Source organism: Xenopus laevis, chromosome 5L (genome assembly GCF_017654675.1).
Source record: "Xenopus laevis strain J_2021 chromosome 5L, Xenopus_laevis_v10.1, whole genome shotgun sequence".
Taxonomy (NCBI): Eukaryota; Metazoa; Chordata; class Amphibia; order Anura; family Pipidae; genus Xenopus; species Xenopus laevis.
Window position 1 is genome coordinate 28,505,657 of NC_054379.1, and position 288,358 is coordinate 28,794,014.

The following is a 288,358-nucleotide window of genomic DNA, read 5'->3' on the forward strand; positions in this document are numbered from 1 at the left end:
AGGTATGGGATCCGTTATCCAGAAACTCGTTATCCAGAAATATAGTACAAAGCAAAAGGAAAGATCAGCACTTGCAGGTCTTAAAAGTGTCAAATAATAATTTATTATAGAGCTATGAACTCAATATATATACATACAAAACAAAAGTCAAGAGCACTCCTTCATCTCCAGCATCGCTCCACTATTAGGAATGAGTAGTTAAATTGCTAGTCCCACATCATTTTAAACAATCAGGACACAGTGGGGCAAATTCACTAACCTCCGAAAATTCGCCAGAGACAGCTTCGCTCACATCGCAACACTTCGCCAGGCGTAAATTCATCAGGACATCGCTAATTCACTAAAATCTGAAGTTGTGTCCAGGGCGCCGAACGCTTGCAAAGTTGCATTAGCGTTACTGCGCCAAGCAAAGCAAAGTTGCGCTAGTGTTGCCTAATTTGCATACGGCGGGAAGTTAAAGTTGAATGAATATGTTGCAGCAAATACATTACACTACACAAGCCTGAGAAACCTTAATAAAATAAAATAAAGTTGTTATATTGCCCTACACATGAGCCCAGTGTATAGTTTATGTGCCATATGTAAAGAAATGTAGGGGGGAAGCGGTTACCCCCAAGGAAATGTTACACTCTTTTGCAGCCTATCACCCTGAAAAAAGGAAAAGATGCCAGCGTTTTTTGGGACTTAGAAAAATTTTCAACTATTTTTTGAGGAAGTCTTATCTACTCTATTGCACTTCGACTGGTCTGAGGTGGTGAAGGCAAGTCTGGTGGTAAAGGTAACGTTCAGTAAAATCTGCATCTTAGTGAATTTGGACAGTTATGTCCATTCGCCAGAGCGCAAATTTGCCTAACGTTACGGAGCGAACTACCGCTAGAGTCTATCTCCTTTGCTAGCGAAGTAAATCGGCGAAGTTCAGAAACGATGTCACGCTGGTGAATTTTTGCCAGTGTTAGTCATTTCTCCCTTTAGTAAATTTGCCCCAATGTCTCTCAATTGCGATATGCTGTCATAGAATCAATTCCTGTACTTAGACGTGGAGGTAATAGAGAGTTATATTTGAAAAAACATGTAGCATTTTGGATTGACACTCTGGGGAGATTAGAGCCCCGAGGGATGAATCGTGATTATGACTGATATGGTCTTGTGTAATTTCTGTAAATTATATTGGCGTTATTTTGTTTCATTCTGAGTTGTAGTACAACATTAATACATTATATTGCCATGTACCTTTAAAACAAAGCTAGTGGGTGGTGCTGTAAGCAGGAACAAAGGGACTTATGGGTATGAAGTGCATGATTCAATTTGTATGTAGATTTGACAAAGGGATGTTTTGTTTCCCAAACGTCAAATGTATTTTTGTATGCGGCTTTTAATGTTTTCAATACAAATTGACTTTTGCATATTTAAAAAAAAAGGGAGTGTTGGTGACTTTTGTTTTGTATGTGGTTCACTCTTGGTTTGCCTCCGTGAACCCAGAGAAAAGAAAAGGTGAAGTGCGTCAGACACATTGGGGTTTTGTATATATATTTACTGTATATATTGTAATAGAACTTCTTGACTACTAATATACAGTGCAACCATTAGAGGGTGGTATTGTATTACACATTTGGCATTCTCTGCAAAGAGCATACAACAACATCTGCTCATATTTCTATTCTTGAAATTTACTATTTCATGAATCTTTGATGATTGGCAAAAGCCCCACACATTACCCATTCTGCCTTTATTACTTTGATTATTAACATTTTCCATTTAAAATGTTTTTATCTGTTGCATCTGTTGCTAGAATATAAAGGAACGTTGATGTCCCTGTGCCAAAGATTAATGAAGGACGTTGAGAATATTTGTCCAATAATCCAAACAAAAGTGCAAGCCTCTGTTCTGTTGCGTTGTTTGGAGTAGAATGGGCATAATAAATAAAAAAGCACAGGGGTTGTTATAGGTTTCTATTACCTATAGTTAACTATTAGGTTAGGAAGCATTTAGTCATAGATGGTGGAAAATGCATGTTACCTCTGGCCACACACAAAAGTGATGTATTTAGAGACCCTCTCCTATGGCGTTTGTATTTAATTTTCTATCTCTGTTTCACTAGCTTGGTATGGGGGACATGGAAAATTTAAGGGAAAATAGTTGGAGAGAAAATAGTCTAGAAAACAGATGTAAAAACAAGCAAGCAGTAACCAATCAGTGACTTGAGGAGGGGCCACATGGGTCATAACTGTTGCTTTTGAATCTGAGCTGAATGCTGAGGATCAATTACAAACTCACTGAACAGTTTTGTCCCCTGCTGGCCCCCTTCAAGTGGCTGACTAACTCAGAGTTATAGAGCTGAAAAGCAGGAAGTAGTGTTCTGTTATGTTAGACATCCAGTCACTCCAGCCTTTATACAGCGCATATTTGCCTAACTAACTATATTAGAATTTTTTTTTATTCTACACAGCCTATCTATTTATGCAGTTTTTATAGGGGGGGGGGTAGGTATTGTCCCTGCAATATCAAGCAAAGACCATGACATTAGATTTATATGAGATAATGAGAACCTTTATATATAATTATTTCCCCCATTATTTGTTTATGAAACCTTAACATTAATATTTATGCTTGGATAAAGCTCAATATGTAAACTTGCTCATGAGCGCATCAAGGATATGTATTTATGATGAATCTTTCATGAACTCATTGCCATGATCTGAAATAGGCAATTTTTAATAATTCCTGCATAATACTTTGTGAGCCTAAAGTAAATGATCAAAACTATATGAAATACTAATATATAAACATATAAATATGTTTCTGCCCAAGGAAAAACTGAATTCAATCTGGGAAATGCTATGCTACCTACAGTATTCATTAAGTTAGGCAATAACTGAAGCGGCACTGTTATTACTTTCCCTTAATATAATATTATGACTGTTATAAAGGCTTTGTTGAAGATGAATGAACCATAGAGACACATGTACAGATACACTGAGGTTTGCTGTTGTACAACAACTTCAGGCATGCGCCTTTGGAATCACCAAATAATGTTCATGTAGTTGACGGAAACATATTCACCAATGTTGTATTACACTGATTCGTAATTATAGTCAGTACGTTGACAATGTTAACATTCTTCTCATTTTATATAACTGTTCTTGTTCTTCACCTTTATATTCATCACAGAATCCTCCATTGGCAGCAATTCCAGTTGTGCAGACCTGTAGCATTTTGTGAGTTTTTGAAGATACCAACGCCTCATGTTGCTTCCCAGATGTGTTACTTGTAGAGCATTTTTCTGACCTTAAAGTCCATGAAAGACTATTCTGGTTTCTGATCTCCGCCGGTAAAAAAGGTCGGCACACTCCACACACGATCTGAAAATCGTACGAATCCTAGATTCGTACGATAGGACCTTTGCGTCTATGGCCACCTTTAGTGACACACTATAAAACAAGTGTCTATCCTTGGATGCTATAGGATACCTATTAAATGAATACAATTAATTCAAGTTTTTGAATCTGTTGCCAAGGCATCTGGAATATCCATCACATGGGCAACACAGCAACATTCACTGTGGGTATGTTGTTATTTCTCCACTGTGCCAAAACAGAGAAGCTCCAGGGCCCTAGTGTGGTGGAGCTACTGCAATAAACTGTGTTCCAGGTTTCCCTGTCTTTTCCACCTACACTGTTTGAAGGCACCTAAGTGTGTTTCACAAAGTTTTGAAGAGCCTGGATGGAATTCTTATATTATAGAGACCAGTCCCAGATTTACAATACCTACTGCCCTAGGCCAGCCTTCGTTAACTGGTCACCACCTCCATACATGTGTGGTGTCTCCTTTGTCCCAACACACTGGGGAATTGGCAAGCGGGAAATTTCAAGAACTGTCAAGTATCCTGCTCATCCATTTTCCATTGCTCCGGAAAAAAGCCCAAATGCGGCTGGGTGACATGCTGCCCCTAAAACTGCACCGCCATAGGCTCAGGCCTTTGTGGCCTTCCTGAAGAGAGCACCAAGGCCATACACATAGGGAAGAAAATGAAGAATGGGTTGATATACTGTACCTGCATGTATGTAGTACAGACAAGACACAAATCAGTATACAAATATCTGGGTACCTACAACCAAAAACATAGTAAAGCCTATATAATTAGATCTCATTATATGGGAGAGTAAGAAACAAGCAGCATTTTGTTGACTGGGGCAAAGCTGTCCCATGTTACTACAACACTCACTGCTTGTCCGGCTATAATATTGTTGCTACTTTTGAGCAGAGTATATTAATAATATATAATACTAATAATAATAATAATAATAATAATAATAATAATAATATAGAGATCATAACATAATGATAGCTTTAGGGAAATCCAGTAGTAACATCCACAGTGAAGAGGAATTTGACCACACGCATATACTGTAAATAGTGTAGGCAGTTTGCACTGATCCAAACCAGAACACAAGAGAAGTATGGCCTTTCATCTTCCAGGTTGGATTGTGAAGTTCTTAACTCATTAATGGGGTTACTGGCTAAATATATTTTTGGTTTTGTGACATGCATTTTGATAATTAGAAACGATGGGGGTGGGAGTAGCAGGAAGAAATAGATATGCTTAAGACTAGGACATAATAGGTCAGATTGTATGACGTTAGGTCCCAGAACCCAGAACTAACCCCAAGGTCCCGGTCACGGCTCACTGTTCTGCCTATAACAACTGCTTTTCGCTTCGGGAGAAGCACTCCGCTACTCGGATCCTGCCAGGTCTTAATGTGAAAAGACCAAGGAGAGAGTTCTGAGTGAGCAAGGGAACCATATGTTTAACAGGAACGGAGAATAGGAGCATGGTCAAAGGACAGGTCAGGCAGGGCTGGAACTAGGGGTAGGCAGAAGAGGCACTGGGCGCGAGGCATGTACTTCTTTTGTCTCTGTCTCCTAGTTTTGGCCCCAGTGTTTCCCACCTCCACCAGCACTTTCTATTACTTCCTGCTGATTGGCGTGTGAATGCACTTTTCTGCGCGTGCGCACACGACCGTGCACTCGTCCTCGAACTGTGCATGCGAACGTTGCGCTCATTCACATGTGTGCCCAACAGGAGAGACGAGATAGCCGTCATGGCTGCCCAGGATGCCCAGCCCGTTTGGCCTGCCACTGAGGCCAGGTCAATACTAAATCGTGCAGCGCAGTACAAAATCAAGAGACAGAAGTGTAGTCGAGGTCAGAGGCCAGGTCAGTACACCAAAATAGCAGATACTTGACAGGATCCGAGAGAATGGTCAAACAACCGACAAGGGTCAGGATGGGCAGCAGACAAGGTTTGGTCAGGGACAGGCAGGGTCAAGAACTGGTCAGAACCAGGAACTATGTGAATAGAACTACTTTGGGCAATGAATATTTGCATGTAAGCCCTTTAAATATTTGAATATAGGATGTCATGCGTGGCGATGTGTCAAAAACCAGAATCGGTGCTCGTTCCATTACAGAACAGACGCGCACACCCACATCCCCGTTGCACCCCCACTAGACCACTAGGTACTTTCTTTGCAGATTCCAGGATGAGGGATTGGGGCAATGTGAGATTATTAGTCCTGTCCTTACTCGACCCTAGTCGCTTTTCTTGACATATAGTTGTACTATCTATCCTTCCATCTGTTTCTCCCCTTTGTTCCCATACACTAATAGGTAATGACCATAAAATAGGCCAAATGGTTAAGAATAGGAAGGTCCACTTACACCTTGTCCCAACAGAAGCTTTCCTTGTATTCTGGTGGGCCACACTGGAGAGAGAGAGAGAGGACACAATCCAGCAGGCTGGGTCACCAAAGAACGTCTAGTATAGATTCCTGTTGGATATAGTAAGGGCTTGGACACCAAAGACTCCAGGCTGGAAAGGATAAATGAGATGGAAATGTGAGAAACATGAAGTTTAGAAGAAGGGACAACGGGAAGAATGAAAACAAATCTGATAAAAGAAACAAAACACGGCACGGCTATGTTTTCTTATTTATCTTCATGTTGTGGGACAAGGCTTTGGATCCAGCCAGGGGCATAACTACAGAGGAAGCAGACCCTATGGCTGCAGGGGGGCCCAGGAGGTATAGGGGCCCCATACGGCCCTTATTCATTTACAGTTTCAATAAATATTGGTACAACAGGTCAACCTCTAGACATTTCGGTGGACTGAAGAATAATCTGCTGTGGGGCCCAGTAATATCTAGTTATACCACTGGATCCAGCAGTATAATGTGTTCTTAGGACTTTGGTTCCAGCCGTTCAATGCATTTTTAATTGGGAGTGTCAGATTTGGGACTTCAATCCATGGACCATTATCATTTTTACAGTTTATTTAAAAAGCAACATTTTCTACAGCGCTAAGCAGAAAAGTGAACAAAAGAAACAGACAATGCAGCGAACAAATGGAGCGAAACAAATGACCAGAGAGCTGTAACAGCTTCCATTATAATAGACATAAACACTATAATTCTGCACGAACATTGTACTGTTCTCCACTCTCAAAGAGTGGCATTCTCTTGCCAGAGATCATCAACGACTCCTACAGCTTGGCATCTGTTTTCCAACTGCACCTCCTTTATAATGGCTCAGCCAGCAACACCGAAAAACATGTTTTTGGATTTCAAATGCATTAGGGCTTACCTTGTTATGTGTGTATATAGCATTTTCCATTCTGCTTAAAGACACGGCAGTGCTTTCTCTAAGATATCGCAGAACAAACCGCAGCTGTGTGTGCTCAAGGCACTAGGTGAGTCATCTAAAATTAGATAGTTGCTGCATACTTCCAAATGTGTTGTTGTGAGTGTGCTAATCTAGTTAGTGGAATGAGGGATGTAGTGGAGAAAATTGTACAGTAATGAGCCTCCACAAAGCCTGCCTGGGAAGAAAGTTGTTAGCTAGCTCATTGGGGATTTTCCTGCAAGACATATATATTTACATCCTCATAAATAAGCTTTTTAAGAGCATTTTCTGTGCCGCTGATTTAGAAGGGGGCTGGTGCTGCATCTCCCCGTAGGAAAGCCGTTTAGAAATGTCCTTTTTGCATCAATGCTTACTGATGTATGAGAGAATACTACTGTAAATGGTTCATGATGAAGATAAATATATTCATCTGTGAACTTCATCTACAAAAATACAGGTATGGGATCCATCATCCAGAAACCTCCAAAATTTACCGCAAGGCCATCTCCCATAGACTCCATTTTATCCAAATTATTCAACATTTTTTAAATGATTTCCTTTTTTATTTGTGATTATAAAACAGTGCCTTGTACTTGATCCCAACTTAGACATAATTTAATGTTTACATGATTTTCTAGTAGACTTAAGGCGCCCATACACAGGCAGATTTAAGCTTCCGACAGATTAAGTTGGCAGCTGATTGCCCAGTGTATGGGGCCCTCCGATGGGCTTCCCCAATAGATATCTGTCTGAAAGTCGGCCAGATGTCTATCATCCAGGCTTAAAACTCCCATTGGATCCAAGACCACATCGGTTAGTTGATGCTAACCGATGTTTTCCGATCCGATCATTGGGCTCTAGGGCCCACAATCCAATCAGCTCAATATCGCCCACCTCAAGGTGGTGACCTTGCAAACGAGCGGATCTCCATATGTATAGCCAGCTTTAAGGTATGAAGCAGTTTCGCCCTAGCCCGGCGGGCCCCGGTTCTCATGGGCCCCCGCTGGGCCAGACCCCCTCTCCGGATCTCAAGGACCTAAACAGCAAAATGGTCACGAATGGGCGCCGTGTGGCTCCATGCGCACATGCGCACTCCGTGCGGCTCTGTGTGCTCATGCGTGCCCTGTGGCTCAGTGCGCACATGCTTGCGCGTCGCAGATGGGGGACAGGGGGTCCGGAGGGGGGCCCTGGACAGCAGTCCCGGTGGGCCCCGCCCCCCCAGTCAGACCCTGGTACGAAGGACCAAATTACGGAAATATCCATTATCTGGAAAACTCTAGGTCCCAAGTACTCTGGATAACAGGTTCCATACTTGTACAGAATATGTGAGTATAACATTGCGTGCTTTTCAAGCTTACACCAAGCCAGAGCAGTCACCCACAAAACAGTATATGCCATGAAGTCAGGAATAGTTTCTCCAATTAGTTATTCTTAATGAAAACTGGAAATGTTCTTCTCTATACTATAACTGTCTTTACACAAAACAATACTGCTCTGCCTCAGATAGAAGAAGATTATTAGCTTGGGCTCTATAGCGTGCTCCTGTGGTGCCACCAAACAACCACACTGACCATACAGAGAGATATACTAAGAAGCCTTAAAAAGGGCTCAGCAGAAGCTAAAAAAGATAGTTATCATCCTCGACATTGTTCAGCCATCTCTATCTTGTGGGTCCTGTGAATTGTTGTCCCACAGTCCTTTGACCTTCATCAGGGCTTGGTCCTCTCTCGCATGTTCCAGATGGCCAGCCCAGCATAACCTTCTGCTTTTGATGATGGAGGTTATGTAGAAGTCCCTGTATAATAATTTTTTGATAACCACTGTCCCGAAGCCTGCAATTTATTTGGTGCTAGATAGTGTAATAAAATCTTACCCTGGTGGTCTAGTGGGGGGAAGGCAAGGATGCCTGCTGCCCCCTCGGCAGGGACGCCCCCCACGCCGAACTGCTTCCTTGCAGGCACCGGTCTGTTAGGGCGCGCGCACCTCTTCCTGGTTTTCTGCGCATGCGCGCTGACGTGATGACGTCAGCACGCAGTGGCGCGAAATTCAAACTGTAATTAAAGGGATTTCAGTTTGTATTCAGTGCCCGTGATAGGTTTTGTTCCTGGTGCCTTGTACTTTGTGCTGAAAAGCTTCTAGTCTGTTTGATTCCTGTGTTTGCCCTGCCTGGCTGTTTAACTACTCTCATCTCTGGAACCTGACCCTTGCCTGTTATTTGACTCCGATTCTGCCTCATCCCATCTGATTGATTACCCGGTTTGACCCTTGCCTGCCTGACGATTCTAGCTATCTGCCTGCCTCGACCCAGCCAGTCTGACCACGAATCTGTCTTTCCTGTTGTACCGCGAACTTCGGCCTTACTGACTTCAACAACTGTCATGCCCCTTTGCTTGCCAGAACTCGTCGCCTTGCTCCTCTCGAAAAGTCCAGGTGGCATCCGAGTACGCTCAGGGCTCCTCCCGAAGCCAAAGGCGGTCACACTACTGGTGAAGCCGAGCCGAGACCAGGGAGCTTGGCACTAGTTCTGGTTTAGGGTGCCGACCGTGACAGATAGCTACAAATGTAGGTGCTACACACAGGTGCTACTCTTGTTCATACTCTAGTTCTATTCCTGTTTTGTTCCTGGTACTTGCACCTAGTTGTGTTCTTAGCTGTGCCCTTGTTCTCACTCCTGCTCCAGTCTTGCTTCTGTTCCTTGCTCCAGTCCTGTTCCAGATTCTGTCTCTTCGACTGCACCATTCCGTTCCTGCCAGTCACTGCCTCTTCACCCTCACGTCCCAGTCCTGACTCCCTCATCACCCTGATCCTTTTTCTACATCACCCTTTCTTGTCCCTTGTGAAGGACTCCTCCTCCATAATGATCCCTTAAAGCTCCTTACACCCCCACTGTCATGAGATGACATCTAAGATGTCTTAATTTGTGATTTGCGCCATTTTAAGAAAAGCTATGCAAGGGCATGCATTGACACAATGTGAAATTCTGCCTTGTTTCAGTAGTTGTTTAATGGGATGCAATATTTATGCATGACAGGTTGGATTCAACCTGTTTATAGAGTTCTTGAGAGCCACCTCTCAGTTTCTCAATACAACTGTGAGTGGTGGGCTATTTAAAGAATCAGTGTAGTCTTGTACATCATCTCTCCGACCCTTCTAGCATTTCCCTAACAGGAGCTGACAGACTGTGCTTACAAAGGGAGCCTGGAAAGTAAATCTGACAGGTGCCGTGCTTGAAGATACACTGATCTTGATCATTGATGATAAAAATCAGAGCATGTCAGTGTCAAATACTAATGATTCAAGCTATAGCCAGAAACCATAGTCACACTGATGCTGAAAGAATTCAGGAGCTTAAACTAACAAACACCTCTTTTCTGTGTCAAGGGTAGTGTTCTGAGTACTTGGTGTCCAGGGTAGTTGATTACTATATAACTTAATTAATGGACTAGATTCCAGTTATTACAATTTCTGGTACGAAATATTTAGCTTCTCCACAAATTCCACGCATTTCAAATTCTATTGAACATTAAGGAATGTGGAAATTCTCTAAAAACTTCAGATGTTTATACGTATATTTATTCACAATAATATTATTGCAATATAATCATTAATCATAACACAATTTCTAAATATCATGCCATAGCTGTAAACAAACCTTATACAGTGTGTGATTGAAGAGCATGGACATGACTGTAATTGATCGGCAGAACTCAAGACTCTATGTACCTGCCCAGTACCAATCACACACACTATAAAAATAAAGTGTATACTTTCCACCTTCTGCCAAATAAAAGTCATCACAAGGGTGTCAGGAGTTGTGCTTCCAACGCTACCTTGTATTTCTACCAAAGCCAGTGATCATACAGATGCCAAGCAATTATTTCAGGACCTCTCCATTCTCTTACATAAATCTTTATCCATTCCAGGCACAATCAGAACTGTTTAATACAGGTGTCGGTGTCAGTAGTTTCACACATTTTTCTCTCAGTTACTTCAAACCTTTCTGGTTTTCCTCCTTCATATCCTTGTCTTCAGTCTACAGTGCTGATCCCAGGGGACCTGTCTCTATTTTTGGTAGTAACAATAATAATAATAATACATTCCCATCAACAGCACTGAGCACAAAAGACCAGCTTTTGTCTTTTCATTCCAATTAAATTTATTGGCATTTGCGAATATACAGTGACAAATAACAACAATGCAATATAATAGCACAACAAAAGTAAGTCAGCATACTTAAAGGGATGCTGTAATGGGAAAACATATTTTTCTCAAAATGCATCAGTTAATAGTGTTACTCCAGCAGACTTCTGCACTGAAATCCAATTCTCAAAAAAAACAAACAGATTTTTTTATATTTAATTTTGAACTCTGACATGGGTCTAGACATATTGTCAGTTTCCCAGCTGCCCCCAGTCATGTGACTTGTGCCTGCATTTTAGGATGGAACTAGTTTCTGGCAGGCTGTTATTTCTCCTACTTAATGTAACTGAATCAGTCTCAGTGGGACTTAGCTTTTTACTACTTTTACTATTGAGTGTTGTTCTTAGATCTACCAGGGAGCTGTTAACTTATGTTAGGGAGCTGCTATCTGGTTACCTTCCCATTGTTCAGTTGTTAGGCTGCTGGGGGGGGTGATATCACTCCAACTTGCAGTACAGCAGTAAAGAGTGACGGAAGTTTATCAGAGCACAAGTCACATGACTGGGGGCAGCTGGGAAACAATATGTCAGATTTCAAAATTGAATATAAAAAAATCTGTTTGCTCTTTTGAAAAATGGATCCAGTGCTGGAGCAGCACTATTAACTGATGCATTTTGAAAAAAACACATTTTCCCATGACAGTATCCCTTTAAGGTGGATAAAAAAAAAGGAAATTACAATGCAATGTAAAAAAGGAATATAGACACAGAGTAAATTTCAGAATTGGACCAGCTTTTGTGATGGGTGTCCCTCGCTAATCTAGGTTCTTGTGCAGGACCTACTACTATCCTATCCTGCTTATTCCATCCCTAACTGGTGAGGTACATGCTACTACCTGATAACCACATAGATAGTGGTGTATAGCTCCGTTCTTGGCAAAATTCTAAAATTTAAAGATTAAAAAATAAACAATACAGGAAGAAAAATTAAAAAGAAAAGAAAAGGAACCTATAGAATTGTCTCTTACCAAGGTAACCCTCAGTCCAAGGGTTTGCCTAACTTTTTTGCAATATGTAGAACATTTGGATGTAGGAAGAGACCATCCAGTAGTAAAGCAGTAGCCAAAGGTATTTAGTAAAAAAAAAGTCTTTACTAGGACATATATAACCATTTCATGTCTGAAATGGACACTTACTCACAGCTAACTGTACAACCTATGGGGTCAGTTATATAAGGGTTGCAGACAGTGGTGTAACAACAGTGTGCTGTGTCCCCCCTCCACAAAAAAATCTTTGGTGGGGCCCACCACAGGGTTGCCCACCCAGAACATTCACCTGATGCTTCCTCTATAGTTATATAGTTATAGTTTACGTTCCCACAGTAAAAAAGTACAGCTGGAATAAGAGCCACTTGTGCTTCTTTGTCTGCAACTCCCTCCACAAATGTGCTGGTCATGGAAACGTTTTTAATGTTGACATTTTGGGTTATACTATTCTCCCTGGACTAGACAACTTAAACTGGTCATACACGTACCAAAGATATCACATGAAATGAAGTTGGTATGTGTATGGTGCCCTAGCAGCCCAATCAATATCCATATACAACTGGAACAGTAGGAAAACAGTCATACTATAGATTTCAATATTTTAAGCTGCATAATAGAAAAAAATCAAAAGTTAGATTATCGAAATTTATCATGTACTGTCTCTTTAAAAATTAGACTTCGACCATTTGCCATCTAAAACTTGCCGTATTGCTGTTTTAGCCTATGGGGGACCTCCTAGAACCTATTTGGAGTCAAATGGTGGACTTTTAAAATGTAAGGTTTTTTTGGAAATCAAATGCGCTGTTACTTCGATTTGTACATTTCGAATTCGATCAAAAACTGACCTATTCGATTTTTTAAATAGATTTCGGTTGGTCTTTTTTTATTTGAATTTCGAAGTTTCATCAATTTGAAATTCGACCCTTGATAAATCTGCCCCTATGTGAGGATTTCAGAGAACCCTGTGTTATATCACAGCAAAATACACAGCTTACTAAATATACCATTTATTTGCTACTGCTTTGTACACCATTTTTATGGCTTCCATTGCTTTATAAATATGTCCTGAACTGTTGCACAGGATGAAAATTAAGCATGGAATTAAACACAGTAAAAATCCTCCTCTCCTGAATGCATGACAAAAGATTTAATAAACTATTTTTTATGTATGTTTTCTAATAGCTTATGAATTACCTGCGGAATGGGGATTATTGAGCCGATATTAAATGCTTTGCATAATTTTCACCTAATAGCTTTTTAATCAAGTTTCCTGTTTTTGACGTGCATATTACCAGCAGAGATTCTTTAACCTTCCCGTGGCAATTTATTTTTATAAAGGCAGAGCCAAGAGTTTTCCATACCAGCCAATTATTTTTATTAATAGGCAAATGAGAACGAATTGAATAAAATTAACAGTAGCGTTTGTTAAAGTTTAGTCTTTGATGAAAGATTTCATATATAATATATCTAGATTTTAAAAAAAAAATAGAGAGTATTAGAGAGAAAGCCTAATGTTTTGCATAAAACAAATGAATCTCATATTTGTGAATTGTTCTTTGTTATTACATACTGACATTCGCAAGATTTCTTCATTTGCTGAATCATTTTGCTCTTCTCTTCCCTAGATACAGTAATAATTCTAGGTAAAGTATTATAGCAGGATTAAACAATAAGCAACATTTTCAACTTATATCTAATTCTGACAGTCAGACCAATTTGATATTACCAATTCGATATAGTTGTGTATTAGCTGGCTGTTGCTGTTAGTTTCCAATTTATCTCATGTGCCTATTGAATGAAACTTCTTAGCTCTTAATCATTCCTCTGTATCAGTGGAACCAGAAAATGTTATTCTTCTGGACCCTCAAGCCTCCTGATTGGTTTATACTACATCCTAGCTTGGAGTCCATAACTGCACTGTGCATCTTTGTGTTTGTGAATTCCCCATACAAGAAATAAATAGTAGGTTGCACCCATTTTGAATGCAGATTTGTCAGGCTGGTTTTGAAATTTAGTATATTTTAACCATTTAAGAACCCAAGAATAGATTTCTTTTTCTTTTTCCATGAATCTCTAAAAATTTGGGGTTTTCATAATTTTTTTAAAAGCTCTAAAAATTAGAGATTTATAGTATTAAGTGTAAAATCCACTAAAACCTCTACAAAACTACTTTGCCAGATAAAAGTTGTTGAGGTCCTATATAAGTCAATAGGAGCTGTGCTGATCCTTTTGGACTGTTTTAAATCAGTTCTGACTTTTTGAGATTTTTTCCCTCTAGGAATTATCTGAAAAAAGTTTAAGAATTATTAGGCTAGTTTAATGTTATTTTCCTTTCATATTTTTTTTAATTGGATGTTTTAATAAATGTCATGACATTTGTGGTTTTAGAGAAAGTGAGTTTATGCGTGGTTTCAAAAATCCTTAAACTACTAAAATTCCACCTTTAATAAATAGGCCTCTTAGTTTTGTAGATGGGTCCCTGTATTTTCAGCAAACCTGTTGAATGAGAACTATGCAAAGTTTTACTCCAATACACAGCTGTTCTTGCCAAAAATTAAGCAGTAGGGCTAACGCTAAGGGATGACCACAGATTCACTTGAACGTTAATGTTCTGGCCATGGCTGGATTTGAACCTGCAACCTGCTGATGTTAAAATAAGCAGATGACTATCTGAACTCTATCCAGTCACAGAGAAAAATATCCTCTACTTTGACATTAAAATCCTCCCTTTTATGGATTCTGCAACTGTTTGACTCTTCTTCTGGCCAACAGTCATGATGGTCAAGATGGTCTTATATCAGCATAGACTGTTCCAAGAGACACGCATCTAATGGAGTCAGGTTTGCATTGATGCTTCAAGAATTCCTGTGCATGTTAGGATCCATTCAAACATTTGGAATTAGACCCTGTCTAATTAATGCAATCATCTCTGAGAATTAGAATATTCTAAAGTCCTTCCCAACCTTAGCCCCCATGATCTCTTTACATCATTCCTATATTCAGAAGGATGTCATTTTTTCTTTATAACACGGTCTGATGTCACTCGTTTATCAATTGCAGAGTTCATAAGCACCATTCTTCATAATTCATAACAATTGAAACAGGTCACCACACATATTTATCAATGAGATGAGATGAGAATAGCAATCCCTTATATTCATTTTCATCCTTTATATAAGATCAGTGATGACCACTGGAGGGAATGCTACATGTGTTACAATTTATTGTAAAGATACAAGACAGATCTCAATACCCCAGAGCCTCTGCACTATAATGGGCTTTTCTTGCTTATTTAGCTGTTTCAGAACATTGAATGTAGGACTTGCTGCCATAATAGCACTTGAATGAATATATCCATTCAAGGACATGTTTCAGATTTTCAGTGCAACAGACGTCGATGATGATCCATTTCCTTCCTTTTCAAGGGTATTTTTATATTACTTATTGATTTATCCTCTTTAGGATGCTACAAATATTGCGATATGGATTATCCATGTTTTTCTTGCTATTTTTAAAAGAAACGTGCATTATAAATATTTCTAGTCTTTCACAAAACAAGCAAAGATCATCAAGCACTTCTGGTCATGTTTGGTTATACGAGAAAGCTCCGAATTACTGGATGGCCGCCTCCCATAGACTTCATTTTATCCAAGTAATCCAATTTTTTATAAATTATTTCCTTTTTCTCTGTAATAATAAAACAGTACCTTGTACCTAATCCAAATTAACATATAATTAATCCTTATTGGAAGCAAAACCAGCCTATTGGGTTTATTTAATGTCTATGTGATTTTATAGTAGACTTAATTTTTGAAGATCCAAATTAAAGAAAGATCTGTTGTACAGAAACCCAGGTCCTGAGCATTTGGAAAACAAGTCCCATACCTGTATGTGTCTGTGTTGAGGGAATTCAAACTGAGCTACTGATGTAGGACCTGGGATAGTGAGAACTATAAACATAGCAAGTAAAGCAGATATTTGGTACTTTACAGGTTCAAAAAAAACTTCCAAATATTATTCATGACATAAGGCCCCATTAAAAAACATTGTCCCCATTTAGGGTATGTCACCTGCATATTTTTAAATTCAAAGTGCATAAATTTACTTTTATCAACAGGCCCATGTAACAACAGTTTCATTTTAGTGGATTTCGAGGTTTTTTGAGCCCATGAATAAACTTTTTTCTAAACTCACGAATGCCATGTATTTTTTTTAAAATATTTGAATATAAAAAAGCACGAACGAAAAAAAGTGCCGAACGACCCAAAAATATAAAATGCTGATATGTCAAAAAACCTCTAAAAATGTGAGTTTTTTGGACAGTTACTAGAAAAAAAACAAGAAAGCCTCTAAAGGTCTAAAAAAAAATAGGTCCAGTAGGATCAACGCGGCTCCCATTGACTTCTCTAGAACCTCAACTGCTTTTATTTGCCAAAGTTTGTATTAAAGTGTTTTGTGGTAATTACACTTTATAAATCTCACATTTTAAATGTTTTAGAAAAATCAAAAAAAAATTTTGAGAAAAAAATTGATTTGTGGAAAAAAATAGAAATGGGAATGCTATTAAATAGGCCCGTGAATCTCATATGCCAGTTGGCTTCCCAAATTGCCATTTTGTCCCTCTACAGTTGTCAAACTACTGGTTTGGTTTGTCAAAAAGCCCTAACTGTTTTTTTGGCTTACACAAAAATCCTAAAAACTTTGCACTAACCATATGCAATGTGCTAAATATTGATACAACAGACCATGATTTTCATGCACAAGACTAAGGGGGTTATTTACTAAACTCCAAATGCCAAAAACCCCAAAACATTTGTTTTTTTTTAGTATAGAATCCAAATTTTTAGTGGAAAAATAAACAGACCCGGATTTGTGGAAAGGCCACCTAGGCCCGGGCCTAGGGCGGCAGGATTTTAGGGGGGCGGCATGCTGACCAACCACACCCACATTGGTTCAAGAACACTGGGGATGCGCTGGAGATCCAATAATTTTTAAAATTTTCCATACACCAAACCCCCATTGCTCCTGTCCCACTGGAAGGGGACAGGGGCGACGAACGGTAGAGGGCCTAGTGGCGCCCACTATGTAAATCCGGCACTGAAAATAAATCACATATTTTTCGGAATTTATTATACCCCGTGGATGGAAAAAGTCAGAATCTGAAAATCCGGCATCTCAAACCTGCCAAGGTTGCATATAAGTCAATGGGAGAAGTCCCAAAGATTTTTTGATCTGTGCTGGGTCTCATGCAATAATCCGAAGTTTCTGGGGTCTAAATTCCGGTGGAAATTCTTAAAATTCAGATTTTTCACGATTTTTCCCCCAGATTTTTTCCCACAAAACAAAATTTTTGGGAAAGTGTATTGATAAATAAACCGAAAAAACCCCCCTGCGGATTTGGTTGGAGTTTTTTTTTCAGAAAATATTGAGATGAATTCGAATTTTGATAAATAATCCCCTAAAATTATTACTTATATATTTCTTTATATTATACAGTATGGAAAATAGATATGGGTGATAAATAAAGTTCTATATCAGCAATCTAAAAATCAATCCATCCTGAAAAAATACGTTTTCTAAATATAATCAATTAAATATTCTGTATTGTGTCTGAAATAATCAAGTTTATCTTCACTCAGCCCCCCTCTCAGCATCTGTTTCTCTTCATTCTCTCTTCATTCAGGAGTTGGGTGTCAGATATTCATTGACAGTTAGATCCAATATATCTTATAGGCGGGCTCCTTTTGCCTAGAAGATGTATTAGAGCTCACTCTATTAAAATCACCAGACATCATGTCTCTCTACATGCGGAATTTATGTAAAAGTTATTTTGTTTGTACTGCAGCTCTAACACATGAATATGCAGAATATTTTATTGATTGTATTTAGAAAATTTCTTTTTTCAGTATGATAAAGCTATATATTAAATTTTAATTTTCGGTTTCCGGTTTTTAACATTGTTTCTTTGTACTGGAGTCTTTTTACACTACATGAACTTGTGTCCCTGTTCTATTTCCCTGTCTACTTCGGATCAGCAGACATAAATTAATATGATGGTTAAAAAGCAGGCCAGACAATGGATTCATTCCCACTGATGGATTATAACCTTGGGATGGCAGTACAATCAGTCTGCAGGACGTGCAGCACACAAGGTTTCTCGGGCAACATTAAAGCAGCAAAATCTGGATCACTGGGGATTAAGAAATCTATAGGCCAAATAACCAATAATGCTAATGTTACTGATGGGTATGAAACAAGACTAGTTCAAAGTCAACTGTTCCTTTTGATAGGCCTGTGAAATCAACAAAGTACAGACAAACAACGTTAAGAAGAAAAACTAGAAGATGTTAAAACATGAATGGTATATTCAGAGTTAGAAGTAGTTCCGTTCAGAGTTCTAAGGTTCTATTACAGGATTCTGCAGAACTCTCACGGTACTGCAGATAATTACACAATTGCCTTTGGTTACGTGGAGCAGTTAAGCCTATTACTGGAGTTATCCCACTGCACCAAAAAGAACAATAAAATTGAAACTGTCTGTTAAGAAATTTTCTGTTTTGTGGGGGCTGCTATGCAGGGCCCTATGGCTCTGTTTTTATTGAAAATAATGGATATGCCATTTAAAATCCAGGAGTAAGGGAAAAAAACAGGGAAGAAATAAGAAAAAAAAATAAAAAGCAAGCAAAATGGGTTGTCTATGAAGATTTTCATTCATCCAGGCCATGGTATATCTAGGTAATTCTAAAACAACTGGACTTTCTGAGTAATCATTGAAGAAGTTTCACTACTCATCCGAGCAGCTTCTTCAGTTCAACTGACTGGTGTGGGAAGTTCTCGCATATAGACTCTTCCACTAATCCAATCACAATGGCACATTGTAACTTTTCAGAGAGTTGACATCTGAAAGAGACGGTGTCACGTTCGGCACCCTATATCCAGAACCCAAGCTAAGCTCCCTGGTCTCGGCTCTCACTTCTGCCTTTAACAGCCACCTTTCACTTCAGGAGGAGCCCTCGGCTAATTGAATGCCGCCAGGTCTTAACAGAGAGAGGAGCAAAGCTAACGGTTCTGGACTAGCAAAGGGGCATGATCGTCTCACCAGGATACTGAAGGAAGAACACCACAAGGAACAGGCAGGCCGGGCCAGCACAAGCAGTTAGAATAGTCATACAGGCCAGAATCAGGATTAGAGAGCGTAGAATAGTTGGAGGACAGGCAAAGGTTCAGGATTGGAGAGATCAGCGTAGTCACAGACAGGCAGGTTCAGGATTGGAGAGGTCAGAGTAGTAAGCAAGCAGGCAAGGATCAAACACAGTAGAAACAGTCAGGAATCACTCAGGATAACACCCAGGAACTTGCTAATAGAACCTAACAATGGGCAAAGACCTAAAGCCCTAATAAGCCTTTTATACTATTTGAATATCACGCCAATGCGCGCTGGCGTCATCACGCCATCACGCCTTTAAGAAACGAATGCGCGGCACAACAGTGGGCGTCCACGCCAGGGAGTCGGCGTTGGACCCTGCTGCTGCCCACTAGACCACCAGGTAACTTCATTACAGACGGGTAAGTTAATAATGGAATTTGTAATTTTTGTGCAATTTGAAAAAATCCTGGCAAAAATCACAAATATAAGATTTCCAAACTCAACTTTTTGAGACGTATCAACTGAAAAAAAATCTCCATCCTAAAAATTTGGCCACTAAAACAACTTTCAGTCTACAGTTATTATTAGTGCAGGGTAGAATGGATTTTTTTAATTCAAATTCTTTAGTGTTACAGTTCCTTTAAAATGAACTTAGCGCAGAAAGCAAGAGCAGAGTTTCTATGGAGTCCCGCAATGCCATGTCTTATTGGCTGCTAGAGGGCATGTTTAGTAATCTGAGTTGCGAATAACGGAGCATGCTCCGTAGACAACAGCCAAAGTGAGTGGGTTACAGGAGGTGAAAGAATCATAAGTGATTAAAGGAGAGCTAAAGCTTAACTAATGAAGTAGCTAGAAATGTTGTACATTATGTTTTGGGTTTCTGTACCAGCCCAAGTTAACCACAGCCCTTTAGCAGTAAAGATCTGTGTCTCCAAAGATGCCCCAGTAGCTCCCCATCTTCTTTTCTGCTGATTCACTGCACATGCTCTGTGCTGCTGTCACTTACTGAGCTTAGGGACCCACTCACAATATACAGTACACATAGAACAGAAATGTCACAATATAAGGCTGATTAGTAATTAATACAGATAATTACTACATGGCAGCACAAAAACCAGTGCAATTAGCATCAGAATTTAATAATCAGCCCTGTAGCATCAGCTTATATTACAGACCAACCTCATTTTCAGCTGGATAATTTTGCAACAAGCAAAAAGGAAAGGTTGTGGGAGCACTCCATGGCTTAATAAAAATGTACTTAAATACAATGGAAGTGCTACTGATCTGGCCAAATTAACTACAAACATAGAAAAAAAGAAGAAAAATTGATCAATGTACATTCCCTGGTCCCCTGTCATATCAGTCATCTATGCAGATGCATGTATTTACAAAGACAGGGGGTTTTTTAGTTATGATCATAAGATTGATAAGCCACCATACCACGTCAAGGTAAAACCCATATGGCGGTCCCTAACTATTTACATCTGGTCATAATTTCAAATGCTAAAGCCTCCCGGCATAAGAGCATTACCTGAAATAAAAGGTCTCCTGACCTGGGCATTGGTTTTCATCATAGGGCTTTGTCCTCCCCTGCCATTAGCTTTCAAAGGGGAGAGATAACCTAGACCCTAGCATTGGTTCCATTAGATTAATCTTCCCCCGCTTGCGGCTATTAAGAGAGAGAAACTGCCCAGACCAACACCCATTTCCAAAGGCATTGTTCCACCATTTAAAGAGACAGGTGTGGGGGTGCTACAACCACATGGAAGCCTGGCCTGCAGCATAGCTGCTGAACTTCCGAACAGAATAGATCTGCTACAATACAAAATGCAAAAAGGAAGGACCAGGGAATGTGCATTGATCAATTTTTCTTCTTTTTTTCTAATTTTGCAACAACCCCTAAGCTCAGCTTCTCAACAGCTGCTCAGAGCCCACTGAGCATGTGAGTGTCACAGACACTTTCCAAGATGGTGACCCCCTGTGACAAGTCTGAAGTCCTGGATCATTGCTGCTGTTGACAAGCTGAAACTTTCGGCTGGTGCAATAAGTTCAGAATATAAATATGGCATTTTCAGCCATATTCCTTTTTAGGGTTTAGTTCTCGTTTAAATGGACACTGCAGCCTTACTATAAACCTTTGAACAACTGTGGCAGGTGGGGTTTACATGTCCTTTAAATGCATATACCAGTATAATATATTTTATTTTTAAAAAATATAGTTTTTTTAACAATGTATATAGGACTGTAAGGCTGTAAGTTATGGAGTTCCTCTAATCTCATCCTCAATCGTTCATGTAACCCCCCTCCATTGCTTTATTCCATTGTTAAGTGATGGATTCTTTACTTGAAGTCTCTCTGCTTTCCATAGAGGGTGGTACACAGATTCCCTGGACACAGAGAGACTTCAAGTCCCAGAATTTATTATTTCACATTGAAATAAGATAAAGGAGCGGCTGCATCACAGTAAGATTTTTTTTTGGGGGGGGGGGCTATGGACTCCTATCAATCTGTGAAATCAGGTGATGTCATGTGTATATGTAAAATACATTTGTATTTATTTCTAAAGGTTCAGATAGTGTTTATGCACCTGTTCTACATAAGCCCAACTGAATGAGTTTATGTTAAAAGGAGGGTGTAAATTTTCCCTTCAATTATATCTTCTAATAAATGAAACTTTGTCTACAGCATGATCACATTAAACAAGTGTTACATCTTCTAAATAGAACTACTGTATGTTAGTACAGAAAAAAATGGAATGGTCTCCCAGCATGTTAGCTTTTGTTTGCTCTTTGTTTAATTTTCTGCTTGAAAGGGCCAACACAAAATAGGTGATAAGCTTCTGACTCTAAGTGGAAAGAACTAGGTGTCCAAGATGCTGATGAACAGAAATTGCTCTTTGGAGGTTTGAATGTTGCTATAGGCTTCATAACAAACTCTGATTCACTCGACATTGTCATAGAAAATGTGTAGACTATACAAATGTCCCCAGTCGTTTTTTTAAGTTTGTATGTAGTAAAAATGTTTTTTTTTTTGTAAAATGTACTGTACGTTTTGTAAAACAGTCATTTTAAAAGGAAAGATTTATCTGCTGAAGGAATCGTGTGTAAGACTCATACAATTCATAGTATAATGCACATTTAAAACCCCCAAAGCTCCAAAGCAATAGAACGAATCATATAAATAAAATTATATTGCATCATAACATAGTACATATAAAAACACATACAATCTCTGTAACATAATAGGCATCATAAAAATGTAAAACCCTCTAAACTCTCAAAGAATAGAACTAATCATATTTCTATACTTCAGTAGAAGTTTAATAGATAAGACAAAGCCCTGTGATACAATGAATGCATTCTCATATCAGAAAGGCTGGCACTTAACTACCAACATAAATTTATGTTAAAATGCTAGGTAATACACAGTAAGGATAAGGTCCCTGCCCTGTAGAGCTAACAATCCATTAGGAAGTGGAGACAGATAGAGACAAAAAGGGGTGGGGAAAAAAAACATAGGTCAATGGGTTATTACTGCAGAGGAAGACTATGGAAGTGCTTCTTTGAGAAGGTCAACTGGACTTGCTATGTTTTATGTTTCACCAGTCATCCAACTGACTTTCTCAATTCAGAAATGGCCTTCAAGAAAAAAAAACAAGTCCAGTTGATTTGACTTATTTCTACAGATATACCATGACCTGGTTGAATGAGAATCTTCATAAACCTCTTTAAAAGGTGATTTTTAAGGAGCTTTGAGAAAAGTGTTAAGATGGCCATGGACTCAAAGATTTGATCGTATGAAACTTCGATACGTACGATTTCTGAGCGGTGTGTCGAGTGTCCTGACATTTTTCGTGCCATGGCGATCGGTCATTCAGATGATCATACAGGTTAGAAAATTTCTGTCAGCTGCCGATAATATCTCTGCATGTAATGTCCATCTGATGATATCAGTGGGAGACTGTCACCAGCTTTTGCCAGACCTATCTTTCGTACGATTGCTGTCAGGGGCAGAACATCGTCTGATCTGTTCTTTTACTACTTTATTTAATCTGAATGGATAGTGGCAGTTTGGGAGATGGCACCGAACGATCATTCGTCCAATGTGAAGTTAAATCTGCACATCTATGACAACCAGTGTGGGAGCTTTCCTCATGCAAGGTGTTAGAGCATTCCAGAGGCAGGGTGTTAACAACAAAAAAAGGTTTTATGCATGACTGTATGGTCAGAAGATTTTCCTGAGCTGATTTCAGGGCCCAGAGGGGTGTGTAGGAGGAGATGAGAACAGATATATATAGAAAGGAGCAGAATCATGATGGGCTCTGAAGGCTAGGATAAGAATTTTATATTTAATGTGTGGCTTGACCTGAAGTCCAGGGAGAGACTTTAGCAGTGAGGTGGTAGGGAGAGATTTGTAGATGTGGGTGAGATGCCGCAGACAGAAGCAGTAATGGAATGCAGTGGGCAATTCTGGGAGACCAGATGCAGTCCTGGAGACTATGAGAGCCTGGACCAGTGTTTTAGCAGTAGAAGTATTTTTGTGAAGTTTCTCAGACAGAAGAAGCATTTGGTGGATTTCCTTAATAAAATTATGGCTGCCATTCAGCCATCATAGTATAATGTTCCTGCTGCTCAGTACGGATATAATTATTGTAGGGACCCCACAGGGTTAATTTCCCCTTCGTTAGGAGCCTCATGGCTGAGATACAGGGTTTCCAAAGGGGCAGAGCCCTTGATTGGTGCAGCATGGCTGATCCCAAAGGCAGCCACAAGGTGTCGCTGTGCACCAATATAAAAGGAGAATGCCATGTGCTCACAGCCATTACAGTTTTACAGTTTTGCTGTTGTCTTGCTGCTGAACCTTGTTTCACTGTGAATCCTATCCGGCAAAATGTAGGCTAAAAGGGAGTTTGATAGGCCTGCCAAGGCAGGGCAGGATCCTCCAGTGCCTGAAAGCTCAACCAAGAAGGTTTAGATTGCTGGATTTTCATGTTCACACTATGGAGAGTGTTGAGAGCTGCAGTTCAGCAATGGATGTCGGGGGAGCTGATGCTATAGACAGCGTTGGGAGCAAATACCTGAAGGATTCAAGCCTTGTTATTTGCTCGACTGGGAGAGTCTGGAGCCTATAAAGAATCTTCATCGCTGTGGATGGCTGTCAGGTCTGTGTGAGACTACCCGTCTGTGTGACTCCTTTGGGGTGAGTGTTACCTGAGGGAAGTGGTAGGAAAGGATGAGGATCCAGTGATCTCTTGGTTGCAGAAACAGGCTTTTTGTGTACCTGCCATGTGGGAGCAGCACTTCGTCCAGTTGGGAAAAGTACTGGGGCAGGTAACGCTACCTGGGACATTGTACTATTTGGGGAAAGGGAATTAAGACTCTTGTCTGCTAAAGAAGTTACAGGACTTTGCCTGGCATGGAGGGCCAGGATCTTGGACTGTATATATTTCCCAGGGGATGGGTAATGAGAAATGTAAATGTGTTTTTGAAGAAAACTAGCTCTAGTACTTCTGGCTGGGGGGAACCAGAACCAGAACCAGAATTACAATTATTTCAGGATTTATTTCAAGATTTATTGAGTGACAGACAGCAATGGGTAGCTTGCATTTAGTGCATAAGCACAAGGCACACAGCGTGAAGAACACATAAAGAAACACTTCAATATATTGCATTTGTTAGTAGAATACATTATTTATGTGGACACATCATTAGAATGCTGAGGAAATATTCTTTTCTGACAAGGTAGAATAAATATATTTTAATGACTCTTTCTTTTATTGGCTTTATGTTTTCCCGCTGAGGTTTGTACCAGACTTTGACAGTGTTTCATTTCTTTGCTTCCAAATAACGGCAGACCTCATATAAAAATGGCACATAAAGCTGAAAAATACAGCCAACATTAGCATTTTCAAACCTTAAACCATAGTTTAAGTTATACTTCTGTCATGTTTCATGTCAGCAGCAATGATTTCTTGCCTTGTTGGAGGTATTTTCTCTAGATGCCCATATGTATGGTGGAAAAAACCTTGTCTTGCATGAGCAATCCACATTTTTATTTCTCAGTCGTAGCAACATTTGTACATAGACACTCTCCATTTCTTATTATTCTTTCATCCTCATTTTTCCTCCCATCACTCCACTGTGAGTGGTGTTAGGTGTAAGCTCTACTCTATTCTTTATTTCTCCTCTAAATGTGCTCAGCCTATCTTGCCATATCTTTAACCCCAAGGGGGTTATTTATCAAAGTCCAAATTTATCTCAATATTTTCTGCTACAAACTCCGATCAAATCCGCTCGGGTTTTTTACGTTTATTTATTATTACATTTTCCCAAAAATTTGCTTTGTGGAAAAAAAATCTGATTTTTTCTGATTTTTACTCCGATTTTCAGGTTTTTGTTTTTTTTTAATTTTTCACCCGAAAACTCAGATTTTCAATCGAAAACTCTGAAAATCCAGCGCACATCAAAAAATCATTGGGACTTTTCCCATTGACTTATATGCAACCTCGACAGTCTCAGTTGCCGGATTCTCTGATTTGGACTTTTCCATCCCCGGGGTTTAATAAATTCCGAAACATTCAGGTTTTATAAAAGAAAAAAACACAAATTTTTCGTGATTTTTACATTCTGAGTAAATAAGCCCCTAAGTCTCTTCACTACTGAAAGAAATATTAGGAACTACATTCCTGTGTGGACCTGGTTATCATAAAATCTTTTTTTGTGCCTTCTGTAAAGTAAATGTGTCATCCAATAGACCGTATCAGGCGGCCTACTTAGCCACCAGGAGCAGGCTAGAAAGTGCAATTTCGAACAAGCTTTCAAAGGATGATATTTCTGCCTTTAAGGCTAAGACCTAGATCTCCGTCTTGACAATGAAGTCTGTCCATTCAAAACCACTAAATGCAAATATCAGATGGAGGGTTTTGGGAAAGATGAAAAAGCAGATGCCATATGAACTTTGCTGTTAAAAGCGTCCCCCGGCCTAGATGCCCTAACCTCCGAGATCTACTGCTTCTAAAAAGCCATTAACAAATGGAAAAGGCCTACAAACTGGTATTTAGATGGTATTACACGCCTACAAAGCTAGCTCATATTTCGAGTAATACCCTCTCATTGCAGTGCTTTGCGGGATTTGGAGAGCGGGACACATATTAATAGTGATGAGCAAATTTATTCGACAGGCACAAATTTGCGATGGATTTGGACGTTTCGCCACCGGCGAATAAATTCACAAATTTCCCGTGAAAATTCGCTGGAGAAAAATTCACTGGCGTCGGAAAAAGTATTGCGCCGGTTCAGACGACGGCATCAAAGTTTTTCTGACGCCGGTGACGATTAACTGACGCCCATTAACTTTAATGGGTGCCAGCGTCAACTTTTGGCGAATTTTTGGCCAGTTACGTGAATTTCGTGGGAAATTTGCAATATTCGTGGCAAAGCGACACGGGACAAATTCGCCCATCACTACATTTTGCCATATGTGGTGGACCTGCAAGGTGGTTAAAGAGTTTTGGGACATGGTAGCCCAGCCCCTATCAGTTACCTTTAAACAGGCCATAGAACCTAACCCATTGTCATTTCTCCTAGGGCTACCTGTAAAAACATTCAAAGCCCTGGAGACTAATAAACTGGTGACACACATACTGACGGCAGCAAAAATGTTCCGGGCAGCCAACTGGAAGAGTACTTCCCTCCAAATCAACAAGCCCTCATTACCAAAGTTAAATGGGTCAGAACAATGGAGACTATTAGGGCATATCTGCAAGGCACGGGATATGACAATGAATTGCTGTGGCTCCCCTGAGCGCAATTTGAAAGGGTCCAATCAGAGGCAACTTGACTCACGGGATCGATTCCTCTGTAACTACCCCTCTGACCCCCCAACCCACTTTCCTGGTGTTTCCCCCATAACTCACATAGCATACAGTTAACATAATGAGCAGTTCCTATTTCAGAAAAAAAGATTACACGGTACCTATCAGTAATAAAAACAAGATATTAAAAAGGCGATTATACAGGATGTAAATATGTATATTGACTGAATTAGTATATGGAACTGGACTGCCATTAAGTTACTGCTACATTATTACTTTTATACTGATTATAATGCATTTGATTGTAATCTGCATGTAAAAACCAATCAATATTTAAATATAAAAAAAGCCATTAACACTTCTGCTCACAAATGTATTTGCTAATCTCAGGCTTACTTTTGAAAGGCAAAAACTGATGGCAGATCTTGAACTGGAAGCCTATTGCCCTCTTAAATACTGACAGAAAAATCTTTACCAGGGTTATCGTTTTGCAGTTAGTCTTCGATGTAAAGAAATAAGTCCTTGGGTATCTTTTAAAGACTCATGAGTCTTTTGAAACAAACTGGAAGGAAAAACCGAATGCCTGAAAAGCAAAATTACAGCACTGGTGTAAATGACAGTTGACTTGCAAAGCACAGATTGGCTTGTACAAGACATACTTTGTATTTGTTCTAAGATTCTAGTAGAACTGTACATTGCTGTGCAGTCTGTCTTCATGCTTTGGGGGGAACAAAATCAGTTTGGGTAAAAAGGACAAAGGGGACCTGGACATTTAATTTACAGGGGTGTTTTGTGGGTTCATTTACCCCTAGATATAGCGAGGAGAGAATACAGATGAAGGGCAACTAAGGAGGGAGGATATAAGAGGACTTACAACCTGTAAAATTAATTTAAGTTGCAAAGAAGGGGCATGTAAAAGTGTTGTCATGACTGACAATGCAGTGAAAATATTTGGATTTTGTCTTAAAACTGCTGAAATTAACTATACCCATTATATGCACAAAGATATACATGCAAAGTGCAAAAACGTTGCACAAAAAGTGGACCACAGAACCCTGTTTTTTGCTCTTTGCACCCACCAATTTGCAGAGAGTTACACCTTTTTGCTACAAGAAAGGAGCACAAGCATTGCACTGACCTCTCTTTGCAGCAATACTTGTGTTTTCCAGTGATTTATACAGAGGTATAGTAGGTGGATACTCCAGCACTTGCGCCTGTTACATTTTCAAAATACTAGTCTGCTGTATAAAACATTTTTTTTTGTTGCTATATATTTAATTATCTTTTGGGGTAGTTTTGGAAAAGCCTCCTCTGACCGTGGTTCACATGGAACTGGTGGATATAACTGTCTTCACATAATAATTATTGCTTTAGTGCAATTTTTTGTCTCCAAGAATGTATAGCTTTTAATCAGGGCCAAGATACACAAAACTCATCAGTCATAATATAAAAGATACACAAGAATAGGATTACGCACATTTACCCAAGCCAAAACAAACAAGCACTTTGTCACACTCTGGTAGTCTCCTGGCCGTACAACACTTGATTCCGCTTCACAGACTTCTGAGTTACAGCTGCTGCAGGTACTTAAGGGACCCAAACATTAGAAACAAAAATAAAACAGTGGAAATGATATATACTGTATATATTCACAAATATAAGGGGTCATTTATGTCTGTAAGTGCAGTGTACAACTTACACTTTCCCCCGCAGTCAGATGTGCCCAAAAGGCACTTGCGTCTAATGTGCTTTTCACCCTTCCTTATAATTGCGCTCGTCACCGCTCAGTCATTTCTGCCTTCCATTCTGAATTGGGCGTTGCTGCTTCTATTGAGGAAGGGGATCCCTGGAGCTTTTGGGAGTGATGTGAGCAAACACCAGAACTGACGCCAGACACACTTTGAAAATATTTGGCATAATTGCGACTGATTTGTGACAGCGTGCATGTACAATTGTGTCCATTTTGATGAATTAGATACAATTGCATTGGACACGGACTAATATCCAACAATGTTGCATCCGATGCAATACCCGTATTGCGCCTGAACGCTGTATGCATTGTGGGAAAAAAATAGGGCAACTGCAGTCAAAATTGCACTTTTTTCACTGTCAAGTAAGTGAATGTGCCCTGTGAAGTCTTCTTCTAGTAGTTACAGCAATGAGAACACAGGGAGGCAGATTTATCAAGGGACGAATTGTGAGGTTTTTTTAACTCGCATGAATTAAATTTTACTCTAAATTCGATTGGGGAGTTATTTATTAAAAAAATCGAATGTGTAAAACTTGGACTAATTTTACTAGGGATGCACCGAATCCCCGAATCCTCTGTGAAAGATTCGGCCGAATACCAAAGTGAATAAGAACCCTAGTTTGCATATGCAAATTAGGGGTGGGAAAGGGAAAAAAAATTTACTTCCTTGTTTGGTGATGAAAAGTCAATCGATTTCCCTCCCCCATTTGCAAATTAGGATTCGGATTTGGTTCAGCCGGGCAGAAGTATTCGGCTGAATCCTGCTGAAAAAGGCCGAATCCTGGCCGAATCCCGAACCGAATCCTGGATTCGGTGCATCCTTAAATTTTACCAACCCGAAAACTCGAATCGAATTCAATTCCAATTCGACCAAACTCGAATCGCGTTTTTTCTCTGAAAAAACTTGAATGTCAGGAAGGCTGCACACATCTTCAAATTGATCACTGGACCTCTCCCATTGACTAATACATGAATTCAGATGGTTTTAGATGGCGAATAGTCGAATTCGAATTCTTAAAGGGCCAGGCTTTGATAAATCTCGAAAATCTGATTTGAATCTTTTAAAAAAATTGAATCGTGTTTGGATAATTCCCTAGTCGAATTTGACAGTTTTGACCTTAAAAAGACTTTCCAATTTGACCCTTAATAAATCTGCCCCTTGAAGGTCCATTTGTCAAAATTATGATTTGTGTAGATTAAAAGGTTTTAGAAACCATGATAAAAATCATTTTCACTAAAACCCTAAATTTTATTAAAAGATCCTGATATAAAAAGCATAAAAAAAATCTCAAAAAAAAAATCATTGTTTTTGTAAGAAATATTAAGATTGCAAGAGTCAAAAAACCTCTAGACCACAAAGCAAAGAAAGAAATTATAACTGAAACACAACAGCTCCCATTGACTTCTACATGAGTTAGGCAGCTTTTTGATGGCAAAGTTTTGTTTTAGTGTTTTTTCTAATTCTTACACTGAATAAATGATCTTTTTTGTGTGTAAAGCAAGTAGCACAATCCACGATTTTTAGCAATTTGGGGAAACAAAAAAAAAAAGATGTTTGTAAATTGGCTGCTAACAGTAGCTATATATTCCTGGTGTAAAACTGGTTGGTCACCTTTGAGTTAACTTTGAGCATGATGTAGAAAGTGATACTCTGAGACAATTTGCAATTGGTTTTCGTTTTTTATTATTTTCGTTTTTTTTAGCCAGTTGGCCTTTTATTCAACACCTCTCCAGTTTGCAGTCTAAGCAGTCTGGTTACTAGGGTCTGAATTCCCCTAGCAACCATGCATTGATTTGAATAAGAGACTGGAATATGAAATGGCCTGAATAGGAAGATGAGTAATAAAAAGTAACAATAACAATACATTTGTAGCCTTACAGAGCATTCGTTTTTTTAAGATGGGCTCAGTGACCCCCATTTGAAAACTGGAAACAGTAAGAAGAAAGAGGCAAATAATTTACAAAAACGAAGAAAAAAACTAAGATGAATAATGAAGTAAGTGAAAAGTTGCTTAGAGTTGTCCATTCTAGTGAACTTAAAGGGATACTGTTATGGGAAAAAAATTGAAAAAACATCAGTTAATAGTGCTGCTCCAGCAGAATTCTGAAACCTATTTCTCAAAAGAGCAAACAGATTTTTTTATATTTAATTTTGAAATCTGACATAGGGCTAGACATATTGTCAGTTTCCCAGCTGCCCCTGTCATGTGACTTGTGCTCTGATAAACTTCAGTCTCTCTTTACTTTGGACAGTCACGGCTTGATAAAGGGCCTGGTTGGCTCGAAACGTTGCCTTTGTATGCTGTGGGCTAAATAAATTATGCACTTGAGCACTTTTGCAACTTAACAGTGTGCTGCTATTTTTTGTCTACTCTTTACCTTGGAGTGATATCACCCCTCTCCCCCCCAGCATCTTAACAACAGAACAATGGGAAAGTAACCAGATAGCAGCTCCCTAACACAAGATAACAGCTGCCTGGTAGATCTAAGAACAGTACTCAATAGTAGAATCCAGGTCCCACTGTGACACATTCAGTTACATTGAGAAGGAGAAACAACAGCCTGCCAGAAAGCAGTTCCATCCTAAAGTGCTGGCTCTTTCTGAAAGCACATGACCAGGCACAATGACCTGAGATGCAACTACACACCAATATTACAACTAAAAAAATTACCCTTGTTTGTTCAGGAATGAAATTTTATATTGTAGAGTGAATTATTTGCAGTGTAAACAGTGTAAATTAGAAATAAATAATACATCATAAAAATCATGACAGAATCCCTTTACAGTGAACTTAAAGGTGAACCACCCCTTTAAACTGGAAATAACACAAGGGAGATTAAAGCCCAAGGTCAATAAAAAACATTTTTTTAAAAAAATTTTAAAAAAATACCACCACTAACTATCAGATTTCTACAGTGTCGGACTGGGATAGCAGGGGCCCACCAGAAAATCTTAGACCGTTGGACCAAACTATTATCCCTGCTCTCATCACTCAACCTCTTTATTCTCCTAGTCTTTTATATGTATTTACTATACTCTATTCTTCCAATATTAAGCCCCTTAAAGAAATAGGGAATGACCATGAAATAAGCCTAATGGTTAGAAGCAATAGGCCCCCTGACACCTGGGCCCACCGGGAGTTTTCCTGGTATCCCAGTGGGCCAGTCCGACGCTGGATTTCTACACAATAACAGAAGGGCTTATTTGCCTAAACTGGGCAAATTTGCCCCAGTGCAGTTTCTGTCATATTGTAATTTTATTTTTATTTGCATAAAGTTTCCTTAATTGATTGAAAATGCGTATTCCTACCCACTGTGCCTTTTTTATTTGATAAAGCCACTTATGCATAATTGTAATGATTGCCTAACATTGACTAACAAAGGAATCTCATCTGCTTAGGAGTGAATACCTTTTATCTTTAAAAGTCTGTCTTGTTGCAATGTGCATGCATTAGTGTTTCCTGTGTTATGTACATTGCAAAGAGTTAGTGAAACACAGAGAGGAAAATCAAATTAGCCTTCATCACAAGGACCCAATATAACCTTTGTCTAATTAAAGACAACCTTAGAATTGAACAGAAAGCCCTTTGTTAATGCCTCTTAATGAACTGGGACTAAGGCAGTGATTCAGTGTCCGATTTTTATAGTTGTGCAATTATTATAACACCAACAGAGAAAAAAGATTTGACTGCATTCATCTCCCAATATGCCAAAATGAAATAAAATTGCCCTGTAAACTGGAGAATAGTGATAGGCGAATATATTCGGCAGGCTCAAATTCGCAGCGAATTTGTGCGATTCGCCGCCAGCAAATAAATTCGCAAAACGTCAGCGGAAAAAAATTGTCGCCGGTGTCTAAAAAAACCAGACGCTGGCGTAAAAAACGGACGCAAATTTTTTGCCGTTTTCGCGAATATCGTGGGGAAATTTGCGAATTTTTCGGCGAAGTGAAATGACGCAAATTCGCCCATCACTACTGGAGTAATATTGTAAAAATAAATTCTAGTTGCCTGTGTAGTGCACCCATGCCACCTACTGTATGTCTGCATTCCTTTAACCCTTATGAGTAAGGGAGAGTGTCAGATTGGCCTGCCCGGATTCCAGAGAATTTCCTGGTGGGCCCAGGCAGAAGTGGGTCCTTCTGTAAGAAAAGTCCTTTTTGTTCTCTATTAAAAACACTTAGGGGCAGATTTTTGAATTTAAACATTTGAATTTTCGAGTTTATTTTACTGTAATTCGACTAGGGAATAGTTAAAATTCGATTCACGTTTTTAAAAAAATTAGAATTAGAATTTTGAAATGTATCATGTACTGGCCCTTTAAGAATTCAACTTCGACTATTCACCACTTTAAACCTGCCGTACTGCTGTTTTAGCCTATGGGGGACGTCCTGGAATCAATTTGGAGTTGTTTGGTGGCATCCTGAAAATCGAGTATTTTTTTCTAGAGGAAAAAGCTAAATTCGATTTACTGATTTAGAAACATTTGAATCAAAATTTTCTCTGTGACTCAAGCTGTTCAAGTTTAAAACACTCAAATTGAAAGTTTTCTCAAATTTGAGTTTTCTGATTTTGGGAGTTTTCATATAAGTATATCTGTTAGGGATGCACCAGGGATTCGGCCACAATTCGGCCTTTTTCAGCAGGATTCGGCCGAATCCTTCTGCCCGGCCGAACCGAATCCGAATCCTAATTTGCATATGCAACGGGGAGGGAAATCAGGCGACTTTTTGTCACAAAACAAGGAAGTAAAAAATGTTTTCCCCTTCCCATCCCTAATTTGTGTACGGATTCGGTTCGGTATTCGGCCGAATCCTTCGTGGAGGATTTGGGGGTTCGGCTGAATCCAAAATAGTGGATTCGGTGCATCTCTAATATCCGTACCACAGTGTAGCGTGTTAGATGATACCTCACGAACGAGTCCCAAATTAATTTTACTCTAATTTTCCGTCAGTTGACCTGCCATTTCACTTTCCCAATACTGATCGCTAATATAGACCGGTTTCTGGTCACATGGTCAGAGGCAGGACCCCGGAGCTACAGAAGATGAATAAAAAAGTCGAGTGCAGGTATGGGATCCGTTATCCGGAAACCCGTTATCCAGAAAGCTTGGAATTACTGAAAGGCCATCTCCCATAGTCCCCATTTTATTCAAATAATCTGAATTTTTAAAAATGATTTAATTTTTCTCTGTAATAAAACAGTACCTTGTACTTGATCCAAACAGACTTAGAGGGCAAATTTATCAAGGGTCGAATTTAGAGTTTATGGGAGTTTATCAAAACTACCATAAACACAAAATTCTAAAAAAAAGAGCAATCAAAATTTATTACAAAATTAGAATTTTCCAAATTCGGGTGAATAGGATCAACCTGCAAACTTGAATCAAATTCAAATTGAATTTGATTCTAGTTTTTTCACCAAAAATAATAATTTTTTTTTTTTTTTAAAATTTGATTTTCAAAAGTCCACCAAATGACTCCAAATTGATTGTTGGCGGTCCCCCATAGGCTAAAACTCCAATTTGCAGGTTTTAGATGGTGAATAGTCAAATTAGAATTTTTAAAGGGGACAGTACATGATAAATTTTAAAAAAAATTTTAAACTCAAATCAATTTGGACTATTCCCTAGTCTAATTACAATAAAATAAACTCGAAATTTGAATTTAAAAATTAAAATTTTCAATTCGACCTTTGATAAATCTGCCCCTTAAGGTATGAAGAAATTACGGAAAGATCTGTTATCAGAAAAACCCCAAGCCTCAAGCATTCTGGATAACAGGTCCCATACCTGTAGCAAAACTAAATATCAGTTTTAGTTCTGGAGTTCACAAAATTAACTGTCTGGGTATTTTTGCAGACACAAAGCCATTTCTTTGAATGATTAGAAGGCAACTTGCCTTGAATTGAACGATGCAGCAGCATACTACAGGTAAATGATAAATCAGGTTTTACTATTCCAGGGCAACTGATCTAATCTTGCCCTTTATCTAATGAAATTCATGCACACAAATCCATGTCTTCTTTATCATAAAAAAAAATCCAGTCTGCCTTTCAGCTCCTTTCAGGATCTGTCAAAGTGCTGCCAGAATCTGTCATATTTCTTTGTATTTGTGGAATCTTTACAAAAATCTTCAATTTGTCTTTAAAGCATTAGTTTCCCTGATGACAGATTATCATTTACTGGGGTTCACTGAGCACACAGCATCCTCCCACACATTGCACAAGTGCCAAAATAAACGCTTTGATTAAATTCCACTCTGATTTTCATACACACACATGTAAATGCTGCTGCATGCTGATGTATTTCCTCAGTCTGAATCCGTGCTGATTTATTGAAGTCTCACTAATGATTACAGGGCCAACATTCTAGCAATTGCTCATGTACCTTATCCCATATAGGGCACATCTTTTGCTTTGCCTTCAGCCTTCAGTTATAATAAAGTAGTTTTATGTGATATAAATCTCATATTGAACAACAGCTACTCAGGCACATCTCAGGTAAGGTGATGTACTGAGGCTGAAAAAATTAATAATATTATGGTTTCTGGTATCTTTTTGTCTGCATTATTTAGTATGAAACTACATGACTTGTATTTCTAAACACTGTATAAAAATGAGGTAGACTAACCTCTATTATCCTGAAGAATACAGGACCTCTTCTAGTACAACTCCTGGAAGACTACAAGGGGGTTGTTCATTTTAGCGTCAACTTTTTGTATGATGTAGAGGGTGGTATTCTGAGACAATTTGCAATTTATTTTATTTTATATCTGTGGTCTTTGAGTTTTTTTTAGCTTTTTATTCAGCAGCTATCAACTACTTACACAATTTTATGCATCTCATCTGATGTATATGTAGGGACCCGTAGCGAAAACAATCGGAAGCAAAGTGGACTGGAGTTGGGGTAGTATTTATGTAGCTTGACTCGGACCATATACCACCCTGAAGTTACTTTATATAATGTTTCTTGTGCCAAAATATTAATTGAGCTTTTGGCTGTATTTTCCCAGATTTTTTGGCATGTTGTTTTGTCTATTGTTTCATTCAATTCTCTTTCCCATTGCCTAATACAAGCCGAGAGTGAAGGAGTTGTTGAGTGTAATATTTCCTTATAGAGCAGTACTTTATATTTCCTTATAGACCCATACTTTACTACTTTTAGTGATGTTTTCCCATTATGATCTACATCCATAAAAGCATTGTTAGCATTCTGTTCCATGGAAAATATTACTTAAATATTATATTGATTCATGAGAGACTTTATATTGCTATATTTTAACAAACAACTATTTCTTATGTGACCTTAACATAATTAATATCTGAATGAAAAGCATAAAATAGGAGGGTGGCTTAGACAAGTTGTTTGTTGGCTGCCTTGAGATCTACTGATAACCAGCTAAATGTCTAATGGTAGATCCCGATCTACCTTTTGGACACCCCTGTTATAGAGTATAGATATTAACCCTTTCACCCAAACATTCTTATTGGTCGGGTGGGGTCAGCCAATCATGCCTTATAAAAGCCCAGCCCTCGTTACAGCTGGTGCCTAAGGTTTGGCCTTGGTCAAGCACTGTGATTTGACCCTAGCTCTTCTGCTTTGTCCTGCCCTGGTTCTGATCCTGCTGTTTCACCTGCTCTTGCTCTGATCCTGCACCCTTGTTCTGTTCCTGCTTCTGTCCCTGTTCCTAGTCATGCCCTTGTTCATTCCTGCTCCAGTCTTGCTTCTGTTTCCTGTTTCCTGCATCCTGTTTCAGTCTTTTCCTGCACTGTCCTGCTCCAGTCCTCCACCTGCTCTGTTCCAGTCTTCACCCGCACTGTCCTTCTCCAATCCGCCACCTGCTCTGTTCCAGTCTCACTCCCACTGTTCTGCTCAAGTCCTGCATCTGCTATGTTCCAGTCTTCTCTTGCACTGTCCTGCTACAGTCCTCCACCTGCTCTGTTCCAGTCTTTAGCCACACCTTGCTGCTCCAGTCCTCCACCAGCTCTGCTCCAGATTTGGCCAGAACCGTTCTGCTCCAGTCCTCCACCTACTCTAGTCCTCCACCTGCTCTTCTCCAGTCTTTGCTGCACTGTCCTGCTCCAGTCCTCCATCCCACTCCAGCCTGTTTTTAATTCTTTGGCCCACCCCATCACAATCCTGTTCCTGATCTTCAGCCTCTCCCTTCTCAATTCCCGTGGAATGTTAAAAGCTCCTGCTCTAAGGACTCACTCCTTTCCTTAGTAATCCCTTACAGTAATACAGTTACAAATGTAATGAGTGCCATGCAGATTACTGAACTTGTACTAATGTATTAGGTAGAACGTTGCTTTTTTTTATTTGATTTAGATGTACTTTTATAAATCTTTTATATTTTTTGCTCTGTTTCTGTAAATAACATTTCAAAATAGAAAATGGACACAAGGATGTGGGTACTGGCAATACATTGGATTTTTTTTGATCATGATACTAGTGTTCAAATAGAGGTGTCTGCAAAGAATTCTTCTTGTATAATTAAAGTCAGTCTTTGAAATCCCCAAAGGTTCCCCTAAGAACCTTTCCAAAGAACTAAAATAATAAAGATAAACCCAAGGAAAAAATGATTTGTAAAAGGAACATTGCAGATTGCGGATTTCAGTCTATAAATGTGCAACTCCTGAAAACGGCACTAATGTTTGTATCCTCACAGAAAATAGGCACCATGATCAATAACATGTTCTGCATTAAACTGATACAAAGCCATTTAAATCTTAAGACTCCATCGCTACTTCAGTCCTCAAGGTGAAGTGATTTTCATTGCTATTGATTAATCAACCCTATTCTGAAGAGGTGCTTGAAGCCATTCAGCCATCATGGTGGAGTTAGTGATATGTATCATGTCAAAAGCTTCTAATATTTTACCATTTCCCAATAGATGTTTTTAATTAGCTCTGTGTCATAGATTGGTTATAATATTACATGAGTAGGAAAATATTTCTATTATCTAGACCAATGAGGTCCATAGATTTGTATAGAATACTTACCAAATACAATTGTATAAAGCTCATTTCTGTTGATGAATATAGAATATAAATAGCCTGTTCCTTGTGTTCCAAAACTGTACTCCTATTATCTTGAAAACGTATAGTTTGATTGATATGATAGGATCTTTTATTTGCCGGGTCGTTATAAAGTAATTAAACACAAAGGCTTGTATATTCTAGATGTCTATCTAGTCTAGAAGTCAGATTGCTGTCTACAATTCACTGCTGGACTATTCTCAATAGTCGACACTATGGAACATAGGATTTTGTTACATACGTCTATTAAACACCCACTTGGTGGATTTGGATCAGAAGATCTCTGGTCTACATCACCAGCAGCCAGTAAGTTCAAGTAAATCCTCCAATGAAAGTCCTTTTCAGAAAAATCTGTGCACGGTAAAGTGGTGCCACGACGGTATAACAATAAATCAGGTACATATATTCTTTTAACTTGGACCTCTAGGACAAGTAGTTGATGCTTCTAGAGAAGTAGAAGGAAACATTGCTAAAGATAAGAGAAAGGAAACAGTCATACTTATTTAAAGGATAAAGCCAGCACAGGCAGCAAATAAGCAGGTTTAAAAAAGAGAGAAGGAGACAGGCCAGGACAGGAGTCAGTAAGTCAGAACCAGAATTTGTTTTTGTAGCTTAGTTCATCCATAATATAATATTAAGAATCAACTTTCCACCAGAATTGACAGGAGCTAGAATAAAGGGCAGCATCATAGCTATAAAAAAGCCCCCCAAACTTGCTGCCCTAGGCCTTGCCACAAATCCGAGCCTGCTAACAGAGACTTCTTTAGACTGCCAGTCCACATAGGGGCTATCTAATAGCCAATCACAGACCTTATTTGCCACCCCATCAAATTTTCATGCTTGTGTTGCTCCCCAACTCTTTTTACAATTGAATCTGGCTCACAGATTAAAAAAAAGGTTGGGTACGCCTGCTTTAGTGTGATCCCGGCAGGCTGTGACAGAAGAGAGGAGAGTAAAAAATAAAAAAGACCCAAAGTATATACAGATACAAATTATTTTAAAGGCTTCTGGAAGGTGATTCATGGTAATATGTTAAGATAGTGCTGCCTGCTTCAGGCTTCACTAAAAAATGTATGTTCTTCTGTTAAAGAAAACTACTTGTACTTTCCTTGGAGGGAGTTGAATGAGGTTCAAGGAAGAAGCATATAACTTTAATGCAAGGTGACAGACTTAAACTGCAGTATTACTTGCGGGGTCGGACTGAGCCGACGAGACATTGGGAAAAAACCTGGTGGGCCCCCGCTCTTGTTGGTCTCGCAGGCCCAGATCCGCACCAAGATTTACCAATTTCTCTCTGCCGAGACCTTCCCTTTGCAGGCAGCCGCAGCAAAACATAGTGCATTAGTGCATGCACACACACGCGCTGAGCAGCAGTGCTGCGCCAGTAGTACAGTAGGGGGGGCCAGAGGGGGGCCCCTGGACAGCAGCCCCGGTGGACCCCAGGCCCTCCAGTCTGACCCTGATTACTTGGGAGTGGCCCATGGTATAAATCCTTACACCTTCCTTATGTTAATAATTTAAATGCTATCCTTTCGGTTTCAAACATTATCACTTCTGAAATCCTCATAACATAGTGTTTTGTTGATCTCAAGCACAACACGTGTATATATACTGCAGCGTTTATAAATACATCCATACATAATGCACTTAAATGTGTTTGTATGTCTTCTCTCTTATCTTTTCATATCTATGATAACAGGGCTTTTAAAAAGTCCAAACGCTATTACTATCAGCAACAAAACCCTCAAAGGCAATTTGTAAGGCTTGTAAAAAACCACAATAACCATAAAATAACAGTCTTAAATGGTGTGATGACCTGCAAAATTGGCGATATAAAAATGTGCTACAGCAAATCTTATTCTATTACTTCCACTTCAGAAATTGGCCAACTATACACAATGTTCATGAAATATAAGCAGATGAACCTGTCGATACCACTAATGCCACATTTAGCTGGAAAATGAAATCCAGAACATTAATGTCATAGAAAATAAAATATATCAACTTCCATTATGGATTCTGGGCAGTTGACAAGTAGAGGGCAGGACACAGTAGACAGGAATCTAATAATAAAGGAGTTGTTCACCTTTAAATGAAAAACTTTTTGTATGATGTAGAGAGTTATATTTGGGTTTCACTTTTTATTATTTGTGGTTTATGAATTATTTCGCTTTTTATCCAGCAGCTCTCCAGTTTGCAATTTCAGCATCTGGTTGCTAGGGTTCAAATTACCCTAGCAACCATGCTTTGATCCAAATAAGAAACTGGAATATGAATAGAAGAGGGCCTTAATACAAAGATGAGTAGTAATACAATAACAATACCTTTGTAACCTCACACAGCATTTACTTTTTAGATGGGGTCAGGGAATCCCATTTGAAAGCTGGAAATAGTCAGAAGAAGGCAAGTTATTAAAAAAAACTATAAACAAATGAAGGCCAGTTGAAAAGGGATTCTTCAGTTATTTTGATCACCATACCTTAAAAATCATATAAACCTTAAATAACCCAATAGAATTGTTTTGTCACCAATATGGATTCATGCAGCTCAGTTACCATCAAGTACAAGCCACTGTTTTATTATTCCAGAGAAATCATGTTTTTTAAAAATTAGAATTATTTGCTCAAAAGGGATTCTGAGAGACATGGCTTTCCATAGCTTTGAAGCTTTTTAGATAATGGGTTTCTAGATAAGGGATCCCATACCAGTACAAAAAGCCATCACTGAATACCAGCATAACTACCTAAAGGTTGGACAGAGTTTAGCATCTGAACGAGGGCTGAAATTTTTTTTTTTCATATTTATTGCCAAGTTGTCCCTCAGTATTATTTAAAGGAAAACTATACCCAAAAATGAATACTTAAGCAACAGATGGTTTATATCAAATTGAATGACATATTAAAGAATCTTACCAAACTGGAATATATATTTACATAAATATTGCTCTTTTACATCTCTTGCCTTCAACCACCATTTCGTGACTCTATCTGTGCTGCCTCAGAGATCACCTGACCAGAAATACTACAACACTAACTGTAACAGGAAGAAGTGAGGAAGCAAAAGGCAGAATTCTGTCTGTTAATTGGCTCATGTGACCTTACATGTGGTTTGTATGTGTGCACAGTGAATCTTACGATCTCAGGGGGCGGCCCTTATTTTTTTAAAATGCCAATTTTCTATTTATGATTACCCAATGGCACATACTACTAAAAAAGTATATTATAATGATAATGGTTCATTTACATGAGGCAGGGTTTTACACATGAGCTGTTTTACTCAGTATCTTTTAATAGAGACCTACATTATTTGGGGGTATAGTTTTCCTTTAAGTGCTATGATTATTTCTCAACAGCTGATGTGTGACTTCATGTCTTTGGGAGCGAGATCAAAATTAAAGTAACGGGTAATATCAAAGACCGGACACAAAAGTCTGGGCTTAGGTACAACCCGCAAGTGCAGAATAACCCCTGTGCTTCTATGGGATTATCTGCTAATCACTAGTGACCAAATAAAGCCCCTGACGTGGAGGCCTATTTATTGGAGTTCTAATTTTATTGGTTTTACAGGTTTTTGAAACCACAACTAAACTCACTTTCTCTAAAACCAGGAATGTGCTTGAATTTATTTATTAAAAAATCCAAAGTAAAAAACAGAAAAAGTCTCAGAAAAATCTTGAAAAAAATCGACTTTTTCATATTGTCAAACATACCCCAAACCCCCTTAAACTAAGCAAGATCTGGCATCTGTCATTGTCTTCTTCGTGATTTCGACAGGTTTTAACTGGAGTATTTTTGTATTTGGAATTGTAGCAGTTTGGTCACATAATAAATTTGATGTGATGGGTGAAACAAATTCGCCAGGCACGAATTTCAAGTGTCGAAAAAGTCGCTCTCTTTACAACCATTGCGCGCCAACATTATTCGGACGCCCATTGACTTTAACGTCAGCGTCAAAATTGATGCGAACATCAAAATTCAAGTTTCTAAATTCTTTGCCGTTTCGGGAATTTAGCACGAAATTAATGATTTTATGGCAAAGTGAAAAGGGACAAATTCGCCCATCACTAATAATCCAGTGAAAGTCTTGCTGTTTTTTTCCCGCAACTTTTTCTGATTTTTGGCGTCAAAAAGCCAGACCCAAAAAACCATGGCTTAAAGGAGAAGGGAAGTCATTTTATACTTGGGGGGTGGCAAAAGTTAGGGTATTGTATTTACCTACCTGACTTGTAACAGCAGAAAGTTGCACTGACCCGGGATTCTTCCAAGTAAGCACCATGGAGCAATCTTCTTCCGGCTTCTTCTGTCTTTGCGTGGCTGCGCTTGCGCAGTAGAGTGAACAGTCAAACTATTTCATTCTGCTGCGCATGTGACTGTCCCAGAAATTTGAAGAAAGTAGAAACTGGAAGAGGATCGCTTTTTGGTACATGCTGGAAGAACCCCGGGCTGGTGCAGTTTTCACCGGCCCAGAGTGTCAGGTAAGTAAATACAATAACTTGGGGTTGCTTAGCTTTTGGCACTCCTAAGTATAAAATGACCTTCTCCTTTAATAAATTGTCCCCTAAGTGTCCCTGGGACATGAAATGCGTGGGGCGGATGGAGATGGTGATTTTTTAATGCAACTTTGAATAAAGAATTTTACATTTATATTTCTGTGACCCTTCATGGAATCCTTTAAATCCTATTTGATAACCGACATTCATCTAGTTGCAGGTAAAATGCAATGCGTCTATCATTCAAAGAGCGCGGATCCTGGATGAGGTGCAAATATCCAGACTGGAGACCGCAACGATGTCTCTCAAAGATTAAACCCGGGGGAATATTGTTCAGTGGATTGAAAAAATGCTTAAATCTGTTTGACTTCTTATAAACCTTGTATTTCTGTGTTTGCCTTGTATTCTGTATTTTTATAGCTTTTCTCTTTCTATAAAACAACACATTAAAATACACAGAGGAACGTTTTTCTCTTACGATTGTTGTACAAAACCTTTTCCAATTCCAAAGTGGGCATTTCAAGCAAAAATTGGAATACGGCTCGAAAGAAAGGATGAAAATGCAATAAATAACGTCAAATGTTCAAAAAAAAAAGAAAGAGTCCCATCTGTGCTTACAAATGTAATTGAACTAGTGCAAAGCAGTGTTCCAGCTGATTAAAAATAGCATCATTTCGAGAAGGCTGTACGCTTTCTGAAGCAAAATTTTCTGATTTCAATCCTTTATCCTTAGTTTGACATCACGGAGCATGACATTGCCATATTATCTCCATGGCAACATATTAATCTTTATGGTTACTTAAGTGAGTAGGGAGAATGACACTATACCTGTGCATACCAAGCTTTCATTTAAAAGCCTGTCCATCAGCTCTTAATGTCTCGTCTGCTGAAACACGGCATAACATTAAATTGAAAAATTGCGACCTTCAGACTTATGAGGAGGAAATTTGAAAGCGGTGGCTGTGATTTTTACTTTTTATCTGTTACAGTGCTCATTTGGATGAATCATGGCTTTGTCTGCCAGGCATAATGTACAGATATTAAGATTATATGGGGATATGGTTTATACTTTATGTTAGAGAAATAATAGGATGTTGTTTGCCTCTACAGAATTCATTTTTGATTTATTTTCTTAATACCATATACAATATTCAAAAATGTTAATGCTGTTGTCCTACAATGTAATTATGAGAATATCTGAAGGGCTGGTTCACCTTCAGGTTAACTTTTATAGTATTTTATAGAATGGCTAATTCTAAGCAACTTTTTTTTCATTTTTGATTTTTTATCGTTTTTGAATGATTTGCCTTCTTCTGACTCGTTAGAGCTTTTAAAGGAGAAATCAACCCTAAAGTTAAAAAACCCTACCCCCCTGCCCTACATAGACCCCCCCATTCCTCCCCCCCCAGCCTAAATGATACCCCGGGCAAATGCCCCTAACATTTTAATGACTTACTTACGGTGCAGATTTAGGCATCGGAGTTCATGGGCGCCATCTTCTTTTCTTTGGAAATCTTCGGAATGAGACTGGCGTAGCGGCGCATGCACAGTTGGAGCAATTTTCTGTTTTGCAACAACTGCGCAACTCACAAAAATTGCAGAAGCGCCGGTCTCATTCCAAAGATTACAGAAGCGTCTGAAGATGGCCCCCTTGAACTCCGATGCCTGAATCTGCACCATGGGGTAAGTAAAAAGTTAGGGGCATTTGCCCGGGGTAACACTTAGGCTGGGGGGAGGAGGGTCTATGTAGGGTAGGGGGGAAGGGGTTTTTACTTTAAGGTTGAATTCTCCTTTAAAGGGCAGTCTCTAACCACATCAAATGCTCTGTAAGGCTACACATTTTTTGTTATTGTTACTTTTTATTACTCCTCTTTCTATTCAGGCCTCTCTCTCATATTCCAGTCTATTGCTAGTAGGGATGCACCGAATCCAGGATTCGCTTCAGATTTGGCCAGGATTTGGCCTTTTTCCAGCAGGATTCGGATTAGGGCGAATTGTCGAACCAAATCCGAATCCTAATTTGCATATATAAATTAGCGGCGGGGAGAGAAATTGCGCAACTTTTTGTCACAAATCAAGGAAGTAAAAAATGTTTTCCCCTTCCCACCCCTAATTTGCATATGCAAATTCAGATTTGGCTCAGTATTCGGCCGAATCTTTAGCAAAGGATTCGGGGGTTCGGCCGAATCCAGAATAGTGGATTCGGTGCATCCCTAGTAGCTAGGGCAGGGCCACCATCAGGGGAGGACGGGGGACAAGTGTCCCAGGCGCCGGGCATGAAGGGGGTCCCGGCAGTGCTGCAGTTTAAAAAGAGCCGGGCCCCCCTTGCCAGGGCCGAAGATCTGCGGCCAGCCGAACAACCGAAAATGCGGAAGTGCCGAAAAGCCGAATAGACGAACTCCCGAAATGGCGAAAAGACCCGAAGCCACGAAAATAGCCGATGTCCCAAATCGCAGAAAACACCCGAGGTCACGATAATAGCCGAAGCCGAAGTCCCGAAGCGGCGAAAAGACCCGAAGTCACGAAAACAGCCGAAATTTAAGTCCTGAAGTGGCGAAAAGACCCAAAGTCAGGAAAGGAGGCAAAGTTGAAGTCCTGAAGCCACGAGTTAAATTCTACTGAACACCAATTTGTTTTTTTTTTTAAAGCCCCTGGCCACCAATGTATTATTTTAATATTCTATAGGCCCTTGCCACCAATGTTTTTTTTTTTTTTAATTTTTTTTGGGGACCCCAGAGAGAAAGAAATCTGATTACCATTAAGCCAACATGGCCCAAGCATTATAGAAGCAAATGGAAGGTATATACATTGGGCTGCTAAAGTGAAGACAAGACAGCACAGTTCATCACAACATACTACATGGGTGGAATGCCACTCACCTGAAGATTATGTGAGTATGTATGGCTGCAACTGGCCTATATAAATAGGGGTGGGGGAGTAACTCCATAACCTTCCCATGATAATGACTATGTACTACGGTTTGGGGATTCAAAACAACTAATGCATTCACATTTTTTTTAAATACCTGTATAAACAGGTACCGTATCCGTTATCCGGATGGCCATCTCCCGTAGACTCCATTTTATTCAAGTAGTCCAGATTGTTTTTTAAATGATTTCCCTTTTCTCTGTAATAACAAAACAAAAACTTGTACTTAATCCAACCTAAATTATAATTAATCCATATTGGAAGCACCTATGATTTTTAAATGATTTTCTAGAAGCCTTAAGGTATGAAGATCCAAATTACGGAAAGATCTTTTATCTGGAAAACCCCAGGTCCCAAGCATTCTGGATAACAGGTCCTATGCCTGTGTATATTCCCTCTGGTATTTGGGTGTTTAGTCCACAAATTAAATAAGGGACCTTTTCACCAAAATAAGATATTATATTATACCCGACCTCCTCTGCTTCAAATCTCTGATTTCCTATCATTAACTTCCATCTTCTATATCTTTGTATTTTCTCTTATTTATGTTATAACCCCTTTATTTCTCCCCTTCTCTCGACCACTTTGCAGTGCCCTATCATTCTTACACTCACCCCTTCAATTCTATTCTCTCTCTATATTTTAAAGGGATACTGTCATGGGAAAAAAATTTTTCAAAATGAATCAGTTAATAGTGCTGCTCCAGCAGAATTCTGCACTGAAATCCATTTCTCAAATGAGCAAACAGATTTTTTTATATTCAATTTTAAAATCTGACATGGGGCTAGACATTCTGTCAATTTCCCAGCTGCCCCATGTCATGTGACTTGTGCCTGCACTTTAGGAGAGAAATGCTTTCTGGCAGGCTGCTGTTTTTCCTTCTTAATGTATCTGAATGTGTCTCAGTGGGACATTTGTTTTTACTATTGAGTGTTGTCCTTAGATCTACCAGGCAGCTGTTATCTTGTGTTCGGGAGCTGTTATCTGGTTACCTTCCCATTGTTCTTTTGTTTGGCTGCTGGGGGGGAAAAGGGAGGGGGTGATATCACTCCAACTTGTAGTACAGCAGTAAAGAGTGATTGAAGTTTATCAGAGCACAAGTCACATGACTCGGGGCAGCTGGGAAATTGACAATATGTCAAGCCCCATGTCAGATTTCAAAATTGAATATAAAAAAATCTGTTTGCTCTTTTGAGAAATGGATTTCAGTGCAGAATTCTACTGGAGCAGCACTATTAACTGATTCATTTTGAAAAAAAATTAATTTCCCATGACAGTATCCCTTTAATTACCCACCTTCCTGGATATTTTTTCTTTACAGTACTTTTTTTCAAATCATGAATTTTTCCCTTCATCTGCACTGTGTGTAATCCCAACAAAAAGAGGTGAATGTTGATATTTTCTGCACCTGCCAATTAAATATTTCCTCTTTGTTCCTCTTATTACTCTTTGATCTAATTGCATTGTGTCCGTCCTGCCTCCCGTTGCCAATTATCCCCAACAGTAACAATGTTGGCTTGGACAAGGTTAAAAATTCAAGCTGAGCCTAGGACCCTGTTATGGAAGCCAGAGAGGAAAAACAGAAAGAAAGTAGTAATTATTTTACCTTTAAAATGTCTATAATACACGTGCAAAGGTAGAATAAAAATGACACTATGGATGTCCTTTCACTATGGACGAAAGATTTTTTTGCTGACCACTTACACAGTAGAGCAAACAGGAGGCTCAATGAAAAGAATATGATTTGCTAATTTATCAAGTGAGGATATGAGGAGTTTGAATAACATGTTCTTATCATCTATTTGTTTAAAGCATGTGTTTACTTTACTAATGGATGTGGGTGGCAAAATGAGTTGTAACAAAAAAGGTGCTCTCCATCGTATGACAGGCGTGTGTAGTGTGTACACAACGTGCCACTCATGGCTGAGCTCACAGATAATGAAGTGTACCCTGCACATATTTAAAGAAGAATGATTCAAAAGGCATGCAGTCGTCAGGAAAAGGAACCTTATTTCATTTCTCATGCAAAACTGTAGTAGTGCTGTGCTATTTTGTGTAATATTATCGGTTTATATTTAACATTTTTAAGAAATTCTGCAGTCATCCATTCTTATCTCCCCTACTCTTCCAACTAAAGGTGGCCAAATACAGGCCTGATGCACACAGGTGCCCCAGGCACCAGAGCCCAGCCCACCCTATTAGGCTATGGACACACATGAGGAGAACCACCATGGTTTTGGCGCGTTTTGTTTTTCAAAAAAATACGCTAGCGATTTCCAGTTTAGGCTATGGAGATTTTGCTAGCGTATTTAAGCAGTGGTTGGTTTTTTTAAAAACCACAGAGCGAACCACGGCGGTTCTCCGCATGTGTGTCCATATCATATCCTGCAGGACAGACAGGCCATCTGCACAGAGACTAATGGCTAGGAAAGTAGGTACCCCCCTCTCACCTCAGCTCAAGTATTTTGTGGTAGGCTGGGGGCATTTTTATTGTATGCAATATTTCTATTTACCATAAGGCTAGGGCTAGACGGGGCCTAAATCAGCCTGCAGAAATCCGATTTTCAAAAGAATGATACATCTTGCTGTAGGGGCTGAAATCCGCCTGCAGATTTCAGCCCCATCTAGTCCTAGCCTTAAAAGGGATTCTGTCATGATTTTTATGGTTTAGTTTTTATTTCTAAATGACACTATTTACACTGCAAATAATTCACTCTACCATATAAAATGTAATTCCTGAACCAGCAAGTGTATTTTTTTAGTTGTAATATTGGTGTGTAGGCGCCATCTCAGGTCATTTTGCCTGGTCATGTGCTTTCAAAAAGAGCCAGAACTTTAGGATGGAACTGCTTTCTGTCAGGCTGTTGTTTCTCCTACTCAATGTAACTAAATGTGTCGCAGTGGGACCTGGATTTTACTATTTAGTGTTGTTCTTAGATATACCAGGCAGCTGTTATCTTGTGTTAGGGAGCTGCTATCTGGTTACCTTGCCATTGTTCTGCTGATGGACTGATGGGGGGGGGAGGGAGGGCAGATATCACTTGCAGTAAAGAGTGACTGAAGTTTATCAGAGCAAAAGTCACATGACTCGGGGAACCTGGGAAAGTGACAATATGTCAAGCCCCATGTCAGATTTCAAAATTAAATATAAAAAAATCTGTTTGCTCTTTTGGGAAACAGATTTCAGTGAAGAATTCTGCTGGAGTAGCACTATTAATTAATGCATTTCCAATTTTTTTTCCCATGACATTATCCCTTTAAGCTGCTGTTCTTGGCATGGAAACATGGCAAAGTGGGCATGTGTGTCCAGTTGTTGGGCTCTTCAGACAGATAATCCTATGGATAAAGAGTGTTTGATCTTTGGAGACATTTTCCCTGATCTTCAATGTAAAACCAGGGCTAGAGATATAGAAGAGTTATATATCAGGCATGTGCAATCTGGCCATCAAAATCCTGTTGAATTACAATTCCCAGTACCCTACAGACAACTCTGGTGAACTGTTAGTGATGGAAGTTTTGGGATCTACAACGGACACCCATGATGTATTTCCGGTGCTTGGTGTAAAGATGAACTCTGAGCTGGATTATTTAGGCACGCTGTGTCTACTGATGCTGGGCACTATGGAAAACCTGTAGGGTGGTGGTAGCTCCAGGGTTTCCCTGCATCAGTAGTCACACTTACTTGTGGTTCATAACAGTAAGGGGAAGAAACACACTGGCACCAAAGTACAAAGAGTAGCTTTGGATCTTTAATGAATGCCATCAACTTGTGCAATTATTGCGTGTATATTTTAGTGCAACTGCAAGTGCAGTCATAAATTAGCCCAATCATATAGTGAAAGAAAGCTATATAACTCTCGTGCTGTAAATGTATTCAAACAACAGCTGGGGGGACTACAGGTTGGATATCTTTATATATTTAATCTCTTCCCACCCCCAGCCTTCATGGACCATTGCCAGGCCCTCCTATTCTCCAGTCTAGCAGTCCAGGCCTGCAGGGGTATGTTGCCCTCAAACAGAAGCAATACATTTTAATGTAGATAGCACTTATAGTAACATGGGCAAAGTTTACTAGATTCCAGTAACCATAGCAACAATCAGCAGTTTTTTTTTTCTTCCTGGCCTATTGCCGTTAGAATAATGAAAGCGAACATCTGATGGTCTTACAGCATAATCCTAGGTTTATTATATTAGAGTCTATTTCAGTACAATCCCATATAATGATTCAGTAACCTCATCACTTTAACAAATAGATACGATCATGTTTATTGAGAACAGAATACTATCCGGTGCAAAACAATGAATAACACAGACTTTGTGCCACGGTGCTGGGGGGTCTGTGTTTAAAAGGGAAAAAATAACCAGATTTAAAAAAAAACAGAGACACTTTTTTGTACGGCTGGTATAGAATTGCTCAAATTTATCTCAGAACAGATCCAGCAGGTCTTACAGAAAAGTGACATTGTTGGTGCAACCGTTTCAGTCTCATTTGTTCATTTTAATGGACCTCATTGTGCAGGTACCCTTTGTAGCACTGGATTTTTATCCACCGGGTTATTATTTGTGAGTATTTTCCCTAAAGCACCATGCAACATCAAAAGAGGCTGGACAAGGCCTGGACCCACAAAGTAGTAGAACCGGAGTCAGATTGTAAAAGGTTAAAATGCTTTCATTTTATTCTCCATAATTAAGAACCAAGGCCTGACGCGTTTCATGTTTACCAGGGACACTTAGGGGCACATTCACTAAGCTCGGGTGAATGAATAGAGGAAAAAAAACTCGAATTTCGAGGAGTTTTTTGTGCTCCTCGATTATTGAATTGGCGTAAATTCGCCTGAGTAGAATGGTTCGAATAGATTGAGCGAAAAAACTCTGCGACTATTCGCCCATTCGATAGTCGAAGTACTGTCTCTTTTAAAAATCATTCCACTGCCTACTTCGCCAGATTAAACCTACCGAATTGCTTTAAAAGCCTATGGGAAAGTTCCATAGGCTTTTTTTTCTAAGTTTTTGATCGAATAAAAAGGCATTCGATCGATCATTCTATCAAATGAAAATCCTTCAATCGAATATTCGATCATTCGACAGGCGAATATTCGCCCATTCGACTTTTCGCCAGCGTGTAAATTCGCCCGAATTCCCTATTCGATTCTATTACCCAGTCGAATTTCGTGGGATTTAACCCCTCGAAATTCGACCCTTGATACATTTGCCCCATAGTCATAGGCTAAACATTGAGGGGCTGATTCATTAATGGTCGAATATCGAGGGTTAATTAACCCTCGATATTCGACTAGGAATTGAAATCCTTTGACTTCGAATATCGAAGTCGAAGGATTTAGCGCAAATTCTGCGATCGTACGATCGAAGGATTATTCCTTCGATCGAACGATTCGAAGGATTTAAATCCAACGATCGAAGGAATATCCTTCGATCAAAAAAATTTAGGAAAGCCTATGGGGACCTTCCCCATAGGCTAACATTGACTTCGGTAGCTTTTAGCTTTTTTTCAAAGAGACAGTACTTCGATTATCGAATGGTCGAATAGTCGAACGATTTTTAGTTCGAATCCTTCAATTCGAAGTCGTAGTCGATGGTCGAAGTAGCCCAAAAAATACTTCGAAATTCGAAGTTTTTTTACTTCAAATCCTTCACTCGAATTTAGTGAATCGGCCCCTGAATATTACATACAGGATATTTAAAAGAAAAGAAACCAATAGGAAACAAGTTGTTGACTTCTCTTTTTTGATATATCTCCATTGTATTTTGTACTATGTACTCCCTAATTAAGTCAACCAATTTCTTAGCCTTGGGGTGTGTCTAATGAATCCTAGGATTCGAATGTGTTCCATTGGATTTTGAAGTCTTTTTTCCTGATTGACACACTTGGTAGCACCCCCCTACTTGTTTCCCATTGGCTTCTTCTCTTTTAAATATCCTGTAGATATTATTCAATGTTCAGCCTACCACGAAGTGTCCCTGGTAGATACGAAACGCGTTAGGCCTTGGTTCTTAATTATGGAGAATAAAATGTAAGCATTTTAACCTTTTACAATCTGACTTTGGTTCTACTACTTTGTGGGTCCAGGCCTGCCTGTGCCAGCTTGTTTTGATGTTTCCTGGTGTTTGCTCCCTTTGCTGAAGGTCTGGGGCGTGTGACCCGGGCCCACCGTGCCTAGCGGGAAGCTCATTGAACACACTAAGAACACTGCATATACTGGTCACATATTTGTACAGCCTAAAGCACCATGCTCTGAGCTAAAAAAAGCATGACATTAATTAACATAGTATATAAACACATTCATTGTCTGCAGCAGAGGCTGTTCTAATTTCCAATCCAAATAACAGAATTACATCACTGGTTAATATGATTAAAGTCAGCCAATGCACGTCATTATAGCGATTTGCCGTTTGCTCTGTGAAGCAGTCAAACCTCTAACCGCATCAAATAAAAGAGTTTTTAGGTCTTGGGGGTGGGGGGATATAATGATGAGATATATCTGGGTTTTACTAATAATCTTATTTGCAGTTTGAATAGGACACTGCAAATTGCTTGAAAATCCAACTATGAATGTCAAGAGTATGAGCTATACAGAAAACCGTGGAGCTGTCATCTTTTTTTCTTTCCCTTTTCTGTGTAGGTGTTAAAAAGCAATTGAAAGTGATGTGGGTTGGTTGTTTTGAAACATCTCCCTGTGTTTTTCTACCAAAAGAATGGTGCTGAGCCTCTGCTATCCTTTGTTCCCTTTCGGCCATTAATAGCATATCTGTTTTACAGAGCTCAACGTTATCTGACTTATAGGAAAATATGAAATTCACAGCAGTAAACTCATTAGTCACGTGAATTAGCTGAATTTCTAGTTAATATGCAAATAAGAGTTGAAATGCGATACACCAATTTAGCAGCACTAATATTATGCTGGGAAAACACAGCAGCTATGAAGCTCAATCATATGGTAGAGATCCAGTGCATATTTAGAGAAAAATGACAAATCAATGGTTTAGTTGGGAAGACTGGGAATCCTGGCTTTCTTTGGTTGTGTATTGGTCAGGGTCATAAGTCATGAAAACCAGCAGGGATAATCCAATTGGCAGAAAAGTGTATTATAGTGCTATGTAATTCTTATTACTGAGATGGAATGCATTCTGACTTCAGCACTTTATGGTAGTTAAAGTGAATAGAAGAAAACATTTAGGGGCAGATGTATCAAGGGTCGAATTTCGAGGGGTTAAATCCCTCAAAATTCGACTGGGGAATAGAATCGAATAGGGAATTCGGGCGAATTTACGCGCTGGCGAATAGTCGAATGGGTGAATATTCGCCCGGCCATAGTCAAGCGATCGAGTATTAGATCGAAGGATTTTCATTCGATCGAATGCCTTTTTATTCACTCAAAAACGTAGAAAAAAAGCCTATGGGACTTTCCCATAGGCTTTTAAAGCAATTCAGTAGGTTTAATCTGGCGAAGTAGGCAGTCGAATGATTTTTAAAAGAGACAGTACTTCGACTATCGAATGGGCGAATAGTCACAGCATTTTTTCGCTCGATCTATTCGAATCATTCTACTCAGGCGAATTTACGCCAATTCGATAGTCGAGGAGCACAAAAAACTCCTCGAAATTCGAGTTTTTTTCCCTCTATTCATTCACCCGAGCTTAGTGAATGTGCCCCTTAATGTCATGAAATGAAGACACTTCAAGCATACGTTAAAGGAAAAACACAAGTTGCAGATTTACTAGGGAAAAGTGGCCGTCGCTAGCGAAAATTCACCAGAAATCCAATCTGCAGGGACTAGCAGGTGCAGATGACTTTCGCTAAGCAAAATGAAATACAGCCACAAAGTGGCCACACTCACAAACCTGTGGCCAGTTTGCACTGTTTTTGCACCTAACCCATATATCTAGTGGCAGTCTTTCAGGCTAAATACTGGGGCACCATCAGTCCATCCCCTGCTGAATATGAGGATACTTGTCAACTAAGCCAGACTGCGAGGTCTATTTACTCAGGGACATTTTGCCTACAAAGGAGCCTCCACATTCAGGTTCAAATCAGGTTCCGGTCCACCCCTGCCTCTAAGGATTCAGAATCTATCTATCAGCGCAAATAGGAGCACAAACCAAGCATTTGTCATTGGTGCACAGGAATTCACTGCACTCAGCAGTTGTTTATGTTTTTATTACTGAACTGTTATTCTCATGGCTAATGGGACTGTCCCTCTGACTAGGACTCTGGCACGTACTTATAGAAGCCCTCAAAAACTGTGGATTGTTCGGGGGTGTAAGACCCACCTGTATTTGGTGGGTGGGTAGGGTGGGTACTGTTGGGAAATGTTAATGTTTGTGTTAAATGTTTATTGTTGTTCTTGTATTTGAGTATGCCAAGCACACTACTTGATTATATCATTAGACCCTCTCTTACCAGTCCACTAGATTATTGGCCCCATGGCTAATCCGACCTCCTATTCTGCTTTGACAATCCTCTCCTTGAATATGAGAGGTCTTAATTCCAAATTCAAGTGCAGTCTTCTCTTTAACTACCTGAAACGGAGACCATGTGATTTCCTTATGCTTATTAAGAGACCGACTTTGAAGGGACAACAAGTCTTACCTCTATGGTGACCATGGGTGGGCTGGTCTTACCATTCCACTTATTTCACCTACTCCAGTGGGGTCTCAATATTGGTATGGAAAAACCTTTATTTCAAACACACCTGAGTTGCAACAGACCATTTGGGATGCTACATTTCTCTGAGGGCCAATATAGCAAACAAACCTTTTATGTTGGTTAACCTCTATATGCCTCATCCCTTTTCCCTAGATATACTTAACCAGATTATGGATAAACTTGTTGAATTTCCCCCTGCTCTGCATAAATTATGCATGGATCCTACCATGGATACGCTCAATTCCCCTTCCCAAACTCACACTAAATTAGTACAGGGGTCTACTTCCATGCACCTCACTGAGGAAACACCCAACTCAACAGGCTTTTTCATGTCACTCTCAGCCACACAAATCTCACTTGAGAATTGACAAAGCCTTGGCCACTTTTGATTTACTCCCCCGATAAGCCAATTCACTTACCTCTGCAAGCACTCTCTGGCCATTTCCCCTCCTAATAATGATTCAGTGGCTCCCCCAGGCTCCCCCAGGCTCTTGAGCCCCTTGTGGCTATAGAACCCTGAAGTGGCAAAAAAAATAAAAAAATAGGGAGGCTTATGATGCACAAGATGTATTCCGGGAAACCTTTAAACCCTATATGAGCGATACACTAACCCAACTTATCACTCAGGCCATAATACGACCAAAGCCCAAGTAAGACAGGCAGAAGATAAATTGCTGCAAACAGAAAGTGAACACATTCTGTCCCCTTTGCCTCTTTCCTATACTAAGCTACTTCATACATGCAATATTCTTGAAATAGAGGAAACAACTCTTACCAATAAAGCTATACTCTACCAATCCCAACACTCTTATGAACAAAGGGACAAAAACAGCAAGCTCCTGGCCTATCTGACGATAGCACAAGTCTCCTCCACAGCTGTGGCCAGAATCCAAATCGCTGATAGCAGCTACATTCCAGACCTCCCCCCTAATCACACCATTCTACCGAGAGTTCTACATCTCTACAGTAACATATAGTGCTGGCCAACTTTCACTATACCTCAATGCCGTCCCCATCCCATCACTATCAGAAGGGGCTAAAGCACTACTGGATTACCCAATATCCATAGACGAGAATTAGCTATAGCAATTCTTCCAGCCAACAAAACCCGGAACCGGACTTTCCAGCTTTTGGAAATCTTGCACTATGCATTTGATGCCAATATTGATCAACTTGTACTGTGAGCTATATTACATAACCCTGTATTCCCTCATTTGCTAAAAAGCTATCCAACCCCTTCTTAAAGCTATCTAATGTATCATCCTGTACAACTGATTCAGGGAGAGGATTCCACATCTTCACAGCTCTCACTGTAAAAACCCCTTCCAAATATTTAAGCAAAACCTCCTTTCTTCTAATCTGAATGGGTGACCTTGCGTCAGCTAGAAAGACCTACTGGTAAATAAAGCATTAGAGAGTTTATTATATGATCCCCTTATATATTTTTAAATACTTATCATATCACCCCTGCAAACGCCCTAGGGTTTCATGGGCTACAAAACTTCCCTTATTGACACCCAGATGACCTTCCACAACTACCCTCTACACTTTCAGTTCCACGCAAAATCTGGACAGCCACTCTGAATCTTCACAAAATAACACCCCAACTCCCAGAATCCCCCTATGGGGAAATTGACTCCTTCCACACCTCCGCCATCTTCAAGATTTCATATTTTCATATACCTGGGAGACCTACTTATTGACTATACCTTTCCCTCCTATGAACAACTGTCCATGAAATGTCACCCAGACAAAACACACTTCTACAAATACTTCCAACTCAGGCATACATTTCAAGCCAAATTCTTTACCCTGACACCACGCCTGACCTTTCTCTCCATAGAACACACTTTACACATGCCACAATTGTACCGCATGGTTCTCTCCATGGGCCCTAAACTTTTTGAGATGGCCAAAGCCCGCTAGCTCGCTGACATTCCCCAAATGACTCAACAGGATTGGAAGGAAGTAATTGACAACTGCTATGATTATTTGATCTCTACCAGAGACTTGCCGATTCAGTATAAGATAATGCACCAACTGTACACCACCCCAACAAGGCTTCATGCTATAGGTAGGAGATCAGACCACTACTGTTCCTGATGTAATACACCGTCAGCCACATTCTACCATATGATGTGGTCATTTCCTGTCACAAAACTCTAGTTGACTTCTTAGATTTTCCTCATGTTGTCTCTACTCTCCCCTGTCTTATAGGGGTAGTAGACAACCTCTTAATGCCCAGGTATGCCAGGAAAAGATATAGGTCCATACTATTCTATGTGAGTAAAAACATTGCCATGCACTGGATGGTTCATCTCCCACCAGCAGTAAAAACATGGTTACAACTGGTCAATAAAGCTATACCCCTCATAATACTTACTTCCAAGGCAAGGGGCACCCAGGAGAAATTTTAGAAGATTTGGACCCTGTGGTGTGAAGTGGGACTGGTATAACTCAATATACTATTAAGCTTCTGTAAGTTCTATCACAGAGACCTTTACCAAATGCTTATCTTGCTATTGATTCCTTGTTTAACAATGTAACAAATGTCTTCTTTCTTTGAGATTTATTATTGGCATTATTTTGTCTTTTGTTTGTTTATTAAAACTAATAAAAATGTACCTATAAATAAATAGCTAAACTGCCTATCCCCTTAATGGAACTGAGTTAGGCAAATTCTTGATGGAGAGGTACCGAGGTTAAACTTAGCTCCAGCAAGCAATGCAATTGTCCTGTGTTAAAAGAGGTATACATTCACAGGAGGAGAGGATCATTATTCTCCTTTACAAAGCACTGGTAGGGTCTTATCTAGAACATTCAATAAAGGTTTGGTCTCCAATGCTTACATAGGATATTAATGTAATAGGGAATGTCAAAAGAAGAGCAACTAAGATTAAAGGTCTCAGTTTGGAGAAAAGGCTGGCCTTGTTTACACTAGAAACGAGGGGGGGGGGTATGATAACTGTACAAGGGACCATACAATAAACACTCTGATGGTTTTTTTTCACCTTAGGTCCGTCTAACAGACACAAGGGCATCAATTCCATTGGGAGGAAGGAGGTTCCACCTTAAGATGTGGAAAGGGTTTTCAATAGTCTTCAGTCTCTTCAGTTGTACTGCCAGTTATACTGGCGGATATATGATATAGTTTCAAAAAAGGGTTGAATGCTTTTTTTTTAGCTTTTAGTTTAAAGTTGATCATGGGAATGTTCAGATGGCCCTCTTGGAGTCAAAAAGGAATATTTTCCAAAGTGGAGAAGGTTCAGATAGGGGATTCTTGTCTTCTTCTGGATCTTCTAACAGTTAGGCTTATGAGTCTTCCTTTTAACCTCATGTACTATGTTACTGTGATGGCATGGCCCACCAACTTATTCTTACCCATACACCAAAAGTTTTCAGATTCTTCTGTGTTTTTTTTGTGATTAGTGCATGTGTCAAGTTTATGTGAAATCCCTTTAACTAGCATTTTTTTTACTATATACTGTACTAATCTAATAAAAGACTGATTTTTATGCATTTGAAAAGAATAGTTCTCTGGCAGAAAAATGCATAAAAATCAGTCTCTTCCCCATGGTCTGTTAGCAAATAAATATAATAAATGGGGTACATATTTTGTTAAGTGCATTTTCTTTTCCATTTAATAAGATTTAATTGCTCAATATTAAAACATAAGTTGATTAACTGTAATTTATAAATGAATTAAAGGAAATTAAATGTGTGTCTGCAACGCAGGAACATTCACGCCTTAAAATAACTTTTTAATGATCAGAAAACTGGTTTGTAGCCTTTCATTCTTAAATCAGGCTTTACCCTGGGAGTTCAATGCTTAATGAGTTTATCACTAATCTTCACTTTTTAAACCTAATACCTTTAAAAGACTAATCTCCCAAAATATTCACTTTACGTCACTAAAATGGTATTTTTACCTGGGATAAGAAACATGTTTAGATGCTGAAATTCAGAATATTTTTTTTTCATATCCCAGAATGAAAAAACATGTTTTTTCTTGGGGCTCCAAGAGGGTTATGCTAGGGTAACCCATCATCTTCATGCCCTCAGTATAGCGTATGAGCTGTAAACCACATCTGAGAGTATTTACCCACAAATATGCTTAAGTTTGGCACCAGAAGAACAGGATACAAAAACCTGGCAATTAGGAAAGCTGAATTAGGACTATATACATATATATATATATATATATATATATATATATATATATATATATATATATATATATATATATATATATATATATATATTTTATAGGTGGCATAGGGCTGAGGTGAGTAGCATAACAGCCCTATGCTATAGACAAAATGACCCGAGTTGCTTTTAAATTGTATCTTTGTTTTATTTGTATATATTTTTATGTAGCGTAGACCCATGGCATACATAGTGGTTTCACAGTTTTTCAAAATATTTATTAAAAGATTCTGATACATTTAAAACCAATTAAGAGCCAGTGTTGCCCTAAAACACCTCTGCAATGTTTACATGCAGTAACGTTCACTGATATTGGCAGGGTGGGACTGGGCCACCAAGGAACCTGGAAAAAAACATGGTTGGCCCAGGTCGTTGTGGGCCTCCTCTGCCTTCTTCCCAGATTCTGTGGGCCCCACACCACACTACTGGCCCAGCTGACTGCTTGCTGAGAACAGTGGGACCACTAGGAGGAGAGTGGAGGAGGTGTGTGGAAGGGCAGGAATTTGTGATCCAGAACAGCTGCCTTCCTCTCACCCTGCTTGCCAGAGTCAACGGGCCCCCCCCACACCCTTTCTGGCCAGGATCGGTGGACCCACCACCCCAACCCTACTTCTGTCTGAGATTTGTCCTCCCCTACGCTGGCTAAGATCCCTGCTGGGAAAAGAGAGGAAGATAAAAAATATGCAACTTGTGGTTGTGAGGAAGTTCATGGAGGGGTGAGGTTAGTGGGCCCTTAAGATGTTTTTCCCAGTGGGCCCTGAACACCCAGTTTGACACTGGCCATTGGGCAAGTCGCTGTCAGGTCACAAGTTGAATGAAGATCCAAATTATCTGGAAAACCCCAGGACCCAAGCATTCTGGATAACAGGTCCCATACCTGTATTTATATAATTATTTATATAGTGCTACTTATGTACAATTGCATTAAAGAGCTAAGTATTAAAAATACAAGAACAAGGAGGTCCCTACCCCATAGAGCTTACAATCTAACAAAATCACAATAGTGTGAATCTTAGTCAAAGTGTGCAATTTAAAGTTTATTTTTTGTCATTGAAATAGATAACGTAACACTAACATATTGTCAAGTGAAAAGCCCTCCAATTAACTGCAAGTTATAGACCCCCAGTGTCTTGTGTATCCGACTATAAGGGGGTTATTTATTAAAATCCATATTTTCTCCCAAAATCTCCCATTCCTGATTTTAGCTTATTTATTAAAATAGTTAAAATTAATTAAAATTAATCGGATCGTGAAAAAACCTCATAAAATCAAGTGAAAACTCAAATCATTCTAATTGCATTGCTAATTTTTTTTCAGTTTCTGCCCGAAAACCCGAAATGGTCAGATTTTTGGGCCAAACCCAGCGCAGACCAAAATAACTTCAATTTGGGATAGGTGCCTCTCCCACTGACTTATACAGGACCTCTACAAGTCTGAGATGGCAGATTTTCGATTCGAGCTTTCTAGTGAAAAAAACTCGAACTTTTCCAGATTTCACAATTCGACCTTTAATAAATAACCCCCTAAATGTGTACTTTATAAAACAGTGATAGTAGCAATGAAAAGATTTTCTTTTTTAACTGACTAGACATGTTTGCTGAAACTTATACCGTGTCTGAGTAGAAACCTAGTTCAGCAGTTTAAAATTGTGCACCAGCGCAGTATAATGTAAGTAATCACATTAGCTTGGTACCAGGAAAAATTAATGATGCATCAAATTGCAAAACTTCCATTATTAATCATCATTATTCGCCCTCAAACTAGGAAACATCTGTTACTCAGACAACTTGTTGTATGGGGTGATTTCCATTTCCATTGTTTGGCAAGAATAACAATTTATATCACTTACACTGTGCTTTTCCTTGAAATGGAGTAACAATTCTGAATTAAAAATACACAGAGCTTGACATGCAGGGAAGGTATTCAGTCTAAAAGCTGCCTAAAGTCTAGAGCCTATGATTAAGGGAGTGTGTTCCTGAAACGCGTAAGGCCATGTATTTCTGCAGAACCTTGCAATAAAAACCTGCTTTTACCCAGAGTGCCATCCTCCTGTTCGTTTAGCATATGTTGGCAGTGGGGACGCTGCGGACTGAGCACCCGGGATACCTAGGGGAGCAGCTAAAAGGTGGTGAGTTTGGAGTGGTCCTAATTGGTTTTGGTGATTACTGTAAAGTCTAGAGGACTTTAGGCAAAAGCTGAGGGATCATTTACTGTGACCCCAGCTAGAGCGCAGAGGGGTACAAAAGTGCACCCCTTCAGGCCCGGATTTGTGGGAAGGCCACCTAGGCCCGGGCCTAGGGCGGCAGGATTTTAGGGGGGCGGCATGCTGCCCAGCCACACCCACATTGGTTCAAAAACACTGGGGATGCGCTGGAAATACAATCATTCTTTAAATTTCCCCATTGATGATGAAAATTGGCACGAATAAAGGGGCGGGGACAGGGGCGACAAAGGGCAGTGGGCCTAGGGGCGCCCTCTATGTAAATCCGGCCCTGCACCCCTTAGTGCTCATATTTGGATCTGGCTCTATGATGACCAGTGCTTACCATCACTCCATAACTTACATGTCTGAATAATGTGCAACTTAGGTGCCAGGTAAGAGAGTGAGATGCTATTGTGTCCTTCCACCTGTCCCTCATGAATAAAAAGCTGCTGAAGGCCGATGTTTTAGGAGAAACGAATTTTATAAATGAGTTTGGAATAAATGCTCAGTAGAGCTCTTCAGCCAAAAAATCTCCATAGTGAATGTAGAACTGTACTTATCATATTCAGTGGCGTTAATTGAGTGCTGAGAGATTTTAAGTCTTTGAACTACTATTCAAAGACCTTTCTTTGCATCCTACTGTACTTGTTTTAGGGGTATATTTCTCATGCTGTGTAAAACGAAATTAGCAGAAAAAACGGTGTAAAAAACAGATTTTGTCGCTGTTATACCTTTTTTTACACGGCGAAGCCTGGAGATAGGTGGTTTATTACCCCACAGTTTTTTTACACAGCATAATAAATATGCCCCTAAAAAAAACTGGCTAGAAAAGACCTTCATAGCTTGGAATGAGAGTTGATGGTCAAACCATGCACATGGTTGTAAATGAAAAATATACAATAGAAATGTCTGATGTGACTATTACTTGCACATGTGACGGATGGGACCAGTGTGAGCACCTAATTTTGCAGGATTCACAAAGTCCCCATGTAACCTTGTAAGGAGCCTGTTGAGGATTAAAGGAACAGTAATACCAAAACATTAAAGTGTTTTAAAGTAATAAAATTATAATGTACTGATGCCATGCACTGTTAGGGCTAGTCCACACGGGGAGATAGCCACGCGTTTGCGGTCGCGGCGACAAAGCGCCGCGCCAGTCGCCGCGACCGGCGCAGGCGACAGTTTTGTATGGGCGCCTATGTAAAAACGCCTGTGCTAACCACACGAGGCGATGCGCTTTTCAACAGTCGCCTGAAAATGCCTCGCCAGGCTTTTTCAGGCGACTGTTGAAAAGCGCATCGCCTCGTGTGGTTAGCACAGGCGTTTTTACATAGGCGCCCATACAAAACTGTCGCCTGCGCCGGTCGCGGCGACTGGCGCGGCGCTTTGTCGCCGCGACCGCAAACGCGTGGCTATCTCCCCGTGTGGAATAGCCCTTAGAAGTGGTGTGTTTGCTTTAGAAACACAACTATAGTTTCAGCGCCGTTTCTGTGTACATTGCCGCCTGAGGCGGCTCCAGTAATGCCGCCCCCCCAGCCCGATTCGATTTCCGGGGGGGAGGCAGCAACGCTAGTGCGGCGAGCGCAATTGCGCTCTCTCGCCCTAGTAAAGCCGAATTTCCGGTTCAAAAACCGGAAATTCGGCTCTTAAAGGCACCAGGAGCGGCTTTTTGCCGCCCCTGGAAACCTAGCTGGCGATGCCGCCTGAGGCGAGCGACTCAGCTCGCCTCATTGGCGGATCGCCCCTGTATAGTTTATATAAACAAGCTGCTGTGTAGCCATGGGGGCAGCCATTCAAAGCTGAAAAAGGAGAAAAGGCACAGGTTTGCCTAGTAGATAACAGATAAGCCCTGTAGAACACAATGGGACAAATTGTCTCCTTGGAAAGGCTCCGCCACTCATGCCATTTCTTCAGAAATGCATTTGCAACGCATACACTAATTCATCAAAATGCAAAGTTACTTCTTGGCAGACAAATGCTGGCGAAGTTTCGCTAACGTAAATTTGTCAACGCAAGCATTTCATAGCGAACTTTCGCTATTGTTCATTTCTGCCTAGCGAAACTTTGTTAACACACTTACGCTAAATTTAATTTGAATAGGGCGGGTACATATAGGTCGTATAGAAGTCTTTATTAGAGATGTTGGCTACTTATTGTTAAAAATGTCCAAGAAAGCAAAATAAAGATGTAAGAGATCCTCTATTGTCCTAGACACGAGCCCACCCTAAAACAAATGCGGTATGATCCTGAAATGGTTAAAAAAATTATTAAAAAATATATATTTAACAGTTACAGCTTATAAACACAATCCCACTTTAAAATATGAAAAAACGACAGCGTTTTGTCTTTTTTTGTATGACTTTTTGGCATACAGGATATGATGTCACTTACGTAAGATTGAGGAGGATCTTATCAGTTTGCCAGGTATAACCTGGTGAAGCAGACTCTGGCGAAAGAGTAAACATAAGGGAAAATTCGCACTTTAGTGAATTTGCGGAGTAACGATCGTTTGATGGAGTGAACATTTGCCAGGTTAAAGGGCACGAAACTTCGTTAGCGAAGTGTCCTCTACGCCTGTTAGTGAATTAGTGATGTCCCCGAGGATGGTAGTTATGGCAAATTTTCGGTGCGGATGCAACGAATCCACTATTTTCTCTAAAGATTCAGCTGAATAGCGAACCGAATCTGAAACCTAATTTGCATATGCAAATTAGGGGTGGGAAGGGGAAAACATTTTTATCTCTGACAAAAAGTCACACAATTTCCATCCCCAACCTCTAATTTGAATATGCAAATTTCGATTTGGATTAGTTTCGGCCAGGCCGAATCTGAATCCTGCTGAAAAAGGCAGAATCCTGGCCGAACCCCGAACCGAATCCTGGATTCGGCGCATCCCTAATTTTTGGTAGTGACGGCCACCTTTACCAAACGTTTCTGTTATCTATTATCTACTATGTAACCTGTAGCCTTTCCTCCTTTTTCAGACTTAACAGTTGCTCAGCTTATACAGTATATATAGTGAATAAAGTACCCCCTCTTGTAAAATATAAGGATATTATAAGTTACCGAGGAGTTTCATGACCATATAAAAACACGAGGCCGAAGGCCGAGTGTTTTTATACAGGTCATGGAACTCCGAGGTAACTTCTAATATCCTCATATTTTGCTACTGGGGGTACTTTATTTATTATAATACACAAGTTTCAGTGAGTCATGTGACAGAAATGTCATCAGAACTCACCGTTTATAACTGATGACATCAGAACTCACCGTTTATAAGGATATAATTTACAGGATATTCATGGCTTTTGTGTATTATATATATATAAAACTATAGAAGTCTTTCTGCAGCAGACACACCCGATTTACCAGTACAGGGCAACAGTAAATTATAATCTAATAATTTTAAAACACTTTCATTTTTTGGTTGCCTGGAAGGTTTGTATAGCGGAAAAAGGAAGAGGAAGTTAGGGGGCGGAGTTGAGTAAGGGGCCTTTCTATATTCTGTTTAATTTTACAAGATTCCGTATGGCGTAAAATTCAGACTGGTGGTTTTATTTATGAAGAAAATGCTGGATTTGAAAGCAAATGTATATATCAGAAGTAGCAACAGAATTTTTTTAAAATCCAAAATTGGATGGGCTGCACAACCTGATTTATTTAAAAGTAACATTAAATAGTACATGAAGAAAAAAACTTATTTTTCTGTTCACAGTATATTCATTAATAAGAGAAAATGTTTATCATTTTCCTCTTTTCAGGCTTGATTAAGATACACTATGTAGTCTGGCAGACTGAGCAGCAACATGTATTTGCTCTACAGTCACTTTAACCTTTATTACTTTAAAGCAGTTTTTCCCCTTTGCACTCGGTTCAGCTAAAATCCATTAGGAGGAACAATGATAGGTTGGCTTTTAAAAGCTTCTCAACAAGGGGCAACAATACCTAAATATTTAGCTGTGCAGACTTGATTCATGCTGGAAAGATGTCTTTAATAAACACTTTAATAAATTGCTGTAAAATGCATCAGCAATAATAACAATGAATAAAACATTAGTAACAGAACTCTAGATATCACTCTTTAAAGGAGAGTTTCATTATGAAGTTCAAAAAGACACGTTCGCCCCCCCCACCTATTCTGCGCAGTTGCATCACCGTTATTGTTGGAATAAAGTATTGTTTTCAAATCAACACCACACAGCCCCTGGCAATAAATTCAAGGGCATAACTGTCTGTAAAAAGCCCCAGAGATGCTTTTTCTTTCCGTCTCTTCTTTGCTTCCTACACTCAGTAATTTCAGCATTAAATGGAAAGAAGAAAGGTGAATCGGGTTTCTTTCAAGAATGAGAGCACAGAATAATACAGTATGTGCTTCATAAAACACAGCACTTTTTAACTACGGAGACATAATGCCTCATTTATGAACCCATGCATTGTGAAAAGTGCTGTTTTGGGATGGAAATCTCCATGTTTTTTTCCCTCAATGCAGCATTATCCCTTAAAGCCTTCATGTCTCCCTCTACCTGCCCCTCATAAACACACAATACCAAACACAGGCAGCGCCATTTTTATCAAGGTGGCAGAAAACTAACTGCCAAGACCTGCAGTTTTTTTTAAAGCAGGAAGGCAATATGCAACGTCCGTGTAGGGGTCATCTAATTCCCACCACTAAATTGTGGATTTGAATGAAATTAGGGCGCTGGTAGATAGTACAATAGGAGTGGCTACGGGGCACATTTACTATTGGTCGAATATTGAGGGTTAATTAACCCTCGATATTCGACCGTCCAAATAAAATCCTTAGACTTCGAATATCGAAGTCGAAGGATTTACCGCATTTCCTGCGATCGAACGATCAAAAGAAAGATCGAACGATTCGAAGGATTTTAATTCATCGATCGAACGTTTTCCCTTTGATCCCAAATTGGCTGGAAAGTCTATGGGGACCTTCCCCATAGGCTAACATTGATGCTCGGTAGGTTTTAGTTGGCGAAGTAGGTGGTCAAAGTTTTTTTTAAAGAGACAGTACTTCGACTATCGAATGGTCGAATAGTTGAACGATTTTTAGTTTGAATCGTTCGATTCGAAGTCGAAGTCGTAGTCGAAGTAGCCAAGTCGATGGTTGAAGTAGCCAAAAAAAAAACATTCGAAATTTGAAGTATTTTTTATTCTATTCCTTCACTCGAGCTAAGTAAATGTGCCCCTACGTGTTACCCAGTCTCATGAATACAGGGCTACTGTAAAAGGGTCGTTAATTAAAGGTACAGAATAAGAATGGCTGTGTGCAATTTATGCGTATTTTATATTTTTACCAAATCTCCTTCTGTAACTCCTAGAATGTTAAGGGGCCCCTTTACAGAACACTTGTAGGGAATTTGAGTGCCTCCACTGATCCATTACTAAGTGCCATTTAGGCATGAAACACGTAAGGCTATAGATTGTGGGATTAGCATACTTTAAACTACGTTATAATACAGACTTTTTTGTAGTTTTTTTGAATTTTTGAAAGGATTTCTATATTTGCGTTAGGGATGCACTGAATTTTGGATTCTGGCTGAACCCCCAAATCCTTAATGAAAGATTCGGCCAAATACCAAACCAAATCCAAATGCAAATTAGGGTTGGGAAGGGGAAAACATTTTTTACTTCCTTGTTTTGTGACAAATTAGGATTCGAATTCGGTTCGGCCGGGCAGAAGGATTTGGTCGAATCTGAATCCTGCTGAAAAAGGCCAAATCCTGGCCGAGTCCCGAACCGAATCCTGGATTCGGTGCATCCTTAATTTGCATTGTGGAGCCCTATAAATACCAGGGTTCTTTCTACACTGATGTGCTTATTTACTAATAATATCCCCCAAGTTTCTGTGGCATTTTGTGGGTTCTGCACTAATTCAGGGCAAAGTGCAGAGCACAGGACAGTGCTGTAATTAATACCACTAAACTACACTAAGGGTGGACCCCCCAACTCCAGGCCCAAATTTGTGGAAAGGCCACAATGGCCTAGGGTGGCAGGATTTTAGGGGCAGCCACCACATTGGTTCTGAAGCACTGGGAAATGCAGGAGATTTGATTTCAAATTTCCTAAGCATCAATCATATAGTGCTTCAGACCTGACAAAAGAAATGTGTGCCCTGGGGTGGCGGTGATGAGCGGCAGAGGGCCTAGGGGTGCCTGATAAGTAAATCCGGACCAGCCAATCAATCTTGACTACAGCTCTGCCAAATACAGGCACTTCCTTTAGGTGTTTAGTGCGATACATACTGCAAACTGCAAAAAACATGGTGGTTTGCTCATTTGTTTTGCACTTTGCACCCTGCCCAACACATTGTAAATGACCCTCAGTTGCTCATTAACCAATATTAACATATGCACCATTGGAATAGCACCTTAGACTCAAACCACAATTTGCTTTCAGACAGTCTTTAGCAAGTGAATTAAATAAAGTATTACTCTTCAAATGGTATTGGTTACTGCACTGGTGCCTACCTTTAATAAATAAGCTCCTATGATCACTTTACCATCATACTGCTGATCCTAAGAAAAATGGCAATAAGCTTTTTCCCAAGATAGGCTTCTATAATTACATTACCCAGCCCATTAAAAAGCATGTAAGCTTGTTAGCACATAGGTCCAGATTTGGATGGCGTGGTGTTTTGGTAGATGAGAAGGAGATAGGAGTAGGGATGGGCGAATTTTTTCGCCTTGTTTCGCCGAAAAAATGACGCCCATAGACTTGTATTGCGTTGTGCGTCAAAATAAAAAGACGCGCGTCAAAAAAATTCCGTTGCGTGACAAAAATTTTTTGACGCCCATAGACTTTAATGGCCATCTGCGACATTTCGCCGGTGGCTAATTTTTGCCCAGATCTTATGATTGAGGCCACCAACCCAAACAAACAAGAGAATGTATGGCTGTTTGTAGGGTAACAGCCGTTCAGCTTTGCCAATATGTTGCCCCAATTTTGGGTGATCTCCTTGAGTATATCCAGTATTTGCCACTCTTTTTGGATAAAAGGTTTTCTCATCTTGCTTCTTCTATTATTCAGTACATAGATATAGCCCCTATAGTAGAGATGGCTTTCTTCTGTAGAAACACCACCATTGCAACAATGTGTACCCCAATGTGTACTAGCAATAAATAAAGAAAACCTAGAGGCCAGAGCTTCTGGTGTACAGATACAAGCACATAACAAATCTTTACAGTGGATACATTTGAGTTTTAGATCACTCCCCTAATTGGACCTTGCACATCCTTTAACATCAAATAGCACCAAGGCCCCATTGTTTAAAGGGATGCTGTCATGGGAAAAAATGTTTTTTGAACATTTTGAAATCTGACATGGGGCTAGACATATTGTCAGTTTCCCAGCTGCCCCAGTCATGTAACTTGTGCTCTGAAAACCTACAGTCACTCTTTACTGCTGTACTGCAAGTTGGAGTGAAATCACTAACTCCCTTTCCCCTCAGCAGCCTAACAACAGAACAATGAGAAGGTAACCAGATAACAGCTCCCTAACACAAGATAACAGCATATAAGAACAGTACTCAATAGTAAAATCCAGGTCCCACTGCATCACATTCTGTTACATTGAGTAGGAGAAACAACAGCCTGCCAGAAAGCAGTTCCATCCTAAAGTGCTGGCTCTTTCTGAAAGCACATGACCAGGCAAAATGACCTGAGATGGCGCCTACACACCAATATTACAACTAAAAAAAAATACACTTGCTGGTTCAGGTATGAAATTTTATAGTGAATTATTTGCAGTGTAATTTAGAAATAAAAGTGAAATAAAATCACAACAGAATCCCTTCAATTTAACTCTGAAAAAAAACCCACTGAACCTAGCTTGCTAAGTACTCTATAGCTATTATGTTGAATCACTATATTTGGAAATGATAAATAAACCAAGAAACTATTCACATTTAAAAGAAACCAGAAAGTATGCTCCATCACCCACAGAAGCTTCTTTTAACTTGGCTATATCTAGAGACTTGTTCTCTTACGTGTAGTGAAATTTAGGATGTTCAGCCAAACTGTTCCTTGTAATTAATGGCTGAGTATTTTTATGCAAGAACACATTTATCACCATTAACTAGATATAACTCAGGGATTATATTTTTTTAAAATATTTTTTAAACGCTCACATTTGTATGCAGAAAAAGAGGAAACCTGCCAGTTTTTTTTTTTAAATGCATCTTTAATGATCATTGTTTTTCTTTAGTTTGCAATTCTAAATTTTTATCACCAGCTGGTTTTATTGTTGTTTTGTGTAGCTTGCATTAAAGCGTAACTGCTATAGCTCAGGAAATGAAAACCATCAGACTTTAGAGGATGTTAATTACATCTGTTGCACAAATATTCTTCTTTATCTTTTTGTTTTGACGTTTCAAAGAAACTAAAGCTGAAGTAGAATGAATATTTACCTCTTGTGTCTGGCTCACCAACACCCAACTTTATTTGGCATCTCCTGCCCACTTGCCAGGTTCTTGTGCAACCACAACCAACAGTTGTTGTCATGTTATTGAGTGTGATGAAAATATAAATGTGATTGGAAGATGATTGATTCTGTAATGTAAGATATAAGGGCATAACTCACCTAATATAAGATATCAGAAGCCACCAATGCATTGCACAACCATAGTGCAGTGGTTTTTCAGACTTTTTTAATTCAAACTTCTAAATGTAATAACTGCTCCTTTAACTCTTTCTATGCAATTTCTCACCTCCGCTGAGCCCTACTCTTTGAGTCCTTACAGTGTGAATGGTGGCTTGGGAACTAAGCCACATTGGTGTGTAAAGTTTGAAAATAAAGTATGGAAGAATCAACTCCTTAAACAGAACTTTGTTTTATTGTCTCAATAGCTGATACAACCTCAGAGCTCCACTATGGCTATTGCGCAGGCATTTTATTCGACTTGTTCTGACCCTGCTTCAGAGTACATGTTTCCCTGGTTCTAACACTGCCAGAATGGCCACCTACACATTACTTCCTTTCCAGGTTATCAATTTCTACTGTCACCCAACTATATTAACAAGTCATACAATCAAATTAAAGAAATTGTACTACACTACCTGACAGGTGGATCACAAAGTTCACACACCAAAAGTGTTCTATTACAGATGCTATTGGAAGCCATCATTCATATGTTCCCTTTTGTCATAAGGGATCAGGCCTACCTAAGGGCCCTGGCTCCTCCTTACTGAAGCCTCCTGCCTTAGGTCCTCCAGCACATCCACCGTCAGCACCAGGGGAGACCACCAAAACGACAGAAACATGTGCTCAGTCTCCTTTTATAGACTAGAGAACAGGAACTTCCCATACTACTCCGAGTCCTCCTACTGGACTTAGGTTACACTTTTTCATAGTAGTGATGGTTAACTCTTGAACATCCCCTATATAAATAGACAGATAGATAGATGATAGGGACCTTTGGGTTTTTGGCTCGATGCTTGAACCACTAGGCCAGGAGAGCAGCTTGTAGGGTTGCTCACTATATGTTACCTGGCCTTTGCAGCCCTAGCCCAGCAGCAGCCTGATTGGTTTGCAGTCAGCCAATCAGGGCTGACTCTGCCCTATTTAAGGCCAGCACTCCAAACACTCCTTGCCTGAGCATTGGTTCCTATGCTAGCAGTTTGGCATTGTCGCTAGCTAAAGGTTTCTGCTCTAGCCTTCTTTCCTTGTCTCGCCTTGTCCTTTCCTTTTTTTTTTTCCCATGACAGTATCCCTTTAAGCACTGATCTGGAACCTCTACCCTTGACTTCAGCATATTTCCTTCTCATTCGTTCCTCCATCCCATCTAAACGGTAAAATATTACTAAAACTGCTGAGAATAATAATGGAAATACAAATGATATATTTTAATTAAAGAGTGTTTTGCATGTATAGCTAATTTTATGAAGTTAAGGAAGGTCTAAGGTCCAATTCTTTGTGTCATTTTACTTAAGATCACTTTCATTAATTGTAATATTGTAATTGTAATAATAATGTATATTACATTTATTTTCATTTGCATTCAAAAAGCTTTTGAGTGGGAATATAACAAATTGGCAGTAAAAAAATTTACACAACCTACTTGTGACATGTGAATTGTTAGAGGTAAGGCTAAGCCTCTTTGATAATCCATTCTGGCCTTAAAGTTCAATGTTTTCATTTAGAGTAATATTATTAAACCAAAGAATTAAATTAATTGAACCTGAACTTTTACAAAGAAGACTGTCATATTCACTTGATTTTGAAGTTCAGTATATGAAAGGAGCTGCAATTATTTTCTTACAACACTAATGAATAGAAATATCAATATAGCTGTGGAGAAAGCACATCATGGCACTTTTAGAATAGATTCTTTAGTATGCACCATACTTCATTACCACCAAACTACTTAACATTCTTCTGTATTACCTAGCTTGACCCATTATAAATCTAATCCTTCATTTTTTTCATGCCTTTGATATAATACTGGCATTATGACAAAGTCTCCAGTCGCAAAAAAAATCCTCCAATGAGAATCCCACCTGATCTGTGTAAATTTGGCTCAATGTTCTTTGTTCCTTAAACTGGGGTCAGAATCTTTAGGCACAGTTTCCTTGCACTGAAGCAAGTCTGCCCTTTGTCCCTATGTCTAATACTAGTGTTATATAATGAAGGGAAAAAAACTACATACTTATCTCTATAAGGCAGATTTATTAAGGGTCAAAGTGAAAATTTTAATTTCTTGGTCAAAACTCTTAAATTCGAATTTTGAGTTGTCCAAACTTGATTCGATTTTTAATTCAATTTAGAATTCGAAATTTATCATACTCTGGCCCTTTAAGAACTCAAATTCAACTTTTCGCCACCTTAAACCTGCCGAATTTCTGTATAAGTCAATGGGAGAGGTCCAGGGATCATTTTGGTGATGTTTGCAGCCTTCCTGAATTTTTTTCAGAAAAAGGAACTTGAATCAAGTTTTCTTAATTCGATTCGAGCTTTTTCTAATTCAAATCGAATTTGATTCGAGTTTTCGGGTAAATCAAATTCATCCGAGCTGAGAAAATTTGATTTTATTAATACATTTCGATTGGTCGAATTTCACGTTTTTGGGAGTTTATGGGAGTTTTAAAAAAAACTCACATGAATTCAAAATTCGACTCTTGATAAATGTGCCTCTACAGTATGTGCCTCTATATGTCAGATAACAGCAAGATGCTTGATAGTGCTGAGAATCACTATTCACAATAGTCAGTTATTTTGCATTTATAATGAAATTTTGATGAGAATATTGGCGAGATTTCTTGCATCTATAATTATGTTTTTCAGGCAACTTTTATAGAAAACTGGTGGGGTGCTGTGGGACGATTTTACAGTTGGGATTATAACCCTTTAAAGCCTCTCATTTTTGGGTTTGAGGCAGTGTTATGTGTGCCGTATACATGTGAATATCTGATTGCAAGAAGATTTTTATGTCTCGCAACGTAAAGAGGTCTTTGTCTCCTTTAAGTCCTTCTCACTTTAACCAGAATGGTTTATCTGTTTTTCTGTGTTCCGTGTCCTACCCACTCAGAAGCCATGTTCCAATATCTTGCACAGATGGAATCTAACACGGTTGAAATAGGCAGTGTGGACATTTGGATACAATGATCTGAATTGTAAGTACCTGTGCTAATAAACCACTGGTTATGGTTGCATAGTTGGCCGCAGGGACATTAAAGAGTGATTTGCCTGTTTCCACCCATGATTCCTTGAGTGAGCGTTAACAGGCCCAGACTTGTGGCAAAGCCACCAAGGCCTGGTCCTAGGATGGCACAAATAAAGTGTCAGCATGCTGCCCAGTCACATGTGAGGCACTCTGGAGTCTAGGCATGCAGATCTTTGCACTTCCTAGCTCCTCTTAACTGAAACTTGTGCACAATCCTGAGGAGGGCTTGGACGTGGGGGGTGGTGGTGTATAATGCTGGCCTCTGGGCGCCAACACACAAAATCAGGCCCTGGTAGTTAAAATCTTTCATTTTTTGTTTTGAGAGAGTGCTACGTTCCGCATGCAAATCCCATCAAGAAGGCTTTAGCACGTTTCACCCTAACTGTAAAGGATTATTTGCTTCCCTGGATAAAGGCCTGATGCAAATAGTAAAAAAATCTCAGCAGAATATACCAGTGCTATTCTGTATAGAGCATAATGATATTATTGTGTTATAACATCTAACCTGAAACCCTGTTCATCTGTTTTTCATTGTCATAATAAACCCATACAATACTGCAGCACAGCTATCTAAAAAAAAATGAGGCTGGAATTTACAATTGATTTAAAATTGATTTGGTAACTTGTTCCTGATTTAGAGAACAGCATTACAAAATGTAATTATATCATTTATTTTACTATCTCATTTATCTGCTCGTGAAATTGCTCGACGTTCAACTCTACTTTCCCACTAATAATCTGTGATTGGGCAGATATGACCACTGCAACCCAAAATAACATTCTTTATTGTCAATAAAATGTTCTTTTAAATGTTAATCTTATTGCGATATACTGTATTTAGTTACCAGTTGAAATTCTGCATGCAGGATGACAGAAAAGCAAATGTAGAAGTAAAAAAAAACTTTTCACATATTATACAGGTAAAAAATAAAATAAATATATAATTCTGTATTTTTGCTGGACATAACATAAAATACAAAACTAAAAAGAATGAGGCTGCAATTTACAATTAAATTTTCTTTGTGATTTAAGATTGATTTGGTAACTTGCTCCTGAGTTAGAGAATAGCACTATAAAATTTAGTTATGTCATTTATTTTACTATCTCATTTATCTGCTCGTGAAATTAGGGCTTTCCTTCTCCTTTAAATGCTATTCTTTTTGTGATATAGTTGACATTAGGGATGCACCGAATCCAGGATTCGGTTCGGGATTCGGCCAGGATACGGCCTTTTTCAGCAGGATTCGTATTCGGCCGAATCCATACCTCCCAACGGTCCCTTTTTCGGAGGGACAGTCCCTCATTTGTACTGGAAAGTCCCTCTTTTCTATGCACTGAACAGCCAGAAAAAGAAACAAAGTTTCTCACTTAATTGGCTTTTAGCAGAGAGTCCAGAACAGCTAACAGGTGCAAATAAGATACTTTGTAACAATTTTCAGACACAAAAACACAGTTTAGATAAGGAGAAATATTTTCAAACTTTCATAACTTGACAAATTTTGTAAAACAAACATGGTAATTAGGGGGTGTGGCGACAGAAAGGTGTGTGGTCAAAAAATAGCTTCGGTACGTGCGGGAAAAAATTTTTTGTCCCTCTTTTTACTTCCAAAATGTTGGGAGGTATGCGAATCCTTCAGCCTGGCCGAACCGAATATGCAAATTAGGGGTGGGGAGGGAAATCACGTGACTTTTTGTCACAAAACAAGGAAGTAAAAATGTTTTCCCCTTCCCAATCCTAATTTGCATATGCAAATTAGGTTTCGGATTCGGTTCGGTATTCGCCCGAATCTTTCGCAAAGGGTTCGGGGGTTCGGCCGAATCCAAAAAAGTGGATTCGGTGCATCCCTAGTTGACATACTGCATGCAAGGTGACAAAAAAGCAAATGGAGAGGTAAAAACGTTTAACATATTATAGGGGTAAAAAATAAAAAAATATATACTTCTGTATTTTAACTGAACATAATATTATTCTTGGATATTTATAGATATATTGATATAGTTCAAAGGAGTAACTTGAGTGTCATAATTTAATCAGTCTTAGCTGTCCCTGACATTGTTTCTTAGGATATTGCTTTTTAGGAGAAAGACAGTAAAGCTTCTCCCTGGAGAGAGGAGGGATGAGCAAAATCGTATTTATGCCTGTCTGAAAAGCAAAGAAACAAGCCTTCAGTGCTGACGTTTCTTCTCCAGGGAAAGGTTGGCAGTAGATTGGGATGGTTTATTGGGAACAAGTCTGTTAATGTCTTTGATCATGTTGCATTTGGTGAACTCTCTTCATTCCTTGTTTTCTCGATGTCCCCAAAAGCCTGCAATGTTTCTATTGTTGTCCCATAAGCATTTATACACAATGGGCCAGATTCAATTCAGTGAGAAATAGTTATCTCATGGTTTATCACGTGAAAACTTGTGGACAATTCTAGGAGGAAAAGCTTTTCTCCAAATTCAGTTCCAGTGTTTTCCCATATACTTTAATAGAGTTTTCACATGATAAACAGTGATATGTTTTTCTGAATTGAGTTGCATTTCAAATTGATTTTCGTCCATGACTTTAGATTTGAGTGTTACTGCCCAATCATTGCGCCAGCTTTAGGCAGATAGTTCTGTGTTCACATTGGAACACGGGTGATCCTTCTGGGTAGAAATACAGTCTTTAATTCCTTCTATTTGCACTGCCTTTGGCATGATATGACTCTGTATCAGGGGTCCACAACCTTTTTTAACCTGTGAGCCACTTCCAAATGTAAAAAGAGATGGGGAGCATCACAAGCCATTGGCCATTTGGGACTGGCAGCCTACAGTAGGCTCTATTTGGCAATACATCTGATATTTATGCAACCAAAAGTTGCCTCCAAACCCAGAATTCAAAAATAAGCACCAGCTTTGAGGCCACTGAGAGCAACAGGATTTGTCAAAGAACAAATAGATTTTTTTATATTTAATTTTGAAATCTGACATGGGGCTAGACATGTTGCTAGTTTGAAAGGACGTTGCACCCTATTTATGGAGCATTAAAGTGGTAATGAACATTTCTTGTTTCTGATGAAACAGACATTGTTTCTTGAAGTTGGAGGGTCAGTGGGACAGCTGCCACTGTAACTATGGAAATCTCATCAAAAGTAGTATAATGTTTCCTACGTATCCCACTCTTCAGCAAAAGTGCCAACCAGCTCAAATTCCACTTTTCAGATATCTCCAGCTTAGACATGACTTTTACTTCCAATTGTAGATGCCAAGAACCGGCAGCTAACTTTTCCCACCTGGTGTGGGAATGCCAGCATATACTGAACTTTTGACTCAAGTCATAAACTACCTAGTGGACAATCTGGACTTCCCGAGGGAAATAACACCAACTATCTGCCTTAGAAGAGATAATCCCAGCTAAATACGCCAGACTTTGATACTGCATCCTACTCTTTTATGCAAAAAAAACCCAGTAGCAATGCACTGGATGGGTATCTCCCCACCCTGCATCAGAGCTTGGATACAACTGGTCAACAACGCAGCACTACTCTTTAAACTCACCTATGAAATTAGATGATCACCAACTAAATTTGGCAAGGTCTGGGGCCCATGGTGTGGTATTGACCCAATCTCTACACCCTCTGAGAAAACCCTTGTACATTTTGACAACAGAAAGTCAACCCACCCCTAAATACACCACAGACCACAGTGGGCCTTAAACTTCAACGTACAAAATTACTCTTTGGTGTGTCCAAACAAACCCCCCCCCCATGATTTTTGTTATACTATGCTTTGTGTTGACTTTTGCCTTATACTTGATTACATGAACTTTAACATGTTACAACATTCTGGGATTTGTAGTCCAGCAAAAAAAATTGTAAAGTTTTTTTAGGAAAGGCTTTTTAATTACAGTGAACTCAAACAGTGTGCTCTGCCGTTAAGCTATCAAAAATGGCACTCATTAACCATCCAGGTATGAATAGCTTAGGATATATATAGTCATAATGGAGCTGACAATTGGTCCACAGAGTTCAATAATAATTGTCTCAAAATAACTACTTTCTCCCAATCAATTAATCCCTGTTTCCTAATGATATTCTGTCCCCCTACCTATATATATTTATAGCCTTTACCGAGAATGAATAGTTGGGTATGTTAATGATAAGGAGAGAGAAATACAAACACCAAACAAGAACTAATTGCCTACTCAAGCTATATAGTGTGTTGACTCATGATGAACCCAGATAAAGTCTTAAATGTCAAAGTGAATTTAGATTTCACTGCACTTAGACACACGGTGGTCATGATTAACTCACATGTTATATGCCTGGCAGAGACATACAGGCATCAGTTCATATTATATCTTATCATTTCTATTTCATCATTTGGGGGTAAATTTTTTAGACACTCATGTAAGTGCATACGTATTTAGAAATTCATAAATTGCTGAAAAAGGCATTTTATACTCAAGGAATATGAGTATAGAGGAAGTGTGAGGACATATAATACACTACAAACGGTACATAGGGCTAAAAGCCCACCCTTCCCCACAGACTGTATATTGCCTACCAAATGACATTAGTAGTGGCAGGTTAATAATCCTTTGGCCAAAAGTGGTTTTACTATTTTTAAATTTTCAAATCGAATTTGGACTATTCCCGAGTCAAAGTACACAAAAATTAGCTTCAAATGTAAATTTTTTAAATTCGAATTTTCACTTCGACCTTTGATAAATCTGCCCCATATTGTAATTGCTCATTAGTGATAAGTGTTAGCGTTTAGTATTAGTCAGTAGGCATCAAACTATTTTTTTTCTTACTCCAAATAAATGAAAGTCAATGGCCGTTTTTTTCTTGTTGCGACTTTTTTGTCTCGGCCACTTTTTTTGTCCAAGTGCACTAAAGTCGATGGCCATTTTTTTATATGGCGATCTTTTTGTCTAAGCGATTTTTTTACTGAGCTGATGAAAAAAAAATGGCAAAGTTGTCCCGCAAATCTTACCGGGCCCTTTGCACTCCTGGGCCCCTCTGCAACTGCAGAGTCTACTTCCTCTGTAGTTACATGCCGTGAAAGCCATCTTTAAAATAGGGATGCACCGAATCCACTATTTGTGTACCTGGGCAAACTTAGGTTTTTTTTTATCAAAGTCCGAATTTATCTCAATATTTTCTGAAAAAAAATTTGAGCTTATTTATTAATACACTTTCCCGAAAATTTTGTTTGCAGGAAAAAATCCCAAAAAATCGTCAAAATTCAGTTTTTCAAGATATTTTCGGATTTTTCATTTGATTTTCACGATTTTTACAGATTTTTCACCCGAAAATTCTGAATTTTGCTTGAAAACTCTGAAAACTTCGGGGTATTGCCAAAAACTCAGCTCACATCAAAAAATCATTGGGACTTCTCCCATTGACTTCTATGCAACCTCGACAGGTCTGAGATGCCGGATTTTCAGATTAGGACTTTTCCCATCCTTGGGGTTTAATAAATTCCGAATTTTTTTTTTTAAAAGTCCGATTTTATAAATAAAATCACGAATTTTTAATACATAACCCCCATATAATGCCTCATTTACAACATGCAGGGCAGGGTGCAAAAATGGGTTCAAACCACCATCATGCATGTGTTTACACTCCAGGGAGAACAGGGCTGCCTTGCCCCTGCTAGTTTAGCATTCTGCACCTTGCACCAGCTTTTTAACCAGTATGCTATCTCCACCATATTGTAGGAAATTCAAAAATGTTGCTTTTAGAATTATGGAATTATTACTTGAACCTGAAGTGTAATAAATAGCTTCTAGGGAATTAATAATGCTCTTTGGAGTTCCCCTTGATGCCAGTAATTGGTCTAATCATTTATGGATGCTACTAATTCATATCTTCGAACACAACGGTATCAATAATTCAGTCCGAGTTTAATTCATATTCATGTCTCTGCTGCGGCAAATTAAAGCCTGTATTGGCCTCTCTGTTTTTAAAATATTTGTAAGAGATTGTAAATTCTGAGCAGAAATGAATTAATTGGGTGGGTAAATGGATAACTGGATGCCTACCCATAAAATAATAAACCGATTAGCTGTGGAAAGCATGCATTGAAGAACATTGTTTCTTCCACCCAAGATTCCTATATTTTATTTCACTGCTAAAAGCACACAAAAATATTATATAAATATTGGAGGCACTTACTGCAATTTTTTAATGCAACTGAAATGAACGCATTAGTGATTTTTTCTTTTTACAAAAATGCATAAAATCATGATAGTTTATTCATGCATGCAACTGTGCAATTTTTCATAGAAAAGTCCCTTAGTATGGCAGGCCCTATTCATGAATAAGCGCATACTGTATATGCAAATACCTCATGCCCCTGTAATAAATAATCAATAACCATATGTTTACTGAAAATCTACAGAATTAGACAAGGAATATTACCCCCACCTATACATACAGTATATTTTCCAGTAAAGGCTAGCTTTTTACAATTATTTAATCCTGTAGTCAATGATAAATGACACCTTTGCTGGAGATCCCCATAGATCCTCAGTCTTTGTCCCCGTTACCAGGGGCGTAACTATAAAGGAAGCAGACCCTGTGGCTGCAGGGAGGCCCAGTAAAACAGGTTAACCTATAGACGTTTTGGTGGCCTGAAAAAAATGTTTTCTGTTGGGCCCAGTAAATATCTAGTTACACCACGGCCTGAGTGCCAGTGATTTAATTGTCATCCCCCAGAAGCCAATGGTCTGTACTCACTGGGGCAGCGACAGGTCTTTGAGCTCTGTTACAGAGACCTGCAGCATATTAACTAGCATGGAAGGCAGGGCGCAAAGTGCAGAAAATTGCCTACTGTGTCTATTTTTTCACTTTCAACTCTGCTTTCCACATAGTAAATGGCCTCTTTTGTTCTTTATACTGTACCATATGTCACCTCTACACAGGGTTGGATTGTGCCGGAGGGTCACTGGGAAAACACCAAGTGGGCCCCCGGCTCTTGTGGGTCCCACCAGCCCAGATCCGCTTCTTAATGCCGCAACCTCCCTTTGTCAGGCGTTTGCATTAAAAAACATTGCATGAATACTCGGCAAAGCGTGAATGCCCTTGAATGTGGCGCAACTCTTATGCACACAAGTGCAGCACTGCACGCATGCACAGAGGTGCTGGAGGGGGCCCTGGGGCAGGATATATGATATATATAACTAGGGATGGGTGAATTTTTTCTCCTTGTTTCGCCGCGGAAATGACGCCCATAGACTGTTATGGTAGCGTGCGTCGCCGCGCGACAACATTTTTTTGACGCCCATAGATTTTAATGGGCGTCGGCAACATTTCGCCGGAGGCAAATTTTTGCCGAGATGAATCGGGTCAAATTCGCCCATCCCTATATATAACATCTCATCTGCTATGGATCATTTAATTGCATAAAGACAGAAAACACAGTATAGGGAATGAAGCGGCCTGTAGAGTTTATGACTGCACACCAGCAAGCATCTCTCTGCACCAGATCTATCATTCACTAAACCGAAAAAGTACAGGTACAGGAGCTGTTATCCAGAATGCTCGGGACCCCGGAGTTTTCTGCAGAATGGATTTTTCCATAATTTGGATCTTCATACCGCCTAGAAAATCATGTAGACATTAAACAAACCCAATAGACTGGTTTTGCTTCCAATAAGGATTAATTATATCTTAGTTGGGATCAAGTAAAATGTACTGTTTTATTATTACAGTGAAAAAAAGGAAATAATTTTTAAAAATTTTATTTGTTTGGATAAAATGGAGTCTACGGGAGACAGCCTTTACATAAGTTGGAGCTTTCTCAATAATGGGTTTCCGGATAACAGATCCCACACCTGTACAAGCTACAAAACTTTTCTCTCTCAAGTGCAATAAACAAATCATTATTTTTTGAAGACCTGTAATTAATCGGTCTGTACCTTAGGAAGGAAAGGTGTCTTTAAAGAGTGTTTCCCAAGAACACAAAGGTGATTGCAATGAATAAGGATATATAGGACAAGATTGAATCATGTTGTTGCATAAATGCATGGATTGTGGTTACTGATTTTGCCCACCTTATTAGTTATTACATGTCAAAATGAATACATATGAAGTGGAGACACTACACTTCCTGTTGAAAATGGATGAAATGCATCTTGGTTCAACAAAAAAACTGCACCTTCTTCATCATATTATTGGTAAAACTAAACTCGCTCTGTACAATGACGTGTTAAAAAAACTACTGATAGTTGTAAAAAATTTTCCTGGAAAATGTCCAGATGGCCAACCTACTGTAATACTGTAAACAGAGCTCATTGTGGTATATTTCACTCTCTAGGGAAATGCTGTACATGCACCAGTAGAGATTATTGTGCTAATACTTCTAGTTATACATTCATTTATGCTTATACTGACAAGCTGATAATGGCAAAGCATTTAAATACCAATTTACAAGTATGATTAGAACCCTTAATTACCATTTTTGAGATTCAGAGACAGTTTGTAATAATATAAATCGAAATCTTGTAAAGCAACGTTTACATAAAATCAGCAAAGGGCAAGAGTATCATGTTTTTCAGAGCGGTGTGATTAAAATGGCAGTACGGTCTAATACCAAGGTAATACAATAAAACATTCCTTCAAAAGCTTCAAAGTGTGCACAGGAAGGATTTGGTGCATTTTCGCGCATGAAGTCAGAAAAAAATCACTCAAAAAAAAATCAGTATAAAGGATATTTGTATAATGCGCCTGTATTACAATAGACTGGTAACTAGGGATGCACCGAATCCAGGATTCGGTTCGGGATTCAGCCAGGATTCTGCCTTTTTTTTTTTTTAAATTTCTTTATTTAAGTAGTTTTTCCAGGCAAAAAGACATAATAAATAAAAAATAAAATAATAATAACCAAGAAAAAAGAAAATACAGAAAAAAAACCTGGGGGGTACAGAAAGAAAAAGGGGGTAGGGGAACAGGTCAATATTAGGTACTTTACACCTCCTTATACACTGTTTATTATCACATTACAGGACTTGTCCGATTCTACCATAAATCTATGCCATGGAGACCATGTTTTCCAATAAGTGCCACTATTATTATGATAGATATATGTTAATTCCTCTAACATTCTTATTTCTTCCACAGATTTTAACCAGTTATTATATATAGGGGCATCCTTAGACTTCCAGTTCCTTGGGATCAATGCTTTAGCAATCTAAAGCATTGATCCCAAGGATTCGGCCTTTTTCAGCAGGATTCGGATTTGGCCGAATCCTTCAGCCTGGCCAAACCGAATCCGAATCCTAATTTGCATATGCAAATTAGGGGTGGGGAGGGAAATCACGTGACTTTTTGTCACAAAACAAGGAACTAAAAATGTTTTCCCCTTCCCAATCCTGTTCGGTATTCGGACGAATCTTTCGCAAAGGGTTCAGGGGTTCGGCCGAATCCAAAAAAGTGGATTCGGTGCATCCCTACTGGTAACCTAATCAGATCTTATACAGATAATAACATCTACAAAGGTACATCACACAAAAGGTGAACTGATGGGTATAAAGGAAAAACTGTGAGATCTGTAGATCAACCAGCAACTGGAATATACAAAACAATTCCCTTTATAATCACTATACAGTGTACATTATAGGGATGCACCAAATCCAGGATTCGGTTCGGAATTCGGCCAAATTAGGATTCAGATTCGGTTTGGTATTTGGTGGAACCTTCGTGAAGGATTCGGGGGTTCGGCTGAATCCATATAGTGCCTAGTACATTAATGTCCCGTCAGGAACCTACTACTCCTCATAAGCAAGTGCACACAACTTCATATGACTTCAGTTCAGAAAAAGCTTTATAAACGGAGCTTCAAGAATTAGTTTATGATAGTTTATTAGAAAAGGTGGCCAGATACACTCATTTGGTGGCAATTTGGCCAACAAGGCCAACAAACCGTTCACTAGGGATAGACCTGTTAAAAATGACTGTAACCCCAGGCTTCCCCTGCTTCAACACACATAAATTATACCCCCCTGTTTTCAACATTAGTTGCTTTTTACCAATTATTTTAATTAAGAAATATCCGAGTTTTTTATTTTATTTTGTTTTGTCCTAAACATGACAAAATCTGAAATAAAATCACATTCTCTGAATTGTTCGAGAACAATCAAAAGCCCTTTGTATAAACAAACTCCTTCCTTTACCCCAGCTGCAGCCTGTTAGGCTGTTAGATAAGGAACAGTTCATTATGATACAGGGCTTCTCAGTGGACAGTTGATTTGTTCTGATTGTGCTTGTAAGAGTCAGAAAGTAGCAAGAGACGTAAGTTTCCATTTCAGATTTTGCTCTGTTTTGTGCAAGAAATAACAAAAAACAGGAATGTTTTAGCATTAAAATAATGGGCAAAAAGTATACATTGAATAATAATATTTTCCAAATCCCAGGGAAAATTCAGACATAAATGTCTAATTTCTAAATATAAATTACAGCATCTAAATAAATGATTGCAATACACATAGTAACAAAATAAAGAAAAGTTATGAATAATTCAGGTTTATAGGCAAAGTATATACCGGTAAGCAAGTTCAAAAGAAACATGGCATTTGATACTATTACTGTATATATGTATATTCAGTAAATTACTATAAAATCCTACTGGGATTTTCCGTTTAATGGCAGCTGGAGAACACATCACTATCAGACCCTGGTAACATATGGGACATACCAGTTTAACCATAACCTGCATGTTTTCTGCATCGGAACACATTATACACAGTATTAGCTTATGTTTCCATTCTGTTTCTCTTTTGTGCCGAATGTGGAAATTGATTCTGACCTTGAAATATATATATATTGTAATTATGTTAATAAGCTGTAGTCATTCCCACATGATTAATATCCCAGAGTTATTGATGTGTTGCTTTTGCCGCCATTATAACAAATGGTCTTTAAATAACAACAGTAAGTGACTTTCAACTCCAAAAGCTTTTATTTTAATATGCCCTAATTGTTCTGTCATAGGAATGCCATCCCTTACTAAATTCTGTGTTTTCCCCCATAGTATTTATTTAAAATCTGGATTCCTTGTCAAGTAAAGCATTTGGGCTGTATTTGTTAAGGAGAAAGTTGTAACAGAAACAATAATCTCATACACAGATTTATCAAAGGTTGAGGTGAAGTTTCGAATTGAAAACTTCGAATTTCGAGCTATTTTTTGTGTACTTCGACTAGGGAATAGTCCAACTTTGATTTGAATTTGAAAAAACGTCGAAATTCGAAGGTCGAATTTTTTTCAATTACTGTCTCTTTAAAACTTCGACTTCGACCGTTCGCCACCTAAAAGCTGTCGAAGTGCTGTTTTAGCCTATGGGCGATCTCCTAGAACCTGTATGGAGGCAATTGGGGGAGTTTGGGAGATCGAAGGTCGAAGTTAAAAAAGCTTTGAATCGGAGTACGATCGAAGTACGATCGTATTCCCGCGATTTGCTGGCGGCGAAAATTTGCCGGCGTCAAGAAACAGACGCCAGCATAAATATAACCCGACAATTTGAAAACAACTGAACTGAAAACCTCTTTAAGGGGATTATTTATCAAAATCCGAATTTATCTCAATATTTTCTGCTACAAACTTTGATCAAATCCGCTCGGGTTTTTTTGCACTTATTTATTATTACATTTTCCCAAAAATTTGCTTTGCGGGAAAAAAACGGATTTTCACTTTTTTTTTTTTTTTTTAGAATTTTTCATCCGATTTTCAAGATTTTTTAGATTTTTCACCCTAAAACTCAGATTTTTGCCCGAAAACTCTGCTAACTTTGAGGTATTGCACAAAAACCCAGCGCACATCAAAAAATCATTGGGACTTCTCCCATTGACTTATATGCAACCTCGACAGGTCTGAGAAGCCGATTTTCTGATTCAGACTTTTCCATCCTCGGGGTTTAATAAATTCCAAAGAAATCGTGATTTTTTAAAAGTCCGATTTTATAAAAAAAAAAATCACAATTTTTTTGTGATTTTTGCATTTAGAGTTTAGTAAATAGCCCCCCCCCCAAGAGCTCGGTTACATTGTTGTCTCCTTCAACCGCTTACATTTTTCTGTAATAATTGGGTGAAATTAAACTGGTGCTTCAAGCCACTTTTATAAGTAAAATGTCCTTAAATATTACATTTTCCCCATAGATATGTTGGCACTAATAAGGGATACGTTTGCACTTAGAACAATCCTGAAACCAAAGCTAGAAAGCGCCATGTTAACATGTTCCTCCAGCTGTTCCCTTTTAATTGTATCTTGGATTGCAAGTTCAGGATACGACAATTGAACTAAATTATTCAGCATGTATTTGCCCCTGGCTGTGAAGGAATCATGGCAGTATCGACATTACCATCAGGAATAGTCTTTGGGATGGACAAGGACTATAGTAAACACATATACCTAATATGACTTTACACACACTCTGCATTCACACATGCTCCAAAAAATCTAAAGCCTACTTTTCATTAAGAAATCCCAATGTATCCTTTCCACAAACTTAATTGTAATCAATAACATGTATGTGGCTGTTTTATGTTACAAAACAATCAATTGTGTAATTTTGTTTATGAGCTTCTAAGCCTCAGCCACATCATCTGTTTGTAGGCTTTACTACCAATGTGTTCTGCTGAGCTTTACAGTTTTTTTATAGCACTGTGGTTAAGAATAATAATGACTATATTGAGAGCAAAGCCATTTCTCCACAATTCACTGTTTAATCCAATAAACAGTCCAGTAAATTTATAGTGGAGGTTGTTTGTTCATCTCACCTATGGAGTAATCACTGTGCACCACATTAATTATTTTACCCCTATTTTATACTTAAAGGTATTTTCAAACCTGCACGATAGATTTTCAGCCAGATAATGGTCTGAAATAGTAATGGGCGAATCTATTTGCCAGGTGCGAATTCACTGCGAATTTCCACGTTTTGCTGCCGGAGAATAAATTTGTGAAATTGAAATTTGTGAAGTTTTTTTGATGCTGCCAACAATTCAGACGCTGGAGACGATTGAATGTACGCCCATTAACTTTAATGCAATTGGACAAAATAGGCATCGGAATTGTCGCCAGGCGTTGTTTTTGATGCCCGCGAATTGACGCCAGTGTCCCCCCCCACGTGCACAGGGGGGATAGTGTTCTTTCAAACTCTTACATAACATGATTTCCATATGCAAATTAGGGTTCTGATTTGTTTGTGGATTGGCCTGAATCCTTCATAAAAGATTTGGGATTGGTCCAAATCAAAAATAGTTGATTCGGTGCATTCCTAGTAAATAAACAACCAATCAAATATGTACTTACTTAACCCTTTCCCTGCCAGCCGTTTTGTCCTAGATGCGAACATCTACTGCCAAGCAGGTTTTAGATATTTTGCACTCTTTCACTTTTAGGCCCCTTCCTGGGGCGGTCTTTTAGTTTACCCAGGAAAACAATATATTGTTTTTTTCAGGACAACCTGAACTTTCAAAATATGCAAGAATTTTGGTGTAATTCTACTTCTGTAAAAAAATATAGGCTTCTAAGTGTCCAATAAAATGAAAAAAATCATGTTTCACAAAGAACAATCACATATATCAGAAACATTATTTACTTTATGTATGAGAAAACAGCTGATTTGGAAAGGTCTGTGTCTCCTGAACGCGGCAATACCAAATATATATAGTTTTATGGAGATTTCTCACTTGTATAGATCAAAATCTAAAAGCAGTACACTAGCAAATGTCCAAAGCACCGCTCCCCAAACGGCATACTTCTGATTTCAAGGCCAAACATTCCACTAACAGTAGGTTTACCCTAGAAAACTACCCATTATTAGAAAGAACAGATTCTGGTGAATCAAAAATGGGTAAACATATCGTTGTACTCCAAACTCCCAAGTTGCAATTGTTTCCTAAAGTTATAATGTTTTATAGAAATTGGTGAATTTTTTGAAAAATGACCTCAAAGCTTCCAATCTACAGAATCGTATCTCCCACACATCATTAGGTATCAATGTAAAACACCCCAAATATGAAAGCCTGGGATCCACTGAACAGTTTGATGCCCAATATGTATAGGTGTACCCAAGCACGTGACATATAGGGGCCCTAAACTGTAGACACCTCATTTGAGCTATCAGTTCTGTAATTCCAGATACTGCAAAATCAGCACATTTGCATCGTTTTGGGGTGGGGTAAAAGTAAAAAAAATAAGTTCATCCCAGAAAACCATATATTTTCGGAAAGTACACATTCCCACGAATCTAAATTGGGTATGCATGTCTTTGTACTACAAAGTACCAAGCCGCAAACGATTCCTAAATTTGGTGATTTTGGCGACATTTCCAAAAATCACCTCAAAATTTCTACCCTGCAGCATCGTATTACCCACATACTTTTAGGTATCAAGAGAAATCACCCCAAATATGAAAGCCTAGGGTCCTCTGAACAGTTTGATGCCCAATATGTATAGGTGTACCCAAGCACGTGGCAGACAGGGGCCCCAAAAGGAAGACCCCCATATGGTCTGTCATTTCAGGTACTGCAAAATCAACACATTTACATCGTTTTGGGGGGGTCAAAAGTAGAAAAAAGTGGGTTCACCCCAGAAAACCATATATTTTCGGAAAGTACACATTCCCATGAATCTAAATTGGGTATGCATGTGTTTGTACTCCAAAGTACCAAGCCGCAAATCATTCCTAAATTTGGTGATTTTGGTGATACTTCCAAAAATCACCTCAAAATTTCTACCCTGCAGCATCGTATTACCCACATACTTTTAGGTATCAAGCAAAATCACCCCAAATATGAAAGCCTAGGGTCCTCTGAACAGTTTGATGCCCAATATGTATAGGTGTACCCAAGCATGTGGCATACAGGGGCCCCAAAAGGAAGACCCCCATATGGTCTGTCATTTCAGGTACAGCAAAAGCAACACATTTACATCGTTTTGGGTGGGTCAAAAGTAGAAAAAAGCAAGTTCACCCCAGCAAACCATATATTTTTAGAAAGTACACATTCCCACGAATCTAAATTGGGTATGCATGTCTTTTTACGCCAAAGTACAAAGCTGCAAACCATTCCTAAATTTGGTGATTTTGGTGATATTTCCAAAAATCACCTCAAAATTTCTACCCTGCAGCATCGTATTACCCACATACTTTTAGGTATCAAGAGATATCACCCCAAATATGAAAGCCTAGGGTCCTCTGAACAGTTTGATGCCCAATATGTATAGGTGTACCCAAGCACGTGGCATACAGGGGCCCCAAAAGGAAGGCCCCCATATGGTCTGTCATTTCAGGTACTGCAAAATCAACACATTTTCATCGTTTTGGGGGGGTCAAAAGTAGAAAAAAGCAAGTTCACCCCAGAAAACCATATATTTTTGGAAAGTACACATTCCCACGAATCTAAATTGGGTATGCATGTCTTTCTACGCCAAAGTACAAAGCTGCAAACCATTCCTAAATTTGGTGATTTTGGTGATATTTCCAAAAATCACCTCAAAATTTCTACCCTGCAGCATCGTATTACCCACATACTTTTAGGTATCAAGAGATATCACCCCAAATATGAAAGCCTAGGGTCCTCTGAACAGTTTTATGCCCAATATGTATAGGTGTACCCAAGCACGTGGCATACAGGGGCCCCAAAAGGAAGGCCCCCATATGGTCTGTCATTTCAGGTACTGCAAAATCAACACATTTACATCGTTTTGGGGGGGTCAAAAGTAGGAAAAAGTGGGTTCACCCCAGATAACCATATATTTTCGGAAAGTACACATTCCCATGAATCTAAATTGGGTATGCATGTGTTTGTACTCCAAAGTACCAAGCCACAAATCATTCCTAAATTTGGAGATTTTGGTGATACTTCCAAAAATCACCTCAAAATTTCTACCCTGCAGCATCGTATTACCCACATACTTTTAGGTATCAAGAGATATCACCCCAAATATGAAAGCCTAGGGTCCTCTGAACAGTTTGATGCCCAATATGTATAGGTGTACCCAAGCACGTGGCAGACAGGGGCCCCAAAAGGAAGACCCCCATTTGGTCTGTCATTTCAGATACTGCAAAATCAACACATTTACATTGTTTGGGGGGGGGGACAAAGGTAGAAAAAAGTAAGTTCACCCCAGAAAACCATATATTTTCGTAAAGTACACATTCCCCTGAATCCAATTTGGGTATGCATGTCTTTCTACTCCAAAGTACCAAGCCACAAACCATTCCTAAATGTGGTGATTTTGGTGACATTTCAAAAATCACCTCAAAATTTCCACCCTGCAGCATCGTATTACCCACATACTTTTAGGTATCAAGACAAATCACCCCAAATATGAAAGCCTAGGGTCCTCTGAACAGTTTTATGCCAAACATGTATAGGTGTACCCAAACACGTGACATATAGGGGCCCTAAAATGAAGACCCCCCCCCATATGGTCTGTCATTTCAGGTACTGCAAAATCAACACATTTACCTTGTTTTGGGGGGGGCAAAAGTAGAAAAAAGTAAGTTCACCCAAGAAAACCATATATTTTCGGAAAGTACACATTCCCACGAATCTAAATTGGGTATGCATGTCTTTGTACTCCAAAGTACAATGCCGCAAATCATTCCTAAATTTGGGGATTTTGGTGACATTTCCAAAAATCACCTCAAAATTTCCAACCTGCAGCATCATATTTCCCACATACTTTTAGGTATCAAGATAAATCACCCCAAATATGAAAGCCTAGGGTCCTCTGAACAGTTTGATGCCCAATATGTATAGGTGTACCCAAGCACGTGGCATATAGGGGCCCCAAAAGGAAGACCCCCATATGGTCTGTCAATTCAGATACTGCAAAATCAACACATTTACATCGTTTTGGGGGGGGCAAAGGCAGAAAAAAGTAATTTCAACCCAGAAAACCATATATTTTCGGAAAGTACACATTCCGACGAATCTAAATTGGGTATGGATGTCTTTGTACTCCAAAGTACCAAGCCGCAAACCATTCCTAAATTTGATGATTTTGGCGACATTTCCAAAAATCACCTCAAAATTTCTACCCTGCAGCATCGTATAAGCCACATACTTTTAGGTATCAAGAGATATCACCCCAAATATGAAAGCCTAGGGTCCTCTGAACAGTTTGATGCCCAATATGTATAGGTGTACCCAAGCACGTGGCATATAGGGCCCCAAAAGGAAGACCCCCATATGGTCTGTCATTTCAGGTACTGCAAAATCAACACATTTACATAGTTTTGGGGGGGGGCAAAGGTAGAAAAAAGTATGTTCGCCCCAGAAAACCATATATTTTTGGAAATTACACATTCCCGCGAATCCAAATTGGGTATGCATGTCTTTGTACTCCAAAGTACCAAGTCGCAAGCCTTTCCTAAATTTGGCGATAAAAGCAACGGTTTTTACATTTCTGAAAATCGCCTAAAAATATTGCAATTGGCCGCATTTATCTCACCCAACTTCTTACATACAATTGTAAAACACCATAAATACTGATGCCAAGGGTCTACTGAACAGTTTTATGCCCAATATGCATTGATATACCAAGGCAGCTGGCATGTGCGGACCCCAAATGTAAATAGTGAATATGAGTTTTCTCTGCTGCCGATTCGCCTTCTGTAAACATAGACCATTGACTTCATATTATGTGCCTCAAGACCCTCCTAACAGCAAAGACCCCCCAAAACCATATGTTTTTGGAAAGTACACATTCTGACGAAAACAACCAAGATAAAGACATCTTTCTACAGCAAAGTACCAAACTGCAAAACTTTTATAAACATAGAGATTTTTACATTTCTGAAAATCGCCTAAAAATGTTGAAGTATGCCACATTTATCTCACACAATGTTTTACGTACAAAGAAAAATCACCCCAAATATGGACATCAGAGGTCTACTGAATAGTTTGATGCCCAATATGTATAGATTTACCAAAGTATATGGTGTGTACGGCCGCAAATGAAAAATGTGCATATGAATTTTCACACTGGCCAACTAAGCTGCTGAAAAGAGAACCCCAACTGTGCGTTATGTGCCGTAAGACCCCCAAACTGTAAAAAGACCCCAGAAAACCATATATTTTTGGAAAGCATATATTCTGACGGATCAATCTAAGTAAAATAATATACCAAAGCACCAAACAGCAAAACTATACTAAAGATACATAAGGAACAATAATCCAGGGATAAATTGCAATAAAACCACAAAAATTGTGCAAATCAATGAAATAACAAAATAACTGCACCGACAGCATAATTAGTGGCCGAAATCGATTATCCAATAGTCACGCTGCTGAAATAAACAGTTTTTATGGGTAAAAAAAACACAAATTGGTGAAATGAAAAAGTAAAAAAAATAAAATGTGTATACATGTGTGTACACTTCCAAGAATTGTGTGACAGTGTATAAGTGTGTATAAGTGTGTATATAAGTCCATATAAGTGTATATAAATGCATATAAGTGCATATAAGTGGAAAATGAAAAATTAAAAAAAACGTTTTTTTTTTTTTTTTTTTTACTACTAAAATATGTGTGTATGTGTGTATAAGGTAGGTAGGTGTATGCAAGTGTGTAAAATAAAGGGCACTTACCGTTTTTGGCTGATCTAAGAGCTGGAGAAGAGAGATCTGCAGAGTTACAGCAAGCAGGAAGTGTGTGGGCGTCGCTGGAACACGAGGTGAGCAGGAGGAAGCAGAGCAGCAAGGCAGACACGCGATTTGCTGTGTCTGCCTCTTTTAGGTCGGCCCTGCGACAATCCAGTCGCAGGACCGACATGACAGCCCCCCAGCCTCGTTGCCCAGGGGGCTGTCAATGCTGCTAAACCTCTGCAGAGGCGGCTAAAGCCGCTGATGCAGAGTACAGCATGTAAAACTGCAAGCACGTACAATGTACGTGCTTGGCAGTTAAAGCCCTTGCCTGCCAGAACGTACGGTGTACGTGCTTGGCAGGCAAAGGGTTAAAGGAGAACTAAACCCTAGCCCTCCACCACTGCCCCCTCCAAGCTCCCTCCCACAGGAGAAAATTGCCTTGTTCCTGTGAGAAAAAGTCACTTGATTTTAAAGATTCAGATTATGTTCAGCCAGACACTTGGGAGGTTATTTATTAAACTCCAAATGCAAAAATCACAAATTTTTCAGAATTTATTAAACCCCGAGGATGGAAAAGTCAGAATCTGAAAATCCGGCATCTCAGACCTGTCGAGGTTGCATATAAGTCAATGGGAGAAGTCCCAATGATGTGTGATGGGTTTCGGGCAATACCCCAAAGTTTTCGGGTGAAAATAACGGAAAAATAGTGAAATTCGTGAATATCGGATGAAAACGTCCGAAAAATTCGGGAAAATCAGATTTTTTCCCAGAAAACAAATTTTCGGGAAAATGTAATAATAAATAAGTGTAAGAAAAAGCGTTTGTATCAGAAAATATTGAGATAAATTCAGACTTTGATAAATAACCCCCTACGATTTAGCTGAATTTGAATTCTGCAATGAAAATGGCTGAATCCTGACAAAATCCCAAACAGAATCTGAAATGTTTATTCATAGAAACACTGTAAGCATCCTGTAAGCAAATCTGCCTCAAAAAGCAATGGTTATAGGGCAGGCAGTAGATTTTGACCAATTGGAAGCTGCTGAATAAATTGTATGTCTCTCCTAGTCCAACTTTTTCCAATGTGTTTTTAATAGCGACAGGGGTTGTATCCTGGCATCTAAATATTAATTTGGGAGCTATAATGGTTTCACGGTTCATTGGCCTCCTCTAGGGGAAATTTCTACCCATAAAGATGAAATCTAATTTTCGCTGGAATCAATATAGTTTTCAAGCGACCTTTTCTCAGGCTGGAGAAGAAAAGATTCTGCGTTATATACATTAAGATGACTATGATCAATGTGAAAAAAACTTTGAAAACTACTATATCTCTTTGTTTTTTTGGAATCCAATCCAATCCATTATTTTGGGAAAGCAAATAAACAATCAATTTGTATTCTTTTTAAAAAGCATATCTAAATGACTAGTGATGGGCGAATTTGAGTCGTTTCGCTTCGCCGAAAAATTCGCGAAACGGCGCTGGCATCTCGTTTTTGACGCCGGCGTCCGTTTTTTTTGAAAAAATTTTTTTGTGAAACGGCGCCGGCGTCTCGTTTTTGACGCCGGCGCCCGTTTTTGTCGCCGGATTTTTTTCCGCGAATTTTCACGGACCTTTCGCGAATTTATTCGCTGGCAGCGAATTCACGCCTGGCAAATAAATTCGCCCATCATATAAATGACCATTGTGCACATCTCATGAATAAGGAGGAGCTGTTAGGGCAGAAGAAACAACATTTCCCAGGAGACAAACTGTAGGGCTCTTACAGACGAGCGTTTGAAGCTGCGCTCCCCTGCGTTCCGTTTTTATGCTTTCAGCAGCAGGGGAGCGCAGGAGTAGACAATGGGACTGTACTTACACAGGCGCATGTAGGCGCCAAATGCAGGAAAAATGCAGCATGTTGCGTCTCAATCTGCGTTGGCGCCTACATGCGCCTGTGTGAGTACAGCCCCATTGAAAAAAACTGAATGTGTCTACTCCTTCGCTCCCCTGCGGCTGAACACATAAAAGCGGAACGCAGGGGAGCGCAGCTTCAAAGCTCGTCTGTAAGAGCCCTTAAACCAGTGAACCAGTCCTCTTTGGATACTTTTAATCAATACATATTGGAAGCAAAGTTGCAAAAAGCTTGAGTTCTGCAACCTGCTCTCCTAATGAATGAATCATGTGGGCTTCATTGGGTCATTTTAAGGTTGTATAGCTTTTCTATTTCCCTCTAGTGATTAGGGATGTCGCGGACTGTTCTGCGGCGAACTTGTTCGCGCGAACATCGGCTGTTCGCGTCCGCCGCAAGTTCGCGAACGTCGCGCGACGTTCGCCAATAGGCGTTCGCGTCAAAATCGTTCGACCATTCGACCATTTGGTCGCTAAAATCGAACGATTTTCGTTCGAACGAAAATCGTTCGATCGAACGATTAAAATCCTTCGATCGTTCGAATCGAACGATTTTCGGATGTTCGAAGTTCGCGAACTGTTCGCATTTTTTGCCGGTGTTCGCGAACGGCGTTCGCGAACACATTATCGGCGGTTCGCTACATCCCTACTAGTGATTGCTGTCGCAAAGATTAAAAGAAAAATAACTTCTTGCTCTAATGTTTCAAGTGCCGAGGGTTGTTGAGTTCAATCACGACACAGACTAAAGAGATCCAAGAATTACACAACTTCTAATACTGTTTTTTTCCCCCTGATAAATTGGCACCGCATAGCAACTGGTTAATGCTGCCTGGGAAACTGAAACAGAAAATAAAAATGACGCTCAGAATAAAACCTATTGAAATAAGAACTGAAAAGGGTTGATGTCTGAATAAGGTCTTTCAAATAAATCTGCCTTTGGCTTCTAACAATTTGCTGGGTACAATCTCGCCACATAATCATCATTTTCTAAAAGTAGAGCATAACAACTTCTAACAATCGTTTCTATATTTACTCAAGGGTGCACAATTCCCATTAATTGCTATCTCTAGTTTGGCTACAGATAAATGATTAGTGCCTAAAATAGCTGAGACACTGCACACATTGACACACGAAGCTCCGCCATTAATCATTTTAGCCTCTATGTTTAGTTGAGCATTGTGGAAGTATTAAGTATTTTTGAAAATCTAAAATGTATATTTATTCCCAGGAGGAGAAGAAAAATAGTTTTGCAAAAAAATCTCAAACCAACAGATAGCACAGCAGAATATCACACAAAGAGCCATACATTTGATTATATGCCCCAATAATCTTCAATTGAGTTTTCATTGCATAAATTGCACTTATTCATTTCCAACCCCCCCCCCAAATTACTGGTTTACAGATTTTTCAGTACATACTTACCAACAATATACAGACTGGCAGGACTGCACTGATTACCCCATCTTATATCTCACTCCACATAATTCAACTGATGTAAATAATTGGTTTTTAATAAGTAAATACAGGTATGGGATAAGTTATCTGGAAACTCGTTATCCAGAAAGCTCCGAACTGCAAGTAATGTAAACATTTTTTGTACTAGGTTTAATGGTGTTTAACATGGACTGGCATTCAATACTTGCTTATGTGGCCCTCTTATTCAAGCCAGACACACAATACCGATTTAATGCAGTACTTGCTGGAACAGAAGCTAAATGGGCCGCAATACAAACTGGACATTTGCATCACCATGCAAAACGCCTACAAAACGCCTACCTCCTAACATTTGGGAATTAAAAAAGAGGGTAATTTTTTTACCACACCCATTTTTGTGGCCATACCCCCTAATTACCATGTTCACTTTACAAAATTTCACAGGTTACAAAAGTTTTTTTCCAGTTATTACAGTTTTGCTAATGAAGGTGACTTGCCCTTTAAGCTGAGTCTAACTTTTCCCAAGGGACCTGTTATCTTAAATTGTTTACTTATTTAGAAATTGTTACAAAAAAAAAATCGTGACAATTGGAAGAAAAATCCAAAAAAATTGCGAAAAACTGTTTTTTCACAATTTTTTGGGATTTTTTTCCACAAACAAATTTTTTGGGAAAGTTTATTAATAAATAAGCCCACAAAACCCGTGCGGATTTGGTCGGAGTTTTTTTTCAGAAAATATTAAGCTGAATTCGGCTTTGATAAATAAGCCCCATAGTAATGGGGTATATGGATTTTTGCAGCTGCTACAGGTACAGGATCCATTATCCAGAAACCAGCTATCCAGAAAGTCTCCGAATTACATGATGTCTATCTCCCATAGACCCCATTTTCATCTATTTCTCTGTAATAATAAAACAGTAGCTTGTACTTGATCCCAACTGAGATATAATTAATCCTTATTGGAAGCAAAACCAGCCTATTGGGTTTATTTAATGTTTAATGAGTTTCTAGTAGACTTAAGGTATTAAGAGCCAAATTATGGAAAGATCCATTATCTGGAAAACCCAAGGTTCCAAGAATTCTGGATAACAGGTCCCACACCTGTCCCTTCAGGAGATCAGTTCCTGTTGACGTTATTCAGAAGTGCCATAGGTCACCCTGAACCCTGCCCTACATCACATCAAATATGCACTGCATAGTAAGCAAAGTAAACTGGTCCACTGCATTTCAATTGAATATTTTATATAGTTCATTGTGTGGTACAGGTATAGGATCCGTTATCCAGAAACCCGTTATTCAGAAAGCTCAGAATTATGGGAAATTTGTCTCCCATAGACTTCATATTAATTAAACAATTCAAAATGTTAAAACATATTTCCTCTTTCTCTGCAGTAACGAAGCAGTACCTTGTACTTGAGCCCCACCAAGAAATAATTAATTCTTATTGGTAGGTCCCTTCCCTGTAGCAACACAAATATCAACCCTTTAAAGGAGACATATAGGATACATGAAAAAAACCCTAGTTTTGTAGGCAATTATGAGTAATATGTACAGGGCAGATTTACTAAGCTCGAGTGAAGAATTCGAATGAAAAAAAATTCGAATTTTGAAGTATTTTTTTTGGGGTACTTCGACTATAGAATGGGTCAAATTCGATCTAATCGAATGAAAAAATCGTTCGACTATTCGACCATTCGACCATTCGACCATTCGAAGTACTGTCTCTTTAAAAAATACTTTGATTTCATACTTCGCCACTTTAAACCTACCGAGCTGCAATGTTAGCCTATGGGGACCTTCCCCAGCACTTTTCTAAGTTTTTTGTGGTCGAATAAAAATCCTTTGATCGATCGCTTAAAATCGTTCGAATAGTTCGTTTCGAAGGTTTTTATCGTTTTTTATTCGATCAAAGTATTTGCGGTAAATCCTTCGAATTCAATATTCGAATTAGAAGGATTTTACTTCGAGGGTCGAATTTGAGGGTTTTTTTAACCCTCAAAATTCGACCCTTGATAAATCTGCCCCATAGTGTTGCTTTTACATGGTGCTAAAAATGTATATTATCTTTAAAAAATAGCTCATTTATTGGAGCTCCTTATAGATGTCTGTGTTTCAAATGAAGAGTGGGTGTGTCCTAACGGTCCTGCCAGAATCACATTAGGAGGGGGACAGCCAATCACAGCCAAATCACAGCCCAAGCTTCAGTCCCCTATGAGGTCCTGCTAGCTGCTGATTGGTTCCTGTCCTACAGTGCAGTGAGCTGAGAGCCACCAGCTCCCCTGAACAGCCTGGGAATTCAGGGAGCAGGAAGTGGAGGAGAAGGGAGGGATTATTAGGGTATTTGCAGAAATATTCAATAAATCAGCCAGAAACTACTTTTTTAAGCACAATTCTTCTATATCTAAATGAGTATAATGCACTGGCACGTTCTTGCTTTTTTTTACACATGTCTCCATTAAATCCTAATCATATATTTACCCACAGCTAATATGATATGCTGATAGCAGGTTGTGCAGAATGGAACAGTGCAAGTGCTGTTTTCTAAACCCTATGTTTACTTCATTAGGGGGGAAAAAGAGAAAGGCCTAGCACATAATTAAAGTGCTTTTCTAAAGAGGCAGATTTTAGATTGATATTAAAATGCCACCATCCATCTACGGTTGGCTTATATTGCCTTGTTATTTATATCCTACACAATTATAATTTCCTGTTTTTTTGCCACTATCATTTTTTTTTTCACGGCACAGCTTTGACTAGCAAATGAAAGCAGTTTCTAATTGATTAGAGTTGCTTCACTTTGCAATTTCCTGCTAATCTCTTTCATTGTGCTTTCCATAAAGTAAAAAGGCATGGATAAAGCCCCCATTAAATTCAATCTGTGGAAGTGCTAATCTTTCAGTTATACTGAAATAAAAACACGGCAAGGGTTATGTGATGTCCATAGCCTTCTCTATGCACCACCTTCAACTGGAAAAAGTCATTACGTCCTCTCTCTTTTGTGTGCTGGGATTCATGTGTTTATTTCTTAATCACCATGAATAGACAAACCTGTAATTATAAGTCCTAAATGTCACAGTGCTGCTTTGTCCGGGGAGATTGATGCACAGACATAGTACATAACACAGTCACTAATACTTGTATGCTCTGTACAATAACAAGGACCCCTCCTAGTTTCATTCCCCGTGGAATTGTAGATTATTTTGCATTATCTTATATACCTTTTTTCAGACGTTTCATTTTCAAATTTTTAATTCCAAATTAACACACACTGTTCCTCTTCTTTTAGAAGAAATGGTATAGGATCCATTACCCGGAAACCCATTTTCCAGAAAGCTCTGAATAACGGAAAAGGGCATCTCCCATAAACTCCATTTTATCCAAATAAACCAAATTTTTTACAAATGATTTCCTTTTTCTCTGTAATAATAAAACAGTAGCTTGTACTTGATCCCAACTAAGATATAATTAATCCTTATTGGAAACAAAACCAGCCTATTGGGTTTATTTAATGTTTACATGATTTTCTAGTAGACTATAATGTATGGAGATCTAAATTATGGAAAAGATCACTTATCTAGAAAGAATCAGATCCCGAGTATTCTGGATAACAGGTTCCATACCTGTAATACTGATTCTTTTTTAAATATCCTGTTTATGGGGCAAAATTGGAAATGCATTGTTTTTTGTTGCTTTGGAGCTAAACATTATTAAAGGGGTGGTTCACCTTTAAGTTAACATATTTCACATGTGCGGAGATGTTTTTCGCTTATACTTGGGGGCAGATTTATCAAGGGTCGAAGTGAATTCGAGAGAATTTGCGAAGTAAAAAAATGTGAAATTCGAAGTAATTTTTTGGATACTTCGACCATCGAATAGGATGCTACGACTTCGAATTCGATTCGAAGTAAAAATAGTTGGAATATTCGAATATTCGATAATCAAAGTAATGTCTCTTTAAAAAAACTTCGAATTCAATACTGCGCCAAATGAAACCTGCCGAATTGCTATGTTAGCCTATGGGGACCTTCTACAAACTTTTTCCAAGTCTTTACACATCGAGTAAAAATCTTTAGATCGATCGCTGAAATCCTTCGAAACGAACGATTTTTATTCGATCTAAGGATTGCCAATTGCTGAAAAAACTTCGAATTGGCAATTTGAATTCAAAGTATTTAAATTCGATGGTCGTATTTCGAAGTATTTTTTACTTTCGAAATTCGACCCTTGATAAATCTGCCCCTTGGTCTCATTGCTTGGCTCTATAGTGATGCTCAGTCATGTATAAAATTAGTTTGTTATTAGTGAAAGGTGCGGATTTGTCCTTTCGCTGAAAAAATTCGCAAGTTACCTGCAAATTCTAAAATGGACAAAAAATCTCCGAAGTGAAAATTTTAATAAATCTGCCCCTTGGACTCATTTCTTGGCTCTATAGTGATGCTCAGTCATGTATAAAATTAGTTTGTTATTAGTGAAAGGTGCGAATTTGTCCTTTCGCTGAAAAAATTCGCAAATGACCTGCAAGTTCTAAAAAGGGCAAAAAATCTCCGAAGTGAAAATTTTACTGGTGTTAAAGTCAATGGTTGTCCGAATAATGTTGATGCAGGACAGTTTTGACAATTTTTTGACGCAGGCGAATTTTCACACCATTTTTGTGAATTTCTTCTCCAGCAGCGAAACAAGTTTATTCGCCCATCACTATTAGTTATGCATTAATTCTGCGGAAATCACATTTTAAAAGGTGTTATAGTAAATACTGAAATAGAAATATATAATATATGCATTATAGACTCTATTCTATTACCTAATAGAGATTCCACTAACCCATTCAGTTAATTAGGTCTCATGGGAACAGCAATAGAGGTATATAGCCAATATACAGTATGATTATGAATGCACACAAACAAATACTTATGCCGTCTGCATAGCAACTATAGGCATCATTTGCACCTTTCCCCATTGTTTGTAAATGAGGCCTAATAAGTCCTTGGTAAAGGTATGGGATCTGTTATCAGGAAACCCATTATCCAGAAAAAGCCATTTCCCATAGACTATAATAAAATAATTTACATTTTTAAAAATGATTTCCTCTTAATGATACAACTTGTGCATGATCCCAACTAAGATATAATTAATCAGAGCATTCTGGATAATAGGTCCCATACCTTTACAACTACTCAGTAGCTTTTTCAGGTTTGGTGAATGTGGGAAGACTAGTTTAGTTTAGTTAAAAGCACTTTCTAGATGAATACAGTACTGCTGGTTTTAGGCATTGATATTTTTAAGAGGGATAAGCTGCGGGAGAGGGAGTAGGCCTTCTAATTCTTATAAAGAGGAACAGAAACGCATGTACTGGTCTGGGACCTGTGATCCAGAATGCTCAGACTTGGGGCTTTCTGGATAACGGATCTTTCCTTAAATTGGATCTCCATAGTTTAAGTTGACTAGAAAATCATGTAAACATTAAACAAACCCAATAGGCTGGTTTTGCTTCCAGTAAGGATTAATTACATATTCATTTAGATCAAGTACAATTTACTGTTTTATTATTACAGAGAAAAAGGAAATCATTTTTCAAAATGGAGATTATTTGGATAAAATGGAGTCTATGGGAGTCTTTACGTAATTCAGATATTTCTGGATAAAGAATTCCATACCTGTACTAATACCTGCTTTAAACTTTAAAATACTAGGTGAAACAGAAGCCCTATGATAATACTGTTATACTCTATGCTGCCTTGCTACTGCTGTGTACTAATCTTCCTTCAAACAGCCCCTTTGTAATTACAACTGAGTGCTCTGATTAAAATGAATCCTTACTCACTGGGTGCAAATTGCATGGCTTAGTTCTCCTATAACAACACATTATAAGTGTTAAAAAGCATGAATAATCTATAAGGAAGGATACAAAAAGTAGGTTAATGACAATAAAAGCAGCTGATCATATGGCACCTGACGACATGTTCTGCCCACAAAATGAAGCATTTCGAGACAATAAACTTAAGAGAAGCGCCTTGCATTGAACTGCTCCATTATACTTTGCTTTTATTGAGAGAGGGACTCCCCCCCCAGCTGACCACGGTGTGATGGTTGTAGGAGAACAGGGTGTATATTTAGTATAAATATAAATGGTTTCCTTACCAGTACTAATGACTTCTACGGCAGTCCGTTATTGAGGTCAGCTTTAATACCATCAATAGGGTGTAACAATGTTGCTGGGATCAGGATTATATGCCAATACAAGTAGAGTGAATGACAAGCCTTGGGAGATTCGTTTTATTGCTTCATGTGTCTCCAGTGTGTGTCAATCAGAAGTGTTTTCATATTCACATAAATATAAACTGTAAATAACATGTATTTTCTATTATTAAAGACCGTTGCTAACCCTGGGTCCCTTATGAGGCTGGATATAAGCAGTAGTTTGATACCAGTAGCCTTTTTACTTTGAAAAGAAGTGAATTTACAGCTGAATAAACATGACTCTCTATTGATCCATACTTAGTAGAGGCTTACTAATGAGTGAATAGTTGAAACCAGGATTCCCTGGATAGTGAATTGTCAATATAATATATAACGAAGGTTAGTAGCAGTGCTATCTTAGAAAACGCAGGTTTTATGTTGAATCGTTAGTTATATATCCAGGATAAGTAGTTACCACTAGTTTAAATCAGAAAATAGGAATTGGTAACAGATTACTGCAATAAAATATAGCAGATAGTAATGGATAATTGTATTTGGTAAGGTAAATTTAGCAAATTACAATCCTTTGAAATTACCTGGTAAGAGCTCCAGCTCACTAAGCAGTTTAATTGTCACTGTGCCTTCAGGGAAAAACCATGGCTGTCACCTGTCATTGGAAGAACATCAGAACTGCTGCCGATTCTGCTTAGAAATGTGTAATTGACCTGCAGTGGATACTCAGAGAGACTTGCACTTAAATAGAAGTATCAAATCTTCTAGGTTTTTAGCTACTATTTTTTATGTTGCTTTCCAAAGTCAGATGAGTGAATGCTACCTTATGAGGCTTTGTTAGACCTAGAGCATCAATTTACAGTATTAGCTTAAGGTTTAGCTGGGGCTCGAACCAAGGACCTCTTGGTTGTTGGTTGTTATCCCTAACCACTGGGCCAGGAAAGCAGCTGGCAGGGGTTTATCTCCCACATATTCTCCTGTTTCCCTTACTGTAATACATCACCCCAGCAGCCTTATTAGTTGGGTGGGGTCAGCCAGTCAGGGCTGAGTTTGCCCTATATAAACCCACTCCTCATCACTTCCTGTGCCTGGGTATTAGCCTATGCTTCTGAGCATTGTGACCATCCATTCATGCAACTCTCACAAATAACACCTGTATCTAGGAGTTGCATGACACATTGGATAATCCTATCACAACTACACAGAATCAACACCTCTGTGAGTTTCTTCAGATGTCACCTCTTTGAAGAGTTACAATGTGCCATTGTAAATGGATTAGTGGAAGAGTTTATATGCCGAGAACTTCCCACACCAGTCAGTTAAACTGAAGAAGCTGCACGGATGAGTAGTGAAACGTCTTCATTGATTACTCAGCAAGTCCAGTTGTTTTTAGATTGACCTATACTAGATACAGTATACTATGACCTGGATGAATGAAAATCTTCATAGTCACTAGAACTCAGTTCCATGTTCTTGCTCTTGGTCCTGCTCTGACTCTTGTTCTTACCCTTATCCGGCCCTGGTGCTTAGTCCTGTTCCAGTCCTCTCCTTGCCTCACTACCTCTTCACCTACACAGTCCCATTCCAGTCCTGTTCTCTATGTTCACTTTGTTCTGTCACTGGTTCTCCACCTGCTCTGTCCTGTTCCAATCCTGGTCTTTACGTCCACTCCATCCCTATCCTGACAGACCCTGACTCTTTTACCTTGCAACCCTGATCTTGTTCTTATACCTTCACCACCCCTTTTTGGCTCCTGTCTAAACAATAATTGTTTTACCTGAAGGACTCACACCTTCCCTGCTTTCTCCTCGTTACAGATCCCTTACAAATACTAAGGAAATATATGGCTGTTTTAATGACATGGTCTTGTGACGAAAGGTAAACCAACACTAAAGGAAATGCAATTCTTGGCCTTGGTTCTGTTGTATCCACCTGCACAAGCACTCTTGTTGTGTGTTTACTCATCAATATTGTTTGTGGTGGGGAAAGAGCCTGAGTTTGTTAATTAAGTGAAAAGGCAGTGTTAATATAGTTTTTTTTATTGGCTCTGTTCTGCAGTTGGCCTTGCCTACAAACCTCAAGTGAGCTCTGGAATAGATAGAGGATGTCAACTGTCCTTCTCAGGAGTTTTCCTTGGTGAAAAGCCTTGGTTGGGTGTGATGATACTCATTACTCCTATTAGGAATTTGTACCGGGGAACAATAAAATTGCTTTTATGTGAGTAAATCTCTGAGAACCAAACCACAGTTTAAAGTATTCATTCTTTTTGAGATAGGTGGATGAGGTGTTTGTAAGACCACTACCTACTGACTCTGTAGTTGTACTGTAATATAAAGTCCTCCAGCAGCTCGGGTACCTGCAAGAAAAGCGGGTATCCAGCTGGTTGTGGATAGGACTTTCAGGTGTGGGTGTAGATGCGGGTCACCGGTAAGGTTGCAGGTTTCATCTATATTTATATTATCTACAGTATATTATATATATTTCACTTTTTTAAACATTTTTTCTGCCCCACCCTCTTCTGTTGATTGCACTTCCTGTTTCCAGCAAAATTACTTCCTGTTTGGCGGGTTGCAAATAAGGCAGTTGCAGGTTGGGTCAGTAGCAGGTCCAAGCAGGTAAAAATGTGGTTTGTGGGTACAGGTTCTGGGGGTCAAAAATGTATTCTGCACAGGACTCTACTGTAATACATGACATTCAATATGTTATTGAGCTCCCCTAACTCATCTGGAGCAAAAGCCAGTCTTTGGCACTGTTCTGTTACAGCCCTATAAAAAACAGGACAGTTGCAGAATCTGGTGAAAAAGGGCTACTACCGTTAAAATTCCCACATAATACCTAATTATCCCTAACCTTTGTGTTTTAATGGCCATAAATCACTGACCTTTGACATTAAATGACACCAAGAAATGGCAGGCCTCTTATTCTAAATAAAAGAAGATTTGGAACATGAGTTGTAAGAAATAAATTATATTTTATAACAACCTCTTTTTTCACATTCAGCTTTATGGAATGTGCACGTCCCATTTTAATCAGAAGACCATAGTTATCAAACATTTTCAGAACTACATTTTCTTGTGAGTTCCCGATGACATTAATAGCCCCATTAAACACTTTTCTAATGTTAGACAAGGACAAGTATTTTAATTTTCATTGGTGATTGATGTTTGTAATATGTAGAACACTGTGTAACATTACTTTTGGGCAATTTAGTAGCACTATGATTCTAATTTATTCAAAAGCATCATTTGTTTAAAATATGGTGAATTACGTTTATCATTCAATAGACTTGCTCATGATATAAACCCAAGCCAAGTATATTGAAGGTCATTTGCTCTAATTGGATAATGGTGCAATCTGTATTATGTTATTAAGTGAAGAGGTTAAATGCAATCAGCTCCATGTTTGAGTTATCTATTTGTTTCAAGAGCCGCCATTATAAATATATATAAATATATATTTATTCAGCTGAGAGTTCAACTCAAATGCCCAGTTGGTTAACTTAGGTGTTCAGAGTAAAGAAGGCAATGAGTACAATGTGTGGAGTGATATTCTGAGCCAACAAGTTTTCATTTTTTCATTATTTGTGTTGTTTGAGTTATTTAGATTTTTATTCAGAAGCTCTCCAGTTTGAAATTTCCGCAATATGAATAGGAGAGGGCCTGAACCGACAGATGAGTGATAAAATGTTGCATTTGTTTTTTTAGATGGGGTCAGTGACCCAAGTTGAAAGATGGAAAGAGTCAGAAGGCAAATAATTTAAAAACCATAAAAAATAAAGAATGACAACCAATTGAAAAGTTGCTTAGAACTGGCTACTCTATTACATATTAAAAGTTAACTTAACGGTGAAACCACCCCTTTATAAACATAGCACATAAGACACTCAAAACAACCCTGTATACCAATGCAGTCCAACTTATTACATATAATGGGCAAATTGTATGTCATATAACATGTTGGAGGGCCAGACGGAATTAAAATGATGATGTCATACGGTGAAGTCTATGGAGTCTGTAAACAGATTAGGGGCCATAAAAATCCTTTTGAGGGCCACATCCGGCCCCACTGGGCCTCCAGTTGGCCAGCCCTGCTGTATATTATTGAGCATAGTTTTGCATCAGTTATAGTTACCCAAAGCAATCAGCGGTATCATTAACCAGTAACCCGAGAAGAAAACAAACATAGGCTGACCTAACCTGGTTCAAAGGTAATGACTCATTATATAACTACATACATGTTAAACGGAGGTGTAGGGTTCTTAAGTGAATTGCCCAAAAATTCAAGCAACTAATAGAGACTTCTACCAGAAGTTAGACCCTGGTCACCCTGACCATACTATCCCTTTCCTTCTATTACCTACACGTGTTTCTAGTTCTGCAGAAATGCAACGATTAATGATTCTGCTAAAAAGGACATTTATTGTGAACTTGGAGCATGTTCATCCTCACTAGCTGATGAGATAATACAGATGGTATTCCATCTGTGCACCATAACCATTAGGTTTGTATAGACTGAGAACTGAGCAACAGACAAATGGTAAAACAAGTAATTCCAGCTACAGGCAAGATAGAATGCCTATTAAAAGTTCCCCTGTGACTGTCACCCCACTGCTTTCCCTATAGTTGCCCTTTTTCTGTATTTCACAGAATGTCCTTTTTCAATTTTCCGACAGATATCACTTACCTGGATTCTGCTCTAGAGCAATCAGTAGTCAGATGATCCAGTGTTGGCATAGAATTAGGCATTAAGAATTATGGAAAATAAGGTGGATTGAGAAGCCACTTCTGTCTACTGGAAACGAAAAATGACATATGGAACCTAATTCCAGCTGTAGCTGCTAATGCCCCCCAAATTAAATGGACTTTTGGATTTTTTTGGACTTTTTTGGATTTTTTAAACCATCACCATCAATTGAGCTGGGAACAAGAACTTGGTATCAAGCTATCGGACAATCATTGGTCTTCCATTTATAAATCAATTCATAAATCCCTCAAATCCTCTAAAATGCAAGAATTTGCATATAAATTGGTATCACGTTGGTACTACACACCGGTTAAATTGAAACATTTGTTTCCTGAATCACAGGACAAATGTTGGAGATGTCTCAAAGACACTGGCATCTATACTCATGGTGGTACATCTATGGTACCAGTGTGAAGATTTAAACAGTTATTGGAAAGAAATAACAACAACAATAGAGAAGGTTACGCAGGAAAATATCTCAAATGATTTTCTAGTTAAATTAATACTCCATTAAGATCGCCATACAGATACTACGATAAAAAAATCAATTGATACAAAAAAATGGAAACACAGGAATCCTCCCATAATTCAAGACTGGACTTTCCTTATGGAAGATACTCGGAAAATGGAAGAAATAACTGCAATGATTCATTAAAAAAATTCCAGTACTGGCTTCGTGGATAGAATATCTTAAGTTAAAGAAGTGATAGTTTCCCAATTTTGCTACTTCAAAGAAATATAGATAAGCTGTGGCCAATAAACAAAAATTATTAAATCTACTAAAATTTTGTAGTATTACTGTTTGAAACCATAACAAACTCTCTTTATTTTTCTTTTCTTCTTTGTTTTATTTTTATAAGCTTAAATTTAAAGCTGTGAAATATACATGGAAGAAGAATGACGTGCAGTACACATTTCCCCTTCCTCCCTTATTCCCTTTACCCTGTTTTTTTTTTTTTTTATCTGTATCCCTTTAATAAATGTGTATAAATAAATAATTTATAAAAAAAAAAAAAAAAAGATTTTCTTAAACCGAGAACCGATCCTCTGTTGCATAGATTATAGAAGACTTCACCACATGGCATATGTTTTAATGCTTGTGCCTACACAACCTTTGGCTTTTTTTTCTTTCTTCATTTATGCAGTAGCAGTCCTTTTTCTTCTCATACTTACTTTTCAGATGAATGTTTGAACAGCCATGTTTGTACTCTATATGTAACTGTTTGCTGACTTGTATTTGCGCAAGCCTGCATTAGGACACAAGATAAAAATCGGGAGATTGGAAAAATCGTGCACACATCGGGTAAATGGGTTCAATAAGGCTTTTGTTCATATCCCTGTTTATATTTTGTTTGTATTTTAGGCTTTACTGCACTACTGTATCAGTTTTCTTATATCTTGTATTACAGTGTAACAATAGGGAGAGAAATATGTTATTTTTATTTACTATGATCCCAATACAGAGAGTTATGGATGGAGTTAGAGAAGATGGGTCCCTGGCCAAAAAGGGACAATTGGGGCATCAAATTAGCATGGAGGCTCAGTAATTAGCAAGTGTAAGGGTCCCTGATAGCGACTTGGGAGCTTTCTGCAAGTTAATATATTTCTGTGTTTGTGTTTCCTTTGAGTGCTCTGGCTTCTTCCCACACTACAAAAAACATGCAGACAGCTTTACTGGTACCTAGCAAAAATACATGAGTATTTGGGATGTAAGGGTGTAGACAGAGTTAATAAAAACATTACATGAGCCTGCTTGGACATGTGCTTACCAAATTAAAAAGGGTAGCATTAGCATACATAGCTCTCCCTATTACAAGTTAAGGGGCTAGCTTCCTGCGACTAATTTTCCCCATGTAAAGACAATCACACCTACTTGGACTGCTACTCCCACATGTTCATAGAAGTGGTACACTGACAATGTTTAGATTCACCACAATTACATTTCTCCCTGTCAATGATATTAGGTAGTGCTGAAAGCATTGTGCACTATACACTGGGTTCAAGCGGCTCCCCTGGTGAAAATAAGAACCGCATACCCCTATTTATGCGACAGAGGTACTGTATTCCTAAGGTACAGATGGAAGAGACATTGGTAATGTACCGGAAACACATGGTGCAGATGACAGTGATGTGACAACATTTCAGAGCGAAAATTGATGATGCTGTGTATGTCAGATGGCATGAAAAAGATTGTCACCTTTAAATGGACTGCCTAACCCCTTGTTAAACAAGAGTACAATGATTAGAGCTTATGTTTTACCTAAAAGTTATTTATTGAGATAAAACAGGTAAATCAAGGTTTAACCCAAGATATTTTGGGCTGGGCCTGCTCCGTGTTGAGAGGGGGGAGCTGTTTCCCTTTCCAGGTTTGAGTATTTTCTGGTAGTCAGGGGTGTCAATGTCCCTAGTCTTTAAAAGGGGAGTCACAATGAAGTTCTCTATCAGCAGACCTCAGTTGCTGGAGGGAATAGATGGTGATGGAAAGACTGATATAGGAGGCCTCAGTAGAAGTAGCCAGTGAAATGATAGGTTCTGTTATAGATCACTCTAGGAGAGAGAGAAAAAGGCTGAGACTAGTTAGCAAAGCAGCCAGTGGCTCCAACATAGAGATCAAAATTGTTACACTTGGTGTCACCTGCCATTGTAGGGATTCAAGCAGATAGACACCAGGTTAGAGAAATCACAAAAGAGCACCATGGCAAGGGCCTGGTGACTGGACACTTGCTACTACCACTGGCTGCTACTAATGCTATGCCTGTGTCTACTACTGTCAAGGGAAGTCACTGTTAAAATATCTGTGAAGTAATTGTGTTGTGTCATCTTGAAGTAACATCTAAGAGACCAGCAAATAAGCAGTTCAGTTGTTATTGCCAATATATTTGCCACACTAGTGAAAGCTGTAACACTATATTTTTTCTGCAGAATGCTTTACCATACCTGGGTAAACAGCTCTAGACGCTCTCTGTTTGTTTAGGATAGCAGCTGCCATATTAGCTTGGTGTGACATCACTTCCTGCCTGAATCTGTCCCTGCTCACTCATAGCTCTCGGCTCAAATTACAGCAGGGAGGGGAAGAGGGAGGGAGGGAAAGAGGAGCAAATTGAGCGTGCTCAAGCCCAAGCCCTGGAGGTTTATGCTGACAGCAGGAAGTCTGATACAGAAGCCCATGTGTACACAATAGAAGGAAAGAAATGCAGTGTTTCTTTTGACAGAGGACTCAGAGCAGCATTACTTTGAGGGTTCACTGGTGTATTTATATAGACCTTTCTGATAAAGCTTACTTTGTTTTGGCCAACCCATTTTATTTGATTTCCTTCTGTTTTTTCCCTAATATATATAATTTCATTTTATTGTACATTTATAGGTTAATCAAGAAATATATTATTTATTTGTTATATTATTAGGCTCTATTAGCCTGGATCCTGTGCCATCAGAGAGAATCTCTAGCTATCAAAAATCTAAAAAGTAAACAATTGGCATTATGAAACAATGGGAATGACTTGGATTGAAAGAGGCCAATCTTAAAATCTAATCCAACAGTGAATAAAAAACTGTACTCTAATCTACTGTATTTATAATGAACAAAATCTTTCTTCACAGATCTGTGAATTCCCTGATGATAAATCTGTACTGTCTGGATGCATTATGCCATGTTCTGTTGTATAACTACTGATAAGTGTGTGCATTAAACACTGCGCACCATGCCTGGCAGTCATTTACATATTTCTCATATAAAAATGTGCAGGGAGAATAAGTTAACAGCTGAAAAGTTTGCTCCGGGTGTGGAATCCCGTAGCAACCATTCAGATATTTGATTCTATTATTTAAAACCGGCTAATGTTAAGAAGTGGTAGGTTGCTATGGGTTACTGAGCTGGGAGCAAATATGTCACGCGTTACTACCTTCCCTTTAGCATGCAGCTTAATGATGCAGATGAATATATATATATATATATATATATATATATATATAGATATATATATATATAATGACTGTTATAGTCTATTATGATGTGAGGGGTCTAATAGGTATTATGCTAACAATAAGATCTGCCTTTTTTAATTATAGGATACAATAAAGTTAACCACAATGTTTTAGTTTCTTAATGATGCAGAAATACATACAAACAGTAGAGAGGCAATCACGCTACCATATTCCTATTATGTCACTATGGAATAGAGGGAGGGTTTCCTACACCGATTTCACAAACACTATTGGAGGATTATTCAGGTTTGAATTGGGGTGTGCAAGGCCCACCGGGACTGCTACCCCAGGGGCCCCCACCAACCGCCTGCTTAGGGCAGAGCCCCTCGGTCAGACTCGGGGAGATTATTCGCCCAGGGACAAATCTCCTCTTCTTCGGGGCGACTTTTCTCCCCCAAACTGCCTTCCCACTGGCTAGATGAAAATCGCCGGCGGCACTTTGTTTTCCGAAGTCGCCCGAAGTTGCCTCACAAGGAAATTTTGGGCGACTTTGGATAATGAAGCGAGTGCCATCCCGCCGGTGATTTAGATTCTTGCTGACGGGAAGGCAGGGGAAGGCAGTTCGGGGAGCCCCCAAATAAAAGGAGATTTGTCGCCGGGTGAATAATCTCCCCGAATCTCTGCCCTTACCCACCGCCTACCATCCCATACTCACTGTATACTTACTTTTGCCATGATTGGGGGAGGGAGGGCAGCAGAAGCAACGGCGGAGGGAAAACATTAATCAGGTCTGGGCTGGTAGGACCCATGAAGGCTGGGAAGCACCAATTTTTTCCTGGTGCCCGCCAGCCCAATCTGACCCTTTGATTATTTATCTACGTTTCTAGGGATTCGTATTTTTTTTTCATTAAAAATATGAATTTAAATAATGTTTCATGTTTTTATTCCACAACATTTTTATACTGAGATCTTTAAATGAATAAGCAATCATTCAAGTTTTTCTAAATGTGAGTTTATTCGAAGTTATAAAAAAAAGCTCTAAAATGACACAAAATCAAAAGTAGGACAAAAACCTTCCCTTGCAGGAAGGTACAAGCCTTTGAATACTGTGACCGGAGGTAAATAGTTAGAAACCACTATATGGTGTTTACCTTGACGTGGAATGGTGGCTTACCAGTTCTATGATCATAAATGTGTAACTAAAAAACTCTGTTCTTGTAAATACATTTCTATGCTCTTGCATAGATACTAGATTACTTATGAGACAGGGGATCAGGGAATGTGAATTGATCAATCCACCCCTTTTTTTCTGTACAAAACCCTTTCAGCATCTGTGATGTAGTAGATAAACTTTGCACACATTATGGGGTATATTTCTAAATAATCTCGATTGCATTTTCACCATTCATAAACAAATATAAAAAATAAATATTTTCAATTGTTTTTACACTGGATAAAGGGTCTGTGAAACATGTAGAGCTAAAGCATTAAAGGGTACAAACGTATGGTCCTTACTGCTCATTCAGAAAGCACTTGTGTCCGGGTTTAGCAATGCTCTGCAACTAAGTCTAGATTGCTGGCCATACATTTAAAGATTATTCCATGGTATGCCCTCTTTGAGATTGGTAATATCCATCTGATCTGGTCACAGTGAGGGGAATGCAGGTTGTTGGAGAATGGACCACATCAAAGAGTCAATGCAGTTCTCTCACAATTTTTAAACATGCCTAATAAATATCTGACTGATTTACCGCAATATATCGGTCTGGCAGGCATGTAGGAGGGCCCCATACACTGGACAATAACCTGGCAACTCAGTCTAGAAGGATCGAATCAGACCACCTTTAGGGGATGGGTGAGAGGTAGGGGGAAGCTTCCTTTATGAATAAAGCTCTGCAAACACAGCAGAATTTTGTACTATGCATATTGCATTGCATTAGTAAATGAGTTGTTCTTTCTCTCTATTTTGAACTTGGGGCAGATTTACATATGGTCGAATATCAAGGGTTAATTAACCCTCGATATTATACTGCCGAATGTAAATCCTTCGACTTCGAATATCGAAGTTGAAGGATTTACCGCAAATAGTTCAATCGAACGAAAAATTGTTAGATCGAAAGATTAAATCATTAGAATCGTTTGATTCGAAGGATTTTAATCCATCGATCGAACGATTTTTCTTCGACCAAAAAATAGTTACAAAGCCTATGGGGACCTTCCCCATAGGCTAACATTGCACCTCGGTAGGTTTTAGGTGGCAAAGTAGGGGGTTGAAGTTTTTTTTAAAGAGACAGTACTTTGATTATCGAATGGTCGAATATTCTAATGATTTTTAGTTCGAAACGTTCGATTCGAAGTCGTAGTCGAAGGTCGAAGTAGCCAATTCGATGGTTGAAGTAGCCAAAAAAATCATTCGAATTTCGAAGTTTTTTTAATTCTATTCCTTCACTCGAGCTAAGTAATGGGCCCCTTGGTGTTTAGACTCAGAGACAGGCCAAGACAACTGAGTGCCCTAGGCAACCCAGCCCCCCCCATGAGTGTGCACCGTGGTATTTTGCAAGGGGAGCACACAGTGAAAAGCGCGATGGAGGGAGCCACAGAAGGAGCAAAAAAGCCTGGAATGAAATGGGTTCTTCAAAAGGGCCAGCGCCCCTCCATCATTGAACCCTAGGCAGGTACTCCTTCAGCCTGCCCTTAGTTCTGGCCCTCCCTGGACTTGGACTAATTTTTGTGAATATGTGCTTTGTTCTACAGTTTAGCATATGGTCAACTTGAACTGCCATATTCTCTTCCTTGTTCACAGATGAACTGCTTTGTTTCCTGCCTCATATGAACTGGATTTTTTAAAAAAAGCCTCAAGCTATGGTAATGATTGATTACTGCCTTGTGTGCAAAATGTGTACAACATAGAATAAGTGCAAATTCAGGTGAAAACAAGTTCCAATCTAATAGCATTTACGCACTTCACTATGACTCGCTCGGAGCATGATTGTTTTCAAATACTGGTGTAGTTGTAATAGAGACAAGCTCCCTGATGGTTTTATTGTGCTATAAACTCCATTGTCTACATACCATTAAATATGAGCAAGGCATTTTCCCAAAGCATGTAGCCTTTAATGTTTCACAGACAAGGAGGCATTCCCCCGGGTCAGTATTGAAAATAAAAAGCGGAATAGATAAACCAGTTTCATCTTCATAAAATCCTACCTGCATAGGAGATAGGAAATATACTTTAATACACTACAACGTGTGTCAATGGCACTTTAAACTTCATACACAAAATATGAAGCTGATGAAGGATATTAGAGTATATTGTATTGTCAAGCTTTATCTTGTTCCAGGCTTATTTTTTTCAGATTCAGGACAGATTTACATGTGAAAGAAACAAGCACAGTTTGCTGGAAATACAGGCTCTATTAATATCAAAGTGTTCAATGCCTTTTGGTATGTTAATGAAATTCCTTGATGACTTTAAGATGATGTGAAGCAGAGAAAACAAAGGTTTCCAGGACCATGCTCTTCTAATTGGTGTCATTCTGAAAGATCCCTACTAATGACCAATATTCTTTTGGCTTCCTTCAACAATATTTTTCATTTAGAATTAAAGTTAAACCCAGGGTTGTTGCTGAGATAGATAGCAGCAAATCAAAATATGTTGTTAATTGGGGAAAAAAAGGCAACAGAAACAGCTCTACTAACCCCCACCCCCCTAGGGAGGTTACAAGCAGCCATGGTGATATCTGCCCATCTCAACTAATTGATTCCTTTGACAAATTGATCACTGCTCTATTTCCTTGGAGATGTCTGAGAGATACAGGGCATTGTTTCTCAGCCGCTTCACCATATCCATTTCTCTTCTTGGTAGACTGTTATTGGTCTAAAATTCAAAGGGTTATAGCATGCCTCTAAAAGCTTTTTAGTATTTCGGCACTTGCAATGTTTTACTGAAATCTATTGCAAAGATCAATAGATGAGAATCACCAGCAATGTAGGTTTCTAGAAGTGGATGTGCCTGTAACTTGCTCTTGTTATCAGTAAGGAGCATGGAGTGTATACTCCCCTGCAACTTCATGGGGTGGTGTGAGCGGCAATTAGTGGGATTAAGCGCAGGTAAGGAGGGGTCCATTCCCATTGGCAGGCCGGCACTAATGCGGCAACCGAGGGGTTAAATGCTGTCTTATCCCTTTTTTCCCATTGGTGAGCCCCATTGGGGATCGCTACACACTTGTCCCACCCACCCTTTAGTTAATTAATTAGTTAATTAAATATATTTAAAAATAAAAGTGTTGGTTGCAGCTTCAGAGAGAAAATTCAAGTTAAAATGTATTTTCAGTAATTCTGGCCTGGTACATGGCAGATGTTATTTTGATACATTTGGTAAGGCAGCCCGCTGAGGTTATCAGAGCCTGACCAGGTATTATTATTTGCAGCAATTCAAAATGGTTTGTACCAATGCTCAATTGGGACTTTAATAAATTGATGTAGTGTGTTTCAAATAAAACCAGCTGTGGCCTTTACACCTCCTACCTTATTGTGTCTGTAAGGTTTTACTTACATTGTTTGGGTATCCGTGCGAACTACCAACCCCATGTCTCTGTGCATGTATTTGTCATAGACCTATATATATATATATATATATATATATATATATATATATATATATATATATATATATATATATATATATATATATATATATATATATATATATATATATATATATATATATATATATATATATATATATATATATAGTATAGTAAGTCATACACAAAATGTAATTGTTATATAAATCTAATGAGAGCGTTTTATTCGAACATACAGAGAATGCCAGACAAATGAATGCAGAAGAAATGACTGGCTGAATGGGAAAGCAGCAGCGATTACATTTCAATGTATACTGTAAATACACAGAAACGCATATCCAGGCTTCCAGCTTTTGCCACGTTAGCACAAAGCGAATATATGTAAAGCGATGTGTTCATTTTGCATCTAGGTTATTGCTTGCCCTTAGCTTTGCAGCATTTGTCCCCTATTAAAAGCCCTATATTTGTACTTGTGCAAGGTTTTACCTTACTAGGTGTGTATATAAAAAGACATAGGGGTTTTGTTAACAGTTCTTGTCCCTGGTGGGTTTCCCCCGACTGTACAGCTCAGTTTGACAGTTCTGGAGCGCTGAAGAAATGGAGGAATTCTCCAGGGTGCTGAATCAGAAAGCCAGCAGCGAGGCACTAATGAGCAGCCTGAGAGGGGGGTGTGGAGCACACGGTCAGCCCCCCTCTTATCTTGCAGCAAGACATTGGATGGGAGTCTCTCTACACGTGATCTTGTTTAGTTCTGGCTTTGAGCCTCAAATGAATTATAGATGAGGAGGAGCTGAGTGCAGATTTGGCATCAGAAGTAGGCTCACATACACATACACAGCAGAGCAACCTCAGGAGCAGAGTTGAAACTGCTTGGCAAGCTGAAGGGAGAGATGCAGTAGAATAACCAGCCCATTGGCTTTCCCTTTCTTTTTAAATTTTCATCTCAGCCTTTCCTGCGCCTCTGCGTTTCATTTGTTTGCTTTACACCTTTAGAACAGCTCATATCTACTTTCAGCGTGAATTCCTGAAAAGATGAGGGAAGGTGTTGTGACAGTGTGGATGCTCGCGGCTCTTGTTCTGCATCTTGCCAGTCTTTCCGTCTCCGCTGGAAGACCTGTCCTCACCGATCATTTTTTGGTTGACTTACGTGAAGGAGGAGAAGCCGAAGCCGAGCAACTTGCGGCGGAATATGGCTTCAGTGGGACAAGAAAGGTACGGTTATGTCATGGATTCCATAGATTTGTCTTCCATTCTCTGGAAAAAAAAATTTTTTTTACCATTCTTCTGCTTTAAAGTTAAATCCACTAATTATTATATCTGTAATCCGGAATATGCAATTTTTAGCCGGTTTGCATTTTGGAGCAATGTCCTACTCGTACATATAACTTAATGCATTATAAAAGATTAAATGTGGAATGTATTATGTATAACAGCTGGGACAGGCTATAATGCTGCTCTAAGCAATAAATTCTTTATGGTTTCTGAATCGCATTAGCACGTCAACACAAAACTGTAGGTGTAACAAACACATATATACACTGACATACAATTTAAAATCATCTCCAACCCTTAACTGTTTGCATTCCTGGATTTTTTTATACTTACATAATAACCCACAGGAGGGGGGGGGGGCAGGTCTTGTGGAAGCGGGGAAGCAAAGATACGGCTTTAACTGCTTCATCGCCTGGAAAGAACCAAATAAAGGGACTTTTCCCGAGCATTATAATTGCTGGCTGTTCATTTAGACAGGTGATGTTAGCAGGTCATGCACTTTGCAGTTTCCCATTAATGGAAAGAACTGTTGCAGCAATGTAGAAAAGAGCTTATTGTTATGGGGTTGCATTCACACAATCTAGAAGCAATTTATAAAGCTGCGTGGGAATCTATATTCTGTACAATAAATTCAGTAGACTGCGCTGTAAAATGAAACAGAAACCAGGCCTAATTAAAGGCCTAATTTACTCATTAGAGAGCATTCAAGTGTAAAAAGAAATATCACCTGCAACCAATAAGACTGATGCGCCGCTCGAGTATGGCAAATAATTCACATACGGTGCTGTCAAGCCTGCGAATGGAACTGCTTATAATGCACACTTGGGTGCAATGACCTTTAGATCACACTGATCAGTCCTCCCCTACCAACTTATTATGATCTATACACTACAGTTCCCGAGTGCCTATTGAATCCTCACAGCTATCAATCTCCTTTGCCTAATTATTGACAGTGAAGTCTATTATGGGTTTTAAAATGAGCCTTTTCAATAGGCAGGATTCAATTTAACTCCGGGGCGAGAGAAGGATGTGCGTTTGTGTATGGGTTTGTGTTAAATACATTTCCATTTGGCCAGGGGTAACATAGTCAGGGCTGTTGCAAGTAGTGAGTAATATAAAACTGAGTGTAACAAACAGCTATTGTACTAGACATACACTCTATTCAGGTACACTTTCTTTTAGCATATACAGATATGGGGTCTCTTATCTGGAAACACAATTTCCAGAAAGCTCCATTTCCAACAGGATTCCTTCAGATTTTATAAAAATGATTTCCTTTTTCTCTGTAATAATAAAACAGTACCTTGTATAGGTATGAGATCCGTTATCCAGAAACCTGATATCCAGAAAGCTCAGAATTACGGAAAGCCCATCTCACATAGACTCCATTTTATTCAGATAATTAAATTTTTTTCAAATTATTTCCTTTTTCTCTGTAGTTATAAAACAGTACCTTGTACAGGTATGGGATCCGTTATCCAGAAACCTGATATCCAGAAAGCTCCGAAATTATGGAAAGTCCATCTCCCATAGACTCCATTTTATTCAAGTAATTACATTTTTTAAAAATGATTTGCTTTTTCTCTGTAATAATAAAACAGTACCTTTAACTTGGTCCCAACTCAGATATAATTAATCTTTATTAGGGGCAAAACCAGCTTATTGGGTTTATTTAATGTTTACATAAGGTACGAAGATCCAAATTACGGAAAGATCCATTATCCAGAAAACACTAGCATTCTGGATAACGGGACCCACACCTGTACTTGACGGTAACTAAGCTCCATGAATGCATATTGGTAGGAAAACAATCTTGCTGAGTTTGTTTAATGTTCAAATGTTTTTTCGTAGACTTAAGGTATAGTGAGCCAGACCCCTTATTCAAAAAAACCCAGGTCCCAAGCATTTAAAGATCTTTATTAATATGTATTGTAAATGTAGTAGTAGTATTAACATAACATTGTAACATTGCATTAAAATCCCCCACGTAGAAGAATAATCGTGGAATGCAATGTTTATTCATTTCTTATTAATTTGAATCTAGTCTGACCCTACAGTCATGTAACAAACCACCCAATATAAAAGTAAATATGTAAAAATCATTCAGTACATTTTCAATTACATTATGGTACAGGATCTGTTATCCAGAAACCCGTTATCAAGAATGGTTTAAAAAATTACGGAAAGGCCGTCTCTCATAGACTCCAATTTATCAAAAAAATCCAAATTTTTAAAAATGATTTTCTTTTTCTCTGTAATAATAAAACAGTAACTTGTACTTGATCCCAACTAAGATATAATTAATCCTTATTGGAAGCAAAACCAGCCTATTGGGTTTATTTAATGTTTACATGATTTTCTAGTAGACTTAAGGTATGAAGATCCAAATTACGGAAAGATACATTATCTGGAAAACCCCAGGTCCTAAGCATTCTGGATAACAGGTCCCATACCTGTAGTAAAAATTGATTAAAATCAGGGCCCCTTATTGAGTTGGAAAATGTTAGGAAATGACAAAAAGTATCCCATTTAAAGGCATGTCGGGCATATTCATAACCAGTGCATTTTTATTTATAAACAATGCATTAACAACAAATTTTGGGAAACATGCAATGAAATTTGCAGTCAGACTTTGTTAATGTATTTGTAGCACCGATACCATTGAGCACAAAATTACTATGGACGTCATTCAGAGATCAACCTTAGAGCAACATTTGTACAACAGTTGGAAGGAGTCATGAAAAAATGTATCCCACCCCCAACATTATGTTGTCATAATCAGCGGGATATGAATTTCCATGAAAAACACCGTTGTTTCTTTTCTGTGTTTGAGCTGAAAATAATAGAGCCGTTAAATCACCTACAAACTGGCTATTTATATTTAAATGTGTTACAGAATTCTCAGGGTTCCAAGGGCACCAACACATGTTTTGAAAAATGGACTTGAAGTCTTTATATAATTATGTTTTCACTCTTGGTCTTAGATTAGTTTCCCCTTGTTTTGCCTGGTTATCTGTAAGCTTAACTACTTACAAAAGCACTAAATGTTAACCTTTGTTTGCTTAATTGTGCTAAGTACCGGAGAATACGTATGGTAGACATCGTTTTCTGTTATCTCTACAGGCCATAAAGAAACATATCTGTTTTCCGATTGCTCTTTTTGCCGGGGCTCTGCCGCGCTTGATGAAATGGGAGTGGCTGGGTCTTCATTCTGGTTTCTTTTTAGAAAATGATTACATTTTTTAAATTGGTTTTGGGAGGAGATTATGAAAAATATAACACATGATAATGGTTCTTTTAAGTAGGGTTTCCACTGCAGGCAAAGGCAGTAAAACCATGACAGCGGTTTTAGGTTAAATTAGCTTGTTCCTGTTTGCTCTGAATTCTGATTCCTACTGCTGTTTTGTTTCCAATTCCTGCTCCCCTGGTCCTGTCGTTGTGTTCCTAGTTTTGACCCAGCTGGTGGGTACCAAATAAGGGCTGTGATTGGCTATTTGTTAGCCGCTATGTGGACAGACAGCCTAAAGGAGACTCTGGTTGGCAATACATCTGGTTTTATGCAACTAAAACTTACTCCAAGCCTGGAATTAAAAAAAAAAATCACCTGCTTTGAGGCCACTGGGAGCAACAGCCAAGGGGTTGGTGAGCAACATGTTACTCATGAGCCACTGGTTGGGGATCACTGTTAAAGGAAGAAGAGCAAACCTAGACCAGAATCCAGTAACCCCCCCCCATGGGGTTTAAGTTTGCCATATGCAACACCTTTTCCAACTTGAAGGTTACATTATTATATATATAGACCAATATATAGACCATTTGTTGCAAGGTTCAGGAACTCAACAATAACAGGAAATGTATTTAATAATGACTACCAGTGGCAAATGCCACTCTAAGCACAGTCTTTAGATTAGCTAATTGAACCCGCTGGATTGGTTGGATTGGATGGCTGGGTCAATGCTTCTTTAAGATCAACGCTCCTTTAAGATCAGCTAAGAAGTTTAACCAAAGTGACACCAGTGACACCAGCTTATTGGATAGTGCACACCTGTGTTGGCAGCCATGATAATTGATTTCTGATCTCCCCCCCAGCACATGTTTAAGTACCTAGTGGTTTTAATCAGTTATCAGGTTATCAGTAGCAATTTAGACATTTCTTCACCAGTTGTTTAGAAATTGCCTAGCAACTTTATGGGTTTATGCAGTTTGCTCGTGGATTTACCTAGTGACTTTTATTATCCTTATATTATACACAAAGGGGTACATCGGTGTATATCCAAGGGATGCATTGCTTATTCTTAATATATTAATTTGTTGCATTCCTAAATTTTAAATGACTGCCTTATTGGGCAAACATAATAGTGGTGTAAACTCAATGCAGAATTTACATCAGTTATCCCCAACCAGGGGCTTATGAGCAACATGTTGTTCACCAACCCCATTGTATGTTGCTTCCAGTGGCCTCAATGCAGGAGCTTATTTTTGAATTCTTGGCTTGAAGGCAAGTTTTCGGTTGCATAAAAACTAGGTGTACTGCCAGAGTCTCCTACCAGTTTCCAGTCCACATAGGGGCAACCAAATAGCAAATCACAGCTCAGATTTCATAACCTCTAGGAACTTTTGGCATGTTTATGTTGCTCTACAGTTTCTTTTACATAATTATGGCTCACAGGTAAATAAGGTTTGGGACCCCTGATTTACATTAAGTGAATGACAATGGTTGCAAAGACATTCCCTTTCAGAGCCCAGAAATGAAAACTTTACTGTATTGGACCAAACTCTGAATATCCCCATTGTTTGAATTCATTTGTCTAAGATTCTGCTCTTCATCTATTGAAACCATCTCTTCTCTTTCACTTCAGTCTCTGGTTAACATTGGTGTTAGACCTATAGTTTATAGATTGCCAAATTATGCCCAAATCAGTGAAAAGCACCACACTAATGACCAACCTAAATGTCATTTGTGGTAAATGCTTATTTCTTGTCATGCATCTCCATAATGGCTTTGTGTGACTAGCTGGTATGTACAGTATAGATGAACCTGCATTGTACAGGTATGGGACCTGTTATCCAGAATGCTCGGGACATGGGGTTTTCTGGATAATGGATCTTGTGTAATTTGGATCTTCTTACCTCAAATCTACTAGAAAGTCATGTAAATATTCAATAAACCCAATAGGCTGGTTTTGCTTCCAATAAGGATTAATTATATCTTAGTTTGGCTCAAGTACAAGCCACTGTTATATTGCTACTAGGGATGGGCGAATTTTTTCGCCTTGTTTCGCCGCAGAAATGACGCCCATAGACTTGTATGGCGTCGCCCGTCAACATTTATTTGACTCCCATAGACTTCAATGGGCGTCTGCGACATTTCGCCGGTGGCAAATTTTTGGCGAAACTAAACGGGTCAAATTCAGCCATCCCTAATTGCTACAGAGAAAAAGGGAATCATTTTTAAAAATGTGGATAATTTGGACAAAATGGAGTATTTTTGTAATTTGGAGCTTACTGGATAATGGGTTCCCAGATAACGGATCCCATACCTGTATATTTTTCTTTGTAACTAGATCAGTGGCACAGTTCTGGCTAAAAGTGTACTGTTTTGCAACAAATTTCATTTGGGTAATTGATATGCCATGTCTACTAGGACATAAGAGGTTCGGTTTACGTTTGTGATTCTGAATTTAGATTTTTTCTGCAGCCCCAAGAGGCTCAGGTTTCATTCTTTCAGCTGAATCTAGCCTTTTTTTGTTGTCAGCATTTCCTGTCTTTTCCTTGTCCATGGTTTCACACCTACAGCCCAGATTGGTAAAAAGAAAGGGATGAAATAGCATCCATTTTCTAAGGAGAGAAGGGTGAAGGGAGAGTGGATAAGAAATTATGTTCTAAACCCCCTTAAAGCAATCTTTTACTGATGTGCAGGAGAAACCACATAAACCTATACTTGCACATACTGTAATTTCAGAATGCTCAGGACCTGTAAGTTGAATCTTCATACCTTAAGTCTACTAGAAATTCACATAAACATTAAATCAACCCAATAGGCTGGGTTTGCTTCCAATATGAATTAATTATATCTTAGTTTGGATCAAGTACAAGCTACTGTTTTATTATTACAGAGAAAAAGGAAATCATTTTTAAAGATTTGAATTATTTGGATAAAATGGAGTTTATGGGAGACAGCCATTCCGTAATTCAAAACTTTCAAAACGGGGTTCAGGATAACAGATCCGTTATTTTCACTTACAGATATTAATATAATAGCCAAATCTCCCCTTAAACCAGTTCAATAAAAACACAACTGAATTAAAACAAATTTGATAAAATGTTTATATAAAGAGGCTTTCTAAGAAGCAGGGCTATATACGTCATAGAATGGTGTTTTTTTTAATATAATTCTCTTTATTTGAAAGAAAACTGTTCAATTACATTGTTATGGGAAACATACTTTCTGGGTTTAAATGTTGTTTTATTTACATTTTTCATGAAACTGTCATTTCTCTGTACACAGAAAAGATTCTTTTAAGTATCAGGTACAATAATATTTTATTTTTTCTTCCTTTCTCTAATTGTCACGAACAAACACCCACCTCTCACTGCTTTCCGCACACTTGGCTGCTCTGTTTCATAAGGTGGAAACTCAAGAGAATATGATTTTAATGCATCTTGACATGTTGGTGGATATGCCTGTTTATAAAGCACTGAAATGTGTTTGCTTGATACTGATAAATACTTTCAAATAGCAAAATGGAAAACAAAATACTTTGCCTACATATTTATATATATGCATTTTAATTTTAAAAACAAAAATGAAAAAAGAAAACAGAAAAATTCAGCTAAAAAACATCTGATCTGGTTAGTTTATTTCTTTTAAAACAACTGCTCTTTCTTGCCAGCTTATTCCATTTGGTTTGTTATGTAATATAATAGTGATATATATTATTTTATTAGAAACACTAGTAAAGTAAATTGTATTAAGTATTCCCAATGTCTGCTTTGTAATTACGTTTAGAAGGGAGAAAAACTTAAATCAAATTAATCTGTGCCCAGTGCATGTTTTCTCCATTATTGTTGTAATGTGGCTTGTCCATGTGGCTTGAGAATTTTCAAGCATGCGGAAAATATTTATTTCTGTAAATGGATGTAAGAGCAAGCAACCACTACATTCAACAATACATTATCCAGGAAGCCCTTTAGGTTAGAGCCAGATTGTAAATCCAAGGTCCCAAGCATTACAGATAATAGATCCTATACTTGTACTATAGAACAGTAGGTAGGTACACTTGGTTGGGTTAACTTCTGTTCTGTAGTATAGATATGGAGTCTATTATCTGGAATGCTCAGAACCTGGGGTTATCTGAATAAAATAGAGTCTGCAAAAACATTAAAATGTAAACATCAAAAGGATAGTTTTTCCAACAATATGGACAAATGCAGCTTTTTTTACCATTAAGTACAAGGTACTTTTTTATTATTACAAAGAAAAATTAATTTTAAAAAACTAGAATTATTTGATTAAATTAGAGTCTAGGGGAGATGGCCTTCCTGTAAGAGGAAGTGAAATACACTTCAGTAGGATACATTAAGGGGCAGATGTATTAAGGGTCAAATATCGAGGGTTAATTAACCCTCGATATTCGACTGGCGAATTAAAATCCTTCGACTTCGAATATCGAAGTCAAAGGATTTTGCGCAATTCGTTCGATCGAACGATCGAAGGAATAATCGTTCCATCGATCGAAGGATTATCCTTCGGTCAGAAAAAACTTTTAAAGCCTATGGGGACCTTCCCCATAGGCTAACATTGACTTCGGTAGCTTTTAGGTGGCGAACTAGGGGGTCGAATTTTTTTTTTAAAGAGACAGTACTTCGATTATCGAATGGTCGAATAGTAAAATGATTTTTAGTTTGAATCGTTCGATTCAAAGTCGAAGGTCGTAGTCGAAGGTCGAAGTAGCCAATTCGATGGTCAAAGTAGCCAAAAAAAACATTCGAAAATCGAACTATTTTTCCTCTATTCCTTCACTCGAACTTAGTGAATGGGCCCCTTACTCTATTGTTAAATTTAAATGAGGAATGGACTAGGGCATTACTTGATCTTTTTTGAAAGTATACATTGCTTATGGTAAATTAATCAAGACCTCAGTCTCTTCTGTTTTAATTTACAGTACATTGTTTTTTAAATTAATATTGATCTGTCAAGGTGTTAGAAAATGGAGCAAATCTGATGGATGTACATGTTTTCTATTAGGCTCAACTACAGGTACGGGATCCCTTATCTGGACTCCAGTTACCTAGAAAGCTTCCAATTATGGGAAGGCCTTCTCCTGTAGCCTCCATTTTAATCAAATCATTCAAAATTTTATAAAGTATTTTCTGTAATGATGGTAACTAAGCTGTATGAATGTCAGCAGCGCCCATGACCATTTTGTGACATCACAGCATCATGGCGATGTGTGACATCATGGAGCCACATCTCGTCATGAAAATTCAAAATTAAAGAACACTAGAGCCCTGGGTTCAATGCCCGAATATGAGTTGAGTTTTTTGTGCTTTCAAAGCTTAAACTCGAATTCCAGATTTTGGCCACAACTTGAATTGCTGTAAAAACTTGAATTTGAAAGTTGATAAATGTCCCTTGAGTGTTTTCAACTGTGTTAAAAGCAAATATTCAAGGCATTGGTTAAATTGACTTGCTGCACACTTCGTCTGCTTGACAGCATTCTGAATCTGTTGATGAGAAGTACCATCTTCTCCCATGAAAATTCTTGGGTAGGGACATAATGACTTTCTATATGTAAACTTTATTAGAAATCCAGCAAGCCTTAAATATTGTTTTGTATGATTGTAGTTCTAGAACTGATAACTTGAAAGCAGTATATATATATTTTTCAAAGGAAGCCCCTAGGGTATAATTCCAATACCCAGTGGTGAAGAAGGACATTAATATAGACATTAAGATCATTAAGACATTAAGAAGGACATTAAAATGAACCCTATAACACTCACATTGATTTATCATTATCTATGTGTTAGATTTATCACAATTTATTGAATGAATACATTTCTATTGTTAGTAGGGATGCACCATTTGAGATCTTACAGAGAGGAAACAGGTAGAGGAGGGTGGCAGGGCTACATGGAACAAAATACTAGTCAAATCATGCCAGATTAAGTAAAAACATGTTATGGGGGGCTGGTGTTCCTAGTCTTATGTTGGCTTTCCTTATCGCAATTGATCCTGAAATCTTCCTCTTTCACTTAGAAATGTGATTACTGTGTTGTGTTCATCACTAGGAGGCCCATTTATCAAAGGTCGAATTTCAAATTCATGTGAGTTTTTTTTAACTCCAATAAATTTGATTTTCCTCAAAATTCGATTGGGAGGTTATTTAAGACTTCAATTGAATATCTACAGCTGAAATTAATTTTACCAGCTTGAATTGAATTTGAATAAAAAACAAAAACTTGAATATCAGGAAGGCTAGTAACATCTTCAAATTGGTCAATGGACCTTTCCCATGGACATACATGAACTCTGCAGGTTTTACCTGGCGGTAATAGTTGAATTCGAATTTTTAAAAGGGTCACGGTTTGAAAAATATCGAAATTCGAATTAAAATTCGAATCGAGTTTGGATTATTCATAATTCAAATTTGATAGTTTTAACCATAAAAATAACTAAAAAATTTGAATTCGAATTTTCAATTCGACCCTTAATTAATCTGCAAGAGGCCTCTTTGCATTTCCTTGATTCCAGTAAAAGTGAATTGATTTATGAACCCTTTTCTGAGGTTGTATTTGCAGCTATAGCTCTGTTTGCCAATTTTTCTAACCGATGATACCAACAGGGAAAGGACATGAATGCATCATCCATATTAAAAGGTCACTAAGCCAAGCCACATTGATTGTCACAAACTAATGAAACTCATTAATTAATTTTCTGAGCTTATAGAATATGTTTACTGCATTGCAATAAATTATCATATCATATAGAAATGACAGTGTGGACATTTAGGTTTGACGCAAAACAACAATATATTGCTTCGGATTTTAATATACAGTACAGTGCCATGAATATAGAATATCAGAAAGAAACAATTAATATTGCTTTAATATTCACCTGTTGCCATATTATTCCTCCATCTGTACCGCAGCAAAGTCCACACTTTAATAGGGAAAAGGGTTGTTGCATAGAGAGCAAACCATAACTAGCATTTATCCATTTAAACTCCCAGGGCTTTAACCATGAAAGGAAAAGGTTTACCGTTACCCCCATACCGTATATACTCGAGTATAAGCCGTCCCGAGTATAAGTCGAGGTACCTAATTTTACCTCCAAAAACAGGGAAAGCTTATTGACTCGAGTATAAGCCTAGGGTGAGAAATGCAGAAGCTACTGGTAAGTTTCAATCAAAAAATTGATGGTTTCTGCTCCCATTGGAGGTGCCGGCGTCTTGTTTTTGGATGCCGGCGACTATTCTTAGACGCCGGTGACCGTATTTGCGCTTGACCCAAGTATAAGCCGAGGTAGAGTTTTTCAGCATATTTTGGTGGCTGAAAAACTCGGCTTATACTCCTGTATATACGGTATATCGATTTTTATATATATAGCAAGTATTTTGAGCCCCCTCCACAGGGCAGAACAGAGATGGGTGTAAAATGGCCACAGCATTTATTCACATTTTATCAAATAAATGGGACCTTGCCAGCTTAACCCAAGGCAATATTCTAAAGCCAGAATTTAATTAGAGGTCGCTAATATGCTGTGCCGTCAACATAACAGAAGTTCAGCAGCCCTGCTGCCGGACCTGCATCTGCAGTGTGTCGATGATAGGAAATCCAAGCAGGGTGCCCCCTAGCACAAGCAGTAGTAGCGTCTGTGTCAATCAATCCACTGTGCAGTCACAGGAGAGAACCTCCTTTCTCCCTTTTCTAAACTTACCTGTGCAGTACTCTGGCAAGGTCCTACCGCTGTTGTGACAAATACAACTTAAAATATGATATATGTGCACTGTAGTGATGGGCGAATTTGTCCTGTTTCGAGAAATTCCAGAATTTCCTGTGAAATTTGCAAAACGGCAAAAAATTTGCAAAATGCCACCGGCATCTCATTTTGGATGCCGGCGTCCATTTTTTGGACACCGGCGTCCGTTCTTTGGACACCAGCGAACATTCGCCGGCAGAAATTCGCTGGCGTCCAAAAAACGGATGCCGGCGTCCATTTTTTTTGGACTTGGGCGAATTTTCGCGGCAGTTTCGTGAATTTATTTACCGGCAGTGAAACGCTGGAGTTTGCAGCAAATTTGCGCCTGGCGAATACATTCTCCCATTACTAGTGCACTGTTTTGATCCAGAGGAAGCCAAAAAACCCAGACTGAAGCCAGTGCCAATTATGCTTCAAGAGGGTACAAAATTCCATCCTGACCCCAATGGCGATCAGAAACATTCCCTGGATCAAGCGTTTCACATCAATTTAACATAAGTGAATACAATACAGACTCTCACAATTATAATGTGTAAAGATACAGAAACCACAAAATAACAGCACTTTCAGGCAAACTTTCAGGTGAACCTTAAGCCTTCTCTAATGCCATGAACTAGTTACAGATTATAACAACTGCTTAAATAATCAAGCCATTGTTTTACCTATAACTGATAATCAAATAAAAATGACAAGCCAACAAAAGTATCTGGTATATGCTGTTTATTGTGGGTAACTTGAAATGTTGACTCAGACCAGAAAATATTGGTAAGCTGAAGCAGAAAGAATGCTTAATAAGTACATTGCTTCCAGGTAACAGGTTGATGGGAAGCCAGACCACTCAGTGGGAAGCATATTATAGAAAGGTACAAGGTTCAATAAAAATATGTACAATGCACTCTCTGCCGTTCTATATCAGGTTTGTAATAATCCTACTTAAAGAAAATTACCATAAACTATGTTTGTGCTGGAAAAGAAAATATTTCTATATTTTACAATAATGGGCATGGAATATTTATGTAGCTGTAGGATTAAAAGATAAATAGATAATAAGATTAGGGGGGTTATTTACTAAAACTCAATTTTTTCTCATATTTTTATTAAACCAAGTTCAACCAAACTCCAATCCACGAATTTGTCAATAAAATAACTCGAACATTTTTGTGCGGGATAAGACTCGATAAAATCAAGTGAAAACTCAAATCATATAGATTTTTTGGATTTGACACCCGAATCGCTTTATTTTTTTGGTTATTGCCCAAAAACTCATATTTTTTTGATTATCGGATGAAACCCAGGGCAGATCACTATATCTTATTATTGTAAAAGGGACATCTGCCATTGACTTTTTTACATGACCACAGCAGGTTTGAAATGGCGGAATTTCAGATTCTGGCTTTTAACAACTTCAGGTTATAATAATTCGATTTTTTCCCCATTAATGTTCCATGAGTATTTCCCCCAACAAAACCCAACCACAAAAAAAATCAAGGTTTAGTAAATAACCCCTCTAAAAGTTACACATCTTAAAGCTTAAATAAAGTAATGTTATATGTTATACATTATGTTTTGGGCTTCAGTACCAGTCCAAAGCCACCATAGGGAAGATCTGTGCCTCCAAAGATACCACAGTAGCTCCCCATTTTATTTTTTGCTGATTCCGAGCACATGCTGTGGGCAGCTGTCAGTTACTGAGCTTAGGGACTGATGCACAAGACACTGTAGATATATATACAGTATATGTTACAATATAAGCTGATTAGTAAATAATTATTGATACATGGCAGCTCAGAAACCAGCACAATTAGCGTCAGAATTAAATAAACAGCCCTGCAGCTCCAGCGTTATTACAGGCAAATCTCATTTTCTGCTTGATGATTTGTGACAACCCTTGAGCTTTGCTTCTGATCAGCTGCTCAATGCGCACTAAGTATGTATGTGTCTCAGACCCTCCTAAGAAAATCCAAGATGGGAAACTCCTGTGACAACTTTGAAGACCTGGCTCATTACAACTATAGAGATGCTGAACCTTTAGACTGGTTCAACAAGTTCAATTATAAAATATGGCATTTCTAGCCATGTTCATTTATAGGGTTTAGTTCTCTTTTAATGAATTTATATTTACTATAAAATACTCAGTATATCAGTATAACCTCTGGGCCAATGCCCCCACCAGTGTAAATAGCAGAATGTATTACCCTCCCCACAATGAGATACCCTCCACTTGGATGTCCTATGCTCCTATCACATGCGCTTTGAACTGTGATAATTTAATTATTGCAATCTTTGTCCTTCCAGTTTGTACTATTACTGTATTGTAAAAATGCCCAGCACAGCATATACAGTAGTGCAATATAAATACAATGACCATAAATAGTTTACAGTGCAATAATATATCGGTAGTGATTGGCGAATTTATTTGGCAGATGCAAATTAGTGGTGAATTCCTATGATTCGCCGACGGCTTATAAAAAAATGGACGCCGGTGTCCAAAATAGCGGTTGCCGGCTTCCAAAATAACGGATGCCGGCATCCAGAATAAAAGATGCCGGTGTCAAAAACGAGACGCTGGAGCTGTTTCGTGAATTTTTCGCCATTTTGCGGGAAACGCCCCGAATTCGCCCATCACTATATATAGGTATGAACCATATAGCAGTTATGTATTGCTAGTAGAGCTAAACGGTTTAGCATTTACTGGTAGTTGGCTTAAGAGAGAAAGGACACAATTCATTAGGATAGACATATGGATCATAATAGTTCCTTTGTACAGGTATAGGATCCCTTATACAGAAATCTAAAAATCACACGAAGGCTATCTCCTATAAACCTGATTTTAGTTGAATTCTTATAAAGTATTTCCCTTTTCTCTGTAATAATAAAACAGTAGCTTGTACTTGATGGTAACTAAGCTGCATGAATCCATATTGTGCCAAAACAATTGTATTGTTTCATTTTATGTTTACACGATTGTTAGCAGACTAATGGCTGATAAAATCTGCCAATATATATTTACCATATATTTTTTATATTTTATGAATGAATGCATCATTTGACTCTCTGCATGCCTTCAGCTTGGCCTGCTTACTCTGTTTTCTGCAATAAGGCTGTTGTTAGGCTGACTCTTTGGGACAGATTCATTTAAATTTGATTTTGTCCATGATTCATATTTGAATTTCTCACATTTTGCACATTTACCAATCGAAAAATTCTTAGTAAAAACCAGCAGAATTCAGTATTCGGCAATTTCGTTTTTTAGTATTTTTAAAAGGCAAATTTGTAAAAATGAACAAAACAAAACAATTTTCACCATGAATATGCTGTCATTTGAGAAAATGTGAGTTTTATTGAGATTTTTTTTTCCAGCAATTAAGTTTTGAAAAGACTTGAATATAAAAATGAATTAATATGCCTCTTAATGGATTTTACTGCCATCTCATGTTCATTTCATTCCCTCTTTAAAAAATGTTTAAAACTTTGTTTTACTAGTCGACAGCAATCCTTGCTTTGGTCATGGCACTGTCACAGATAAACTGGCACAGCTATTTTACTTTAAATCTTAGCTACTGGGATATTTTCTCTTGGTTTACTTCAATCAAAAAGAGAAAGACAAACACATCTCAGAGACTACAAGAAAATGCAACATAGATTATGGTCTGCTGGCCAAAGCAGAAATAAGGTCCTATTACATTTTTGCTTTGATGTAGATTAAAGAGGTAAAACCCTGAACACTTATATACTACATTTTCTAGATACATTTAGCAGTAATTTTATATTGAACAGCTTCACAGAAAAAAACCTTAAAGGAGAATTCAACCCTAAACTTAAAAAAACCCTACCCCTCTACCCCACATAGACCCCCTCTCCCTCCTCCCCCCAGCCTAAGTGTTACCCCGGGCAAATGGCCCTAACATTTTACTTACCCCTTGGTGCAGATTCAGGCATCGGAGTTCACAGGCGCCGCTTCAGTAATCTTCGGAATGAGACCGGCGCTTCTGCAATTTTCGGGAGTTCTGGCGCATGCGAAGTTGTTGCGAAACCGAAAATTGCTCCAACTGCGCATGCGCCACAACGCCGGTCTCGTTCTGAAGATTTCCGAAGAGAAGAAGATGGCGCCCTTGAACACCGATGCCTAAATCTGCATCGAGGGGTAAGTAAAACGTTAGGGGCATTTTCCCGGGGTAACACTTAGGATTGGGGAGGAGGGACGGGGGTCTATGTAGGGTAGGGGGGTAGGGTTTTTTTTTAAGTTTACGGTTGGATTCTCCTTTAATTATGGAAGATGAGACACACGCCTAAAGGTCCAGAAGTAAGTGTAAGAAGAGATATTCAAGAGGCTACAGCCAGCCTTGTAGAAGGTGCTAAAAATGCAACATTGTAAATATGCTCTCTGACACATTTAAAATTGTACACCAATTTTTTAGTGCTCAACCCTTACCATGGAACATAACAGGGTCACACTGTAGTGGCACAGGGTGCCTAGTACTCTTTATTGAGTCCTCCTTTCAAGGAATGTCCTTATGTCTATAGGTGACCTCACTAGGAATAAAAATACCATGGCCTCCAATGAGTTATTGTACACCACTTTTTTTTAGTGTAAAACTATTACTAGATCACCACCTGTTCAGCTTTGACCCAAACAGCTTGTTTTTTCTTTGGGCTGTTCAGTTCACAACTGCCGTTACAGCCTTGTGAAACCCAAACAGTAATCTGGCCAATAACCACATCTGATGTCAAAACTCCACCCACATGAGGCACAAACATTCCCCCAAATGTCATAACCCCACCACCATATGTCACTGCTCCTCCCCTGGTGCCATCAACCTGCTCCCTTGTTTGGTTTTTGCAGAAGTCAAAAACTACTTTCTATGGATCACACCTATGTCACACTTTGGTGGTACATGGTCCCTAATAAAAGGGATAACTAATGTCACATATACAGTTATTGAGCAATAAGGGCCTTTATAACTTTTTTGTTGCCCACTTCCAAGACTCCTGTGGTATGCTTTTCAGCTTATGCCTCCTTATGGTGGCCTTGGGGATTCCTGTAGCCCTGGGTTAGGAGGTGCTTAATATTTGCAGGGCAAACTGCCACAATTAATATCCATTGTCCACGAGAATAATGGTCTTAGTGCTTCACATTATGTCTGGCAACCTGATTTGCTGTCCAATGACAGTACGAAGTGTGTGTCATGGAAGAGAGAAAAAAAAAACAGATTAATTAATCTAATTACTCTTCTGTATAGGAGCCACCGGAAGTCTGTAGATCTACAATAAGGATAATTTATTGCTGTGAAGGTGAAAATGTAAATCATTTTTTAAAAAAAATATATTGCACATAATTAAAACGTATTTTGTACATAACTAAAACATATTTTGCCCACACATTATGGAGGAAAAAAGTACCGCCATTATTGTGTGCAGAGAAGTTATGCCATCTTCAAAATTATTAGATTAAAAAATGTAATTTTTAAAAATATTTATTAATGGGATTTCTCATTCCATTAAAGCAGTGTCTTATATATAACCCATGCTCAAATATGTAACAAAAGCCACAATATATAGCCAGGTGCAGTGCCTTATGTTGACCAATATGATGTTTCCTTCCAAACAGGCGACCAGTACACGATACCTTGCTACATAAAACGAACTTTGCACCTTTTATTGTATAACCCTTTTAAAATGGGAATTTCTGTCTTCAAATAATATTGAATTTTTCCTTAGCAGGGAAATTACAATAGCAACTCCCAGTCTTATTAATAAGCTCAAATATATACACAAATAGGTTTAAAAGGAAATAGAGTAACAATTGTGTATTATCTCTTTCGCAGAATTATATTGCAAGAAAGCTTTTTATAGATAAGCACATAACATTTGTTTGTGAGGATTCAAGGTTTATGAGAATAAATAAGAAAAAAACATTAGCTTATTAATGGAAAATATATTCTTTTACTTAAATGACTTGATAAGCTTCAATTTTAGATGAGAATGCCTAATGCTATTCAATTGCAAGCACCTCTTATAATTTCCTCTCATTTGTTTTATTCACCTTCTTCTGTGTTAAGGAGAACACCTCTGCGGAATTAGAGGAGAGGGATCCCATGAATGAATACAGGTATGGGATCCGTCATTTGGAAACCCATTATCCAGAAAACTCTGAATTAAAGGATGGCTGTCTCCCATAGACTCCATTTTATCCAAATAATCCAAATTTTTAAAAATGATTTCCTTTTTTCTCTGTAATAATAAAACAGTAGCTTGTACTTGATTCCAACTAAGATATTCTTAATCCTTATTGGAGGCAAAACCAGCCTGTCGGGTTATTATAGGGGGTTGTTTATCAAAATCCAAATATTTCTGATGTTTTAAATTAAAAAAGTATGACCAAACTAAAATCCACAATTTGCCCTTATTTATAAACAAAAAAAATACTTGAAGAAGATTGGATCGGGAAAAACCAAGATTTTTCCGGATTGTCGCACGAAAACCACAAGATTGTTGTGCGAAAAATCCAAATTTTTCAGATTTGATGCCCATTTGATTTTGAGAAATCATTGGAAAAGCCTGAAATCATTGGCTTATCATACGAAACCCACCGCAGACAATAATATCTTTAAATAGCAAATAGGACTTTTGCCATTGATTTCTAAAGGACCGTGACAGGTTGAAGATGGAGTATTTTTGGATTTGGACTTTTTGCAGCCTTGGGGTATAATAAATCTTGAAAAATTCAAGTTTTATTTTCCACTAAAAATTCAGATTTTCTAGTACAGGTATGGGACGTTTAATCCAGAATGTTCGGGACCTGAGGGTTTCCGGATAATGTATCTTTCCATAATTTGGATCTTAATACCTTAAATCTCCTAGAAAATCATGTAAACGTCAAATAAACCAAATAGGCTGGGGTTTCTTCCAATAAGGATTAATTATATCTTAGTTGGGATCAACTACAAGGTACTGTTTTATTATAACAGAGAAAAAGGAAATCATTTTAATACATTTGAATTATTTGATTATAATGGAATTTATGGGAGATGACCTTTCAGTAATTTGGAGCTTTCTCCATAATGGGTTTCCGGATAATGGATTCCATGCCTGTAGTAGTTTTTAGCATTCGGACTTTAATAAATAACCCCCTTTAATGTTAAAATTATTTTCTAGTAGGCTTAAGGTATGAAGATCCAGATTATAGAAAGATCCATTATTGGAAAACCCCAGGTCCTGAGCATTCTGGATAACAGGTCTCATACTTGTATTAGGGGGTTAAGAAATATGAACTGCATTGCTCTAGTGATAACCTGTTCTTTGTCCTAAATAGTCTTAAAATCACTATTTAAAGGTTAGCGTTGTTCAAACACTCTGCTTGACAGAAGATGATAACAATTTAGAATAGCGAGCCTAGGAAATTTCCTACCAACCATGATACGGGAGACACTGCGTGATATTTGGTTTTAATATTTTCTGAGTTGGGTTATGCAGGCAAGCTTTATCCCTGAGATATCCTTTAAATCCTCTGCTCAGATACTTTCAGTTAAAATGCAAATTTGGACATTTACACTGAGATGTCAACCAATGAATTCAGAATGCGGCTTTTAAAGGGACACAGTACTGTCGATATGTTAACGGTGAAATAAAATGATGCGAGGCTCAACAGTGATGGGCGAATTTCTCCCGTTTCCCGAATTCCCGAAATGGCGCAAAATTTGTGAAACGCGAATTTTGACGCCGACGACAACTTTGATGCCGGCAACATTGGACGGCCATTAAAATAATTTAATGGGCGTCTGTTAATCGTCGCCATCGGCGGAACCGTCGCCAACATTAAAAAACCTTTAACGCGGACGATAATTTGCGCCTTCGCTACTGCTAAATGAAACAGGGGGATTTTCATGTCTGAGAAATGCTTTGTTTTAATGCAGTGACCCCCATAGCACACATTTGCACTTTGCTTCCCCTGTATTTCCCCACTGGGCCGATTTTCAGTCATTGGAATTTCTCCCTCTATAGCTACACTACTGCTTACAACCATTGTGCATGGCAGTTTAGGCATTGGGACACATAAAATATGACCCATATCCTCACTGAAGAACATAGGACATATTTTATTTATCTTACCAACGTTTGTAGGGTAAGTTCAACAACTATTTATAAAATATATAGAATACAACTGTACAGAGAGAAATCACTATGAGAAATAGTCTATGACCCACACCACATTTTCAACAATAAATGAATTTTTACCGAAAACAGAAAATCTATGTTAAAGGAAAACTATACCTAAAACCCTGCTTCATGTAAACAAACCATTTTCATAATAATATACTTTTCTAGTAGTATGTGCCATTGGGTAATCATAAATAGAAAATTGCCATTTTAAAAAATTAAGGGCAGCCCCCTGGGATTGTATGATTCACGGTGCACACAAATAAACCAAACAAACCATACATGTTAGGACACATGAGCCAATTAACAGACAGAGTTCTATATTTTGCTTCCACACTTCTTCCTGTTACAGTTAGAGTTGTAGTATTTCTGGTCAGGTGATCTCTGAGGCAGCACACAGAACATCACAAAATGGTGGTTCAAGGCAAGAGATATAAAAGGACAATATTTACTTAAATATATATTCCAGTTTAGTAAGATTCTTGTAAATGCCACTTAATATGATATAAACTATCTGTTGTTCAAGTATTGCTCGGGACCTGGGGTTTTCCTGATAACAGACCTTGCTGTAATTTGGGTCTACTAGAAAATCATGTAAATATTAAACAAACCCAATAGGCTGGTTTTACCCCAATAAGGATTAATTATATGTGAGTAGGGACCAAGTAAAAGGTACTGTTTTATTATTATAGAGAAAAACGGAAATCATTTTTAAAAATTTTACTTATTTGGATAAAATGGGATACAGCCTTCCCATAATTCAAGGCTTTCTGCATAACAGGTTTCTCTATAATGGATTCCATACCTGTAAGTAATGTTTTGCATTTTTTTGACATTTCATTTCATCTATACTATGTTCGTTATGTATTATTTTCATCATACATACTGTATATGTCGCACCACTTGCTGTCTAAGACAGTTGCTTATTTTTTCTACTTTTCCAGACGAGCTTCAAGCTTCACTTGTTTGTCACCCACTATTTATGGAACATGTTTGTTCCGCAGTTATTGTCTTTTTTATTCTAGAGTCGTGTTCCTTTTGTAATGCATACTCATTCTACTCCCTCATTGTTACCTCTTACCCCATATTAGTTCATTAATATAAAGGTTTAATTACCATGGTCTTTTAGAAGACATGAGCTGGTAGTTAAAACCCCCATGGGGAGAAAGGTGTGGGAAGACACTATACATACAGTAGTACATTAAAGGGGTGGTTCACTTCAAGTCAACTTGCAGTATGTTATAGAAAGGGCAGTTCTAAGTAATTTTTCAATTGGACTTTATGTTTTTTTCTATAGTTTTTGGATTATTTGCCTTTTTTTCTGACTCTTTCCATTTTTAAATGGGGACCACTGACCCCCATCTTAAAACAAATTCTCTGTAAGTCTACACATTTAGGGGCAGATTTATCAAGGGTCAAAGTGAAAATTCTAATCGAGGTAATTTAAGGGGCAGATTTACTAAGGGTCGAATTTCAAGGGTTAAAAACCCCTCGATTCGACCCTCGAAGTAAAATCCTTCGAATTCGAATATCGAATTCGAAGGATTTAGCGCTGAAGCTTCGATCGAACGTTCAAATAAAAACCGTTCGATCAAACAATGAAATCGTTCGAATCGAACGATTCGAACGATTTTAAGCAATCAATTGAAGGATTTTTATTCGAACAAAAAAAACTTAGAAAAGTGCTGGGGAAGGTCTCCATAGGCTAACATTGGACTTCGGTAGCTTTAATCTGGCGAAGTATGAAGTCGAAGTTTTTTTTAAAGAGACAGTACTTCGATTATCGAATGGTAGAATGACTTTTACTTCGATTCGATCGAATTTGGTCGAATTTGACCAATTCGATGGTCAGAGTACCCAAAAAAATACTCCGAAATTCGAATATTTTTTTATTCAAACTATTCACTTGAGCTTAGTAAATCTGCCCCTTAGTGTACTTCGACTAGGGAATAGTCCAAATTCGATGTACTTTCTCTTTAAAAATTCGACTTCAACTATTCGCCATCCAAAACCTGCAGAATTGCTTTTTTTAGCCTATGAGGCACCTCCTAGTACCCATTTGGAGTCATTTGGTGGAATTTGAATAATCTAAAATTTTTTTGAAAAATACTTACTGTAGAGTGAATATGATCGAATATGATGCGAATTCGAATTGAACGATTGAATGCAGCCTATTCCCCCTGAAGTTATTTTTTTTTAATGAATTTTGGTTGGTCTTTTTTTATTCGAATTTCAAGGTGATGGGAGTTAAAAAAAACTCCCATCACCTCAATATTCCACCCTTGAAAAAAATCTGCCCCTTATTGTTTTTGCTACTTTTTATTACTCATCTTTCTATTCAGACCCTCTCCTACTCATATTCCAGTCTTTTATTCAAATAAGTGCATGGTTGCTAGGTAATTAGGGCCCTTGCAATCAGATTGCTAAACTGGAGAGCTGCTGAATAAAAAGCTAAATAACTCAAAAACCTCAAATAATAAAAAATGAAAACCATTTGCAAATTGTCTCAGAATATCACTCTGTACATCAAACTAGAAGTCGATTTAAAGGTGAACAACCCTTTAATGTCATATATATGGGAACCAATATCCCTAGTATATTTCACTGCTGTTACAATAGGCTTCTAACTGACTGACTGAAAGTCCATTTCCGGTGCTTGATGTCACAAAGGCAGGTTGTACTTTTAAAGGAAGGTTGTACTTTTAAATGTCACTAATCCACCTGTGTCCAAGAGCAAATGTCTCAGATGCTGAATTAAATGAATGCTTCTTTTAAAGGTTATAATTGCAATATGGGATAAATAAATAAAGCAAAGAAAGTCACCTGTTTGGCAATAGCCAAATAGCTTTTTTTTGCAGTTTATAAATCATAGACCCACACACAAATTAATATCCTACAAGGATTTTGAATTCACAATTTTTATTCCTGTTAGTCTTAATTTTACTTTAAATAAGCTAGGCAGCATCTATCTTTAGGCAGATGAGTCAGGTTCTATCATGCACATTAGTTCTTGGCACCAAATCTTTCTTCTATAACAATGTTTACCTATTAAATCATAATTAGAAATGATATATTGATTTACTCTGTTGTTTCTGTTCCGACATGTAAGCCTATAAAAATGTTCCTCTGCTAGATTGTTTTGCTTAAAGGAGAAGGAAAGCTATCGAGGCAGTTTATTGCCAATAGATTAGCCACAATAGTGCAAGCTATAACACTATATTTATTCTGCAGAATGCTTTACCATACCTGAGTAAACAACTCTAGAAACTCTATGTTTATTTAGGATAGCAGCTGCCATATTGGCATGGTGTGACATCACTTCCTGCCTCAGTCTCTCCCTGCTCACTCATAGCTATGGGCTCAGATTACAGCAGGGCTGAGAGGAGGGAGGGGGAAAAGGGAGGGGGAGAGGGAAGCAAACTGAGCATGCTCTAGCCCTAGCTCTTGAGGTTTAAGATGAAACAGGAAGTCTGATAAAGAAGTCCATGTATAAACAATAGAAGGAAAGAAATGTGGTGTTTCTTTTGACAGAGGACTCAGAGCAACATTACTTTAAAGGTTTACTGATGTATTTATATAGACCTTTCTGATAAAGCTTACATAATTTTAGCTTTTCCTTCTCCTTTCAACTCTTTTATTTCATTGACAGCAGTAAAATGTATGTTTTTTGTGTTCTTTTTTATCTTATCACCATTCCAGTCCCTTACCCAAGATCTAAAACTTATCTTTTCATTTACAGTTAAATTATAGTTGATAGATCTTGCTCAAAAATCAATGTTTTTTTTGTAAAACACTTCATTTATATTGTTCTTTTGAAATATATGACAACTACTCTTCTTGGCACACAGGTAATGCAAGCAGATTATACCTTGCTAAGTGTTTATTGCAGCATGCAACGTTTCGGGGTTACCCCCTTTATCAAGCATGATAAAGGGGGTAACCCCAAAACGTTGCATGCTGCAATAAACACTTAGCAAGGTATAACCTGCTGGCATTACCTGTGTGCCGGTGAATTCTTGTCGCCATTGGATAGTGAGGTTGCCGTTTCCTCCATTTTGCTGTGCACCAGGGGTCTCTGCCTTTTGGGAAGGCCAGGGTGTGCGAGTACTTCCTGGACTGTTCAACTACTCTCCTTGGGTCAGTTTTCGAAGATAATCTGTTGACATATACCATTAGGTGTGTTCATCCCATTATACTTGTCTTACCAAAAAACAGATGGTTATTGTAGAAGAGGGGTTGTCTGTTATTAGTAGATGTTTCATCAACATATTATTGATTTTAAACCAATAGGGCAAAACACTTTTATGTTGCTGTCAGATTACATCCTATCACTGCTACAACTACATTAATTTTTTTTCTTAAGCCTCTCTCAGAAATATGTAGCAGGGACCATATTTATATTTTCAGTGTTTCTAGTTATGAAAATATATATATTTAGTGCAGGTGACACAAGTGCTTTCAAATGGCTGAGATGACTCAAGTGGGTGACTCAAACAGTAGGTCTGAAATGATTTCAATGCATTAAATTGGCAAATCAAGAAACAGCAAGGAGCAGAATACCTGCTATTTAGTCTTTATTGTGCATTCCACACGACATGTTTCGGGCTTGAAAAAGGGCCCTTGCTGCCCGAAACATGTCGTGTGGAATGCACAATAAAGACTGAATAGCTGTTTCTTGATTTGCCAATTTAATGCATTGAAGTTAATCCTATGGTTGTCGGTGACGGAGCACCAGTGCAAATCAAGAATATCTGACTAATGCTGGGTGAATGTGTGTTACCTCTAAAGGTCTGAAATTATTAATAGAGTAAAAAAAATATCCAATGTCCAAAGTAACCAGAATAATTCACACACTTCTCATGCCTACATCCTGTTTTCTCAAGGGTTACCTGCTATGGCAGGTGTCCCCAAACTTTTTTTTTACCAGTGAGCCACATTCAAATGTAAAATGATTTGGGGAGCAACACAATTGTCAAAAAATACGTAGGGATGCCAAATAAGGGCCTATTTGGTAGCCCCTATATGGACTGGCAGCCTACAGGAGTCTCTGTTTGGCAGTACATCTGGTTTAAAACTACAAAAACTTGCCTCCAAGCCAGAAATTCAAAAATAAGAACATGCTTTGAGGCGTCTGAGAGCAACATCCATGGAGTTGGTGAATGACATGTTGCTCATGAGCAACGGGTTGGGGATCACTGTGCTAAGGTAACCCTTGAGAAAGCAGGCCAGAGAGAACTCTTGAGATATGGAGTTCTGTGAAACTCATCAGGTGAATTGATTGCCCTATTGAGAGATTGTTCATTTTTTATGTATTCATTGTTAGTAGGATGTATTGTTTTTTGTTTATGCATTAAACAATTTTCATTCATCAAGGCCATGATATTCAGTATCTAGTAGAATTAAGTCTAAAAAAGCAAGACTTTCTTCACTTGGACTGAAGAAGCCACTGAGTGGTGAAACATTTTTTAAGAAAGTTCAATTGCTTTACAAATAATTCTACTAGATTATGTAAGTAGGACAACAAAATTGTCTTGCATTTTTGTGGTGGTCATGCTTGCAGTCATTGCTACTTTATAGACTTTTTATTCTGTACTCATGATTTTCACCCTTTGGGAGATGTAGCTGATCTATTGGTTATATGAGGGACACACACCAGTAGTGTGACTTGGGCTGTACCACGTGAAGTGTGTTTGCACTTCCTTTTAGATGTGTCATATGTGTAGCTATTTTTTTTCAGTATTGACTTTATCCAGCAGCTCTCAGGCCAAACATCATTGCATTTAGGACTGTCTGTAGATAAGCACTCGCAGTAGGTGAAAGAAAGGTAACAGGAGACTGAACTGTAATTCTCACACAGTGTTTGGAACATTGAAGGGTGCCAGTGGTTCTTTATCAAATAGACATTCATAAACATAAAAATATCAGTATATTCATTATTTCAGGTACAGTGGAACAACACATGCCAATTTATATTCTGGTTAACTCACACACTGCATGTACTGTCTACCAGTGTCTCAATCTGACTCAAGGAGTCCCTACTCTTGGTGAGTACCACCCGAGCAACACTAGATCTGCTCGGTGGAGAGACAAAACTGCTAAGAGGATGCTATTACATGATCTTGCAATTCCCACTCTATACCTCATTAACAAGGTCCCTTTTCTGACTTCAGCAAGGGTTTCACCTCCCTTAGGACTTTATGCTCCTTACTGGTGCTCCCTAGCACATCCTACCCCAGCATCAGGTTTAGTCCAAAGCGGAAGAGACATATGCTCCAAACTATGAACTATGAGCAGGAACAACTAACTCTACCCCATGATCTATAGGACATGGACTACAACTACCAGGACTTCCAGAGTCAGTAGGGAAGTTAACACCTATGGCACACCAGGGATGTTTTCATCAGGATCTAGTTAATCTACAGATATGCTTTGGGTCTGTGGGAGGAAACCAGAGCACTCAGAGGAAACCCATTTAAGCATAAGGGCAACATGCAGCTCAACACATATAGTTTCCTGGGCAGAAAGGGGATTGGTATCATGATAGGCAAATCTAATCACTTATTAGAATACAACAACTGAACCTATTTGAGACTGTGAAGCAGGAGATTTGGTCTGGGTAAGGCACCATCCACAATCAGTATCTCTTGAGCAGGGGACAAAACACTTGCACTTGTCAGCAGATTGTTGTTCAAAAGCATGGACGTCAGCATTTCAAGGGATAATAATCAACTGACAAGCTAATGCACCAGAGCTTACAGTCTATTGCCAATGGGGACTATTTTGTGAGTTCAGTCCACCACCCAAGGAGCTACTGATCTCTTTGTAGATAAAAGATTCCACAGATGACTAGTGTAACTGGAAGGCCAGGTGGGAAGTGTCTCATTTACTGTACATAAACTCTTAATATTGTTTGTTTCAGGTTCTATGTTTAGTCAATGAGAATTAAGTGAGTAGTGAGAATTGACACAGTATTTAGATGTCGGCATGTTTCAATAGTGCACACTTGATTTGAATGACCGGAATGATTTTTATTGCACTTTTCGCTGCAAAGAAAATATTGGTTTTTAATTTTGTTATTTGTTATTATATTATGTTTTAGATTCTGTATTAACCATGAAACTATGTTAACATTTGTTACCGGTACGGCTTTGCTGATTAAAGAAAAACTTTTGGACGTAGAGAGATGTTTAAATGTACAATTATTCTCACTGTTATTGATACTCTATACAGGCAATAAATAGCAATCAACAGAAAACAAAAAATGGAACTCAAAGCCAATTAAATAGCTGGTAACATCAAGGGTGTATGTTTTTTGCCTTCCTACTCCACCACAGTAGCGTAACGTATCTGTAGGCGGATGGGGGCTGGGAGCCGTGTAACTGACTATAGTAGAGAACATCCTGAACATATTATTTTTATAATATTATATATATATTTTTTTTAATTTTGAAAGTCTCTCTTTGCCTGTAAGTGCTTCTGCAATGCTGATGAACTGAGCTAGAATGAACAAAAGGAAATTTGGCAAAAAAGCACTCGAAGGGGAAGATGAAAGGAGCACACACTATGCGAATTGACAGAAGGACATGCAGGCTGCTCAAGGAAGGATCTACTGTACATTCTGTGTGTGCTTAAAAGTCATTTAATACGTCCACAGAATCATAGCAATCATCTCCACCTAGAAAAGTGTTTGTCAATCGTTTTTAGTTCAAGCACCACTTAAAGGCCCAACCTTTGGGCAGTGCCCCTTTTAGCCCCTTTCAGCTCATGAAATAAGTTCAGGAATTTTTAGATTGCAAGCTTTTGGGTTGGTCCCTCTTCACCTTTTGTTACTGGTCTCAATGTATGTAATTCTGTATGTTCTTTGTATAAACGCATTTATTCTATAGTGCTATGGAATATGTCGGCACTCTAAAAATACGTTATTAATAATAATAATATTAATAATAATAGGAAAATGTTGGTATATCAGTCATAGTTTGAAGAATATGTCAGAAAGCCAATACATATTCACTCCAAGCTGGGCTTTCAATAATATCTAAGAAAGCAAATGACCATTCTCCCCATTTCTCATTGTTACTGGCCTTTGGACTGAGCCCACCTTTCACTGCTTCAAGTACCCACAGTGGGGCAGTCGCACATTTTGGGAACCACTGAATGAGAGGATGCAACTGCAGAAAGCAAGTATAAACAAGTAGAAAGTTTAAATATTAGTATAAAGACTAAAAATAAATAAATACATTTTGAAAACGAAATTTTAAAAATAGGCTAATTGCTATAGTAATAAAAAATCTGAGCATTTGGCAGCCTTACATGCTTTTTTCGAAACATGTTTCCCCCACTGCATTCAAAATTAGCTTTAGAGAACATACAGGTTTACTGAAGTTAGAAAACGAGATGACCTTTTTGATCCTTTCTCTGGTTTAATCATTGGCCTCATCTCATTGTATAGGGGAATGGGTAGCTCATTCTCTCTTTAGCAATCTGAAGGCTACATATCAGGTCTGATCTCTTTCTTGTAAATAATTCTGCTAACGGGCATTTTATTCTCAGGCTGGTACTGTAATAATTAGATGTTGAACATTCCCTGAGAAGCTATCCTTGCAGTTAATAGAGAGAAGGGTTACTTATTCATTTATAAGATAATTTACCAGGCATAGATATATATTGACATATCTTTCATTAACAAGTTTAATTTAGGATATATTATCTTTTTTGTTTTCTAAATTTAATTTTCATGCTTCCTTTAGGTCACATAATTCGGCAGTACATAATTCTTACGCTGCCACCTGTCTGGGTATGGGGAACAAAGATAACAGGCATTAGAAGTGTCTATGTTTGTTATTGCCTTTGTATTTGACATAAATTTTATATGCGCCCCTATTTTGTCCACATGTATTGAAAGTTAATGGGTGTCCGAATAATTTTGATGAGCCGAAATTTTTATGCGCGCGACTATTCTGACATGTGCCCAACATTTTTTGACTTGGCAGGGTTTTCATCGCAGTTTCGTGAATTTATTCGCTGGCTGTGAAACGCGGGCGTTCGACGCGAATTCGCGCCTGGCGAATTTAATTTGCTCATCATGAAAAAGCACCTATGGATAGAAACAGTTGGAGCTCCAAGTATTAATGCTCCATCTGTTTGGAGAAAAGCAATATTCCGAGCACATGATAAGTTTCAGCACAGACGTAACTACATAGGAAACAGACCCTGCGGCTGCAGGGGGACCGAGGAGGTATAAGGTCCCCATGAGGCCCTAATTACTATACAATTTCAATTAAGATTGGCAAAACAGGTCAACCTCTAGACATTTTGGGGGCCTCAAAAAATTTGCTCTACCCTGTCAAAGATAAGTCAAACCCTGATTTTATGTTTTCCAGGGGACTAAAAAGTGAATAAATAGACTTGAAATCCCATTAATAAAGTACTTATTGGGTTACATTAATCCTGTCTCCAAGAATTACTGCAGTTTACATCAACAACAGCAAGAAGAGACATGGACTTCTCCCTGCCTTCAGTCGTTGTGCCTGTGAGCATTTCTGAGTCTGAATCTCACATCAAATGTACATTTTGCATTACACTAACTAGTAAGCAACACACAATGATTCCTAGCATTTTTACTAGTAAAGGCTCAACACCTCAAACTACCTAGCCTTTTTTAAAACAGCATGCAGGATAGACCTTCCAACCCTGATCCTTCCTATAGCAAGATTGGACCTTCTTAAAACACTAGAAGGAAGTGTGGCCTAATGTCAATCATGCCTTGTTCAGAGGAAACCAGATTTTACAGGAAATCAACAGCCAATGCAGAAGTAAATAAGTTTGATTATTGCTTTTACAAACAGATTTAATAAACCCAAGTCAGTGTAGATATTTCCCTGGAGTAGGTAAAATCCAACAGAAAACCCTTGATGGTTAGATAATAGAAAATGAGCCACATTTGAGCTTCTTGAATTTTTTCCTTATTATTTTGCTATAACATCCTTAGGTTTAAAGTTTTACTGGCAAAACCATTGGCAAACGTTACTTTTCCTTATGTCATAATTAAATTACAGCTAGAAAACGAGTGTTGCAAAAAGTTTGGGGTTTCAAAAGTCTAATTTTCAAATACCAAACTGAATGCATTGGCTGAAAGAAATAGAGAGGTTGACTTATATTCGTCTGAGCACTTTCTTCTACTGATACTCTGTATTTCCATTATAATGGCATGGGCTACTTTGTTTTTTCACCCACATTTGCCCGTATTTTCTATTTTAATCTTTCCTCCTCTGTTGGATGTTTGCACTTTAATTTAGATCAACATTTTTACTCAAATAGCTGCAAAAAGTAGCATTTTTCCATTTTTTTTGGATTTCTGAAAGGTTCGGCTGTTGCAAATGGAATCTATATAAACTGAGACATGTTTCTGGATCTCTCAGGCTAAAGGTCTTGTGTACACTGTAATGAGGTTTTGCTTGCAAATGAACTGGCAGTATCCATTACTACAAGGTTAAATGACTGGCACAGTCACGGTGATCTAAGGGCTGTCTGCATTTAGTTAATGACTCACATTGTGTTGCATATTGGCCATTTATAAAAAACAAAGAAAACAGCTGTAACCTGATTCTGTACAAGATAATGCTTGTCTTCCTATACAATACTGTGATATTATGCCTCTCCATATATCTTTTAAAGTGCAATTTGAAATAGAGATGCAATTCGATTTATCTCACTGTTTATCATTTGAAGACTTTATTGAAGTGGAACTGAATTTGGAGAAAAGTTTCCTCGAATTATAATTTTGTCCATGACTTTCCACATGATAAACCACAAGAGATCTTTTTCTCACTGAATTGAATCTAGTCCAATATCTGTTATCTAAAAAGCTCTGAAATATGGAAAGGCCGTCTCCCATAGACTACATTTTAATCAAATAATTAAAATTTTTAATAATTTTTTTTTCTGTAATAATAAAATCTTGTATGTGACCCTCAACTAAGATATAATTCATTCTTATATGAGGCAGGGGCATAACTACAGAGGAAGCAGACCCTGCATCTTCAGGGGGGCCCATGAGGTATGAGCAATTTCAACATATATATTGGTAAAAAAAGGACAATCTCTGGTTTTGTTGGGGAGCCTAAAATTAATTTTCTATGGGGCCCAGAAACCTCTAGTTATGAGAGATTCTTTAGTAGATTTAAGTGAAAATTTATCAAAAAACCTAGACGAGAAAAAAAATTGAGAAAAGAACACCAACTCGATTTTTAATAAATCAGCCCTTAATATGGAGATCAAATTATGGAACAATCCCATATCCAAAAAAACCCCCAGGTCTCATACCTTTATACAGTATGTTAGTGGTGTCCAAATTTTGCCGGCCAATGTATGTTCTCTTCATCTATGCAGAGCTTTTTCAGGGCTTCACTACGAGCAAAAACTTTGCAAACAACAGTTTTTAAACTTTATATAGCTGGTCAAGATTGAAAAAGATAGACAGAGAGAAATGTATGTTGGCAGGAATTATTTGAACAAAGAGAAAGAAATATAAAAACAAGCTAAATGATGACCCCCATCTGAATGTCTATGGGGTAAATTTATCAAAGAGTGAAGTTCCGCCATTAGAGTGGAATTCCGCAGCTCTCAATTCATTTCTATGGGATTTTGAAAGGCGTATTTATCAATGGGTGAAAGTGAAAGTTCACCCTTTGATAAATACGCCTATAAAAATCCCATAGAAATGAATAGAGAGTGGTGGAATTTCACTCTAGTGGCGGAACTTCACTATTAACTTCACTCTTTGATAAATATACCCCATCATAACCCAGGTGCTCACACGTTCATTGGGTTAGATCAGTTACTATACAATTTTGATGATATAGAATGAAAAAGATAAGCATTCATCAAATAGCCAGAATAAAAAAAATGCCACTGCACTAAAAAAGCTTATGATATATTATTAAAAAATGTTTCTAGTTGTAACTGAGTTTAATTGATAGCCTGCCAGTAAAGACAATGTAGGTCTTGCAAAATGTTCTTTTGCAAGATGAAGAAGAGATAGCAACATGAGATGTCTCATTAGTCAGATGGAAAGACGCAGTTTAAACCTTGTCTTTACGAGAAAGTGATAAATAATACAAACTTACCAAAAGCTACCACCAGGAAATTAAAGGGCAGCATCAATGTGTGTTGCTTGGCGACAATTGAGCTAAGCAAAATATAATGAGGACTGGATCTTTTCTGCACAATATAGTATAATTGCCATAATTAAAGCCAGGTAAAGAGAAGAGTCTGTAGTTGGAAAAAAAACTGTCACATTCCCATGTTGTTCTGTATAACCTATTAGCTATAAAATTCAGAAATTGTATCTTAGAAAAATCTACAAATATTAAAATTGATTTAAGAAGCCATATATTATTCTTAATCTCTCACTCATGGTTCTCAGAAGATCAAACTTTTTTTTTCCATTTTATATAGGTACTTTATGCACCCTAGTTTTATAATATTAAGGTAACTTGGCCTTGATAATAGGGGAGTTCTGTGCACACATTGGTACTGTATTAATACTAATAAAAAATATTTCACACAAATTTAACATTAAACCTTTCTTTAAAGATTTATTCCTCCACTGTAAAAAAAATCATTCAGCATTCACTTTGAAGACATTTACTTCAATTTTATCTGATGTTCTACATTTCAATTAAAAAAAGGAGGGAGGTATAAGAAAGTTCAGCGGAAGCAAAGAAAAGAAAAAACTGAATATTTTATAATATTTAATTGTTCATAAATTAATATTTTACATGGCAGCCAATAAATCAAATGTAATACATTACACAATATAAATGTATTCTAAAAAGCAATTCAATGAAAATATTAAAACTAAAAAATGTAGAATAATACTGTGTATATTTTTCCTAAAATGCTCTCAGCATTATGTAAAGTATTAGTCGTGTTGGGGGAAATTATCATATTTTCTTATCATCATTTTTTATGTTATCTGGAGTCCTAGGGACCTGTGGTTTTCCAGATAAGGGTTTTTTTTCTGTTATTTAGATCGCTTTATCTCAATTCTGCTTAACAACATTTAAATATTAGGGGGGTAATTTATTTAAGGCCGAGTTGTGTTTTTCCCAAAAAATAGAATTTTTCTAGTGTAGTTTTAATAAAAAAACAATTTTCTTTCGATACTATTCTGCACCAAAGCTGCAAAAAGCCTGAATCCAAAAATACTTCAGCTAAAACCTGTTGAGGTCATGTAGAATGGCAGAGGTCCCTTGAACCATTTGCAGATTTTTTTTGCCTTCATGTTTTTCTGTTTTTTTTTCTGATGGTTTGCAGTCAAAAACTCGATCAAATCACGGTATTCGAGTTTTTTTCCGCCAATGCCTCAATGGATTCAAGTATTCAAGATTTCCCCCCTGATTGTAATCATTCGAGTTTTTCACATTCATGTTTTTCATAAATAAGCAAACATTCGAGTTGTGAGTTTAATCGAGGTAGAAAAAACCTCACAAACCTCACAAAATTCACCTTTGATAAATAACCCCCTAAATAAACCCATTTTTTGTTACCAATATGAATTGCTGCAGCATAGTACAAGGAACTGTTTTATTATTAGAGAGAAATAAAATAGTTAAAACATTTAATTATTTACTTAAAGGGAACCTGTCACCCAGACATAAGTTTTATAATAAAATTCCTTTTCAAATTAAACATGAAATCCAAATTTTTTTTTATTAAAGCATTCATAGCTGTTGTAAACTAATTTACAAATCTCAGCTGTCAATCAAATATTTCCCGCCCCTCCCCTATGCCTTAGTTATAGCGGCAGGGCAAGCAATTACTTTCAATTTCCATTCAGCACTTCCTAGTTGTCACTGCTCTCCCCACATTCCCCCGTTCTCTTAACCATTTAATTGTGTAGTCAGTGCATGGGGATGGACATCAGGTCCCCCATTCTGGTGCACAAACAAGATTCTGAGATGATGGAAGGCTTGTCTTAATAACAGTGTCCACAAAATGTCTCCTGGCTGCTTGCTATAATTATGAATTCCCAGACTGATGGAAACAAGATTCAAATAATTTATATAGTGTAATTAAAGTTCATTTTGCTTGACTAACATGATAAAATAGGATTTGGAATATTTTTTTTGGGTGACGGATCCCCTTTAAAATGGGCTCAGTAGGAAATGACCTTCAAAGTTTTCTGGACATTGGGTTTCTTGTACAGTGAACAGTACAGTGACAGTGAGTTATAGCAGTCCAAAATAATATTAAACCAAAGAGGTGATTTTCAACAACTAAATGGCCCCTTGGTATGGATACGTTCTCAATTTTCATCAATCTGCGCTTGAATTTTGATTGGGTTTTTTTTTTCACGAGAAAATAATGCATTTTTCACATGTGAAAAAAAATGTAAAAAAGCTTTTTGACTCCAATACATATGGCATGAGAAAAATCTCCACCAAAACACAACCATTGACTCCACTGGAATTTGTAAATTTTACAGTGGTTTTGTTCATTTTTTTTTTTTCGACAGTCATCACAGTTTGTCTTTCATGTCCCTTACTTTACTTCCTACACCTTATTTAGGTCCCTTTACTGCTTAATTTAACAAGAGAAATTACTATGACAAGTTAAAAGTTGTCATTACATTTAGGGGCAGATTTATCAAGGGTCCAATTTCGAAGTACAAAAAACTTCTAAAATTCGATCCATCGAATTAAAAAACTTCGAATTCGAATATCGAATTAGAAGTTTTTTCAGAAAAATTTGGCAATCCTGTGATCAAATAAAAATCGTTCGAATCGAACGATTCGAACGATTTTAGTGTACGATCTAAGGATTTTTATTCGACCAAAAAAAACTTAGAAAAGTACTCTGGAAGGTCCCCATAGGCTAACATTGCACTTCGGTAGCTTTAATTTGGCAAGTATGAAGTCGAAGTTTTTTTTAAAGAGACACAGTACTTAGATTATCGAATGGTCGAATATTCGAATGATTTTTACTTCGAAACGAAGTAAATTCGAAGTCGTAGTATCCGATTCGATGGTCAAAGTATCCAAAAAATTACTTCGAAATTCGAACTTTTTTAACTTGGAAAATTCACTCGAGCTTAGTAAATCTGCTCCTTAATAAATGGGTAATTTTACCCCTTTTAAGTGGGTTGCTTGTTATTTTTAATTTGATCAAGAAGAAAATTCAAAAACCCAGTAAGAACGGGAGAAGCAAAAGAAAATGATTTTTATATTGCAAATTGCATTTCAATAACGTGTATTCTTATTGCTGAAGGATTTGAACTGTTTTACAGAACATTAATCTAAAAGCTGAAGAGGCTTGCTTGCAGAATAGCAGAGCTAACAGCTATTTATCTTGTTCATTGTTCTTGTTCTTTCCACCTTCAGTAACAATACCCAATGCCCCTCTAAACCAAGCTCTGCTATTGCAATTGAACTGAGACTCGATAATGCAATGCAACAATAATTCCATGCAGTTATTAAATGCCACAGGCCAATGTCACTTCATTCATTCTACTTAATATGACAGGAAGCAGTGTGATGGCAACAAATAAGTCATACAAATTATAGACACACATACATGCTTCCTGAAAGGTTTAATGATCCATGTTCAATTAGTACCATCATTTCCAGTATTATTACTATTACTAATGATTACTATTACTATTATTTTCCCAGGGGTAAATGCATTTACATTTTTAAGTTCCATGTTTAGGTACAGTTCTGAATATAATGAATGTAAATGAAAAAAATTATGATTCGTGAAAAAATAGAAATTCGAGTTTTAGTAAATAGGCCCCATATTGAAATTGCTCTTTAATTAGGGCCCCACTGGGCTTTCTACATTCGTTGCCCCCCTGCAAGTGCAACGGTACCTGGGGGTTTAGTGGGGCGGCGGGAACCTCTTCAGGTTTGGCGCATGTGTCTTTTTGTTTTGGATTGTGCATGACATCATCGCGCTTGATGCAAAATTCAAATAATTAAAGCCGCCACGTCCTACTTCCCATCACCAAATGTAGGGTTATTGTCAGATAGTTCCTGGGTGAGCTTATTGTCTAGCTTTCCCGTTGTTGACCCCTGCCTGTCCCTGACCTCTGCTGAATCCTGACTCTGTACTGCACTGACTGATTGGTTTTGACCCAGGTCTGTTGTATGACTACACTTTGTTCTTATCCCTTCTGTCACATGTTCAGGGCTAGATTTTGAGAAGCGGTGCCCCAAGGCCGCATGGTCCCAGTGCAGGCCGCTTCAAGTGTGCACGCCCCCCGCTGCCACCGCATGGTCCTAGCGCCGGACCCGTGTGTGTGCACAAGCGCACTTTCAAGCACAGGAGCACTGGGGGGCTTTGAGTCCCCAGTGCACCATAGGGATGTGGCTGGGTGGCATGCCTCCCCTAAATCTTTTTTGCCCTAGGCCCGGGCCTTTGTGGCCTTGACACAAATATAGGTCTGTACACATTACAATTCCCATGGCTGCCCAGTCTTCTGCCTTGGTTTTTTCACTTTAAACCTGGTGGCATCCGAGTAGCAAAGGGCTCCTCCTGGAGCAAAAGGCGGCTGTTATGGGCAGAAGCGTGCGCCATGACTGGAACCTTGGCACCTGTTCTGGGTTTTGGGATACCATACGTGACACAGGGTTTGCTTCCTCTGTTTTTCTACCCCTGCATATTGGCTTTAAATAGTGATGGGCGAAATTATTCGCCAGACACGAATTTGCGTCAAATTTGCGCGATTCACCACCGGCGAATAAAAAAAAAATGGCAGAGAAAATATACTGGCGCCAAAAAAAAATGTCGCCGGCATCAAAAACTAAACGCCAGTGCAGTTTTGCAAATTTTTTCGCTGTTTTGCGAATTTCGTGGTGAATTTGCGAAACACTGCAAATTCGCCCATCGCTAGCTTTAAATGTTTTCAAATATAGCATCAATTCTTCAGATCCCCTTAAGGAAAATGCTGATTGAGCTGTAAAACTAAGCATTTTTAGACAGCTGTGAGACCTTTAGGGCAATGAGCCATAGGACAATCTTGGTCATTTTCCCCTCACTAAAAAAATATTAAAGTATACAATATCAACAAGTATGTCTGTTTGTGTAAATGAAATGTTATAATGCAGATTTAATAGTCTGAAAACGGAAATTACAGATACTAAGGAATATACATTATATAATGTGATTACTCTTTGATGTTAGGTTCAAAACATATATTAACCAAAACTTTATGGGGCCGATTCATCAATAGTCGAATATCGAGGGTTAATTAACTAAAATCGTTCGACTTCGAATATCGAACGATTTTGCGCAAATCCTGCGATCGATCGATTAACGATTAAATCCTTCGAATCGAACGATTCGAAGGATTTGAATCCAACGATCGAAGGAAAATCACAGGCAAGCCTATGGGGACCTTCCCCATAGGCTAACATTGACTTCGGTAGGTTTTATCTACCGAAGTAGGTGGTCGAAGTATTTTTTAAAGAGACAGTACTTCGATTATCGAATGGTCGAATAGTCGAACGATTTTTACTTCGAATCGTTCGAATCGCTCGAATTCGAACGAATTTAACCAATTCGATGGTCGAAGTACCCAAAAAATACTTCGAAATTCGAAGTTTTTTACATTCGAATTCTTCACTCGAATTTTGTAAATCTGCCCCTATATGTACATGAAAATGAAGTAATTCATATCATTTTCTTTCTGTTCTTTCTCAGCTACCTTTTTCCCAAAGTTTATACCATTTTTACGGAAATGGAATCACCACATCCCGAAGTCGACGCAGTGTCAATAAAAAGAAACATTTAGCCATGGATCCCAAGGTAAAAGATTTCCTTTGGTTTCGCTGTCATTTTACATGAATGATAAATTTGTTTAAATGTTAATTCTTTAATGTGCAATGAATGAAAAAGGAAATTACTGTATATATATACTGTATATAGACTATAAGGGCCACCACTCACTAATCTTCTACTTATACTTGGAAGATCTTTGACAAACATTTCATAAAAGGATCTCAATGTCAGTGTGCTGAACATTTTTAGCATTGTCTAAGGAGTCAAGGGGATACTGTCATATAGAAAACATAGAATTCATGTTTGTTTTACTATAATCAATGGCCAGCAGTTTTATGTAACATTGCAAAAGGTATAGACATCATGAAATCATTTAAAGCATCAGATAACATTGAAAGAGGAAAGGTTAGAGCCATGAAATGCAATTTATGAAAAGGTCTGTTCTCGCCATGAAATGAAGCTGATGACAGGAATGTTTTGTTTATTTACAAAGAACATGATAAGATGGAATACAGCATATATGGAGGGGTTGTTTGTGTATCTGCATTAAAACATTCCTATTTGACACACAGCAACCATTGCAATGTAAAATAAATACATGTATTACTGTGCATGATAGTGGACGAATTATTGTCATTCCCAGCATCAACAGAGACCACACTTTTCATCTCTCCTGATTATTCTTTTATAGGGTTTATTGCAATTATTCAGTGATTTTGCTAAATCAATAATAAATATCCAAAAGGTGATTAAAAAGAAGATACTATCACATTGCTTTATACAAAATATAAAAAATATGACATTAAAAGATTACTTGGTAATGTTGATGTCATTCCGAAGCCGTTTCAAAGCTCTTTACCAAGGGCTTCATCCAATACATGTTGGGGCAGGTTTATCAAAGGTCGAGGTGAATTTTCGAATTCAAAGAATTTGAATTTTTAGCTAATTTTTTGTGTACTTCCACTAGGGAATAGTCCAAATTTGATTCAAATTTGAAAAAATGTAAAAAATTTGAATATCGAAATTTATCATGTACTGTCTCTTTAAAAAATCGACCATTCACATCTAAAACCTGTCGAATTGCTGTTTTAGCTTATGGGGACCTCCTATAACCTATTTGGAGTCAATTGGGAAAAACTTTGATTCAAATTCGATTGAATGCGCTATTACTTCAATTCGTACCTATTCGATTGAAAATGGACCTATTCGGCCAATAAAAAACTCGAAATCAAATTTGAAATTCACCCCTTGATAAATATGTCCCATTGTGTCAGGTCAACTATTGCATGGAGCTCTTGTCCTTCCTTTGTATATTGCCAATCCATTGGAGGTCAGCACAGAACACTCAAAGGAGGAGACAATACTCCATGTGAGAAGTTCTACTGCCATTATCATCATCACTTGTGGTCTGCTTAAACACCATTTGGTCAACCAGAACATTGTCATTACCACCTTATTCATTGCTTCTGGTTATGGATTGGCAAGTATTTCTGACCCACAATTGTACTGATTAGAAATACCATCATAATAACCATCTCATGATCTCACCATCTAAATGAAGCTGCTCATTACATGTTCATAGAGGTTTCCAGTCTTCATAGGAACACTCAGCTCTGAAAATTCATCATGGCATTTTTACATAAAGAACCAATGGCGTTCGTACTGGTAAAACCTTCATCATGACCATGTTACAGAGCAACAATTGCCTGACCAATGCTCGGAATAGCCTCACGTGCCATCGCCCAAAGATAGTGACAAATTCTTGTTTGGATCAGTTGGTATCACATAATGACACAAAGGTTATTCCTTGAGCTGAATCCTCATTTCTTGATGTTTTATCCATGTCCTATTTATCCCAACTCTGATTAAAGTCCCCAGCATTCAGCTTTGTACACAACAATTCATTTATCATTGGAACAGAGCATCTCTGATTTTCTTCTGTTAGTCTGAAGTGTTATTCTAACACGTTTTTAAATATATTTTAGGTACTGGAATCATAATTCTGCATAGCAATCATTTTGACATTCAGATCTTAGTTGGTTCTTTCATTGATTGTCAAAATATCGAACAAGTAGAAATGTTATACAATACATATATAATGAAGGGGAAATACAGCAGGTAATTTATATTATTAGTCATGCTATGTACAGGTATGGGATCCATTATCTGAAAACCCGTTATCCAGAAAATTTGGAATTCTGGGAAGCCAGTCTACCATAAACTCCATTTTAATCAAATAATTAAAATTTTTAAAAATGATTTCCTGTTTCTCTGTAATAATAAAACAGTAGCTTGTTCTTGATCCAAACTATGATATAATTAATCCTTATTGGATTCACAATTATCCTATTAGGTTTAATCAATGTGTAAATTATTTTTAGTTGTCTTAGGGGGTTATTTATGAAGCTCCGAATTTATCTCGGTATTTCTAAGATAAAAATCCAAGCAACTCCGAATTCCCGAATGGACCTTATTTATCATTCAAAAAAATAGGTTAGGGAAAAAAATGCAAACTTTTCCGCCAAAAAACACCAATTTTTCGGACTTTTCGGGCCAAAATCCCTGCAATCATCGGACATCGGTACTGACAGCAGCACAGACACTGGGACCTTCCCCATTGACTAATACAGGACCCGAGAGCTTTGAGATGCCGGGTTTTCAGATTCAGAGTTTTCATACCATCGGACTTTAACAGGGTCGGACTTTAACAGGGTCAGACTGAGACGCACATAGTTTTTTGCCGCATCCAAACAGTGCGTGCGCTGATGCAAAGCTTTATGGCTCCTTTTAACCTTCTCACCCTAACCAATATGGTTCTTTGGCTTCATGGTTTCTAGAAACAATAAATTATAGTTATGTCATATCAGAGATGCATGAATATAACTGAACACTATACAGTGTTTAAGCTATACCTATTCAAGTATAGGGATGCATCTTATAAAAATGTTTTTATTGTTGGAATGTCCATGATGAGTCTTTGATGAGTACGTGTGAGTGATATCTAATCTTCGCCACTAATCAAAAGTTAAATATATCATATTTCAGCCAACGCCAATCGTAAACACCATTTCTGCAAGAGAGCTGTGGTTTCAACCAATGGTGCTGCCATTCCAGGAGTAAATCCATTGTCAGATATTAGCCACATGTTTAATTGTCATTCAAATACAAAGGGGGCAAATTTATTAATTTATTATTGCCCATAGCAATCAGATCTTTGCTTTTGTTCTCTAAGTTGTAGGTGACTATTCACTATTGTAAGCGAATATCACTAAACCAAACATGTTTTTTGCAATAATACATTGTGGAAAAAAAATATATGATCAAAAGATGGACCATATTTTTGAATAAGAAATTAAAGCTTTTCTCCTGTACTTTTCTACTTGTACTCTGTAGCAGAGAAGTGCAATTATCTAAAAAGCTATGACTGAACCTGAATTTGGAAAAATACTGAGCAATGGGTTATTAGACGAATACATTCAGAACATCCTTAACATACGGGTCAACGAGGTCCCCAGTCTAATTTCATTTTAAGGTACAAAAAGGACATACATGTTGTTGCTGTTCCTAATGCAGTTTGCTCTTGTACATTGTGAACTGGAGATCTTTCATATGCCCACAGTGACTGATCATTTTATTCCTAATCATATTCCTAAACAATTCAATATATATTAACTATATAAAGTGTAAAATGTCATCAGTCAGAGAAGTCATGTGTACTAGGTATCAAGACTATGGACAAGAAAATTATATCACAGATTTGCGTGTGGCAAATGTTTTGCAAACCTCTGCTAGAGTTTGACCGTGTTTATTATCTATGTATCTAAAAATGTAATCTAAAAACTCTAATTTTGATTCATTCATAAACTTTGCGCAGCGCAGAATGATTCAGATTGAACATATTTGCTGGGTAGGGATGTAGCGAACTGTTCGCCGGCGAACTTGTTCACGCGAACTTCGACCGTTCGCGTCCGCCTAATGTTCGCGAACGTTTGGGAACGTTCGCATTTTGAGTTCGCGTTCGATTCGAATACAAATCGTTCGACCATTCGACCATTCGACCGCTAAAATCGAACAATTTCCATTCTTTCGAACGATTAAAATCCTTCGAACGTTCGATTCGAATGAAAATCCTTCTATCGAACGATTAAAATCCTTCGAACGTTCGATTCGAATGAAAAATCCTTCGGGTGTTCGAAGTTCGCGAACTGTTCGCGAACGTTCGCATTTTTTGCCGGTGTTCGCGAACGGCGTTCGCGAACACCAAATCGGCAGTTCGCTACATCCCTATTGCTGGGCGCGTGTTTATTAGACTGGTATCTTTAATGTGCAAACATAATTGCAAGTGTTTATTCACGCTGGGGTTGTCCTTTAGAGCTTTTTAAATATAGCATAATCGCATATTGCTACACCAATATGTGGAAAAACAGAATTTGCATTCTAATTTATGTTTGCAAAATTAGCAGCAACACTTTATTCACGCACAACCACCACATCCAGGGGCCATGCTCACGCACACAATCATCTCATTTGTGAATATTTCTGAACAATGCGCATCTCACTGCAATTCACAATAAAGGAAAGATGGGCACAGCAGTTTAGGGGAAAACAGAAGCATAACAACCATAAGTGAATAAGTATGTGTTGTAGGAACTTGCAATTTCATTGACATTTCACTATTTCACAAACTTTTCAACGGTTATCCAAAATTTTCTGCGCCTGGGTTTTTCCAGATAAGGGATATTTCTGTTATTTGGATCTCAACACTTTCAGTCTCCTAAACAATCATTTAAACATGTCTTCAATAAGGGTTAATTAGATCTTATGCAGGAGGGTAAGTGCTCTGCATCTTTCAAGTGCACCACTAGCTGGAGGAAGTGGGGTGTTGCTGTCAGGGCCTGAGGTGGAGGCAGACCTCAATATAGGAGAATTAAGTGTCAGGACAGACATTGTTATAGGTCACTCAAGGAGTGACAGTTAGGATCAGGAAAGTTTGTGAGCAGCTAAGGCTCTAACAAGGAGTTTAGTAAGGGGTTCGTGCCCTGCAGCACATCTGCTGCCATTATAGGGACCCGAGTGGTCAGGCTCAGGATTAGGTAGATCCTGAAGTTATACACCTCTGTTGGCTTCCACAATGGATGGGGGGTTGGTGACCATGAGGCAGGCAATACTACCCACTGAGAAACTTGGTGGAGGAACAAAGAAAGATTGGGAGTAATTTACATATAACTGTCATGGTGCCACTTGATTATTATACCAACAGAGCACACCCTGCGAATTGGAAGAGATTGGCATCATGAAGCGTACCCTCTGTTAAATAAATTGATTCATTGTTTTTAGGAACCACTGTCTAGGGATGTAGCGAACTGCCGATTTGGTGTTCGCGAAAGCCGTTCGCGAACACCGGCAAAAACAGTTCGCGAACTTCGAACACCCGCTAAAATCGTTCGATTCGAACGATTGAAGGATTTTAATCATTCGATCGAAGGATTTTCATTCGAATCGAACGATCGAAGCCATTCGATCGAATGCTTTTCATTGAATCGAATGCTTACAATCGTTTGAACGAATGGAAATCGTTCGATTTTAGCGGTCGAAGGAATTCGAATGGTCGAATGGTTGAACGACTTGTATTCGAATCGAACGCGAACTCAAAATGCGAACGTACCCAAACGTTCGCGAACATTCGGCGGACGCGAACGGTCGAAGTTCGCGCGAACTAGTTCGAGCAGAACAGTTCGCTACATCCCTACCACTGTCACCCAAAGCTATTTGAGAAAGAGTGAATGCTGTGTGCCCATACCAGAGTGGTATCCCTTCCTCCATTTCATATGTGAGGGCCCACCTGAAGATACAGAGTCAAATAATATCAGTGCCTACCAGGAGTTGCTGGGAGTTATACCCCTTGCCCAGGTCTTAACAACAGTAGCCAGTAACAAGAGGAAGATTGGGAGTACCCCTGACCCATACACCTGTTACACTTAGGATCAAAATGGATCCCATATCTGTACTAAATCTCTCTTTCTTACCTGCATGGTCATACTGGGCCAGCGGGGCACCAGGAAAAAACCCGGTGGGCCCCATTGACCCAGTCTTGTTATCTTCGTTAATCTTCTTGCCGCTGGTTCTGTCAAATACAAGTTGTGCCCATATGGGAAGGGAGTGGCTTGGCAGGGGACCCGGACGGGGGCCCTGCAACAGCAGCCCTGGTGAGCCCCCCAGTCCAACCCTGCTTACCTGCCCCAACACATTCTGTCTAAATCCCTCCCCACTAGTGATGAGCAAATGTTTTTGCCAGGCAAAATTTTGCCGTGACAAAAACGTTGTCAAGACAAAATTGTTGCCAAGAAGAAAAACTCGCCAGAAGAAGAAACGCCCATGGACTCAATGCATTTGGACAAAAAAGTTGCAGAGACAAAAAAGTCGCAACAAGAGAAAACAGACGTTGACTTTAATGCATTTGGAGTAAGAAGAAATTGTTGTGCGCTTAAAAATTCACGTAAAATGCGTTTTGCGAATTTTACAACAGATTCACTCATCACTACGCCCCACCTGCCCAGCTCATCAATCACTTTCTATCTTTATCTTTCTCAACCCTTCGCATGGTCACAATTCTATGCTTCTGGCATAAATATTATGATCAATTGCTCCAGCCACAAACAGTACTAAAACTCCATGGATATCACATGAAACTTTTTTCAGCAGCAATAAACTAGAAGATTTCACAAGGTACAAATGTGTTCATAAAAGCTTTTATCTAACAATAAACCTTTCTTGTGCTATGATTTTATATTGTACCATCGTAATTCTTTCTCTTGGATTTCACATAGAAACTTGTAGAAAGGTATTGATGGGCAAGTTGGATGCTTTATTTAGTATTCTTAAACACATTGATTACTTGCCTCTTAACTCAACAGCTTATGAATGTTCCTCAACTGTGAGGCACATTAAGTACAGACAAATATTGATTTTTTTTTCCAAGAACTCTTTGATTCACTGGGACCTGAACTGCCAACAATACATAGAAAAACAAGTAAATATTTTTATATTCACTTCTATCTTTTATAAATGCCCAGGTACGTATAGGCTTTTCACAATTTTGAAGCAATTTCTATTGAATAAAAGTAAAGGCAGTTCTGACTCTTTCCAGTTTTCAAATGGGAGTCACTGCCCCCATCAAGTACAAATGTTCTGTAAGGTTACACATTAAAGTGTTATTTACTAAAATTCAAATGCAAACATTTTTTGATTTTTTTTTATAAAATCAGACTTAAAAATCACAAATTTTTCGGAATTTATTAAACCCCGATGGAATAGTCTGAATCTGGACAGAATCTGAAAATAAGCATCTGCATCTCAGACCTGTTGAAGTTGCATATAAGTAAATGGGAAAAGTCCCAATGACTTTTTGATGTGCGCTGAGTTTGTGCAATACCCCAAAGTTTTCGTGTGAAAAACCCATAAAAAACATGAAAATTAGATTTTTTCCCGCAAAGCAAATTTTCGGGAAAATGTAATAATAAATAAGCGCAAAAAAACCTGAGCGGATTTGGTCGGAGTTTGTAGCAGAAAATATTGAGATAAATTCGGACTTTGATAAATAACCACTTTATTGTTATTTCTACTTTTTCTCACTCATATTTTTATTCAGACCATCTCCTATTCATATTCCAGTCTCTTATTCATATCAATGCACAGTTGCTACAGTGATTTGGACCCTAGCAACAGGATTGCTGAAATTGCAAATAAGAACTGCTGAATAAAAGGCTAAATAACTCAATAACCACAAATAATAAAAAATTAAAACCTACTGCAAATAATCTCAGAATATTACTCTCTATATCATATCAAAAGCTAATTTCGAGGGGAACAACCCATTTAATAGATGCAATCTTCTCAAGCAAAGCATCAACATTGTATATGGCCATCTTCAACCAATGACACAAGATTCCCATTTTATTATATGTAAACTTTGCATGTGGACACATACAAGAGTCCTCTGCACTCAACCCATTGTCAATATATTTGAGACATTTTGTGCATACTGCTACTAAAAAATGCCTTATGTTTGTCCCTATATTGCAATATATTAAAGCTGCCAACTACACCAAAGTCATCCCATATCTGGTCAGTCCTACACTCAATTTGCATCTCATTCGTTAAGAATTCCATTGCTTCATTATACATTTTACAAAGTTTTACCTGCAACTTGCTAGCTGCTTTCAAAGTAAAACTCACAAACTTGTTTGCCCTTTTATTAGCCACCAGTGGGATCACCTGACTATAGCTGGGAAGGGTGGGAGCTACAACATGGAGCTGGTCACTGCTCCTGTATAAACTATAACAAACAAGGGAAAGTTGTGCTCACCACTAATTTTTAAAACCATTAGGCGGGGGTGCAATGAGGCTGTGACCACAAAATACATATAGTCAAATACAAGAGTCCTCTGCACTCAACCCATTATCAATATATTTAAGACATTGAGACAGTGCCTTAAGCAATTAAAAATGCCTTACCCTTTAAACAAAACAGGGATTGTTTGTCCATATATTGCAATATATTTAAGCTGCCAACTACATCAAAGTCATCCCATATGTGGCCAGTCCTCTGCTCAATTTTCATCTAATTCATTAAAAAGGGACTAAGTTTTACCCGCAACTTAATTGCTGCTTTCAAAGTAAAACTCCCAAACTTGGCTGCCCTTTTATTAGCCACCAATGGGATCACCTGACTATAGTTGGGAAGGGGGGGAGCTACAACATGGAGCTGGCCACTGCTCATGTATAAACTATAACAAACAAGGGAAAGTTGTGTTCACCACACAACTTTGCGGGGCCCATTTACTTAGTTCGAGTGAAGGAATAGAGGAAAAAAAGTTTGAATTCCAAATGGTCGAATATGGCTAATTCGACCATCGAATGGGCTACTTCGACCTTCCACTACGACGTTCGACTTCGAATCGTACGATTATAACAAAAAATCGTTCGACTATTCGACCATTCCATAGTCGAAGTACTGTCTCTTTAAAAAAATTCTTCGACCCCTAAGTTCGCCACCTAAAACCTACCGAGGCCAATGTTAGCCTATGGGGAAGGTCCTGATCAAAGGAATATCCTTCGATCGATGGATTAAAATCCTTTGAATCGTTCGATCGTATGAATAGCGGTAAATCCTTCGACTTCTATATTCGAAGTCGAAGGATTTTACTTAGACGGTTGAATATCGATAGTTAATTAACCCTCAATATTCGACCCTAGGTAAATGTGCCCCTGCATGTGGCAGACAAGATTATTAGTACAACAAAAATACAATGGTATTCCCTGCACCAATTATATACCAAACTTAAAACTTGCCCCCTCCTCTACTGTTAATGTTCTGTGTTCATCGTTTCAGTTCTTTTTCTATTTTTCCACTATGTCGCAATGTGCATACCATAAAAAATGATGGTTAATCACGGCATGAGGCGGCAGGGAGTCAATAGACATTATTAACAGACTTCTAATTTAGAAGAATGATGAACAGAATATTTACTGATAAATGAAAGCCCCGGGATATCCTTTTCAGTATGGCACCATTTAATTCCTAATGAAATGGTTATTGTAGTAGCTTTACACATTTGCAGTCTTGGTAAAGAATATCATTTATTCTTTGTTTACAGTTTATAAATCTAGATGGCTTCCGCCAACAGACTTATACTAAAGAATATTAGAATATAAATAGGGGGAAATAGTTTCCATTTTTACCCGCAGGGTCTGTTGATGCCATCAGCCACATGCCAACGCATGAGATAATATTCTTAACATTTTTGCAAATAAGGAAATACTGATGTTTTATGCTATGCTTGAGTACTTTGGGGAAAACCAATTTATTATTCAATTAATTTGTTTTTCATTTGATGTCCTGCTGGACAGGCACTTCAAAATCCATCTTTAATTGGAAGTGTATTACAGATCAATCTATTCTGTGCCTGGTTTGGTCTAAACATATTTTATACTAAGTTGTTTTTTTTTTCTTGATTAACTGAACTGATTTAAATTAACTGAATGTTCTAGGTTGATCCTTGTCAACAGACAATACAATGTCAATTTATGATAAATGTTATTCTTGTAGCTAATAGTTCTGAACTTTCCTGGAACTTTTGTAGTGATGCCATGGGCGTTGTTTGCTGCCTATTGCAGGTTAATGGAACACAATTGATCACATGTTGTAGCATGAGATAATTTTAGTATGTCTGCTAATATCCAAATTAAGGCAAGCTTTATGATATCATAAGGAACAAGAAAAAATAAGAGCTAATGAGGTCGGTTTAGAAATAGAACACTTTTAGAGCACTATGGAGCTTGGTAATCCAATCGTATTCATATTTTTACCATCAGTGGTAGAGTAAAAAGATCTAAGAAAAATACGTGGCTAAAGCAGGAAGGATTCTTATTCAGAATTTTTGAAACTGAAATGATCTCAAGTACATGCACTGTTTTGGTTCTGAGCTCATAATGTATATATGCAAGTTGGAGATAATGGTTGGGTAGGTGATAGTTCCTTTATAATACATGACAAATCTACAGTATATTAAAATAAATGGCAGTATGCATTTCATGACTGAGATGGTTACTGAAACCACGAGTATTTTAAGGATGGAATTGGCATGGAAAAGAAATAAAGAATGAAATTCCTAGGGTAGACTGGAAAAGAAATAAAGGAGAATCAGATGATACAGAATTGTAGGCTTTAATAGTAGGCTCTGTACAGATTTCCTTGATCTGCGGTAATTACACCAGCCATTTTCTGAAAGACAGGCCCTTGCACTTTATTATAAAAGAGAATAATATACAGCTGGAAATATATAAAAATCGAAGCAGTCTGCCGGCAGATTCATTTGATCAGAAGGGTACCCTTCAATCGGTGAAATTCTTCTGGTGCTTAAAAAACCCACTGTTATTCAATAAAAAGAATGTGTCAAAGTATTTTAAAGGAATCATTCATTTCTATTGATTTCAGGTAAATAAAGTGGAGCAACAAGAAGGTTTCCACAGGAAAAAACGAGGATACAGAGACATCAATGATATTGAAATTAACATGAACGATCCATTATTTACAAAACAGTGGTACTTGGTAAGTGAAATACATAGAGCAAAATGCTACAACTATGCTATACTATTTTTAAAGTGCTCAAAGGATATAAGCACGTTTGGCAGTTTTTTGTTGAAATACAGTACAGCGATGTGCTCTAGTAATGACAAGGTATAAGCAGTGCAGCATTAATGAACATTTGCAAGACTACTCTGAAAGTCAGATGCACAACCTAACACTTTAAAGGGACTCGGTCGTGAACAAGTGTATTTTTTTAAATTTATAATATTGGTGTGTAGGCAGCCATCTCAGTTCATTTTGCCTGGTCATGTGCTATTAGAAAGAGCCTGTAGGATGGAACTGCTTTCTGACAGGCTGTTGTTTCTCCAATCCAAAAAGCCAAGTCTCACTGAATGTGTCTCAGTGGGACTTGACTTAACTATTGAGTGTTGTTCTTAGATCTACCAGGCAGCTGTTATCTTGTATCAGGGAGATGTTATCTGGTTACCTTCCCACTGTTCTGTTGGGGGGAAAGGGAGGGGTGTGGTATTACTCTGACTTGCAGTACAGCAGTAAAGATTGTCTCAAGTTTATCAGAGCACAAGTCACATGTCTGGGGGCAGCTGGGAAACTGACAATATGTTTGCTCTTTTCAGAAACAAATTTCAGTGCAGAATACTGCTCAAGCAACACTATTAACAAAATACTATCTAATTTACTATTAAAATGGAAGCATTCAAAGCAAACCCATATACACAGAGGCCAATCAAACAACTCCACACAGACACTGTCCTTGTATGAAAAAAAACTCCAATACCCCAGTTTGAATAAAAATGTACATTTGCTGTACATATATGAATGCATTGTTAGAAAAATAGCCAGAATTGTAAGATAATTAAATAGAATAATTATGTAACACAAATCTTTTTTTGCCTGATTTATTAGATCAATACAGGCCAAGCTGATGGGACACCTGGACTTGATCTTAATGTCGCGGAAGCATGGGAACTTGGATACACAGGAAGAGGGGTTACCATAGCAATTATGGATGATGGTAAGCACTTCTTAATGTACATCAAAAATAGAACAATTTGTCTTGAATTTTTAAAAAGGCCTCTATATGGTTCCATTAAAAGGATACATTTGTTAAGGGGCAGATTTATCAAGGGTCGAATTTGGAGTTCATGAGAATTTTTAAAACTCACAAACTGCCATGAACTCAAAATTCAAAAAAAAAATGACCAATCGAAATTTTTTCAAAGAAAATCTAATTCTGGTGAATGGGATCGACCTGCAAATGTGAAACAATTTCAATTCGAGTTTTTTCACCAAAAAACCCTTAAATTTCCAGAAGGGCCAGTACATGATACATTTTGAAACTCAAATTCGAAGTTTTTCAAAAACTCAAATCGAATTTAAACAATTCCCTAGTCGAATTTTTAAATTCGATATTTGAATTTTCACTTTGACCTATGATACATCTGCCCCTAAATATCTGACATCAAATTTATACTCTTGACTGAGGGAAATGTTCCCCACATTGCACCATCATCTCAATATGCTACTCCTGTGGTGCACCTGTAGCTCAGGTAGAGCAAGCAACAACAAGCAAAATCTCAGTAGTCACTTTCATCATTTAAGAGAGTAATGAGACTAAACTAAAACTAAAAAACTTCGAAATTTGATTTTTAAAAAAGATCAACCGAAATTAAGTCAAAGTTTTTTTGGGGTTGAATAGGTCTGTTTTCGATCGAATATGTCCGTATTCAGCCGAATTCAAATAGTTTGAATTGAATTAATAGTGCAATCGATCGAATTCGATTGAAGTTTTTCCTCAAATAAACTTCGATTTTTCAGAGTCCACCAATTGACTCCAAATAGGTTCTAGGAGGTCCCCCATAGGCTAAAACAGCAATTTGGCAGGTTTTAGGTAGCGAATGGTTGAAGTCAAATTTTTAAAGAGACAGTACATGATAGATTTCGATATTCAAATTTTCAAATTTTTTTCAAATTCATACCGAATTTGGACTATTCCCTAGTCAAAGTACACAAAAAAATAGCTCAAAATTCTTTTTTCGAAGGAAAATTTTTTCCTTCGAAAATTCACCTTGACCTTTAATAAATGTGCCCCTAAATGTAAAAATACATTTGGTTATAAGACATGCTTGCTCTGTATACTCTGACTTTAAGCTGTTTAAACAATTTTCTTAGAGAAACATTGTGCACAGTTAAATGTATTTCATTTTGCTGTCTCACTTCTAGGAATTGATTATCTGCACCCAGATCTTGCCTCCAATTACGTGAGTACAATATATACAGCTTCTTCTTAAATTGCTTTCAATCTAAGAAACACACTGATCATCAGGTTCCCTCTAATTAAGCTCATCAAATGTAGATTTTACTTGATTTTAGTTGATTTTACTTGTAACAGACAATAGTAAAAGAAGTAAACAAAGTACAACTATGTTCACAGGTGACCAAATTATAGTCCTATGCCAACATGTACCCACCTTTTTATTCCACCTATTATTAGGTCTTGAAAAGTAAATGTGTCCATTGAAAGCTACTCCACTGGGGAGCTATATCACTATTTTATGCTATGGGAGCCGTTATTCGGAAACCCCTATCCAGAAAATGATGAATTATGGGATGGCCATCTCCCGTAGACTCTATTATATCCAATTAATCCAAACTTTAAAAAATTATAATCTTTTACTCTGTAATAATAACATTTTTAAAAATCATTTCCTTGTTCACTCTAATATTAAAACAGTAGCTTGTACTTGATCAAAACTAAAAAATAATTAATCCTTATAGGAAGAAAAACCAGCCTCTTGGGTTTATGTAATGTTTACATGATTTTCTAGTAGACAAAGTATGAAGACCCAAATTACAGAAAAAGCCATTATCTGGAAAACCACAGGTCCGAGAATTCTGGACTCCTACTGGACAACTACTATATTTTAGCACCCGAACCATGGTCACAGGGGGAGTGAAAGAACAGAGATTATGCTTCATATTTGGGGTCCAGGATATACATTTTAACTCTACTCATTCTCCTGAGGGACAGATTCAAATTAAATTGTGGAATCCAGAAAGATTTATAAAAATGTTCTTGACGTTAATATAATTTGAAAGGTCTAGGTTTAGCAGGATTTGTGAAACTGCTTTGAGAAGTCAAACACCATCCTGTTTAATGGGGAGATTCCGTGTTGTTTATTGCATGTGGGAAGAAAGGTTTCAGACAATTACCTATGCTGAAAAAGAAGGTATGCTGCACCTTTAAGTAAATATGCAGCAATCGATATAAAGAGAGCGAGATATTTTTTCTCCTCTCTTAAATCTTCTTTCATGAATAGAAATGATGTATTGGGGACTAATACATACAGACTAAGCATTGTCTCCAGATCAGATGCTCTGGTTTTCAAACAACTAAGAAAAATTATGGAATCGTTCATCTAATTATTTATAGGATGATCCTTTGAAGGTCGAACTGTTTGCGCTGTTGTCAGTGGTACGAAAACTTCCTGCGCTGCTGGGTCTGGAGATAAAAAACAAATTAATTTTGAAGTGCAGAAGTGCTTCAACCTCATGATTTATTAAAGCACAGAAGTGGTGAATTCATATATAAAGGAATAAATTGGTTCATCGGCATTGCTGAACCTTTTCCCTAGACCTCATGCTGAATCTGAAAATAATATAAGTCTAAGCCATAAGATCCCTAGAATGCATTGATATTGAAAATGTTCATCAAGTCTACACTTTGATGCTGTATGTCTTTGGAAATAATTTAAAGTGCTGTGGTACTTTTACTTATTAAAGACATGAACTTGCAGGAAGTATAGTCAACAGGCAATTTGTTTTTCAGATCTAGTCCTTTTTAATATTCTTTGCCTCCACTACATATAAACATGAAGGGGCAGATTTATCAAGGGTTGAATTTCGAATATCAAAATACATCGAAATTCGACCATCGAATTAAAATACTTCGACTTCGAATATCGAAGTCGATGTTTTTTCAGAGAATTTGGGTATCCTGCGGTCGAAGTAAAATCATTCGATCGAACAATTAAATCCTTCGAATCAAATGATTCAAAGGATTTCAGCGATCGATCGAACGATTTTACTTTGACTTCAAAAAACTTAGAAAAATGCTCTAGAAGGTCCCCATAGGCTAACATAGCACTACGGCAGGTTTAATTTGGTGAAGTATTGAAATAGAAGTTTTTTTAAAGAGACAGTACTTCGATTATCGAATGGTCAAATATTCGAACTATTTTACTTCGAATCGAATTCAAAGTCAAAGTCGTAGTATCCTATTCAATGGTCGAAGTATCCAAAAAATTACTTTGAATTTCGAATTTTTTTACTTCGAAAATTCCCTCGAATTCACTTCGACCTTTGATAAATCTGCCCCGAAATGTTGCTGTCTTTATATTTAGTTTGCCAGGGTTTTTAAGGGGTTTATTTATTGACACCATATGTGGCTTCTATTATTTAATTTTTAAATATGAAGCTCATAGTCTGAATTAGTCCCCTCTATTTCTCGTTTTAGCTGACTGTAACTCTTCCGTCACCGATTTCAATAAACTATATATATGATTTGGGTATTGATCATCTAGTTAGGTCCACATACACACCATTAAAATAGGGTATTGAAATGACCATATTGCAGTTGTTTTTTTACTTAAAATTTTAGCATTGCAGTCATCTATGTTGTTGGAGTTTAATCATTTATAGTTGGAGGGTAGGCTTGGATCACTGCAACCAGCTGCTATATAAACTCTTGCCAGTACCATTATAAAATGTCCTCTGCTAGCGTTGACATTAAAAGGAGCACCAAACCCTTGCTAATAAAAACCTCTACCCTACATAGACCCCCCTCCCTGCTCCCTCCAGCATAGGTGGTACCTTTGGTAAATGCCCCTAACTCTTTACTTACCCCTCGGTGCAGATTCAGAGTTCATGGGTGCCATCTTTTTTTTTTTTTTTTTTTTTTTAAATGAATTATTTTATTAATATGGAGTCTAGGGGAAATAGCCTTCCCATAATTCAGAGCTTTCAGGATAATGGGTTTCCAGATAACTGGTCCCATACCAGTATTGTCTTATTATTATAGAGAAAATTAAGTAAAAAATTATTATATGGGCTATATGGGACTACGGCAAGTCGACTTCCTATATCAGTATAATACCTGCACCATTGTCTTTAGTTTTTGTCAAAGTGTTACGGAATTTTTCGCGTTTCTCGTTCGAATCGAAACAGGTCAGATTTGCCCATCACTAATTGTGACCTCTTCTAACTCCCCCTATTTTTCAACTCTGAAATTACCCTTACAAGAAACTTTTTATTATAGTTGCTTAGTGGCTCAGGTATGATGTTCATTAGATCACACAGCTGAATGAGACCACCCATAGCAGCCACAATTAACTAGGTTTTCAATAACTTTAACAAGAGAAATACAGTCATAACAGTACATGTATGGGATCTGTTATCTGGAAAACTGTTATCCAAAAAGCTCCAAATTACGGAAAGGCTGTCTCCCATAGACTTGTATTCATCCAAATAATCCAAATTCTTCAAAACGATTTCCTTTTTCTCTGTAATAATAAAACAGTACCTTGTACTTGATCCAAACTAAGATATAATTAATAGTGATGAGCCAAATATTTTGCCAAGTTTCACCGCGGAAATGATGCCCTTAGACTCCAATGGGTGAAGAAAATTGTTGCGTATCAATAAAAAAAATTGTTGCACGTCAAAAAATTTTTGTCGCCCATAGACTTCACTGCATCTTGGCAAATTTTGTCAGATTAGCAAAATGGGTCAGATTCGCCCATCACTAATTAGGTTTTTTTGATCGAATAAAAAACGTTTGATTCGAACGATTTTATCGTTCGATCGAACAATTTTTATTCGATTGTTTGATCAAAGTATTTGTGGTAAATCCTTCGAATTCGATATTCGAATTCAAAGGATTTTTACTTTGAGGGTTTTTTAACCCTCGAAATTCGACCCTTGATAAATCTGCCCCTAAAAGTTACCTATAGATCATGTTGATCGTTTTTTGCTGAGAGGTTTGTTATAAAAGTTATGAGTAGCTTTCAAAGGCAATATTATGATAGATGTAAAAAAGACTTTAATTTCTGGTGTAAGTATCTCTTTAAGGTATGGAGATCCAAATTACGGAAATATCCAATATCTGAAAAAACCCGGGTCCCAAACTTTCTGGATAACAGGTCCCATACCTACAGTATATATCTTTTCTTCTATAGTCTTTAGACCTGGCTCCATCAGCCCTAAAGGTGCACTGTTTTAATGCATATATATATATAAAAATAAATACTCTTTGCTTTAGTAAAGTTTGACCCACAAAAACAAATTTTTTTTTTGTTTACTTCATTTTGCATACTGGCAATGTGTGTCTAAAGAATATCAAGGTACAGCAGATGCCTTTAATATGATGCTGAGTAGCATTCTGAACAATAATTTAATACTTTATTTTGAATTTATCAAAAGTATAATGATACTTTTGATACTATTAATAACAACTGTAATTATAGTAGTTAACAAAAAAAATGGCTTGTTAAATGTAAAACATTTCAGCCTCAATTTATCAGCGTGGCTTCATATCTTGTTGGGCAACTATCAGGTCGCAATCTAACTTAATTATCCATAAAATGAAGAACGGAATTCTAATTTTTGCTCAAGTAATTAATTTTTCCCGTTGAATACATTGTGTTTAATGAAACTAAGGCATTTTAATCTGGTCTGGTAATCTGTTATTTTCGGTGTCTATTTATCTATGAAATTAGATTTTTGTACGTTGGTAAAATTGACACCACCGCCACAGCTGCTTTCTTTCAAAATATATTACCCAAGTGTAATATTGTAATTTAGATATATAATACCATTTGGTGTTGTATCACACATCTAATTAAAGCAGCTGGCAATTTAAAAAAACTATAAAAGGAAAAGGAATTATTATCATAATTTTTATAAAAATCATAATCATTTTTGTAGGACCGTCACACATATAAATTCAGTATTATGCAATCACTATATCTGCAATAAAAGAACAAGGGGATAAGTTAGACTTAAAGGGGGACCCATCACCCAAAAAAATATTCAAAATCCTATTTTATCTCATAGTCAAGCAAAATGAACTTTAATTACACTATATACTGTAAATTATTTGATTCTTCTTTCCTTCAGTCTGGAAATTCAAAATTATAGCAAGCAGGCAGGGGCCATTTATTAAGGCAAGCCTTGCTTCATCTCAGAATTTTGTTTGTGCACCAGAATGGGGGACCTGATGTCCATCCCCATGCGCTGGCTACACAATTAAACGGTGAAGAGAACGGGGAACGTGGGGAGAGCAGTAACATCTAGGAAGTGCTGAATAGAAAGTGAAAGTAATTGCCTGCCCTGCCTCTATGCCTAAGGCATAGAGGAGGGGCAGGCAATATTTGATTAACATCTGAGATTTTTAAATGAGCTTACAACAGCTATGAATGCGTTAATATATAATAGAAATTGGATTTCATGTTTAATTTGAAAAGGACTTTTTTTTATTATACAGATTTTTGTGTCTGGGTGACAGGTCCACTTTAAAAGAGTGAAGTGTGAACCTGATGGACATAAATATTTTATGCAGTCTCGTTAACATGGCATTTGGTAATAATTCCTTAGTTCATGAATCACAGAGTCATAAAAATAAGTTGAGGTTGAAAAAAGGCACGCCATCAAGTTCTTCTTTCCTGAAATAATGTTCTTTCCTACTGTTTAGCTAATTCAGGTAAGAGTGGGGGAGAATTTAAGATATCTCAAAGCAGCAGGACCATGTTCAAGGGGCAGTTGGTTCAGTCCATGGACCATCATGGTATTTTTTTAAGCTGGTAACCTTGACTGGTAACCTTGACATTTCTTACTTGGGTCAGTACTCCATTGTTACGGTCGGCACCCTAAATTCAGAACCAATGCTGAGCACCCTGTTCTCGGCTCTTGCTTCCACCTTTAACAGCCGCCTTTCACCTCGGGAGGAGCCCTCGGCTAATTGGATGCCGCCAGGTCTTATTAAGAGAGGTGCCAAGTGAAGGGTTCTGAACGAGCAAAGGGGAACGATGGTAATGCAAAGTCTTTTGGGCAGACGGTCACGGTACAAGGCGTAGACAGAAGCTTAGTTATATCAGGCAGAGTAGAAAAGGAGTCAGAAGGGCAAGGGTCAAACCAGGAGATCAATCAGAAGGGATACAGAATAAGTCTGTCAGGATACAGAAGTCAGAATCGTCAAAAAACAGGCAAGAGTCACAACAGGTATCAGAAACAGACAGAATACAGTCTCAGAATCACTAGAAATGATCCTATAACGGGCAATGCAAAAATCCAAAATGTCTCTTTAAATACTTTAAATTTCGTCAATGCGCCATCACGCATGCGCCTATAAATAGAAGGAATGCGCGCCACATGCGCCCTAAGAAGCCGCATTCGAGAAGAAGAGGAGCGGCGTGGCAGGCATCCCCGTTGCACCACTAGGCCACGAGGGAGGTGAGTTATCACATCCATAGTATTGTATAGTTAATGAAATATAATTTATGACATTGGTGGTAACCTTGCTAAAAAAAATCCATCTCTTTCTTAAAATTATTTTATTTATCTGGCAGAATACATGTTTCAGGAAGAATATTCCACCTTCCAACTGCTCCTCATCTATTTTTAAGACTATTTTCCCCCTGATATGAATTTCTATCCAAGGGGGCCCCATGGTGATGACCCAGGGCAAATGCGTTCTGTACTCAACCAAAAACTGATCCTGTGTTCAATAATTATTTCCTCAAACATCCAAGATGATAATATAATCTCTGAAAAATTATTACACCCTCTTAAAGTCCCAAATGAAGAACAACAGGGAAACACCCACCTTTTGATTTGTCAATTTGTAGTTTAACAACAACTAGAATTTTCATAACCCCGATGCATACACCATCCTCTGTGAATTTCTTTCCAAGGGGGCCCGTTGATGATGGGGTCCAGGTCCAATGTATTCTGTACCCACCATAAAACTGACCCCGTGATCAATAGTTATTTCCTCAGACATCCAAGATGATTTAATAATCTCTGAAAAATTATTACACCCTCGTGGAGGCCTATTTATTACAGGTTAAATATTAGAGTTTTTTTAAAACCACAACTAAACTCACTTTCTCTAAAACCCCAAATCCCATGACATTTATTAAAAGATCCAAATTAAAAAAGTAAGGATGGAAAATAATGCTGAACGATCCAAAAAAATATGAATACCACTTAAATCTCGAAAATTTTGAGTTTTTCATACAATTCCTAGCAAAAATAAAATCCCAAAACCTCTAAAAGTCCGAAATGATTGGAAACAGTCCAATTGGATCAGCGCAGCTTCCATTGACTTCTATAGGCCCTTAACAACTTTTTCCTGGCAACATTTTGTAGTAAAGGTTTTTGTGGTTTTTACACTTATTAAATCTCCAATTTTTAGAGCATTTAAAAATTTTTTTATTAGGGATGCACGGAATCCAGGGTTCAGGATTCGGCCAGGATTCAGCCTTTATCGGCAGGATTCGAATTTGGCCAAATCCCTCTGCCTGGCCGAACCGAATCTGAATCCTAATTTGCATATGCAATTTAGGGGCGGGAGGAAAATCAAGTGACTTTTTGTCACAAAACAAGGAAGTAAAAAATGTTTTCCCATTCCCAATTATGCAAATTAGGATTGAGATTCATTTCAGTATAGTTCAGTATATTAGGTTGAATCTGTAGCGAAGGATTCGGGGGTTCGGTCGAATCCAAAATAGTGGATTCAATGCATCCCTAATATTTATGCAGATTCCGACCGATTACGGTTCGTTATATTTTGTCCCTATAACTCTGAAAATTGACTATTGTTAAAAGTATCTTATAATTTTGTTTGGAATTCTGTTTTTCTATGCAGCTTCCCATTCATTATGGTACATTATTTTTCATTATCATATACAGTTCTTTTTCAATGGAACTATTTGCCAAGGGGAATTGAAAAGATCACTGTAGAAATGTTCTTTACATAAATAAAAATTGATTTTCAAAGAGCATATTAGAAAAGCTTAGTGGGGAATGTTGATGGGTTTATTTTACTCCCATACCGATTTAACAACTGGAAGATATTTATGAGCTCTAGATTCTTGACTTTGTACCTCGCTGCATACGAATATTTTGAAAGCACAGATAAACATGAAGGATTTTGTATGCCTGTAAATAGCAAAGAAGCAAGGAGTCTTCGGGCTAATGAACTCCCTTACAGTTCCACATTCATCACTTTGATGTGACATATTGTTTGGAAACTATATTTCTTAGGACTGCATTCAAAGAGGACATAAATGATTCATACAAAAAAATACATTATTACATTGTATTATAAAGCAGGTTAATGGCAAATTTAAAATACTTGTTTTGCCATAATAATATTAATAAATGGAGACATTTGGAGGTCTTTGTGTCTCAAAGAAAATGGGCAGGGGGTATACCCTTTGAATCCTGCCTCCAACCATTTTACTTAGGAATGTTATCGGGAGACCCTCTGGAGATTTGTTGCCTGAAGTTGTGAAGATTAAACAGCCTCGTGTGCCATCACCCCTTAAGGACATGGTCAGCTTTACAGCTTTCTTTTATGCTTGCAAGCTATCTTCCTTGACTGATCCTTGTATAGAATCATGTGCATTTCAGGTATTAATTATGTGAAGTGCACATGATTTTATAAATGGTCAAGGAAGGCAGTTCGCAAGCAAAACAAGATGATGTAAATCTGATTCCATCACTAAATCAACCGCGTAATCTCATCAAAAGGGAATAGAAGTCAGGAGAGTCAGCTTGAGAGCTGCAGGCAAACAGGGAGCAACCCGTCTCATCTGCTGATAGGCTTGCTGCCATGTCAATCTTGGGCCCTGGGCCAACCAGCATTAACTGGGTTCTAGAAGAGCATCTAAAAAAAAAAAGGACTGGACCCTTTATACCTCATTTAAGAATTGTTTCTTTTAAAATAAATGAATGTTTGTATGTTCATATAAGGTATACACATGCTCATAAATTAACTACACAAATGATTTTCTTTTCATATTCGTGCATATTAAAAGCACCATTCTGTATAAAATAAATGTTTGATTACTATCTATATTTTTATCTTGCACCCTGAACAATTCCTTACATCATTTGAAGAGCTGAATTACTTCCTAAAAAATTTAATTTGGCTCCTAAAGACACAAGTAGTGATGGGCGAATTTATTCGCCAGGCGCGAATTCGCGGTGAATTTGCCGCCAGCGAATAAATTCGCGAAACGCCCGCGAAAATTCGTCCGAAAAAAACAAGACGCCGGCGGTGAAGTGAAACGGCGCAAATTCGTCCATCACTAGACACAAGGAGTGCCTTTTTGCTGCTCTGGTAACCTGCGGTACACAATAAATTCGCCAGTAGTGATGGGTGAATAAATTCAGCAGGCGCAAATTCGTGGTGAATTTCTGCGTTTCGCTGCAGGCGAATAAATTTTCGAAACTGCAGCGAAAATTCGGCAGCATCAAAAAATTTGGAACGTGCATTGGAAAAGTCGCTAGCTCAAAACCTTTGCACGTCAACACTAGTTGGACGCCCATTGACTTTAACAATGGCGTCAAATTTGATGCAAATTTTCCGGCATAGTGAGACGGGGAAAAATAGCCCATCATTATTCACCAAGCATGAATTTGCGGCAGATTTCAGTGTAAAGAAAATTATTGTACGTCAAAATTATACAGACGCCCATTGACTTTAATGCATTTGGACAAAATAGTCACACATATGAAATTAACGCTCGCGTCAAAATTGCTTTGACGCCCATTGACTTGAAATCTTTTCACAACATTTTTGTCCATCACTACCCCTGAGCAAAAAACTATAAAGGTGGGAAAAGTATACCTGGCATAGTAAATTGGAAACCAAAAACAAAATGCAGTGATTGTTCAAAAAGTGGAACCAAATGCACCAGGAGTATTAATAGAATTATTTATTGGGGGTAGGAGATAATACAGAATGACCTGTAATATAAAGGACTACTGATGGGCAAATCTACGGAGTTTCGCTCGGCTGAAAAATTGCGAATTTACCAAAAAATTCACAAAACGCATTGAAGTCAATGGTCAATATAATTTTGACACGCACCAATTTTTATACGCACGACTATTTTGTCTGAATGCATTAAAGTTAGTGATGGGCAAATTTATTCGCCAGGTGCGAATCCATGCCTGGTGAATTTATTCGTCCATCACTAGAGAGGACTCCTACAATGAAGATGAAGCAGGGCGACAGACAAGGCAACCGTAATCTACTCAATGGCACCTCCAATAATACAATGAACAGTTACTTTTAGGGGCCTGTTTATAAAAAAAAGTGGGGGGATCAAAAACAGCACACATAACCAGGCAACACAGTATTACAAATTATGTACTAAGTACTAAGCTATGTATTAATTATGTACTAAGCTATGTATTAATTTTCAGTGATCGCATACCTCTCACAGGAGTTTTTCTGGCCACTTATAATACTGAATAAACAAGATTATATAATGGGTATGACTTAACAGGGTTGTTCAACTTTGAGTTAACTTTCAGTAAGATGTAGAGAGTGATATTCTGAAACAATTTGCAATTGGTTTTCATTTTCCATCACAGTGGTTTCTGACTTATTTAGCTTTTTATTCATCAGCTCTCAAGTTTGCAATCTGGTTGATTGGTTCCAAATGACCATAGCAACCATGTATTCATTTGAATGAGAGACTGGAATATGAATAGGAGAGGCCTAAATAGAAGAGGAGCAATAAAAAGTAGCAATAACAATACATTTGTAGCCTTACTGAGCATTTGTTCTTAGATGGGGTCAGTGACCCTCATTTGAAATCTGGAAGAAGAAGGCAAATATTTAAAAAAATAAAAATAAAAAATAAATAAATAATGACATACTATATAATATATATATATCATACTAAAAGTTAACTTAACGGTAAACCACCCCTTTTTTACCAGACTAAAGTAGATGTCACAAACTGGATTTTGGGCAAAAAAAGTTGTTAGATTGAATTCTGTATGTATTTCTACATTTATTGTAAAAGGAGACAAGACATTTTAAAACTAGCTTGCCTGCATATTAAGCAAAGTGTTTATGGCATTATATTATATTCGTCAGTGCCAATCTTGTCCCTTGTGTGCTTAAAATCCGTCTCTAGCAATCTTCACGTTTTTCTCTCTGCTATTCCCTATGCATTTGAGTCATATGGCAACAAATGGGAGATGATAAACACATTCATTTACTAAACAGTAACTTGGCAGATACTGTACTGCAGTTAAATATTTGTATGTGTTTTATCCCCAAAATACTGATTCATCGTTTCGTAGCAGATATACAGATAGATACCAACATTCTTTTTGCAGCCAAATGACCAATTTTTGTTAACAATGCTTCCATAAAGGGGAACTAAAAAAAAAAGTAACATAAGTTTCACCGTACTGAAATAAAGAATGTTCTAAACCTAATCAAAATTTCAGAAAATAATGAAGTTACTCTTCTCTATGTCCATCTCTCAGCAGCTGTTTTCTATTCATTTTCTCTTCAAATAATCGAATTGTATCTTTTGGGGGGCTCCCTTTCCTATCAGATGTATTAGATTAGAGCATAAATAACAAAATAACTGGCACCAATCCTGCATGTAGAGAGACAGGATTTTTTATTCTAAAAAAATGTGAGTTCTAATACATCTTGTGAGCATAGCAGCACCCACCCCAATGGCTTAGACTAGACTTAACTGTCAAAATCTGACTCCTGACTCCTGCATGAAGCGATATTGAAGAGTGACAGATGCTGGGAGAGGGATAATAAATATGAACTTGATTATTTTAGACAGTTTTCAATTGATTATATTTGTAAAGTTTCTTATTACACTTTAATGAAGCTTATATTTAAATTTTTGCAATAGTTCCCCTTTAAAGTGACACTGACACTAAGGGGCCGATTCACTAACTTCGAGTGAAGGATTCTAAGTAAAAAATCTTCGAATTTCGAAGTGTTATTTGGGCTACTTCGACCATCGAATGGGCTACTTCGACCTTCGACTTCGACTACGACTTCGAATCGAAGGATTCGAACTAAAAATCGTTCAACTATTCGACTATTCGATAGTCGAAGTACTATCTCTTTAAGAAAAAACTTCGACCCCCTAGTTCGCCATCTAAAACTTACCGAACTCAATGTTAGCCTATGGGGAAGGTCCCCATAGGCTTGCCTAAGTTTTTTTGGTTGAAGGATAATCCTTCGATCGTTGGATTAAAATCCTTTGAATCGTTCGATTCGAAGGATTTAATCGTTCGATTCGAAGGATTTAATCGTTCGCTCGAAGGATTATTCCGCTAAACTATTTGCGCTAAAATCCTTTGACTTCGATATTCGAAGTCGAAGGATTTTAATTCCCAGTCGAATATCGAGGGTTAATTAACCCTCGATATTCGACCCTTGGTGAATCAGCCCCTAAAATATGTATTTCAAAATATTAATCTACATTAAGGGGGTTATTTATCAAGGTCCGACTTTATGTCAATATCGGCTTCTACAAACTCCGATCTAACACGCTCGGTTTTTAACGCTTATTTATTATTACATTTTCTCGAAAATTTGCTTTGTGGGAAAAGCTCTGATTTTCAAAATTTTTTTGTGAATTTTCCCCGAAATCTCTGAATTTTTCTGAGTTTTCAACCGAAAGCTCCGAAAACATAGTAAAATTGCCCGAAACCCCCAACACAACCAAAAATCAATGGGACTGTTCCCATTGACTTTTATGCAACCTCAACAGGTTTGAGATGCCGTGTTTTTATATTCAGGCTTTTTAGCCCTCAGGGTTTAATAAATTCCAAAAAATTTGTGATTTTTTTAAAAGTCCGATTTTATTTAAAAAATCACAAATTTTTCGGATTTTGGGGAATTTTGGGTATTCGGAGCTTAGTAAATAACCCCCTAAATGTTACCTATAGGTCATGTTGATCATATTTCGCTGATAGTTCTGCTTTTGTAAGTAATTGTTTAAGTTCTTAAACCTGACTGTCCCTTCTCAACTTGTCAGTTAGAGTTTCTAATGTTAACCGACTACTGCTGCACAGATATGGCAGCCCCCTAATAGGGAAACAAGGGGTAAGAAAGGTAATGTAAAAGCATCAGGCAGACATTGTTATGGCAAAATAATAAACAGCATTCAAAGGCAATGTTATGATAGATATTAAAAAAGTTTATTTTCTGGTGTCAGTATCTCTTTATGCAGAGCAAAGAATATATTGTAAAATATTGTTAGTTTTATTTCTATTGTTCCATGTTCACTAGCGATGGGCGAATAAATTCGCCTGACACGAATTTCCGCGTTTTGCTGCCGGCGAATGAATTCGTGAATCTCCTGCTTCATTTCTCATTTTCACGATTTTTTCATGAAAACTTTTGAATTTCTCGTTTTTTCTGTGAAAATGTTGGAATTGCTAGATTTTTTCCTGAAAACGTTCGAATTGCTTGATTTTTTAGTGAAAAAGTTAAAATTTCCATATTTTTTCCTGAAAACTTTCTATTTCAAGTTTTTTTCGTGAACTTTCCATTTTCACAATTTTTCACAAATTTTTCGGCAAAATGGGACAAATTCGCCCATCACTAATGTTCACCTGCTTTTTGCCTTTTTAAACAAAATGCCTATGTGGTATTATATTACAGGTATGGGACCTGTTATCCAGAATGCTCAGGACCTGCTTTTTTCCGGATAATGGATCATTCCGTGATTTGGATCTACGTACCTTACATCTACCATCTACTAGATAAATCATTTAAACATTAAACAAACCCAATAGGCTGGTTTTGCTTCCAATAAGGATTAATTATATCTCAGTTGGGATCATATCCAATTTACTGATTTATTATTACAGAGAAAAAGGAAATAATTTCTAAAAATTTGAATTGTTTGGATACAATGGAGTCTATGGGAGATGCCTTCCCATAATGCAGAGTTTTCTGGATAACGGGTTTCCAGATTCCTACCTATCTATCTATCTATCTATCTATCTATCTATCATCTATCTATCTATCTATCTATCTATCTTTCAACCGATCTATCTATCTATTTATCTATCTATCTATCTATCTATCATCTATCTATCTATCTATCTATCGATCTATCGATCTATCGATCTATCTATCTAAAGTTCACAAAGCCGACCCATGTCACTGAAGTCTTTCTAGCCTGGGTGCAGTTCAGGATACAGCAAAATAGAAACCCACACTCTCAGGGCTTAAGGTAAAACAATATGTTTATTGGGTGGAGGCTAACATTTCGGCTAATACACTAGCCTTTGTCAAAGTGCAGAAAACAATACATGTTTTTAATTTAACCATTAAAGTTCTGCACATAAATTAAGTCCCATGAGTGCTCCGTATTCTTTATGCTGATATTAATTTTTGCAGCAGCACCTGGGCATTTTTGCCTTTTTCTAGGAGTGAGTGCTCTGCTCTTCAGACTCCTTGTTTCTCTGCATAAACTCCCTCTAGCTTGTACGATATAGATCAATAGCTAATTTTGCAGCACTTTATTGAGATTGAACATCAATCACATAAGTCCCTGCTCCAGTGGAACTTACCATCTAACCCCACATGTAATTAAAAGAGCTACTGTACGTTTGCTCAGGTTTAGTCATCAATTGCAACCATTGAGATGTTTGAAGCTGAAGGATCAGGAAATAAACATAAAGTTCAGAGGGATAATTTATGGCCTATTTAGCCTGTCTTTTGTGTCTGTATAATTCAGTATAACAAAGTCCCAAAACATGTGATATATTGAACTGGATATCATGGATAGGTGGCCTATATACATAATGCTCTGTGGTCAAAATGTCACTGACTATAATGTTAAAATAATCTGAGCAGATTTCTCCTGGAACCATGAGTACTACTTTCTTTTTTATATCCTTCTTTCTTTGAAACGATTTAAGAAATCTATTTAATATGATGTATTCTCAAGGTTAGAATAATTAATGAACACACAACTTTTAATTGAGGCGTTGTAGGTGGTTGTTCACAGTGGGGTTGTAGAATGCCCTGCCGGGTGAGGCTGTTATGGCAGATTCTATTGGTGCCTTTAAGAGGGGCTTGGATGAAAATCAGCAAGCATATCATAGGCTATTGTGATACAAAATTTACAGTTCGTATAGACATTGGAGTGTATAGAAGGGTCAGTGTAAGTATGTGTATGTATGTGCTCTGGGTTTAATATGGAGGGGTTGAACTTTATGGACTTTTTTCAACCCAACGCAACTATGCAACTATGTATTCTAATTGAGACAGGGATATCATTGTATTGTGCAATTGTTTTATAAATTTGCTCTCTGCAAAAATAGCTAATAAAACAAATAGCTTGAAAGGTAATATTAAATTGCTATGGGACCCAGTGGCATAACTAGATCAGGATCACATGCATGGAAATTCACAACATGCATTATTTATCATCAGTTTTTATATCTCCTTATTTATACAGATTCATATCTTGCATGGTAACCATGGAGACATAAGTAAAATCCACAGGGATTCAGAGGTTTAAAGCAAATTAACTCCAAAAGGGCTTAATAATTTTCCATTAAAAAGCAGCTAACGGTTTCAGCAGCTTGTTCTTAAATTCTATGATTTGAAAATGCAAAATATGTGCATGCTAGCCATCAGAATGCAATAAAATGTGGATTTAAGTGATTGGAAGTTTATCATTATCATATTGCACCTACAAAATATCTATGCAGTTAGCCAATAATATACATTAATTCTACATTTTCCTGTATTTATTGTATTTATAACTGATTCTAAAATATTGTTGGGAATCATTTGTTGTAGCTTTTACATGAGCAATGAATTTGTGGGTTACTAAGCTCAACTTCCTCTGTTAATGGGGAACTCTCGGTATAAATAAAATATTTATTTTTGCTTTCTATATTCCAGAACGCAGAGGCAAGCTATGACTTCAGCAGCAATGATCCCTACCCGTATCCTCGATATACAGACGACTGGTTCAACAGGTAAACTAAAATTTGAGGATTTGGAATACACTTAGAAAGGTCTTTAATATGTTGAATATTCATCTTGGGCAAATTCACACTGCAAACTAGTGAGGGGCAAATCTGTGTCATTTTTACCGCGAAATTCGCACAAACGGTGGAAAATTTGCGAAACGCAATGAAGTCAATGGGCGGCAAAATAATTTTGATGCGAGCAACAATTTTTATATTGGTCCAAATGCATTAAAGTCAATGGCCGTCTGAATATTTTGCTGATTTATAAAGTTTTGAAGGTCCCCCATTTACAAGAAAGACTGGGGGAGACTATTATCTAAATCCTGCTGATTCTTTTTCTCTCTACAGCAGGGTTTCTCAAATAACAAGTAAATTTCATATATAGATTATATCACTCGAATGTCCCATTACAATGCTACAAGTACCTCAATTTCACCTCTTGAAAGGACAATGAAATCCAGATTCACTGGAGCATGCCAATATTTTACTTCACCCCCTCCCCCTCCCGGTGTACAGGCCTGGGGAATAAAATAACAGAGCTTTACCCATTGTTTTAGTTACCTTGCCATATGTCCCTAGTACTGACTGACAGAGAGTAAAATTAGAAAAACATTCTTTACTGCACATAATCAAGGCCAAGCCAGTGATGCCTGGGAGTATGAAAAGATGGAGTGCAGCCATTGACCTGGGAAAATTAGTCTTTACTTGCCAATTAAAAAACTGTAGTTCTTTTTGTACCTTCCTCTTCTACTAGGATAATACAAGGGTCTCTTCCATTCTTCTCCTCCCTTGATTCGTTTGACTAAGAACATGCAAAGTTGCCCCAAACTCACAACTAATCTCAGTGATGACATGCAGGTCAGGTGGGCATGTGTCATCACTAAGCTTCCAATAAGGAGAAAGAGGAAGTTTGACAAAGATTTAAAAAATTGCAAAAACAAAATCACCCAAAACATACAACAGTACCATAGAGACCAAGAAACAGTTTTAGTAAATCCAAGCCCCAGAAGTTTGAGAAGCAATAGTGGGAAGCTTTATCAGCTAAAAATTCGCATTAACTAATCCTATACTGTTTGCTCCTGGTACTGTAGTAACAACCAGCTATGATCAAGCACTTCTCACTTGGTTACCTTTAGGGTACCACTGACATTGTTTGTCTCAAAAAAGCAAACTGGCTCTGGAAACTCTCTTGCTCAGTTGTGCGGTGGGAAATTACAATCAAAGGAAGGAGCAACTATTACAGTTGAAGTTTGTGCCATGTTCTGTTCCTGTCTAAGTTATAAAGACCATCTTTCTGTTGGAGGAATCTGATCCATTTTTCCCAAAAATTCGCCAAACGCATTGAAGTCAAAGGTCGTCGAATCGCATGACATTTTTCAAACCGCGCAACATTTTTTTCATTATACATTAGAGTCTGTGAGTGTTTTGTTGTGGTGAAACATCTTGAAATATTTCCATCATCTCTACTTTCCAGCAGTTCAGTAAAGATTAAGACACATTAAAAAGTTGTGGAGGCTTTAATAAAGGATGCCTTGTTTGCTTCAATTCTATTATTCTAGCAATTCAGTACATGCAAGATTTACTCAGTCAGATATTTTACATGACAGTAATATTTCAGCCACCCTGACAAATAAATACAACTTCCGTATGAATACAGTAGTATAAGGCAAGTCTACAGGGTAAAAATATGCATTTCTGTAAAATGTGAAATATCAATAAGTTCTATCTCATGGATTTTCAGCAATCTTTCTTATACATGCAGGCTTTTTATCCAAGTCATTTTTTTTAACAGAAAGTTACAAGTATGCAATTCTGTAAAATGGGAACTGTCAGCAAAAATCATTAAATCTCCATATGAAACTTTCCAAATACCATCAGTGATAACATTCAGTAGCAAAAGTTACTCTTCAATATCCTTCTCTCAGAAATGCTTCTTATACATGCAGGCTTTGTGTCAGAGTCATTTTTTATAATGGACAGTAAGCCCAAATTTCTGTGAGATGAAACTTAAATGTAATGTTTGTTTTGTGACAGTTTCCCCTTAAAAACAGTATAACTTCTCTTTCACTACTAAACGATTTCGAAATGATGTTAGTCATTAAGTATTTTCAATATTTTCTATGGTAGCCACAGGCTTCTTATGCACAGAATAATAATCCTACTTTAGGAGCTTCCCACTAACATTTAATGAAGCGGGAATTAAATGTTTTGTTCATTTTTATCTTGCTCGCACGGCAGTTCATGCAGCGTAAGGTAGAGAGATGTACAATGCCTTCAAACAATGGTGCTTTGTGTAGAGCAAAGCTTATAAGTCAATATCCCTAAGGATCCATGCTGAGCTCTTCATTATTTCTATTATTCATAGACAGCTCTGCATGCGAGCCATATTCTGAACGGATCTAACAGTTAACAAATATCAATCTATATACAGTACTCTCTCTCTCTCTCTCTCTCTCTCTCTCTCTCTCTCTCTCTCTCTCTCTCTCTCTCTCTATATATATATATATATATATATATATATATATATATATATATATATAATTTATATATGCATTTATTTTTGTATATGTGATATATGTGCATTTTTTCCACAATTATATTCCATCTTCCTGCCTGTCTCTTTTTTAACCCCCCCCCACACACACACACAGGCACATGCTACCACCCACACAATCCTACATATTTTCTCACTGTCTCCCTACTCCTGCTGTTGTCATTAAAAGAATTTCAACAATTAAGGGGGCACATTTTCTGCAAGTATTATTATCAACCTTTAGACTGCCAGAAAGGATACAATGGCTACTGTACCTCCCATAAATTGCATAATTAAGCATAGGAACATAATACTTTTCATTTTGCCATCAGCATTTCCCATTAATATGACAAGGCGGTTCTTATTTTATCCTGATGTATATGTATTCAGACTCCCTCTATAAATATCTCACCCGTCTATAAATATCTCAAGCGCTGAACTACATTGTGGCAGGATTTGTTAGTACCTAATGTAAGCACTGGGTTTGAAGAGAACGTGTAGTGATAATGGGGTACAACCGGCAGAATAAATCTTGTTTTCTGTGTTAAAGACTAAAATATCACCTCTGCATGAAAAACATGTATTTTGCTTATGAAAGGAATTGGAAAGATATTCTCAAAGAAAATCTCTTAAAAATTGTATATTATCTAGTTCACCTTTTAGACTGACTCTTATATGTTTCAGAAATAGCATTCAATAAGGGATCAGGACTTTTTATATAAGGAAATATGACTGACTTCCTCCTGAACGGAGCTCTTGGTTCTTGCCAGTTGGCGTTGATATATATTATATATATTATTATATATTAGTATATATTATTATATATTATATATAAATTATTTAAGACTAAAATAGGTATAGCAGAGGTACAGTTATATGCCAATAGTTAACTCAAGTAGGCAGGGATCAATCAAATAAACTCTTTGCCTGTGTTTTAAGAAGAGTCTTTTTCAGAGACAACAGTAGAACAGTGTTACCCCTTCTAAACTGGTTTGCAGATAGAACACTGGGTTTTGAATTACGCTTGAAGGAAACATTTTTTGAAAAAAAACTTTTTTTTTATACTTGAATTTTACAAGGAGTATGTAAAACCCTTATAATATTTTGTTTCTTATTAATCACACCAACTCGGATATTGCTGCTGGTTAATGTTGTTTAAGCCATGGGTCAGTCTTGCAATTCCAGAGTTCATTATTAAAGGGACAGTTCACCTTTAATAAGGTTACTCTTTCCAGCTTTCAAATAGGGGTCACTACACATTTAGTTGTTATTGCCAGTTTCATATTCAAATCAATGGTAGCTAGGGTTATTTGGACTCTAACAACCAGATATGATGATATTGCAAACTAAACTGGTGAATAAAAAGCGAAATAATTCAAAAAACACAAATGATAAAAAATAAAATCCAATTGCAAATTGTCTGAGAACATCACTCTCCTCTACATCATGCTAAACGTTAATTTAACTGTGAACAACCCCTTTAAACACACCCTTACACACATATACGGGCAATATATATTTCAAGGTATATATCAAAGCAGGCAGCATGCAAAGTAAGCAATACAGGAACAATCAGCCAATTCTTTGCACTTTGGTCAGTGCCTTACTTAGAATGGTTTCAAGACTCCACTGAAGAGACTTGTGGTTACATCGATGAATACAGCACTGTCTATATTTTGGAGCTCTGTATTCGTGATGGGCAGGAAGGGGAATATTCTCCCACCAGCCCATTATAAAATGTTGTGCACTCCTATGCAAAAACATGTCCACACTGAGAAGATAACACACAACGGGTTCCCTTTAGGTCTAATATTTAATCCTACATATTTTGTGCTGTGTACAAGTTGTGCTCTGAATTACAGAAAGGCAGTCTCTCATAGACTCCATTATAATCAAATTATCATTCAAATTTTTAAAACTGATTTCCCTTTTCCTTGCAGTAATGAAACAGTACCTTGTACTTGATCCCAGCTAAGATATAAGAAATCCTTATTAGATGCAAAACAATCCTATTGGCTTTAATCAATATTTAAATGCATTTTAGTAGACTTCAGGTATGGAGATCCAAATTACGGAAAGATCCCTTATCTGGAAAACGCCAGGTCTGAAGCATTCTGGATAACAGGCCCCATACCTGTAGTGGTTTGGAGACACCATGGGTCATATTTATCTACATATATTGGTCACAGTTTGCCCGAGGAAAAACCTGTAGAATTCCCCTCCCACAAACTGTGGTGAACTGACCCAGGAATTATACTCTTAGAGGCAGATTTATCAAGGGTCGAAGTGAATTTGAGGGAATTTTTGAAGTAAAAAAAATCAAAAATTCGAAGTAATTTTTTGGATACTTCGACCATTGAATAGAATACTACAACTTCGAATTTACTTCGACTTCGATTCGAAGTAAAAATCGTTCGAATATTCGACCATTCGATAATCGAAGTACTGTCTCTTTAAAAAAACTTCGACTTCAATACTTCGCCAAATTAAATCTGCCGAAGTGCTATGTTAGCCTATGGGGACCTTCTAGAGCAGTTTTCTAAGTCTTTTGAGGTCAAAGGAAAATCCTTTGATTAATCGATAAAATCGTTCGAATCAATCGTTTCGAACGATTTAATCGAACCTTCGAATGATTTTCGTTTGATCATTCGATTGGCAAATTCGGTAAAAAATCCTTCAACTTCGATATTCAAAGTCGAAGTATTTTAATTCGATGGTCGAATTTCAAAGTATTTTTTACTTCGACCCTTGATAAATCTGCCCCTTAATGTAACTCTGCATACGTCTTTTTTTTTTTATTATTATAAATGGTGGATTTTCATTTTTCTGTTTGCCTTGAGAACAAAGTGGGCATTTGTGAATCCACTGGAAAAATACCTGTTGACTGTGTATAATTATTATTTTCATTTATTATCACAATCATACATTGAAAAGAATTTTCTTTCCAAGACTAAAATTAGACAGACTTGTTTATCTTTTACAAATGAAAGAGCAGTTTAAGTTATTCCCTAATTAGATGTTTGTAATTCAGAGGGTGGCTATTAAACTGGTAAGGGGTTGTTTGTATCCAGCGCTTGGCATTGCTGGTTCCTAATATTGCCAATGTTTAGAAGAAAAATACAGTGGCTTTTTTAGATCATATTACAATTTAGAAATCCCTTCCAAGTCTACCAAATGCATTGGCCAAAATCAGATCTCTGTACTTCACAGCTTGGATTTCTAAAAACTGCCACCCATTGGATCATGGAAATGATTAATTAGGGTCAACTTTGTTCAAACTGCCATAGTAATATATTATAGAGGTCATTTACAACCCACAACAAATTGCAGAGGGAATTTTCCATAGTCTTTACCAAGAAGGCAACATTTCTTCCCACAATACCAATGTCATTGTGCCCAAGAGAAGGAATTGGGTCAGATGCAATTGTTCTTTCATTCTGATGTGAATTGGACGTAGTAGGGCTATTTGTGGGATGGTATACGGTAATTTCCGGCACCCTGTTTTAAAATGGTGTGTTTTGTGGGGTGCAAATCCAGTGCGCATATTGATGCAGGCCTTAGGGGTCCCCTGAAATAACTGCTAGCGACAAGGTGGTGATCGTTCTATGGTTCTTCTGCATCACAATTCTGAACCGGGTAAGAACAGACTCAGTGGTGCTGAGTGAATTTACACTGGATGCAAGTACAGGCAGGACCGCCATCAGAAATCGCAGGGCCCCATACGACAAAATTTCCTGGGCTGCGCCCACCGCAAGCCCCACCTGCCCTCCCCACCCCACAGGGGTGCCCCCCACCACACAGTAAAAAAACAAAAAAAATATTGGTGGCTAGGGTTTCCACATGTTAATAAAAAATAAAAAGATATTGGTGGTCAGGGCCCCCCATAAAAAAAACATTTGTGGCCAGGGCCCCCCCCCCCATTAAAAAATATTGGTGGCTAGGACCCCACATGAGAAAGAAAAATTGGTGGCCTAAATTGGTGGCCAGGGCCTCTTAAACGTGCATGCCTTCCCGAAGTCAGCAGCTCTCAGAAAGATGGGGGGCCCGGATAATCAAGTAAGTGTGGCGTGGCCGGGCCCCCCTTACCCTCAGGGCCCCCTACAGCTCTCCCCCCTGTCCAACCCTGATGGCGGCCCAGAGTACAGGCATAGAATCTGTTATCCAGAAAGATCTGAATTTAGGGAAATTCCAAATGTATAAGATGAACTGTATTAAAATACAGTTATAATATAAATTATTTTTTAGACTAAAGGTATGTTGATCCATATTGTGATCCATATCATATTGTCTGGCAAACCCTAGGTCCAAAGCATTATGGACAACAGGTCACACGCCTACACCTTTAATGAATGGTGTCAATACTGTATATTCAATTGAATCCATTATTGCACACCCTCAGTCAAGGCTAAGGAGGTAAATGAACCCTTATTTGTTATCAGTTAATTGCCAAGTACATATACATACATCTTCCATTAATAATCCTAATGGGATAAGCTTGGGGTATTCGGACCTATTAATATACTGTTGTCCTTGGTCTACTGAACCGTCCACCCTTTTAATGATTGACTATGGTATATTTGAATTTTTGGAAAATTTTAACAAACACCAATTCAAATATTTAATGTATTCTTACAGACATGTTTTAAAAAATGGTGATAAAAAAAAGAAAAGCAAGGAAAATGTTTTTTTCCCCAATACAAATTGGGAATGAAATCTTTAAAGATAATTATTGCAGGAAAACAGAAATGAAACCATGAAGATTCAGTAACTATATATACAGTATAAATGTATTTAATTTGAAGGTACCAGAATGACTAACGTTTTCTTCCTTTTATTTCAGCCATGGGACCCGATGTGCAGGAGAAGTGTCAGCATCTGCCAACAATAATATATGTGGAGTTGGAGTGGCTTATAATTCCAAAGTGGCAGGTATGATATAGATATATATACTGTATACAGTATATTGTATAGGAGTAAAGCTAATAAAGCATATATTGCCACCTAGTGTCTATGAAACAGAAATGCAGAGATCTGTTCCTGTAGTTCCATGGATCCTCCAACCACTCATGCATGAAGGAAAAAAAATTCTAAGCAACTTTCATATATGCATTAATCAAAAATTTTTTTGGTGTCCAGGTTGTTTGTAAATTGAATTGCTTTTGAAAGCAGAATCTGTCTGGCTGTTTACATTCTCTGTACTTCTGGCTCTGACTCCAGAAAAATGGAGCAGAAGCCTCAGACCAAGACCTGATTTATATTGTGGGAAGACACTAGGGGGCCCATTTACTTAGCTCGAGTGAAGGAATGAATAAAAAAACCTTCGAATTTTGAATGTTTTTTTTGGCTACTTCAACCATCGAATGGGCTACTTTGACCTTCGACTACGACTTCGAATCGAGCGATTTGAACTAAAAATCGTTCGACTATTCGACCATTCAATAGTCAAAGTACTGTCTCTTTAAAAAAAAAACTTCAACCCCCTAGTTCGCCACCTAAAACCTACCAAAGTCAATGTTAGCCTATGGGGAAGGTCCCCATAGGCTAACATTGACTTTGGTAGGTTTTAGGATGGAGAGAGTGGTGGGTCAAATCAGTCTAACCCAATTAATTGGTTCTGGGGCCAGCAGATTGTGCAACCCCCATGCCCAACCACAGACCATGTCCATAGAGCTATGCTCCACTCACCCTACTTAATGCTCTGTATCAATAGTTAGTTCAGCCCCAATAAGATAACAAAGACAAAATGATAGTTTTCAACTAGTGCACTGGGCTTTAGGCTGCTGACTCATTCAGGAATAGAATAATGTCCCACCATGCATGGGCACCTGTACATCTCTATTCTGTGAATATCACTGAGCTTTGGGGGAACATTTTCCACTGAAACATGGCTGTCTCTCATTTCAACATAAATAGGCATTCGAATGCTGGACCAGCCCTTCATGACTGATATAATAGAAGCTTCATCCATCAGTCACATGCCCCAGGTTATTGACATATACAGTGCAAGCTGGGGTCCTACTGATGATGGCAAGACGGTTGATGGACCAAGAGAACTAACTTTACAGGCAATGGCAGACGGTGTGAATAAGGTAATCTGTGTTGGTTATTCTCTTCCATCAACAACAAAAAAGGCTCAGTGGAGTTGCTGTGAAAAAAATTCAATTAAAGCCATTTCTCCTATTCTGAGGTCGGCTAAGGACTCCATTCTTAATCAAAAACGAATTCTGAACTGTGACTATAATCTGTATTATATGAAAGAGATGGAAAAAAAACCCAACAGACCATTCTTTAATATTCTTTGATTCCCAGGGAGTTTAATGAACATCTTCAAAGATATTTTATTAGTCTTGAATTTGTTCATATTTGAGCTGGATACGTTAAGTTTAACTAAAGTAATAATTATTGTTGTTAAAAGTTTGCTATAACAAAAAAATCACAAAATCTTTTGTTCAGATATTGAAAGTCCACATTGCCAACGTGGACTAATATGGAAAATAAGGGGGTTATTTATTAAAGGTCGAGTTTTTCAATGGGAGTTTTTAGTAAAAACCCGAATTTTTCAGGATAAAAAAACCTAAAATTTTTCGAGATTTATTATGCCCCGAAGCTGCAAAAAGCTCAAATCTGAAAATACTGTCCTGTCAAGGTCATGTAGAAATCATTGGCCAAGGTTCCTTGAATCATTTGAAGATGTTTTTAGTAGTGATGGGCAAATTTATTCGCCAGGCGCAAATTCACGCGTTTTGCAAAACCGCTGAGAAAATTCGCCAGCATAAAAAAATGGATGCCAGCATCTGTTATTTTGGACACCGGCGCATTTTCGCCAGCAAAATTGGTGCGGCGGCATCCAAAAAACGGACGTCGGCGCCAAAAACGAGATGTCTGTGCCGTTTCGTGAATTTTTCGCCTTTTTGCGAATTTCGCAGGAAATGTGCACATTTTTCGGCAAAGCGACACACCCCAAATTCGCCCATCACTAGTTTTTAGCCTTCATGATTTTCAGGTTATTTGCAGTGGCTTGCGCTCAAAAACTCGATCTATCCGAGGTGTTCAGCAATCTCGAACAATTCGAGTCCCCCCCCTGATTGTATTCATTCAAGTTTTTTTACATTCGTTTTTTTTTCATAAATAAGCAAACATTCAAGTTGGGAGTTTATTATAAAAAAAACTCACAAACTTGACCTTTGATAAATAACCTCCTAATTAACTATTAGTCTAGAGCTCAGCATGTTCCACTCTTTATACACATAAATATTGTGTTTTGTACTGAATCTCTCTCTCTCTCTCTCTCTCTCTAAAACACAAAAAATAATAAATCAAGACCAATTGTACATTATCTCAGCAATATCAATGTCTATATCATGCTAAAAGTTAATTTAAAGGTGAACTGCCCCTTTAAGGCATGTCTATAAAGCAAGTCCCTCAATGCAAGTCCCTCATTTTTTTAAGTAGACATCATATTGAGTCATTATTGATATAGGGGTTCGTTTATAGACACTGGGCAAATTTGCACCTGGGCAGTAACCCATCATAACCAATCAGTGATTAGATTTTTTTCAGTCAGCTGCAGGTTGAACACTGAAATCAATCATCTGATTGGTTGCCACAGGTTACTGCCCAGGTACCCAGTGTTTGTAAATAACCTCCACACCTTATAAGGACCAATGTTGGATGGAAAGCCCTTATATACTGTTAGGCCCATGATATTACCCACATGTAACAAATGGTTGCTTTATTTTCATTTAGGGTCGTGGTGGCAAGGGAAGCATCTATGTCTGGGCATCTGGAGATGGAGGAAGTTATGATGACTGCAACTGTGACGGCTATGCATCAAGCATGTGGACTATTTCCATAAACTCTGCTATTAATGATGGACGCACTGCCCTGTATGATGAGAGTTGCTCCTCAACTCTGGCCTCCACTTTTAGCAATGGTAGAAAAAGAAATCCAGAGGCTGGCGTGGTAAGCTCAAAGTTACACTTACATTCAATATGCCAACTCACACCTTTCAGTATCACATATGAAAGCCTTAATATCCTATATTTAAAGGGGCAGTCTTCTAATAATTAAAAAAAATGTTGTTTCTAAAGGATAACTTATTGTTTTTGCTTTTATCTTTGCTACCTCCTTTTCTCTCCCCCTGTAATTGAAAATGAAAAGGCCACAACAAAAATTAAGGAAAAATGGAAATAAATTCTAGCAGTGTACCAGAATGGTTCAAGGTATCCAAAATGGTAGCTAGTGAAAGAATCTGTATGAGGCGGACTATGCAAGGGATCCAAGCCAGAAAAGCCAATTTCAGGAATAAACACTTTGAGGTGTCCAATTACCCAAGCTGGTTTTGACATGTTGTTTGAAGAACTTGTTTTGTAAAAGAGAACATGAACCATATCAGGATGAAAGAAAAGCTTTGCATTAGCTACTTAGGGTGACCTTTAAAAGATAAATACCAAGGTGGTGCAACATTGCTGCAGTGACTGCTATATATTGTTTTTCAAATGTCACCACTTCAAAAACAACAGAGCCATGCTATATAACTCTCTTTTAAACTCAAGGCTTATAAGAAAGTGTTTTAAATCTTACTTCCATTTATAATAAACATGTTATGCATATGGAAAGATGATGCAACATCTTTAAAGAGGAGACCCAACGACATCTATAGAGGTTTAAAGGTAGTAGCCCTAGAAGCTGGTTTTTAAATGGATAACATGAAATTAAAGTTATATTGATTGGAGGTTTGCCAAAGAAATGAGTCAGATGTGAGTTCAACTCGCTGCTGAATAATTTCACTGCTTAATTAAGCCATACATTTTTAATGTGTGCTTTCAGGCTACAACAGACTTGTATGGAAACTGCACTTTGCGTCATTCAGGAACATCTGCAGCCGCACCAGAAGCAGCTGGAGTATTTGCATTGGCCCTGGAGGCTAAGTATGTTAATCTGACCTTCTTTACAAAACTTTCTTTGTGTACAAATGGGGATGAGATAAATGGAAAACAGGAAATCGACAGACACTGAAGCCTTCCCCCCCCCAAATAATTATAATGTAGGCGTGCAATACATAAATAATACAATAATAATAAATAATTATAATAAAATAGCATACAGATAGTGATCAGATTCAAACAATTCCTGCACTGTGAGAGATTAGTACAGGTACGGGATTCGTTATCCAGAAACCCATTATCGAAAAAGCTCCAAATTACAGAAAAGTCATCTCCCATAGATTCCATTTTATTTAAATAATCCACATTTTTTAAAACGATTTCCCTTCTCTCTGTAATAATAAAACAGTACCTTGTACTTGATCCAAAATAAGATATAATTAGTCCTTATTAGAAGCAAAACCAGTATATTGGGTTTATTTAATGTTTACATGATTTTCTAGTAGACGTAAGGTATGAAGATAGAACCAAATTTTAAGGAAAACCGAAGGTCCTGAGCATTCTGGATAACGGGTCCCATACCTGTACTATCAAGCGGGCCATTGTGCAGTCTAAAACATTTTTATCTGCAACGTTTAAACCTCTTTCACCTATACCAATACGCCTTTACATGATTACAGGGAAATTAATCCCCTATGGGTTTTAACCCTGAAACTCCTGCATAGGCCCCTGCCACCTTCCCAACCAGACTCCCAAACAGTTTCCCAGAATGCAGAGGTGCACAGCAGCCTGGACATCTAAAACAACCTAAAAGGTTTGCGATCCGTTGCCCAAAAAGCTCTGGTCATCTCCCATAGACTTCATTTAATGAAATGATTCAAAATTTAAATCATATTTCCTTTTTTCTATCTAATAGCAAAACAGTAGCTTGTACTTGATCCCAACTAAAATATAATCAACCCTCACTGGAGGCAAAACAATCCTATTGGGTTTATTTAATGTTTTAATGATTATTTAGTAGACTTAGGGGGTTATTTATCAAAGGTCAGATTTTAGAGCTTTGTGAGCTTTTTTTAGACCTCAATTGAACTCACAACTGCAATTTAAGAAAAAACGTAAAAAAAAAATGTAAAAAACTCAAATCAGTGTAGTTGGGGTTAAAAAACTCAAATACTTGAATTGATGGTTTAAGTCTCATCAAAAGAAATTAGTAGGAAATGAATAGCTGAAACACATCAGTAACAAGCTGAATCTGTCTTTTACTATCTGTTATGTATGTTATGTTACTATGTTGTGTAGTTCACAGTGTAACATATTTTGGTATTGCAATAGCCCAGGTCTGACATGGAGGGACTTGCAGCATCTCTCAGTGCTAACATCGAAAAGGAATCAGCTTCACGATGAAGTGCACAAATGGCGTAGAAACGGAGTCGGTTTGGAGTTCAATCATTTGTTCGGCTATGGCGTACTTGATGCTGGAGCTATGGTTAAAATGGCCAACGAGTGGAAAACTGTTCCGGAAAGGTTTCATTGCATTGGAGGAGCCATACAAGAGCCAAGGTATTTCCACTATTCCCAAAGAGAGACCACTTAGCCGCTGAGATGGTAGCATTAACATTTACGCAAAAATATATAAATATATGAAATATTTAATTTGAGTTACTGTTGTAGATCTTTTTAGAAGTTTTATTTATTCATTTCCAATTTTAACAGAAAGAAATGACAGGAGATGCCCAAGTGTAAACGGTGTATCCTGTTTTTTTTTTAGGTTTTTAAATTTCTTTTCAGAAGACCACATAGATGAGGGGTTGCAGTAGCTGACCATAAAAATAAAATTTCATATTGTTTAGGCAGTAATATATAAATATTTTAAATAGTTGTTTTTTTGTGCATGTGAATACTGAATTTCAATTTCTCTCTGGTTGCTAGGTATTCATTTACTATTCAGACTTTTGGAAATCAGAATGGAAGATGAATAGGAAAGACCTGATTAGTAAATAATGAAAGAATAATAGTGAAACTAAAACCATAAAGGGAATCTGTCAGGGGAGAACTTTTTTTTTTTAATTGCTGCAGCTAAAAGCGCTGCTCCAGCAGAATTCTGCACTAAAATCCATTTTTCAAAAAAGCTAACAGATTGTGGAAATCTGCCATGGGGCTAGACATGTTGTTAGTTTCCTAAGTGCCCTCAGTCATGTGTCTTTGTATGTGTATTACACCTCAGTCACCCTTTGCTGCTGCACAGTGAAGAGTGTTGGAGTGATATCACCCTATCCCTTTCCCCCTCTCAGCAGCCTACAAACAGAACAAAGAGAAGGTAACAAGATAACAGCTCCTTGACACAAGATAGCAGCTCCCTGGTAGATACTGGCAGTCAATATTAAAAATCTAAGTCCCACTGAGACTCTTTAGTTACATTGAGTAGGAGACACAATAGCTTATCTGAAAGCACTTTCACTGAGAGCACAGGGTCAGGCAAAATAAATTGGCTGCACTGTAGTTTAGGAATACAATTTTATATAGAGGTAAAGTGAATTATACACTGTAAACAGTGTAATTTAGAAATAAAATCTATACCATAAAAAACCATGACAGAATCCCTTTAAGTGCTATCTATATTTTAGGTCACTGGGGAAAGAAGAGCCTGACAACTTGATAATATTATAAAAAGAGGCAAAATAGGAAGTAATTAAAAATACACGTAGATTCAAATGAAGACCAAAATACGTAGATTCGAATGAAGACCAGCTAAAAAGTGGCATAGGAAAGATCCACATGTATCATAATGTGGGGGTTATTTACTAAATCTTGATTTTTGTGGTAGAGTTTTTTTGGGCAAAAACTTAAATTTGTTGATGAGATTTATTATACCCCGAATCTGCGATGGATTTCATCTGATAATTTGAAACATTTGGGGTTTTTGAGTGGTAACCCGAAAAAAATTGAGCAGTTCAGGGTTTAAAAATCCAAAACATTTGTACCATTCTAGTTTTCACTTGATTTTATCAAGTCTTTTCCCGAACCAAATTTTCTTTTAGTTATTTTATTGATAAAAAAGATAAAATCGTGGATTGGAGTTTGGTCAAGCTAGGATTAATAAAAATGAGATAAATAGGATATTTTGTAAATAACCCCCTGCGTGTTAATTTCAAGATGCAGGTGAGCTGAAAACCTAGCCATAACTACATTGAGTTAAAAATATAAGGGATGAGCCAATATTCACTGGCTTTGTATGAGTCGCATTGATATTACAGCTACTGGGATCCAACTACTCACACCCAGTACTTTTACATTTTCTTTTTGCTACCATGTGTTTGAGATACAGTATTCTAGAAATATAGAACTGCTGATATAATTCCCATTCTCAAGTCATTATCAGCTATTAAGCATGCCTTATTTTCACATGAAGAATCATACAATCACCCATAGTTAGCCCTATCCATTAGCATGTTATTTAGTAACAGGTAATTGTTTTCTTGGTTCTTAATAAGCTTTCAGAATTCTAAGTCTATATTTAGTCCTGCAAGCATTTTCCATGATGCACCGTAGCAACCCTGCCAATTAGTGGAAACAACCTGGGAAGAATTTGCAGTCTATAACAATAGTTGTTAGGAAACTGCATTAATATTTCAATAGTTCAAGTAACCTTTTTGGCATTAGAAGAAGAATAGGAATTATTTCTTGTAATTATGTGAAATGTGTAGATCCCTTGACAACTCAAACTGATTAAAAAAAAAACTTGAAACAAGGGAAATTGTATTCGATTCAAGACTTAATAAATTCACAGTGAAGGGAAAATTCTTGTAACTCTCAGAAAAATTCATTGCGCATTATTACAATCAATTAATTTGTATCAAACATCGTGAAACATTCATATGGTCAAATTTATAGTGAATCCACTGAACAGTAAATAAATGTAAAGTGCTTCCAATTAATAAAGTGCCCTGTGTTATTCATGTTGAGCAAACATCCTGTGTTATAATATTCTAAAACGTAACATTTAATAGTTAAAAGCATTGGAACAATTAATTCATGGGGATGTAATGTTGATGGTCAAAAATTTTTGGATCAACACTGTTCGGACACCCATTGACTTTAACACCAGCGTCAAAATTGACGCGAGCGTCAAAATTGACGCGATCGTCAAAATTAGAGTGGGCTTCAAAATTTACGTGGGCGTCAATTTTCGAGTTTCACAAATTTTTTGCCAAAGCGAAATGGGAGAAACTCGTCCATCACTAGTGATAATTAATCCCATCTAGATCATGACATCCGCCAAAAAAAAACCCTTACTACATAAACTTGCTGTATGGGAGGTATAGAAACAGCGATCAAAGTGCATGATTTCAGTTTAAAAAATACACAGTACAACCGGTATTCATTAACATAAATAACCAAATCTGCCAATAAAGTATATTGGGGTTCACCGATATGCCATAGGGATGACTCTAACACTTTTGTCCTTCAGAGGCACCTAAATGTATATTGGCCTTATTAGGTGTCTCTGAGAGGACAGAAGTATTAGCGGTCATCCCTATGGCATATAGGTGAAATCCAATATACTTAAATATATTTAAATGTTTTTTTATTGACTTATGGTATGGAGATCCAAATAACAGAAAGACCCCTTATCCAGAAAACCCTAGGTATCCAGCATTCTGGATAATAGGTCCTGTACCTGGACATAGTTTCATAAATATGCAAAATTTTACAGAGCAATGTGTGGCAATGTACTTGGCTTTCAAATAGGCCCCATGTAGAACCCCTTAAATGAGAAACTTTCTCAATTTGGGTTAATCTGCCGCTGTTGTCTATTTGTGAATACATAAATATTGTATTTAATACATATTTTTATCTATTCATTTATAGGAAAATACCTTCTGATGGGAAGCTGATCCTTACTCTTTCAACTGATGCCTGTGAAGGAAAAGAAAACTTTGTTCGCTACCTGGAGCACGTTCAAGCAGTTATAACCGTCAATTCCACTCGGCGAGGGGACTTGAACATCAACATGACATCACCAATGGGAACTAAGTCCATTTTATTAAGTCGTCGTCCTAGGGATGACGACTCAAAAGTTGGTTTTGATAAATGGCCATTTATGACAACACACACATGGGGGGAAGATCCAAGAGGGACTTGGGTTCTAGAAGTTGGGTTTGTTGGGAGCATACCAGAGAAAGGTGTTTTAAAAGAATGGACACTGATGTTACACGGCACTCAAAGTGCCCCCTATATAGACCAAATAGTTAGAGATTATCAGTCTAAGTTAGCAATGTCCAAGAAAGAAGAGCTGGAGGAGGAACTAGATGAAGCAGTAGAGAGAAGTCTCAAGAGCCTTTTGAGCAAGAACTAGCACTATTCTGCATGTCTGTATTATGTTTATATTCTCCATTATTTTCTGTTAATCTTTTCAACACCTTTACCAAGTATAATTTCCTCGCTGTGTTACAGTAATGGAATCTTTCTAGATATTTTCTTTTGTGTAGAAAAAAAATAAATATATAAATATATATATATTTTTACAATTTGACCCCTAATAACAATTTCAAATTATAATATGCAATCTGTGCCAGTGTATTATTTTTTGCTTGTTTCATAATACTTTCGTTGCTGAGCAACAGAAACCAAGGCGATATTTATCATCGGTTTCAACACTACACAATTTTGAAGTTTTACCGGATACTACTTTGAAATTGTGTATGCAAATGTATTTTGATACTAAAAACAAGAATTCCAGTCATTAATCCTCAAACGTCTCTGAGATTCATATTATCATATAATTAGAGAATAGTATATATTATAAGATTCATTTAGAAATCGAATTGTTAAAACTGCCAGTTAACATTTTCATCCAAGCACAATAATTGTAAACAGGGTTGGAGCTATTGTTTAGGGGGACCCATCCATTACAGGAGGGTTAGGGCCCAAATCTGAGCTAACGTAAGTCATGTAGCTAAGTTATGACCCAACCTGCAGCCCTCTAGCTATTCAACTATATCCACCAAATTTTGGTGGTTATTAGTGATGGGCGAATAAATTTGGCAGGCGCAAATTCGCGGCGAATTTCCATGTTTTGATGCCGGTGAATAAATAAACTACAGCAAGAATTTGCAGGTAAAAATTCCGCCATGTCAAAAAAAAATTGTCGCTCGTCAAAATTGATGAGCATTAAAATAATTTTGACGCCCATTGACTTCAATGTGTTTCGTGAATTTTTCACCATTTCCCAAATTCCACGGAACACATTTGCCCATCACTAGTGGTTATCAGTGGTATCCTGGGTATTGTAATCAAGAAAAGTAAAGTAAAGGGAAACCAGTAGGTCGATCCTCCCCTGATGAACATGGCCTTAGGCTGAATTAGTCTTACAGGCCATGGAACTCAGAAGTGTTTTTTCATAAAACACAGGTTAATTGACATCACTAAGCACTGATTATAAATGATAGCATCACTAAGCACTGTTCATAAGTATATCTTTTACAGGTTTATTGTGACTTTTTTTGTATTATACAGAAATAACTAACAAATCTGACACATTTGCTCTATTGTGTACTTATATCAACATTTTTCCCCAAGGAAATGCCCCCTCTACTCTACCCTAAATCAGTCTTGCTTATTTATTACCTCAAAGTAATGATAAGGAAGGACAAGGAATATCCTACACCCTGTACTGTAAGGATTCTCTTCATGTCTACTGTCATAAAGTATATGTATAAAGGTATATTAAATTAAACATTTTATATGTGGACAGATGTATTTTATTTGGAGATATTATAATAACCAAAGTAATAGTTTTATTTTGTGTCTAAGAAGGAAAAAAAACAATGGCCACATGCATGTGTATTTAATAAATAACATAGAATATTTGTTTTCAGATTTTAAAAAAAAACATTCTGTGAAAATATCAGATGATCCTGTAGAGCTGATTTGCATTCTTGTTTTGTCAGAATATTAAATGTCTTATGTAGCAAGAATCATTAAAATGTTGGTTTATATTTCTTACAGATTATCAACCGTTTTCATTAGTTTCAATTTACAAAATCATTTTCTACTTATACTTGCCCTTAGCCTTATTGTGAATTTAGAATACTGAAAGTGAGACAGAAGTGTTTTCATCAAACTATATACAGTATTTAGGGCCTTATTTAATTTTTGAAATAAAAAAGTCCAACCAAACTAGAATCCACAATTGGACATTATTTATTATTTAAAAAAGCACGGGGACAAACACGGCTTTTACCCGAAAACCGGAATTTTGCAGATTTTTGCTAGAAAACTCAGGCACAGACCACAGAAACTTCCAAATAGAATAGGGACCTCTCCCAGTGACTTATATACAACCTTGGCAGGTCTGAGATGCTGGATTGTCTGACTTTTTGAAGCCTCTGGGTTTAATAAATCCCGAAAAAAAAAATTTTTCACTAAAAATTCAGATTTTATTGTAATAAAAATAAAACACAATTTTTTTAAGTTTTTAGCATAGGTTGGGCAAGTTGTTTGTACGTCTTTATTATAAATGTTGGTGCAAATGCTTGAAGTTACCACTTTTTATTACTAATGTCCAGGGAACCTTAATAAAGACAAGAGAGAAAATATAATGCCCTACACATGAGTCCACTGTAAAATGAATGTTCCATATGTTAGGATATGTCTGGAGAAAACCAGTTACCCAAAAAAAAGTTTGTTAGGACTTTTGCAGGGCATCCCTTAAAAAAGGGAAAAAGTCCCCAGAGTTTTTTGAACTTTAATGCATTTTCGGCACACAGGATATGATGTAAGTGACAGAGGACTGAGGAAGATCTAGCTACATTTAAGCACTTCGCCTGGTCTGAGGTCGTGAAGTCAAAACTGGCAAAAGAGGTAAGGTTCAGTAAAATCTGCACTTCACTGAATTTGTGGAGTAACAACCATCCGCCAGAGTGAAAAGTCGCCTGGCGATAGAGTGTGAATTAACGCTAGTGATGATCTCTTTTACTAGCGAATTGATACCTGCACCTGTTGTGCATGTGATTTATGGCGAAAAGTCGCTAGCATTAGCCACTTTGCCCTTTAGTAAATCTTCCCCAAAAAGCGTAATGCATTCAAGTTTTGTGACACATTGATATTTTATATGAATTTTTACTTCTCTACTGATGTAATGGAATAGTTTTCTAACCTTATCAAGCTTGTTTATAGATCTGCCTATTTGCAAATTAAAGCACTTTAAGGTCTTGGGTCTAGTTTGCAATCTATACGGAACACTTTTACTTACAGTTAGTGATGGACGAATAAATTCGCAAGGCGCCAGGCAAAAAATCTTCCAATTCTGGCTGTGTGTCAGAATAGTCATGCGCATAAAAATTGTCACGTGTCAAAATTATTCGGACGCCCATTGACTTTAATGCAGTTGGGCAAAATAGGTGCGGCTGTCAAAATAATTTTGACGCTCATTGACTTTTTCGGTGAAGCGAAACGGGACAAATTCGCCCAGTATCTCTCGCATTACAGTAATGTCACTTATTAGACACAGTCTAAAGGCAAATATTGGGGGAATACGCGGCTACATCTTTCATTTGTTGTTTTGTTTCTGGCTTTCATGACATCATCCCTTTATGTGCAATTCCTCATTAAACATCAGCAAACAGAGGCATCTTCTTGATCAATGTAGATGGAGCCAAACTGCAATTAATATAAACTGTGACCTTCAGCAGAACAGTGGCAAATGCTTCAGTACTTCAACCACCCCTACAAGGTGTACCCATAAGCCAGGTTAATAAAGGAAGGAACTGGAACTGTAAAATATGTTTTAATGCTAGGTTCAACATCTCTAGTTATTGTACCCAAAATATTGTGCAGCTATGGTCACAACTGTATGCTGGACTTTTGCAAGATGAGGATTTCGTTACTAAATAAACCTAAACATTGCACAGGTGTAGAATGGCCTGCTTTATCTATACCATGTAGACCTAATTTACTCATGCCAATATTACTTGTAATGTACCTTCAACATGTACAAAAGCCCAGTTCATAAATGTGGTCAATCTAAGGGGCCCATTTACTAACAATTGAATTTAGAATTTTCCACCAATCTCTAAAAATGTGTCGTTTTCCCATTTTTTTTAAAAAGAATTTGAGATTTATATAAGTGTAAAATCCATGAAAACCTCTAATACAAAACTTTGCCAGGTAAAAGTTGTAGAAAACTACTTGACTTAGACTTTAAATTTAAAATGTACACTCCTTCCTCAATTCACATTGTTAGATCTTAGAAATTCTATTTGCTTTTAGGATCTGAACAAATAGTTCGGGTTTAGGAGGGTTGTGAATTTTTTACAGCACTTTTGCCGCCCCTGGTAACTAATGGGGCACTGCCACATCATTGACACAGCGCCCCTGTATCAAGACACCAGCAACATGAGTTCAGACATTTTCGATGATTTTATATTGATGTTTTTTAAAATGTTATTGGTTGTCCTTTAATAGGTTCTTAATATGTGAAGCACCTTTCTCCTTTAAGTATATGGTTTATATAGTGAATAAAGTACCCCCTCTTGTAAAATATAAGGATATTATAAGTTACCGAGGAGTTTCATGACCATATAAAAACACGAGGCCGAAGGCCGAAGGTAACTTCTCATATCCTCATATTTTACAACTGGGGGTACTTTATTTATTATAATACACAAATTTCAATGAGTCATGTGACTGAAATGACATCAGAACTCCCCGTTTATAACTGATGACATCAGAACTCCCCGTTTATAACTGATGACATCAGAACTCACCGTTTATAACTGATGACATCAGAACTCACCGTTTATAAGGATATAATTTACAAGATATTCATGGCTTTTGTGTATTATATAAATATATACTGAACACTGTCAGAGATATCTGCACAAGGAGACTCTAGTGTAAACGTGACCATGCAAAATTCTTTATTTTGAAGAATACAATTATCTAAGATTTTCCTGTTTTCTTGTCTTAATAAAATTTTGAAATTGACTTTTTGTCACGGTTTATTTCCGTTGTATCATATTTCTGCTCATGCTGTAGAAAGACAAATATTGGCACTGCGTAGACGGCTAATAAGTACTACACAAAGACTGGTATTGTTGACTGGTAAAAAGATGCTTTGAGGCAGGTAGAAGAATGACAACACATTTGTTATGCGTGCTCAAGGAATTCGATTTTTATTTGGATGCAAATTAACCAGATGTCACATGTATTTACATCAGTTTACTGAGCTGCTGAAATAGAATCTGCAGAATTGTCTAAAGAAATGTTTACATTTTAATTTTATAAATAAAACTGAAAATGGGTAAAGTAGAACAATCTCCATGCAGAGTCAGGGTCAGACTGGGATTCACCGGGGCTGCTGCTTAGGGCCCCCATGCTGCAACCCCTTTCCAGCCCCCCTGCCCCTACCATTTTTTCCTACTTGTGGAGGGAGTTCAGGGAGCAGCAGTTACAGTGGATCTGGGCTATGGGCCCCACAAGGGCCCCAGTGTCCCGTTGGCCCAGTTCAACCCTGTGCAGAGTAATTCATTCCATTCTGTTTGACCCATAAGTGTATACAGTTATCATCAAAATATAATGTCCTTGATAATTATTCTTATTTGGATATGAAATAATTCTTCCTAAAATAGCTGAAATCAATTAATTAGGTGTAACATCTGCAGTTTTATAAATCAACTCCTTATTTTTTCCTTGTTTTCTCAATCAGAGTTTCTACAACTGTTGCTGTTTCTTCGTAACTCTTCATGCTGTCATTGGAGGTCTTTTCAACTGACTCTTCAACCTCAACTTTTTCATAGCTCATGGAATGCAAGCAATCTGTATCTTTGAAAGCTTTTGATGCCATATCCTCATTATTTGGGCCAGTATAATACATCTGAGGCTGCCCATGATCATACTTATTGCCTCCATCTGGTATAATAATAATTGGCAGAGCTTTAGCTCTATCTTTGCCCCTTGTTTGCTTTCCTTTCTTATTTTTTCTTTCATCTTCATCATCAAACCTTGATACATCTTCTGGCTTTTCAGGATGTTTATCTTTCATATTTGCCTCATCGTCTCCACTGTCTGAAGGTTCAGAAGGTTCGGGCAGCTCAGGAATAGGTACGATGTCATTACCTGGCATCACACCCTGGATGATGCTAACACTTATCCTACCACCGGTCTGAGTGGTAGATGAATAGAAGCAAGGGTCCTCATAACTGGATTGGCCTGTTACAAGAACATAACGACTCTTTGCAAACAATTCAGCTGTGGGTTCTGGAATTGTATAGGTGATCATTCTTCCCCTTACCAAATCATATAGTTTATTAAATGCTTTACTTATCTGTGCCCCATCGGGTACATCTTCTTCACTCACACCAGGTTTAAAAGAATCCAATTCTGCTTCACCAAGTGTAGAGTAATCATGTTTACTTTCCCTGGGGCTCTTCTCTATGCTACTTTGGATTTTCTCACAAACGTTATGTTTATTGTCAATATCACTAATATCTATGCATGGTATCTCTTTTCTTTTTAACATTTTTCTTTGAAAACCCTTTTGTCTTGGCTTTGCTGTAGCAATATCTTGTATAGCCAGTGTGATATCTGCAAAAAAGTACATTATGTCTGTTACACAAACATGGGTTTAAGTGATGCATAACCACAGCAATGATATAACATTTCTATAATCTATCTATCTATCTATCTATCTATCTATCTATCTATCATCATCTGTCAAAATATCTTTCTATCAAAACCGGTAGATATGGATTAACTACAGTATGAACCTGGTCTAAAACAGGATAGCTATCTGCCAAATTATGTTTCTTTCAAAATAAGTAGATATGGATAAATAGTAGACCAGCACTATAAGACTAAGCATAGACAGACTGCTAGAGGAGACTAAAGAATGTCACATTGTATTCTTCAAACCTTTCAACTTTTAGAAAATCTCAATACTCTAACATTCCCCTATGAGGGCTAAGAATAAAAAATGGTATCATTTCCCATATACAGAAATGTTCTGACATCTGAATATAAAAGGAATTTTTTATCAGTAAATGTTAAGTAAATTCAGAATATATTGCACAGGAAGTACACAAGTTGCGACTTAGGCTCTTCCCCTTTGTATACCAACTCACCCACACCAATATTAATAGTTCTGTACGGGGCTTTGACTTTTGTTTTTTTTTTTTACATTCCAAGGGGTGTGAATTGTGTCATGAAATCCTAGCAAGAACGGGTACTATTGAGTAAAAACTTTTCAACTCATGTTAAGGCTAGACTGCACTTCTCCAGAAGGGTATACTCTGTATTTTTAGGCTCTCAATTTATATATACGCCAATCTAAACTTTAATTTCTTTTCTACCTTATATTCAATTTTTGTTCTTTATGTTTTTCCATATTTTTTTTTCGATTTTATTGTTTCTTTTGTATTTTAATATTGACAAGGTTGTGGCCAGTATTCAGTCTATGATTATGTGCCAGCAGGCATGAAATATGTAAGGCTTTTTGCAGGACATGTTTTTGGAATAAACAACTTGTGCTTTACTTGGCCTGATTAAATGCCAGCATCAAAAAACACACAAGGCTTTCCTTCTGGACATGTTTTTGGAATAAACCACTTCTGATTTATTTGGCCTGTCTGTGGAATGACAGCCTGTGTGTATTTGTATGGTGAATTGCTCCCCTAGCTGAAGGTTAAGGGCTTGGCAGCCAGATCCCCCAAGTCAATGGTGAGCTTTCTACTTTATAATCTGTGATTGGGGATCCCCTTTCCTTATTTATTATAAAGAAGAACATAAAAAAAAGTTTGACTGAAACATGACTGGTCTACATGACAGTAAGAAAAGCTCTTCTATAAATGAATTTATACTTTATACCCTCTATCCCTTGGCTGTTTACATCAAATTTTGGCTACCAATCATGTGGCATTGATACACTCTCATTACAGACAACACATTTTTATATTGGAGGCCTATTCAACAATATTACAATTTGTGTAGTTTTAGAGTATTTTTCTACACTCACATTTTAAAATGCTTATTTATTAAAAATTCAAATTTGATTGAATGAAATGGTGGAAAAAGTTTACAAGCTCAAAAAAACATTAAAAAAATTGAAGGGAAAAAATTGCTTACATTTTGCTTAGAAAAATGCCCATTGACATGAACTTGGCAGCTTTTTGAGGTTGAGTTTTTAAATTTGAGCTTTTTGTGCTTAATACTTCTCTCAAATTCAAGTTTTTGTAATGCTAGTTTGGCATTGTGAGTTTAGCTCAATAAATCACAACTAAAAATCGAATTCAAGTGTTGATAAATCACCCACTTATTCTATAGTTACATCATATGCAATAACCCTCTACAGATTTTCCAAGTAATACAGAGTCCAGTAGACGAGCCCCCCTAATAGTCCCCGTCCCCAAGTAAGGATTGTTTTAATCTCTTCTAGCAGTCTGTCTATGCTTTGTATGTTTGTGCTGGGATTCCCATGTTAATGTATACCTATTAAACACATATTAATCATTGTACCCACACAATTACAGTTTCCAATTTGTCATGCATTTGTCTTCTTTTTTTTTCTGCCACAAGAAACTTTGTAATCATTACCTCTTCCTCTTGTTGCTGACATCTGAGAGGATTTGAAACTTTGCATAAAAAGAGTAATTGGAGTTCCAACTATTGCCGAGTTTAATCTAAAACAGAGAAACAGAATTTCTATATAACATATTAGACATGCATGCAGAGGATAATACTGTCTACTTAATGAACAGGTATGGGATCCTTTATCTGGAAATCCATTATCATGAAAATTCCAAATTATGGGAGGGCCATCTCCTATAGAGTCAATTTTAAGCAAATCATTTCAAATATTTTTATCATTTTCGTTTTCTCTGTAATAATAAAACAGCAGCTCGTACTTGATGGTAACCTTCCTTTCCCCATTCCTATTGGGTGCATTTAATGTTTACATGTCTTTTAGCAGACTTAGGGAGCGAAGATCCCAATATTGGAAAATCCCCAGTCCAAAGCATTCTGGATAACAGATCCTATATCTGTATTTTAAACTGAAAAAAGAGCAACATTCACTGCCTGGAATAATATAATGACTTAAGTTACCAACAGAAAATATGTTTAAGAGAACACTTCAGAGAGCTCAATGGTATCATTGATCCTGACGCCAGTTAAGTCGGTGACCCCTCTATAAATTGGTGCCTGTTAAGTACCCCTTAATGCCTGCTGACCATGGGTGGTAACAAGGGGCCAAAAAAGCAGGTGGAAGATTCGCAGAGATTGGATTGTGAGACATCCTGTCCAAGATGTTGTTGCACCTCCATCTTCACTGCCCATGCTGGATGAGAACCCTCAAGAAGCTGCCACAGCACCAGTACTCACAGCAATAACTACCAGCCAAGCCACACTCACCACACACATAAAGGAGGTCAAGATAGATCTCTCTCTCGGTGGCTCAGAATGAGCTTGGTACATTTCTAATTCTATGCCACACACTCACAATGAGTTTGCAGCGCCTCTTAGATGCCTCAATCTCCATAAAATACCAGCACTGTGTTTGCACATTGTGATTAAAATGGGAAACCTCTTGCCTTCCTTGCCAGGCCACCTCACTGTACCACTGCCATCACCAAAATAATCTCCTCTAATGGAGTGGTGATGACCTCTCCTGCTGAGATAACCCTAGAATTCAGCAAGTTCTACTCTACCCTATATGACTACCTCAACACGATTCCTACTCTCAACATCTAATGAGTTTGCTCTAGTCAACTCACAACTGGAACTGTACAAGCTTACCTGCCTAGCTAGAGGATGCCCAAGTAAATTTGATAACATATGGACCCCATGGCTCAAATTGCCCACCACCTCTACCAACTAATGAACGCTATCTTCAGCCAATTCCACCCCCTTCTCTCTCCATTTTTCCTCCATTCTTTCTTTCAATCCTTGTTACATAAAAATCAAACTATTAAAAAAAATTAAATGCATGACTGGGGAAAATATACAGGCATGAGACCTGTTATACAGAATGCTCAAAACCAGGTTTTTTTGGATAAAGGGATATTTCCGTAATGTGGATCACGATACTTTAAGTCAACTAAAAAATCAATTAAACCCAATAGGACTGTTTGCATCCAATAAGGATTAATAATATATTTACTGGGTCGAGTTCAAGGTACTGTTTTATTATTACAGAGAAAAAGGAAATACGTTTTAAAATGTGGACTTATTTGATTAAAATGGAGTAAATGGGAGTGGCCTTCCCAGAAGTCTGAGCTTTCTGGATAACAGGTTTCCAGATAATAGATCCCTTACCTGTATTACCCCAGTTGTTTATCTACATGAAATAGATTATCCTTTCATAATTATTGTTATGTGTAATTTGTTTAAAAACCAACAGTATTTTATTTATTTCCTGGTATTTGTATTGTGCCAACACATTTACACAGCACTTTACAGAGATTATACATCATTCACATCAGTCCCTCCCCCAGTGAAATGAACAGTTTAAGGTCCCCATTAGTGATGGGCAAATAAATTAGCCAGGCGCGAATTCGCAGTGAATTTCCGTGTTTCACCATCGGCGAATAAATTTTCGAAACCCCCGCAAAAATTCGCTGGCGAGAATTCGCCGGCCTCCAGAAAATGTTGAAAGTCGATTGCGTCAAAACCATTGCGTGTCAACACTATTCGGACGCCCATTGACTTTAATGCTGGTGTCAAAATTGATGTGAGTGTCAAAATTGATGCAAATTGACGTGGGCGTCAATATTGATGCTGGCGTCAAAATTCATCGTTTGGCAAATTAAGCAAAATTTTCTGCAAAGCCAAACGGGAGAAATTCGCCCATCATTAGTCCCCATTCCTAATTTACCTGCCTGTGTTTTTGGAATATGGAAGGAAAACAAAGTAACTGGAAGAAACCCATGTATAGAACAAGTAAAACAGAAAATACCATTGCAGGGATTGCCCAAGCCAGAATTAACTCTGGACCCCAGCACTACAAGGCAAAAATGCAGCATTGTGTGCTGCACTAAAATGGTCACAAGGTGGCGCTGTGAAAATTGGCTAAGATTAGACTTAATTTCAATGACATAGGCTGTTGTGTTACTGCACTTTGTTGTTTCTGTTTCAGAAACCTTCCAACATATTGTTCTTGGTCTTCCCCGCTGTTAATTGTGCTTTGTGTTACCCCTGAGTGATTCACAAGTAAATCTTCTAAATAAAGACCCCTTCTTAGCCAATATGCTGCAGTATAACTATATAGAATTCTAATACAAATAAAGATTTGTGATACCATCAGCAATAAAATAATTAATATGCCGAGGAAGAGTCCTTCTTCGGACTCTGCTGATAATTTCTATTCTAGTAGATGGTGCTGTACAAAGAAATTGTGCCGCATTGCTTAGCAAACCTACCTGTTATCCTCATTCTCAATGATACGTTTATACCTCTCAAGTTCATGCTCTAAGGATTGCTGATATATGGCTAGATGGCGACAATCATTCGTTAACGTTTCCTGTGACTTTTCCGCTTCCTCCATTCCTTTCTTGAGGACTTCAATCTGATCATTGTACAGCTGTATTTCATCGTCATAACTCTCCTGCGTGCTCTTAATGGTTTGCTCCAGCATCAAGGTCTGTACAAAATGAAGCACAACACCAGGGGTCATTTATAAAGTTAGTGCAGCGCATATTTATTCGCCAATGGTTGTACTGCACATGCTTTTTCCTGTACGCTAATATATTGCACTGTTCTGCTCCTCTTACCGTTTTTTTGCGAATTTGAATAAATTTTCGCAAATGGCTCGCAAATGACACAGGTGCTTGCGTGAGTGCGCCCGCTGAGCGAAGTTGTTGTGCGCAAAAATATCACAGCAACTTAAATTCGTAATTTACAAAACTGTTTTCTCCGCCACCAAAGTCGTGACGTAATTCAAACACCATTTCCAATTTTTTTTACATATTTAAAAAGCTCTTATAGACATTTGCATTGCGAAAAAAAAAAATCACAATTCTATTTGCACACTCTTATTCAGCTTTATAAATATAACCATGCGCAGGGCACATAAATTGACTGTGCAAAATAAATGAGCCCCACTGGCATTCTCAGTACGTATCTACATGGTGCAATCACTTCTACATGTATATGGCCCTTTTGTGGATAAATCAAGTTGGAATAATGTCGGTTGGGCCCAGTGTAGCAGTCATATCATTATTTAGGCTAACAGAATCCTCTCAAAAGAGAATAGAATATTTTTTTTGGTTTTTAAAAATTACTGGTGAGCACAACTTTCCCTTGTTTGTTATAGTTCTACAAGAGCAGTGACCAGCTCCATTTTGTAGCTCCCACCCCCTCCAACTATAGTCAGGTGATCCCACTGGTGTCTAATAAAAGGGCAGCCAAGTCTGGGAGTTTTACTTTGAAAGCAGCTAGTAAGTTGCAGGTAAAACTTAGTCCCTTTGTAAAATGTATAATGAAGCAATAGAATTCTTAATGAATCAGATAAAATTGAGCATAGGACTGGCCAGATATGGGATGACTTTGACGTAGTTGGCCAGCTTAAATATATTGCAATATATGGACAACAATCCCTGTTTTGTTTAAAGGGTAAGGCATTTTTCAGTAGCAGTATGTGTGTGTGTTTGTGTTTATCACTGGCTAGCCATCCAGTATTTTTGTCCTTCAAAGAGTTGTATTCTCTTATTATTAGTCTTTCCTGCATTGGCAGATGTAAATCTGTTTTTGTATTCTTCAAATTCAATTGACCTTGTGGGGTTAATATACTAAGATAAACTTAAATTCAGGAAAATGCTTAAAATGGCTGTTATTCAAAAGTACAGTGGCATGAGAACAAAAATACACAAGATGGCGCCATGATACCTAGATATAATGCAATTCTGCGGAAACCATTTACTCACCAACTGTTATTATAACAAAAGGAAAGAAATGGTCGCTACATAACATTTCTTCATACAAAAAGCACATGATACACTCTTAAAGAAATATATCTTCCTCAGTAATGCCATTCTTGGACCTGCACATTTTTTTAAAAAAAATCTGTGCTGTAAATTAATTTGAGTTGTTCTTCAAGCTCAAGTTAAAACCCAACATATATAATGCAGGACAAAGTATTTTGCATGGAAGAGTAGTAATTTAAGTGCAGTAACACATAGGGGCAGATTTACTAAGGTTCAAGTGAATTTTCGAACAAAAAGTTTGAATTTCGAAGTAATTCTTTGGATACTTCGAATAGGATACTACGACTTCGAATTTACTTCGACTTCGATTCAAAGAAAAAATCGTTAGAAAATTCGACCATTCCATAATTGAAGTACTGTCTCTTTAAAAAACTTCGACTTCAAATTAAACCTGCCGAATTGCTATGTTAGCCTATGGGGACCTTCTACAAACTTTTTCTAAGTCTTTACACATTGAATAAAAATCCTTCGCTCGTACGCTAAAATTGTTGGAATCATTCGATTTAATTGTTCGATCGAAAAAATTTCGATTGTAGGAATTTCACATTCGGCCAAAAAAACGTCAAATTCGATATTCAAATTCAAAGTTTTTCAACTCGATGGTCGAATTTCAAAGTTTTTTGTACTTCGAAATTCGACCCTTGATAAATCTGCCCCATAATGTATAAACTGACCAATCTAGTATATCTAATTTTTTAAATTAAATAACTGACAGTTTCACTGGAGTTTCAATTCACATTTACAGACAAAAAATATAAAATCAAACAGTTCCTTAATTGCAACAGTGTCGGATTGATTCATTTAATCACTTGCGGTAACTGTAGGAAACAATATGTAGGCTGTACTATGAGGGCTTTGAAAGACCGTAGTTGATAACATATTAATCAGATAAAAAATACTATGGGGGTTATTTACTAAACTCTGAATGCAAAAATCCCGAAAAATTTGTGATTTTTATTTTATGAAATCAGACTTTTAAAAAATCCAGAATTTTTCAGAATTTATAAACCCCAAGGATGGAAAAATTTGAATTAGAAAATCCAGCATCTCAAACCTGTTGAGTCAATGGGAGAAGTTCTAATGATTTTTGTGCACTGGGTTTCATGCAAAACCCCAAAGTTTTTGTAGTTTCCAGGCCAAAAAGCATAAGAAATCTGAGTTTTCGAGGGAAAATCTGAAAAAATCATGAAAATTGGATTTTTTCCCAAAAAGCTAATTTTCGGGAAAATGTAATAATAAATAAGTGTAAAAAACCGGAGAGGAGTTTGTAGCAGAAAATGTTGAGACAAAATCAGACTTTGATAAATAACCCCCTAAATATCATGATAAATGCAATGGTAGTGATTTAAAGTATTTCTCAGCACTAGCAAAAAAACAGGTAAAAACAAATATTAGTGAAGGTGACATTTTTACACATACGAGAGGTTTATTGGATTTTTTGCTTACAGACACACTTGACTTTAGGGATGAATTTTACTTTTGATGTAATATGTTTTATATGGTTTTGAGATAATTTACCAGATTGAATTTGAAAACAGTGTAATATTGATTATAGTTGATACACATTTTGGATTGGTCTATTATACCCCAGAATGTGGTTAGTTTATACTACCACTGAGGAACATTATTGATTGTTATGATGCTTTGTCTATTAGGTATCTACGCAGATGGGCAGGGGACATCTAGATTGGTTTTTAAATGTGGGAGGGCTCATTGAGAGTTTATATTTACTGTATGTAAACCTCTGTATTTGTTCTTTGGATGCCTATGATTAGGTAAGCATCTAACACATTAGGGGGCAGATTTATCAAGGGTCGAAGTGAATTCGAGGGAATTTTCGAAGTAAAAAAATTCAAAATTCAAAGTAATTTTTTGGATACTTCAACCATTCGAATTTACTTCGAATTCGATTCAAAGTAAAATAGTTCGAATTTTCGATAATCAAAGTACTGTCTCTTTAAAAAAACTTCGACTTCAATAGTTGCCAAATTAAACCTGCCAAAGTGCTATGTTAGCCTATGGGGACCTTATAATGCATTTTTCTTTACACATCGAAGTAAAATCGTTCGATCGTGCGCTAAAATTTTGTTCAATGGCCAAATTTGGTGAAAAATCCTTCGACTTCGATATTCAAAGTCAAAGTATTTTAATTCGATGGTCGAATTTCGAAGTATTTTTTACTTTGAAATTCGACCCTTGATATATCTGCCCATAGGCTTTTTGTGGGGTCTAATGGATTTTAATATGTGACAATAAATCTTGCTTTTTAACTAAAAATGCATGAATGTAATTTTGTGGTTTGAGATTTAAAAAGATGGTGCAAGTATGGGACCTGTTATCCAGAATGCTTGGGACCTGGGGCTTTTCGAATAACGGATCTTTCTGTAATTTGGATCTTCATATCTTAAGTTTATAAGAAAACCCAAATAGGCTGGTTTTGCTTCCAATAAGGATTCATTAAATCTTTGTTTGGATAAAGTACAACCAACTACTTTGTTATTACAGAGAAAAAGGGAATCGTTTTTAAAAATTTGGATTATTTGGATAAAATTGAGTTTTTTTGAGCTTTCTGGATAATAGGTTTCCAAATAATGGATCCCATACCTGTACTGACATGGTAAAAGTCCAGCATTACATAATAAACTATTATTTTAAAAAAAATATATCAAGTGCACTTGCATTTTGTTATTGCATTGAGACAGGCGCCAGGTATTGACTTCCAGTCTGAGAATCCAAACATGGTGGGGGAACTTACTCTCTAAACATGACAGCGCTGACTTATGGCCAAAAACTATGGAGAGCTTTAACTGAGATTTGTTGTATCTTAAATTACTATAACACACAAAGAGCCTTTTTAAAAAAAATACGTATTATGGATATTCTGGTTTTATTACCTCAGACTGAAATTTTAACTTCTGAGCTTGAAGCTGACACAGAATGCTCTTATATTCCTCTAGCTGGCTCTGCAAGATTGGGATTCTTCTTTCAGATATCAGCTTTTCCTGTAGGAAACAGAAGGATTTAACCGGTGTCCTATGGCACACATTTACGTAACCAATATAAATAACACATAGCTACAATGATATACATATACATATAGACAAAGTGATATAATACATAGATAATGAAATAATATAATACATAGGCATTATACCCTACTTATTTTGCTGGGTTAAGTTCCTAATACCATAAAACGAAGAGACCTGCCCATTAGTGATGTTAGGGGCCAAGAAAACCTCGACCGGCACCAGACCCACCTTCCCACAACTCCATTTATAGACCAGCACCGACCCACTGATGATGTCACAAAACGGCAGGATGGAGCAGGCGTGAGTCTATAAAACAGGAAGTCGGAAGCTGGCAGTCTAAAGTCGTGGGCAGGAAGAGCAAGCAGATGAGCTCCGCCTAAACCTGAATGAGACCTGCAAGCAGGGCTGATCCTATCAAATGTGGGGCCCAATTGGGACCATGTTGGCGGGGCCCCTAGACAAAGTGTTTCTGGCTACTGACACACCAAGTATTTAGGAAAATAAGTGCATACAGGCACAAAATAGAAAGTAAAGGGGCAGACAAGGTAAGAGAGTGAGAGGGATGAAATAGGGGCACATAATAGGGGCACACAGGGTAAGAGAGAGAGGGAGGAAATAGGAGAGTGGACTGGGCCAATTAGTTTGGGGCAGGCTGGGCCGATTCAGCTTGGGAGCAGGCTTGGTTGGATTGGGGGCAGGCAGGGCCTATCAAGGTTGGAGGAAAGCTGGGCCTATGAGAGTTGGGGGCAAGCTAGACCTATGGAGTTGGGGGATAGGCTGGCTTATCAGAGTTGGGGGTGGGCTGGACCTATGGATTTGTGGATGGGCTGGACTCTCAAAGTTGGGGGCAGGCCAGGCAGCATCATGTGCTGAGGGAAATATTATCTGTGCTGCCCTGTGGTGCGGGGCCCCCAGAGGTGCGGGGCCCTATTGGTCCAATAGGCCTAAGGCAAGCCCTGCCTGCAAGAGGAGCAGCGTAGTCGGCTCAAAACCAGCCCAATCTGCAGGTATCAGGCCAGCCCACACATCACTACTGCCCATGTATAAGTGGTACCTATAAAATCTAGTCTGGAAAATCCTGGTGATTAATAAACAAGCAGTTGCATATGGCATGAAATGATCCAGTTAAGTTTCATCATTACATGGTTTTTGCAGCTGGTGGAAACATTTATTCGCTAGGGAAAAAAGTCACCATAGTTTTTGAACAATGTCAAAAAATGGTTCTTTCCCCTTTAATGACACCATAATATGCTATTAAAGAACAAGGGTAAAGGGAGGTTGGGAACAAGGGAATGCGAGAATCCTGTCTTGGTCTTGCTATTGGTATGGTTATCTGGAACCCTGTTATCCAGAAAGCCAGAAAAAAAAAGCCTGTTATCCAGAAATAATTTCCGTTTTTCAAATGATTTCCCTTTTCTCTGTAATAATTAAACAGTACCTTGAAAACACCTGGTCCCGAGCATTCTGAATAGTGAATAGCGAATTTGGGGCGTTTCGCCGAATAATTCAAACAAAATGCAAAACTGCGTTTTTTGGATGCCGGCGCACATTCGCTGGCGAAAATGTGCCAGCATCCAAAAAAAATGGACGCCGGCGTACATTTTTTTTTACACTGGTGAATTTTCGCGGCTGTGTCGCAAATTTATTAGCCGGCGCCGAATCGCGGGAATTCGCACCTGGCAAATAAATTCACCCATCACTAATTCTGAATAACAGGTCCAATACCTGAAACTAGAACTTGTAAAACAATGGGTACAAGGTATTTTAAATATTCACTTACTTCTCTAAATCACTCCCCTTACTTTAGTGGATGAGCATAATAATACGATAATTACTGAGGTTTTAGGGAACCCTAACCTTCACACTTTTAAGTGTATCTTTATATTCCAACTTATTCCAAAAACATTTGTTCCAAACAAGCTGTTCCAAATGAACAAAAACAAACTGGGAGCCATAACTGTTCAGTTAGTTTGCTTTTGAATCTGAGCGGGGAGTCAGGGATCAAAATCAACTAACTCCAGCCTTTATACATAACATTTTTGTCTAACCAACTATATAAGACAGGGCCGGACTGGGGGTAAAAAGCAGCCCGGGCAAAAAAAAATCAAAGCAGCCCACATGTAAACATGTGATGATCTTGTACACATCCACTCATATATTGGGGTAAAACTGCAAAAAATTATGTGCAAAATGAGCTGCCTTTCTTTCTTAAGTGTAATTCATGTAAAAATATGTTAAAGATTCTGCAGCCTTGTGCCTTTATATGGTCACAGAACCCCTCAGCGACTTCTAATATCCTTATCATTTACAGTAGGGGGTACATTATCCCTTATAATACATGAGTGATACTCCGAGTTCCCTGTATAACTCAGCCTGCAGCCTTGTGCCTTTATATGGTCACAGAACAAGCCCTCAGTGACTTCTAATATACTTATCATTTACAGTAGGGTATAGGGTTACTATAGACACCATCTCTCCCTACTATACCTGCTATCCCACAGTCACACTCCCTTCCCAGAGACTATTATCCACTGTTACTATAGACACCATCTCTCTCTACTATACCTGCTATCCCACAGTCACACTCCCTTCCCAGAGACTATTATCCACTGTTACTATAGACACCATCTCTCTCTACTATACCTGCTATCCCACAGTCACACTCCCTTCCCAGAGACTATTATCCACTGTTACTATAGACACCATCTCTCCCTACTATACCTGCTATCCCACAGTCACACTCCCTTCCCAGAGACTATTATCCACTGTTACTATAGACACCATCTCTCCCTACTATACCTGCTATCCCACAGTCACACTCCCTTCCCAGAGACTATTATCCCACTGTTACTATAGGCACCATCTCTACCTACTATACCTGCTATCCCACAGTCACACTCCCTTCCCAGAGACTATTATCCACTGTTACTATAGACACCATCTCTCTCTACTATACCTGCTATCCCACAGTCACAGCCCCTTCCCAGAGACTATTATCCCACTGTTACTATAGACACCATCTCTCTCTACTATACCTGCTATCCCACAGTCACAGCCCCTTCCCAGAGACTATTATCCACTGTTACTATAGACACCATCTCTCCCTACTATACCTGCTATCCCACAGTCACACTCCCTTCCCAGAGACTATTATCCACTGTTACTATAGACACCATCTCTCCCTACTATACCTGCTATCCCACAGTCACACTCCCTTCCCAGAGACTATTATCCCACTGTTACTATAGGCACCATCTCTACCTACTATACCTGCTATCCCACAGTCACACTCCCTTCCCAGAGACTATTATCCACTGTTACTATAGACACCATCTCTCTCTACTATACCTGCTATCCCACAGTCACACTCCCTTCATATAACATTTGCAGGAGAAATACACCTGTCCCTCAGGTTCATCCATTCAGTCCCCACCAGGGCCGGAACTAGGGGTAGGCAGATAAGGCACGTGCCTAGGGCGCAAAGCTGGGGGGGCGCCAGGCACGCGCCTCCTCTGTTGCCTACCCCCAGTCCAGTGCCCGACTCTTTGCGGTTTTTATAGATACCTGCGCTCCTGCGCATGCGCGCGATTACATTTCTCTCCGCTAGCGCATATTCGTACTAATTTGCGCATGCGCAGAAGAGCGAAAGAAGAAAAACCACCGCTTCTTGCGCATGCGCACGCGAGCACACATTGCGCATGCGCACTTGTGCTAAACCGGCGCTGCGTCCGCCGGCTTGCCTTGGGCGCCTGTGCGGCGTGGCCCGGCCCTGGTCCCCACCCCAAGCATCACAGTTGAAGATGTATAGAAAGGAATTAGTAAGGATTAGGAGGGTGTTATTTTCTTTATATTAATGAGCAGCACACTGAATCACATATAAACAAGCAATGTTCACCAGGGCACAAACAATAATAGCTGCCATTCCTAAATATAAATAATAGCTGCCATTCCTAAATATAAATAATAGCTGCCATTCCTAAATATAAATAATAGCTGCCATTCCTAAATAAAAAATTAATATAAATCATCTGTCCTTCCTTCATTTTTTGCATAAACCTTTCCTGATATTTCCCAGAAAAAAACTTTATCCAGAAACATTTTTCACAGCATCCTATTTAAACAAAAAATACCTCATTTATTCTGTAATAACAAGACAGAAATAGATCTTAATTAAGCCAGCATAAATCATTTTATTATGGGGTAGGATAAGACCAGCCCAAGAAGACTAAACAATCCTAAATATATTGAGAATGAAAGGTGGACAGCCCTCAGTACCCAGAGTACTCCATAGATGGGCTGCAGGGACACTCACACAGCACGGCAGCAGCAGCAGCGTGAGAGGAGTGGGAGGGGCAGAGCCACGTGGGAGATAGGACGGAGGAGCGGTCCTAGTGCCCATCGGATGCATTCAAAGAGCTCCTGAGGCAATCAGTGCTGTGTTGAAGGTGAGGAGCGGCCCACTTAAATAAAATGTAGAGCGGCCCGTCGGGAGAATGCCCGAACACACAGATTGTCAGTCCGGGCCTGATATAAGAATCATTTTTGATTTTGCACAGCCCATTTATTTACCCAGTTTTTATTTTTTACACTGAACTGTTCCTTTAAATTTATTGCGCGCAATTAAAGTTTCAAATGTAATTATATTTATAGAAGTATAAATATAATTAATTCAACAGTTTTATTAATAACAAATGTATTACAATTATATTACACTACAAGATCTCCTATGTGTGCTTAAATTTTATTTAACCCATTTAATTAGATCTGGGTTCCTGTGAAAACCTGGAACAGATGCACATTCATTAAGTATGTGGTTGGAGGAACTAAAAGCAGCTGAGAATCCACTGTGTCCTTCTGGGGCAATATTTGAATTTTGTCAGTTTTAATCACAAAAGAATGATGTCTTTGACATCCCTTCTGAATTGTATGACATAATAAACACAGAAATAAGATTATTGATGGAGGCTACTGTTTATTGCATTAGAAATCATGTATGAATAAATTCCGAGTCCTCCTTGGATGTGGTTTCTCAGAGCATTCTGTCCGCACCAAGGGAATTTAAGTCCATAAAAAGATAACACGGTTCACTGGTGACTAGCCAGATTCCTTAAATAACTTGATTCCAAGAAGTCTAGATTTGATTCATATATCAGCTCCATGGAACCTGCCAGTCTATTTCCCTGTGCCTCCAGAGCCAAGCATTCAATTAAAATAGGGCAGAATATTCCATGTGTGTCGTTACCCATTTAGCTACCCCTCACTGACATCTAATGATTCAAAATGATCAGAGGCTCCGAAACACTGATGTTCATACAGCATTGATATGTTAGCACTAAAGCCCAATAGTAAATGAGCCTCCAGATTGTATCTCCTTGTTAGGATAAGGCTCAAAAAACCTTCTAGTCTGGAGAGGTCCCAAATATGAGCTCACCATAGCGGGACAACAGAAAACACAGAACCACTTAAAACAACACAATACATGAATATAATGAACACGTACAACAAATTCCTTATAGCACATTGTTCCCAGGTTCCTCATCGCCTGCACCAATATACAGGTATGGGACCTGTTACCCACAATGCTCAGGACCTGGGGTTTTCCAGATAATACATACAGTATATATCTAATTTGGATAATCACATCTACTAGAAAATCATTTAAACTTAAAAGAAACCCAATAGGCAGGTTTTGCTTCCAGTAAGGATTAATTATTTCTTAAAGGAAAACTATACCCCCCAAACAATGTAGGTCTCTATTAAAAGATACTGAGTAAAACAGCTCATGTGTAAAACCCTGATTCATGTAAATGAACCATTATCATAATAATATACTTTTCTAGTAGTATGTGCCATTGGGTAATCATAAATAGAAAATTGCCATTTTAAAAAATAAGGGCCGCCCCCTGAGATCGTACGATTCACTGTGCACACATACAAACCACATGTAAGGTCACATGAGCCAATTAACAGACAGAGTTCTGCCTTTTGCTTCCTCACTTCTTCCTGTTACAGTTAGAGCTGCAGTATTTCTGGTCAGGTGATCTCTGAGGCAGCACAGATAGAGTCACAAAATGGTGGTTCAAGGCAAGAGATGTAAAAGGGCAAGATTTATGTAAATATATATTCCAGTTTGGTAAGATTCTTTAATATGTCATTCAATTTGATATAAACGATCTGTTGCTTAAGTATTCATTTTGGGGGTATAGTTTTCCTTTAACTGGAATTAAGTATAAGGTACTGTTTTATTATTACAGAGAAAAAGGAAATTATTTTAAAAAGTTTGGATTATTCGGATAAAATAGAGTGTATGGGAGATGGCCTTCCCGTAATTCAGAGCTTTCTGGATAGTGGGTTTCCATTTAACGGATCCAATACCTGTACCACTGTTTTCATCACAAGCAAAATAAATTAAACTTACGTTGAAAATAGATGCTTTCCATTACAAAAAATGCATAGGAGCAGCAGTAGTGCAACCTTATTTCTCATTCCCATTTCCCTTACCATTAATTAGTTAAGTTAAACTAAAGATGATGAATTATTTATAAACAGCTCCTTCCCTTCACCCTTTGTTGTTTTGGGTTACAGCTAAGGGTAAGGCCACACTAAGCGATAGCGCGGCGATTTGACTCGCCGCGACTATTCGCCGCGACTTTTAATCCTCAATCGCTGGCGAAACTTTGGCGCTGGCGTCTATGGGGAATCGCTGCGTAAAAACACACGCGGCGATCTTTTTTCTATTGTCGCTCGAAATCGCCTCGCTAGGCGATTTCGAGCGACAATAGAAAAAAGATCGCCGCGTGTGTTTTTACGCTGGCGATTTTGCGCGATTTCCCATAGACGCCAGCGCCAAAGTTTCGCCAGCGATTGAGGATTAAAAGTCGCGGCGAATAGTCGCGGCGAGTCAAATCGCCGCGCTATCGCTTAGTGTGGCCTTACCCTAAGAAGTACATTATGTAAGGTGATTGCACTGGTAATTAGATAATCTACCAAACATGGGGGCAGATTTACTAACCAGCGAAAAGTCGCCAGCGTCCACTTTTCACCCAGCGCAACACTTCACCAGACGATAATTTGCTCAGAGAAAGCTAATTCACTAAAATGCGGAGTTTCTCCCCCCCCCCCGAACGTTGGCGACTTTTCGTTAGCGTTACTTCGGCATTTGATAGTGAGGATGCACTAGTGTTCATTTCTGCCTAGCGAAACTTCACTAGTGATCTTGCGCTCAGGTCAATTTGCATAGGGCGGGAAATTTAAAGTTGCATGGACGTCTTTATGTTAAATGTTGGTGCATATACTTACAAGTTAAACTTTTTAAAAAAAAACACATGTCCAGGGAACCTTAATAAAGACAATAGAGTTATTCTAATGCCCTACACATGAGCCCACTGTAAAATGAATGTTCCATATGTTTGCAAATGTATGGGGGAAATCAGGTTACCCAAAAAAAGTTTGTTAGGTCTTTTGCAGGCAATCAGGCTGAAAAAAGGAAAAGACGCCAGCGTTTTTTTGATTTTGATGCATTTTTGGCTCACAGAATATAATGTAAGTTACAAAAGATTGAGGAAGATCTAGCTACTTTAATGCACTTCGCCTGGTGAAAGAGGTAACGTTCAGTAAATCTGCATTTAAGTGAATTTGTGGAGTAACATCCGTTAAAGTGCGAATGACCGCTAGTGCCAGTCTCTTTCGCTAGCAAATTGGCACCTGCGCCTGTTCGTAAATCAGCAATGTCCTTGCAGGTGGCAACGCTGTCGGAAAGTCGCTAGCGGTAGCCACTTCGCCCTTTAGTAAATCTGCACCATGGAGTAGCTTCAGTCTCCCTCTCCCTGCCCTGTTTATCTTGATGTCACTGTGCTCAAGACTTATACTGTGCAGCTTGTGGTGTTAGAGTTGCTTACTGTTGTGTAATGGCTGCATGAACCTGCTAATTATGCACTGTTATACGATTTTTTTTAAATTAAACCAATAAATGAAGTGTATGTTCAGCTGCCCCTTTAATAGAGTTGAACATTTCACCATTTCTCTATGTCTTTTTGTAAAAATTAATTACACAGGTCTTACCTCGCCCATGCCGACTGTAATAGCTGCTACAGGGGGTGTCGTTTGAATGATCTGCTGCAATATGCTTACATAGGTCTGGATTTCCATGAGGTTCTGTTGAATAAAAGTTTTACAGTTTGTTATTGTTTTTGCATGGGTCTGTAAAACCAAACACGTTGGTTCATTGGTCACAGCTTTTCCAGTGTGTCATATGACTGACATAATAAAAGCCAATCTGTGGTAGAGGAAATTTTTGTTATTGCCTACGTATATACATGTTGCTAGGAGATACTAACCAAGTGCATATTTGCCCAGTGTTTAAAAATGAGCCCTACCGTGATAGCATCTGTATTCATTTCTTATGTTCATAGTAAAAAACAATGCTTTGCAGATACTTTACCTTCTTGTACCTTTCCTTTGCTGCATTTATATCATCTTGCAGGAACTGTGATTGGATCTGTAGCTCAAGATTGCCGAGCAAAGCTTCATCTGCTTCCTTAAAGACAAAGAAAATTAATATAAAACAGCTGGCATTGCAATTCGAACTTTTTCACGGAAAAATCGGAAATTGATGCTGGCGAATTTTCACCAGCGAATTTTTGCGGGAGATTCACAAATTTATTCACCGGCGGCGAAATGCGGGAATTCGCCACAATTTATTCACCCATCACTACTGCTTAGGCAAATAGGCCTAATTTCTAATGATGGTATATTGATGTACTGTACACAGTTACACTGGCCAGGGCCCTTAAGCACATGCTGTAATTGAAGCACAGGTATAGGAAAAAGATTACAATCTTACTGGCAGTGCAAAGCTAATTTACACATTGATTCTGACCTGCCAGAGCTAATCACAGCCCACACAAGTCTTTAACAAGAATCCCCCGACTCCAGAGAACTTCCAAATGCCGAAATCTGCTCTGTGGGTGTACATAACATTAAAATAACTAGGGTCTCTCCCGGCCCTGTGCAACCCTAGTGAGGACACTGTATCTGTCTGTAAGTCACTATTACTCCACCCCTAGTTCTGGCTATGAATACAGTTGATCGTCCCTCAAGCCAAGACTAACATTTCCACAAGGCCTTGCATTTTCTGTTATTAACAAAGCTTTTTATTAAGATAATCACAGTTGTGTGCAAGGCTTTGTGGGAAAATTTTATTTTGAAGGTGCACATGTAGAAATACATTGCAGTTATCCGTGTAAACAATGGTAGAATTTGGAAATACAATATATGGATACGCCAGTAGAGAACAGTCAATCAGCTGCCTTATCTGTGTGTGCATATCCCACGCCGGCCACACATATAGGGAGCAGCTGTCAATTGGCTTTTCTCCACTGCCATACAGTATATATATGTAAGAAGTAGGATGGTTAGGTGGTGCTCTTGTATTATATAAGTTATATAATATTGAGATTGGCTGAAAGGAAGAACTAGTGAATGATGCCAGAGAGCATGAACGGGGCCGAATTTACATAGTTGGCGCCCCTAGGCCCGCTGCCGTTTGTCGCCCCTCCCCTTTATTCGCGCAAATTTTCATCATCTGGAATGGAGCAATGGGGATTGGCGCACGGGAAATTTAAAAAATGATTGTATCTCCTGAGCATCCCCAGTGTTTTTAAACCAATGTGGGTGTGGTTGGGCAGCATGCCGCCCCCCTAAAATCCTGCCACCCTAGGCCCAGGCCTAGGTGGCCTTTCCACAAATCTGGGCCTGAGCATGAAGCTCCTCCCCTCAGAAAGGTACTAAGCAGAACAGTTAAATAGGTTAAATGGATAGAGATGGTGGTAGGATAGAGTTGTGGAGCTCACTGTAAGCAGTAAGAGTGCTAGGTTAATAATATGAGCATCTGAGTTTCCTCCAAGGAGAAACAAAGGAACCAGTGTCCTGAGGTACCTCACTCAGATAGGCACCCAATGGAAAAGGGTCTAGGTTAAGCAGGGTCGAATATGCCTCAAATGCAAGGCTGACCCCTGTGCCGCCAGTCTGTAAGAAGATACAGAGTTCCTGACTGGAAGGAAGGAGAAGGGAAATAGGTAGCAGGCTGAGGCCCAGTGGCTTGGGGTAAATAAAGTGTTCCTGAGTTTATTCGCAACATCATGTGAATCTCAGTTTATTCAGTACTAAGGTGTGCTACCTCAGATGTGTGCTGGTGGGGCAAACACTAGTTGGTCCAGTGTTTCAAGAAGTTATAGGCCACCGCGTTACATATACACCAGCAGAAAATGGCCAATAGCCTTCTCGGTACCCTTACTTTTTTTTATAAAAGTCAGGGACTTCTTTCAACTGTGTTTCTTACAACATGGCCCTTAATCTATGTATATTTAGACTTATTTTTATTAGTTTGCCCTCTCTGTGTGTACTTTTCTACATTGCAATATTGCACTGAGCTGCATATTCCAGTAGTGCTACATAAATATAATGTAGCTATATACACGTACATACAAGGTCTGAATGTGCCAAATGCGGCGGTACGGGGGGAGCGGGGCCCGGCTGCGAGTCACGCACCAGGGCCCGCCCCCCTCAACGAACGCTACTGCCATTACTCCCCCACTGCCCTCCCCCGGGGGCAGGGTCCCATGGATAGCAGCCCCTTTGGGTCATTTACACCCCACAGTCTGTCCCTGCATATATATATATAAGCACCTATAACATCCTTTCCTTATATATTTTTTTTATTTTTTTTCCTGCAATAAATGTATCATTCATACCGATATGTTATGCAAAAAAGCAATTAATCATTAATCAATTTTTTGACGTCATCAAATCTTAATGCATAATTGCACAAATGATTGCATTCATATAATTGCAAGCAGAAGAATTAGCCATCTAAAAATAGAAGCTGCACATCCACATTAACAAAGATATCTGATGCCTTGTTCAGCAGCTAATTATGTAAATGACGGTGCTTCAATAACAACGTTGCTGTAGGTTTGCCAGAAGCTGTAAGTTAGATGATTAGTAGTGTGCTACGTCTAGCACAAAGGCTGCCAAGGAGACCAGACTCCAAAACACTTCACTGTACTTTTAATGAGCAACGGACAATTCCAATATGGCAAGAGAAATAAGGTTCCTACATTATTTATGTAGCTCCGTCTTAATTTAACACCTGTTGCTCAAGATAGTTTTTTTTTCTGCTTCCTAAGAGAGTCAGAAGGCCATGTTTTTCAGAAGACTTTCTCCAAATGTATAAAGTTTTGTGGAGCCTTAAAAGATTACTATTATCTTGAAAATGCTCGTTTTCTGAAACCCTAATTTGTGGGCCAGATACATTAATGGGAATCAGTCAGAAAATGTTCTTTTTCATAAATCAGTATTTCAGTCTTGTCCTCAAATGCTTCATTCTACCCTACACGCATGTGCAGCTGATCAGTATCTTACCTTCAACTTTCCCTTGAGTCAATAATAAATAACCAAGTAAAAGTACCTTGTTATTTTACTGGCAAACCACTTACATGGACAAATCACAGAGGTTGCAGAGGGAACAGATGCCTAACAAGCCCCATCTTCTGTGTACAAGGGACTGTTTAATTATTACAAATAAAAAGGAAATAATTAACAAAAATAAATGTATTATTTGTGTCCTCTTCATTTTTTAGAGTACACCATTAGGGAGGGATCCTAAGGGAACCAACCACTTATGCATTAAATCATTTCATACTGAGTATGAGCAGAGGCATATCTCAAATCCAACATGGTCAAAAGCAATGGTGTCTAAAAGTGGTTCCAGTATACCTGGGCATATGTACAGTATTTATACATTCATACACACCATTTACCTTCTTTTTGGTAACAATGTTTTTACTTGTTTACTGGTGTTGCTAATATGATTCAGGGTTAAGCAAACACGTGTACATTTTATCCCCTGTTCTAGTAACACATAGAAACCAATTAGCGGGTAGCATTTTATAGTTTGTTGTGAAAACATCTAACTGGTTGACATGGGTAATAAATTACACTAACTCAATGAAGTCTTCCCATATTACAAATGAAGGGTTGTTATGGAAAGTGTGTATGAATATGTAACCCCATTTTAGAAATGTAGTATTCAAACAGTACCAAGGTATCAATGGGGTAGATTCACTAAAGGGCGAACACTAGCAACAATTTGCCAGCATTGCCACCCGCAGGGACATCGCCAATTCACTAACAGGCGCCAATTCGACGCCGATAGTGTTCGCCAGGCAACTTTTCACCAGAGTTGACTTCACCACCTCAGACCAGGTGAAGTGCTAAAGAGAAGCTCAATCTTCCTCAATCTTCTGTCACTTACATCATATCCTGTGTGCCGAAAATGCATTAAAGTTCCAAAAACGCTGGCGACTTTTACTTTTTTGAAACGGGATTGGCTGCAAAAGTCCTGACAAACTTTTTTTTGTGGAACTGGTTCACTCCAGACATTTTATAACATATGGAATGTTTCTGCCCAATATGTCCTAATAAACATTTTGTATTTTTTTAATCTATTGGACCTTTATTTTTCCGGAGGAACTTAAAATTATTGGAATGTTATTGTGGACTTGCACCCAGGGACTGGAGTGAACTGTGAGTATACCCTCTTGTGAACATTTATTCATTTTTGCTTTATTTTTCTATTACACTTTTCCTTGGTAGTACCAATACTATGGCTTTGTGCATCATTCATTTTTTGCAAAATAAAGGAAAACATAATAGGTGATTTCCCTAACCAGTAGGGGAGTTTACTCTGTGGGTCCCTACAAATAAATGTGAGGACTGTGTGAAAAAAACAAATAAAAGGGGGGGGGCACACTACAGAAATGCCAAAGACTTGGGTAACAATATCCATAAAGTATTAGTGGTAAATCATTCCCTTGTAAAAAAAAAACACTACACATAAGTAAAATATATATAAAAATATATAATTTCTGTGTTCTGTTTTGTTTTTCCCTCTGTTTCTCTTTTGTTGTATTTTGTGGAGATTTCAACTGATTTATTTGCTGCGTATAACGATGTGCCAAAGGTTCAGCCATGAAACTATGATTAAAAAACATAACTACATAACTGAGCAGATGAAACGTTGGCCTGTTTTATAGCTAATACAATCCAGCCCACAAGTAGAGCCCTACAGAACATGTCAAACTCAAATGTTCTTTTTCTTAGCCTTTCTTTCAAAACATTCAGAGCTTTCTCCTTTGAGTTGGTAATTGTTTTTACTGGATACCTGTTATTGATCATACCTGTGTGTTCTTAGAAGCAGATAATCCCCCAGTTCCTACAGTGAATGCCGAAGACAGTTAACAATTTTTATTGTTTTACTTGTTAAAGCCACGTCAGTTGGCTCCATTCTGAATACTTATTAGGTGTCTGATCTGTGCACTTATTCCTGTCTGTATATTTAAAACAATGTCAAAGTTAACTTGCAGTTCTTTTGAAAGATAATCCAGACTGATTTCTGAAAATCCTGGTGGGGAGAAACGGAACCTGATATTTTGCTATTGTTTTGTATGTTTCCTTGCTCTGCTCCCTATGCAGAACTGAGGACTGTTTTGTCCTTTGTAACCAGCCACCTTTCGGCTATGTCTTCAATGCTGAAATGAACTGTTACACTCTATTCACAGACAGGTCCTGCCATTTTTGACTGGCTTTTTTAAATATTTTGCCCAGTTACATGATAATATCATTAAAAAAAAATCGAATAATAAATATGCCGAAAAAACTCTGCAGATTAGGTCGAAGTTTGTGGCTGGAAATGTTGAGATAAATTTGGACTTTGAGAAATAACCCCCTTAGTGTCCTATTTGTGCAGCCTACATATTGCTTTTGGCATTTAAGGAATGTCACTAAATAGATCACTGTAGGCTGATTACAATTTATATAGTACCTTATCTTATAACAGCTGCTAGCACATCCTACATACTGATTGGTTGTATGGATTTGTAGACCAATAATTATTTTTTCACCTTTTACTACTCTACTCTACTCTACTACTAAACACTCAAGTCCCTATCCTGGAGGGTGACACCCAGGTTACTTCTGATATTCTAGATGGAGCCTCTGGCTGTTATGCTAACTATCCTGATGCAATCTCTCACTCCCTTCACACACTTTTTTATGTGGTTTCTGGGACATCTGCTTAAGTTGAAAGACCCATGTTTAGGTTGTAATAAATTACGAGATGAGAAGAGTTGAAAGAGATAATGCATCTTCAAATATTCTTATATACTGGGCTCGATATACCATTAGGGCAAAATGTTAAGTGCAAAAAAATTGCCATTTTTTTACCCAAAAAGGATTGTTTCCCCAGAAAAAGTTGAGTTGAAAATTATGCTTATGGCATTCAGTCAGTAACTATATAAAAATGTCTTAATTGTGCTACATTTCACAAAAAAATTAATCTTGTATGCACTGCCTGGTAAACTGCATAGGTAAAATACTGGTTTCCATAACACTTCTGCATGTTTCTCACTGTGAAGGCTCAGCCATAATAATAGTCTTAATCACATTATGTATGTCTTTTTTAGGGTTGTGCCTTCTAATAGTAAATAAGCCACTGTTAATGGTTAATATGACTTGAAAAACAGTAGAATGTGACTGTTTTCATGCAATTGTGTTTTTTTTTGCTTAATCTTTTTTGTAAATAAGCTGGAAATCAAGGGAGAAAACTACATGCAAGTTAAATCGAATTGTTTTGCCTGAGGAAGGGGCCTGTGTGCTCCGAAAGCTTGCAATTGTTACTTATTCAGTTAAAAGGTACAACCAAACTTTACATTTTCTGCATTTTTTCAATGGCTAACACATTATAACATCTTAAAACTTTAAAAACTCAAAAATTCAAATATTAGGAAATCTGACTGTTTATGGACTGTTATTTTGGCATCTTTGCAGTGCACTTTTGTACAGCGGCTGGTGTATGCTCGTATCTATGTACAGTATATTTGTTATTAAACGGTAAGGGGTACAAAAATTATATATGGCATCACACTTACCTTATTAAGATTTTCAAGATTGTCTTTAAGATGCAGCTGGTACTCACATTCATTTTTATATCTACAAATCAAACAAAAGATCTAAAATAAATCCCAATATACAAATACTTACAGTGTACGCCACAGTAATGAAACCCAGATTCCTACTGCAGACTCTGTAAATCGTTATCTTTGCATAGATATTATATCTTTCAAAATAAAACCATCACTAATGTTAGCTTATATTCAGCCATCCCTGCTGAGAATGCAGTTACATGCTGATAGAGAGACAATTCCTCTTGTAGTCTAATACTATAATTGTAGTTTTCTTTACCAGAATATGTGTTCTGAACACCATTACATTCTTGCTATTACAGTGGAGCTAGAAGTGCTTCCTTCCCAATCCCACGCTAATCAGATCATTTTAATGAAAAGGCCTTCAGCAACGTCATACTATAGAAATGGATCCCCTGACCTTTTTAACACCTAAAAATGTCATGCTTTGAGATAAATCCGAGACAATGAGTGCACATATTGTGTACACCTGAAAATCAATCTATATCCATATGGGGTTTTATTACTGTGTTGGCTGCGGCAAGAAAATATTTACTTAACATTTAACAGAAAGACAAAATGTGCATATTGGACGGTGCACTATACAAAGGAAATTGGGTTATTTAATCCACAAAAGTATGTTTGGGTTTAAAAGTGAAGTTCTGTCAAAATTGCATTCTAATTGCATGGCTCACTCTCCTTCGTCTTTTCCCAAATCTGTCACAGTTCCTCCACATTTTATTCATGGGATTCTAATTATATTATATCATAGCATTCAGTAAACAGTTTTCCATTTTCTGTTCAGATTAATAAATGATTCTGAGCCCTCTATATTACATACAGAAATTTGCCTTAGATATTTTGTTAGGACCAAAAAAAACAATGACAATATTCAAATATGTAATGTTATTAAAATAGCATAAGTCTTATTGGAAATTGTCCCTGTACTACTTATAATGCCAAAATGCCAAAATCATTTTTTTTAAATATCAACATTTTGAGATGATAATTATTTACCCTTGAGCAGACTAGGTGAGGAGTATAAAAGGCAAAATAAATACAATTTCCTTAGTAGTTGGGGTTTTAGGGATCTCAGCTCTGGATGGTGATGAATATGCATGAGCAAAATGTTTTGCTTGTACTAGGGATGCACCGAATCCAGGATTCGGTTTGGGATTCGGACAGGATTTGGCCTTTTTCAGCAGGATTCGGCCTTCTGCCCGGCCGAACCGAATCCAAATCTTAATTTGCATATGCAAATTAGGGCTGGGGAGGGAAATCGCGTGACTTTTTGTCACAAAACAAGGAAGTAAAAATGTTTCCCCTTCCCACCCCTAATTTGCATATGCTAATTAAGGTTCGGATTCGGTTCGGTATTCGGCCGAATCTTTCTCAAAGGATTCGGGGGTTTGCCTGAATCCAAAATAGTGGATTTGGTGCATCCCTACCTTGTACAGATTCGCAGTGAAAAGGCATATTTGGTGAAAATTCCTGCAAATCTGTCCTAGAATTTTGCCATGCATTTGGCATGAGAAAAAAAACCCCATTGACTACAGTGTATTTGGTTCAAGGAAAAACACCCACTATGCATTTGGTGTGAGAAAAAAACTTTTGCTGCATTTGGCATAATGTAACTATTTAATGACTAGTGATGGGGGAATTAATTCGGCAGACATGGCTTTGTGGCGAATTTATGCACTTCGCCACCTTCAAATATTTTCACGAAACTGCTGCGAAATTTGCTGTGACAAAAAAAGTTGCGCTCATAAAAATTGTTGCGTGTAAAAAAAATTTGACGCCCATTGATTTTAATGCAATTGGATAAAATTGTTGCACGTCAAAATTATTTTGATGACTATTGACTTTAATGCATTTGGACAAGACAGTTGTTTGTATAAAAATTGGCGCACACGTAAAAATCAACGTGTGTTAAAGTAATGTTGACGCCCATTTACTTCTATGTTTCTAATTTTTCATTGTTTCACAAATAATTTGGGAGTTTCGTGAATTTTTCAGCAAAATGGTACAGATTCGTTCATCACTATTAATAACTATATTTTTCAGTGAAAAAGGATAATTTTGCTCATCACTAGTGATCAAAGTTTAATGAAGCTATTGAAAAAGGCAGAGTAAAGTCTTAAAAGAACACCTCACTCTAGTTTCACAAATAATGATTTTATACAATTTTGCTTAACATTTTCCATCTGGGAACCATTTTTATAAAATTGCAGTATGATCTGACCAAAAAAAAACAAGTTAGTAGTAAAGTGGCATTAAATATCTGAAATTGGAGATACAATGTTTATGCTTTTGGTGTTAAATGGTTTTTTGGCATAAACATTTTATTCCACGTTAACTCTGTTTTCCCCTTCTGTGAATTAATTAATATTTTGGGTTTCGTTCTTTGGAGCCAGAGCACAATAGAATTCAAATGAAAAAAGAATCTATGGAAATATCTCAATTGCTTAGAAACTATCTATCTATCATCAGAGGATGATTCATGAGCTTCTTGAGTTATGCTAGTAGTTCAATTTAATAAAAACTGACAGAAACATCATGCAGCTTTCGAAGATTCTCTTGGGTGTTTTTGCATCCCAGAAATGAATGTGAGAAATAATAAATGCCCAAGAGCAAGAAACATAACTTAAGATTTCTCAATTGCGAGAAGTGAGTGAGAACAAGATGTGCACCCAGATTTTGATATCTGCCACACAGACATTATAATAATGTCAACATTAGACGCCACTGCACTTTTTTAAATTAAAAAATAAACATTTGTGCAAAAAATTACAGTGACAACATTCCTTTATTAGATATATAATTAAATATATAAGTGCCCCCAGCCAACTACAAATCCTGTGATTTGAGGACTCAAAAATGAAAAATAAATCTGCCCTGCCTGCTAAAGAGAAGAGGAGCAGCCGGACTGCAGAGAATCCATGTCATCTGGCCCTAGCCTAAGGTATACAATTGTGTGTTCCACAGAGCTCATGCAACCCAAGGTCTAACTGCAACCACAGGATCCATGACACCCAAGTTAACAGCCTATGTGCCTTCCTCTCACTCCTTATGGATCCAGTCCTGCTGAATGTAGTTCCGCTAAGCTCAAAATCAAGGAGTAAAAAACATGGCAGATTGCATTTTAAATCATACTTTACATGTCATAAAGGACCCCTAAATCCTTTCCTAAAATGTTTTGTAAATCAACAAAAAAATTGATTCAAAATTCAATTAGAAAATTCAATTTAAAAAAAATGCAAAAAATTTTGAATTCAAAAATTCAGCTTAAAAATTCAACACTTCAACATCAGCAAATTTATAGCAGATTGTAGTTAATCTCATTTTACTTAAAGATGATACTTAAAAGAACCTGAACTTTCTTCTTTATGTCTACAATATTCCATCTTGAAATTATCCTAGACAAAGTGCAGTCGTCTTCTTAACTGCATCTCTATTATGTATGTTAGTTACGGTGGATTAGTATCTCCAGTGATCCACTGGAAAGCACTTTAAACTGGACCTTCCACAGGCAAAAATGTTCCCTAGGGAGGACCATTTAGGTCCAAACCATGATGTGGAATGCACTTTGGATAAGCCATTGCACCAATACAGTATAATGTTCACCAGTATTTTTATGATACATCTTCAATTTATCACTACATCAGTTATAAGTATTCAAAAGTTTCCAGAAACTGCCCATTTCCATGACTGATATGCTAATCAATTCTCTGTACTGCACCAATTGATTATAGGAATTTGGAGTCTTGTGAACTTTTGCCAAGAGCACAATGGTTCCATGTTTTTGTAGGACAGGATATGAGATTTTTGTTGGCATCTTGGATGCGCACATATGTCTTTGTGGCTTATCTTTTACAGATGCATTTGCTATTTTAATTAGAGAAATGTTTGGATTAGGTGCATACTTGACACATTTGTTAGATCCGAAACCATATTGCAGATTCCAGAGAATGTGCAGTTCTTGTACTGTATACATAAACTGAAATATGTCTTGTGTATTTTTTATAGCATGGCAAGTTTAAGAAATATAGACAAATCTGGTACACTCTCCAATCATTTGGCCTATGGACTGCCTTGCTTTTTTAATTGTTCTTGCAAAATGTAAAAATTATCTGAACAGCAGGATCATCAGCTGAAAGTTGTTAAGGTCATATAGAAGTTAATGGGAGCTGAAATTTAGAAATTTAGAAAATTTCTGAATTCTTTTTTCTAAAAATTGTCCACAAAATTCACATTTTGGAAGTTTCAGAAGTATTCAGATTTTTTTTCAGATCGTTCAATGTAATTTTTCATTCATACTCCTTTGAATTGGATCTTTTAATAAATGTCATGACATACAGTAAGTAGTTTTATAGAAAGTGAGTTTAGTCGTGGTTTCAAAAACCTTTAAAATGACTAAAATCCAACCTTGATAACCTTTGATCCACATTTTGTACAATATTATTGGTACAATGTGACATTTTTGGAAGGCCTGGTTGGGAGTAATTGAGTAAGGTCTATGTGAATCATGAATATATCCCAGTCTTTTGGTTTGAAATATTTTATTTGGTTTTCACAATAAACCATAAAAGTCAATATGATAAATAGTTTGCAGAATAAGAAGATTAATACAATGACATATTATACAGAATTTATAATTTACAATGAAGTAATATGTAAAATAAAATAGAAACTAACAAGAACTAACTATCACTTATAAGCCAGTCTTAAAATTAAGATCTATTGCCTTTCAAATGCTAAGAAGAAATCCTGAAAATACAGTAGGTTGATGTGTTTTTAGAGCTTAGTGCAAATTGTCCAGGCCTCAGAGATACAAATACACATATGGGGTTCCCTACTTACAGAGTTTGGATAATCTAATTTCCAGAAAATCATTTTGCACAAGGTCAATACCACCCAATTCACTTGATGCTAGTCAGTTGTGATTATAGATTTAACCTTCTAGGAGAATGCTGGATCTACCACCAGTAAATGGCATCAACACACGCTCCATTTTCAATTAATTCTAACACATTGCATTTTTAACTTGCGTTTGCAAATGGGAGTTCATATGTACAGGTATGGGACCCGTTATCCAGAATGCTTGGGACCTGGAGTTTTCCGGATAATGGATCTTTCTGTAATTTGGATCTTCATACCTTTAGTCTACTAGAAAATCATGTAAACATTAAATAAACTCAATAAGTTGGTTTTGTTTCCAATTAGGGATGCACCGATTCCAGGATTCGGTTCGGGATTCGGCCTTTTGTCAAGATTCGGACGAATCCTTCTGCATGGTCAAACCAAATCTGAATCCTAATTTGATATGCAAATTAGGGGCAGGGAGGGAAACCGCCTGACTTTTTGTCACAAAACAAGGAAGTAAAAAAATGTTCCCCGTCCCACATATGCAAATTAGGATTCGGATTCAGTTCGGTATTCAGCCGAATCGTTCACGAAGGATTCGGGGGTTTGGCCGAATCCAAAATAGTGGGTTCAGTGCATCCCTACTTCCAATAAGAATTTATTATATCTTAGTTGGGATCAAGTACAAGGTACTGTTTTATTATTACAGAGAAAAAGGAAATAATTTTTTAAAATTATTTGGATAAAATAGTGTCTATGGGAGACTGTCTTTCCATAATTTGGAGCTTTTTGGATAACTGGTTTCTGGATAATGGATCCCAATTCAACAAGTGAAATGATAGCCAGTTATTACTTTACTTAGAAACTGTGAATATGAAAATAATTTGACCTGATTAATATTCTCTCAATGCCTTTGTCATATTCTATATGTTAGCTATCAACTCTAGAGCCTACAGACAACTCCTATCTATTGCCTAAACAAAACTCTGCAAAGTCTATTGTTTTCAGTGGAACTTTAGATATTACAGTGGATATCAAATGTCTACATTGAAATTACAGCTTTGTTTATGTGTCAAGACAAGTTATCTCACACATTTTTAATGTCTTTACTCTTCTGACCAACAATATTAATATGAAAAGCAAATGGATAATTTACAGGGAAATACAATAAAAAAATAAGACTTCCAACGGCTGGTTTGAATAAGTATGTACTGCTTTTCTAATGCTTTATAATGGGGATTGAAACTATGCCCAGATAGAACCAGTCCCTTTCCAAATCATGTTAAAATTAAGGGTCATGTTTATGAAATCTACTCTTGTTAATTAGGCGAATGTGAAAGTCATAAACAAAAAAAGAGAAATTGCACAGAAAAGAACAAAAAAAATCTAATTTTGTAATGTGCTATTCAGCGTTAGATGGTTATTACATTATGAATTTTAATTGTGCATAGGGCATTCTGAATTTGGCTTATTTTTGGCACAGTAGTTTTTTTTTATATTCATACACCACAGACGCAAACTATTAAATGTCTAATTGTTTTTCCATTGGCAGAACCGTTGCTAAAGACTTTTGGAGGTTCACAAAGCCTATATTAAACACACACACATTTGCATTGTGCATATTTATACTTGTATGTATTCTTATCATATTCCTCTATTCAGTTTTGTACACTGAAATTTTATATTTGCCCCATATAATTCAACTGTCATCTAGTTTTCTTGTCTTCTTTTTTTCTGTCATCTATGTTGTGCTAATGGTACAGGTATGGGACCTGTTATACAGAATGCTCGGGACCTGGGGTTTTCCGGATTAGGGAGCTTTCTGTAATTTGGATCTTTTTACCTTAAGTCTACTAGAAAATCATGTAGACATTAAACAAACCCAATAGGCTGGGTTTGCTCCCAATAAGGATTAATTATATCTTAGTTTGGATCAAGTACAAGATATTGTTCTATTATTACAGAGAAAAAGCAAATCCTTTTTAAAAATTTGCATTATTTAAATAAAATTGAGTCTATGGGAGACAGACTTTCCATAATTCGGAGCTTTCTGGATAAAGAGTTTCCGGATAACGTATCCTATACCTGTACTGTATGCCTAGTCCCATTTTAGTTTGATCCTTTTAAAGGGGATTTAAAGTTGAACTAAATCCTATTAAACTTAAATAAAATGAACTGTAAATATCATTACATCAGGGGTTACATTTATTAAATATGGGTACAGGTGGGCTTTTTACACTAATGATCGTCGCTGTTGGTTGTCAGCAAAACAACTTGCTTAACTTTAGAGGTGAAAGTAAATCTAACAAACGATGGAACTGGGTCATACAATGGGAGTAATAAGGATCAGCTCTATGGTTCCCTTAGCAATCACAGTTGTATAATATGAATATTTTCTGAAGCCATCCTTACTGGAAGAGAAATGCTCATGCTAATATTTTCTTTTAATTTAGCAATAACGTTTCTCGTGGTACTAGTGGATCATAGAGCCGATGAATCAACAGCAATGGTCTTTTTGAGCAATCGTTGGTGGAACAATTCTAATCTTAGTTATTTATATTGACTGCCTTGAAGGCACACAAGCTCTCCATGGGGTCTCTTTAGATCCGTATATAAATTTGCTGTACTTGCTACTTTTCAGGTCTATGTCAAATTGCTGATGTTGCCACACTGTTTCCAAAACCTCATATCTCCTTTTAGTTCTCTTTCAATTATGTATTACCTCTGTGACGTATTCATCCTAATCCCAGGACATACAATTCAAAGGGAATTCCTGTCTCTATACTTACCACCTTAAAAAGATAACATCAAGCTCCTGATGTTTCATTTCTAATACTACATTCGTTGCAGCATTAACCACTTACAAGGCAATAATATAAATTGACTGAAATGGGGGGGTTTCAACAAAATACATGTAGGGGGTTATTTAGCAAAGTTCGAATTTATCTCAATATTTTCTGCTACAAACGCAGATCAAATCAGCTCTGGTTTGTTGCGCTAATTTATTATTACGTTTACCCAAAAATTTGCTTTCGAAAAAAAAAAGAGATTTTTATGATTTTTTCCGTTTTTTCATCCGATTTTCAAAATTTTTCAGATTTTTTTTTCACAATTTTTTCGGGTTTTTTACCCCCGAAATTTAATTGCATTAAACTCAGCACACATCAAAAAATCATTGGGACTTCTCCCAATGACTTTGATGCAACCTCGACACATCTGAGCTGCCGGATTTTCTGATTTGAACTTTTCCATCCTCTGGGTTTAATAAATTCCAAAAAATTTGTGATTTTGTTAAAAGTCTGATTTTATGCCAAATTTCAAAAATTTTCGTGAAATCGCAAATTTTTAGTGATTTTTGCATTCGGAGTTTAGTAAATAACCCCCGTAGTGTCAGAGTATTTACCATATCCCCATATATCACAGATATACCTAGATCTGCTTTGATCTCAGCTGCTCAGCAACTACCAAATAATCCAGTATTTATGAAGATTTTTTAATGCACATCAAAAGCTTAGTGGCACCACAATAACTGGTATCCAGGATGGGAATATTTGGGAGGATGTGAAATAATTGCCAATTGTACTGGTGCTTATGGGACTACAACTATGGCTACTTATAAATTATCGGCAGAAAGCTGTTTACTTATATGTGACGTTGTTCTTTTCAATAAAGTCTAGAAGGAATCATGTCTGTTTTAAAAAAACTTTAATTTTGTTTGCTGCATGTTTAATGAACATGAGCCCAAAAAAGGGACTATTGCCATATCTTTTTACAACACAGCTTTGTCAAGTCTATTGGTCAAAATATTGGACACTCCATTTGAACACATAGGGGCAGATTTATCACGGGTCGAATTTCGAAGTAGAAAAAGCTTCAAAATTCGACCATGGAAATGGAATACTTCGACTTCGAATATCGAAGTTGAAGTTTTTTACACTGAATTTGGCCATTTGCGGTCGAAGTAAAATTGTTCGATCGATGAAATCCTTTGGATCAAACGATTTAAAGTATTTCATCCATCGATCGAACGATTTTTCTTCGACTTCAAAAAAACGTAGAAAAATGCTCTAGAAGGTCCCCATAGGCTAACACAGCACTTCGGCAGGTTTAATTTCGCGAAGTATGGAAGTCAAAGTTTTTTTAAAGAGACAGTACTTTGATTATCGAATGGTTGAAGAATCCAAAAAATTACTTTGAATTTCAAATTTTTTTACTTCAAAAATTCCCTCTAATTCACTTCGACCCTTGAAAAATCTGCCCCATACTGTATAATATTACAAACCACCATATTACTCCTATAGGCTGATCACATACTGTATAATCTTGTCATTACAGCCATCATTTCTGACTGTATTTTATTGGCATCTGTCACACTACAGCCATATGTGTGCCATACTTACTGTATGCCCACTAAATTAACTTTAGCAGCCACAGGGTAAGCTATTTCCTACCCTGGGGTTATGGACCTTTGCCTACTGTCAAACAATATGGGAACTGAATTATCATAGATTGAACCTGGGAATCGAGAAAGATTCCAAGAAATTCAATCTTTTGGCTGTATCAAAACCTTTAATGACCTGACTCATATATCAAAGCTGATAAAGGTGTCAATTTATCAGAATGTATTCCACTGCTCTGAGCATTTGAACACAGTCATTTCTTTTGGGATAGTGCACAGTGCAGCTCAGCAAATTCCGACTCCCTGATGAGTATCATGTTCAGGGATAAAGGAAAGGACAATTACTTTCTGGGGCTGGAATTAATTGTCCGAGCACTGAAAATAAACTGTTAAATCCAAATCTTTTTGTGTACCCTTACTGTAAACCATGTTGGTAAATCAGCCCCTTAGGGGCCAATTCACAAAACGTTTAGTGCTAAAAATCATAAATTATACTAATTACACTTAACCACAAAAAATTGTAATTATTAAACAAAAAAAAACACTACAAAACTTTTCCACCTAAAAGCTGTTGTGATCAGTCAATGTGATTTGTCCTTTTCCAATTGTAAAAATCTTTCTTTAATTCAAGCTTTTTAGGTTTTCAGGGTTTTTTTCATTTGCACAAAAAAATTTTGTACTTTTTAGCGCAAATGAAATTTTTTTCGTATAGAATGGCAATTTAAAGCTGTCAAGGTCATGTAGAAGTCAGTGGAAGCTACCTTTCTTTTCTTGCAAAGATCAGCCTTTCGTTCATTTTCAGCCTTTCGTTTTAGAGGTTTTTGAAGATTAAGGGGCAAATTTACTTTAGGTCGAATATTGAGGGTTAATTAACCCTCGATATTCGACTGTCGAAGTTAAATCCTATTCGATTTTAATCCATCGATCGAACGATTTTTGTTCGACCAAAAAAAGATAGCTAAGCCTATGGGGACCTTCCCCATAGGCTAACATTGACTTCGGTAGCTTTTAGGTGGCGAACTAGGGGGTCAAAGGTTTTTTTTAAAGAGACAGTACTTCGACTATCGAATGGTCGAATAGTTGAACGTTTTTTAGTTTGAATTGTTCGAAGTCAAAGTCGTAGTCGAAGGTTGAAGTAGCCCATTCGATGGTTGAAGTAGCCAAAAAAAACATTTGAAATTCAAAGTTTTGTTTCCTCTATTCCTCCACTCGAGCTAAGTAAATGGGCCCCCTAAACGTCATTATGAACATCACAAATGTTTTCGACAGTTTTTTTTGTTCATATTTTTCCGTCAACCAATTTACCTCCATCCAATCCCATACCATTTTACTTCTTTATTTGCCATTTATTGAAAAATGATGTGGGATTTGTTTTACACTTCTCATAAATGCCCTTTTCAATGTCAGTTTAGGAAATGTTGGTCAGTTAAGTTAGACTTATTGCGGGATAAAGAAGACTACTACAGTACATAAATTCATGAAACACTCCACCTATCATCACTATTGTCTTTGGCATACACAATTATAACCATTCGCATTGTATTTCATTTTTATTTTACTTATCCCTCATATATTGTTATTGCTATCTTGAGAAGAGGGATGAGTTCTCTTCCTGGGTTCCAATGTAATGGAGAGAAAGATCTTCTAGTGCTTTCTGGGCTTTGAATCATAAGAGGTAAGGTACATTTTGCAGTTTTTAATTATTTCAGTCTAGGATCTGACAACTACATTCATGTGCAATCCAAAAAATGGTATACTGCAAACCAGGCTACATATACTCACTCAGAATATAACCATTAAAACAATCAATTCAGGTTTCAGGCCAGGTGTAACTTCTAAATGACTTTAGAATCAAATAAGCTTTCAGCCAGTGGACGTTAATGCTATAGAATGGCTGAAGGGATATTTGAAACCTAATATTCTATTCAGAATTTACAAGATTATTTGTTTACAAGCCGTTGAGTTAGAACAGCCTGTACGAATATGTGGTTAAGGAAAAGCAAGATGAAAGGATATGCCAATAATGGGAGGCTTAAGATATGTAAATATATTGAAGGAGCCAGGTTGCTATTAGAAAAACACTTTAATTGACCACTGGGAACAAAAAAATATCTATCTATCTATCTATCTATCTATCTATCTATCTATTATCTATCTATCTATCTCTCTTTATCTATCATCTATCTATCTCTCTCTTTATCTATCATCTATCATCTATCTACCATCTATCTATCATCTATCTACCATCTATCTATCATCTATCTACCATCTATCTATCATCTATCTATCATCTATCTATCATCTATCTATCTATCTATCTATCTATCTATCTATCATCTATCTACCATCTATCTATCATCTATCTATCTATCATCTATCTATCTACCTATCTATCTATCTATCTATCATCTATCTATCTATCTATCTATCATCTATCTATCTATCATCTCTCTCTCTCTCTCTATCTATCTCTCGCTATCTATCACCATCAGCTATCTATCTATCTATCTATCTATCTATCTATCTATCTATCATCTATCTATCTATCATCTCTCTCTCTCTCTCTCTCTCTCTCTCTCTCTCTCTCGTGCTCTCTCTCGCGCTCTCTCTCTCTCTGTCTATCTGTATATGAAAGACAAGAACCTTTTATATTACTGTCTCTGTATTCCCTGTACCTTCAGCTTCAGGGTGATGATCTCCAGGAATATGCACATGAGTAGGCATAGTAAAGATACAAATGAAGGTTGTACGGGGCCCTAAGGAGTGAGTTGCTACTTCTGTATTCATGCGAGTAAATATACTGATTATTACCCCCAACAGATACCTGGCTCTATTAGCTGCAAATACTGGTGTCCTGTAACAGATGACCTTAAAATACAAACATATCAGTGATAAAAAGTGATGGGTAAAGTTATTCGCCAGATGTGAATTTCCGCGTTTCAACGCTGGCGAATAAATTCGTAAAAAATTGCGAATTGCAAAATCATGAAATTGCCGTCAATTACGCTGCCACCGACAATTTAGATGCCGGAAACAATTACATGGTTGCCCATTAACTTTAATACGCGTCAATTGTTACTGGTGTGGAATTGTTTCCGGCGTCGCCCATTTCGAAGACAAATTCGCCCATAACTAGCGATAAAGGCTAATGTGATAGCAGCAACACACACTTCCTGTAGGTCCCAGCTACCATGTATTTGCATGAGTGCAACCCTCAGTGTGTATTATGGGACATGTAGTCCACCAATGCTTGGACTGAAAGCCTTTACTCTTTTTTTTCTATACATTTTTGAGTGATGAAGTAACAATTCTTTATGATAACAGCTGGATTTTAAACAGCAGCCGGCTTACATAGTTCTAAGAGGAGATTTATGCAGCTGTCAGGGAAGCAGACACTCTAAAAATAGAAGGCTGTATTAGATCATGTTGCTGCAGTGATTTACAGCCCTTGAAAATAGCCTTTATTATGGGGTATCAATATAACATCTGAGATGATACGTGATAAATATATACAATATAAAGCACATTTAGCATGTTGTAGTGTAGCAGATATCAGTATTTCTGTATAAAGCAAGTATGTCAAATGTCAAGTGAAAATCAGAATGTTGTATGTATACAGATCTCCTGAAATATGCCGGGTAATACATCAATTAGCATTTGTTTGCTTCTCCAGCATCATTACAAAGTTATTGAATATCTGGTGTTTAGACAAGTTTTGCTTCAATAATCAAAGTAAAGCTTTTTTGGCAATGGGAAGGGCAGCAAATTGCTTACTTGTTTTTGAATTCTTCCACCATCCTCTGGGCATCTTTGTACTCCCTTTCGAGACGGGACCGATCAGAAGACAGCTCCCGGATTCTCTGGTGGTTCAGTTCTATCTGTTCTTCGAATGCCTCTTCCAGGCCAGAGATTTCATCCATTCGCTGGAAGGTCTCCAGCTGCTTCCTAAAGATGGCATTTCTTTGCTCCAGTACCCTAGCTCTGTTAATATAGTTAGTAAACCTTTCATTTAGCTCCTGAAGGTTTTCTAGCCCTTGAACCTGTGATAAGCCAAGGTTGCCAAAGTCTACGAATTTTTGCTCATCAAAAGCATCACTTCTTTCGTATTTCTCCTTGTGCACTTCACGCAGGTAGCTAGATTTATACATATTTCAGTTGTGTGCACTCTGCTCTGTGGTCCTTTACTTTTTCAGGTCAGACCAAAGTGGTTATTTTTTTACTGGGCAAACAGTGACATTTCACTGGCTCCATTCCTGAATTCAATGGGAAACAATTCACTGAACAGAATAAAGCCACAGCAAACGCAGGTTCTGTTCTCTATATTTCCACCACTCATCAGCATTTGTTTTGTTCTGTCTGTAACAAACAGTTGGTAAAAAGCCACATGAAGAATGTTCTCAGAACAACAGGGAAAGGCTATAGAAATACATCTCTATAAACAAGCTGGATAATATAATGTAGAAAGGTTGAGGTCACTTTTGTAAAAGGCCAGTAAGTCAAGAGACAGAGAAAGGATGGGCAGGACATAGCAAATGTCTTTTCTACCCTATGGAAAAAGTCAAAGTTTAGGGCCAGTAGCACCAAAAAGTGAAACTCATATATTTAGGGGCCTATTTGCTAACATTCCAATTCCCTTTTTTTCACTAATTGTATCTTGCCTCTGAATTTTTTTTTATTTCTCTAAAGTTCTAAAAATTTGAGATTTAAGAAGGATAAAAATCACAAAAAAACTCTAAAACAAAATCCAAGCAAAAGCAGTCGAGGCCCCACAAGCTGCACTGATCCTGTTGGACCTTTTTTTAACCATTTATACTAAAGGTTTTCTAATTTTTTTTCATTTGCAATTGTCTGAAAAAGGTTATATTTATAGTGGTTTTAGAGTTATTCATATTTTTTCTGCCATTTTTTTCTGTTCGTATTTTTTTATATTCGGATCTTTTTGTGCTTTTACAGGAACAGGGTTCAACTGTGATTTAAAAATGCTCTAATACCACTAAAATTTGACCTTTAATAAATGGAAAGTATACATAATTACTAGTGATGGGCGAATAAATTTGCCAGGCAGGAAAAATTCGCTGGCGTCAATTTCCGATTTTCATGATTTTTTGCGAAAATCTCAGATTTTCACGATTCTTTAGTGATAACCTTAAATTTTCATGATTTTTTTGTGAACACCTTCAAATTTCATGATTTTAGGGAAACTGTTCGAATTTCACTATTTTTTCTTGAAAACGTTCGAATTTCACGATTTTTTCATGAACTTTTCAATTTCATGATTTTTCGAAAATTTTTCAAGTTTCCCAAATTTTTCAAGTTTCCCAAATTTTGTGGGAAATTCGCAAATTTTTCGGCGAATCGAAACGGGAGAAATTCACCCATCACTAAATGCAATTAGTTAGTAGACATTTGATAAAATTTGGCTAAAAATGCCACTATGACGTATGTCAGTAATATGACTCATGGAGCTGTTAGAAGAAAATATCATGAAAAATCAAAATGATTCATAATCTTCATCAATTATATTGATATGCATTCTTTATAAACAGTTTTTCCCAGTACTTTCTTGAGCTACTGTCACGTGTGCTTGGATAATAGAGCTAATCATGCATAGATTTACTTCCTTGAGGCATAATTTAATTGAAGCTTTTTGATTGAAGTATTTTAAACATAAAACCTGTTTTCCTGTGCTTTTTGTTTTATCCCATCTTATATCAGTGGAAAATGATAATGAGCCTATCTGACTCATGCATTACTAAACACTCAACACAATTTAACACAAAACCCAGAATACATTAGCCCAAAATTTTCCATTCAGGTTTCTTTTCTAAACCAAACAGTCAAATTATTTTGTTACCAAACTATGAAAATAACCCTTATCCAGAAAGTATTCTGGGTAATAGGTCCCCTACCTGTACATATGTGTGTGGCCCTACCACTTAGGGGGTTATTTACTAAACTTTGATTTTTTTTCTGGTCAAGGTATTTTTGGGGAAAACTTGAATTTTTAGCAGAAAAAAACTCAAATTTTATGAAATTTATTATAGCCAAAAGCTGCTAAAAGTCAGAATCCAAAATCTGCTCTCTCAAACCGTCAGAAATCATGTAGAAGTCAATGGCAGATGTCCCTTTAACAATTTGAAGATATTGTGATCTGTGTTGGGTTTTGTCCGACAATCTGGGTTATCAGGCGATAACCTAAAATATCAAGCGATTTGGGAATAAAATCTGAAAAAATTGTACGATTTGAGTTTTCGCTCAGTTTTATCAATTCTTTTCAAGTTTTTTTTATGAATAAAGAAGTTAAAATTGTGAATGGGAGTTTGGCTGAGCTTGGTTTAATAAAAATATGAGATAAATTTGAGTTTTAGTAAATAGCCCCCTTAGAGTTAGTTTGTGTCTGTATTTATGGGAAGTGTTTCTTTTGTTTAAATTCATGATTTTTCCATAAACACTGTATTTTCTAATGTCCAAAATCTCCCTCTGGCTCAAACTTTTCCAAGGATAATGTAGTATCCAAACAAATATTTGTAATAGCCTGGATTCTGCATGTGAAAGGGTTTATTTTATCAAGGTGGTCATCAGTTCCAAATACCAAATACAGCTTGCAGAGTCAAGTTTGACATTGCCTTTATTCACATTGAATTTATTGGGTGTTTTTTGGATACTAACCAAAATGATCTATCTACTGTACTACAGTAATGCCGCAGAGTACTAGGTGACTATTAATAACATTCTAGTAGGAGTTATATTACCCTCTCCAGCTCTACTATGGGCACTAATATAGATGCTTTGTCAGTATGGCCCTGAGTAAATCTGACAGAGGGTAATATATACCCTTAAAGTGTTATAGCTCTACTAGGGGCTAACATAAATGCTTTGTCAGAGTATGTCTCAGAGTAGATCTGAAAGGCACAAATATGGAAGTTCTTCCACAGCAACACAAAAAGGAACACTTAGGCTTTGGATTCATGTTAGCCTTTTCTTCTGCTAGATGTTTCCTCTAATTATTAATAATAATAAAAAATTTTGTTCATTACAGTGGCATTCTTTGTGAGGTTGTACTTTGCTTGGTTACCTCCAGAAGTTCATATATCAGGGTCCTACTGGACTGCACTCAGAAGCTTCACTACCCTGACAGTGAAGAAGCATTGCATGTCCTGCAGCCTGATTTGATGGTCTCTTGTTCTATGTTAATCTATGTATGTTAATGGAATATGTCTTATTCCAGATGTTGCTGTGGGGACCAATAACTTCTACTCTAAGATATTTGTAAAGAGTTATCAAGTTCCCACTTCTCCAGAGAAAACAAAGACAAATTTGATCATTTGCCCTGTAACTTCATTTTTCCATTTCCCCTTTCACCAATCCAGTAGTAATTTCCTCAGATCATTAATATTCTTACTGTGGAGTGGCATTCAAGGTGAGATCTCACAGGGGATCACCTGCTCTAGGCAATTTTCTTTTTATAATAAAAGGTATTATATAAGTCTTAGAATACACACCAACTCACACTGCTTAGCACAAATAGTAATAAACTGTACAAATAGTAATACATTGAAAATTAATCAGTATCCTTCTGTACAGTACCATATCAAATACTTAAGGAATGTCTAAGTAAATTACAATACTGTAACCCCAAGGCCTAAGATTCTGTTCACCTCCTTATAGAACTTAGATAGAGGATACTGAGCACAGAACATTGCTGGAGCAATCTCACTGTGCTGAGCTTTAATATATATTCCAATAATATAAAGGAAGCATTCTTTAACTCAGGGGTCCCCATCTTTTTCTTTTTTTTACCTATGAGCCACATTCAAATGTAAAAAGAGTTGGAGAGCAGCACAAGCATGAAAAGTCCCTTGCTGTGCCAAATAAGGGCTGTGATTGGCTATCTGGTAGCCCCTATGTAGACTGCCAGCCTACAAGAGGCTCTACTTGGCACTATACTTAGTTGTTATGCAATTAAAACTTACTTGCAAGCTTTGAATTCAAAAATAAGCAACTGCTTTGAGGACCCTAAGAGCAACATCCAAGGGGTTGGAGAGCAACATGTTGCTCACGAGCTACTGGTTGGGGATCACTGCTTTAACTAGTTCCTCTTTGGTTTTAACAGGAACAAGAAACAGTTTAAAACCTCTGTTCACCTGACTCCAATAAAAAGGTTCACATACCTTCTTGTTAATTTGTGAGATTTGTTTCAATATCTCAAAATATCATGAATGACTTTATCAATTTTCAGTTGATCATTGATCATTATTATTAGAATAAATTAAGTGTATGCAGGCAATGAAATATTGTTTGGATATGGATCATACAGTATGATGCCTGAATGGAGCAGAAACAAAAATCTTATGATTTTGACTTTTTCCCTGAATTTGGTTGATTTTTTCGTGCTTTTAGCCCAAAACCCTGAAAATATTGTATTATCGGCTTTAACCCAGCTGAAACCATGGTAACTTTCAGTTGGGATAGGGGCATCTCCCATTGACATATACATGAACTCGACAGGTCTGAGATGGTAGATTTTCAGATTCTGACTTTTTGCAGCTTTGGGCTATAATAAATCTTGCATTTTTTTTCCACAAAAAAATTTAGTTTTTGCCCCAAAAAGCCAGACCAGATACATTTATGGTTTAGTAAATAGCCACCTAAATAAACCCTATAGGCTGCTTTTCTTAAAATAATTATATCTTAGTTGGGCTCAAGTACTGTTACTGTTTTATTATTGCAGAGAAAAATGTGGATTTTTTCTAGAAAACGGTTTTCTGGATAATGGATCCCATACCTGTATATTCAATAGAATCAAGATATTTTAGCAATTTGTAGAATGGAGCCTAATTTATCTATGATCCATGATAAATGACTGAAGACACTGATCTCATGCCCTACTCAGTGTGAGGATCTTCGCCCACTCAACTTACATAAACAAAAGAATATATAGAAATATATATATCCTAATTATTTCACAGTATATCCTTATTGATTACATTGTAAAAGGTGGATTCCTTGGGGTTCTGTTGATAAAAATTTCACATGTAGAATTGTTTCGACAAGTTCCCCATCATATCTGTGTGAATTCCATGAGTTCATGTAACAAGTGTTGGCATCTCTTGGGATTTCCTCCTTCTAATGTTATGTCCAATGTTTCTAGTCATCTCCCGTTGCCAGAAAAAGTAATTTTGTTTGAAATACTATATTTGAATGTTCCTATCATATTTTGGTCTTTTCTCTCTTCTTAGATACACATATTAAGGTGTTGGGGGCTTATTTTGATATTGTTATTTCCACCATGAATCATAGCTTCTCCTTTAATATCTTTTTGTTGACTAAGCCTCCAAAGCTGAATGTAATATTCATGTTGAGATATTTCCAGTGGCTTATAAGGTTGAAGTATAACCTCCTTCATTCTTCTACTCGTATCTCTTCACACACAGCCCAGAATTTGATGCGCTTTTCCCACTACTTCACCACATTGCTTGCTTACTTTTGCACAATTAAAAAGCTATAATTTCAAAATTGTTGTGGTAATCAAAAAATTATGATAACAGCAGTATGTTACAATATAGTGTAACATCATGTTTAACATCTTTAGGAATAACTTTTTCAAATTATATATTTGTATTTGATCTATATAATACAGTATATTAAGTATACAGTTCCAAATAAGTATACTCTGCCAATTAATGGAGTGATATAGCTAAATATGTTTTTGTTCTACAATGAAATGCTATAAAAAAAAGCTATTTAACATGGACTAATATGTAGATGATGGATTTGTGAATATGAGTCTCTGTTTGTAACAATTTCTATAATTCCAGGCAAACATATAAACGTTTTAAATCATTTACTTAAAATAAGCATATTACCAGATTTCTAACATAAAACTACTGGGGAAAAAATGATTATGTGTTATTGTAACCAAAGGAGAATTAGATTGTATGAAGTCATTTTATTTGAATTGTGAAGGTGTTAGTGAAATGGGATTATTCTTGTATCTGTAATTTGGAAAAGATATTCAGTTCTACAAAAGTGATTTTAAGAGATAGTTCCATGACTTGTTACTGATTGTACAGAAATGTCATTTCAGTACATTTCTATTGTTACAGCTGATGACTCACTGTTCAGGTATCTATTTTTAGTGGCTGGAGAATTGTGAGCAATCACTGGAACCTGGTGCCCAAGACAACTGCTTGTTAAGGCCATATATGAGAAGATAATCACTTTTCCTTTGTGATAATCTAGCCATCTTTTTGTGAACCACACTTGTTATAAAGGAATATGAAAGAACAGTTCTCTCCTCTTTTTCAATGCATAGAGGCCTATTTATGAAAATTCTAATTTGTTAAGTTTTTAGAGATTTTTTTCTACTTCGAATAAACTCACAATTTAAAAAAAAAATTCAAATGTTTGCTCATTTATTAAAAAATCAGAATGTAAAAACTCAATTGAATATAATCATGGAATAAAACTCAAACGCCTCGAATTTGTCAAGTTTATAAGCTTAAAAAACTTGAATTTGTGAGTTTACAAGCTCAAAAAAAAAATTATAATTTCTAATTAAAAAATGCCTAGAATTTTTTAATTAGACAGTGCCCATTGACTTCTACATGAACATTTGAGTTTTTTTAAATTTTTGGGCTTAATAAATACCAAACATTCGAGTTTATGAAAATATAACTCTAATTTGTGAGTTTTTTTCTGCAAAAAAATCAAACCACTAAAAAATTAAGTTTTTAGGACAGTTAATAGTGAAAAGAAATTTCAAGTATGAATGGCTAAAAAAAGGTCAAGTAGTGGAGTGGAGAATAAATTTGTGAAACTGTCTCCAAATTTTGCACAACGGAAAAGTCAATCGCATTAAAACCATTGCACGTCAACATTATTCGGACACCCATTAACTTTAACACTGGGATCAAAACTGACGGGAGTGTCAGAATTGACGCGGGTGTCAAAATTTGAGTTTTGTAACTTTTTCACCGTTTCGCGAATTTCGCCAGAAATTCATTAATTTTTCCCCAAAGTGAAACAAGACAAATCACTACTGGTTGTGAATGGGTAGTATGCACAAAAATGCAAACAAATGACGTATTTAGGCATTTTTAATGTTGTTACTGTAACAAAGATGTTATTCAACTCAGCAAGTGTTTTATACCCATTATCCTACTTAAGAACCCAGAATAAGTAGAAATGTACTAGTGGACTCATGCAGCTCAGTTTTCCTTGTATATTAACAACAGGCAGTCGCACAGAGCAGCACCCCGTAATCCTTCTTTTAATGCAGTGAATAACACAATAATGTTGGGTTTCCTGATACAGTAAATGGCCTCCAGTATGTGGCACCAGATGAATCACAGCTGGAATCTACTTACAGAGAGAAATTGATACCGAATAGTCATCATGAAGATAATATTTGTCAGAGAGCTGCTTTACATGGTATATCTGTTCATATTTGCTAGTGACAGTTTTCCCATTATGAATTCAGTCTTTCTGTAGCCCAGACTCAGCTTATCCTCTAATCCCAATTGAGAAGAATGGCTTTCGCTGCAGTTTTTCTACTGATTCAGGGTTTTCACTGTTCCCAGGCTGGTCCATAAAACAGACTAGCTCAGTATAAAATGTAGTGGCTATAATGAAGCTTTCACTTGAATTTGTTTCTTGTAAAATTCCAAATGTCACTTAAGTAATAAATGACAATTTCAATAGAAGATTTTAGTAAAAACAGCATATAATGTGACAGTATATAATATGCCTCATTGGGCTTCATCTGCAGAAGTTAAAAAAAAAAAAAAACCAAAGGTAGATACTTGGGAATTTCCAAACAGGATGATTTTGTAGCAGCAGCAAAATTAAGCTGAGTATATGCTATTTAAAGGCACAAACATTTACCTATAAAGTTCAAATCAAGCATTTCGATTTTTTTATCATTTACTTGTTCAACTATTTTTGCACTAAGATCCTAACAGCTCTATTAAAGCATGGGAAAAAGGGGTTATGTAATATAAGATGCACCATTTTTTTACCCTTTTTATCACCTATAGCAACCAATCAGCAGGTAGCAATTCATAGTAACCTGTTTAAAAGCAAATATCTTACTGGTTGCTATTGGTTACTGCTCCTGGGCAAATGTTCTGATTTTTATTACATATGGAAGAAATTGTCTATCCAAAGGGAAATAGAGCAGTCTGGATAAAAGGCCCTATACCTGTACATTAAAGTAAAATCTTCTATTATAGATCTTGATTAGTGATGGCTGAATTTATTCACCAGGCTCGAATTTGTGGCAAATTCCTTTGACGCCAGCGACGGTTCAGACGTTTTAGGCACTGACGAGTTTCGCCATTGTCAAAATTGGCGATTCGCTAATTTTTCACCCGTTTTGTGAATTTCGCGGGAAATTTGTGAAATTCGGTAATCTTTGGAATAAAACCAGTGTAGCGCAGTTGGAGCAATTTTATGTTCCGCGACAACCACGCATGCGCCAAAACTCACAAAGATTGTCGAAGTACTGGTCTCATTCCGAAGATTACTGAAGGGGCTGAAGATGGTGCCCGTGAACTCCGATGCCCGAATTTGCACCGAGGGGTAAGTAAAAAGTTAGGGGCATTCGCCAGGGGTAACACTTAGGCTGGGGGGGAGGAGGGAGGTGGTCTATGTAGGTACGTTTTTTTTAACTTTTGGGTTTGCTTCTCCTTTAAAGGGGTTGTTCGCCTTATAATTAACTTTTAGTATGACATAGACATTAAGGGGCCCATTTAATAAACCTCGATTCTATCTGGTCAAGTTTTTAAAGGGGAAAACTCAAATTGTTCGAGTCTTTTTTTTTAATAGTATTTGTAAGCTAGAACGATGTACAGTAGAAGAAAAAGCAAATAATTCAAAAACTATAAAAAAACAAAAAAAACAACCAACTGCAAAGTTGCTAGAAATAGGACATTTTATAACATACTAAAAGCTAGAGTTGTCACGACTGGTTTCCTTTGGCTTATATTTGAGGTGGTGGATCCAGGAGATAGATCATATCAATTTGAGAAAATCCAGTGATGCTTTTTTTCTTTTGGAAAATGTCCCTTGGAGTGATGAGAACATATAAGTGACAATGGACATGTAATAGTCCTTGTACTCATCCATATCCAACTCCAACGGTACTTGACAGTTATAGAGTTGGTAACCGAATCGCATGCTTTCTCCAATAACTGTGCTTTTATTGTTCTAGCCTTGAAATAGTTACTGAACCATTATTTTTATTTCATTATTTCATTGGGTGGGTTTACCGCCAAAACAGCAGGGCCGGCATGGGGGCATCATTATACAACAACCTCTATAAGGGTCAATGGGGGTGGTCCCACATTTTTGGACACAATAACCTGTACTGCAACCATATTGTGTGGTATGAAAGTTATATTGATGATTTAACAAATGTTTGTGAAAGTTCAGCGGATACTTTACTTTGTTTTGTTAACTATTTGAACAGTAATGATTTAAATTTGAATTTTACCATGACATACAGTACCACAGCCAGGATATAACTGGTCTTGATTTTTTTATTGACTGGCAACATTTTTGCAGGAAAAATAAAAGTTTTAAGTGTGTAGGAGATGGCATCCCATATGGTCAATTTGCGAGAAATAGGTGGAATTGCTCCACACTGGAGGTTTTTGATAAACAAGCAGAGGTATTAAAGGGAAGATTGCAAATTAGGGGTTACCCAAATAATATAGTGAAATGTGCTCTTAAGAGAGCCCAAGATAAGAACAGCGTCCAAAGTGATAATAGATAGACGGGAGCCTTTAACAACCACGGGTAGTGTTTGAATAAAAAAAGTCTTTATTGCCAAGCATCTTTAAAACCATATACAGGTATTTTCCTGGAGCTCTCTAACTAAAGCATGACGTGTCTAGTCACCTGACGCGTTTTGTGCCTCTCTTTGGCACTTCATCAGAGGTGTAAGATATGGACAGTAACACTTTGTTCGGACAAAATAATTCAGAATTAGTGATGAGCAAATAAATTCGCTAGGCATGGATTTGTGGCAAATTTCCGCGTTTCGCCACCAGTGAATGCTTTCACGAAACTGTGGTGAAAATTCACGAGCGAAAAATCCGCTGCATCCAAAAAAATTTGTTCTGTGTCAAAATTGACATGCGTATAAAAATTGACTTGTGTCAAAACTATTTGGACAGCCATCGACTTTGATGCATTTGGACAAAAGTCGCGTGTATAAAAATGGATGCTCGCGTCAAAATTGTCACACGTCAAAATTATTTTGACACCTTTAGTTTCGCAAATTTTTTTGTCGTTTTACAAATTTTTCGACAAAATGGGACTAAATTCGCCCATCACTATTCAGAATCAGGGAGACTAAAGAATCATCCTCATACATATTTTATTACACAATATAGTGAACAGTATTGTAAGATTATTAAGAAGCACAGTACATCCTGTATTATATAATAATTCTGTTTTAAATAAAGTGCTCTCTAAGAGTCTCTTGAAATGCATATCTAGAAGAGCTCCCACCTTGTGTAACATGTTAGCACTGAGCTTAGTGTTATCTATAGTACAATCACATAATTGGTTGTCAACTTTATGTAAGTGTGAATGAAATTCTTGGAAAGCTTGTGACTTTGTTACTGTAATTAGGAAGTTTAAGTCCAATGTCACCTGTAGGATTTATAATAACAGATGTTAATGTACGGTAATTGTAATACTAAATTACACTTTATGTTCTTGAGTGCAAATATAAATTGGTGTTCCTGAGTGCAAATGTTGCAACACACAGTATGTGGGATGCTCTATAGATCCCTGTAAAGCAGAATCAGGGAGCATCTTAATGCAATAGTGAATTGGGACCTTAAATTCCCTTTATGTAGTCACGTAAAGGCCTATTAATCAACATTCTTGTTTTAATGGTTTTATAGGTTTTTGAAACCACGGCTAAATTAACTTTCTCTAAAACCACAGATGTCATGAACTTTATGAAAAAATATTCCGAATAAAAAAGTAGGAATGCAAAAAATACCTTGAAAACCTCTAAAAAATCTAGTTTTTCAGACAATTCCTAGAGAAAAAAACCCCGAAAGCCTCTAAAAGTACAAATTGATTTAACATGGTCCAATAGGATAAGGGCAGCTCCCACCGAAGTTTATAGGACCTCAACATCTTTTACCTGGTGAATTTTAGTGTTAGAGGTTTTCGTGGTTTTTATGGAGGTCGGATTTTTGTGGTTTTTGATGTTATCAAAGGTCAAGTTTGTAAGGTTTTTTCAACCTTGAATAAACTCACAACTCGAATGTTTGATTATTTATGAAAAAATGTGATTTTAAAAAACTTAAATTAATGCAATCGGGGGGGGAACTTAAATACTCGAATTGATCTAGTTATTGGCGAGAAAAAACTTGAACAGCTCAAATCTAATTTTCGAGTACAAATCAGTGAAAAACCACAAAAATCATGAAGTACAGAAAATAAAGTGCTAAATTCCTCAAAAATTCATTGAGGAGGGGGATTTAACAGAGAGAATAAAATATAGTATAGTATTTTTATACTTTATTGGCACCCACCGTGATTATTGACAGTGATAATAGTGTTCTTTTAATTTAACTTTAAAGAAGAGGACCCAAAAAAGTGAAGTTGTGAAATTTGAAAATTTAAAAATAAAAATAAAAATAGAAATAAAAATAAAAATAAAAATAAAAATAAAAAATAAAAAAGAGTGAAAAAAATGTGAATTATTCAGTGAATTTATAAGTGCAAACGATTTATCTCCAAGTGATAGTGAATGCAGTATCATTCATTTCTTAAACACATTCATTGTGCAATTGGTGAATATTAATGTGATTAGTGAATATTTAGTGTGGGTTAAACTTCCCCTTCGATTTTGCTCGTTTAAAATCCACACTATATAGGTTAGAGGAAAGGAAACGTAAAATACTTTGCCACAATTCCGGTACAACCGGTTGTGCAGCTCACTCACCAAATGTGAGTTAAGGGAGAGCGTCTGATAAGTCCTGTTCGCACTGTTTCCACTTTTTTTCTACTCTCCGGGTTGTTGCAATAGGGATAAAAATAGAGAGGGGCATGTGCAGGGATCACTTTAAAACAGTTTAATAGAATAAAAATACACTCACAAACATGATCGGTATAACTGCAAAAGGATAGGTAAAAGTCCCACGAAATTCTCTCTGTTAAATCCCCCCCCTCCTCAATGAATTTTTGAGGAATTTAGCACTTTATTTTCTGTACTTGGAGATCGTCTCAAACAGGTGGAGGAGGACCTGCAAGTGCTGAACTGTGGGGAAACCAAAGTTTGTCCTTGGATACAACCTGATATATTCACAAAAATCATGAAGCCTAAAAACATCTTCAAATGGTTCAAGGGACCTCTGCCATTGACTTCTACATGGCCTGGACAGGTTTTAGCTGGAGTATTTTTGGATTCAGGCTTTTTGCAGCTTCAGGGCATAATCTAGAAAAAAAAAAAAAAATTTATCCAGAAAAGTTTACGTTTTTTCTGAAACTACCCTTAAAAAACTGAATTTTTTGGGAAAACGCAACTCAGCCTTTGATAAATCACTCCAAAAACTACGTATGTAATGGAATTGATTAAAAGATCAGAATAAAAAAGAATGCATGGAAAATTACCCTGAAGGATACGAAAAATCTGAATAATACCTCTAAAACCTTTAATTCCTAGCTAAAAAAAATCCAAAAAATCCAAAAATTGATTTCCAATTTACATTTGATAAATATCAAATTTTTAGAGCATTAAAAAAAATAGGATTTTTTTGAGACTTGTTGAAAAATAATAAATAAATTTGATTGTTAGTAAATCAACCCCTTAAAGTCGTGTTCTAATAGAGACATTTTTTTTTATCAAAACAAATTCGACTTAACTCCCATTCACGAATTTAACTCGTTTATCAATAATTCTTCTCGAAAAAGTCGGAGTGAGAAAAACAACAAAATTGAGTGTAAAATTCAAATTGAATAATTGTTGCTCTAAAAACTCAACTTTAACTAAATGTCGCTGCAAAAATCTTGTCTGTATCGGATAATTGGATGAAAACCAGCGCAGATTACAATGTCAAGAAACATTGGAACATCTGCCATTGACTTCTACATGACCTTGAGGTGGAGTATTTTCAGAATTTAGTGGCTTTGGGGTATAATAAATCTCTAAACATTAGAATTTTTGTCCACTAAAATTTTTATTTTTTCCCATTAAAAACTCAACAAGAAAATTTGGAGGTTTAACAAATGGGCCCCATAAAGATCCCTTTAATTTCCAAGTTTCGCCGACAGTGAATAAATTTGAGAAACTGCCGGCAAAATTCACCGGCAAAAATTTGCCGGCATCAAAACATTTTGGACATACAACGGAAAAGTCAGAAGTGACGCGGGCGTCAAAATTCGAGTTTCGCAACTTATTTGAATTGAATTGAACAGGACAAATTCACCCATCACTATACATGCCTTTTTTTTCCCTCAAATAACCCTAAAATCATGTTAATGTGTAACATAATGCTCACTGCCCACAGCTAAAGCATGCAAAAGATCTAAGAAGAACTAATGTTGTAGCCTATGGCAACTCCCAGCAAGGGGGTAACTTAAACTCATCAAAATTTGTATTTCCAGTCATTTTATCAAGTGTAATTTTCATATCCCCATGAAGCCAAACGTTCAAATTCATGGCATTAATAATGTAAAGAGGCCTTTGATTGCCTTTGGTTCAGCTTGTTAGGAAAATATAATCCTTGCTTATCTTAATTCAATCTGAAAATTACTTTTGTATTAAGAATCAAAGCTTCCATTTGCAGTATAAGAGAATGCCTAAAAGATATTTATTAAATGCTTTTAACTGGAAAATTGGGACTAAACAGAGGGAGTTAACTATAAATTAACCCAAAAAGAACTGGGGCCATTTTTATGATCAAGAACTCTGCATTAATGAATAAGAAGGTCAGTATTCTGAAGATTAAAACACTGGGCAGAGGCAGAAAGAATTGCAATGACTTACCGGATACCCCTGGCTAGTGCTCCTGTTAGCAGGAAACTTCATCGGGACTTGCGAGCGAGCAAACCTCTTTCTTCTTTTAGGTCTGGCTAGGTGTGTGTAACGTCCAAATACCATAGGGCAGATTTATCAAAGGTCGAGGTGAATTTCTGAATGAAAAAAAAATTTGAATTTTGAGCTATTTATTGTGTACTTCAGTATACTTGGAATAGTCCAAATTCGATTCGAATTTGAAAAAGAATCAAAAAATTTGAATATCGAAATGTATCATGTACTGTCTCTTTAAAAATTCGACTTCAACCATCTGCAATCTAAAACATGCTGAATTGCTGTTTTAGCCTATGGGGGACCTCTTAGAACCTATTTTGAGTCAATTGGTGGACTATGAAAAAGTTTTTTTAGAGAAAAACTTCGAATCTAATTCCATCGAATGTGCTATTCCTTCGATTTGTATGATCCGAATACGGACCTATTCGATCGAAAACGGACCTCTTCGGCCTAAAAAGACTTAATTCGGTTGGTCTTTTTGAATTTGAATTTCAAAGTTTTTTAAAATGAAAATTCGACCCTTGATAAATATGCCCCTATATAACAGAAGTCTTGGCAAATTATTTCATCAGAAAAGAAAGTTTAATTTTATTTCAAGCTTAGAATACAGAAGCATTCGGCAGCCAGGAGAGATCTCTCCCTAGCTTACCATTACATGACTCTTTATAAAGCAGAGTAAACAACATTAGCATATCATTAGCATATCTATCATTTGATTGAATAGAAATTGCTTTATCACTACGATGTGTTACATTTTTGCAGTAATAGCCAATGTTATACAAATACGTATGTCATAATCAGTAGTCTCATTATTAGGTAACTTTTATCAAAGCTTTTCTAGTTTTTTTTCCAACTTCCCTTTTTAATTGTTACGCGTTGTTTCATATTAAAATTGCTTTCTCATTGTCAGGTGTTTATCACAAGGCTAAATTTGCTAATCATAGCAAGCAGTCATTTAATCACAGGCATTAATATTGCTATAATGCACATATAATCATCTCTAATCATTAGGCCTCAATACTCAGCCCTAACACTTCCTTCTGCTTTTTTCAAAATTCAACCGCCGAGACATGCACTGTAGAGCGAAAAAGGTGTTTTTTTTTTTTTAAGTCTGGTCTTTTTAAATCTACTGTGCATGTGCTCCTGCTTGAAGAAAGAGGGAAGGGTGAGGATCGCTCACTCGCAAGTGCCCAGGAGGACCGGCTTGTAGTATCAGGTAAGTCACTTTGATTGGAGCTTTCACTCTTCTTTGAGGGGCCTATTTCTGATTGCTCGAGGCCGCATAATTTTCCTAACTAAAGCTGGGTTCAGCAAAAAAAATGTTGCATGTTTCATCATTTAGTTTTAACATAAAAAGCCACTACATCTTGTGTCCTGGTCATTTTTTTTTTTGTATAAATATATGAAGTACTTAAAATTTAATTTAGAGTAAGCGAACAGTGTAATCTTTAAAACCTTACATTCTAACCTTTAATTTTATTAAACAGTGATATCACCTTTCTCCATAACGATTATGATCTGCTCAACAGCAATTTAACATAAACCACTAGAGTTTGGTCCCAAGCTCCAATCCTGCAGTGCGTCCTAGCTTAGCCTATAGCTGGGATACAGGCAGTATCTGTACTTATGTCTGCTCAACAGGAGGAATTTAGGATCCAGTAGTAAAGTCTATTTCCGGGCTGTATTCCTGTCTCATGAGAAGTATCCAACCCTTTAAGCAGCATAGTAACATAGTAAATAGGTTGATAAAAGGCATACGTCCATCAAGTTCAACCTTTTAACTCTATTTTAACCTGCCTAACTGCCAGTTGACCAAGAGGAAGGAAAAAAAAAAAACAATTTGAAGCCTCTCCAAAATGGCAAACGGACCAGTCCCTGGATCAACTTGTACTATGAACTATCTTCCATAACCATAAAATCAGCACAAAGTTCAAAACATCGCATCACAAGCTGGGTATCTGCTTGAATCAGTGTTGGACTGGCCCACTGGGATACCAGGAAAACTCCCGGTGGGCCCTTGTGCTGCTAAATATTTGGCTTATTTCATGGCCATTCTCTATTTATTTGAGAACAAGGAGGCTAAATAGATGTAAGAATAGATTATAGTGTGTAAATAATAGAGTCTAGAGGAATAGAGGTTTAGTGAGGAGGAGAAGAAGAATAATAGTACTGAGAGTGGGCCCCTGGTCTATGGTTCTTTGGTGGGCCCCTGGTCTAAGGTTTTTGGGAGGGCCCCTGGTGTCCCAGTACGACACTGTCTTGAATTCCAAATTTAATTTGAAGGAAAGAAACATTTATCTGCAACGTAAAAAGAAACAATAGAAATGTGAACATAAAATAACACTGATCTGCCTGGTGAACAATAGCATAAGAACAGGCACTTCTTCTGGTGATGGATTAGAGTGCTATAAAAATAATAAATTACCTAATGGTAATGTTGAAAAGAATCTAGGAATAAATTTAGCGCACAAAGTAAAATAATGAAGACTGGAATGAAGAATCAGAATAGATTGAATGTTTATGAGGTTTTAATAGAATGAATTTGTCCAGCGCTAAATAAAACAAAGCATAATGTTACAGTAAAACGATCACTGGGGTCAAAGTGAATCATTAAAGAAAACGTTAATGGAATTTTTCAGGGACTTTTCTTGGCAGACCCATGTAAAAAAACTCAGGCCTGATATTACTAGCTTGAATTTTCAGCTGTAGCAGCTGATTCAGTAACAATGTACAATAATTAACTTGAGATCAAGATATGAGAGTCAATCAGGAATGGCTAATTGTTTTTATTGAAAAATACCAGAGGTTAAAATTGTGTTGTAAGGCTATTGTTAAATGGAGGTACCAATTGTAGTGATGAGAGAATTTTCTCGCTATGCATGGATTTGCAGCAAAATTCCATTTTTTCTCAAAACTGCGACAAAAAAAAACGTTCAATCATTTCAATGCATTTGGAGTGAGAAAAAACCTGAGAAAAAACACCCATTGACTTTAATGCATTTAGAGTGAGAAAAAATGCCCACTGACAATGCTTTTGGAGTGAGAAATTCATGTTGTCGGTTTTAAATTCGAATTTGTGAGTTTTGGCCAAAAAAAAAAAAATTTGAAAATTCTAATTTACTATTCAAACATTAGTGAATCTGCCCCTTAATCTTTAGGTGTGAGACCTCACATATGTTGGAGGCAAGGTATTACTTTACTTTACTGTATAATTCAATAAATAGGTCCCAGTGGTTCTTGAACTTAACAATAAAGGCTTTATTAACTGGATTTACATAAGAGTCTTTGAGAGAATTAAGCAGGAAATATACAATATACAATTGGTCAGCACGCAGTACTTTGCCCCTCAGGGTCAGACATTTAGCAGCAAATTATTTCAATTCAGAAATGGTGCTCTCAGCTTTCAGAATTTCCCTCAAGTGGAACTTGAGATACAGAGGGAGCTAAATCTGTACACTTGGTTCCTACTTTAAGGAGTATTGCACTCAGGTTCTAATCCTTGCTAAATCTCATCAGTGGAGCTCAGGCTGCTCACCAGTTAGCCCTACTCCTATCTGTCATTTATCAGGTCCTATATAATCTAGGTTCCAAACTGGTTTCATCTATCTACTCATAGGAAAATCCTGGAAGAAAAGACCCAGAGCACATGAGAGCATACATATATATTTTAGAATATAGACCCCCTTTGGCTAGTTCTTAACCCAGGGAAGTGAATAATAATAAATGAGGTTATAAGTACTATCGATCTAATATATTTCTTAATGGTTTCCACTGTTTTCATTTACAATTCTATAAAACATATTGTATTGTCAATGTTAATCCTGATTTTGGTACATTCAATTGGAGTGAATATGTTGAGAATGTTCAGAGCAGCACATATCAAAATCACAAACAAAATACTTGACAAAATGCTCAGTCTTTATTTTAATCCCACATCTTTTTCATAATAACACAGTCAGCATTTTACATTGTAGAATTCTATGATCAGAATATAATTTGGCTTCAATGAATGGCTGATTACATAAAGACTCAAGAGCTTAGAATAGGGAAAGGGGAATATTAAGGAGAAACAAAGCAATTAAATGTAAATGGAAGTAAATGTCGGCATTGGTGTAGTTACAGGACTATACCTGTAGTTAGAGCCCTTTCTAACTGGCTGTACAATTCATTTTTACAAATTCAACTGTATGAAAAAAACTTTAAAATAGAATTAACTGGAGGGTTAAAAAAGAACTTTCCATTGACTTCTACAGAAGTTCGCCAGGTTTTAGCTGCCAAATTTTTCATTTAAGTTTTCCAAGATTTTTTTAATTGATATATAACAAAAATGTGAGTTCAGAAAACAAACATTTTTCGGTTTTCTCGCATTGTGGAGAAACCACAACCTTACATTTGAATCAATAGGCCCTTTAGTGTTCATTTATATGACAGTTGCTTCCAGGGCATTGCTGCAGCATCTGGCACATTATAAATCTGGCGTAGTGGGCAGAGCACAGCTCCGATAGGTGCAGTGCAGTGTAGTACAGGTATGGGATCCATTATCTAGAAAGCTCCAAATAACAGGAAGTGTCTCCCATAGAGTTCATTGTGATCAAATAATTCAGATTTTTAAAAACTATTTTATTTTTCTCTGTAATAATAAAACAGTACCTTGTACTTGATCCCAACTAAGATAGAATTAATCCGCATTAGAGGCAAAGCAATCCTGTTGGGTTTATTTGATGTTTAAAATAATTCTGAGTGGACTTAGGGGCCGATTTATGAAAGGACATAGAACGCTCATTTCTCTGAATTGTACTTTATAGTGCAAACAAACACATTTTTTGTATAGTTACTTAATCCGCAGGGTTTTTTTGTAATTTATCCAGTGTATAAACCATAAAATCTACAAATACAAAAGTATGGCAAGTAAAAGATGTCAAGGTTATCTAGAAGTCAGTGGAAGTTCCCTCTCTTTTCTTGCAAAGATCAGCCTTTAGTTGTGGTTTTAGAGGTTTTTCAGAGATCAAAACATTCGTTGTAATCTGAATTTTTTGTTTGTTTAAAAAAAATTCAGGTTTAAACATTTCTTGAACAACTATTTTCATTCGTGCTTTTATTTATTCTGATCTTTTTAAAACTTTCCTGCCATTTGTGATTTTAATTGTGGTTTCAAAAAGCTCCAATACTACTAAAATTTGACCTTTAGTAAATGGGCCTCTGAATGTATGAAGATCCAGATTACAGAAAGTTCCCTTATCTGGAAAACCCCAGGTCCCAAGCATTCTGGATAACGTCATATACCTGTATGTAATGTTTGCCATATGCAGGCATTGAGTACAGGGCTTGCTGCATCTTTTGCCAGCTTAGACACCATAATTTGTGTGCCTGGACAATGTGAAAGATAGGGGGCAGGTAGGGGGTGAATCAGGAGATGCCCTCCCCAGCCCAGAAGTACAAAAAACTTCGAAATTCGACCATCGAATTGAAAAACTTAAAATTCGAATATCGAATTCAAAGTTTTTTCACCGAAATACGATCGAAGAATTTTTATTCGATGTGTGAAGACTTTGAAAAAGTTTGTAGAAGGTCCCCATAGGCTAACATAGCACTTCGGCAGGTTTAATTTGGCGAAGTATTGAAGTCGAAGTTTTTTTAAAGAGACACTACTTCGATTTTCGAACGGTCAAAGTAAATTCAAGGTCGTAGTATCCTATTCGATGGTTGAAGTATCCAAAAAAATTACTTCGAATTTTGAATTTTTTTATTTCGAAAATTCCCTCGAATTCACTTTCGACCCTTGATAAATCTGCCCCTGAATTCTGGGAAAATCTCAAGCCTTTGCTCTGCATTTTGGAGGCAACAACAAGTGCCTAGGGTGCTTTTATAGAACAAGGGTGCAAACGTTGCTGCACTTTGCACCATACCCCACACCGCACCTCATTTTTTAAATAAAAAAACACACGACCAAACTCTAATACCCAACTTTACCTTATTTATAATTAAAAAATCTCAATTCAATCTGGGGGTAAAACGCGATAAAATTGCGCAACTGGTTTTCATTTTTTATTATTTGTGGCTTTTGAGTTATATAACTTTTTATTCAGCAGCTCTCCAGTTTGCAATTTCAGCAGAGTGAGTCTAAGTTCTCTTACCTTAAACTGTTACAAAAGTATCTTAGTATCTATTCTGGGCTCTCTGCCAAAAGCCAATTAGGTTAGAACCCTTGTATCTTTTTCTGGCTGTTCAGAGCAGGAGAGCAAAGAGAAAGTCGGGACATTTCAGTCATTTGAGCTGTCAAAATCGGGACTGTTGCGCTAAAAACCGGACAGTTGGGAGGTATGATATATTAATAAGGAAACAGGCAGCACATACAGATGCTACAGTGCTGAGAAACTAAATACACTTTTCTCTGATCTTCTTTTCGTTTGTTTAATAGCAGAGAAGTATCTGCATGTGTGTGCGTGGGATTCTAACACAGCACTACACATATAAAGACACCATGTATGCATGTGGAATCCCTGGAGTATAAAATGATGTGCATACATACATAGTAATAGTATCATTGGGATGATAATTGAACTTTCGACAAGGAAATCTGCTGGGACTTTATTCTATGACTTGAATTGCAGCCCTAATATTATTTTCTTTCATTATTATTGTTGTTGCACTTGATTCCTCAGCAGTATTCCATGTGTAGGGTTTATTTAGGTTTAGAAATACAATACGTGGATATTTTTGTATTAACAGAATACACAATAAAACAAACACTTGACTTGAAGCCTTCCTTTAGGAATATATAAATATCTAAATTTTTTGCCAGACTAAGCAATCCTTCTTCCTTGTCTATCACACTGAGCTTACAGCCCTGATGACCATTAGCGTAACTACCTGGGGTGCGACCCCAAACAAATAAAGTAGTGCTACACAAACACTCTCATCGCTTTTTGTAGCGTCGGGTGCCGACTGTGACTCTGTCTGCTCAGGTCTGGTCCATACTCCAAAAAATATTTCAGCAGCACTCCGATTAGTGAAAAAAATTTGGTGATTTATTCATGCCTCTAGCTAAGCGACGTGTCGAGCTTAAATGAGAAGGAAAGGCATTGTAACTTGGGGGTACCAAATATTAGACTCACCCAAGTGGTTGTATTGACTTACATGAAACCCTGGCCCGGTGCTCCTACCAGCAGAAAACTGCACCGGCCCCGGGTTATTCCAGTGAGCACCACAGAGCGATCTTCTTCTGGCTCCCTCCTTCTTCGTGTGGCTGCGCCTGCTTAGTAAAATGAAAATTCGGACTCGGAAAAAGTTGGTTAAGAAGAAGACAGATGTGGATTGCTCCAGTGCAGTTTTCTGCTGATAGGAGCACCGGCCTGGGGTTTCAGGTTAGTCAATACAATCACTTGGGGGTGCCTAACATTTGGCACCCCCAAGTGTACAATGCCTTTCCTTCTCCTTTAACCAACCCTTTATCAAGCACCTGGGGTGTGACCCCATCCGGATGCACACTCCCTTGGGGCCCGCAGGATCTGCAATAAGGCCTATCATGGCCTGAAGGCTGGGCGAAAGCAAATCTGGAGGAATGTGGGGCCTGGCAGGGGATCCAGGTGTAATGGCTGCTGCTAGTTTCACCACCGCTATCAGAATTGGTGGAGAGCTTACAGGCTAAAAGACCTATGTGCTTCAAAAGGAAGCTGAAGGATCTAAGAGGGGGGTTGAAGGCTTCAGAGGGAAGCTGGAGGACCTGTGTGATTGAAAGAGAGGTACAGAGCACACATCAGAGTCATATTTGTTATTGTGTTGTATTTTTACAACTATTAAGAGCAGTTTGTGACACCCATCTACAAAGAAGACATAGAATAACTGAAAAGCTGAGAGATGCAAAACCAACAACCAAAACCAGTAATCAACTAAAAATAAGCTACTGTCTTTCTTGCCAAATATAGTCACTTTGACTCCCTATTCATACAGAATCACTTGGTTTAATAACCCTTATACTGCCTGAAATTTTAAATAATGGGATGGTTCCTTTAACATGCACAACATGCAGAACTTACCAACCAACCTTTCTTCTCTCACACAAATCAAAGACAATGTTTTTTTTTAAGTGCCTCACATAAAGCACGCAACACATCATTCACTTCAATGAAACTTCGAGAGAGCAATATATTTGATGCTTTCCAGTTAATCCTTAAGGGTCTCAATGCATCAGCAACAATAAAATTAAAAGCAAAACAGCTGCACATTGAATATTTAACAGCATCCCTCATGTCTGTGGGGAGATACTGGAATGAGCAACGTTACATGTATACGCTCAATAGAGGTCCATCCTGACGCTGCCTTTCTATTTGATCTATATTTTGTATGGGGGGTCTAACATCATTAATTGCCAAAACCTACATTGCTTTGCTGATTGCGGTATAGACACAGTACAACGCTTAAGGAGCTTGATACCATTAGGTTGATTTACTTACATTCAAACATCCCTGGCTGGGCAACAGATTGATGATATTAGCAACTGATTGCTCATTTAAAAAAATAGTGTTTTTTTTCCCCACCAGCAGGATAGGGTCTTGCGCGGAAACAAATTTTAAAAGCCAAACCCACAACTCACATTTTTACCCATTTGTACCCACTACCTAACCTGCAACTGCCTTATCCACAACCTGATGCGCAACCCACTGAGCCCCATTAAACAGGAATTGCTATTGCTGCAAACCGGAAGCAACATCATCAGAAGTGGGCTGGGCAGGAACATCTTCTATTAATAACGTCCACAACCCAAATCTGCATCCAACCTACAACTATATCCGCATTCAAAAGTCTTACTTCCAACCCGCAGGTCACCCATTTTTTGTGTGTGTAACCCACGGGTACTTAACTCACTGCAGGACTCTACCAGTATGGTTTTGACAAAAATTAAAAGCTTGCCACCTAAAACATGCAAAGCTTTAAATTTTTGTCAAAAAGTGCAAAACGTTAGACAAGGAACTTGACCACTCTTTCATCAATCGTTTGCCCAACCAGGGATGGTTAAAGGTGAGTAAATCTGCCCCTTACTATATGGGGCCTTTCCCTTTGTAAGTGAATTTGAAAAAGTGGAGTGATCTTCATGAATTCTGTTCTACAATGCTGACCTCTGAGCTTCTTTCATAAGCATTGCAGTTTCTGCTTTTCTTTTTTAAAGGAAAGGCAAGGAAAAAGTTAAAATCTATTAACAGCCATAACTATGGTGTTGCCATTAGTCCTTTTTCATTCCACTCTAAATGAGGCCCATTATTTTATTTCTAATATACAATATAGACAAAACTGTTCACTTTGGTGTAAAAACTTCCCATGATCCCCCTGGCTTTCTGACTGTTGGTCTTGCTCTGAAGTTTCCTCAATAGGGGGCACATGCACATGATAATCAGGAGCGTGCCTTGTACTTCTTGAGAAGACACACTTACCCCTGCAAAACACAGCCTCCATTTGGCACGCACCAATCATAGCAGTATATGAAGGTTGTTATGGTGGTGCACCAATTTACACTGAGAAAATACACACTGTTCGGCAAGTCCTTATTACAGAGTTCTCTTGTGAGCCAATCGGTGTGTTTCAGAACTGCGCCTGCTTCCATACTACTGTGTCTATCCCTATCTGCTCTGCTGCGCTCCTCTATACGCAGGTCGCTGCTTGTTTCTTACATCACTTCTAGTAGAGTGACCAAGAAAAGCCTTTAGTTTCTCCCCAGGGATCAAGATATGCTCCAGGAATGGAGTTGATAAACAGAGAATGCCTTCTCTGTTTAAGGATTGTAGTGGCCGGACACTCCATTCTCTGGATCCAGAGCAGTCATTGGAGCTCATCTTCCACAAGAAGGCTGGCCTGTGGAAAAGATTTTAAATGTCGTTGGAGTGTTAGAGAGTGTCTCTCAGCAGAGCACAGTAGGTAGGAGTCCTGGCTGTGTAAAGAACTCTTGGGGGAGCTGGGGGTGCTGCCTGTGTCTGCACGAATCAGAAGGTGATTTTTCAAGATTTGAGGTTTTTTCCATGAAAAAATTGTGGTTTTTCCCTAAAGACTAGAAAAAATCGACTTTAATAAATAAGCCCCTTAATGTATATTAATATTTTGAATAGTCGTTTTTGAGTGTCAGTATCACTTTCAGCACAAAAACAAACCTCAAAGAACTCAAATGTAAAACTCCTAAAAGGCTTGTGAGTTCATGTAGGTCAATGGAAGTTGTTCTAGCAAAAATAAATCACATTTTTCAATGTGAGCTTTATGATTTTGGGAGAATTTTTGGGAGAGTTCGTAGACCCTTTGAAAATGATTAGTAGAGTGTGGATTTGTGATTGTTGTAGATGAAAATGATTTAATAAATTAGCAGAGATTCCAGTTTGTTACATTTGCAGTTTATTCAAATTAAAAATAAAAAAAAACGAGAAAAATCACAAATTTGATCTGTTTTAAGGGAGTATGAAATCTGTTTTCAATGCTAATCCCTCATTATCAACTAACTCTGATTTATCAATCCCAAATTTAAGGCATAGAGGCGGGGCAGGCAGTTACTTTCACTTTCCATTCAGCACTTCCTAAATGTCACTGCTCTCCCCACATTCCCCTGTTCTCTTCACCATTTAATTGTGTAGCCAGGGCATGGGGATGGACATCAGGTCCCCCATTCTGGTGCACAAACAAGATTTTGAGATGATACAAGTCTTGTCTTAATAACAGTGTCCACAAAATGGCTCCTGCCTGCTTGCTATAATTATGAACAGTGTCGGACTGGCCCACAGGGATACCAGGAAAGTCCCGGTGGGCCCAGGTGTCAGTGGGCCCTCCTGTTGCTAAACATTTGGCCTATTTCATGGTCATTCCCTATTTCTATGAGAACAAAGAGGTTAAATAGATGGAATAACAGATTATACTATGTAAAGAAAAGAGACTAAGAGAATAGGAGAGGAAGAATAATAGTACTAATAGTGGGCCTCTTGTCTAAAATTAATTGGTGGGCCCCTGGTCGAAGGTTTTTAGATGGGTCCCTGGTGTCCCAGTCTGACACCGACTGAAGGAAACAAGATTCAAATAATTTATATTGTGTAATTAAAGTTCATTTTGCTCGACTAATGTGATAAAATTGGATTTTGGGTGACGGTCCCCTTTAACGAATGTGAAATTCACGCTATTAAAATGATGCCACCACATACAGGGTCTGGCTGGGCCGGCGGGACACTGGGCAAAAACCCGGTGGGCTCTCGTGGGCCCCTCCAGCCCAGACCTGCTACTTGCGCAAAGTCTGCTGCGGCTTCTGAACTTCCTCCCTGGTCCCCCCTTGTGCCTGCTAGAAGAAAAAGGTTCTGGGGGCCCCGAGGCAACAGCAGCCTCGGGCCCCCCAGTCCGACACATATAATAATATGCCTACATTTAATAATATGCCTACATTTATTAATATGCCTACATTTATTAATGTGCCTACATTTAATAATGTGCCTACATTTATGTTTTCAAAGTGAATGAAAGACGGAACACATTTCACACATTACACAGCTGTTTCCAAATTCAGCCAGCAGGTGGCAGCATCATATTCAGCTGAAAAGCACAATGGGATATAAAGCATGATTGTAAAGGGAGGTGCATGAGTTTCTCAAGATACAGGAGCTGAATTACAGGGGAAACCACACACACTGCCTGCATTGCTGGCAAGTGAGAGAAGCTGAATAAGAGAGTAGCACCTCCAAAGACGTATGGAAAAAATGAAAGCATTCAGTTTATTTAATACAGCCGTTTGATTTCTTCAGCCGCAGAACCATGCTCCGCAATGACTACAGAGGAAAGGTAAAGTATTTGTCTTCTTTATATTCAAATGTTAAAAGTGTCCAGTTATTATATTGTCTATTATCTTTCTATAGGTCCGTGCCTGCTCATGCTTACAGTTAACTGCATCCCATATAGTTATCCAAACCCAAACTAAAAATTCAATATTCCATCAAACACATTTACTCTTTCTATTTATATACATTACAGTTCATTATCTGTTTGGTAGAATTTTCTCAAAGATTTTGATTCGTACCATGCTCTGCCTTTTGATCACCTGGTGGAAGTGAAAATGACTTTAAATACACTGGAAATTACAAAGCACTTTATTTTTGGGGTTTTATGCAAATCTGGTGTTTAAAGTAGAATCTTTTGATCTGTACAGTAGCTACAAATGCTTGGATGGTAATTCTCAATTCAGAAAGTTCGATTTATGGGGCAATAACAGTTAATGCGTGTTTCCATCGCATTTCTCTTTTTTTATGGCTTGTGCAAATACCATTAACCCGCTAAAAAAATCAATGACCAATCTTGTACTGGATTGTTTTTGCTTGTGTTTAATGGCTTGACGTTTCCCATTCAGAAAGTTGCTTTTCATTTGTTGAGTTGAAAGAATCGTCTCGGTGCCTTTTTACGCTTCTGTTATATTTTGTTCTGGTGAAATGCAGCATATACAGGTATGGGTCCCGTTATCTAAAATGCTCGGGACCTGGGGTTTTCCGGATAACCGATCTTTCTGCAATTTGGATCTTCTTACCTTAAGTCTACTAAAATATAATTTAAACATAAAACTCAATAGGGTTGTTTTGCCTCCAATAAAGATTAAGTATATCTTAGTTGGGATCAAGTATAAGCTACTGTTTTATTATTAAGGAGAAAAAAATTAATTTAAATAAAATGTCTATGGGAGACAGACTTTCCGTAAATCAGAGCTTTCTGGATAACGGGTTTTCAGATAACAAATCCCATACCTTTAGTACAGTAGAATGGCACTTCTGCATGCAGATAATATTACAATACTGTGTCCCTAAAATGATTAAATTATGCTGTCAAAGAAATTATCTATCATTTTTGACATTTTCAGCATGCTGGGTGGCTTGAAATGCCAAATGTACTGGTATTAATAGACTCTATATTAGTCACAGAAGATGCTGGAATTAATTTCCTTGCATGAGAAATGTCAGTCAATAAGATTCTCCTGTGCAACTTACCCAAAAATGAAAAAAAAGGAGAAAACAGTGCATTGAAAATATAGTTACTAGTTTGTATGGGACCTGTTATCCGGAATACTTGGGAACGGGTATTTTTCCAGATAAGGGATCTTTCTGTAATTTGGATCTCCATACTGAAGTCTGCTAAAAATCATTTAGGCATTAAATAAATCCAATAGGATTGTTTTCCCACCAATAAGGAGTCATTATATCTTATTTGGGATCAAGTACAAGCTACTGTTTTGTTAATACAGGTATGGGATCTGTTATCCAGAATGCTCAGGACCGGAGGTTTCTGGATAAGGGATATTTCTTAATTTGGATCTCCATACCTTAAGGGGGTTATTTACTAAACTCCAAATGCAAAAATCCTGAAAAATTCATGATTTTTTAATAAAATCTGACTTTTCAAAAATCACAAATTTTTCAGTATTTATTAAACTCCAAGGATGGAAAAATCAGAATCAGAAAATTCGGCATCTCAGACCTGTCGAGGTTGCATATAAGTCAATGGGAGAAGTCCCAATGATTTTTTAAAGTTTGCTGAGTTTCGTGCAATACCCCAAAGTTTTCGGCGTTTTAGGGCAAAAATCATAAGAAATAAGTTTTCGGGTGAAAAATCCAAAACAACTTGAAAATCTGATTTTTTTTTACCAAGAAAGCAAATTTTTGGGAAAATGTAATAATAAATAAGCGTAAAAAACCCTAGTGGATTTGGTCGGAGTTTGTAGCAGGTGAGATTAAATCGAACTTTGATAAATAACCCCCTAAGTCTACTAGAAAATCATGTAAACATTAAATAAACCCATTAGGCTGGTTTTTACTTCCAATAAGGATTAATTATATCTTAGTTTGGATCAATTAAAAGCTACTGTTTTATTATTACAGAGAAAAGGGTAATCATTTGTAAACATTAGAATAAAAGGGGAGCTTTCTGGATAACGTGTTTCCGATAATAATGGATAATAATATTTTTTTAACATTTTGAATTGTTTGATTAAAATGGAATCTATGGGAGATGACCTTCCCGTAATTCAGAGCTCTCTGGATAACAGGTTTCCGGATAACGGATCCCATGCCCGTCTACTTATATGGCTTCCATTTAGTGATCCCATTACCTTATTCCTATAGCTTGTGGTTCGCAAATGCTTCACTTGGGGGAATAAACTGAAATAGTCTTATCTTTCCCATCAACCTTCTGCAGCAAACTCAATCATATAAATCAACATTGGCAGATCTCCTCCTGTACATTATATCTCTTAGGTACACTGTCAGGTTGGATAGTCCAGAAGTTAAAAGGACACATGCGGTCAATAAAAAACAAAAATGTAAATGATTGCACCATTACAAGTACAAACAGGTACAGTGGACTGAGCGCAGCAGAATTGCAAGATCAAAGACGTCTCATGCTCGAGAGAACAGCAGATGCAGCCATAATGTTATGCTACGATTATGTCTTGCAATATATCATGTTCTCTGAGTCCTACAGGCATTTTTTAATTAAATAAATCAGTCCCCGGCAAGTGGTAAAATGAATGTTTGTCATATAATGACCCCTGTGTAAATGCTATTAACTAGAAAAGATTTTATATACAAGGTCCCTCGGTAAAATAATACTCACCAATGGGTTCACTACGTCAGTGACACCTGAAGAGGTTAAATCTGTGCAGGTAATAGAAACTACAGCCAAGAATTAGATCCCAAATAAGCTACGGTCCACTTGTTCACACACCATTGACTTGTGCTGGAAGGGAAAAGCAGCAATTTGTATTCAAAGCTTAGTGATTTCCTACAAGCCGTTTGCTTTGCTTTCTGTTTAACAACCTATGTATAGCACATTCCTAGGGCACAGTTTTACAACTACAAAATAAGTTTGTCTTTATTTATAGAACAATTCTTACAGCTTCTCCAGCAAACTTTGAGTACAAACACAGGAATGGGACCTGTTTTCCAGAATGCTTTCTGGATAAGAATCTTTCTGTAATTTGGATCTCCATACCTTAAATCTACCAAAATATAATTTAAACATTAAATAAACTTATTAGGATTGTTTTGCCCCCGATAAGAATTAATTATATTTTAGTTTCGACCGAGAACAAGGTGCTGTTTTATTATTACAGATAAAAGGAAATAATTTTAAAAAATTTTAATTATTTTTTTATTAAAGGGGTTCTTCGCCTTTAAATTAATTTTTAGTATGATGTTTGAGAGTGATATTCTGAGACAATTTGCAATTGGTTTTCATTTTTTACTCTTTGTGTTTTTCGAGTTATTTAGCTTTTTATTCAGCAGCTCTCTAGTTTGTAATTTCAGCAATCTGGTTGCTAGGGTCCACATTACCCTATCAATCATACACTGATTTGAATAAGAGACTGGAAATGGAATACGAGAGGGTCTGAACAGAAAGATGAGCAATAAAAAGTAGCATATGATTTTAGTTTACACGTTTTACATAGTTTACATACCACAATTAGCAGTGATTTGACTGAGCTGTATAAGAAAATCATAAAGAATGTAATTTGTGATATTCATAGTCTGCTAAGAAATAATTGAAAACAATTGTTGCAGCTATAAGATAATAACAATTGTTAAAAATGAAAATAAAGTGTTTTAAAAAAAAAGTAGCAATAACAATGCATTTGTAGCCTTATAGAGAAATTGTTTTTTTAGATGGGGTCAGTGACCCCCATTTGAAAGTAGGAAAAAGCCAGAATGTATCCTAAAACTATAAAAAAAATATATATATATAATGACGACCAATTGAACAGTTGGCTAGAACTGGCTATTCTATAACATGTTAAATGTTAAAGGTGAACCATCCCTTTAAAATGGTTTGGAACTTTCTGGATAACAGGTTTCCAGATAACGGATGCCATACCTGTACTAGAATTATGTTGGTCTATAGTAATATGCAGTAACATTATGTATGATTAATATGGGAGTTTGGCAAGTCTGACAAAGAATTAGAAATAGCCATTTGTCTCTTTGTTAAAGGAGAATTCAACCCTAAAGTTAAAAAAACCCCTACCCTACATAGACCCCCCTCCCTCCAGCCTACCCCGGGCAAATGCCCCCTAACGTTTTACTTACCCCTCGGTGCAGATCCAGGCATCGGACTTCACGGGCGCCATCTTCTTCTCTTCTAAATCTTTGGAATGAGACCGGCATGGCGGTGCATGCGCAGTTGGAGCACTCTACTGCTTCTCGACAACTGCGCATTCGCTGAAACTCACGAAAATTGCAGAAATGCCGGTCTTATTCCGAAGACTACCGAAGCGGTGAAGATGGTGCTTATGAACTCAGTTACCTGAATCTGTACCGAGGGCTAAGTAAAACGTTAGGGGCATTTACCCGGGGTAACACTTAGGCTGGGGGGAGGAGGAAGGGAGGGGGTCTATGTAGAGTAGGGAGGTAGGGGTTAGGGTTGAATTCTCCCTTAAGTAGACACATTTGTATGAAGAAACCAGTTGTTCTGCCTGTTGTAAAGACTAATTTGTTAAGTCCAGGATAAAGAGGACACGGTGGATGGCGTCACCTTGCTTAAAATCTAACGTGGCATGATCAAAGTGCTAAATAAACTCCATATGGTTGCTAGGAAACTATTACATTCTGATTGACCTTGGTACCATCGTTGAATTTTATAAACAGTAAAAGTAGTGTTTTTCATTATCTCTACAGATTTTGGACATAAAAGTACATTGCTGCTGATTTATTTGAGATTTTGAATACTTTTTTTTTGGAGGGTTTAAAACAGATGCACCAATTTGGGAAGGGAGCTGGGTAAGTATATATAATTAGCAAGTTTATTGACTGATCAGAATGCTAATTTGTTTCAGCACAGACTTGGACCAGGAAATGTTTACATTCCAACTCTTACGATACAGACTGAAGAAATGACTTGGCTTGGAAAGGCTCCGTTCCTGTATTCTGGTGCTGGAATCACAAGAAGTTCCATTTGGTGAGCACACTTGGGACTCGTCATTTCAAAAGGCTGCATCTTGAAGTACTAGCCATGGCTTTCAATAACCTGGGGGCGATGTATAGTCTGGACGAAGATTTCTATGCAAGAAACTTTACTTATCCGTTTAACATCAACTACAGCGATTATGAGTTTGACGATGATGATGTCACCAAGACAAGGACATTTTACGCGGCAAAGATAGTGATTGGAGTGGCCCTTGTGTGCATCATGCTGATCTGTGGCATCGGAAACTTTATTTTTATTGCTGCCCTGGCTCGATATAAGAAATTGAGAAACTTAACAAACTTGCTGATTGCCAACCTGGCCATTTCGGATTTTATAGTAGCCATTGTGTGCTGCCCATTCGAAATGGACTATTATGTCGTGAAGCAGCTGTCCTGGGAGCACGGGCACATCCTATGTGCGTCTGTAAATTACTTAAGAACCGTGTCTCTTTATGTTTCTACAAATGCACTGCTGGCAATTGCAGTTGACAGGTAAGATTTACTTTCATTTGGTTTTGAATAGTCTAGGCTATTAACTGTATTGACTGTATGTTGGCTGCTAGAAATGTTGGAGGATGGGAAGCAAAAATTTCTTACACTTTCGGGTGTATTTATCCAAACCTGAAATAGGGAAATGTTTCAGGGTTTTTTTCTTCAAAAACAAAATTTGTCAAAAACAGTCCTTCCAGAATTTTTTTAAATAAAATTTGTTGATCTTACTATATTATTTTCACATGAATATTTTTTTTCACCAAACAGTAACCCAATCTGATGTTAACCATTTTGTCATTTTTGAAATTTTCTAATAAACGTTTTTTGTTTGTCAAAAAAAACTCTTTTGTACTGAACAGAAAAATACGAAATTTTCTAAGAAAATTATTTTTGGATGTAAGTAGTGACATGGAACTTTGGTGCAGTAACAGGTTTTGATTAACAGGCCCCTTATAGTATACATCTTGAAATGTATAATTACTTGCAGAAAATTGATCACCGTTCATCATTATATATACATTTTTCAATGTACAGGTGTGGGACCTGTTATATGTCTTTCCGTAATTTGGATCTCCTTCTAAAAATAATTTCTACAATAAATAAACACAATAGGATTGTTATGCCTCCAATAACGATTCACTCTTAGTTAGGATCAATTACAAGGTACTGTTTTATTAATATAGAAAAAAAAGGAAATTGTTTTTAAAAATGTGAATTATTTGATTAAAATGGAGCCTTCCAGTAATCTGGTGTTTTCTGGATAGTGGGTTTCCGGATAAAGGATCCCATACCTGTATTAGCAGGAAAGAGAATTCCTTGATGTACAATTTATTTTGCTTCTGAGAAATAATACAACTTATTCATGTGATATATTTGTTTTTTTTAAACCAATAATAAATCAATAGTTGATAAAATACATTAAAGTGTTCATATGACAAGAAACATAAATAATACAATGCAGCATCAGTGATGACCCCCCTTCTGACTGAATTACCATTACAGATAGAATGTGGCATGAAGGCAAACAGAAATGATTATGATCCCAGTTGGTGAAGACTACAAATCAATTCATGTCACATATTCTTTATTTTACTGCGTGCAAGGAAATATAGTTAGGGCTAAGCAGCAAAGACAGCTAGTAATGAAATCATTCAGTCTAACCACAGCAGATTTTTAAACCCAAATAAAACAACTGCAACAGCAAAACAAAATAAATCTATGTAATAGTAATCACTAATCATGCAGATTATAATAAAGGTTTCCAAATATATGTCTTATCTACAAATCTGTATTTGGCTTCCATTCAATAACATCCTATATTGTAGTTAAATAGAAATCGAGGACCGACCATCTATAAACAACTAGTAATTTAAGAGCACCTGATGAACTAAAAGTTGATTGGGCAGAGAAAGCTAACAATCAGCCTTTGTCCCAATGTGATTCGCCATTGTTGTGGCAAAAAGTTGGCCACCATGAAGTGTGACATTGCTCTTATTGGAACTAATTCCAGTATAAAAACACATTATTAAAATCCTTCATTCCTGCCTGCAATGTACAGTGGGGATTAATTTTTCAGTTGGCTGTTAGAGCCCACTGCTGCTGAGCTCTAACACCCCATTCAGCAGAATCCTCAATGTAGATGAACTGACACCGGTGTCAGGAAAGCATTGATACATGACAAAATATCACCCTGCTGGAAATTCTTCCGCATTTTTATTTCAACATAAATGAATTATCTGAAATATAAATTAAGGCATTATAAATGAATCGGAAATTATGGACCCTCACACTCATACAAATTGATAAGAAATAATAAATAACAACTTATCTTTTAACACCAACCACAGATTATTCCAAGCTTTCATGGGGACAATAACCCCTGTACAATTAAACAGTAACTAGAAATTTGTTTCCCTGAGGTTCTAGACAGTGTAACTGCAAACAACTCTAAAAATATCTAAACACAAAGTTGCCAAAAAATAAATCTTCTGAGAATGTGATTTAGTATCCTGGAGTTTTATAAAATGGACTGTATACAGGTAGCCATTGTAAATCAATTTGTTTAATAATCTGAGACTAAAAAGATGATTATGGTCATTTTTGCACCGTACCTAGCAGAATGGATGGGGATTTTGGTACAGGTATAGGATCCCTTATCCGGAAACCCGATATCCAGAAAGCTCCAAATTACGGAATGGCTGTCTCCCATAGACTCCATTTTATCTGAATAATCCAAATTTTCAAAAATGATTTCCCTTTTCTCTGTAATAATAAAACAGTAGCTTGTACTTGACCCAAACTAAGATATAATTAATCCTTATTGGAAGCAAATCCAGCCTATTGGGTTTATTTAATGTTTAAATGAATTTCTAGTAGACTTAAGGCATGAAGACCCAAATTACGGAAAGATCCGTTATCCGGAAAACCCCAGGTCCCGAGCATTCTGGATAACAGGTCCCATACCTGTTTTTCATATTCAGTTGGCACCATGAAAACTACTGCTTTTAACTGGAGGCTCAGCAGCTGAAAGAACCTAACCAGGTTTTGTAATAAAATACACTAAATTTGCCCAGGAGCAGTAACTCACAGCAAGGTAGCATTTACTGGTCACCATCTTAATGGTTGCCATGGTTTACTGCTCCTGGGTACATTTTTATTACATATGGAGGCAAGTGATGTAGGAGGTTGGAAAAATGCAGACTACACTAAACTGAAGAGCTGTATAAGATCAACCTGTGGCAAGGTAGACTACCCTTTGCTGATCAGGTACTGGCAGGGGTCCATAAAATGAGTCATGAGTAGGAGCTCATGGGTTTGAAAAATGAATGGGCCTATAATAGATACAAAGGAAATAGGGACAGAATGGCAGGATGGCTGATCCATAGATAGCTCATCAGGAGCTCATCTCAAGTGCAACTGTTTTGTGCCGAGTAGAATGGTTAGAATGGTAGTGGAGATTATTTATTAGACACAAGAATGAGAAATTAGAAATACTATAGAAGGTATACAAATGAGCAAAATAGCAAAATATTGGGATGTAGTGTTGGAGGGGTATAGAATACATTAAAGTGAAGACCAAAAGTCAAGAATGTAAATTACTTTGAGCTTGAATTAATGGCCCTGAATAATCATTTGCAAATGGTTTTGCTGAAATAAGGCTTTTGAAGTCACATAGTTGGACAGTAAATATTTAAAAATATACAATCTTTTGAAAAGACTGGTGAAAAAAATTGTCGTTGGATATCATCTGAAACCTACTATAAAAGAAGAATACAGAAAGAATGTTTGCAATTTAGAACTATACAAACTCTCAAATGATTGCTTTTTCTTGCTTTCAAACAGGCTTTTTTTTTGTTGTTGTTTTGGGGTGGGGAAACACTTACTTACAAATTAGTGGATTAAAGAAAACACATAGGTACATTTGAGATGAAAGAAGACAAAAGTGTGTACACATAGTTATACAGACCTATCAGGAAGCTACTGTATTTGAAGGTCTGTTGAAAATTCACATTGACATTTATGTCCTGGAGATTGTCATTATTCATTGTTATCATCAAGAGTTGTCTTCCTGGATTTTGAAAAGGTTTTTAATACAATTCCATAATACATTTGATTTCTAAACTATGGCCTTTTGGCGGCACTGGAGCTATTTTTACATGGATAGAGAAATGGCTGAAAGGTCATGAACAAAGAGTAGTTGTCTGTGGTTCATTCTTCAAACTGTACCCAATGAAAAAAGGGGCACATACAGTAAGACTAGAACATAAATGCACTCACCAAGTCAAAATGGTGGTCCAGATGCACCAGCAACAAACCCCTTGCATAGGGAGCGGTAATTTATAAAACTGCAAAACATGGCCATTCAGGCACTCAAAGGATTAAAGAGAAGTAAAAACAAAAAACTCTTTATTCAAAGATAACATACAAATATATTGCGGATGGCTGTAATTGAACTTAGGACCCAAGCAGTACATTCCAGCAATACCAACCATTCTCTGCCTTTGTGTTGCCCATATTTAATATTTCACTGTGATTAATATTAAAACCAGTCATTAAATACAGATGCTTGCTTAATTGTACTTCACATACCTATACATATATCTAGTTTGACAGTTAAAAGACTCCAACTCCAACTATTGGTAATTTAATGATGTATTTTTAATACTGTGGTTAATTTTAATGAGGTTTCCTTTAATGCACTGAACAATTTCAGCAGTTTTAATGCTGGGTTTAATATTTTTCAGGTATTTGGCAATTGTTCATCCCTTAAAGCCTCGAATGAATTATCAAACTGCTTCATTCCTAATTGGGTCTGTTTGGATTGTCTCCTTGCTCATTGCCATACCCTCAGCTTACTTTGCAACAGAATCGGTGCTCTTCATGGTAAAAAGCCAAGAAAAGATTTTCTGCGGACAGATTTGGCCAGTCGACCAACAGATTTATTATAAATCCTATTTTCTGTTTATTTTTGCCATTGAATTTGTCGGCCCGGTCCTAACGATGACATTATGCTACGCCAGGATCTCCAGAGAACTTTGGTTCAAGACTGTACCTGGTTTTCAGACTGAGCAAATCCGGAAACGACTGCGCTGCCGTAGAAAGACAGTGTTGGTGTTGATGTGCATCCTCACAGCTTATGTTCTTTGCTGGGCTCCTTTTTATGGATTTGCCATTGTTCGGGATTTTTTTCCAACAATTTTTGTCAAAGAGAAGCATTACCTTTCCGCCTTCTACATCGTGGAGTGCATTGCAATGAGCAACAGCATGATCAACACCATGTGTTTTGTGACAGTTAAAAATAATACCATGAAATACTTCAAGAAGATTATGCTTTTGAGGTGGCGGTCCACATACAGTGGAAGTAAAGGCAGCGCTGAATTAGATCTAAAAACCAGTGGGGTGCCTGTTACTGAAGAAGTAGATTGCATCAGGTTGAAATAAATATTTAAATATAGAAGCGTGTGTAATATATTTTCATTCCTTATTTAATCTGATTTACAGTAACATTTTAAAAAGATATTATGATGTATTAAAAAAAAATCCCAGGGTAATATTTAATTGCCACTATACCTTCATTTTTCTCATTTTAACTCTCTATTTTTCTATTAAAACTATGAGGATGAAGGTGTAATTATTCTTCTGTTACCTCCATTCCTTCCAGTTTTTATTAAGGTTCTACTTGTTTGCCTTTCCTGAGCTTTCATTGTCTATTGTCCTGGTTGACCACCAACATCCTTATAATCTCCAACAGCTTTCTTATGTATAGTTATTAAAGAGGGGGTGAAGTCCAACAGGACAAGAGGCACAATCTAGCTATAATGAGGGTGTGATTCAACAGGAGGTCATGACCAGTCAAATGAGTTTGTAAATTCAATCCTTCATAGTATCCATAAGCTTTTTTCTATAAATCATACAAAAAATTACAATAATATGATGTCATAATAGTTTTTGCTGAACTTAGAAAATGTTCTACTGAAAATGCTAGGAATACTGTAGTCTCTAAAACAGATACATAGAGATAGAGTAGTTGATTTACAAATCATTACTCTTGGTTATTATTGGTTAGCCATGCAGAATAGGATACAAACTGAAAAAGTACAAGAAAAGAAAAGTCACGAAAATTTCAACTTTTTCATGTTGTCATACAATCACTACAACCTTTTCATATTGCTCAAAAGCCAGCGTCCAAACCCCCCGAAAACTTCTAAAAGCACGAATAAAAGATAGATCTTCCAGTTGTAAAAGAGCTATCTACCATTGACTTCTACATAATTTGACAGGTTTTAGCTGGAGTATTTTCAGATTTGGAATTTTTGCACTTTTGTCACATAATGAATTGCAACTTTTTCCCCCACAACTTTATTGGATTTTTGGCATCGAAAATCCCAATGTGAAAAAGTTGTGGCTTAATAAATCAGCCCCTAAGTATTTAAGGCGATGTAAGCTGCTTTTAAATACAAGGTTCTGAGATATGTGTATTGAGTAGAATGTTATATATTTTCTATGGTGTGTATACACATATTATAAAAATGTATTGACATTTCTGTCACAAACCTTTATTTTCCACTTGAGTCTTTTCTCTTTGCTGTACATTAAAAACTGCCATTTTCTCTCTGCACCCACAAGATAAAATAAAGTAGTAAAGTGCATGATAATTACACTAGATATTTTCTTATCTAATTTATGTAAACGTCACATTTTATTTACTATTTGCATTATTTGCATATGATTAAAAAAATACCTTTAGGCCCTTAATAAGATAAAATATTTAATGCAATGCAATAAGTTGTTGTGTGTTCTATCTTTATATATTGTTTGCAGCATTTAGTGCATGAACGTGTGTCAGTGTGCGAGTTCTGTGAATTAGATTTGTTCAACAGAGATGGAAAAGAGGAATAGCTTGGAAATGATAGATGTATTCATTAAAACAGAAATACTGCTACCTGCAGTATAGAATCACGTTACTCATTTGAAAATGTCCCTTTATAAACCCCTGTATGCACTAAGCAGGGGAAAAGCCCTTCAAGGCTGCAAAGTATTTCTTTAAATAATTTTACAGTGATTTGAGTGATAGTGTACATAATAATTGAAACTATTGTAAGTGACATCTATCTCCATGTAATAAATACACAACCTTCCTAGATATGAAAAAGCCATTCCCTTGAGACATTTTTGGGCCATAATGGTAAGAGCAATGGTCCATCACAAAGAGCAATGGTCCATCAGATGTATTAATCACATTCTTTTTGGGGAGAACTGCAACAATGATAATGTCTTTGCCCACCAGAAATCAGAAAGTATGGGAAAGGTGCTGCCAAAGACACATGTAGGGGGTTATTTACTAAACTCTGAATACCTGAAAAACCCTGAAATCTGAAATATTTGTGATTTTTTGTGTTATAATAGGCTTTTAAAAAAACACGAATTTTTTGGAATTTATTAAACCCCGAGGGCTAAAAAGCACGGCATCTTAAACCTGTTGAGGTTGCATAAAAGTCATTGGGAACAGTCCCATTGAATTTTGGTTGTGTTGGGGGTTTCGGGCAATTTCATGATGTTTTTGGAGCTTTCAGGGGAAAACTCAGAAAAATTTGGAGTTTTTGGGGAAAATTCACTAAAAAATCGTGAAAATCTGAGCTTTTCCTGCAAAGGTAATTTTCAGGAAAATGTAATAATAAATAAGCGTTAAAAACCCGAGCGGCTTAGATCGGAGTTTGTAGCAGCCGATATTGAGATAAATTCGCACCTTGATAAATAACCCTCAAGGACTTGCAAATTTCAAGTAATACTTAGAGGTTCTAGACTTTATGATCACTGCATTTTGATCACTGTTGTGCGGCCATTTTAAACACTGTCGTTCTCCTCGTGAAGACTATGGGGTTGAAAATACCATGAACACTAATATGGTTGTTTTGCTTGTGCATTTGCAAAAAAACCCCAAAGCATTTTGTAAAATATAATGAAACCTATAGCGTTTACACCTTGTTACCTGCCAAATAGTTTTACAGCCATGCTCAAAAAGTCCTTTTAGCTGGTAAAGAATAATTTAACAACCAAGAATCATAACATTATCTTTAATACACATAAAAAGTAAGCTTTCATCTCATTATTTTACAAGATTATTATGCAGGTACATTGCTGATGGAACTGTGTTTTTTATACTATGGTATTGCTTGCTTTGCATATGTTGAATAGCCTTGTTTCTATCAGTCTGTTAGCTAGTTTTATTGCAAAATATATGTCAGTGTAATGCTCATTGAGGTTCAAGGAGTTTAAAGCATATATTTTAATCAGTATAATATTTCTTGCAACGGCAGCCTGTATAAGGAGGCTGAACCAGTCACATGTACTTTGTCTTACAGTGTGAATAAGTGTGTTTTCCCCTGGTGATAACGCTACAACAGGGTGCAGTACAGCTGTTAAAAGATCTTTATGCTGCTTTGTTAAACACTCAATAAATAGGAAAACTTTTCCTTTTCACAGAAATGTTCTTGTTCACTTCATTTTCGTGTTTCACATCTTTTCATACAATAAAGACTTTTACCTTTTGTAATCATTTTTGTCGACTGTGTTTCGCGATCGATGACCTTTTACTGTGCACGTCTTCCTATCGTTCTTTCAAATGCATATATTATGTATACATTATACCATCATTTGCAAAACGGAAATGTCATGTTGTAATAACCTAGATCGAAAAAAACATTATAGAAAAAAAAAATCATAAATGGAAATTCAGCACAAATGGATTTCCACGGCACTGTGTTGTAACATATTTTAATTCATTAATGGCAAGTGCTTTCAATTATGTTTGTTTTGCATTACTATGAATATATAAGTTGAATATCATTGTGGGTGTGCGGATTCCAGGGTAATATCAGCACTCAACAAAGGGTAAAAAAAGACACTGCCCACACAATAATATAATATTAAAAAAGATCAGTAATAAATATAAAATTAACAATAAAAGTAAAGTCTCAAGAACTTTCAGGTTGCTAGGCATTGCAGTCATACTTGAAGCAAAAATCTCAAAACCTCTGCCCTAATGTAACTGATTCTTGATATCGCTGAACTATGTATGTCCTCTAATTTAAAACCTGAACGTTTATAAAATAATATGTGCAAACATACAGTATTTTAATACAACAATTTGCTTGAATGCAGTTTTGAATATAATTATACACTGGAGGTTTTCTTTGGCATGTATGAGTAGACAGTTTATTTATAATCCCAGATGTAGATTTGCATAACAAAGGGCAATGTGTGTTATTACCATGGCCAGAGATAGTAACAACTACCATTCCCCCAGAGTATTACAATAATACTGTTACCCATTAAAATCAGAACAGATAGATTTCTCACATGTCTAATTTATGGAGCTTAGGAATTGCAACATGATATAGGTTAATACAATTATATTTGACCTTCAGACATAATTAGGGGCAGGTTTATCAAGGGTCGAATTTCGAGTTCATGGGAGTTGTTTTAAACTCCCATGAACTCGAAATTCGACCAATTGCAATATTATTAAAAAATCTATTTTTTTGTACTCGGGTGAATAGAATCAACCCACAAACTCGAATCAAATTCGATTCGAGTTTTTCCTCCGAAACTAAATTTTCAGGAAGGCAGCAAACAACTCCAAATTGATGCCAGGACATCCCCCATAGGCTAAAACAGCAATTTGGCAGGTTTAAGGTGGCGAATAGTCAAAAAAAAACACTTGAATCAAATTTTAACAATTCCCTAGTCTAATCTAACAGTTTTGGCCATAAAAAACTTTGAAAAAATTTGAATACGAAAATTAGAATTTTCACTTTGACCCTTGATAAATCTGCCCCTTAATGTTAGATATTTTAATACAGTGGCTAATACCACTTTTAACTGGCTAGTAATACTTTTCTTTGTTCATTCCAAATATCCACAATACAACTACACTTTGAAACCATTTTTAGCAAAAGTGTGCTCTTTGTAATGTGAATTTACAGTTGAATTTCGAGCCAATATACTGTAGATACTAAATGCTTTCATTTTCCCAAATAAAGCAGGGATGGATGCTAAAATTCCCTTTGCCATGTTTTACTGCATCAATACATCAAGTTAACTTCTGCATTTCAGCTGCTGCAGGTTTCAATCTTCTTCTTTGTTCTTGACTTCGAGCAGATGTGTCAAGGATATTGTATTATTATTGTTGTTATCCAACCATAGAGCCACCTATTCTTCTGGGTATTTATTGTTCTTATAAGGTTTTACCATTAATTAATAAAATTGAGATATGGTTATTGCCCTCAAACAATTGTTCTTCAGTGCTGAGAGCTTCTAGAAAATGTTATTGCAGATTCAGAATTTTTGTATATCTCAATTCATTTATATTACAGCTTTGATCTGAATTTCTAATAAAACTACTCAGTTTTCTTTCTTTTCAGACAGGAAACATTAATCCTTACACCTCGTTTTTTTTCCCTAAAATCAGATATTCTGTGGTGTAGACCATAAGCTCTTACTTTTGTGATGTTGTCACATTTAGGGGCAGATTTATTTAAGGAGAAGGAAAGCTCCAAGACAGTTTATTGCCAACAGATTAGCCACAATAGTGCAAGCTAGAACACTATATTTATTCTGCAGAATACTTTACCATACCCCAGTAAACAGCTCTAGACACTGACTGTTTGTTTAGGATAGAAGCTGCCATCTAAGCTGGTGTGACATCACTTCCTGCCTGAGTCTCTCCCTGCTCACATACAGCTCTGAGCTCAGATAACAGCAGGGATGGGATGAGGGAGGGGGAGAGGAGCAAACTGAGCATGCTCAAGCCCTGCCCTGGAAGTTTATGCTGAAAACAGGAAGTCTGATACAGAAGCCCATGTGTACACAATTGAAGGAAAGAAATGCTGTGTTTCTTTTGACAGAGGACTCAGAGCAGCATTACTTTGAGGGTTTACTGGTTTATTTATATAGACCTTTCTGATAAAGCTTACTTAATTTTAGCCTTTCTTCTCCTTCAAGGGTTGAATTTTGAAGTGGAAAATATTTCAAAATTCGACCATTGAATTGGATTACTTTGACTTCGAATGTCGAATTTTTTTTTATCGAATTTGGCCGTTTTCAGTCTAAGTCAAATCATTCTATCATACAATAAAATCCTTTGAATCAAACGATTCGAATGATTTTATCGATCGATCGAACGTTTTTACTTTGACTTCTAAAAACTTAGCCAAATGTTGGCTAAAGGTTCTAGAAGGTCCCCATAGGCTAAAATAGCAATTCGGCAGGTTTAAGATGGCGAAGTGTCGAAGTCTAACTTTTTTAAAGAGACAGAACTTCGATTTTCGAAGTCAAACTTTTTTACTTCGAATCGAAGTCGAATTTAGGCCTATTCGATGGTCGAAATACCCAAAAAATAGTTTGAAATTCAAAGTTTTTAACTTCGAAAATTCACTTTGACCCTTGGTTAATCTGCCTCTTAATTTGACCTTTTTTGCACATTGTCAATATTTTAAATAGACTGCACACCTCCACCAGTTGTGGAAAATCAAACAAAAACCAGATTACATTAAACATAAGCAACTAAGTGCTAACCTGAGTATCAATTTCAGAAAAAGTATTACAGTTAGAAAATGTAGTAAAAAGAAAAGAATATAAGAAGCACTTTGCTCACTTCACATCTTCATACGATCTAACTAGCATACTGTAATTATTCAAAGTAAAGTGGTTTAGTAGTAACATATGTTGTCCATAGTAGCTAAATTCTATAAACAAAAGTCCAAGGTGCCCTCTAAAAAAGTCAGAAAGCTGTTCCAAATTGTACATCACATAGATTTTTGGCTTGTTGCCAAGCAATGTCTTAGGATAACCAACTAAAAGCCAGGGTCCATTTAGCAGCAGATAATATATGTTTTGTCAGATTTTTTTCTGTGGAGATTAAGAAGCAGTTCCCAAGGACTGAGAAGGAAAATAATGGAAAAAACATGTTGGAGCAATGAGTAATGATTAACCGCTTCCAATGTGCCTGGGTGATGGGGCAGTCCCACCAGATATGTACTAATGTGCCAATAGTCTCACAACTTCTGAAGCAAAGGGGAGAATGAATGGAAAAAACATTTGATATCAATTATATTATTTGATATTTGAAATGGAATGAAATACAAATCTCAGTTCTTTGAACTGAGTATTCAGAATTAAAATTTAATTCAGGGACAGTATTTCATTAGACGAATACAAGAGGTCCTCTGCACTCTAAAACTATTATCAACATATTTAAGACATTGAGACATTTTGTGCATACAAAACAGGGATTGTTTGTCCATATATTGCAATATATTTAAGCTGCCAACTACGTCATCCCATATCTGGCCAGTCCTACGCTCAATTTTCATTTGGTTCATTAAGAATTCAATTGCTTGATTATACATTTTACATAGGGACTGCAACTTACTTGCTGCTTTCAACGTTAAAAACTCCCAAAAATGGCTGCCCTTTTATTGGCCACCACTAGGATCACCTGACTATAGCTAGAAAGGGTGGGAGCTACAACATGGAGCTGGTCACTGCTCCTGTATAAACTATAACAAACCATGAGGGGCACATTTACTTAGGGTCGAATATTGAGGGATAATTAACCCTCGATATTCGACCGTTGAAGTAAAATCCTTCGACTTCGAATATTGAAGTCGAAGGATTTACCGTATTTCCTACAAAAATCGAATGGTCGAATAGTCAAACGATTTTTAGTTCGAATCGTTCGATTCGAAGGTCGAAGTAGCCAATTCGATGGTCGAAGTAGCAAAAAAAAACATTCGAAATTCGAAGTATTTTTTCTTCTATTCCTTCACTCGAGCTAAGTAAATGTGCCCCTGAATGTCTTAAATATATTGATAATGGGTTGAGTGCAGAGGACTCTTGTATTTGTCTATATGAATTTTGTGGTCACAGCCTTATTGCATCCCCCGTCTAATGGTTTAAGAATTAGCGGTGAGCACAACTTTCCCTTGTTTATTACAGTATTTCATTAAACTGCTACATTCTGAAACTGAATATTCAGTTCCCAAAGTTAGGTTAAGCTTATAAGCTTACAGACATCTGCCTATCAAGTTATTCTGATGTTCTGAAAAGTGTCACTAATTAAAAAAAAATGTAAATATAGTTCATTCTGCATTCATTTCATATTTCATTTCATATTTATTTTTCTGCTGTTTAGGAAAAAAAAGAAAAAAAAATGTTGTTGATACAAACTACTTTGATGGATTGGCAGGCAAATGTTGCAATCATCTAAATGATTGAATAAACATCCAGTGATTTTCTTGAAGGTACTACATTTTTTTCTTAATTAAAACAAAATATTAAAATATCCAAAACCTACTCTAAAGTCAACAAAAAACACAATTTTATTTAAGGTCGATTTTGGAGAATTGTTTTGTTTTCTTTGTGGATAAATGAGAGCCATTATTATGACTCATGTAACCCTTTTCTGGAGGCATGCTGACAAACCCACAGATGCCTGCGACATACAAACGTCAATTTTCAAAGGTCTATACCAATTAAGTCCATCAGGTTGGAGAAAACAGATAATTCATCAACAAAACGCCAATGGCTGCTTCTTGGATATAAAGTCACAGGGTTATAAGATTGACATTAACCTCTACTGTGTGTGTGTAAACACTGGTTCATAAATCCCCAAGGTAATCTGAAAAGAAAATTACATTTGCAAAGATCTATCCATCTGAATTAACCTCTTGCCTACCATTCTATGATCAGTTTATAGGCCACAACGATGTATAAATTACACCAAAAACTCAAATAATGGAAGAATATGATACACCAATACGTAAATGTTATTAGTGGAACGTGATCTTACTAAACAGCAATAAAACATCTTCCAATATATTTTCAGTGGAGCAGACAGGAGAAAAAATCCATGTGTCGTATATCGTCCCTTTGCGTAAACAAGAATTCTTTCAAGAGGTGAGCGGTGATGGTTTTAGAGGCTGTGTAGAGTGGAGAACATTCTGCCATATTTGGAAACACTATTCAAGCATATTTCACATAAAATTCAGACTTACAATCAGAATACGCAAACAACAACATTCTGTACTCTGCCATGGTGACTATATTCGTGTTAATCTTTCAGCTATGGCTTTAACCTTCTTGGTAAAGGTATTGCTGTTCATATCTTTTGTATGTGTGCGTTTGTGTGTGTGGTTTTAGCATTAAATCATTTACGGTCTTCAAAATAAAAGTGTTTTGACTGATAATCATACACGTGTTATAGAAAATAAATTAACTTTTGAAATATTTCATCTACTATTCATCTGTCCATTCTGCCATACATCCAAGGTTCTGTAGAAAATAAATACAGAATTATAATTCCACAATTTTTGTGTTGTACAATTATAGGTGTGAACTGGAAATATGAATGTTTTACTTTCTAACTTATCTGGGTTATCATTAAAGTACACCTATCCACAATGGGGTGTGGGCCGTTAAGCCCATACTCTGGGGGGTCAATAGTAGGAAAATGCCCCTTGCAAGTGCTCTAGAGCCCCTGGCGTGAGCAGCCATGTTGTGGCAACATCAGTGTCTAGCTTGCTCATTATGCATGTGCATGTGATGTAGGTTTAGTTGTCAGGTTCTCTGATCCCCCCCCAAAAAAAATGCTGTTTGCTTTGTCTGTGTTCTTCACTTTGAGTGGTGGGGTAGCAGGGTTTCATTAAGGTGCATCCAGGGAGGCCCATTTATCAAAGATCGAATTTCGAATTGATGTGAATTTTTTTAATTTAAAAATACTCACAATTCAACTGGGAGGTTATTTAAGAAAGAATTAGAATGTCTAATATTTGATTGAATGGTTCCAACCCGAAAATTTGAATTGTATTCGATTTGTATTTGATTTGTTTTTCTCCCAAACAAAACTCGAATGTGTGCAGGTTTTAGGTGGCGAATATTCGAATTAGGATTGTTTTCTTGGTCAAGGTGTGATAAATCACATCAAATTTACATTCGAATAGGGGGATTAAAATTAGAATGTGTGAATTTCGAAAATTCTAATTTAGTATTCAACCCTTATAGGGAAGAACTTTTGATAGGAAGCATAACAAAGATGATAATCACAGCAAGCTTTCAGAACATTGCAGTTCCTTCAAAGCTGATAAGATGGTAATCAGCTTTGAAGAAACTGCAATGTTCTGAAAGCTTGCTGTAATTATCATCTTAGTTAGCCAATAAAGGTATCACCTTTACACCACTTTTGTTATGCTTCATATCAAAAGTTCTTCCCTATAACTTTCTCAACGGGCTAACATGGTGCAAAAAGCGTGACCTATTCAACCCTTATAAATTTGCTAAATGTGGACTCTGTCAAGCCTACAGAGTCTAGTTTAAAAATCACATGTATTATATATTCTCTGGTCTGCCCATGGAAGCTAAATGCTTTGCTTGAAAAAGGGTAGTTTCCCCCCATATCATTGTCAATGAAAAGTACATTATAGTAAATAGGAGTGGCAGTTTTACTTTAGGGACAATGGTGTTTGGTTTGGGGGGCATGAGCTTTGTAAGTGTCGGACTGGGACACCAGGGGCCCACCCAAATATCTTAGACCAGGGGTGTTCCAAAAAACCTTAGATCAGGGGCCCACTCTCAGTACTATTATAATTCCTCTTCTCACGTAATCTCTATTCTCTGCTAGTCTCTTTTCTTTACATGCTACAATCTATTATTCAATCTATTTAGTCTCTTTGTTCTTATAGAAATAGGTAATGGCCATGAAATAGGCCAAATGTTTTGAAGCAGGAGGGCCCACTGACACCTGGGCCCACCGGGAGTTTTCCTGGTATCCCTGGGCCAGTCCGACACTGAGCTTTCTGTGCCGGAAGCAGAGGTTTGGGAGCCATGAGCTTTGTGTGCAGGAGTGCTGAAGTTCTGGATGTCTAGAGAAGTTGTATTTAAGGAAGTTTAACAGAAAGAACTTTATCTGTAGAACCATTAGAAAGTGTATGGCAGATTTTTGTTTATTTAGACAAGAAAAGGAGTATTGTTGAGGAAGATTAATAGAGGATTGAGACATTTGAGCCAATGGAAGAAAATCTTATTCACAAAGAGAGAGAGGGGTTCTAAAGTGAAGTGATGGTAGGCATAAGCAATATCTAGTATTTTTCTTTTATTTCATTTCTGCTTCTGTATAAAACCTT

The 288,358-nt window shown here is 37.4% G+C and overlaps 3 protein-coding genes across 4 annotated transcripts; 2 read left to right on the forward strand and 1 right to left on the reverse strand.

The window, feature by feature from the left end:
- Nucleotides 1-113,985: 113,985 nt before the first annotated feature.
- Nucleotides 113,986-198,864, forward strand: pcsk2.L (proprotein convertase subtilisin/kexin type 2 L homeolog). Its single transcript, NM_001085666.1, is given in 12 exon segments — nucleotides 113,986-114,317; nucleotides 151,222-151,326; nucleotides 162,296-162,409; nucleotides 163,313-163,421; nucleotides 164,630-164,667; nucleotides 180,399-180,475; nucleotides 187,843-187,931; nucleotides 188,916-189,091; nucleotides 190,749-190,964; nucleotides 191,832-191,932; nucleotides 193,220-193,447; nucleotides 196,757-198,864. Coding segments are annotated over 12 exon segments (1,920 nt in total). The 5' UTR covers nucleotides 113,986-114,137; the 3' UTR covers nucleotides 197,244-198,864.
- A 3,175-nt stretch (nucleotides 198,865-202,039) lies between these two features.
- Nucleotides 202,040-241,338, reverse strand: bfsp1.L (beaded filament structural protein 1 L homeolog). Its single transcript, NM_001092767.1, is given in 8 exon segments — nucleotides 202,040-203,473; nucleotides 205,478-205,563; nucleotides 208,300-208,520; nucleotides 212,757-212,864; nucleotides 220,953-221,045; nucleotides 221,332-221,427; nucleotides 227,879-227,939; nucleotides 240,948-241,338. Coding segments are annotated over 8 exon segments (1,944 nt in total). The 5' UTR covers nucleotides 241,322-241,338; the 3' UTR covers nucleotides 202,040-202,568.
- Nucleotides 241,339-266,855: 25,517 nt separating this feature from the next.
- On the forward strand, nucleotides 266,856-278,066 carry prokr2.L (prokineticin receptor 2 L homeolog). 2 transcript variants are annotated; one of them, XM_041562628.1, is made up of 3 exons: nucleotides 266,856-267,030; nucleotides 272,057-272,678; nucleotides 276,923-278,066. In XM_041562628.1, exons 2-3 carry the CDS (start codon nucleotides 272,233-272,235, stop codon nucleotides 277,617-277,619), a joined length of 1,143 nt encoding a protein of 380 aa, XP_041418562.1. In that variant the 5' UTR covers nucleotides 266,856-267,030; nucleotides 272,057-272,232; the 3' UTR covers nucleotides 277,620-278,066. The 2 variants fall into 2 exon arrangements, with proteins under 2 accessions (XP_041418562.1, XP_018118292.1); XM_018262803.2 differs by having other exon boundaries at nucleotides 272,062-272,678.
- The last annotated feature ends 10,292 nt before the right edge of the window (nucleotides 278,067-288,358 follow it).

Excerpts from the sequence above, each read along its gene's own strand:
- prokr2.L (XM_041562628.1), top strand. The coding sequence starts at position 272,233 with ATGGCTTTCAATAACCTGGGGGCGATGTATAGTCTGGACGAAGATTTC. Across the intron at positions 272,679-276,922 it reads CTGGCAATTGCAGTTGACAG|GTATTTGGCAATTGTTCATC; the intron begins GTAAGATTTACT and ends AATATTTTTCAG.